Source organism: Cnephaeus nilssonii (genome assembly GCF_951640355.1).
Source record: "Cnephaeus nilssonii genome assembly, chromosome: 13".
Taxonomy (NCBI): domain Eukaryota; kingdom Metazoa; phylum Chordata; class Mammalia; order Chiroptera; family Vespertilionidae; genus Cnephaeus; species Cnephaeus nilssonii.
The window spans coordinates 2,739,674-2,988,878 of record NC_137084.1 but is presented as its reverse complement, the minus strand read 5'-3'; the positions used below and the strand labels follow the sequence as shown (position 1 = coordinate 2,988,878).

Sequence of the window (249,205 nt, the reverse complement as noted above, 5' to 3'; positions counted from 1 at the left end):
GTCTGCTCTCTTCCTACTCTATTATTTATGGCTCTCACTACTTAGATGGGCCGATAGCACTGTTCCCGTAGAGGATAGCCCACAGCCTCCAGCTGGCCCCAGTCACTTGGGAAAAGGGGTGATCTCAGGGAGGGGTGAGGTTCACCTGGCTTCCTCCTGCCCCACAGAATCCCTCCCCCCCCCCCGGCCTCAGCGGGACCGAGGACCGCAGCTTCCCGGGAACCGGCCAGGAATTCGTTGACATCATTGCACCTTGTCAGAATCAAACGAGAGCAGCCTGCGTGGCGTGGAGCCCACGTCCTCAGCCAGCGGGTGAAGGCTGGGCAGAGTGGACAGATGGACAGACAGGGCCGGGAGGAGCGCAGCCCGAGGCGCCGGTCCGCGGAGAGCCGGTGAGGGGCTTCCCATCCTTCCCTCCCCCGCAGCCGCTGTGTCTGCTGGGAGACGGCAGGGTCAGGAAGGGTCATCAGAGGGAGAGAAAGTGAAAGCGAAAGGCACCCAAAGAGGGAATCTGATGCGGACCCAGCACCGCACAGGCGGGACCAGCTGGCCGGCCCAGACGCCCTGCCTTTCCCGCTGGATAAATACAGCAAGTGGCCCCTAGTCGACGTCTTCTCAAGTCACGGCCCCTGTTTTTTTTTTGTTGTTTTTTTTTTAATATATATTTTATTGATTTTTTACAGAGAGGAAGGGAGAGGGAGAGAGAGTTAGAAACATCGATGAGAGAGAATCATCGATCAGCTGCCTCTTGCACACCCCCTACTGGGGATGTGCCCGCAACCAAGGTACATGCCCTTGACCGGAATCGAACCTGGGACCTTCAGTCCGCAGGCCGATGCTCTATTCACTGAGCCAAACCGGTTTCGGCTACGGCCCCTGATCGTGAATGAGTAGTCAAGCCTGTCTGGCCTGCTGTCCGTCTCCCTGCCTTTCTCTGACCATCACAATCTTCTCCGACTCTGAGAGGCAAGGGAGGGCAAAGGCCTCAGACCGTGGGCAATGCCTGGTGCAGACCGAGGGCTCAGCCGATGACCAACTCCCGATCTCACCCTTCCCATCAAGGACGAAGGGAGACCACAGGTCTAGCCCTCAAGCAGCAGAAAGCCTGACTTCTAGTAGGCAAACTCCAGACCCTGCTCCCATGATGCCTTCCAGAACCCTCTCTGAAAGGTCGCCAGCAAGTCCAAGACCTCTTAGAGGCACCCGGCAAGCCAATATCCCTTCCCGCGTGCAATCCCATGCTCCCTTGGTCCTTGGACAGCGCACAGCCCGAGTCTACGGCTGGGCAAGCCCTTGCGTGTTCCTTCCATGTGCTTCTCTTCCTCCGCCTCCTCCCCCGAGATGTTCTTGTCCTGGGCTCACTCCGTAGTTTCTCCTTCGGGGACCACCTTTGGGAAGGCTCTGTATCTTGGATCTACGTCCACTCTACCTGGCACTCAGGCAAAGCTGGACGTCCCACTAACACGCTCAGACCTGCCAGCACCACCTCCCTGAGTCACGGGCAGGTCTCAGCAAGTGTGTTCTTTGGGCCCAGCCAGGTCTAACCGCCTTCCAAATCCAGCCCCTTCCCGTGAATGTCTTCCTTCCTGTTCACGGCCCCCCTCCTCTTTCTTCAACTCAGTCTCGGAATTTCAGGACATCTTTTACTTCTCTCCTCTTGTCTCCCACCCTTGCAAAAAAAAGGTGGAACCTGAGAGACCCTGAGAGACCCCTGTTTCTAACGTGTGTGTTCAACGGATTCTACCTGCAACAGCGTTTCCCCTCTGCTCCTTTTATTCCACTGCTGCCACTGGCCACACCGCCCTGGCTCAGGGTCCTAACATTCAACCACTCCAGTCACTGCCGCCATGTCGTTTCGCTGGGCCCAGGTCTGATGGGACTGCTCCCGCCCGTGGTTCCTCCTGCCGAGTGAACTGAGCGTGGATGGGGAGGGAGGGGGAAGCACGTAGACACTGATAATGTTCCCTGATGGCAGTGGCCTTGCCGTAAGGCCCAACCCAAATGGCTAAAAATATACAGGAGGTCATCAGAGAGGATGCTGGGGGAAACTACACAATCACGTAATTCTGATCATGAAGTCAACGAATGACTAAGGAGATGTATGTCTTATTGCAAAAGGATGCTTCTCGTGAGTCTGCAGCCCGAAAGGGGAACACGAAATACTGAAGACTGAGCGGAGGGGAAAGCGGACAGGCTCGCTCAGTCCTAGGACACCACAGGGGAGCCCCCATGAAGACCCGGAGGGACGAACACAACAGCACCTCTAAAGAGAAGGCTGGCTGTCTGGGGGAACCAGGGCAAGAAGGGCCGGCAGCTGCCTGCTCCAGAACCCTCGGGGAACCCAGGCTGGGGGGAGGTGTGACCTTCCTTGACCAGGCCACTTTATTTCTCTGAGCCTCGGTCTCCTCATCTGTGAAATGGAGGTAATACCTACCTTACAGGATTATAAAGACAACATCAGACAAATGCAATAAAAACTAAAAATACTCGACAGTTTATGAAGTACTATACCCAATCTGTTATAATTGCTGCTGTCGGATTTATTATTATTATTATTATTATTATTATCATCATCATCATTGGTGCCCCTGCCAATGTCTGTCTCTAGGCTATCAGTACTGATCATGAACATTTCTTGAGCATTTTCTATGCCCTAAGCACAGTGTTAAGTCTTTTATATCCATGACCTGTTTTAATCTTCCTAACAACCCTACCAGGACCACGAAGGCGCTACGGCCCAGAGCGGTAAGTTTTCTGCTCAAGGCCCCACAGGTTGTAAGCAGAGGTGGAACTTGTCTGACCCTGTAGCCCATGCCCTTTCCAGCAAATCGCACTCCCTTGATGAGAGTAGCCTCCATGTTAAATGGGAAAACCTAAAGCCATTCATTCATTCACTCATTCATTCATTCATTCATGCAGCAGCTCTCCGGTGAGGTCCACTCAGCCAGGCTCCGAGTGGCCGAGGCAGGCAATGCCCATGGACTGGACAGTCCCCGCTGGGAGGAAGAGCTGTCCTGCAGACCTGCGGTTCTGTTTCGAGTTTTCTACGTGCACATGCTCATTTCCCCATGTCATCGAGGGCCCCATTGCACCAACAGGATGGCTGAGGCCCAGCAAGGATGAGGGGCTTGACCAGGGCCACACAGCCATTGAGTGGCGGGACAAGAACTAGACATTCTGGTTGTCTGACTTAAAGGTTAGTGCTCATTCATCCATGACCTACTCATTGGCAACGACCAAGACAAATACAGATGGCAGGACCCGGTCCAACACCCCAGGACATGCACATGCGTGGGAGCATGATGCTCATGGCGTGTAAGGGCTCCTGAGTCTCCGAGCCTGGACTGAAGGCTCCTCCTGCCCTCGCCCTTGGCTGGGCCTGGGCCCTCTCTCCTCACCTTGGAGACCCCGGGGTTAGGAGGCTGCAGCGCACTGGGGGCAGGGACTTGCGGGGTCCTGCCAGGCTAGCCTGCGGCCCCCCAGCCTGTGGCTCACCACACGGCTGGCTCGCACCGCTAGGGCGCAAACCTGGGGTGACAAAGGAGGGAACTCACTGAGCAGCGGACGTGGAATTGCTGTCCTGGTGTCCAGTTGGGAAATCAAACTCAGCCAAGTTATGTAACCGGCACAAGTGGACTTTGGCTTTCAGTTCCAACACCGAAGGAGAAGCTCTTTCCAAACTGGCACCATTCAGGCAGCTCAGGTGACACTGCTGATGCTCAGCATTCCCGCTGGCAAAAAGGGGGTACCCCCCCCCCAGCCCACCTCTGGGGCTGCGAGGCAGTCTCCTGACCTAATGGGGAGGAAAGCGCTTTGTTAGGAATGCGGGCTCGGCCACGGAGACGCCCGTCCACAGTGGTGCCGCTCACACGCAGCCGAAAGGCCGGAGGCAGCGTGGCATCGGAGCGAATCGCCCGACCGCACGTGGGTGGTGGCTGGTGGCCGCTGCCCTTCGCCGTCTGTTCGGGGCTCGTTCCCTGGCAGGGCCTCCGGGAGGCCGCAGAGCCGGGCAGGAAGTGGCCGCCTCGCTCCAGCGGCTGCCTCCCACGCTCCCACGCTCACGGTCAGGTCCTCGGCGTCCAGTCTGTGCATGACCGACTCGGAGAGGCGCTTCCGGGAAAGGAGCTGCAGGTGGCCACGCGGAGCTGACCACGCAGGAGCGCGGCCCCGGGCCTCGGGGCAGGAGCCCGGTCGGCTTGCACAGCCCCAGGCGTCGCCGCGACGGCCGGGGACAGGAACGCTGTGACTAGGAGCCCAGGAGAGCCAGCCGATGCTCTGTCTCCCCTTTCACAGGGACACTGAGGCCCAGAGGTTGGCTTGTCCAAAGAGCACCCAGCAGCTAGGAACCTGAGAGACCCTGTTTCTAAGCGGGGGGTCTGGGCACCTGGTCCTTCCTGTGGTGGACGTGAACGAAGAGCCCCGGTGAAACATGGAGGCACCGCTGGGATGCAGCTGCCACCAATGCCCTCCGCGTGCCAAGGCTGCTCAGACCGAGGGCCCGTTCTTGTTCCAATGACCCTGTTCTCCGGGTCCTGCCCCGGGGTGAGGCCACCTGCCCTGGCACTGCCACGCAACGACCTCAGGCATCTCCAGCTGGAGGCCAAGCAGAGCAGGGGTCAACCGGAGGACTGGGGTGTTGCACAAGCACCGAACACGGGCAGCAAGGCCCAAGTTCATTGTCCTCACTTTGCACCTCTTGGCTCGCTCCTTTCTTACAAAGAAAAGGCTTTTGAGCAGATACTCTAATTCCCTCCTAACCTGAGAGTCTCCTTTCCCCGGGAGCGGCAGGTTGCTTCCTGTTAAAGGCGGCCGGGCGGAGGGGCTGTCCGGCTGCATGAGCGGGGCCAGCCGGCCGAGGCGCTGGCTGCTGGGAGGGATCGCCTGCCAGGCTCCAGAGGCCGCGGGGAGCCGGGTCAGGACCGGCATCAGCAGTTTGGCAGACGCTAAGGGCCTCATGCCCACAGGAGGCTGCCACGCTGGCCTCGCCTCTCCTCACCTCCTGCCCTTGGCCCTGACAGCGGGTGTGACTCAGGCAGAGGCTGTGATGAGCTCCCGAGGTCAAACCCACACCTCTCACGCCCTCAAAGAGCGCCCATGGGTCTTCCAGCCGAACTCTGCCTCTAATCGTCTCTGAAGTGCATTTCCTGCCCCCCCCCCCCCACCACCAAGGCGCTCATGGGGTCCTTCATCTTTGTCTTCCTGCCAGGGTCCTGGTGTGGGAGCTCCTGCACAATGCATCACCCGCCCAACTTCCTGCTCATCCCTCCCCTCGGCCATCCGATCGCAGCCATACGGAAGCGCTCCGTGTCCCCAGCATGGCCCTGACGCCTCAATCCTCCTGGCTTTGTGGTTAGTTTGAGAATACGTTCATTAAAGCGGGGGCAGGGACACAGGACGGGCTTAGCACAGGGGAAGCAACCGGAGAGCCCGGGCGGGGCTGCGTCAGCTCACGGAGAGAGAAGTCAGGGTGACAGAGTGAGCCCAGCGCGGCTGCTGTCAGCTCACTTGGAGACGGGGGCAGGGGTGAGCCGGGGAGGGGCTGCTGTCAGCTCACTTGGAGACGGGGGCAGGGGTGAGCCGGGGAGGGGCTGCTGTCAGCTCACTTGGAGACGGGGGCAGGGGTGAGGCGGGGAGGGGCTGCTGTCAGCTCACTTGGACACAGGGGCAGGGGTGAGGCGGGGAGGGGCTGCTGTCAGCTCACTTGGAGACGGGGGCAGGGGTGAGGCGGGGAGGGGCTGCTGTCAGCTCACTTGGAGACGGGGGCAGGGGTGAGGCGGGGAGGGGCTGCTGTCAGCTCACTTGGAGATGGGGGCAGGGGTGAGGCGGGGAGGGGCTGCTGTCAGCTCACTTGGAGACGGGGGCAGGGGTGAGGCGGGGAGGGGCTGCTGTCAGCTCACTTGGAGACAGGGGCAGGGGTGAGGCGGGGAGGGGCTGCTGTCAGCTCACTTGGAGACAGGGGCAGGGGTGAGCCCAGGACAAGCCGCCTCTGCCCGTTGCTCCCCTGGTTGCAAGCCTCATGGGGACCCTTAGAGTTTAGGAGATGCACGCCTGTGGGGGAAGGAGAGGGAGAAGGGAAAAGCAGGGGGTGCTCCCAGGAGGGAGAGCGTGCCTCAGTCCTCCTGGCTTTGATCTGAGCTCCTCTCCTGGCCAGAGGCCCTGCCCTCCTCGTCTGCCTGCAGCGCCTACTCGGCCTTAAGATTCAGTTTTCTAGTCGCTTCCTCTGCGCTCCCAAAGCACTTCGTACACGTAGACTCAAAACCACTCCTCCCGCCCTCCATCGCCAGCCCGCAGGCTTCTGTGGGGAGAGCCCGGCTCTCAGAGGGCACTCCCCCGTGTGGGCCCGGGCTGTGCTCCTGAAACGTGTGCGAAAACGGCAGCGAGAGCGGGAGGAAAGGGTGGGGCTGGGCAGGGGCACTCACACCAGACGGTGGGCTGTCCTGCCTGGTGGCCCCATTGCTGGGCTGAGCAGCCGGGTCCTCTCCAGAAGGAAGTCATGCCCTGGGGCTGGGAGACTCCCCTCCCCGCTCCCCCCGGGAGCCAGGCTTCCATGACCTTGAGGCTGTGTCAGCCTGGGCTGGAGACCTTTGAGCTCCGTCCACGTCTACCGGTTAGCTCGGCCAAACAACCGCCACGTGTTATTTTTCTTTCTTTAGCCCTGAGGTCACAGACCTTCCAAGCTGTGTGTGTGAGGTGGGGGCGCGCGGCCTCCACAAATATCGGTGTTAAAGGACGGGCTTAAAAAAAAAAGTCCAGCCAATCGCAGATCGATACTTTTGTAAAATACAATGAAAATGAATCAGAAAACTGAAGCAAAAAAGGCACACACAAAAACCAGCGTCCGAGGCTGGAGTTGTTATTATTAGAGGCGGCAGGCATAAAAGTTCCCCATCAAATCGCTATAAACACTTCTGGACACTTACTCCCAGTTTCCGCACTTACCTCGGGGCGAGCAGGCCATCAGCCTGTGGCCAGGTGTGCTGTGGAGACCGCACTTTGAGATGGGGCAGCGGAGGCCAGGGCGGCGAGGGGGCCCAGCTCCCGGAGGTGCAGGCACCGCTGTGGAGGCTGCGAAGAGAAGAGGCCTTGCCCACTCACTCTGATCTGCTTCAATGCTGAACCTCTCAGGTCTCGGGACTCCTATCTGTGAAATGCACTGTCATTAGAGCAGACATTGACTTAGCGAGTTGAGGGACTATTGTCAATGCCCCATTGTCTGGTGAGACCAGCTGAGCCCGAGCTGGGATTCAGCTGTGGCTGCTGATCTGTAGTAGCTAAGAGGGATCCCCCAGAACCATCTTTCGGGGGTCCTGGGGCAGACAAGCAGCCTAGAGACAGCAGTGTCTGCTCCCCGGCCTCAAGGCCGGCCTCAGCTGAAGGATCGCTGTCATGAGGTCTCTGAGAATAAGAGCATGCACGCTGCTTCTGCCCAGAGACCAGACTACACAGAGGGTAAGGCATGCAGCTCCTTTCTGTGGGACACTGTGGAGAGCGGCTACAGCGTTTAGGTTCAAGCCTCGGACTAATGAGATGGCACGATCCTCTCGTGGCAAAGCCACATGCACGTCCAGCACAATTACAGCCAAAGGTTATAGTTGTAAACTCAACCTTATGGTTCAAACCTGTGGTCCCAGGAGGCTGAGTGATGTGGGCTTGATAGAGTTCAGGTGCGTGTAATTGAGTAGATTCGAAACCCACCAGAACGTTGTAAACATCTTGACCACGCCCTTACTTTGCCTTGTGGAATCTGGCTATAAAATAAAGACTCAGCTTGCAGGCCGTGGCACTCTCTAATCAGAGAGGACTGTCCCACCTAGCCCCAGCTTTATTTTCTTGAAGAGATGGGCAACCAAAGCAGCACAGGAAACATGGAACTTGCCAGAGTTCTTCAGGACATTGTGTCTTTTCTTGAAATTTTACTTGAGTCTTCAATTGCTCGATTGACTGAAAAGATATTCCTGCTTATGTTCAATATCAGGACATTGATAGAAATAGAAAAAATAAGCATAAAATGTGGGGGTTAATTACCCAAACTTTTTTTTAAAATAAGTCTTTATTGTTCAGATTATTACAGTTGTTGCTCTTTTTTCCCCATAGCTCCCCTCCACCTGGTTCCCACCCCACCCCATGCCCTTACCACACCCCCATTGTCCTCGTCCATAGGTGTTCGATTTTTTTTTTCCATAGGTGTTCGATTTTTGTCCAGTCTCTTCCCACACCCCCACACCCCCTTCCCCCTGAGAATTGCCAGTCCACTCCCTTTCTATGCCCCTGATTCTATTATATTCACCAATTTATTCTGTTCATCATATTTTTTATTCACTCGATTTTTAGATTCACTTGTTGATAGATGTGTATTTGTTGTCACTTTGTTGTTCATCATTTTTATCTTTACCTTTTTCTTCTTCTTCCTCTTCTTAAAGAATACCCTTCAGCATTTCATATAATACTGGTTTGGCCGAAACCGGTTTGGCTCAGTGGATAGAGCGTCGGCCTGCGGACTGAAAGGTCCCAGGTTCGATTCCGGTCTAAGGGCATGTACATTGGTTGCGGGCACATCCCCAGTAGGGGGTGTGCAGGAGGCAGCTGGTCGATGTTTCTCTCTCATCGATGTTTCTAGCTCTCTATCCCTCTCCCTTCCTCTCTGTAAAAAATCAATAAAATATATTTAAAAAAAAAATACTGGTTTGGCGGTGATGAACTCCTTTAGCTTGTTCTTGTCTGTGAAGCTCTTTATCTGACCTTCAATTCTGAATGATAGCTTTGCTGGGTAGAGTAATCTTGGTTGTAGGTTCTGGCTATTCATCACTTTGAATATTTCTTGCCACTCCCTTCTGGCCTGCATAGTTTCTGTTGAGAAACCAGCTGACAGTCGTATGGGTGCTCCCTTGTAGGTAACAAACTTTTTCTCTAGCTGCTTTTTATAATGTCTCTTTCTCTTTTGCCCTTAACATTTTAATTATGATGTGTCTTGGTGTGGTCCTCTTTGGATTCCTCTTGTTTGGGGTTCTTTGCACTTCTTGGACTTGTAAGTGTATTTCTTTCACCAGGTAGGGGAAGTTTTCTGCCATTATTTCTTTAAGTAGGTTTTCAATATCTTGCTCTCTCTCTCTTCTTTTAATTTGGATGTTGGTACCCTTGAAGTTGTTCCAGAGGCTCCTTACACTAACTTCAACTTTTTGTATTCTTTTTTCTTTTTGCTTTTCCAGTTGGGTGTTTTTTTTGCTTCTTCGTATTTCATATCTTTGACTTGATTCTTGGGATTCTCTAGTCTGCTGTTGGATCTCTGTATATTATTCTTTATTTCAGTCAGTGTATGCTTAATTTCTAATTGGTCCTTTTTCATATTGCCGGGGTTCTTGTTCCAGCATTACAAAGCGTTCAGCAATCTGGAGAAAGGCTGTGCGTAGATTAAATAAGAGTCCAAAGACAAAAGATAATTTTGAAAGGCATTGGGGGTCAGAGGAGCTTCAGCTAAAGGAGCTAAAATTCCAAGTTCTTCGTTCTTAGTCCTCCTTGTCTCAGGACCCTTGCTTTTTATTAACACAATTTGTCCTAAGGCAAGGTGGAGATGATACACTTCAAAGGGTAGGGCTTACAGAAGCATTGTCAGATTGGGGAATAGTCTACAGTTGTTCAGGTGTTTGGCCAACAGGAGACAATAACATATAGACTGAGAAGCCCTGAGCTGTCTGGCAGCAAACAATCATCCTATCCATGTGGGGGGGAAGTGCCTTTTAGCTATTCCAACAGTTGATTACATATGTGACTCAGTTCTTATTGAGCCCCAAAGTTTCATCAACCTTTTGATAAAACTCTTGTAATTATGACATGCATTTAGAATTGGCTTCTGGCACATATCCTTGAGGGTCTCACTAAATTTCTTGGAGGTTTCTAGAAGATTCTTGAGTAACCTTATAACCATAGTTTAGAACTCTAGTAGTTTGCTTTCCTCCATTTCTTTCATTTGTGACCTGTTTCTTTGTCTCCGCATTTTGGCTGCTTCCCTGTGTTGATAGAGTGGCTCTGTGTGCTAGGTGTCATATTGAGAAGGCTAACCCCTATTTTGTAAAACTACTGTTTGGAATTCTCTGCTATTTTTTAGACGTCCTCTTATTCTAAAAAAGTAACTTTGCTTTCTAGCCTGCTTTAGCCTGCTTGAACAATGAGGAAGATAAACTCAGCTGTCTGAGCTTGTAGGCCAGAGACTAGATATGCCCATACTCTCAAGGCCATGACAGGTGTATTTTTTAACTGGATAGAACTGTGTTGTTTTCAAGGCCAGCAGCGAGATAACCACTAAGCACACGGAGGGCTGGCTCTTTAATAAAAAGGGAAGTTCTGCTTGTAGCTTTGCTTAGAATTTGAATTCATTTTCTCTAAGCCCACCGCGGTGAATAAAGTGTGACTCCAAACTCTCTGAGCATTGCTTGATTTATTCCGGTTCTCTGTAACACTATAGGGCCCAGTGGCTCAGCCTCCCCAGTCACCTGAGGTGGATGCTCTTGGTGCACCCCTTTGTGGGCTGTGTGCACAGTCTTGTTGTAGTTAAGCCTTGATTGCTGTTGGTATCACTGGGAGGAATTGACCTCCAGGCCAATTGGCTGTGAGGACCAGTTGTGTCTACAATGGGAGAACTGCTGTGCTGAAAACACCCTTATGGGGCAGGACTTGCTTCAGTGGGACTTTGGTGCTCACTGAGTCTGCCCCGTGAGTGTGTCTCTTATGGATCTGAGGAGTTGTAATCTGGTATGGTCTCACTCTGATCACTGGGTACACTGGCTCTTGGATCTCCAAGGAGGTGCAAAGTCAACCACTGCCTGAGGTCACCCAGCAGGAGCTACAGAGAGATCTGCAGATTCTTCCTCTTAGTTTGGGGTTTGGAGATGCCCAGATAAGGCTCAGCTGTGAAGCAATGCAGGCTGCTGACGAGCCTTAGGCCTTCTTTTGGAAGCTCTGGGATTCTTTGACCCAGCTGCAGTTTGTTAGGTTAGGTTGCAAAAGGCCAGGCCATTCATATGCAAACGCCTCTGTGCACAGCTTGGGTGGGGTTGTAAATTGGGTGGTGCAAACAGCAATGGTTGGCCATTGGCCCTGCCCCGGATAGGTCCCTGGGTCTCTGTGTCCCTCGTTCCATGCAGGAACAATAAATGCTGCAACCATCTCTGAGAGAAAGCCGCCCTCATGTTCCATCCTGATGCCAGACAGTTCAGTTTATCCCCGTATAAGTCTGGGTCCCCAGAGTCTCGCCCGGTACTGGAATTCAGAGCAGTTGGGAGTTTGTATCCCCCTCCCGATTGAAAAAGACCACAGCGTACCCAGTTGCCAGCCCATTTCCATGGCGCCTCCGTACCTTCGCTCTTCCGCACCTCTGCACCTCCTCCCAGTCTAGATGCGCTTTTCTCTTTCCTTCTTGTTGTAGAACTTCCACTCAGCCAGCCTTCCCGTGGTTCTGGATGATATCCGTTTTTCTTTTAGTTTTGATGTGGTTGTGCGAGACAGCAAGTTCAGGTGTTTACCTATGCTGCCATCTTGGTTCCTTTACCCAAACTTTTCAATCTTTTTCTAAAGAGTTTATTGTTTTTAAAAATATATAGATATTTTTATTGATTTCAGAGAGGAAGGGAGAGGGAGAGAAACATCAATGATCAGAATCATCAGATCAGCTGCCTCCTGCACACCCTCTACTGGGGATCAAGCCCGAAATCCTACCGGGAATTGAACCATGAACTCCCACTTCAAAGGTCAACGCTCAACCACTGAGCCACACCGGCTGGGCTTTATGAGTTTATCTGATTGAAGTGACTGGAATGGAGTGTTATGTTATTTGTACAAGGAATCTAATCACACATAGAGAAAAAAAGAAAAGATGGGATTTCATTTATTTCTTTATAGAGAACTATAGTATAAAATCAGTTTTATTTCTCATCAATTTGGTAGAGCAAAGCCAAGGAATTCCTGGTATCCACTTATCTGTACCCAGTATAACTGCACTAATCCTGGAACTGTGTTTTTAAGATTGGAATTTGTTTATAATGGATTAGTCATAAGTGTAAGAAAGTTTCAATTGATAGTGTCTTTACAAATGACTTTATGTTTGTAGGGTTTTATGTGTGTTTTTTTAAAATCCTCACCTGAGGAGGAGAAACCAAGATGGCGGCATAGGTAAACACCTAAACTGCTGCCTCGCACAACAATTTCAAAACTACAACTAAAAGACAAAACGGACATCATCCAGAACCACAGGAAGGCTGGCTGAGTGGAAGTTCTACAACAAGAAGGAAAGAGAAAAGCACACTGAGATTCACAGGAGCTGAGGAAGGCAGAGGTATGGAGGTGCACGGAGAGGGCTGGCAACTGAGTACGCGGCTGGCTTTCTCAATTGGGAGGGAGACAAAAGCTCCCGACTGCTCTGAACTCCAGTTCCAGGCGAGACTCTGGGGACCCAGACTCATACGGGGAGAAACTGGACTGTCAGGCAGCGGGCAAAACTCGAGGGCGGCTTTCTCTCAGAGGTGCTTGCAGCGATTACCACGGGACACTGAGACCCAGGGGCCTCTTAGGGCAGGGCTGATGGGAAGCCATTGCTGTTTGCTCCGCCCTGAGATCCCGCCCCACAAAGCCATTGCTGTTTGCTCTGCCCGGAGACTCCGCCCTATCCAAGCTGAGCACAGAGGCTTTTGCATATGAATGGCCTGGTCCTTTGAATTCTAAACTTACCTAACTAACTGCAGCTGAGTCAGTGAGACCCAGAACATCCAAAAGAAGGCCCAAGGCCCCGCAGCAGCTTGCATTGCTTCACAGCTGGGCCTCATCTGGGCACCTCCAAAACCCAAACAAAGAAGAGGAATCTGCAGATCTCTCTGTAGCTCCTGCTGGGTGGCCTCAGGCAGTGGTTGACTTTGCACCTCCTTGGAGATCCAAGAGCCAGTGTACCCAGGGGTCAGAGTGGGACCATCCAGATTACAACTCCTCAGATCCATAAGGGACACACTCAGGGGGCAGACTCAGTGAGCACCAAAGCCCCACTGAAGCAAGTCTTGTCTCATAAGGGTGTCTCCAGCATAGAAGTTCTCCCAGCGTAGACACAGCTGATCCTCACAGCCAATTGGCCTGGAGGTCAATTCCTCCCAGTGTACCAACAACAATCAAGGCTTAACTACAACAAGACTGTGCACACAGCCCACAAAGGGGTGCACCAAGAGTGTCCACCTCAGGCAACTGGGAGGCTGAGCCACTGGGCCCTATAGGACACCTAGCACACAGAGCCACTCTATCAACACAGGGAAGCAGCCAAAATGTGGAGACAAAGAAACAGGTCACAAATGAAAGAAATGGAGGAAAGCAAACAACTGGATATAGAGTTCAAAACCACGGTTATAAGGTTTTTCAAGAATTTTCTAGAAAAGGCCGATAAATTTAGCGAGATCCTCGAGGATATGAAAAAGGACCAATTAGAAATTAAGCATACACTGACTGAAATAAAAAATAATATACAGAGATCCAACAGCAGACTAGAGAATCCCAAGACTCAAGTCAAAGATTTGAAATACAAAGAAGCAAAAAGCACCCAACTGGAAAAGCAAAAAGAAAAAAGAATACAAAAAGTTGAAGATAGTGTAAGGAGCCTCTGGGACAACTTCAAGCGTACCAACATCAGAATTATGGGGGTGCCAGAAGAAGAGAGAGAGCAAGATACTGAAAACCTATTTGAAGAAATAATGACAGAAAACTTCCCCCACCTGGTGAAAGAAATACACTTACAAGTCCAGGAAGCACACAGAACCCCAAACAAAAGGAATCCAAAGAGGACCACACCAATACACATCATAATTAAAATGCCAAGGGCAAAAGACAAAGAGAGAATATTAAAAGCAGCAAGAGAAAAACAGTTAGTTACCTATAAGGGAGTACCCATACGATTGTCAGCTGATTTCTCAACAGAAACTATGCAGGCCAGAAGGGAGTGGCAAGAAATATTCAGAGTGATGAACAGCAAGAACCTACAACCAAGATTACCCAGCAAAGCTATCATTTAGAATTAAAGGTCAGATAAAGAACTTCACAGATAAGAAAAAGCTAAAGGAGTTCATCACCACCAAACCAGTATTATATGAAATGCTGAAAGGTATTCTCTAAGAAGAGGAAGAAGAAGAAAAAGGTAAAGATAAAAATTATGAACAACAAATACATGTCTATCAACAAGTGAATCTAAAAATCAAGTGAATAAAAAAATCTGATGAACCAAATAAACTGGTGAATATAATAGAATCAGGGGCATACAAAGGGAGTGGACTGACAATTCTCAGGGGGAAAGGGGTGTGGGGGGTGCGGGAAGAGACTGGACAAAAATCGTACACCTATGGATGAGGACAGTGGGGTGGGGGTAAGAGTGAGGGTGGGGTGGGAACCGGGTGGAGGGGAGCTATGGGGGGAAAAAAGAGGAACAATTTTAATAATTTGAACAATAAAGATTTATTTTAAAAAAATCCTCACCTGAGGATATTTTTCCATTGATTTTTAGAGAGAGTGGAAGAGAGAGGGAGAGACAGAGAGAAATATCAATGTGAGAGAAATACATGGACTGGTTGCCTCCTGCACGAGCCCCCACCAGGGCCCGGGGCTGGGGAGGAGCCTGCAACTGAAGTAAGTGCCCTTGACTGGATTCAAACCCAGGACCCTTCAATCCACAGGCCAACACTCTATCCACTGAGCCAAACCGGCTAGGGCTATGTTTGCATGTTTTTAATCCTCGCCCAAGAATATATTTTCATTGATTTTAGAGAGAGAGGAAGGGAGAGGGAGGGAGAGAAACATCGACGTGAGAGAGAAATTCGGTCAGTTGCCTCCCACATGCACCCGACCGGGAATCAACCCTGAGACCTTTCGGTGTGCGTGATCCAACCGACTGCTCCACACCGCCGGGGCGCAAATGAGTTTATCTTAATGTTTTAAAAGCAATGATTGGTTCTTTACTGCAGTAGAGTTCCTACTTCACAGTCACAAAATAAAAGCAATTGGTTAGTTTAGTGGACCTTCAGGTAAAATATTACAATGTTTGGAGGATGATTTAAATTCGGCGCTTCCTGGAAATGTCTCCCTAAATCTCTCTCAGCCGCGTCATTCTTTAAATTATGGGATGCCTCTCCCCAAGCGGTGGCCTTGTGTTGGGGTGAGACCTCACTTCATCTGGCGACCAGCACTGTGCCCCCCCCCAGACTCCCCGAGTGCTCACTCAGGACCCCCCACACCATGGCCCCCGGCTGGGAGCTCACCTACATCTCCTGGGGGGGGGGGGGGCTCCCCCATGCTGCACGGCGGGGAGGAGAGGTGACTGCCGGAGGGCGGGATCAACGCCCTCATTCAAGCAACAGCAGGAAACCAGCCTCTGGCCAATGTCAGCAGCAGGAGCCTCATCTGCCATGGAGGCGCTGGGGGCCTGCCCAGCAGCTGGCACTGCACCGGGCGGCCCTGCCCGCCAGCCCTGCTGCCCATCCGCCTCTGGGGAGGCAGTGGCAGCAAAGAAATGAGAATCTGACGAGTCTGAGGGTGACACGGGCTCTGGCCTTTTAACTAAACCTCTTTCGTCACACGTCCAATAAAAAGCTGACCTAAAAAAATAATAATAAATGAGATGTTTCTAGAAGAGAAAAAGGTATAATTATATTAGAATGCAATGACTCAAGACAATAGAACTTTGAATCTTATTTTTAAAAGACACAAAAATGTGTGCTCCCCCCCCCCCCGCAGGAGCGCCCCCACGCCTTTCCCGTCCCCCACAGGTGAGCACCTCTGAAACCTGAAAGTCCCCACGACACGGCAGCTCGTCCCGGGCTCACGCCCGGCCGGTCCTCCAGCCCCTTTCCTCTGACTTCCCAGGAGCCACGCAGCCAGACGAGGCTCACGCCCTGCCTGGGCCCTGCTTTGCGTCACTGCCCCCGGCTTTGATAAACGTCCTCTCAAGACAAACGAACAAAAAATAGAAAGAAAAAAACATGAAATGAAAACAAAAATAAAAAAGAGAGGGCGGGGGAAGGAACAAGGTTTGGACACACCGACCTGGAGGGTCTAAGCCCTGCCATTCTGTACCCGATGCAAGAAGCCAGTGGAATGCACTGAGGCCCCCTGCCCAGGCTGCATCCCTAGTACCCACCCCCCACCCCTCCCCCCCAAACTCCTGAGCAGCCTGCACACCAGGGCATCACAGGAGCTCCAGCCCCTCCCTTGTCTGCTGTCCTCCCGCACCGGGCTGGGCTCTTCCCAAGTCCTGGCCTGTCCACCTGCCACCCCTTGGCTCACTGTCACCTCCAAGCTGTCTTAAGAAGCGGCCAGCTAAAACAACAACAGCAAAAGCAAAGCAAAAAGAAAAAAGAAAAAGAACAAAACAGAAAAACACCCCACACCCCTGTCCCTTTCTCTTCCATCAGCTTCCAGGGCAGAGCTGCAGGGCTGAGGCTGTTCCTAGGGTCAGCAGATCCGGGAGCTCCCTGCCCCCCCATACCCGCCCCTAATGAGCTGGTCTGGATCAACAGCACCTCCAAGATCCTGACGCCCCCCCCACCCACCCTCCCTTTCCCACTGTGCTTAGCTAGCGTCGTCCAAACGCCTCTCCTCGGGACTGCTTTCTGGTTTTGAAGTCAAGTTCTTTCCTGTGCCCTGGCCTTGGCCCTCGCTGCTGGCTTTGCCTAAAACGTGCCTCCTCTCCCCCTGCCCAGGCCCGGCTCTGAGGCCGCCCTCAGGGTCCTCCCTCACCACCCTCCACCCCTCCTTCTCTGCCAACGCTCGGCTTCCTTCCTAGCAGTTGTCACACTTTGCTTCCTGGTCTATTGTCTTCCTCCCCGATAGACTAGAACCTTCCTGCGGGCAGGGACCGGGCCCACGTGCCCACTACTCTGCCCCGAGCCGCGTGCCCAGCCATGGTCGGCGGGGGCTGTGCCCGGCGAGGGAGGGGCCCACGCAGCGAGGCAATGGGGTGCTGGGAGAAGGGCTAGCGTGACTGCCTCTGCCCGGTCCGCGGCCTGGGGGCTGGCTCCCACGGGCCTCCACGCCACAGCAAGGCACAGCCCCGCTGTTCAGGGCCGCAGGGGAGGGGAGATGACGAGAGGCACTGAGGCCAGGGAGGTGCTGCCCATGTTCTCCAGGGAATAGGCTCTGAGCGAACGTGGGGGGCATCACGTGCTTCGTCACCCACAAAACGCATCGGTAATCAACCTGGAGGTGTTAGGGTCGCCGAAGGAGGAACGCAAGAGGCCAACGTGGTGAGGGACCATGCATTTACTAGGTTATCTGGACACCGGATGGGCTGAGCCCCAAAACGGCGCCCGCGCCCAGGGACGGGGAGTCGGCGGTTTTAAAGGACCCCAGGCGGGCTTTCCCGGGGCGGAGAATTCTCTGTGCAGGTCCGGATTCTGGGGAAGTCCGGAGGGGAGAGATAATGGTCGGAGCAAGTGGAATGTGGTCTGAGCAAGTGGAATGTCCATCACGAAGTGGCCTAAAGGTCAGTTCCCAGCGGAGGGGGTATCGATTCAATTATGTGATCAGACGGAACATTCCAGCCTTTCTGTTTTCTGGAATAGGGACGAAGGCCACATCTTCTGTAGGTACTTCCTGCTGAGCAGGGTCATGAAGATTATAGGGGGACGGACTTAGAGAGTCGTCGGCTGGAACACCGTGTGGATTCCTCGTGGTTGGAGCAAGGGTTCGCAGCAGCAAGATTTCCTGGGGGACTGGTTGGCGAGGGCGCGAGAGCGGTCCTGTTGAGGGACTTGGGAGGTAAAAGCTGGTCCTGAGGCTGCCACAGTGTCACTTGTCTGGTCTTGCTGCTTTCCTGGGCCTGGAGCTGAGGCCTAGATGTTATCTTTAGGGAGGAAAAGATCAGGGATCTAAGGTGCCTGATTAGCGATATGAAAGGGGAGGAGAGGTTACCCTGGGGGCGAGGTTCTTGTTCTCCCAGTTTTGCCCCTTGGTAGGCATCCAGAGCTTTCCTGTAGGTCCTGAGGCAGGATTTCCAAATAGGATGAGCAGTGGTTAGCCCCCCTACGCCAGTCCCAGCACCTGCTGAGGTACCGAGGTGATGAGGAGAGGGAGAGTCTGGACGGCACTTTTGTGTCGGATCTGATGGGTTACGGGGACAGGTAAAGAAAGACTGATTATGGGGGCTACACTTACAGAGGGTGAGAGGTGAGAGTACCGGTTCCTGCCCAGCTGGTCGGGAGGCAGATGGATGGAGGAAGAAGAATCCCTGGTCACGGAGACGAGCTGAAAGGTAGAGAGCGAAGAGGGGGACTGAAGGGTATGAGGTTCCTTTTCCAGTCCCGGGCTCCAAGCCGAGAGGCTGGTCGCCACGGCGCTGCAGTAAGAGGTGGCCGATGGGAGTGGGCAGGCGTACTAGAACGGGCTGTTGTCCGAGGGAAACGCGAAAGGGGAGGGAAAGAGCAGTTGCAGCCTCGGCCTGGAGGGTGGCTGCAAGCTGAGGATGGGAGACGGCCTATGCTATGTGGCCGCTCGTGAAGCACCAAGGGGCTTGGGCGATAGGGCCTGCGGAGGAACTGCCCGGGAGCTGAGTCCAGGCCCAGTCTCACCCCCACACACGGTGCGCCTTGGAGCCAGCACCTCCACCCCTCTGGGCCTCAGTTTCCCCAACAATAGAACAAAGAGGTAGAATTAGATCTCGCGTACAAAGTCCCTTCTGGCGCGAATGTCCTTCCAGTGACAGGTATTATCGTACTTCCTGGCTCCGAGTCATAAACACTCAAGGTCCCCGTTGCCCGGAGTTCACGGATCCCCCTCCATCGCTGTGTCCTCCCCACCCCCACCCCTTCAGGTGGCAGGTGCTCTCCGGCTGGTCTGCCCTTCAGTCCCAGTGAGTTCTGGTCGGGCCTGTGGATGCCTGCAGGCTGTTCCTAAGAGGCCAGGACACCGGTCTCTGCTCTAAACCCTTCAGGGACGCACCCCCCGCCCCAGCCACCCCCAAAGCTGCAGCCCTCCCAGGGATGGTCTCGCCAGCCTCTTTGCCCCTCAGCTGCTCCCGTGCACACATCCTCTTTCCTCCTCTCGGAAACAGAGAGCAGAGAAGGTCCTGCTGAGGGTCCTTTTCCGAGGGAAACGCCCTGACGTTGAGACAGCGGCGGCTGCCTGCTGCCTCGGGGTCGCAGGTTTCCGGTAGCGGCACCAGCATCCCTGACGGAGCCCCGCTGGGAGGCCCGGGGTGACCGCCCTCTGCTTTCGGACTCTGATTCGCTGACCCGGCGGTGCCGTGGGGGAGCCTCAGGAGCTCTGGCCCTGCGGACCCGGGGCTGCCGACTTGTTCCTCGGCCGCCTGCTTGAAGCATCCATCTTCTATAAACGCTGCTGTTTGAAATTCTAACGCTGCTATTTCGGCTTCTGTAAATGCTTGTTGCTTAAATAATAAGGAAAATAAGACTACTTCCACTTCAGAGAGGCCATTAAACCTTCCCCGGACGAAGTTATCAGTGCTGGCACCAGGCCAAGCCTTTGGTTGAGGCCTCAAAGCCCCAGCACATAGGGGCTCTTTAAGAACTTGCAAAGGGGGCCGGAAAACCCCATATTTGGGAGACAAAGAGGGTAAAAAGGTATAAATACAAGAAACTTCCTGTGTGACTTCGCCCAGAATTTGAGAGACATTTTCCTCTGGGCCCGCGTGTAATAATAATAATCCTACCTAATAAAAGGGAAGTATGCAAATAACCATCACTCCGCTACGCCCACAATTGGGCCAGTGGGAAGCTGGGGGCGGGACTCAGGGTGGATGATTGGGCTGGCGTGGGGCAGGGACTCACGAGTTCCCGCCCCCTGTTCCTCTTGCCGGCCCCAATGGCCGGCGCTGTGGGAGGACCCATGGGGCTGGCAGAAGGCACTGGTGGCGGAACTCGGGGTGGCCAATTGTGTGGCTGCCGGCACCAGTTTTCCTCTGGCCACCCACCGATCGGAGCGCTGGCGGGAGGCGCTCCGATCGGCGGGTGGCCAGAGGAAAACTGGTGCTGGCGGAAAACTGGTGCCGGCAGCCAGGTGAAGGAAGGTCTATTGCACGAAACTTCGTGCAACGGGCTTCTAGTAGTAATAATAATAGTAAATGTAACTCCATCTCTCTAAGCGTTGCTTGGTTCTTCTCCGGTTTTCTGTAACATGCTCACCAGGGCCCATTCCCCCAAACTCAAAGTCCTCCTCTAGGTCACAGCAGAGGGAGCCTGTCTGCCGCTCCGAGGACACGAACCTATTTCCCTGTTCACTCGCTGCTCTGCAGGTCCGAGTCGCACAGCTCAGGTGAACAGCCAGGGAGACCACGAGATGCAGGCCTTGCAATGGGCCTTGGCCTGGCTCCAGCTGTGGGCTTGGGCCAGACAACCTCCCGCAGCCTGGGGGCTGACATCAGCCTTGGCTACACCCCCCCCCCCGCCCCCCGTGCCCCCCGCCCCATAGAGGGATGAGCTGTCTGGCCAGGCAAATCCTTGCCGATCCTTCCGGAAGTTTCCTTAAGAAACAAGTCATGAGCCACAACTCCATTCTAAGGTAGATCCACAAAAGAAATGAGTGCATGTCCATCCAAAACCAGGAACTAGAATGCCAGGGTTCTTGTTCCAGCATTAAGAAGGGTTCAGCAATCTGGAGAAAGGCTGTGCGTAGATTAAATAAGAGTCCAAAGACAAAGGATAATTTTGAAAGGCATTGGGGGTCAGAGGAGCTTCAGCTAAAGGAGCTAAAGTCCTCCTTGTCTCAGGACCCTTGCTTTTTATTAACACAAATTGTCCTAAGGCAAGGTGGAGATGATACACTTCAAAGGGTAGGGTTTACAGAAGCATTGTAAGATTGGGGAATGGCCTACAGCTGCTCAGGTGTTTGGCCAACAGGAGGAAATAACATGTAGATTGAGATGCCCTGAGCTGTCTGGAATCAAACCATCATCCTATTCAGGTGTGGGGGAAGTGCCTTCAGCCATTCCAACAAGTGATTACATATGTGACTCAGTTCTTGTTGAGCCCCCAAGTTTCATCAACCTTTTGATGAAACTCCTGTAATTATGACATGCTGGATTGGCTTCCGGCACTAGAAGGATCAGGGCAGCTCCAGCCCCAGGCCCAGCCACCATAGAAAGTAAACAAACTGTGACAGTCTTACAACCAAACAACACTCAGCGATGAATAAGAATATGCTGCCGCCACAGGCAGCCGCTTGGAGGAATCTCACAGACATAACCATGAGCAAAATGGCAGATGGCAAGGACCACACGCTGTGTGATTCCATTCAGATGAAGGTCAAGAGCAGGCATGACAGACAGTGGTACAAGTCAGAACAGTGACCACCGTGTGTGTGTGTGTGTGTGTGTGTGTGTGTGTGTGTGTACATGCGCGCATGCGCATGCGCGCTGGGGGGGCTGCTTTGAAAGGGCAGAGGGAAATTGCGGGGTGATGGAAAAGCTCCTTGCCCTAGCCAGTTTGGTTCAATGGACAGAGTGCCGGCCTATGGAATTAAGAGTCCGGGGTTCGATTCTAATCAAGAGCACGAACTTGGTGCAGGCTCCTCCTGGCCCGGGTCATTTGGTTCTCTCTCTCTCTGTCATTTCAATCTACATTTACTCTCTAAATGCCCTCACCCAGTCTCTCTCACCCAGTCTCTCTCACCCAGACTCCCTCACCCAGACTCCCTCACCCAGTCTCCCTCACCCAGTCTCCCTCACCCAGACTCCCTCACCCAGACTCTCTCACCCAGACTCCCTCACCCAGTCTCTCTCACCCAGTCTCTCTCACCCAGTCTCCCTCACCCAGACTCCCTCACCCAGACTCCCTCACCCAGACTCTCTCACCCAGACTCTCTCACCCAGACTCTCTCACCCAGTCTCTCTCACCCAGACTCCCTCACCCAGTCTCCCTCACCCAGTCTCCCTCACCCAGACTCTCTCACCCAGACTCCCTCACCCAGTCTCCCTCACCCAGACTCTCTCACCCAGACTCTCTCACCCAGTCTCTCTCACCCAGACTCTCTCACCCAGACTCCCTCACCCAGTCTCCCTCACCCAGACTCTCTCACCCAGACTCTCTCACCCAGTCTCTCTCACCCAGACTCCCTCACCCAGTCTCCCTCACCCAGTCTCCCTCACCCAGACTCTCTCACCCAGACTCCCTCACCCAGTCTCCCTCACCCAGACTCTCTCACCCAGACTCTCTCACCCAGTCTCTCTCACCCAGACTCTCTCACCCAGTCTCTCTCACCCAGACTCTCTCACCCAGACTCCCTCACCCAGTCTCTCTCACCCAGACTCTCTCACCCAGACTCTCTCACCCAGACTCTCTCACCCAGTCTCTCTCACCCAGACTCTCTCACCCAGACTCTCTCACCCAGTCTCCCTCACCCAGACTCTCTCACCCAGTCTCCCTCACCCAGACTCTCTCACCCAGACTCTCTCACCCAGTCTCTCTCACCCAGACTCTCTCACCCAGTCTCTCTCACCCAGACTCTCTCACCCAGACTCTCTCACCCAGTCTCCCTCACCCAGACTCTCTCACCCAGTCTCCCTCACCCAGACTCTCTCACCCAGACTCTCTCACCCAGTCTCTCTCACCCAGACTCTCTCACCCAGACTCTCTCACCCAGTCTCCCTCACCCAGACTCTCTCACCCAGACTCTCTCACCCAGACTCCCTCACCCAGACTCCCTCACCCAGTCTCCCTCACCCAGACTCTCTCACCCAGACTCTCTCACCCAGTCTCTCTCACCCAGTCTCCCTCACCCAGACTCTCTCACCCAGACTCTCTCACCCAGACTCTCTCACCCAGTCTCTCTCACCCAGACTCCCTCACCCAGTCTCTCTCACCCAGACTCTCTCACCCAGTCTCTCTCACCCAGACTCTCTCACCCAGACTCTCTCACCCAGACTCTCTCACCCAGTCTCTCTCACCCAGACTCTCTCACCCAGACTCTCTCACCCAGTCTCCCTCACCCAGACTCTCTCACCCAGACTCCCTCACCCAGACTCCCTCACCCAGACTCTCTCACCCAGACTCTCTCACCCAGACTCTCTCACCCAGTCTCTCTCACCCAGACTCCCTCACCCAGTCTCTCTCACCCAGACTCTCTCACCCAGACTCTCTCACCCAGTCTCTCTCACCCAGACTCTCTCACCCAGACTCTCTCACCCAGTCTCCCTCACCCAGACTCTCTCACCCAGTCTCCCTCACCCAGACTCTCTCACCCAGACTCTCTCACCCAGTCTCTCTCACCCAGACTCTCTCACCCAGTCTCTCTCACCCAGACTCTCTCACCCAGACTCTCTCACCCAGTCTCCCTCACCCAGACTCTCTCACCCAGACTCTCTCACCCAGTCTCTCTCACCCAGACTCTCTCACCCAGACTCTCTCACCCAGTCTCCCTCACCCAGACTCTCTCACCCAGACTCTCTCACCCAGACTCCCTCACCCAGACTCCCTCACCCAGTCTCCCTCACCCAGACTCTCTCACCCAGACTCTCTCACCCAGTCTCTCTCACCCAGACTCCCTCACCCAGTCTCCCTCACCCAGACTCTCTCACCCAGACTCTCTCACCCAGACTCTCTCACCCAGTCTCTCTCACCCAGACTCCCTCACCCAGTCTCTCTCACCCAGACTCTCTCACCCAGTCTCTCTCACCCAGACTCTCTCACCCAGACTCTCTCACCCAGTCTCTCTCACCCAGACTCTCTCACCCAGACTCTCTCACCCAGTCTCCCTCACCCAGACTCTCTCACCCAGACTCCCTCACCCAGACTCCCTCACCCAGTCTCCCTCACCCAGACTCTCTCACCCAGACTCTCTCACCCAGTCTCTCTCACCCAGACTCCCTCACCCAGTCTCCCTCACCCAGACTCTCTCACCCAGACTCCCTCACCCAGACTCCCTCACCCAGTCTCCCTCACCCAGACTCCCTCACCCAGTCTCTCTCACCCAGACTCTCTCACCCAGACTCTCTCACCCAGACTCTCTCACCCAGACTCTCTCACCCAGTCTCTCTCACCCAGACTCTCTCACCCAGACTCTCTCACCCAGTCTCTCTCACCCAGACTCTCTCACCCAGACTCTCTCACCCAGTCTCCCTCACCCAGACTCTCTCACCCAGACTCTCTCACCCAGTCTCCCTCACCCAGACTCTCTCACCCAGTCTCCCTCACCCAGACTCTCTCACCCAGACTCTCTCACCCAGTCTCCCTCACCCAGTCTCTCTCACCCAGTCTCCCTCACCCAGACTCTCTCACCCAGTCTCCCTCACCCAGTCTCCCTCACCCAGACTCTCTCAACCAGTCTCCCTCACCCAGACTCTCTCACCCAGTCTCCCTCACCCAGACTCTCTCACCCAGACTCTCTCACCCAGTCTCCCTCACCCAGACTCTCTCACCCAGTCTCCCTCACCCAGACTCTCTCACCCAGACTCTCTCACCCAGTCTCCCTCACCCAGACTCTCTCACCCAGACTCTCTCACCCAGTCTCCCTCACCCAGTCTCTCTCACCCAGACTCTCTCACCCAGACTCTCTCACCCAGACTCTCTCACCCAGACTCCCTCACCCAGACTCTCTCACCCAGACTCTCTCACCCAGTCTCTCTCACCCAGACTCTCTCACCCAGTCTCCCTCACCCAGACTCTCTCACCCAGACTCTCTCACCCAGTCTCCCTCACCCAGTCTCTCTCACCCAGACTCTCTCACCCAGTCTCCCTCACCCAGACTCTCTCACCCAGTCTCCCTCACCCAGTCTCCCTCACCCAGACTCTCTCACCCAGACTCTCTCACCCACGCTCTCTCACCCAGACTCTCTCACCCAGACTCCCTCACCCAGACTCTCTCACCCAGTCTCCCTCACCCAGACTCTCTCACCCAGTCTCCCTCACCCAGTCTCCCTCACCCAGACTCTCTCACCCAGACTCTCTCACCCACGCTCTCTCACCCACGCTCTCTCACCCAGTCTCCCTCACCCAGTCTCCCTCACCCAGACTCTCTCACCCACGCTCTCTCACCCAGTCTCCCTCACCCAGTCTCCCTCACCCAGTCTCCCTCACCCAGACTCTCTCACCCAGACTCTCTCACCCACGCTCTCTCACCCACGCTCTCTCACCCACGCTCTCTCACCCAGTCTCCCTCACCCAGACTCTCTCACCCAGACTCTCTCACCCACGCTCTCTCACCCACGCTCTCTCACCCAGTCTCCCTCACCCAGTCTCCCTCACCCAGACTCTCTCACCCACGCTCTCTCACCCAGTCTCCCTCACCCAGTCTCCCTCACCCAGACTCTCTCACCCAGTCTCTCTCACCCAGACTCTCTCACCCAGGCTCTCTCACCCAGACTCTCTCACCCAGTCTCCCTCACCCAGTCTCCCTCACCCAGTCTCTCTCACCCAGAGTCTCTCACCCAGTCTCCCTCACCCAGACTCTCTCACCCAGTCTCTCTCACCCAGACTCCCTGACCCAGTCTCCCTCACCCAGACTCCCTGACCCAGTCTCCCTCACCCAGACTCCCTGACCCAGTCTCCCTCACCCAGTCTCCCTCACCCAGTCTCCCTCACCCAGACTCTCTCACCCAGTCTCCCTCACCCAGACTCTCTCACCCAGTCTCCCTCACCCAGACTCTCTCACCCAGTCTCTCTCACCCAGACTCCCTGACCCAGTCTCCCTCACCCAGACTCCCTGACCCAGTCTCCCTCACCCAGACTCCCTGACCCAGTCTCCCTCACCCAGTCTCCCTCACCCAGTCTCCCTCACCCAGACTCTCTCACCCAGTCTCCCTCACCCAGACTCTCTCACCCAGTCTCCCTCACCCAGACTCTCTCACCCAGACTCTCTCACCCAGTCTCCCTCACCCAGACTCTCTCACCCAGACTCTCTCACCCAGTCTCCCTCACCCAGTCTCTCTCACCCAGACTCTCTCACCCAGACTCTCTCACCCAGACTCTCTCACCCAGACTCCCTCACCCAGACTCTCTCACCCAGACTCTCTCACCCAGTCTCTCTCACCCAGACTCTCTCACCCAGTCTCCCTCACCCAGACTCTCTCACCCAGACTCTCTCACCCAGTCTCCCTCACCCAGTCTCTCTCACCCAGACTCTCTCACCCAGTCTCCCTCACCCAGACTCTCTCACCCAGTCTCCCTCACCCAGTCTCCCTCACCCAGACTCTCTCACCCAGACTCTCTCACCCACGCTCTCTCACCCAGACTCTCTCACCCAGACTCCCTCACCCAGACTCTCTCACCCAGTCTCCCTCACCCAGACTCTCTCACCCAGTCTCCCTCACCCAGTCTCCCTCACCCAGACTCTCTCACCCAGACTCTCTCACCCACGCTCTCTCACCCACGCTCTCTCACCCAGTCTCCCTCACCCAGTCTCCCTCACCCAGACTCTCTCACCCACGCTCTCTCACCCAGTCTCCCTCACCCAGTCTCCCTCACCCAGTCTCCCTCACCCAGACTCTCTCACCCAGACTCTCTCACCCACGCTCTCTCACCCACGCTCTCTCACCCAGTCTCCCTCACCCAGTCTCCCTCACCCAGACTCTCTCACCCACGCTCTCTCACCCAGTCTCCCTCACCCAGTCTCCCTCACCCAGACTCTCTCACCCAGTCTCTCTCACCCAGACTCTCTCACCCAGGCTCTCTCACCCAGACTCTCTCACCCAGTCTCCCTCACCCAGTCTCCCTCACCCAGTCTCTCTCACCCAGAGTCTCTCACCCAGTCTCCCTCACCCAGTCTCCCTCACCCAGACTCTCTCACCCAGTCTCTCTCACCCAGACTCCCTGACCCAGTCTCCCTCACCCAGACTCCCTGACCCAGTCTCCCTCACCCAGACTCCCTGACCCAGTCTCCCTCACCCAGACTCTCTCACCCAGTCTCCCTCACCCAGTCTCCCTCACCCAGTCTCTCTCACCCAGTCTCCCTCACCCAGTCTCTCTCACCCAGTCTCTCTCACCCAGGCTTCCGTGGCTTTAGGTGACGTTTTCATGACAGACGTTCACCTCCTGCTTCCAGCTCTAGGCAGCTCTCCGGACTCCAGACTCACTGAGCCCCCTCCTAGGCAGCGTGCCCGCGGGGCTGATGAATGCCTGCAGTGGGCGCTGTGGCACCCAGCCCCGACCCCCTCATGGGCGGGCACTCCCTCCCCAGCTGCCACGTGTTGGCTGCTCACCATGAGACCTTCCCCAGGAACTGGCCTGAGCTGAGGGGGCTGCCTACCCAGGTGCGCCCCTCCCCGGGCAGCCTGAACCCAGGGGCTGGCTTGGCAGCGAGACCTTGAACTGAAGGTTGCTCAGGTCCGCGGTGTGCAGCCCTGATATGGGGGATGAGTCCTGTCCGACCCCTCGCTGGAAGGAGGACCGGAAGCTGTTCACATTCACAAGACGTGCTCGCTCCTTTCCTCTGTCACACAGGGAAGAGGTGGCCACGTGGACACTCTGCAGCGGGATGTCTCCCGGGTCCGCCGCCGCCGTGATCCAAAGCAGGAGTCCACGGGAGGCCTTGGCGAGGCCCACGTGTGTCAAAGGACGGGGAGGAGTCCTGGGAGACGCAAAGGCCAGTGGAAAAACCCATCTCCCCGCACCAACCTGCCGGGGATCTGCAGCAGCTTTCCGCACCATTGCCAAGACTGAACAGCAACCAGGATGTCCTTCAGCAGGCGAGGGAATGCACAAACCCCAGACAGGGGAGGCCCCGAGTGTGAAAGCAAAGCGCCGTCAGCCAGGGACGGGTGCGGAGGGAGCTCAGGTGCATCCGACTAAGGCAGTGGTCGGCAAACTCATTAGTCCACAGAGCCAAATAGCAACAGTACTGTCTCACCCAGTACAATTGAAATTTCTTTTGAGAGCCGAAAACCGACTTCTGCGCATGGGCCACAGAGTTTCAATCGCACTGTACGTGCGCGCCCGCACGTGGTATTTTGTGGGAGAGCCACACTCAAGGGGCCAAAGAGCCGCATGTGGCTCGCGAGCCGCGGTTTGCCGACCACTGGACTAAGTGAATGATGCCAATCGGAACAGGCCAACTACATCCGCTTCCGCCTCGGTGACATTCTGGAAAAGGCAAAACTATGGAGACAGTAAAAATACCCGTGGTTGCCAGGGCTTGGCGGGGGGTCGGAGGGGGGGGGCATGGTTAAGAGATGAACAGGCAGAGCACCGAGCAGTTTCAGGCCGTGGAAATACTCGGTCTAACGTTATAATGGTGGGTACGTGTCATTATGCATTTGTCCAAAGCCGCCAATGCCCAGGAGCGGACCCTAACCTAAACGAGGGATTTGGGGCCGTAATGCTGAGTCGATACAGAGTCATCAGTGGTTCCACTCTGTGGGGGGCATTGATGATGGGGGAGACTGGGAGTGAGTGGGGGGCAGGGGTATATGGAAAATCTCTGTCACTTCTGCTCAGTTTTGCCGTAAACCTAAACCTTCTCTAAAAAAATAAAGTCCATTGTTAACGAGGAGGGTCGAAGGCCCAGCTGACGGGCCCACGTTAGGGTCCTGGCGGCTCTAGAACAGCCTTTCCAAAGTGAAGGACTCGCTGCACCTCTGTCCGCGAAGAGGGAGGCGCGATGCCGGCTGGGCCCGCAGGTCCTGGAAGCCGCAGTCTCCCCGTGGGGAGACCACTCTGACCACTTCCTGGGGGACCAGGAAGGACGCTCGCTGGAATGGGGTTCAGCGGAGGGGACGGTGTCGTGGGGGTCCAGGCTGAAGTGCAAGGAGCCCGGCCGCTGGGATCGGCCCTGGGACACGGGCGTCTCTCCTTCGTGCGCGTGCAGCTCCACGCTGGGCCCCTTATGGCCAGCGGACGGCCCCCTGGGCGCTTTGAACACTGTCCTCACCCCGTCCTTTATTTACTTTTTTAAAATAGATTTTTTATTGATTTCAGCGAGGAAGGGAGAGGGAGGGAGAGAGAAACATCAATGATGAGAGGCAGCCCTGACGCTGGATCTAGCCGCGCCGCCCCCCCAGCCCCCCTAAGAAACCCAGGCCTGTCCTCTCTGAACCTCTCCAGCTCGCAGACCACGTCTTCTGCCGGTCGCCGCACTGCCGGCCCCGAGCTCACCCTAGGGCTTGCCCTGGCCCCACAGCCACATTCCCGGGACTTGGGGGACGTTAGAGAAACAGGCCCCAGCGCGCCCGGCTCCTGAAACCGCTCCTCTGGGGAGGGCTTGCTTAGCGGGCTGGTTATGTCTGACCGCTGGGCCTGGAATCGATGATTTTTGTGTGTGTTTTTGGTTAGTCCTCACCCGAGGACAATCTTCCACTGATTTTCAGAGAGAGTGGAAGGGAGAGGGAGAGGCAGAGAGCAACTTCGATGTGAGAGAGGCACATCGATGGGTTGCCTCCTGCACGTTCTCAGACCAGGGCCGGGAACCTGCAACCAATGTGCCCTTGACTGGAATCGAACCGGGACCCTTCAGTCTGGGGGGCCAATGCTCTATCCACTGAGCCACACAGGCTAGGGCGGGAAATGATGATCTTTATTGACCAAGGCCCAGCTGAGTGTCCTGAGAACATGGGAGGGATTTTCCTGTGCGTCTGGGAAGGTTGGGCAGTCCAGTGACGCACCCGTATCTGTGCCTCTTACAGGGGGGGGGGGGGGCAGGGCCTTGGGGGGCACGCCAGGCTGGGTAAATGTGGCCCATCTCAGGGTGAGCCTCCGGTGGGAGCGTCTGAGAGGCAGAGGACTCCGAGGGGTAATGCTGCTCGCTAACCCTAAAGGGGTATTTCCACCTGCCCTTCTGGGGGCCAGGGGACCCACAGACCTACAGCAGCTATGGCCCAGAATCAGGAAACCCCAGACTCCGCTCCCAGCACCTCCCCAGAACGGCCTCATTCCTGAGGACCTGTGAGCCAGCCACAGGGTTAAGTGTGGGAAGTAGAGGCTGGTGCCCGGAAATGTTCTGGAATACAAGTTCCCAAGGCCTCCCTGCCGCTGAGGCCCAGGGAGGGGCACGAGGACCAAGTGCAAGCGCCCCGAGCCCTCCCCAGCGGCCTGGAGAACAGAGACCTGCCCTTTGAGCCTGGCCCCCCGGACAGCAGCCACGCACCTGCCTCCCAGCTCTGAGGAAACACCTCCTCCAGGGATTCCAACACGGGATGCCGTACAGGGTTTGTGCCCCCTGTGAGGCTCAGAGAGATGACACAACTAGTTTAGGGTCAAACAGAGAAGCAACAGAGCTGGCGTAGACCCTGGCCCTGTCGGACCGTAAAGCCCACGCATGCGCTTTCCTCAGTGTCAAAGCCCGTGAGAAAGGGACCTCCTCGGAGCCAAGCCCGGCGCTCAGAAACCGCGTGCGGGAAAGGGCTTCTCTCGGAGGGGTGCGGAGGGGCTGTATGTCCATCCTCCTCCGATTAGAAATAAAGACATACAGGCCCTGGCTGGTGTGGCTCAGTGGTTAAGAGCATCCGCCCGCCCACTGAAGGGTCCCGGGTTCGATTCCCGGTCATGAGCACGTGCCTCCGTGGCATGTTTTATCCCAGCCCCAGTCAGGGTGGGTGCAGGAGGCAACCCATCGATACCTCTCTCTCACAGCGATATCTGTCTGTCCGTCTTGCTCTCTTTCTCCTCCTCCTCCTCCTCCTTTCTTCCCACTCTCTCTAAAAATCAATGGAAAATACCCTCGGGTGAGGATTAACAAACAAACGAAGGAAAGACATAAAGAAAACAAAGCTTGTCCTGAAGAGGCTGGGCCCTGTGCCCCCCCTGACCACTCCCCCCACCCCATCCCCCACCTCTGTCAGGTCACTGACACTCTCACGAAGGCAGCAAGGAATTGGCTTTCCTTAAGCACTGTCTTTAGACGTTTCTCACACATCAACCCGAGGCCTCAGACGTCTTGGTGCTCCAGCGTCTGGGCGCGGCCCAGTCCTGTATCGCCGGCCCCACCTCTGCCTCAGGGAAAACGAAGGAAAAAGCGGCGGCCGCCAGGGCGAACGCAGGCGGCACAGGGAGAGAAGGCTGCGGCCCCGTCGCTTCCATTCAGCGTCCAGCACAGACCACGGGGAGGAGGGGTCACGGGTGGGCGAGTTTATTGCTTCAAAGGCAGGGGATGGCCTCCTGGATCCAAAGTGGGCAAAGGCCAAGCAAGGAGAGGGAGCCTTATTGCAACAAGGGAGTCGGGAGTCGATTCCCGCAACAGGCGTTCCTTCTTAAAAAATATATGTTTTTATTGATTTCAGAGAGGAAGGGGGAGGGAGAGAGAGAGAGAAACATCGATGATGAGAGAGACTCCTGGATCGGCTGCCTCCCGCATGTGCCCCGACCACGACCAGGGATCAAGCCTGCAACCTCAGGACGTGCCCTTGACCGGAATTAACCCCGGGACCCCTAAGCCGATGCTCTAGCCACTGAGCCAGACTGGCTAGGGCCCAGCTCATTGTTTCTGATAGTTCACTTCTGTTGATTATAAAACTATTCCAGGACGTTCCTAGGATTCTGAGTTCACAGGGTTCAAAAGCATTTTGGGGAAAAGAGCCGACGAGTAATGCTGCAACAGCACCTGCAGGTCAGCGACCAATCCTCCTTTTCCAGCCCAGGAAAGCCGGCCCGGCCTGCACATCTGATCCCGAGAAAGGCCAGCATCTCCAGCAGAGAGAGCAAGTGTGGGTGGAAGGCGATGGCTCTTCTTCCCACTTCCTTGTTTTGTAAAAATATATTTTATTGATGTCAGAGAGGAAGGGAGAGGGAGAGAGAGAAACATCAATGATGAGCGAGAACCACTGATCGGCTGCCTCCTGCACACCCCACACTGGGGATGGAGTGCCCCGATCGGGGACTCAAACCGTGACCTCCTGGTTCATAGGTCAATGCTTAACCACTGAGCTACGCCTGCAGGCCCCACTTCCTTGTCAGAAAGTAAAGTGTATTTCGTATACAACTTACAAATAAATATTTTACTCTAATTGCTATTTACTGTTTAGACATTTTCTCACCGCTGACATTTGTAAAGGGAAGACCATGGGAAGGCCTGGAAGTTTCGATCGCCCACGGAACACCTGTGACCCCGAGAGCCGCTTTGGGTTTTGCGCCAACATCCCATGTATCTGAATGAGCTGAAACGACCCTCACTGAGCAAGAGCGGACCTGGGGTAGCTGTTTGCACACCCCGATGTTCGCTTTGATTGACCTGAGAGCTCTCCGTTCGGAAGTGGGGTCCCGGATTATCCCCAGGGGCACGGCCAGGAAAGATAACTTTCTGCTCTGAAATAACGAGGTGAGATGAAGAGCATAAAAAGGGGAAAGGAAACATGAGACGCCTCTGGAAAGCTGCGTCTGCCTGTGCGACTGGACCCCACGGATGTCAGCCAGGGCGGGGCAGACGGGACCCCACGGATGTCAGCCAGGGCGGGGCAGACGGGACCCCACGGATGTCAGCCAGGGCGGGGCAGACGGGACCCCACGGGTGTCAGCCAGGGCGGGGCAGACGGGACCCCACGGATGTCAGCCAGGGCGGGGCAGACGGGACCCCACGGATGTCAGCCAGGGCGGGGCAGACGTCACGTGGCCCGTGTGGCCGCAGCGGCGAAGGGCCGCCTCGGAAGCCAGCGACTGCGCTTCAGCCCCGGGAGGAAGCCCCGGGCAGACTCAGGTGGGAATCCCTGAAGACGCCATTTCCCGTTGTTCCACCTCACACACACTTAAACTCATTACTAACGCTCCGAGACACACGCAAACATATATTTTTGGCCCTGGCCGGTTTGGCTCAGTGGATAGATCACTGGCCTGTGGACTTCAGGGTCCCGGGTTCGATTCCGGTCAAGGGCACGTACCTGGGTTGCAGGCTCCTCCCCGGCCCGGGGCCCAGGTCAAGGCTTGGGCAGGAGGCAACCTATTGATGCGTCTCTCTCACCTCGATGTTTCTCTCTGTCTTTCCTTCTCTCTTCTCTCTTTAAAAATCAATGGGAAAATATCCTTGGGTGAGGATTAACAAGACAAAACAAAAATATTTTTTTGCCGATCTGACAAAAAAAGAAGGGTATAATTTTGCTTTCCTGATTGTGTTGGCTGTTGTCCTTGTTTTATTTGACAATCTGAGGAAAAGCACAGCGTCCCTGGCTAAGTAATCAAGTCGCACGTTTTATTTTTTTATTTTTATTTTTTAAATATATTCCATTGATTTTTCACAGAGAGGAAGGGAGAGGGATAGAGAGCTAGAAACATCGATGAGAGAGAAACATCGATCAGCTGCCTCTTGCACACCCCCCACTGGGGATGTGCCCGCAACCAAGGTACATGCCCTTGACCGGAATCGAACCCGGGACCCCCGAGTCCGAAGGCCGACGCTCCATCCACTGAGCCAAACCGGTCTCGGCAAGTCGCACGTTTTAAACAGCCTGCGGCACACCGTGAAAGCCTCGGAGCCACGCAGTGTCAATCGGGTTTGAAAACTTCCATCAGCCACGGCACCTTCTCGCTGGACGGCGAACGCGCGGAGGCCCAGGGACAGCCGGAGCCGCGTGCGTGCGGGGCAGCCAGGCCTCTGGGCTGCGAGGGAGCCCACACCCCCGCTTCCATCCTAAACGCGCCCTGCCCGGGGCACCAGCAAGTCCGCCCCGGCAGGAGGCGCTGCAAGGTGAACTGCCGAGACCTTGCTCCGGTCTGGGCCTCGGCGTGACCAGATCACGCGTGAGAAGAACACGCGTGAGAAGGAACCGCCTGGGTCCAGGGGAGAGCCGCCGGGAAGCAGTGAAACCCCTGGCGCGCACAGAGGCTGGGAACGGTCCCAGCGGCCAGGCTTAGCGGCGATGGAGTAGCCCGAGACGCAGGCTGCGGCGGGCACGCCCTGACCAAGCTGAAGGGCAAGTCCCAAACGGATCAGACCGGGTCCAGGCAGCTTCCTGCAGGCCAGAACGAAGGCCGAGACCTACATGACTACGACACAGCCCATCACCATCAGGGTGACCTGACGACCGACCCCTGGCAGCCTCAGGCACCACACTGCATGCAAAGAAGCAGCGAGGGTGGCCCGCGTCCTGGAGGAAAACCGATGAGCAGAAACAGACCCGGTCCTGAGAGAACGGAACCGGCAGAGAAGGATCTGAACGAGCTGTCATACATGTGCTCCGTATGTTCAAGAAGCGAGGGGGAAACAGAAACGAGGGAGAGGAGAGATGACAGGTGTCAGGCTTATAAAACAGGTTTTAAATATTTATAGGAGCCATAAAAATGATACTACCCTTTATGTAAGAAATAGGAACAAGTAAACACACACACCCATACACACTCTTAGTCACAAACGTATGCTGTGGTGGGCTGTGAAAAAGTCCACATAACCTTCTCCCCCCGCGTGGATGCCCCTTTGCAATGTGACTTCACAGCTCTTGCCACCAAGAAGTGAAGTTGTAAAAAAAAAAAAAATCATATCATGTTAGTACAGTTTGGGTAATATTATTATACTTAAAATCCTTTTTTTCTTGAAATATTAATGTTTGTTGCATGTAATCCTATATCCTATCTAATAAAGGCCTAAGTGACCGTACCTCCGCTACAAAGATGGCGGCCCACATAGCACCAGGGTGGGACGCTAGCGTCGTCACCATGGTGACGACGCTAGGTCCCATTCACAGGCCGCAGAGGGAGGAAGAGCTGCAGACAGAACACTGGGCTGCTGGGCAGGGGGCATGCTCAGAGCCGCCGCCCGCGCAGCTTGGAACAAACAGAAGCCCAGCTGACAGAAAGCAGGCAGTGGGCCGGCGGTGAGCTCTGAGCTGCCTCTGCGCGACATAGGACACGCCAAAGAGACAGACGCTGGGCCAGGGGCTGCTCAGAGCCAGGGCTGCTCAGAGCCGCCATTGCGCAGCTTGGGACACGCCCCCGGCCCACCAGAAGGAAGCCCAGATGACAGAAAGTGGCGGTGGGCCGGGGGTGAGCTCTGAGCTGCTGCAGTGTGACTTGGTACACGCCAAACGGACAGACGCTGGGGCCGGGGGGGCTGCTCAGAGCCGGCGCTGTGCAGCTTGGGACAGGCCCCCGACCCAGCAGATAGAAGCCCAGCTGACAGAAAGCGGTGGGTGAGCTCTGAGCTGCTGCAGCGCAACTTGGGACACGCCAAGCGGACAGACACTGGGCCAGGGAGCGATGCTGTGCAGCTTGGGACACACCTCCAGCCCAGCAGACAGAAGTGCAGCTGACAGAAAGCAGGGAAGCTGGGCTGAGGGCATGCCCCTGGCACCCCCCGCAGTGCAGCTTGGGGCATGCCCCCAGCCCAGTGGACAGAAGCCCTGGGGACACAATGCAGGAGGTCCTCTGTGCATGAACTGCAGAAGAAACACCTTTTCTGAAGCCTCATTGGCTAAGCTCCCTGTAAGCTGCCTCTCACAGTGTTCTGGTAACTTGAGTAATAAGAACCTAAGAAAGTGTTCTAAGGTTTTTCCACACTCCTGGAGGAAAAACAAAGGTCTGCTGCTGGAGGGCTAAGATATGTCATATCCTGCCCTAGCCAGTTTGACTCAGTGGATAGAGCCTCGGCCTGCCCACCGCAGGGTCTGGGTTCGATTCTGATCAAGGGCATGTACCTAGGTTGCAGGCTCCTCCCTAGCCAGGGCCCAGGTCAGGGCTCATGCAGGAGGCAACCAATCGAAGTATCCCTCTCACATTGATGTTTCTCTCTGTCTTTCCCTCTCTCTTCCAAGCTCTGTAAAAATCAATGGAAACATATCCTCAGGTGAGGATAAAAAAGAAAGAAAGAAAAGAAATGTCATATCCTATGAAAGACACATCTTGAAAGTGCCTAAAGAAAGCTGTCATTTTTTCATGGAGAAGGGACTGGAGTCCGTGTTGGTGAAAACACCTTGGCGGCTGTGACAGTGGCAGCAGGAGTGGGGTGATGGGGCTGGTGCCTTCCCCTGATCAGCCCAGTCACCTCCCGCAGGGGAAGGCCAGACAGCAGCTTAGGCCCGCTCCCCATCAGTAGGACATCTCCTGAGGGCTCCCAGTCTGTCAGAGGGGGCAGGCTTGGCTGAAGGACCCCCCACCCCCCCCCCAAGTGCACGAATTTCGTGCACTGGGCCTCTAGTATGGTAATAAAAGCCCAGCGACCAAACAGCGCAACAACCAGAACAACCAGTCGACCAGTCGCTATGATGCGCACTGACCACCAGGGGGCAGACGCTGAATGCAGGAGCTGATCCCCGCAGGCCACGCCCCCCACCATTGCACAAATCCGTGCACCCGGCCTCTAGTATTATTATATTGAAGATCATTTTCTTGAGTAATTGGTATTTATTGCATGTAACATTATTATATATAAAATCGTTTTTCTTGAGATTAAAAAAAAAAGAAAAGAAGTGAAGTCGTCTGTTTCTCCAGACCCCTTGGATCCGGATGGGCCATTTGCTTTGATTAATTTTGCTTTGGCCAAAGGTTCACGAGCAAATGTGACGAAGGCAGAAACTTGAAAGGGGCTTGCGCGTCGGGGCGGACCCTCGCTCGCTTCTGGCAAGTCTCATCCTCATCACAGGAGCGAGGTTGGGCTGGCCGCTGCACCATGGGAGGTGTGGCGGCCACACCAGCTGGCACAGGGCCAACTTCCCCACAGGCGAGGACTCCCGCGCCCAACGAGCCTGCCCAGTGCCCGTCTTGTGGCTGAGGCCGCCGTAGACCACCCAGCCCGCTGAACAAGCTCGGGCTACATTGTCCAGCTGGCCCCTAGAATCTTGAGCAAATACACATGCCAGTTGTTTGGCCCTAGCCAGTCTGGCTCAGTGGATAGAGCGTCGGCTTGCAGGCCAAAGGGTCCCGTGTTTGATTCTGGTCAAGGGCACGTATCTTGGTTGCAGGCTCCTCCCTGGCCCTGGCCCTGGCCGGGGCATGTGCAGGAGGCAACCAATTGATGTATTTCTCTCACATCCATGTTTCTCTCTGTCTCTTCCCTTTCTCTTCCACTCTCTCTAAAAGATCAATGGAAAAATACCCTCGGGTGAGGATTAACAAAACAAAACAAAACAAAAACAAAAATGCTAGCTGTTTTAAGCCACTAAGCTTTGGAGTGACTTGTCAAGCAGCACAGGCCAACATAAACACGCAGAGAGCATCGCAGGGAAGAAGACCTCTGGCTGGCTTCCCTGGCTGCCTGGGGGCGGGGAGGACTGGCTCAGGACGAGAGGGAGAACGTGACTGTTGTCCTTTCTGGACCGTCTGCATTTTGAACCAGATGAGCGTCCCTACCATGTTCTAAAAGAGGAAATGCGACGGCAGAGTGTTCAAATGAGGAAGCCCGGCTGGTGGAGGAGAGTTTCGGTTCCCAAGGGGGACTTTCTGTTCTCACCTCAGGAGTGACCGGGCTGGAAGTGAACAGACGCCCCGTGTCCGCGCAGGGACAGCCCGCCGTGTGTCCGGTGTCCGAGACAACAGCTCGCCCCACGTTCCCTCTGCTGCGGCCTCACAGACGTGCTTCGGGCCCTTCCTGAGGCCCTGACGCCACGAGGAACTGTTTTGTCCACATATGGCCGGGACCTGGCTCCGAAGCCCGCATTCTTTCTCTCCACCAGAAGGCGGGGCTGGCTCCTTCTGGCCTAGAGAAGGACGCCGTGGGGCTCGCAGCGATTCCGATTCCGGTTTGAATGTGATCAACACTTGCACTGGCCCGGGGGAAAGGAGGGGTTTGCTGCCTCACTGAATTCCAGGAAAAGTGGGGTCATCTAACCACGGGAAGGTGGGGACGGAGGCCTGGGGAACCGATGGACCCAGGGCCTTGAAGGCTGCCAGGCCCTCCCGCCTCTGGCTCCCTCTTTGCAGACCAGGGGGCGGGCAGACTGCTGAGAACAGCTGTCTTCGATCCTAATCCTGGTTGCGATGGATACAATACCTTCTGATCTCCGAGCATGAACTCAGACGCAGGGGGAAGGGCTCGGACAGGCACTGCCTCCGGGATCGGATCACGCCCAGGCCCCGGTGAATCAGCCTTGGCCTGGGGACGGAGCGCAAGTAATCCGCGTGCTGGGAGGAGCCACTTTTAGAAGGGCAGCAGGTTGCTTCCGGAAGGAAAGAAGGTGCTGGGCGAAAACCAGTCTGAGGACCGAAACGCCAGGGGCTTCGGAGTCCAGACAGGCCCGGGCCTGTGTCCTGGTGCTGCCCGCGTGCCTACGGCAGCCAGGCTCTGGGCAGGTGGCTCCCTAGGGCCAAGCCTCCGCGTGTCCCCTGTAATACCTGCCCCGCAGGGCTGTTCTTAGTATTAGTAATAATATGTCTGCACGATCGGGTGCAGGCTTTAGCGCCGACATGGATTCTTCACTGTGTTGTGCAGGACCAGCACGAAGGATATCTACTGTGGGCCTTCCCGCAGCACAACTGCTTGCGCATCAGCCAGTAGCGCAGTTGGTTAGAGCATCGTCCTGATATGCCAAGGTTGTGGGTTCAATCCTGGTCAGGGCACATACACAAATCAACCAATGAATGAATGCGTAAGTAGAACAAATCAATGTTTCTCTCTCTCTATCTCTCTCTCTCAAATCAATAAAAACACATACCTACTTGGGCATAAAGTCTCAGAATATTAGGTTAGAAGATATGGTTTAGCCAACACAAGTGATGATCTACAAACTGGTACCAGGTATATTTTTCTAATGCAAAAATTAGAAAAATAAAGGGAAATGTAGAGTTTTCCATAAAACTAAGAGTATTCAATTGAAAACACTGCCTTTTATTTAAAAATCATGGCCTGATTTTTTATACTAAAATGTGTGTGTGTGTGTGTGTGTGTGTATGTGTATGTGTATATCTCTCTATATATATATAATAAAATGGTAACAGAAGATGGTGGAGTTTAAAAAATATGCTTATTTGGCAAAATGAAAAGTTGACAACCCTACACTGGTTCTCATGTTTAATTTACTTCTTCCTGAAAAACTCAACAGCACAAGAACCACTGATCGGACCACCTCTTCATTTTCTCTTGGAAAACAAACCAAGCCCTAGAGTGGCCCCCTGACCTGCTCCGAGTCCTAGGCCTGGAAAGCGGGCAGACAGAGATCATCTAGCGTTCTGACTCAAGGTGGGGTTACATCCCACAGAACAGATGGCTTTCCATTTTTAAGGTCTCTTTCATTATTGTTTTTATAATACTTTATTCCTTAGAGCAGTTTTAGGTCCACAGCAAAACTGAGCAAAAAGTCTCCCACCCCCTCCCCCCCACCCCCCGGCCCTAACCGGTTTGGCTCAGTGGATAGAGTGTCGGCCTGTGGACTGAAGGGTCCCAGGTTCGATTCCGGTCAAGGGCATGTACCTGGGTTGCGGGCACATCCCCAGTGGGAGGTGTGCAGGAGGCAGCTGATCGATGTTTCTCTCTCATCGATGTTTCTAACTCTCTATCTCTCTCCCTTCCTCTCTGTAAAATATCAATAAAATATATTTTTTTAAAAAGTCCCCCCCCCACACACACACACAGCCTCCCCCTATCAACATCCCCCCACCAGTGGTACATTTGTTATTACTGATGAACCTATATTGACTCAGCAATACTACCCATTGTTTACATTAGAGTTCACTCTCAGCGTTGCACACTCTATGGGTTTCGCACACGTGCAATGACATGCATCCACCATCACAGCATCCTACAGAATAGGCTCGCTGCCCTAAAAGTGCCCTGTGCTCCACCTGTTCACCCCTCCCTCTCCATTAAGCCCTGGCAACCACGGATTTCTTACTGTCTCCATAGATTTTTTTTGTCTTTTCCAGAATGTCATATAGTTAGAATCATACAGTATACTATGTCCTGAATATGTGTGTCTCCCCCAAACTTCGTATGTCGAGGCCTTACGGGAACCATGCCAGAGTACACCGGATGTCCAAGGCCACTCTGAGCATGGGAATCTTAATCAGGGTGTCCAAGGACTACACACAGGTGCAAGGACACGGCAACCTCACGGTACACTGCGCATGCGTGCCCTTCTGTAACTCAAATGATTGGTGTTACTCTTTGGCGGAAGCCTCTTTTGCCTACGTAGCATTAAAGTGTGCTACTGAGGCTGCTGAGGGGAGTGGGCGCAGCTGCAGCCACTCGGAGAGGCTGTGGGTCCGGGTCCGGAGGCAGCGCGTGCGTGGCTGTTCAGATAATGGCTGTGGACACCGAGGCCGCTCTACTTTGTGGGAAAGACGTATTGCTAACCAGCCGGTGTGTGGGACTTTACTGTGGAGAACTGCGTTGTCTAATGGCTCCCTGTTAGCAATGGCTACACGGCCACTAGCTCCTGCGAGAAAGACTCTCTTACATATCCACGACCTCTCGTGGCTTCTCCCTCCTGGAATACGCGGGGTCCCAGGAGGTCCCGCCCCTGGCAGAGGGGCTCCGGACCCCGCGATGGGCGAAGTCAGCAGGACCAGGACCTGTGCTCCCACGCTTGGACCAGTCGGCAGGATGGAGCAGTGAGTGCTTCCACCATGAGTACAGCGAGCAGGGCTCCAGGGGGCAGGAACCTGCTCTCACACTTAGTGCTGTGAGCAGGGTTCAGAGTAAGCACCCCAAGAAGGTGCCCTGCTCTGACAGGCCTCATCCCCAGCGTGACAGGGTTTAGATGTGGGCTTTTGGGGGTGATGAGGTCATGAGGGTGATTAGGGTCCTTCGAAAAGAAACCCCACAGAGTCCCCCCCCTCCACCACCACCTTTCTCACAGGCGAGGTTCAGAGAAAAGACAGCCGCCTGGGACGTGGACCCCCTCAGCAGACACCCAACCTGCCAGAGCCTGGATCTTGGACTTCCCAGTCCCCAGAACGAGGAGAAACACATCTCTGTTGCTCATAAGCTACCCAGTCGATGGTACGGTTACGGCGGCCCAGCTGGCTTCTTTCACTTAGCAACATGCATCCAGGGGTCCTCCATGAGGCTGGACGGCTCCCTCCTTTCAGCACTGGGAAAAAAAAAAAAAAAAAAGTGTTGTCTGGATATACGTGCCTGTTCTGTCCGTTCACCTGTGAAGAACACCTTGGTTGCTTCAAGTTGTTGGTGCTTGTGAGTAAAGCCAAACATTGGTTTTAACAGCGTAAACACTGGTGGCAGATTTGTGTGTGGACATAAGTTTTCAATTCAACTGGGCAAATGCGTGAGAGCTCAGTTGTGGTGAGACTGTGTTGAACTTTGTAAGGAACTGCCCAAATGCCTCCTGAGTGACTGTACCGTTTTGCATTCCCTCCAGCCACGAATGGGAATTCCTGTTGCTCACACCCTCGCCAGCCTTCGGTATGGTCAGTGTTTCGGACTTTTGCTACCGTTGTTTGAATTGTCAGTTCTCCAACTACATGTGATGTTGAGCTCCTTTTCATACGCTGTCTCTTAAAGTCTTTTGCCCATGTTTTAATCAAGTCGTCCACTTTCTTATTCTTTTCCTGTTTTGTTGATGTATTTGACATATGACATTGTATACATTTAAGGTGTACAACGTGATGATTTGGTGTGTGTATATATTGTAAAATTATGACCGCAATAAGGTTAGTGAACATATCCACCACCTCACTTTGCCACCTTTTTATGCGTGTATGATAACACTTTAGGTCCACTCCCTTAGCAACTTCCAAATATACCAGACAGTACTGTTAACTACTGGTACAGTCACCATCTGTACATTAGATATTAATCTTATAACCAGAAGTCTGTATCCTTTGACTAACATCACCCATCTCTCCCATCCTCCCCACCTCTGGTACCACCACTCTCTCTGAAATCAATAAAAAATATATTTTTAAAATATGCTTATTCTGTCCACTCAGAAACAACCTACTTTACTACCACTGTGTACATTCTTTTTTTTTAAAAAAATATTTGATTGATTTCAGAGAAAGGGAGAGAGAGAGAGAAACATCAATGATGAGAGAGCATCAGTGATCGCTGCCCCCTGCACGCCCCGCACTGGGGATGGCTGGCTTGAAGACGTGTGTTGTAAACATGTACAGAATTAAATGGACGAGCCCGGCTCTCATAGCGCTCCCAGCAAGCACGACACAACACCGGACACTGGAGAGGGCGTTCATGGCCTAAAGACGATGCCCCGGGCCAGCCTCGGCCCCTGGACAGCCATGGCTGCAGGGACACTCCTCTCCACCCACCTCCCCAAGCTCCCTAAGCGGCCTGACTCACCGCCTCCCGCCCCGCCCCCGGCCGCCGGCGGAACCCGCTCCTGCCCTGGAGCCCAGAGATGCCCGGCCCAGGAGGCTGCACCGGAACCGTTATCCCGCTCGCGGCGCCTCCAGGGGACCAAGCCGCGCTAGGGCAGTGGATCCCGCAGTCACCCGGGTCCCGAGCCCGCCAGGGGGCGCGCGTCCGCCCCCGCCCTCGCCCCAGGCCTGCGACCGCCCGCCCCGCGGCGAGGCGGGGGCTCGCTCCGCGCCACGCGGCTCCGCCAATGGGAGCGCGCGCAGCGGGCCCGGCGGTCCGGGCCGCGGGAGCTGAAAACCCGGCGCGGCGCCCGGGGAGCAGGCTCGGGGCGCGCGCCGCGGACCCGTCCTCCGAGCGCGCGCCCGGCTCCTCCGACGCAGCGGGCGCGGGAAGCCGCCGGGCCCCATGGCCCCCGAGACCCCGGCCCAGCGGCCGGCCCCGCGCTACTTCACCTGGGACGAGGTGGCGCAGCGCTGCGGGCGCGGCCAGGAGCGGTGGCTGGTGATCGAGCGGAAGGTGTACAACATCAGCGAGTTCTCCCGCCGGCACCCCGGCGGCTCCCGGGTCATCAGCCACTACGCGGGGCAGGATGCTACGGTGAGCGCCGCCGACGGGGCGCGGGGGAAGGCCGGAAGTTTGGCGTCCCGAACCGAACACCGACTAGTTCGGGGGGAAGCCGGCGGGGCCCGAGCGTACCTGCTGCCGAGGGATGGGGCGAGCTGTGCACCCGGGGTGCCGGCGGAGGAGAGGCTGCGAACGCGAGTGGGGGTGGAGGCCGGCCGCTCACACTCACACCAAGGCCGCCGGCCCTGCGTGCGGTCTAAAGGCGCGGGCCGGCCCGAGCGGGGCTGGGAGGGGCTGGGATGGTGTGCGGCCGAGGCCCCGGGCGGGCGGGCGGGATCGCGGCCGGGGCTGTGAGCGGTGCCGGGACCGGGGGCTGAGTGTGCTGGGCCACCCTGGCGAGCGGGCGCAGGAGAGGGAACCGGTCTGGGGGAAAGGCCAGGCCGGAATCCACCGGCGCCCGCTGTCCTGGGAGCCCCCAAAGGGTGAAGGCGGGAGGGGGGGGGGTGCATCAACACACACTGGGCGAGGACCCCGTGACGGCCTGCGAATCCCTTGGCCACTCGGCCGCAGGCGGACGGCTTTTTGTGTTTACACAGCGGGGCCAGTGCGCCCAGCCCCCCTCCCGCTTCCCCTTCTAGACCACCCGGCTCTCAGGCACCTGGCGCCTCCCTGCTGGGTTGAGGAGCTGGGGACCCCCCTTGGGGACCCAGAGGTTGGAGCGTGCGCTTCGCCCGTCCCCGTCCCCTACATCCTTCTCCCATCTTTCGCCCAAGCGACTGGACCCTTTGCTGTCGCCCCCTCCCCGCTTGCCATCGCGTTTCCATTATGTCCAAGCCGGGCACCGGCGCTCCCAGGTGAGGCCCACCTGCCCTCACAGCCGCCGGGGGACAAGGCCAGGGTCTGCGCTTGCCTCCCGGAGTGACCGCCGGCCGAGGCTGAGCGCACGCATGCGCAGGAGCAGGCGATCCCGCCGGCCCCGCAGGGTGATTTGGGGCTCCGGCTGCCTCGCCGGGCCGGCGATTGGTCCGGCTGCGTGGCGCCACCGGCCGGCCCCGCCCTGGTTCCCGCCTCTCCAGCGGATTCCCCCACAGCCTTGGGGCTTCCCGACCCGAGGATGTGGATCTTACCACCAAGGTCCCCGCTCCCATCACCAGAATTAGCCGCAGGGTGGGATCCAAGTGCCAAGGAAACGGGGACCGATGAAAGGGAGGAGGGGAGATGCAATCTCATCTTCCGGAGAACGCGGCAGGGAGCGGGGCTGAAGTCCCCCAGAGAAGTGTCCCAGCCCCACGCATCCCCGTTTCTCACCCACTCCGCACGTCCGTGGGAAAGCTGTCCCTGGAAACGCGGGAGGAAAGGCCAGCCCAAGGGGGGCTTTCTGGGGCCCCACCGCGCCTCCTGTTGGTTGGTGTGGTGCCTTTCTCACTGACCACGGGTGCTGGGTGCTGGGACCTGCGGACACCTAGACTAGGTGTGAGCACCCTCAGAGGGCAGCTGGCCCGGGGGGGGGGGGGGGGGGGGGCAGGTGGTGTCGGCGCAGCCTCCTTGCTGACCTTGGGTGGGAGCCCTCCCAGAGTCCCGCCTTCTCCCCATCTTTGCAGGACCCCTTTGTGGCGTTCCACATCAACAAGGGCCTCGTGAGGAAGTACATGAACTCGCTCCTCATTGGAGAGCTGTCTCCGGAGCAGCCCAGCTTCGAGCCCACGAAGAATGTGAGGCCCTGCTCGCTGTGGGGAGACCCCGTGCTTGTGGAGGGGCAGAGGGTGGAAGGCAGGCCTAGACAGGATCCTGGGTAACTGCGGTCAGTAGCTCCTGGGGATCTTGAGGTCCCTGGTTCTTCTGCTGAGCCAGTGGGTCACAGGCCCAAGGGAGCGGGGTCTCTGGACTCCATGGGTCTCACGGGGCCACCACCATGACCATAGTCATCAACATGAAACCGATTTGAGCACCTGCTCTGTGCCAAGCATAACCTCCTGCCACCCTCACGCATTTCCAGATGAGGAGACTGAGGCTCTCCTAGGTTAAGCAGCGTGGCCAAGGGTCAGGTCACACGCTGGCAAACGCAGCGCAGGGCCTTGAATCGAGTCTAAGTTCCAGTGACCACGTGCTCTTTGGCGTGACCCCATAGCCCCTCCTCCCGCCATCCTCCCTGGGCTTGTGGTGTTTTTAGGGAAGACTGCTACCCAGGTGCAGGGAGGGGGGTGTCCTTGAGCCCAAGAGGCCCCTGGCCACCAGCAGGGTCGCGTTGCAGCTGGAGAATAGCAGCTTCCCCGCTTCCCTCTTCCTCAGAAGGAGCTGACCGAAGAATTCCGGGAGCTGCGGGCCACGGTGGAGCGGATGGGGCTCCTGAAGGCCAACCGCGCCTTCTTCCTGCTGCACCTGCTGCACATCCTGCTGCTGGACGCGGCCGCCTGGCTCACGCTGTGGGCCTTCGGGACGTCCTTCGTGCCCTTCGTCCTCTGTGCGGTGCTGCTCAGCGCGGTGCAGGTGAGAGCCCTCGGCGTGGCAGGAGCACGGCCGGCCCCAGCCAGCTTGGCTCGGTGGATAGAGCGTGGGCCTGCGGACTGCAGGGTCCTGGTTCGATTTCTGCCAAGGGCACTTGCTGGGATTGCGGGCTTGATCCCCAGTGGGGGGGTGTGCAGGAGGCAGCCGATCAGTGATTCTCATCGTTCATGTTCCTCTCTCCCTCTCCCTTCCTCTCTGAAATCAACAAAAACATATATATATTTATTTTTATTTATTTTATTTTTTTATTTTTTAAAAAGAGCTCCGCCATGCCCCGCATCCCTCGGGGAAACTCTTACCCTCAGGAGGCCAAGGTGCCTCCCCTCTGTGGGCAGAGCTGAGGACACGCGGGAGAGTCGGTGCAAAAAGAGAACCCGCGCCCGTTGTCTGTGGCTGTCGTCTGCTCGTTGGTGGCCATGCACCTCCATTCCTCTCCCCGCCGCTCCAGCTGCCTCTCCCAGGGCTCCCTTCTTTTTTAAAAAAATATATTTTATTGATTTTTTACAGAGAGGAAGGGAGAGGGATAGAGAGTTAGAAACATCGATCAACTGCCTCCTGAGTGTGCCCGCAACCAAGGTACATGCCCTTGACCGGAATCGAGCCTGGGACCCTTCAGTCTGCAGGCCGACGCTCTATCCACTGAGCCACACCGGTCAGGGCTAGGGCTCCCTTCTCCTCGGGAAATTCCTGCTCAGGTTCTGCCACAGCCCAAGGGTGCCAAGAACCAAGATCTGCTTTATCAGCAAAGCTTGGTTTCCTCCCCGGCACAAGGCCGCCCCGCATGCTGATAACGCGTGGGCTCTAACACTCGCTGCCTGGATGCATCTGCCAGGCCTCAGTGCGTCACTCTGTCCTTTTCTGAGGCCTGGATGTTCAGCCCGTTGTATGCCAAGGTCTCCGGGCTAGGGGAACAAACGGGCAGGGAAGGAAATGTGCTTGGATCCAGCTTTCCTATGAGCTGGTGCCCCAGCCAGCGGTAGGGCCCGGCTTGCCAACTCCTCTCCTGGTGAGCTCAGGTAGGGGCCTGCAGCATCGGCGGCCTCGGTGGGTGTGGTTGGGAGGCTGAAGGTCAGTGAGGGACGCCGGGCCGGTGAGCTGCTCAGCACTAGCCTCTCTCGCCCAGGCCCAGGCTGGCTGGCTGCAGCACGACTTCGGGCACCTGTCTGTCTTCAGCACCTCTACGTGGAACCACCTGCTACATCATTTCGTGATCGGCCACCTGAAGGTCAGTGGCACGGGGAGGGGCTTTCTGAAACTGGCTAAGGAAGGGCTACCTGCGGGGGGGAGGGGGCCCTAGGCCTTCATACTCGTGCCCCTGCTTTTCTGTAGGGCGCCCCCGCCAGTTGGTGGAACCACCTGCACTTCCAGCACCACGCCAAGCCCAACTGCTTCCGCAAAGACCCAGACATCAACATGCACCCCTTCTTCTTCGCCTTGGGCAAGATCCTCTCCGTGGAGGTGAGCAGGGCACCGCGGGGAGGTCTGGGAGAATGGAGAACTTTTAATGGAGAACCTGCCAGCCCCGAGGGCGGAGGGAATGCTCACAGTGCTGCGGGGGGGGGGGGGGGGGGGGGGGGGGAGGGAGACGCTGGCCGGCTGCCCGGCCGCTTGGAAGTTGCGGGAGGCAACAGGCGGCAACGGGCTGCCCAGGACAGAACCCCGTTTTCCCGAGTGAGCTCCGATCGGCAAAGCAGTTACGGTATAAAGGTGCCACATGCTGCTACGGACCCAAAGGGTAACCGGGACCGCCGTGCAAACACCCCGCCTGTCCTTGGGAGTGAGGGATGGCCCTCGTCGGGGTTTCCTGCCAGTCCGACCCCAGGCAGCAGCCCTCCCCTCGGCCCCTCGCTCTATTCCTCTCTCGTACTTGATGTCCTACTGTGTCACAGACTTCCCCATCAAGGCCATGACTGTCTCCCTGTCCTGTGACACCCAGTGCCTGGAGCATTCATTCACCAAATAGTTCCTCCCACCCAGTCTCACTTCCAGGGGGGGCAGTGTTGGGTTTGAGTTGTCATCTGTGGCCAGCAGAGTTCTTTAAAAGGTTAATGTGGCCCTGGCCGGGTGGCTCAGTTGGTTGGAGCATTGTCCTATACACCAAGAGGTGCGGGGGTTCGATCCCCAATTGGGGCGTGTATGGGAGGCAAGCGATTGATGTTTCCCCATTCCTATCTCTAAAGACCAATCAATTGAGTGGGGATTTAAAATAAAAGCAGTGAATGTACAGCCCTCCGCCCCAAGGCTCCCGGCTGCAGCCAGAGCTCTGCCAGGTCCCTTCCACCACTCAGGACGTGGCAGCCTGCCAGGACTAAATGGCTGCTAACACGTCCCAGTCCCGGCCTGGTTCAGCGTGGCCTGGCTCTCCGCCCCCTCTGGCCACGAGGACTCTGGAAAGCTGCTGGCAGCACTGGCTGGCCTGGCACCAGGAGCCTCGAGCTTGAAGCTTGTGTCTCACGGCCCGTAATGTCCTAACTCCCACCTCCTACCGGTACCTCTGTGGTTTGCTGCCTGCCCACCACTGTGTTCCAGTCAACAGCGAGGGGGTGCGGAACCCGCCCTGGCCCCTCCGGGCTCCGGCGGCTACCTTGGGGCGGTGTGGCTCCTTGATCGGGCAGAGCGTGCAGCTCCGGGCAGCACTTCCGCTGTCACCGCAGAGAGTTAGAAACCAACAACGTGGGAGCCCCAGGGGAAGGGAGCTTCTCACACCACTGCCTGCATTGCTTCTTGGCTCTAGGGTGGTAGGAGATTCCTACCCATGGACACCGGAACTAGAGGATGGTCTGGGACCAAAATACCCGCCCCCCCCGCCTTTTTGGCCTACTTAGGAGGCTGAAGACAGGCTGCCTGCTAGTGTGCTAGTAAATGCCCGGCTCCCGCTGCTTGGGCGTGGGCCACCCTCTCTGGGTGTGGTTTACCTGGGCACTGACCCCTGTGCTGACCCGCCTTTGCCTCCCAGCTCTCCTGGAGGACAAGAGGTACAGAGGACACTCCACCCTGAATAGAACCCTCTGGCTCCCCAGGGTCAAAGCACAGGGGGCAGCTATTGGGATCATAATGGACAGGGCTGCCTTCCACAACTGTTCCAGGAGGAGGCCAGGGCTCGGCCCCACCCAGCCAGCCAATGAGACAGGCTCCTCCTCGTTTCCCCTCTCAGTTAATGATGCTTGGGGTGGGATAACCTTCATCCCCATATCAGCAAGCCTTGTTGTTTTTTTCTTTTAAAATATATTTTTATTGATTTCAGAGAGGAAGGGAGAGGGAGAGAGAGAGAAACATCAATGATGAGAATCATGGATCGGCTGCCTCCTGCACGCCCCACACTGGGGATCGAGCCCGCAACCCGGGCATGAGCCCTGACCAGAAATCGAACTGCGACCTCCTGGTTCATAGGTCGACGCTCAACCCCTGAGCCACGCCAGCAGGGCTCGGCAAGCCTTGTTAATACTGCTTCCAAAGCAGACCTCAAATCTATATTGACGTCTCCAGCGCCATTGCTTCCCCTCCCCAGGTCTGGTCATGTAGGGTCTAGCTTATTGCTCTAGGCTCCTCACTGGTCTCCCTGTGACTATACCTGCCCCTACCAACAGGTCATTCTCCCCAGCCGGCCAGAGGGCCTTTTTAACCCTTTGCACTCGCTTTTTTCTCCAGCTGCTACCGATGCTAACCATGTCGAGTCACACTCGACATCCGAGTGCAAAAGGTTAAAGCACAAAGCGGCTCTTGCCACACCCGTCGAAAGCCCCCTAGCGACTTCCCATCACCATGGGAATGAAAGCCAACCTCCTGACCAGGGCTTTCTAGGGTCCGGCATGATCTGGCCACCCATCGCTAGTTTTCTGGCCTTCTAACCACTCTCCCCTGCGGCTTACTGTAAATTCCCAGTCACACTGATCTTTCTGTCCCTGGATTATCCTAAGCCTTTGTACTGGCTGTTCTCTCGGCTATAAATGCTCTTCCCCTGAATCTTCACATTGCTGCCTCCTTCTCGTTACTCAGTTCGCAGTTCAGGGAGGCCATTTCTGACCACCCCCGCCAAAACACTGCCTCCCTCACATTCTGTGACGTTTTCTTGTTTTTAATCTATAACTACAGATTTATCGCCGGCTTCCTGGCAGATTACAAATTCCACAAGGGTAGGGATTTTGTACGGTTCACCTCTGTATCCTCAGCACCTGGAACAGTGCCTGGCACACAGTAGGTGCTCAATAAGTACTCGTTGAACGAATGAGTCCTTTAGCACAAGTGCCTCGCAGAGAATAAACTCAGTAGATGACCTGTCACAGCAGCGGGCAGACGGTGAAAGGAGAATGAACAGGCATTGTGCTCTGGATGGAGCCTCTCCCGCCCCGGGGCTGTCCGGTTGCCATGACTAAGTGGGGCAGGAGGAGCAGAGGAGCCACCACGTGAGGCGGCAGGGCTTTGCCGTCATGCCAGGGGTTCCACGCGGGTTGGCTGCCCTGGCGGCCCCGGCCTACCTCTTCAGCAGCTGGGCTTACAAAAGCACCACCCGCTGGGAAAAACTTTTCCAGCATCTTCAGATTGCCAAGTTGTTCTTGGTTCCCTGGCCATAAATATTTGCCAAACTTTGCTTAGCTCTCAAGGGGTTTTAGAAAGCTCATGTTGAAGTCAAGAGACCAAAAGATTGTGATGGGAAATGCCAGGGGCTGGATGTGGAGGGAATACTGACTGTGCAGGAGACTCTGGTCAACACAGTACCGAGCGGGGAGGCCCGGGAAGGGAGGGGGAGGGGGGAGGCCCGGGAAGGAAGGGGGAGGGGGGAGGGGTCCTGGAAACCTCACCACGAAGCTGTCTTCGGGTAAACATGAGGGGTCCTGAGGACCTGAAGACACTGTTGTGTACGCATCTCACATGGGCATGGGCCTGGCTTCCCGTGCCGGGAGCTGGAGGTAAGACGGCCTGCTGGAGCCGTCCAGCAGCAGCAGCAGCCCTGAGCCTGGAGTAGGCCTAAGCTGAGCCAAGGTCAAAGGGGGAGGGGAATGGTGACTGGTCTCGGGGTGCTGAGCTGTGTTTGCTTTTCTCCGCAGCTTGGGAAACAGAAGAAGAAGTACATGCCGTACAACCACCAGCACAAATACTTCTTCCTGAGTGAGTGTCCCCATTCCGCACCAGGAGACTCCCTCGGGGGAGGTGGGGGGGGGGGGCTGAAGGGGTGTGGGGAGGAAAGGACTCTGGAGGGATCCTGGTATTTCAGGTAAAGGCTGGAGGGAGCACCCGCCCCAGCAGGTTACTCCCGGCTTGGGAGCAGTCTGCCGTCCCAGCTAAGGAGCGGCACTGTGAGCCTCATGTTGGGTCAGGTTCCCCCAGTCCCACCCTGGCTTCCACCGGAGAACTGAATGGTCAGGGCGGGCATCCCGATTAAAAGCTCACCTCGAAACTTGTCAAACAGAGACCTGGGTCAGGGTGACTCAGTGGGGCGTAGTCCCACCCCAGAGACTTGTGGATGTAGCTGTGGAGGTTTGGACCCGAAGAGGGATTGGAGGAGCTGTTGGAAAAGGAGGAAGCGCTTCTATTGTTGTCTTAAGCTCTTTCTGAAGACGGCTACACGTTCCCTGCTTGAAAACTCAGCTCCATAATGCTTACAGTTGGAGTTTTTAAAGGAAGGGAGGGGATGGTTCCATCGATCCCATTTTAGTTCAAAGGAATTTATCCCAACTGCCTGCTACCAACCCTCCCTACTGGAGAAAGGGGGGTGGGGTAGAGGGCGGAGCAGAACTGTCCCGAAGGAAGGACGGTGGAAGGCGTGACGCCTCAGGGAGTGGAGCTGTGGGTGGGCACGGTAATGTGGGGGTTCTGCCCAGAAGGGGCGGCACACTGGACGCTGTGCGCCGCTTCAGCTCCCAGTGTTAAGGGAAGCACCTCCGCGCCTTTCCGCAGTGACCGCTGGGCTTTGGGTTGGGTGGAAGCGAGCTTCTAGCCCACGAGGGAGCAGCAGGGCCCCCCATCCCCACACACACACACACACACACACACACACTCCTGCCCCTTCCCCTGCGCGGTGGAGCAGCCAGGAGCACAGGGCAGCTGACTGCGAGGACAGGCATAGGGTCAGTAGGAAGGCCCGGCGGGGGCAGGGCTGTAGCCAGGACAACGGGGGAGTGTCAGCTGAGCCCTTTGAAAGGCACAGGAGCAGAGCAGGTCCCTGGCTGCTGCCTTCCACGGGAAGGTTGCCACCCCCCTCCCCCGCCCCCCCCCCCCCCCCCCCCCCGCTGGCATCCTCTTGGGAGACTGCCTTCTGCAGACTTGCATTCACCGCACCTCCAGTGCCCGCTGGTTCCATGGACAGGAGTGCCAGGGCAGCAGGGGCAACAGGAGGAGATGCCAGAGGCCAGCACCGCCAGCCCCTCAGGGCCCCTCACGCTGCTCACACCTCCTCCCCGTCTCCATTTCCTCCCCAGTTGGGCCCCCAGCCTTGCTACCTCTCTACTTCCAGTGGTACATCTTCTACTTCGCTATCCAGCGGAAGAAGTGGGTGGTGAGTATCCTTGGCCCACGAGCCCCACACCCTTTGTCTCCAGTTCCCTGCGGGAGGGAAAGGGCGCTCCAGGCCAACCCACTGAGGTTCACTCCAGGCCTGATTGAGAGCAAAACCAGGTGTAGATCTTCCTTATCTGTAGATGGGGTGACTCGGACCCCCCCTGCCCTGTCCCATTCAGCAGTATCTCCTGAGGTTCTTTGCTGGGCTTGGCCAGGGGCAGGCTGGGGAGTGAGGAAGACGCGTGAGAGACGGCACCCACTCCCAGGAAATTTCCGACGAAGCAGGTGGAGGATGTGGTTGGCACCGGGGATGAGGTTCAGGCAGAGGGTCCTGAGATTCCAAAAGGAACCCGACGACACTTGGCTAGATCAGAGGCGTCAGAAAAGGCTCTGTCGCGTCCCGTGTACAACTGCCTTTGGGGGACAGACAAATGGGTGGAGGGAGGCCATGGCGTCCCCGAAGGACAGGCAGGGAGGGCCGGGGTGCCTCTAGGAATGGGAGGAAGGAGGCATGGCACTAGACCCTGCAGGACTGGGCACTTGGGAGGGACACTGACAATTACTGAGCGTTCCGGTGTGGGTCCCAGGGAGAGGGGCCACACCAGGCCACGCGCCACGCTCTGCCTCTCTGCAGGACTTGGCCTGGATGATCACCTTCTACGTCCGCATCGCCCTCACTTACACGCCCTTGCTGGGGCTGAAGGGCCTCCTGGGCCTTTTCTTCATGGTCAGGTAGGGTGAGGCGGGGGTAGGGGTTGGCGGAGATGTTGGGGGTAGCCAGTCTGGTGTGGGGGCTGCGCGGGGCTTTGGGTGGCAGGGGTATGTCAGGTGTTGGCCCGGGAAGGTGGCCAGACTGGAGCAGTTCCCTGAGGGAGGGGGACTCTGAGCTCTGCGTGTCGTTTGTGTGTTACACCACCAGGTTCCTGGAAAGCAACTGGTTTGTGTGGGTGACACAGATGAACCATATCCCCATGCACATTGACTACGACCGGAACAGGGACTGGGTCTCCACCCAGGTGAGGGACAGTGACCTGGAAGAACGAGGCCTGACACGACTGAGAACAAGTGTGGGTGGGCAGAGACGCGGGGCCGGGGACCGGGGAGCAGGGACCACACCAGCTCCCGGCAGCATCGCCTCATCAGCTTGACGCTTCCCCTGCCACCACGTGGAGAGGGAGTGACCAGGGACAGGCCCCGCCCCTCCGCTCAGACAGCGAGGCCTGCAAGGCCTGGACTGGCCTTTGCACCTGGTACCCAGAGCCGTGCCCTCCCCTCCCCCCTTCCTCCAGCTCCAGGCAACGTGCAACGTGCACAAGTCGGCCTTCAATGACTGGTTCAGTGGGCACCTCAACTTCCAGATTGAACACCAGTAAGCAGGGCCTTGGGCAGGGTCCACGGGGGGGTGGGGGTGGGGGTGGGGGAGTGAGGAGCAGAAGCCCTGACTGCCCCGTTCTTCTGAAGCCTTTTCCCCACGATGCCGCGACACAATTACCACAAAGTGGCTCCCCTGGTGCGCTCCCTGTGTGCCAAGCACGGCATCGAGTACCAGTCCAAGCCCCTGCTCACAGCCTTCGCGGACATTGTCCAGTGAGTGTCTGAGCCTGGGAGATGGCTGGTGGGGAGGGAGGCGGGCAGGGCAGTGGGGTGGGCGAAGGGTGGGCTGGAGCGATAGGAAGGTTTCCCCCACGGAATGGAGCTCACCGAGGCCAGAGCAGGGTGCTCCGCTGTGGCCAAGTCAGTCCTCCGCTCTCCGTGCGTGGCCCAAGCTCTTTCTCAGACAAAGGGGCAGAGTTCACATGGAAGGGAGGGGCCTCGAGCCATGTGACGGCTCCCAGACCTCTGTGAGAGTGCCCCCATACCTTACCTTTCTGGTGGGTGGTTTGGCTTTGGGGCTCGGCCCCGCCCTGCCCCCCTCACTGCCTGCTCCCTCTTCCATCTTCTCCTACAGCTCACTGAAGGAGTCGGGGCAACTCTGGCTAGATGCCTATCTTCACCAATAACAGCAGCCCCCTCCTGGAAGAGGAACCTCTGGAGCCAAAGCAGAGGGAAGCCCCAGGGACGCGCCACTACAATCCTAACACCCAGGGGGGTGGGTTTGAGATCAAGGCTCTGGCTCAAACCCCTCCCCTTTACCTTCCAGGCAGATTTAGGACCCAAAGAGGGAGGGGAACATGAAGCCCCTGGAGGGAGGGATGGAGCTGTCAGGGCAGGGATGTGAGTTTGTTTTTTTCTAGTGTCACATGTCGGGGGTTGGTGAGCAAAAGAGGGAGTGGGGAAGGGGTGAGAATAGGGAGGACCAACTGAGCCCAGAAATCAGGCGGTTTAGCAGTAAAATTCCACCCAGGAAAGGGGTGAGCTCATCTTACTGGTCCACTTCACCCTCGTTTGCAAACCTCAGGTTCGCAGGGTGGAGGGAGGTGGAGTAGCTGAACCCCTGGAGCAGGATTTAGAAAGGAAGCAGGTGCTCAGAACTCTGAGGCCAGCCTCATGCAGCGCCTGGGGGCTCGGCTCGCTTTAGGGCTGTGAAGCCCGTGACCTCCACGGGCCTCAGGTTCCTGGAGAAGCCATTTCTCCACTTTTGGAAGCACGCAGGGCAAAGGCCGGGCTGTGGTATGGAAGACACATGGCCCCGAAGGATCCTGCCTCTACTGATGTTGGTCCATGTTCCATCCAGAGTCCCAAGGGAGCATCAGGTCCTAGGTCCTGCCAAAATGCCAGCGGAGTTACTGGCCATTAAAGCTCCCTTCAGCTTTCCACCTCTTCTCACCAGCACCTAAGGAGTGAGACATTCCTAGGACGGAGTCCACTTCTTGCTCCACAAGCAAGTGAGCAGACCGGGCAACTTGCTTTTCTCCTCCTCAGAGACATGGGGGCCCTGGGGGTTCTCTTTGCTTCCTTACCTGTAATGCCAAGCTTAATACTTGAGCACAAGTTTCCAAGCGGGGAGTCGCCAGTCAGAGGGAGACACAGGGCTGATCATAAAGAAGGCAAGGGCAGTAAGAAATGTCCGTAACGTAGGTTATTTACAGCATTACCTCTGAGCAGGAGCAGCGGGGTTCAATGTCATCGCTTCCTAGTTCTAAACCAGAAACAGGAAGTAAACACAGAAGTTCGTGGTCATGGGACCATCTGGTGCTGTCATTAGGCGTCTTACTCTGTCAGTTCTGTTCAAGGATCTCTCTCTGCTGGAGACCAGGTAGGAATTTAGGATGATCTCTTAGTTTAGTACTGAGATGCCATTTTTTAAATCTGCTTTTTAAAAGAGAAAGTTTAACCCATCTCTAGAGAGCGAACAGGAGTGTGCCCCAGGAGTCTCGCCTAACTCCAGAACTTGTCATCAGCATTCACACCCTTTCCGCTCCCCCCGCACCCGTGCCATTCAGTCCGAGGCACCCACCCTAGGCGGATTGAGCCTTTGGGGCCCTGGGAGAGCTGGCCTTTAGTTTTGGGAGATGACGGTCCTAAGGCATGTTGGGAAGGGACTAGAGGCACCACCTACGGAAAGGGTGTTGTGATTACTTAGAGGTCTGTCAAAACCAAGAAATGTAAAAAACAAGTAGGTTGGGGAACAGGTAACAGGAGTTCAGATCTTTTTCATTTGGGCAGAACCTGGTTTAAATTACACGCACAATTGAAGCCTTGGCTTCCTCCCTCCACAACAGGTGCTGACCCCCCCCACCCCTCAGCTCCCTGCTACCTGAGGTCTGGGTGTGGTGTCGCCAGCCTGCCAAGCTCTCTGGCTTTGGGCCCAGGCTGAGCAAACCCAGTGAAGCTCACTGAACCAAGTCCAGATCCTCAAAGCCCCTCAAATGTGTGGCCTTCTCCTTAGCCCAGGTCCGTGTGGTCTCACATGGCCCATAACGGACACACCGCTGACAAAAGGCTCCCATGATTACAATGGTGACAAGAGCGATCTCAGATCCAACGACAGCTGAGGAAACAGGCTTAGACAGAACAAGTCGCCTCCGGTCACAGATTGTGCCAGAACTAACATCTGAACTCACTTTTGAAAAAGTCCCAAGGTCTGCGTTTGTCTTTGTTACTTTCATCTCCCTCCCACTTCGCCAGAGGCATTTTCTCTAACCAGGCCCAGTATCACTATCCTTTTTGTACATGCCAACTTTGTTACCACGTCCTGGAGGAAAGCTGAAAAATAAAGCAAATTTTGACCAAATGAAGGCTCCTCACTTGTAACCCACAGCACTCCCCTGCACATGTCCAAAGGACTCCCCGTGCCTGTTCTTCAAGTCACTGTCTACACCTGTGGATCTAAGTTCTTTCTGAACATGAATCCCCACACGGCCTGCTCTTGGCACAGGCCCCTTGGGCAGAAGAGGGGACGTCAGGAAATCCAGGGAACAGAGCACAGGTGAACTGTGGCAAGGAAAAGAAAAGCCAGCCCCTTCCCATGACGCCCGTATGTTCAAATGCTAGATACACTAGGTTTTGTGTGCACCCTCCTATGAGGCGACGCCCTCACCCTTGAACTCATTTCTAGTCTCAGTATACTAGTATATGGTAGTCCCCGTAAGTCTCCTTTTTGCCTAAATCTCCCTCTGCAGGTACCATGCCTCAGAGCTGGACTACAAAGCAATGCTTTTCTAAACTCCCATCAGCATATTAAAATATGCTAAATAAAGATCGGCAGGCTTCTCGCTGGTCTAATCAAATAGAAATGAGATTAGCAAGAGAAAATAACCAAATTTAGCATATTTGTATGGGAACCCAGATACAAAGAGAGACTCATACACACTAGAGGTTCGGAGATAAAAAGGGAACATGGATATACAAGACATGCTGAGCTAGGGATTAGGTAAAGTGCCTTAGGAATTCAAAGGGTCATTGCAGGATAAGATCAGACTGTTTTTTCCTGAGAAAATAAAACGTACACAAATGCAAAAAAAACAAGTTTGTCCCAACCGACAAGATGTTATCTCTGAGTGAAAAAGAACACTATATTCTGCCTACTTTTCTAAATGCTACAAGATTAGAAAATCAAACAGGACAGCTCCCCACCAAGTTTTACCAGGATTATAATCTTGCAAAGTACAAAAACATCCCATCTCTATGAGAAACAGCAACCCGAATCTGATGTCACAAAAACAAGGAAGTGGTTTGAATGGCAGCTTTTACAATTTACAAAATGGTAAATGCTCAAATGCTGTAATAGCAGTTTATCTAATCGGGGGTGGGGAACATCCAGTCCAGGGTTGTATAAGCCCACAAAATCATTTGATCTGGTCCTGCCAAGGCATTAGGGGTGAGTTAATTGTTTGACAAAATACAGCAAGGCTATTTTTGTTGTTAATCCTCAGAGATTTTTCCATTGATTTTTTTAGAGAAAGGGAAGGAGAAACATCGATGTGAGAGAAACACATCTATTGGTTGCCTCCTGCATGAGGCTCGACCAGGGCCCAGGCCAGGGAGGAGCCTGCAACCAAGGTAAATGCCCTTGACCGAAATCAAACCCGAAACCTTTTGGTCCACAGGCCAATGCTCTATCCACTGAGCCAAACCGGCTATGGCTAGCAGGCTAATTTTCAAATTGATAATTTTTTATGGTCTGTGAATGATGTTACAAATATCCAAATGGCCCTTGGCAGAAAAAGGTTCCCCATCCCTGACTAAATTGTGAGTCTTTCTCAAACGAGTGCCTTTATCTCACACAGTAGGTGGAAAACCGGTAACTCTGTTCCTAGCAAGATAAACTGGCATCCTCCAAATGGCTGAAGTACCTACCACCCAAGTTCCTTTAGCCATTCAATGGGGGCATAGCGCCATCTTGTGGCCATGCTCAAACCACCTATTAATAGGGTACAATTGCAGCATGTTATGTTAGGAATGAAAAGAACACTATATTCGGTCTACTTTTATTGACTTTTTTTTTCATACATTTAAAACAAAAATAGCACATGACAATAGCATCTTATCCCAAAGTTTCAACTCAGTTGACTGCCTCAGAGAGGCCATGAGAACTAAGCCACCTTATGCCTCTGAATAACTAACTAAAGATTCAAGTTACATAGCAAGTTCAAGTTTCTGCCCAGCCGAGATACACAGCCCATGATGAAACAACGCGTCGGACTCCAGGGACTCCAGCTCTCCGCCAGTCTTATTTCTCAGTAGCTCTTCCTCCCTGATTAGACGGAACCCTCCCGCTGGCTATCCTTCAGGGTGGGTCAAGGCCCAACCAGAGAGAAAAGAGCAGTCTGGCTCCACCATCACTGGCTAACAGCTGGCCAGCTAGGAAGCCATCTCCATACAGTCTTTTGTCTCCACCAGTTAGCTTCCTCTCCCTTCTTCAGCACTTGTCGCTATCACCTTTATGTAACAGTGGGTTCAGTGTTCATTAAGTTGACTGGAGGGGGGGTTGAGCCTGGCATGTTTTCCTGAGCTAAAAGAGAAGGAAACAGAGGACCTCTGTGGCCTTCCTGCCACAAGATCAAGTGAAAAAGAGAAAAGCACTAGTGAGAGGGCAGTCCTGGAGAAGCAGTGCGGTCCCGCCCGGCCCCAGCAGGCTGCTCCAGCACTGGCTCTTGAGGGTACGAGGCAGAGATCCTGGGGTCAGGGAGGTATAATGAAGGGAAATGCATTTATTTCCCCCTTTTAAACTTCCCTGCGGCCCCAGTCTTTGCCTTCTTCTTGGCGGATCCCTTGGGCTCTGGCTCCTTGCGCTTAGCCGAAGAGAGCGAGCCGGTCACCTTGAAGAAATCGTCCAGGCGGCCCTGGGTGCTGCCTTGGCGACTCTTGTTCAGCCGCTTGACCCCGCTGCGGATTCGCTCCTCGGAGAACTGCTTTTCGCCACACATGAACTTGACGAGCTCCTCTTCATTCGGCTCACTCCACTTCAGCTCCACAGATTCCGGGTCCAGCACCTCTGGCTCCAGGAACAGCTGCTGGGCCTCCTTGTGGAGCCAGTTTTCTGGCACAGGGTACTTGTTGGGATCCAGTCGACGCACAATCTCCTCGATGCTCTTGTGCTTCTGGATGAGGTCCACGGCCCGCTTGGGCCCAATGCCCCGAATGCTCTCACAGTAGTCGCTGCCCAGCAGGATGCACAGGTCCACAAACTGCTCCTGGTTCAGGCCCAGCTCCTGCAGGATCCGGCTCAGGTGAAATTCCTGGATGGGCAGCTTCTTGGCCTCGCTGGCCGTCAGGTGCCGCATGAGCACAGGGCTGCCAAAGGTCAGACAGTCCATGTCCTCTGTGGCCGCAGCGTAGACTTTGCCAGCCTTCACCAGGGCCGCACAGCTGGCCTCCGCCTCACTGGGTGCATCGAGGTACGGGATGCCCATGAGGCCCAGTAGATGCTTGCACTCATCATTGTGTTGCTTGGTGACCTTCACCAGCCGCTTAGTGAACTTCTCCACATCCTCCTCGGCCCCAGCAGCCTGAGCCTGATGCAGCTGCTTCTCCGCCTCAGCCCGCCGCTCACTGCGTTTGGCCAGCTCACCTGACTTGAGCTGCGGTGGCTTGCCGTCAAAGACATACACGGGCTTGATGCCGTTCTCTATCATGCGGATGGTGCGGTAGAACATGCCCATCAGGTGGCTGGTGGTCTCGCCCTCCTCATTCTGCAGCACATCCCCACCCTGGCGAACAGCGATCAGGAACTGGTAAATGCTCATGGAGGCATCGATGGCCACCTTGCGGCCAAAGTAGCTCTTGATGTCATTCTCCCGAATGGCACTGGGGGCCACATCAGCAATCAGTTTGGCCAGGCCTTGAATACCCATAGCAGGAGGGACAGCTGAAAAAGAAAGGCAAGTAACACAAGGAGGAACTTAAAGGAGATTGTAATTGGTGCTATCTCAAACAAACTTAACACAACAAAAAGGAAACCAAGTTAGCAGTACAGAAGATGAAAAGATGAAGAAAACAAGGTTTCCATTGGCCAGAAACTTAGAGTCTAGCAAGGAACTCCATTCAATACTAACTAAGGCTTCCTGAGTATAACTAAGTTGGGTGCTAAGAGGAGTAAGACGCTGTTGAGGTCCTTAAGGGACTTAACATTTTGTGGAAAAAGCAGCAACAGGACTACATGCAATAGGGGCTAAGCAGACATCTGCATCCGTATCATGCAAATCCCGAGTGTGTCTGGCCCAACCTGAGGAGTCCAGGGACCAAAAAGGCAGAACTGAGCCCTGCAGGACAGGCAAATACTGGTTAGGGCCATGGCTGAGTAGCTCAGTTGATTAGAGCAGTCGTCGGCAAACTCATTAGTCAACAGAGCGGCAAACCGCGGCTCTCGAGCCGCGGTTTGCCGACCACTGGGTTAGAGCATCATCCAGATAAGCCAAGATTGCAGTGCAGGTTCTGTTCCTGGTCAGGGCACACACAAGAATCAACCAATGAATGCATCAATATGTGGAACAAATAGATGTTTCTCCCTCGTGCCCTTCTTCTCGCTCTAAAAATCTATTTAAATAAAAACACACACACACAACTGGTTAGGCAAAGGGGAGATGAGACAGTTGCCAAAGCAACCACAATTCACAGCTGAATGTGTAAAGTGGTAAAATAAATACGAGTATCCATCTCTTGCCATATGTGAAAAGCACCTTTATTCTTTCCCAAATCATTCCCCCGCTCCTCCCCGAGGCAGCTGTGATGGTTCGTGTTCTGTGTCCGCCTGGCTAGGCTACAGCATCGTTATTTAACCAAACACCGAGCCAGGTGTTGCTGGGACGGTATTTTGTAGATGTGGCTCACATCTGTAATCAGTTGACTTTAAGTAAGAGAGATTGCTCTCCATATGGCCGGAGGGTCTCATCCAAGTCATCTGAACAACCTTACCAGCAAAAACTGAGGTTTCAGGAAGAAATTCTGCCTCAAGATTGTAGCGTTAACTCCCGCCTGAGCTCCCAGCCTGCAGACCTGCCCCTGCAATTTTGGACTTGCCAACCCCTACAATCACCCCTAAGCCAATTCCTTCAAATAAGTCTCTTTAGGTCGCTCTGATAGGGGCAGAAACAGGATGCTGGGGAACCAGCTAGAATTGTAAGCAATATGAATCCTGCTCTGTTAACCGTGACTGCTCTGTTAACCGCGACTGCCCTATTCTGCGTAAAGAAGGCACGTTCTAACCTGGCTGGCGGACGCACTTGGGACCTGGGCGCTCACCAGGAAACGCAGCCCGCCCTCCCCATCACGGAGAGATGAACGACTTTGCTGCAGAAACCAGAATCGCCCGCCCTTTGCAGACCCCAGCCCTTGCACGTCACTAAGCTCCCCAGCCCTGCTGCATACCTGCGGGCCTTGGCAAGCCTCCCGCCTGCTTACCTGCCCACCTGGCTCCTTCACCGTGTGCCCAGTGTGAGCAGCTGGCTTACGGGGGCCGCAGAGCAGATTTTTGTGGACGACCTGCTGTGCTCTCCCCACACTGCCGGCATTCAATCCGGTCTCTGCTTAATGGGCTCAGGGAGAGGCAGGCGGCCGGACCCACGGATTGTCCGCTTCCAGATCCACGTGCTATGTGCCTATCTGTTCTCTCCCGGAGAACCTGACGCAGATGGCGCCCCGAAGAACGGAGTGAGGGGCTTTTCCACACGCAGCACGGACCTCCCTCCCGTGTCCCCGCAGCACCTAGGAGCGCCGGCTTCCTCCTCGATGCTGCGGGAGGTGAAGTCCTTCCCTTGTCTGCTCGCTCCACCGCCGCGTCAGGAACCGGCATTCCATGGCTCCCGCCCGACCCCGGGCCCTGACCTCCTCCCTCCGCCCAGGGTCGCATTTCCGGGGTTCAGGCCCCTTCACACCTAAAAAAAACCACCCTCACATTTTTTTTTCCCTGCTCCTTCCATCCAAACCTGTGCTTTCATCCACTTAAAATTTAAGAGTTGTGTGTGTGTGTCACTCAGAGTCATCCCGCACCCACTGGGGGTCTGTGTCCAGCGCTCGACGAAATACTCCACCCGGCCTTCGAGTTGCTCCCGTTCCTCCCTCCCAGGGTCCTTCCGAAAAGCACAAGCGGCCCTGTGACATCGCTTCGCATGAAGCTCGAACACCTCGCTTGGCATCAGACCTTCCATGCTCTGGTTCCCCACCCCCACAGGCTGGGCCCCAAGGAGGCCCGTGCCCGGCGGGCCGGTGACCCTGCGACCCCGCGCAGCACCCAACGGCGGGGTCTAAACAGTGAGGTTTAAAACTGCGTCTCATCACACACGACCCCAGGAGGTGGGGTTCTCGTCCTCTTCCTACAAACACAGAGGCTCGGAGCTGGCGCGGCGGGCCCTCGTCCCCCAGCGGGAAAGTGGCGGGACAGCACTCGCGCCCCGCCCCGCGCGGCAGCCGGCCCCGCCGCTCCCGGGGACGCTCCCCAGGGGGTCTCACCTGGTCTTGGGGGCGCGAGGGCTCGGCAGCTAGCGGCTGGTGCGGTGTCGCCCGGCACAGTCCTCAGTCCCGCTCTCGCCTCGGCTCGCCCGCGGGCCCCTCTCGCTCCACCGCCTTCCAAAGCCCGCGCTCCCGTCACGTGACCCGTGACGCACAGCCGCTGCGCACAGCCTCCTGGGAAGCGTAGTGCAGGCCCGACCGTTCGGCCAGCTTCTCTCACCGCAAACAGTCCCGGCGAGGTGAACGGACTCCCTCGGTGACCCTTCCTCACCCTTCTCCACCGTTTGCCCTCATTCCACCCAAGGTCCTCGCTGGCCTCAGCTCCCGCTACTACACCCGAAACAGCGGGACTACACGCCCCACAATGCCGCGCGCGCGGGCGCCACTTCCTCTTCCGGCTGAGCAGCGCGCCGGCTCCTGCCGACGTGTTTTTCCGGTGGCGGAGTGGCAGACTACCCCGTGCCCGGCAAAATGGTGAGAGGGGTGAGGGGAGTTTGGAACAGGGCTGTGAGGAGCCCTCGGGGCCCGTCCCACACCCCTTTCTCTCGCAGAGGCCTCGGAGGCCCCGGATCCAGAGGGCGGGAGGCTCCCAGATCCTCCCGCTTGGGCGGAGGGGCGGGGAAGGGAAGCCCCATGGACTCCTTAGGCTGAGGTTTTGATCTCGCAGTTTTAAGGTGTGTGTGTGTGTGTGTGTGTGTGTGTGTGTGTGTGTGTGTGTTGCATTTAAAGAAAAATCTCTATTGTTGAAAGTATTTATTACCTATGTCCCCTCTTCCCCCATTGACACCCCCCTGGCCCGCCCCCCGCCCCTGTGCAGTGTTACTATCTTGGAGCTTTTATCTCTCTTACTTGTGACCAAGCTGTTCTCTCTGTCTCCACATTCTTCCCCCTGCCGAGCTCGCACTCACGCGACAAGGCCTTGGGCGAATGCCGCCTTCCCCGGGGGAGCACGGCCGACTCCCGCCACCTCCGTGCAGGCCTCTGGCCGCGCGTCCTCCTGGACCCCACTGGCACCTGCCACGCCCCCCAGCGACCACCCTCTGACGTGCCTCCGGCCCTGAAACGATGTCTATTCATCTTTGTATTCCCAGTGCCAAACACAGGGCCTGCAAATGGAGGCTCGATAAAAGGCAGCGATTGTCTTTGTCATGTGGGGGGAGGGGGGGACGTAAATGTTTACCGAATTGAATTCCAGTGTCTCTTGGAACAACGGGGCCAGTTTACTTCTCTAGAGTTGTTGTGCTCAGGGCTTTAGAAGCAGTGGCTGGCGGGGGGACAATGGAAGGCAGCGTGGGCACAGAACTGTATGTCCACAGCCCTCTTGCACAGGCATGACCTCATAATCGCCCCTAAACTTTGGGAAGGAAACAAACACCTGTTGAGCCACTGTTCTATGCCAGGCAGGAGCCGGACGCTTGGACCTTTGTCATCTTTCTGGAATCATACGCACTGTGAGATGATAGAACGCCTTGGCCGAGACGCGTGCTGTTCAGTGGAGACAGAATTTTAACTGGTGTCTTCTGCCTATAGATCTTGAGATTCCAGGATAACATAGTGAGAATAATACAGAATGAGAAGCTGAGATCATCCTGAGATTCCAGGATAATACAGTGAGAATAATACAGAATGAGAGATTGAGATCATCCTGAGATTCCAGGATAATACAGTGAGAATAATACAGAATGAGAGATTGAGATCTGGGTACCAGTCCAGTGTCCACAGATGTGGGTCCATAAAACCTAAAATTATAGGCAGACTGTTGTATTTTTTGTTTTTTTCTTTAGAGAGAGAAACATCAGTTTGTTGTTCCACTTATTTATACATTCATTGGTTGATTCCCGCCCCCCGCCCCATTGGTTGATTCTTATATGTGCCTTGACCAGAGATCGAACCCGCAACCTTGGCATATCGGGACAAGACTCTAAGCAATAGAGCAACCCGGCAAGGGCAGACTTTTTCTTATATGTGGTTTATCTCGGGCGGGGAGTTCATACCTTTCATTACATTTTTTTCATAGAGGTCAGTAGCCTCAGAAAATATTAGGGGCCGTTCATTGACCCACCGCTAATTAGTCACCTTCTGTGTCCTATCCCCTGACTCTCAGCCGCCCTTCTGTTTCATAGTGAAGTGACAACGTGCCACCGTAGTTTCAGATGCAATTGCTGTCACCCCCAAATGGCACCACTTGGTGTTGGTGAAGGATTGCCACATCCCCCAGGCTGAGGCAGGCCGGAAGCAGCCACAGCAGCATGCGGCTCCCTGACAGCCCCGCGCGGCCCCCAGGGTGAAGTCGTGGGGTTCTTTCCTGGCTCTGACCCCCTGTGTGCCCCTAGGAGCTCGAGGCCATGAGCCGGTACACCAGCCCCGTGAACCCCGCCGTCTTCCCGCACCTGACCGTGGTGCTGCTGGCCATCGGCATGTTCTTCACCGCCTGGTTCTTCGTGTATCCTTTCCACCGGGCAGCGGGTGGGCCGGAATCAGTGACGCGGGAGACGGAGGCAGAAACCATGCTGGGCGCACGCACCCTGCCAATGTTTTCCTGGTGTGGGGACGGGAGGTGGAGAGAAGGCCGTTGACGTTCCAAGGTCAGGTTGTGGCCTTGTTTTCCAAGTTCAGGTGAGCTCAGTTTGCTCTTCAGATTGCTAGGACAGGAGGCAGAGGGCCTGGCTGGACTAGAGGACATACGGGAGGAGATAAAAGTGGTGGCAGGAGGGGTGCTCGGGTGCCGGGCGGTCTGAGGACTCGTCTAGCTCCACCGTTTATTTAGGTAAGTGACCTAACCCCTCCGGGCCTCATTTTCCTCCTGGTAGTGGAGGGATTGCATGGAGCAACAGAGCCCAGGCCACTCTTGGGCCCCTGCCCAGCTGCCCAAGCCAGACACCCCCCCCCCCCCCCAGAAACCCGCGGCCGTGCCTTTCCCCGAGTTGCAGTGGCCATGCCTCCTGCTCCGTGCAGTCCCTCCCTGTGCTCCTCCTTAACCGCTTGCAGGTATGAGGTCACGTCCACCAAGTACACGCGGGACATCTACAAGGAGCTGCTCATCTCCTTGGTGGCCTCGCTCTTCATGGGCTTTGGAGTCCTCTTCCTGCTGCTCTGGGTTGGCATCTACGTGTGAGCTCCCACAGGTAAGGGCTGCGACGGGGGCGGGGGGGGGGGACACACACTGGAGAATCCTCCCACGCCCACATCACTGGGGTCCTCGGGCCTGCACGCCCCCTTGGTTCATGGAGACAGATTCAGCAGGATGGATGGGGACACCAGACACATGTGCCTCTTTCCTGCTCCTAATGGGGATTTGAGCCAAGTGCGACCTACTTTGTCATTTCCAAATTCTGGACGCCGCCCAGGGCCTCGATCTGGCTCTGGGATGTACTGTATGGGGCTCTTCCCAGGGCTGTGCATTTGCATTCTTACATTCGTGCACCAGTACCGTGGAGAGACTGCTGGGGAGTGGGCCCGAAGGGGGTCAGAGTCTGGGACTTAAGACTTGCTGCAAGGAGTACTGTTTCGATTAGGAATGCTTCGGCCACTGAAATAAACCCTGATTAAGTGAGGAAAGAAAAACAAACAACCTTGCCGCGGATAATCCACCAAACAGGTCACGAGAATTGGCTCTGGTGGCTCAGCCGCAATGGCGTGTGCCCCTCAGCCCTTGCCCCGGGAGCACGGGGCTCAGTGAGAGAAGCGGAAATGAGGATCTTTGGTCTCACTTTGACACCTCTCTCCTCTTTCAGGCTCCAGCCAGGCAGCTGCACTGAATCCCTGCTTTTGTAAATTAATTTTTTTACTGTTGCTGGCGGTGTCCCGCCTGCTGCTCACAATAAAGGCAGGTGTGTGACCGTCTCGTCTGGTGTCCTTCTGCGGGTGGAGTGGGTGCTGGTGCCCAGACCTGCCTGACTTTCCCTGACTTTTCTCTCTGCCTTTCCCATGGTTCCTGCTGCTGGGGTGCCCGCTCTCCCGCTGAGGGCCCAGGGGTGTGGGAAGGCTGTCCTGGCGACTGAAGGCTTCCCTGGGGATAGAAGGGGCAGGCCCACCCCCTCCTGTGGTTTGGTCTGGCCAGGCCCCTGCCCCAAATGTAGCCGCTCTTCTCTGGGCTGGGAACCCTGGCGAGGCGAGGCTTCTCCCATAAAAAGGCTTTTCCCTAGCATGCCTGCCTTTAACCCAGGCCGGGCAGCAGTTCCTGGGGTGTGGCCAGGGAAGGGGCCTGCTGAGTCCTGTGTCCAAGCCTGGCTTGAAGCTAAGAAGGACAATGGGCTGCAAAGCATCCATGTGGCTGAGGGACCCCAGAGACTCCATCCAGGAGGTCCCAGCCCCAGAGGTGACTCCACCTCCCACCAGAACCATCTCAAAGAGACGTGGAGGCGAGCTCAGATACAAACCGCATTTATACATTTATTTATATACGTGCGTGTACTTCAGAAGGAAAGAACCGTTCAGGGGACAGGAGCACGGCCCAGGGCGGCTTCCCTCTGCCCACTCGAGTCGGAGCTGGTCCACGATAAATATGAGTCGGAGCTCAGGGGCGGGAACTGGGAGTTAACGGAGAGGGGCGCTCTATGCACACGCGGGCTTTTACGGGGATAAATGAGGGCCGGGTCTTGTGCATGGAGAAGCCCTATGTACAGCTTGACGTTTGGGGGAGATTAGCCCAGTGGCTACAGGAATAAAGGCCGCGGGAGAGAGGAAGGGAGAGAGGGCTGCTGGGCCCCAGGTAGAGCTCGGAGCCACGGCACCCACTCGCCAGCACCGGCCGGGCAGCTGTCCGCTGCCAGCCGGCGGCCCGTCCCCTTCCCCTGAGGCCCTTGCACTTTACTGGGCTTAAGGCAACTTTGGTCCAAGGTTGACCCCCCCCTCTAGCAGCTCGGAGCCCCTGCTTGGCCCCAACCCCTGCACTGGGGATCCCCTACCCCAGGCATGGAAACAGCCAGCTGCTAACCGGATTGGGGCTTTGCTGTCCAGATGGGCCCCAGGGGGCAGTGGAGGGTCACTTTCCAGTTAAGGACTGAGGGGCGCAGTCCAAGAACAGCCCCCCAGAGGAAGCTCCAGAACCCTAAGACGAGCAAGGCTGAGCGGTTCAAAGGCACATAGGGAGGCTCCCCACGGGAGGGGAGAGAACAGGGAAGTCCCAAGTAAGGCTGGCCCGTGGTGTGAGCCATGTAATTCCTATGTCAATGGGGGGGGCCACACGGGAGGGGGCTGAGTGGCCCTGCATCCCCACTAGCCCCGCCCTGGTGTCCCCAGCCTGAGGGTAAGTGCTTCGAGATCGCAGCAGAAGGGGGCCACCCGCAGTTCCTAGGCTTTTTCAAGATTCAGGCCCCGCCCCCCTCCACACACAGGCCTCTCATTCAGAGCTGAGAAGGAGAGGTCAGCGAGGGGCAAGGCCTGGTTCCCCAAACGGTGGCAGACCATCACAGAGCAAGGACGTGCGGGCAGCCCCGGCCCCATGTCGGGACCATGTCAGGGCTAAACGATTCCCACGCTCCTTCCACGAGCCGGTGTGGCTCAGAACTGCCGGCACCCACGAAGATGCACTCCGCCCTCGAGATAAGACTTCTGCCCTCACCTAAGCCCTGCCCTTGATTTGGGGAGACGAGGCCCCTGGCAGACAGAGTGGAGGGAGGGCCGGTCCTGGTGGTCAGGAGGGGGACGGTGTCTCACGGGACAGGTCCGAGCCAGGGTCCTGTCTTGGCGAGTGTCATCCCAGCGCTCTGGCCCCTCTGGGCTTCCCATCACCAGCCTGCCGCCCCGTCCTGGTTTAAGTGCCTTTTAGTACTCATAACAGCGGAAGCTGTCCGCACCCACCGTCCGCCAAGGTGGCTGCTGCCTTGCAGGGCTTCCTGCTCCTCTGCCCAGAGAATAATGGGCCCGCGACCCCGGCAGCTCACGGAACTTCCAGGACACTCCAGGCTCAAGGCTCCGAGGCTTACCTGGCCCGCTGGCCCCACTGGCTCGGCCAGGCACTGAGTGAACACGGCACATGGCCAGTCTCCACCCATCCGGGCCGGCTGCAGCTGCCCTGGGAGGCTCGGAGCCAAGCTCAGGGAGGAGAGACCTCCGGGCCCAACTTAAGGCTTCCCAGTGCAAGCCCAGCGTAACAGTCAAACCCCAGAGTCCACCCCTGGCCACCCCTGGGGGAGCAGCTTCGAGGGCGAGGGCTGTCTGCCCTCCGCTGGTGCAGGGTCCCAGCCACGTCTCGGCTGCAGCCGGGCCCCCGCCGATCTCAGAGGCTCAGAGGCGGGCAGGCCCTCGAGGGCCAAAGGGAGCTCCCGGCCTCAAGTGGGGAGCCGCGAGGGTGGGCTCCGGCAGAGCCCCAGGCTCCCCCTGCCTCGGCCCTGGAGCCAGCCCTCCCACCGCCATGTCTGCACAGGGGCCCGTGGTGGGAGCCAGGCGTGGCCAGCAAGAGCAGCAGCTCCAGTGTGAGACTTCCAGTGTCCCCGGCGGGGGCCAGGCAGTGCCCGCGGGTGGCGAGCTGGCAGCACAGGCTCCAGTGTAACAACTGCATCCAGTGTGGGGGCGCCCGGGGCCGGCCCTGGCGTGGGCGCCTCGGGGGGCAGCTCAGTCGCACAGGCGGTAGAAGCGGAAGTAGTAGTCCGTGGCCAGCGGGACCGGGGCCTCCGCGCTGCAGTTGGCCTGGCCCTGGGTGGGAGGGCGGGGGACTGGATGAGGGGGTTTGGGAGTTGCAAGGGGGGGAGGCACCCCCCCCCCCGCTGACAAGTCCTGACACCGCCCCAAGTCCTGCCCTGAGCTCTGCACCCTCCCCCCCACCCCAGCTCTCCCCTCCCCCAAGCCCCACAGACACAGGAGCCTGTGCTCACCAGCCGGGCCACCTGGAAGTGGTAGGTGAAGTCACGGAAAGACAGGATGGTCACTGGCCACTGGTGGGAAGTGCCCTGGGGAAAGGGGGAGAGGTCAGGTCAGGCCCTGCCGCCATCCTGGCCCGCGGAGAGCAGCCTGGCTCTGCGGCAAGTCTAGGAAGGGAAACGCATCTCCGAAGAGATGGGCGGGAGCAGGGTGTGCTCTGGGGCGCGAGGGCGGCCCCTCACTGTGCCGAGTACCCACAAGGCCCCAGCTGCCTCCTCCCGTCCGGCTACCTTCCCTCCTGCCCACGATGCCTGGGCACATCAAGTAGTTCATTAACCCGCCTTCCTACAGCCAAGGAGGCGGCGCTGCTTGCCGGTGAGGAAGCGGTGCCATGTGGCAGAGCTGGACCCCAAACCCAACTGTGTCACGCTCTGGCCCTGGCAGGGCAGCAGGAGGCCCGGCGCGGGCAGCTGGCCCAGCTCCTACCCGAGGCTCCGGCTTCGCCCCTGCGGTGCGTGTGCCCAGGCCTGAGCAACGCGTCCACTGAGCGCCGGGCCGGGCTCTCCCCAGCTTCTCGTGCTGTCCGCTCTGGGGCCGCGGGGCCTGGGCCTCCTGGGCTCCCCCCACTCAGCTTCCTCTGCACGGCTGTCTCCCCCGCCGCCCCGCACAGCGCCCTCCGTCTCCCACGCCGCCCGCACAGGCCTGCGAGGGGTCCCAGTGCGTGTTTGCGAATGCTGAGAAGGGCTTCCCTTAACTTGTGCTGAGTCACTGGAGAGTGACAGGGTCCCGGACACTTGCTTCCAGAGCAGGAGGGAGCTGAGGGTCTTCCCCAAATCCAGATGGAGCTGGGCCCCGTCCCCAGCCTGAGCTTAAGGTCCAGGCTCCCAACCCACTGCCCCCCACCCCAACTCACAGCCCCGCCAGTTCCAGCTCCGCCAACACGCCACGCCCCCTGCGCCCCCCCCCCCCCCCCCACCTCCAGACCTCTGCCTCTGCTGCTCCCCTCTCCTGGGACACTGTCCCAGATGGTCCTTCAGGGCTCACTGAAATGAACATGACTTTCCAGTGGCTGTCCTGACCGGAGGCCAGATGAGGTCAGCTCTCCCTGCCATGGGCTCCCAGGGCTCTCTCCCTGCCCCTGCCCCTGCCCCTGTCCCTGTCCCTGCCCCTGCCCCTGGCCCTGGCCCTGTCCCTGCCCCTGCCCCTGCCCCTGTCCCTGCCCCTGCCCCTGTCCCTGTCCCCACCACTGCACCCACGTTGGTCCTTGTGGGGCCATTTTCTTCCCAGCGCTCTGCCAGGCAGGAACGGGACAGAGCACGGGACAGAGGCTCGGCCGTGTGGTGCACACACGCCCCTCCCCCACAGAGGCCCGGCCCCCAAGTGTCCCTTGTGCAGATGCCTGCGCTCTGGCCCCGGCTCCCTCTCCTCACCCATTTGGGGGCCCTGTTGTGCTCTGGGGCCCCCCAGCTGCCCCCTACCTGGGTGTCCTGGTGGGCGTGGAGGCTCTGTGGAAAGCCTCCCTCCTCGCACGGCTCCTCCGACCTCAGGCTGCACAGCACCACGGACACGGGGAACGAGGAGCTGCAGGAGGCCCAGGTAGCAGGGAAATGGGTTCCGAGCGCCTCCGCCCAGCCTCCTCCCCGCCAGCCCTCCACTCCACCTCCCTGCCCCGCCGGCCCAGCCACCGAATCCTCACACCTCCCTGCCCCGCCGGCCCAGCCACCGAATCCTCACAGCCTGAAAACAATGCTAACAGTCAAGGTCCCAGAAGGCTCTCCACCCTCCCACCCACCGTCCTGCACGGTCCTCAAGGCCCCTGCGGGCAGCAGCCCATTCTACAGATGAGGAACCGAGGCCCAGGGAAAGTTAGCGGCCAGGGACCAGGGTCTCCCCTCCCCGACGCCGCACTCACTTCATCTGCAGGGTCAGGCTGAGGTGCAGGGGGGTGCTGCCGCTGACAGGGATGTGGTAGGTGAAGTTCCCAGGCCTGAAAGGGCAAAGCTGGCTCCTCAGCCCCAGGCCACACCCACAGCCTCCCCCCATGGACTCCTCCGCCCCCAGTCTCCCTGGAGCCCCTCAGGGGCCTGGCCAGGGTCTGTGTCGCCTGGTGGGGGAAGGTCCTCCCCGAGCGGGGCAAGGGCTGGCCACGTGGACGGCCTGGGCTCGGAGCACCTGAGGGAGCCTGTCCCTGAGGAGGGAGGAGCCCACCTGCAGGCGCCCCCCGGAGCACAGTACTGGGCGGTGATGGGCATCGAGTTCTCCAGCAGCCGGATGGAGGTGAGGGCGGGCGCCGAGTCTGCAAGGAGAGGCGGAGGTGAGCATCCACCCCTTGGGGTTTCTCGGTCACTTTGAACTTCAGTCTCAGCAAGCCGCAGCTTCTCAACTTTTTTCCCTTTAAGCCACAACACCCGTCAAATGGAAGTGGGTGAGGAGGCCCAGGATCTAGAGCAGAGCCAGCCGGTTGAAGCCAGGAGGGCTCTTGGCCTCCCCTTCAACCTCCAAGGCAGCCCGGGCCCCGTGGCGGAACCCGGTTTAAAAGCCTCAGCAAGGAAGGGTTCCCAGCTTTGTCTGCCTAAGGGTTTGGGGTTTGGAAAAACAGAAGAGCCAGGCCCTGGAGCCAGGCAGGTTGGTATAATTCCAGCTCTGCCCGGCCCCTGAGGAGCCACTTCCCTGGTCTACGCCTCTGTCTCCTCATCTGAAAAATGGGGACAGTCCCTTTCTTGGGGGGGTGCTGTGAAGATTCAATCGGCGATCCGCAGGCTCCCCGCCGGATCCCTGGCTACTTGTAATGCTCAGCAAAGACCCGCTGACAGCTGGGCACCCAGACACTCAGGTGCCTGGGCTGAAGCAGGGCTGGGCTGAGAGGTGTAGGGGGACAGGGCAAGTACCTGCTTGGCCCCAGGGCTGAGTGGGCGGGGGGACCCCCCGGCGGGCCCGGCCATGGATTCGGAGGCTGGGGCTGTTCTTGGTTTTGCCCTGCCCCCCCAGGAAGGGGACTGAAGGACTGGCCACGGGCTCCAAGCTCTTTGAATGCTTGGAGTGGCCGATGCCATTGGCTGCCAGGCCCCAGGACTTGGCTCTGATGTTGGTGCCGGGCAGCGGGGCCATCTGGCTGGGGTCTGTGGACAGAACCGGGGCAGGCTGAGAAGAGGGGCTGCTGCCTCCTGCCCAGCTGTCTCTACAGCCCCACTGGACTCGGGGTGACCCCATCTGTCTCTTGGTCCCCCCAAGGCGGCCCGCCAATCTTTTCCAGAGCCTCCTCCTGGGCTCCAGGAGACCCTCCCACCAATGGCCTGTGGGGTCTCCCTCTGGACTCAGTTAAAAAGCCAACAAACCCAACCCCAGCCCTGGCCCCAGCAGCCATACCTGAGTGGTTAGTGGAGGGGCTGGGACTGGGGCTGCGACCATGGCTGGGGTCAAAGCTGGGGCCAAGACTAGGGTGAGTGGCAGGGCCTGGCGTGGGCGAGGAGCAGCAGACGACGGGGCAGGGGGGGCTGGAGCACAGGTCTAGGGTGCGGATGGCCGGTCCTGGGGCTGAGTGGGTCAGGCCGGTGGTAACTGAGGAAGCCAGAGGCTGTATGAGCCGGAGGGGGCAGCAGAGCCCCCCGCCGCCCCCCGCAGAACACAGCCGCCTCCCCCATCCCACCCGTCCAGACCCGCCCCAGGCACGCACCCAGCAGCAAAGAGGGCCGTGTGCCTGGCAGCCCAGTGGTCACGGGCGACTGTCGGAGCTGAGTGGTCCCAAAGCTCTGGCTGGCCCTGCTGGGGAAGGGGGGGCCGAGCTCAGAGGGGCTGGAGCTGGTGGGGAAGCTGGGAGCCCCCGAGAAGCAGGAAGGGCAGGAGGGGGTGGGCGGGGAGGTGGAAAGGAGCAGGAAGAGGGCAGCCGGAGCCAGAGGCGGGAGGGAGGGGCTGGACCCGGACACGTACCATGGGCACATGGCCTCGCTCCCCCCCGGGTGCTGGGGCCGGAGCAGGGCCAGAAGACAGGAAGTGGACACGGCAAAAGAGCTAAGGGCAGCAGAGAGGAAAAGGGGGGCAGACGCGGTGGAGAGAGAAGACACAGTCAGAGACGGCCCAGAGGCTGAGGGTGACAGTGGGCAGACAGAGCCCAAGGTCCCACCCTGGCCCTCCTTCCCTCCACCCTCAGTTCAGCCTGGGCCCCGCCGATGCCCTGGACTCTCAGAGGCCCGGTGACCCGGAGGAGCACTGGGTAGGCCTGAGAGAAACACCGGTTTCCGCAGGGACTGGAAGACAGCCGCCCCCCCAGGGAGGCCCTCCCTCCCCCACACCAGCCCCCCACGGGCTGAGAGCCTAAGCTGGAACCCCTTGGGGGGGCAGCCTCCGTGGCTCCCCTGACCCGGGGCTGCCCACCGCAGCCCCGCCTGAGCTGGCGGCTCAGCAGACACCGGGCCTCCAGGGACATACCCATCCGTCTCTACCAGGTCCTCCTCGGTGCGCAGGCTCAGCACGTACAGCGTGGACATGGACACCACGCTGGGGACCACAGGGAAGGGACATGGTTAGAGCTGAGCCACAGTCTGGGGCCCTCTCTCTGGGGCAGGGCCTGGGCTCCCAGGGGATGCCTGTAACGGGTCTCCCAGCCCCAGGGGGACAGGACAGAATGAGGCAGCCCACCCCCTTCCCCAGGACCTCAGGGACTCTCCCAGGCCACGCCTTCCTCTTCCCCAGGCCACGCCTTCCTCTTCCCCAGGCCACGCCTTCCTCTTCCCCAGGCCACGCCTTCCTCTTCCCACAGGCCACGCCTTCCTCTCCCCAGGCCACGCCTTCCTCTTCCCTCAGGCCACGCCTTCCTCTTCCCCAGGCCACGCCTTCCTCTCCCCAGGCCACGCCTTCCTCTTCCCCAGGCCACGCCTTCCTCTCCCCAGGCCACGCCTTCCTCTTCCCCAGGCCACGCCTTCCTCTTCCCCCACGCCTGGGCCCGTGGGCAGCCCAACTGCCCCAGCCAGCCGCCCCGCCCCGGAGCCTGCCTGCGGGACAAGTCACCTGAAGGCCATGACCACCACCAGGGCGATGATGGTCCCCTGCAGGAAGCGCTGGCTGACGCAGGCCTGCTCCGGGATCACAGACGGCGGCTGAGGAAAAGGGAAGAAGCAGCAGAGGCCCAGACTTAGGGAGCCCATGGTCTTACCCACTGGGGTGCTGCTGGAGGTAGGGGTGCAAGGTGGGCTCATTCCCATGGGGGCAGAGGGAGAGGACGGGAAAGCAGGGCTGGGCGGGCTAGAGGGTCAGTGAGCCTGGAGAGGGGCAAGCAGGAAAGGAAGCCGTGGGGAGGGGAGGCCCCTGTCAACCTGCCCCCCACCCCGCCCACCTTACCTTGCTGGCCACCTTGGGGGGCCTCTTCTTGTGGGGGACGCTGCCTGCCCGGCTGAACTGGCTCCCTGTGTGGCTGCAGCCAGAGGGCCAGGGTCAGAGGTGGCCCTGGGGCGCGGGTCTGCCCTCCCTCCCCGCCCCGCGCCCCCACCTGAAGGCGCCGGAGCTGCCGGTGGACTTGAAGCTGTCCAGGCGCCGCAGTTTGGCCAGCTTGTGGCTCCAGCGCTCCAGCTCGTCGATGCGCGTCTCCAGGTTGTCGGTCAGCTTGCACAGCTCCTTCACGGCGCCCACGTTCTCCATGAAGATGCGCTCCTGGCGAGGCAACGGGACAGTGTCGAGGGCGTCCTGTGCTCCTCGGACAGCCTCCGCCTGGCGCCTGGGCGCAGGCCCTCCCGCGGCCTGAACTGCCCTCCCCGCCCGGTCAGAATGCCCGTCTCCCAGGGCCCCCTGTCCGCAGGAACAGGGAGCCTCACACGGCAGCACTTCACTGTGCAGCCGAGGCCAAAACCTGCTGCAAGCTCCCTGGAGCCCCGCCTCTCGAGAGCCAGGGAAGTTACAATAAACCTCGCACACACCGCGTCTGAGCCACGAACATGTCTTAGCGGCCGCTCTGGCTGCCGCCCGCTGCAGAGGAACCCCGGCAGGTCCCAGAGCGGCCCTGCCCCACCGCCCGAAGCCACCCTCCGAGGGCTGCTCTGCACCGCGCCCAGCCTCCTTGGAGGGGTGACCCGCCCCTCTGCCCCGGGGCGCCCCAGGGCCCCCCCCCCCCCCCCGCCGGCTGCAGACCTTGTTCACCACCAAGAAGTTCTCGATGGTCTTCCCGTTGGCGAAGACCACGGCGCCCGCGTCCTTCACGGCCTCGGGCAGCACCTCCTTCACCTCCTGGGCGATGACACCTGGGGAGGGCGGGCCAGGGGGGCGTGGGGGCGGGGCCTCGTGTAAGGGGGCGGGGCCTCACGTAAGGGGGCGGGGCGGCGAGGAGAGGTTCGGGGCGCTGGAGATCTGGGCTCCAAGGAGCCTGGAAGCAGGGGCGCCACCGGCAAGTGTTCGCTGGTGGCGGTTCCAGGGGCCAAGGTGGGGGCTCCCCTGGCTGGGGGACGGGGTGGGTCCCTGGGAGTAAGAATCCCAGGGGAGGGGGCAGGGACCCGGGTGCGGGGGGGATGAAGGCAGGGTTCATCCAGGGCAGAGGGGCGAGGATCCCCGGCACGATTCCCCGGCTTCCAGTGTCCAGGCGGGAGGCCCCCGGGGCTGAGGGAGGGTTCCCGGAGGGGTTCCCGGGAGGAGGTTTCTGGGAGACCCGAGCAGCATTACCAGAGGACGGGGCAGGGTTCCGGGGTTCCGGGTTCCCCGGCTCCAGCCTCAGTGCGCGCAGGCGGGCCTTACCCGTCTCTGGCGCCGAGGCCTCGATGCCCGCGGTGGCGGCGAACTCGGGCTTGTATCTGTAGTGCACCAGGCGCATGCGCGAGATCCTCTTCAGCTGCTCCGTGGTGTCCACCTGCGGGGAGCCAGGCTGAGCCGGAACCCTCCCTCCTGGCCCTCGGCAGCGCCCCGGAGACCAAGAGGCTGCAGGGGGGAGGGGAGACCCTGCTTCCGGGATCCCTGGGCCCTGAGACCCAGGCTCAGCGCCCCCCCCCCCCCCCGCCTCTTCCCCTTGCCCCTGGGAGCCCCGCTGTCCCCACCCCCAGCCCCAGCCCCACCTCCTGCACGTGCTCCTTGGCCCGAAGGTCCGACGGGTGCATGAGTGAGCCCATGACCTTGACGTTGCCGTGCACGACCAGCGCCTCATCAGGGCGGTCTGTGTTGATGCCCACACGGCCGTGGTGGAAGACTGTGTCGGGCACCTGTGCCCGCTGCCACAGCACGTCACTGTCGCTCTCAAACTGGCCTGGGTTGGAGGCCTAGGCACGTCGGGGTTGGATCGATCAGTGTGGGGGTGGGGAGAGGGAGAGATCTGCAGCCCCCTGGGAAAGGGGGCACGCCCCCCCCCTCGCCGCCCCTCCAGCTCCAGCCACGGCTCCTCACCTCACGATGCCTAACCTAAACTGCCCCTCCCATTGCGGCAATTTTTGGTTACGTGTGGGACTTCAGGGAGCCCCCAGGCCTGTCCACTTCCACGCTTTAGGAGACCCTGAGGCCCAGAGAGGGTGGAGCCTTGCCGAGGCCACACAGCCAGTGCCCAGAGGACCAGCACTGCAGCCCCTGACGCCCCAGGACCCCGGGATTTCTCCCGGGTGCTTTCCTCCCAGCTCTGGGGGGGGGGGGGGGGGGGGCCCTCAAGCCCCTGGGGGGAGGTGGCCCTCACCCGCACGATGATGCGCTCCGAGATCTGGGCGGCCAGCGTGTAGTTCTGATTCTGTGCGTGGGCCTGCAGGGCCACCACCAGCATGAAGTACCTGCAGCACATCGCGTTTTAGCGGCCCCATGGCCCTGCCCCCGCCTCTGCCTCCCGCCCCCACCCCCAGTCAGATGCAGTGCCCAGCACTCCCGCTCAGTCTTCCCCCACCCCCCCTCCAGGCTCCCGGCACCCCAGGAAGTGGCATGAACATCCCATCCTAGCCTTTTGCACTCGGATGTCGAGTGTGACACAGTTAGCATCGGTAGCAGCTCGTGTGTCGAATTGTATTGAATGTATCAGTAATTTGAAATATAAAAAAATCCAAATAAATAAGTTTGTATGAAAAGAAACTCCAGTTTTTTATTGTACTGCCGTGCTTTGTAAAATCTGGGGTATTTAAAAAATTAAATCCCGAGTAGAATAAAGGAATCGAGAAAAAAGCGAGCGAGTGCAAAGGGCTAGAGGAGGAACCTGAGTCTCCACTAGGGGGCGGCATTTCCCCAGGGCGCACAGCGAGGCCGCGCAGAGGGGTTCCTGCCCAGGAGCCAGGCTTCTGCACTCCCACCCTTAGTCAACCAGGGGCTGAGCTTCAGCTTCCTGGTCGGTAGGACGGGTCGGTCTGCGGGCTCTGTGCCTGGCAGGCCACACGGGGCGGCATCTTCCGGGCGCCTCCTCAGCAGTGGGGGCTCTGGGGCGGGGTCCGCTCACCTCTGGTCAGGGTTGGGCTTGCCCTTCTTGCGCATGTTGTTGGCGGTGGTCTCACTGAAGTGCAAGCGCCCCACCGTCACCTTCGTGACCTGCTCAGGGGGCAGGCTGACCCTGCGGAGAAGGGCAGGCACTCAGGGGGCAGGCAGGGGGCTGGGAGAGCCAGGCCACAGCGGGCACCCAGGTATGGGGGTGGACGTTGTGGGTGCCTGCCTAGCCCCCCTCAGCTCCCAAGCCAGCTGCGGGGTCAGCCCTCCCAGAGGCCACCCCCAAGGTCAGACACTCACGTGACAGGGTTGAAGGGCCGCTTGCTTCGATCCGACTGAGACTGCTCAATGTTGATGGACTGGTTCAGGGCCTCTAGCTGGGGAGGAGCAGGGCCAGTGGGCCCTCAGGGCCGGCTCCCCCCGCCCCCCGGGTCTGGCCCCCTTCACCTCTCAGCCCAGTCCGGCCCAGCTGGAGCTCAGGAGGAAGCAGAGGCACCGCCTCCCCTCAGCCTGGCTTCCCCAAAAACTCAGGTCCTCTCCTACACAGCCGCACCCCAGACGCCCCACCCACACCCCTGCCCCGCCTCTGTGTGCATGCTGGGGGAGACACACTCCACCGTCACCCCATAGCCCCCAGTCCACACCCACACTCCCCCAGCCTGAGCACACCCCAAACCGGCCTCCACAAACACCCACTCACACCCATCCCATCGCTCCATCCCTCTCCCATGTCCCCTCGACTCCCCCATATGACACTGAAGGAAACACACCCTGCCCCCCTCCCTGCTACGCCCCCAGGGAGCTCATGGGCTCAGGTTGTGCTGGGGAGGGGTCCTCGGGCGGGGCCTCTAGGTCAAGATGGGCCTCAGGGCAAGTCTCCTAGGACGGCAGCAGCGGAGTGGACGGAGTGGACGGTGAAGGCCAGGGAGCAGGCAGCCAGGAGAGGGGGTGGGATGGGCGCTGGGAGGGTGGCCCAGACCCGAAGGCCTTTGTGGGCTAAGCTCAGAAGTCGGGGCTTTGCCAGGAGGGCATGGGTGTGTGTGTGTGTGGTGTGTGTGTGTGTGTGTGTGTGAGTGTGAGTGTGTGTGTGTGAGTGTGTGAGTGTGTGTGTGAGTGTGTGTGTGTGAGAGTGTGAGTGTGTGAGTATGTGTGAGTGTGTGTGAGAGTGTTGTGAGAGTGTGTGAGTGTGTGTGAGTGTGAGTGTGTGAGAGTGTGTGTGAGTGTGTGTGTATGTGTGAGTGTGTGTGAGTATGAGTATGTGTGTGTGAGTGTGTGTGTGTGAGTGTGTGTGTGTATGTGTGAGTGTGAGTGTGTGAGAGTGTGTGAGTGTGTGTGTGAGTGTGTGAGTGTGTGTGTGTATGTGTGAGTGTGAGTGTGTGAGAGTGTGTGAGTGTGTGTGTGTGAGTGTGTGAGTGTGTGTGTGTATGTGTGAGTGTGAGTGTGTGTGTGTGAGTGTGAGTGTGTGTGTGTATGTGTGAGTGTGAGTGTGTGAGTATGTGAGTGTGTGTGTGGAGGAATGGGGAGTGTCATGCCCGTCTGGGCCTCGGGTGGAGCCCTAGTGGAAGCTGCTGTGGACACGCAGACAAGGAGGGGCATGGCCTTGTCCAGGGAGAGGGGACAGCAGAGTCTGGTGCATGATGAGGTGTGAGCAAGCGGGCCCCGGATTTGTGGCCTGAGCCCCCATTCCTGAGAAGGGAGCCCCGGGGGAGGGGGAGTTCATTTCAGGCGCGGTCAGGAGAGGGGGACTTGGCTGGGGACACAGACCTGGGGTCAGGGTGGAGAAGGACACCGGAGCCCCACGGTTCAGGGGCATCCCCGGGGGCAGGACAGAGGCGGGGCGGGGGTGGGCGTGGCGTGAGGGTCCCGCCCTTGGCCGGGCCCCACACCTGCCTTCACGCCGTGCAGCTTCAGGTAGAAGCAGTCGAGGGGCTTGAGGCCCTCGGGCGTCTTCACGAACTTGGGCTCGCCCAGCATGCCGATGTACACCGTCACCTGGAAGTGGTTCTTCTTCTGGCACACGAACGCGTCGTCGCCCACCGAGAAGTTGAAGCCCTTGTCGGCGTCCACGCGGTAGGTGAGCATGGGCCTGGGGCGGGCAGGGCAGGCGCTCACGGGGGCCCCAGCCGGGCCCAGAGCCTCCGTCCCCCCACACGCCGGCGGGCCGACTTCCTACCCTGAACCCCAACCACAGGGCTGCCCCCACTTCTCAGAAATGGAAACTGAGTCCCGGGAGGATTTGGGCTCAGGCCTGCCACCCTCTCAGTTACTATTCTTTCCTCTACGTGCCTGGGACCCCCCACCTGCGGAGGAGGGAAACAGGGCCAGAGACCTGAGCCCACCAGATGGGAGGGAACTCCTGGGGGGCTTGGTGGCCCCTCACCACACTCGACTCCTCCCCAGAACACTCCCGAAGCCCCCGCCCTCGTGGGAGACGGGGTGAGAGGGGATGGTCTGCAGAGCCTCACTGCGGCTGACAGCTGGTAGCCATGGAAACGGTGGAACCAGGCGCCAGGAGCTGGCCCAGCCCCTGCCCACCGGCTCCCTCCGGCCCCCAAACATCCTCATTCTGACTCCTGTTTGCCCGGGTGGGGACGGGGGCACTCTGGGCAGCTGGACCCAGCCTCAGTTTACCCATCTGTTGCTGAGAAAGTGTTCCAAGTCCGTACCCTTTGGGGGGCCTCCAGGTGGCAGGAAAGAGAGCGATTACAGGGTGGCCTGCCCTCACCCAAATCCCCAGGCACAGCAGTGCCCCCCATGCCCGGTGCCTGCCTGGAGGAAGCTGGGCAGGGAGAATGGCTCCAAACGGTGGGGAAAGGACTCTGGGCCTGTAATGTCTACAGGAAGGCCCAGGCTCCCCGCTTCTCCCTCCCGGGGCTCCGCCCACCGGACTGCGCCAGGGAAACACCCAGGAAGTGCCCGGGCCACACTGGAGCCTCGGCTGCCAGCTTCCTGGCCTTGGGGCCTGAGATGGCAGGGCTGGCGCAGAAGTAGGAGTGGGGGTCATAGGGGCTGGACCCCCAAACACCTCCCCTCAACCCTTCAGCCACGGGAACAACTGGACAGCCCCTAGGCCTGAGGGCTTCTGGGTGGGAGTCCCCCAGAGCCCGGGGGCCCGACTCCAGGAGGCCGGTCTCAGCTGTGACAGGGCCCAAGCCCAGCCACCCTGCCCAGACCTGGCCGTGTCCAAGCGAGTTGGGGGGCCACACTTCCAGCCCTCACCGGCCCCCGCGGGAGCGAGGGGAGTCCCAGTGCTCCTGGCCAGGCCGGACGCTGAGCCAGGTGGGTGCTGAGGAAGGGCTACGAATCCAGGCAGCCTCTGACCAGCCTCCCCCCCCCCTCCAGGGAGGGTCTGTGGGAATGGCTTGCGAACACAGCTTCCGGCTACCTTCCAGGAATGCAGCAGGCGGAGGTGGAGGGTGAGGGGAGGAGGAGCCCTGACTCGCCCCGCCCTGGCAGGCACCACCTTCCTAAGGAGGCCTCGGCTGGCCCAGGAGTCCGGAAGCCTGAGCACTAGCCCCAGCTCTGCCCCGAGCCTGTCCCTCTCCTGCAAACGGGCCACCTGGCACCCAGGTGCTCCCAGGCCCTGCGCTAGGACATGGTGCCAGGCTGGGGCCCCAGGGGGCCGTGTGGCCAGGAGGGGGGAGGCGCACAGCTCACTCACAGCTCCTTGTAGTTGGCATCGTACAGTGTCGCCCACTTGTTCTGCTGATGTGGTTGCCACTTGATGGACTGGTAGTTGGGGTCCAGGTAGGAGCCACTGAGGCTGTCATTGTCCTGCAGGAGACCTGGAGGGGGGAATGCTATGTGGGCCCGGCGCCCCACTCCCCCACTTGAAGGGCCGCCCCCCGCAGGGCCCCGCAGGCCAGCCATGTACCTGGCGAGGGGGCACCTGGTGGGTGCCAAGGCGGTGTCTGGACCCGGGCGATGCTGAGAGGCAGGGAGCCAGGGCCTGGGGAGAGAGGGCCCTGGGGAGGCCAGGGCGGGGAGGGGGCCCGGGGCGGGTGTGCAGGCAGGGCGGTCACGGTCCCAGGCTCCTGTTTGATCATCCCGTTCAACATCTGGGCATTGAGGGTGTTGGGGGGCGACTCGGAGTGCTTCCTCTTCTTGGAGGGGTGTGTGGGGAGCCTGGAGGGACAGAGGTGTGCACCATGGGGGGCTGGCTCCCCCGAGCCCCTCCCCCCCAGGCAGTGCCCGGCCTCCCTCTCCACCCTGTTTCTGCCGGATATGCCAGCCCGGAGGACACCTCCTGCAGGAAGTGCCCCGGCTTGGCCTCCGCAGAGCTCCCCATCACTGTGCTGTCATTCCCTGGTCCCGTCACCCCGTCCTACCCCCCAACTGTGGAATCCAGGTGGCAGGAGCCACACCGGACTGGCCCGCGTGTCCCTATCGCACGGCAAGGGGCCTGGCCCACGGAGGGCTCAGAACCGGGGGCGTGAGGGGGCAGGCCTCGGCCCAGGGGGTGTGCGGCCTTTCACCCCACTTTAGCCAGCTCCTTCCACTGTGACCCCGTGTCACCCTGTGTCACCCCAAGGGGAGCCTCTGCAGAGCACCCCAGGGCCACAGAGGCAGGAAGGAGCGTTTCTTGGAACGGGGCTGAAATGTGGGGGGCTGCACAGCACCCCTTCCCCTGCTTGACAAAATGTTTCGGCAGTGGAATCTTTCCTTGAACTAAATCTCCCGGGATATCACCGTGTAGCCCGGCCAGTGTCGCTCAGTGGTTGAGCGTCGACCTATGAACCAGGAGGTCAGGGTTCGATTCCCGGTCGGGGCACAGGCCCGGGTTGCAGGCTTGGTCCCCAGTTGGGGGGCGTGCAGGAGGCAGCCAGTCAATGAGACTCTCTGATTATTGATGTTTCTCTCTCTCTCTCCCTCTCCCTATTTGAAATCAATAAAGATATATTTTTTAAAAATCTCCATGTGTAAAACATAAAAAGGCAATTCTGCGGGTTGGAGGCAGGCCAGGGAGCTCGGGTCCGCGCCCGGCACCTCCTCCGAGCCGGGGACCCCAGGCGGCTGGGCCGTCACTGGTGCTGGGAACAGCCCAGCCCCGGCGCGCACCTCCACTCTGACCTTCCCAGTTCCGTGACCGGCAGCCAGGTTCCCAGGCGGACAACGGGCGTGGCCGTGCCGCCCCACCAGGCAGTCGTGAGCCCTTGGCCGTGGCCGGAATACCTGCCACCTTGCAGGGCACAGAAGGACGCATGCGCTGACCCCATGTCCTGGGGCCGGAGCCTCCTGCCCTTCCTGGGTTTGCCCCGCCCCCACCTCCACCTCTGTCCCGTCTGCTGCCCCCTGACCCCCCACCTCATCTTCCCACCCGGGGCGGGGGAGCCCCGTCTTACTCAGCTCCGTGTTGCTGCAGCAGCTGGTGCAGCATCTGGGACTGCTGGGTGTGGTGCAGGTCGGCGGGCACCAGCCCCTGCCCCATGGCAGCGTAGGGGGGCATCGGGGGCTCCGCCTTCATGTACAGGTCCCGCTGTAGGACGGGGTAGTGAGGTGGGGGTGGTGGGGGTGGTGGGGGGCCTGGCAGGTGGGCTGGGGGTGGGGGCAGGTGCTCCAGGCGGGAGGGCCCTCCCATGTGGCACAGGGTCTCGGGGGTGATGGTGCGCAGGAGGTGAGGGTCTGCGGAGAGAAGGGGGCCGGCATCAGACACCTGCCCTGGGCACCAGCGCTCCCTGGCCTGGGTCTCCCCATTCCCGCCCCTCCTGGGGGCTGCCCTCCCACCCAGGGCAGGAGGAGGGCTGGGCAGCCTCCAGGCTGGCCACTAGAGGCCTGGGCAGGGAGGCAGGCCTCGGCCCGGGGGGGGGGGGGGTGCGGCCTTTCACCCCACTTTAGCCAGCTCCTTCCACTGGGCCCGGCTGGGAACCTGCTCCCTGGGCAAGTCCCACATCCCCAGCTCCTCCCTGGGCCCCAGGAAGGAGTCTCCTGAGACCCCCAGGGCAGTCCTGTGGCAGCATCCTCCGGGCAGCCCCCTACCAGGCTCCGGGCCAGCCCCCCCCCCCACCCCCCCGGCCTGAGCGGGGAGGCCAGCTCCCTTTGTTCCAGGAGGCATTCCAGAGATGTCTTCGGTCAGATAAACAGAACTCTTGACCCCTCTCCGGGCCGTGGGGAGGCTGCTGCCCGTGATCCTTCTGCCCGTGGCCACCTGGGGGCCACAGCACCCCAGCACCCAGGGCGTGGTGGGCCTGCAGCTGGGGAGGCCTCCGGGCCGTCCACTTACCGCCGAAGGGCGCATCCATGATGGCGCCGGCGGGCAGGCGGTGGCATCGCCGGAGGGACACTCGCTCGGGGCCGGGCCGGGCTCCCCGCCCGCCCGCGGGGAGACAATGGGCAGCGCCGCCCGGCGTATTTGACCAGCGATAATCCGGCCCGTGGGGCAGCGCTGGCCCCCTCCCTCCGCGCCCGCCCTCCCGATAAGGCCGCCCCAACCACTGGCCCCAACCCCAGAGGGGGAGGGCGGTGCCCGCTGGACTCACCGGTCACCTGCGGGGGGGAGTAGGCCTCGGAGCCCGAGTCTGGGGGGGAGTCGGGCAGCGTGCTGCGGGAGAGGGAGGGGTGTCGGGAGGGCCGCTCGTCTGGGGGCAGGGCCCAGGGACCCCGAGGTGGAGGCCGCCAGGTCTCCTCACTCCCACCCGCGGGGCATTTCTCTGCACCCGCACCTCGGGGTGCCTGGCAGTTGTTGGAGGGGGTCTTGAGCTCTTGCCCAGCATTGCCTCAGGCCGACTGGGCACCTGGGGGCCGTCACCACTGTCCCTCATGATGGCAAAGGCATTCAGGGCTCTGTCCCCAGGCGAGGGCCCTCGCCTGCCCCCCTTCCTTTGCCCACGGAAGCCCCCACTTCCCGGAAACGCAGGGCCCTAGGGGCTGGGCGGGCCTGGGGGCTGTCCCACCAGGGGCAGGTGCGGGCGGGCAGGGAGCCAGCGCGGCTGGCCTGCCTCTCTTCTGTTCCTGCAGGTTTGGTTTTATCAGGAGTTCGAGCAAAAGTACAAACTCAACCCCGAGAGGTCAGCACGTCCTGCATGCGGCCTGCGCTGGCCCAGGGAGGGAGCGTGTGCCCCCCGGGGGTCCAGCTCTCTGCCCATCCCTGGTCCCCAGCTGGGAGAGACTGCCACCGCTGTGCCCAGCCACAGGGACACGGCCTGGGCGGACCCCGAGTGCCCACCCCCACAGCCACGCGAGGAGACCAGGAAGTGCTAAGGGACGGGGGCTGACCTCCCTGCGGCCCCCGCTGCTGACCAGGCCGCTCAGCCCCACGGCCGGCCTCCCCGTCGGCTCCCCGCTCCCCCTGACCGCGGCCCCGGGTGTCTCCAGTGGGTCAGGGTCTTGCACACCCTCCGGCCCCGGCACCCAAGGCCCCGAGCCCACAGCCCGCGTGCCCCTTCCCCCGACTCCTCCGGGTGCTCGTCAGCCCGCCCCGCGGGGGTTCAGGGATGGACCCCCTCCCCATCTAGACCGCGGACCCACAGCCGGCGGCCCTGCCTGTCCTGTTTACTTCTAGAACGCGGCCTGGCAGGGGCGGGGCAGGAAGGGCCCAGCCACAGAGTCCAGGTGGCTCTGGACAGGCCTCGCCCTCCCCCTGGACCCCGCGAGGACCAGCGAGCTCCCCTCCGGCCGCTCCCGGGCGGGGGTGAGCTCACACCACCAGGATGGGGTCCAGCAGTGGGCACTTCTTACACCTTAGCGCCCCCCCCTCCCTTCCCTTCAGGGTCCTGGCTTGGCCCTGGCCGCGGGGCCTCCAGGCCTCGAGCAGATGCCTGCCTTCCGCAGCTCAGCCCTGACCCCCAGCTCGCCCCTGCCTGCTGCCCAGCCTGGGAGCCAGGAGGCGGCGGCGCCCCAGCATGCCTCCCGGTTTCCACAGCACCTGGGGCGGGCGGGGGGGGGGGTGCATCGGGGCGCACTTACAGAGAAGACCCCGGGGCTGACCCAGGGGGTGGGGCCGGACAGAGCACTCCATTATTTCCCCCGGAGACAGGGTCCCTGCCCCCGCCTAGGCACCCCAGAACCTGCTCCCAGGCCCTCTGCGGAGCGCACGCGCCCTGACTTCCCCGGGAACGGGTGTCGGGGCTGCCCTGGCGTCTGGCTGGCTGGGCTGGTGGCCGCCTGGACCCTCCGTCACAGCCAGACCCAGTGAGCCCCGAGTCGGGCCGTGCTGGGGACCCGCTGACGTGGGCGGGAGGGTCTGGGAGGCGGGCTCGGGTGGCCCATCAGGTCCCACGTCTGCACATCAGCCGGCTCCCTGCAGCCACAGCACACGTGGCTGAGCGCCCGACTGAGCAGACGGGGCCGGCGCAGGGAGGGGAGTTTGCGTGTCCACGTCTGTGCACATGTGTAGGTGTGTACATGTGTGTAGGTGGTCCTGTGTGTGTAAACAGTTGTGCCCTCTGGTCTCACCCCCTCCTGTCCACTCTCCCCACAGCTCAGAGATTCTTCTAGCATCTCCATCAGCCTCACCCCTCCTCTGCTCGGAGCCCCGAGTCCCTCCTCAGCCTGGCCCTCGTCCTACCCTCCTTACCTGCCCACTGGGCAGCCCGACCACCACGGCCAGGCCTTGGCCAGCTCCTCCCAGGCCCCGGGTCACTGGCCCCACGCCCTGCCTGCCCCGGGGCCCTGCCTCTAACCCACCACACGCTCCCTGCCCTCACTCACCCTGGGGCATAGGGAGCCTTGGGCTCTGCCTTGATGGGGGGCCCAGAGCCCCCCAGGAAGGGCTTGGGAGCCGCGCCCATGCCATTGTTGTTGTTGCAGTTGAGCGGGGCGCTGTAGCTCGGGGGAGGGAGGGGGCCATGGCGCCCCGGGGAGGGTCCACCCCCAGGTGGGCTCAGGTGGAGGACCCCGCTGGCGCCCGGGATGGCCGGCTGCCCGTGGGCGTAGGAGGCGGCACTGGCTGTAGCAGAGATGTCAGGGAAGCAGCTGCGGAGAAGGGGGGAAGCTCAGCGCCAGCCAGGACCCCGGGGCCCCACCCGCCAGGCAGGCTGCAGGGGTCAGCCTGTCCCGGGCAGGGCTGTCACCTCCCAGGGAGAGGCGAGGCCGGAGGCAGGGCGGGGAGGCGGTCCCGGCCACTCACAGGTCGGAGGCGTCCTCCTTGCTGATGTACTCCTCCAGGATGCTGGTGTCCAGGTTGGAGGGCTCCAGGGCCCCGCTGAGGTCGTGGCCTGCGGGGAGGGGCAGACGTGAGCTGGGAGGGGTGGGTGCAGCTCCCCGAGACTCCTGGGCCTCTGGGCCCAGCCCTCCAACTCACCCCCGGCGGGGTCTCCTCCCCATCCGTGTACACCCCTGTGGGGCAGAGTCCCTCATCGTCCACCACCTGACACCCCTCCCAGGAGGCACTGACCCCAGCCCACAGGGCCACCTGGAGTCAACAAGGAGGGGCGGCGGCCGGAGCGCAGGTCTGGACAGACAGCTGCTTCCTGCCCTCCATCCCCCTTTCCATCGGTAAAAGGGGGCAGTCGTCCCCCTGCCCCGTGGGCGCTGTGAGGAACTAGATGCCCAGTGGACGCCCGCCACCCTGGGGCCCTGCCCTGCCCTGCGCAGTAGCCGGTTCCACGTGGTGGGCACCCGGGAGGGAGCATGAGGCCTGGAAGGTGGACCACACATCCTGGGGGGGAGGGGAGACGGGCCCTGGGCTGGGGGAGCCTCCTGCACCCCACGGCCCAGCGGGAGAGAGAGTGGGGATCAGAAACAGGAGTGCCCAGCTTAGTCCCATTGCACATGCCCATCAGCCTGTAACAGGCTGGGGTGCCGAGCCCCGGTTTTGCCCAGGTGAGAGGCGCAGAGAGGTAAGGGCCCTGGCTTCGTAGCGGCAACATGATGGCGGCCTGGGCTCGCTCTCCACCCGCCCTCTCCTGGGCCCTCCTAGTTGGCCCGGGCCCTCCCCTCCCGCGGGGGGGGGGGGGCGGAGGAGAGGGGAGGCGCTGGCCTCTCCCCTCCCAGGGTCACCTTGCGGGGGGAGCCAGAGGGCGGGGTGATAAGGGGGCTGACGTGGGAGATGCGTCAGCCCCGATAATGGAGGACGGCCCCACCCACGCTGCTGGCCTGGGCTGGCAGCCCCACTGAGGCAGAAGGCGCCGCCCACAGGCCCCCGGAGCTGCGTCTGCACCTCGTGTCCCCCCCTGGTGAGCCCTGGGAGCTCAGACAGACCCAGGAATAAATCCTGGCTCCCCTACTCCCCGCTGGGTGACACCGGGCAGGCCACGCACCCGCTCTGTGCCTCAGTCTCCGGCCGAGTAGAACGGGGACAGGAACGGCGAACACTTTCTAGGCTCGTTTTGAGGGTGAAGCAAGTTGAGGGCCGTGGGGTGCCTGGCACAGAGCGGGTGCCCCGCCGACGGAGTGGCTGACCTCACCTCCCATCCCCAGAGCCCTGGGGTCCCCGGGAGCCCCCCGCCCGGCTCCTCCCTGGCCCTGGCCGGCATTTCAGGAATGCTGAGCCCCGCTTAGGTGATTAATGAGGGCTAAGCCCTCCTGGGAGTCACGCGCTGCCTGGGACAGGCCCTCCTGCTGCCCCCACCCCGGCTCAGCCAGCCAGGAGCCAGGGACACCCACCGAGCTCGGCCAGTGGCCGGCCAGGGCCCCATGCGGCCAGGGCGAGAGGGGCTGCTCCAGCGGGAATGGCCCGTCCGCGTGCCGCGGTTCTAGAACCCCTTCTACACTCTGCGCCCCCATCCTTCCCTACTAACCTGAGGCCCATTGACTGAGCGCCTACTGTTCGGAGCCAAGTACACGAACAATCACAGGAGCTCATTGCGTGCAAGCACCCACGGGCTCCTCATGGCCGTGCGGCCATCTTCCCCACCTGCGACGGTGACCGTGACCGTGACGGGACGGATGGCTCGCCTGCCTGCCTGCCTGCCAGGCCCACACCACACTCCGTGCTGTACCGGTTACCTCCCAATCAATCTGCAGCTTCATTCCCTTTTGCACAGAGAGGGCAAGTCCCCGGCCCAAGGCAACCCAGCAAGGAGGAGGCAAGCCCAGGTGCAGGGGCCTGACTACGGGGGAAGGTGTGGTTGGTGCTCACTGAGACCTCCCCGCCATCCTGGGACCCCCCACCTGATGGGCGGGGAGGGGGGCTCCTGGGGAGGACCAGACACAGGATATGGAGAGGGAGCGGGCACCGCAGGGCACCCTCCCCCTGGCCGCCGAAGCTGCAGGTCTGAGGCTGAACTTGGAATCTGCAGTGAATGATGGGGTGACGGAGTCACGGTGTTGCTATTTATAACAGGCCAGGCCCCTCTTTCCCTCCTCCTCTCCCCTGGCCAGGAGTGTTCCTAATCACCCCTAATCCTCCTGCCCACCTCCCCCAGGAGAGGGGGGCCTCGGGCAGAGGCATCCTGGGACCCTAACGAGAACCAGATGTGGTTGTGGGGAGGAGAGACCCTCCGTGCCAGGGGCCGGGAGGACGGAGGGGGGAGGAGGGAGCCCCTGCGGCAGGACGGGATGGGGGTGGGCCCGTGGGTCGGAGACAAGATTGAGGTTTGGGGGTTGGTGGGCCTCCCGAGGAACAATGACCCCACGTCGTCTCCTTTGCCGGAAGCCCCTGAGGCCTGCCTGCTCTGCTCCCCACACAGCCTGCCGGCCTGAAGGGTCCCGCTCCCCGGCGATGCCCCCAGCCTGCCCCCTGACCACGGTGCAGATTTCTCACCGAACATTCCAGGAGGACAGGGTGGGGGTGGGGATTCCTGAGGCTGGGGCGGAGCCCCCAGGAACCCAGGAGGGAGGCAGGGCCCCTGGCACTCTTGGGGGTCCCCTTCCCCCACGGTTCCCGAAATAGCCCTGGAATACGGCTGAGCCAACAGCAGATACCTGTCAGCAGGAAGCCGGGCCTCCCGCTGATCTCCCAGGCCTCCCTGGGAGGCCGAGAGGCTGCCCCGTCCCACGGCCAGAACATGGTACCACCAGGTCACAGCGGCGCCCCGCCTCCCCTTCTCCAGCCCTCGGCCACTGCCCATGCTCGCGGCCAGAGGCCTGGCGAGGTCGGCCCTGCCTGCCCACAGCCTCCTCTCCCGCCCAGTTTCCTCCCTGCACCTCTCCATGGTCCTGCCCCTGCCCCATTCCGACCCGGAACCAACATCCCGCCCGTCCCTGCCCCGCACATCAGGCCCTTTACACAAGCCCACAGCCCCCTCCTCGGCGCGCTTAAATGGAAGTTCCTCCGAGAGGCCGTCTCTGCCTCTCCCTCCTCCTGAGCCGTGGCCTCTCCCATCCTCCTGTGCGGTGGCCTCTCCCATCCTCCTGTGCGGTGGCCTCCTTTCTCCTGGCTCATCAGGCTCCTGGCTCTCCGGCCTGGCACAGACATCACAGGCGGGTGGCGGGTCTGCCCTCTCCCACAGCTCTCACCCACCCAGTGGTCACCGTGCCCAGCGCCACCACACACTCGATACGACTCATCCTTAATTATGACAGCCGTACGGGGCAGGTGGTTTCCTTGTTCTCCACTTTACAGACGAGGAAACTGAGGCTCAGGAAGGATGAATGGCCTGACATCGCTTGCAGACGCGGGAGCTGGCTGTCTGGGATCTGCGTATCTAAGCCTTCAGGAGGCACGCAATAAACGTTCACGGAGCCGACGAGCAGAGTGGCAAGCAGGACCCCGGAGCCAGGCCTGTCTGGGTCTGGGGACCGCCGTCCAGCAGGCCACCCTGTGGTCGGAAGCCAGGGCTAGACAGGGCCCCTCCAGGTACCGTCCCTGCCCTGCTGAGCTGTGCACCCCAGATGCTTCTCATTAATTGGGTCCTTTATTACCTGCTTCTAACAGGATCCAGACACGGCCCCTTCCCAGGAGGCTGGGCCCGGGCTGCGGGACGGAGCCCCCTCCCTCCACTCTCCTCCCTGCCTCAAGGCCACTCCGCTGGGCAGAAGGGGGCTGAAGGGCCACGAGCCAGGTGCGAGATGAGGGCGGCGGGGGGCCCAGGTGGTCCTCCGCCCTGGACCCCTCCCTCCTCCCCCTCCTCGTGCTCATGCCCACCCCCTCCCCACCAGCTGTGGCCACTGGCTGAGTCTCGGCCATTGTCCTGGGGGACGGGGGAGGGTGGGGACCCGGCACAGTGGGTGGCTTGTGCCCTGCCCACACCCTCCCCCCTGCCCGTCAATGGGGCACTTGTCAATTCATGCCCCAAACATGGCGGAAATCCCGTCAGCCACGTGGCTGTGGGCAGGGCAGGCCAGGGCCTGAGGATGCTGGCCCGGCCGCGCTCACCTGAACCTGTGGCCCTCCGGTGTTGGGATCTGAGGGGCGCCCTGGCCCCAAGCAATGGCAGGAGGTCAGGGCAGCAGCGGTCCGGAGACTGCCCACCTTGGCACCCCCATGATGCCCTAAGGGCCCCCTGGGGTCAAAGAGGCCTGTCTGCCAACGTAGCACCACCCGCGTCACAGCCGCGTGACCCTCAGCGCGTGGCCTGTCCTCCACGGGCCGGCTTCCTTCTCTCTCCGAGGACAGGGCCCAGCGCCTTCAGCCGGACGGCGGGAGAGCCCCTGCCCCAGGAGGCCATTCCTCAGTCAGCGCGCAGTGCTGTCTCCATCTCTCTCGGGACCCCCATCTCCGTTCCTACCCAGCCGCCCCCCTGTCCCCCAGGCCTCTCCCCTTTACTGCAGATTGGCTCCCCCGAGCCCCTCTGAGCCCTGGCCAGTCCCAGGCTGCTGCGCGACACAGTCCCGCCGCCAGGCCTTGGTGCTAGCCACCCTGCCCCGGGTCAGCCCCCGTGACCGCCTGCCCGCCCCAGCACCCCCTCCTCCACCACCCCAGGCACAGAGGGCCCCTAGGGCTAGGGCTCATGTCCCAGCATCCACGGAGCTGATGAACATGTCCCACACTAGTTCACACTGGGACAGGGCTCAGTGGTCTCTCCCCTCCTTGGGTTTGTATTTCTACCTTTATTAATATGATCTAAGATTACTATGATAACTGCTAGCTGTCCCCTGTGACCAGGCTTCTCACTTAAAATGCCTTCAGGTCAGATCCTGGATCTCGTGAGCCACGCTTTGCATCCCTGCAACCCCTCACCGAGGGCTGAAGGACAAGGAGGCAGCTCTTGAGCCATTGCCAGCGGGTCCTTAAATCTAAGCCACAGTTGTCTCGGTTCCCTCCCAACTTCTTGTTAAAAATGCGGAGGATTCCCGCATGCTGCAGAGACCACCCTCCTCCAGGGAACCAGAGTCTCGGGCTGCCCTTGGGATGTAGCTGTGTCCTCCTCCCGCCGCCACACGGCTGCCACCCTGTCGTCTGGCCGACGCAAGGCTGAACTCACAGCCCCAGGATGCTCCCAAGCCAGGCCCAGGGGCCTCTGCTTTGCTCTGGGGATCCCCAGCCCTTAGCACCCATGATGCCCTGGGGGCCCTTGGAGTCCACAGGGCTGCATTAGTTCCTGCCTGAGGCCCAGCCCTCGCCCACAGGGACCGTGAGAGGCAGGCCAGAGAAAGGCCCCTCCCCACAAAGGTGGGACAGAGACCCTGCAGCACGGGGTAGGGGCAGGTCTCCATCCGTACCCCACACGCATGTGCGCGCGCAAGGGTGTACTCCCAGCCAGGTATCCGCTGGCACGCTCATGATTGTGTACATACGAACACACACATATACACTGTGGCACACCCCTCCCACACGGACACACGCATGTCCACACCCCAGCATGCTTCATACGCGCTCTTTCATCTCAACAATTATTTGTGGAGCATCTGCCATGTGCCAGGCACAGCACTAAGCAAGATAAGCGAGACCTGCCCACGCGGAGCTGACATTCCGGAGGCAGAGCCACACGATAGGTCCGTCAAGTCCATGGCGGTTTAGCAGGTGACAGAGGCTCCGAGAAAACAAAGCCGGGCGCGGGGCCAGGGACCAGGAGAGTGGGGAGAAACTGCAATTCTAAGTAGGAAGGCCCGGGCAGGCCTCACCGAGCAGAGATGTAAAGGAGGTGAGCCACAGGGACATCTGGGAGGGGCATTCCAGGTGGTGGGAGCCAGTGCAAAGGCCCTGGGGCACGAGCATGCTTGTGCATGTTCACATCTCAGCACACGGCACAGGTGTGTACACTCGTGCACACAAATGCACACGGACCCAAAGGCAGGCCCAGGCCAACACACCTCCCCGTCGGCTCCAGCCGGAGCCAGATCTAACCGAGCAAACTCAGTGTCAAGACCCCCGAGTGCCCTGACAAAGGCAGCCCCTGCAAGGGGGTGGGATCGCCCTCCTCCCACCCAGGCCCCAGGCCCCAGGAGGGAGACCCGCAGAGGGAGAGGAGAGCACAGGGGCCTGAGAGATGAAGAGGGGAGGGAGGAAGGCCCCGAGGGAAGGAGGGCCCTCAAACTCCACAGGGAGATGGAGGCTGTGGCTATGCATTACGGGGGCTGGGGGACCTAGGTCCGATGGAGGAACTTTCCCACGGATGTGGCCTGGAGGAGGGGGACAGGGTTCCCTGGAGCCCCTGCCCATAGTCCAGGCCAGTGGGGACCTGGGCCCGGGTTTTGCCCTTCCTTCCCTTCCTACTCCAGGCCTTGGCACCCCTGGGGTCTCACTGTTTATGTCATACAACCTTGACCTTCTGAGGGAGGGTTCTGAGGCCCAGAGGGTAAGGGGCCGGGCGGAGTCACCAGCACAGCCATCCTCTCTGATCAGGACCCTCAGCACGGCCCTGCCTCGCTCCAGGCTGGCACCCAACTGTGAGTGGCTGCAGGCCAGGAGACCCAGGGTCCTGTCCCAGCTCTGCGGCGGGCGGCCACCCTGCGTGAGCCTGACACGTCACCTTTCTCTCTGCCTCAGCCACCCTCTCGAACATGAGGAGACGCCACCAGCACCTCTCTGAGCTCCGGGGTTCCTGGGAAACAACATATGCAAAACCTGGGGCTTCGGCGGCCCACCCCCAAGTTCCGAATCTCTGAGGGGAAGGGTTCGGTGGGCCTCGCTGGGGGCGTCAGGATCCAGGAGCCGGCCCCAGGAGCAGGCAGGGCCAGACCTGCCCGGGAGCAGGCAAAACACGGCCGACCCCTCTCCTCCCTGTTAGAAAATGCAGCCCCGAGAGGGTGAGGGGCTCTCCCAAGGCGCACGGCACCAGCCAGAGGCCCCAGCCTACCCTGTGGACCAACACATCCTCCAATGAGGCCATACTGCGCGCCCTGAGCCTGCCTGCGGGGCCGCACTCGCCACCCAGCCTGACCTCTGGGGAGCGTTCCTCTGCCAGGCACTGTCCCAGGCCCCTCACAGGCCCCGTTTACCTAAATCCAAACCCTGGGAGGCAGGCACCCATTTTACAGAGGAGGAAACGGAGGCACAGGGAGGTGTGGAGATACGCCCCGAGGAGGAGCTCAGTGAGCAGGCCCGGGAGCAGACCCCGCAGCACGCCCAGTGAGGCCTCAGACCATTACCTCAGCCGGCCCCTGCCCGCAACCCAGGGGCTGCCCCCACGCACTGGCAGCAGGGGCTGGAGACTTTGGGGTGGGAGAGGAGCCCCCCCCCCATGCACACTGAGGCCCAGAGGAGGGCAGTGAGGAGGAGGAAGGTGGAAAGGAAGGGCAGGCGGCTCGTGGGGCGGGGCCGCCCCGTTAATGATTCAGTTAATGATTTCTGCTCCTCCTTATCGGGAGGGCAAAGTCCAAGGGCAGCAGCCAATCAGGGGCCCCGTTGGGCTGTTACCCAGCAGCCTCTGCTGTCAGGGCCCCCCAAGTCCTGTAAGCCCTTGGGAGCCAGGGAGTGGGGGCCAGGTGCCCAGGAGGAGGCCGTTCTGCCCAGAGCGGCCTGCCTTTCTCCCCAACAGCCTGCTTGGCCCGGCCTGAGACCCAGGGACCCTCTGCCAGGCCCCCAGGCTCAGGAGCGGGCCAGGGCCAGCAGGTGGGACACGGCTCCTCTCCCCTAGGCCCTCCTGGAGGGCTGGCTTCCTGGGGTGCCCCCACCCCGCCTTTGTTCACACAGCCATTGTTGCTTCCCTGAGAACACTTCCTGCCCGCCCCCCCCCTGGTGCTGGGTGTGGGGGACAAGGGGATGAGTCAGCCCCCCCTTTCCCCTCCAGCTGCACTCAGGACCGAGGGGGGTGGGGCTGGGACAGGAGTCCCCAGGGGCCCTGGGTGGCTCTAGGAGGCAGCTCAGCTCATCTCCTTAAGCGTCAGGGGTTTGGCCGCCTCCCTCTCCACCTGCTAGTACCACCCATCCCCACCCCCCCCACCCCCAGCTCAGCCCCAGCCTCCCGTCCAGGCAGGGTCCTCTCCTACAGTCACAGGTGGTCTCCCCGAGGCCTCCTCCTGCCCCGTGGAGGCACAGAAGGCCCCCCCCCCCCCCACGGCCTGGTGGCAGGGGAGAGAGCAGGGGCTGGCGTCAGCTCTGCCGAACACTGGCCAGCCCCCTTCTGTTGGCCCGGGGGAAAGGGGGACAATGCTGGCCCCACCCCAGGGCTGGGTGGAGGGTGGCTCTCCAACCAGGGTCCTGGTGGTCTGGGGGACTGGGGGGCGGGGGGGGAGGCCCTGTCTCCAGCGTATAGATCTCGTCAGGAGGACAAAGGCAAAAAAGACAAGAGCATCTGCCTCTGTTTGGCGGCTAAAGAGTCCCTGGGAAGTCCCATCTCTGGTCCGATACACCTGCTCGCCCAGGAGGGGCCGTGAGGCCGAGAGGAGGAGGTGCCAGGCCAGGGCCCCAGCGGGTCTGGACAGAGGGAAAACACTGAGCTCCCACCTCCAGGCCTGGCGGGGCCCAGAGGCTGCGTGGAGGGCCCCCAAACTCTCACAAGTTCCCCTCGGTCTCCAAGGCTTCCTCCACACCCGCCTGCGCTCTGGGGGGGCAGTGCTGCTCACTCAAGCCCACGAGCCCCTCAAGTCAGGGCCAGCGCCCCCCCTCCCCCCCCGCCCCCACGCTCCTTCCTGGGCTGAGACGAGGCTCATCAGAGCTGAAGGGACCATCAGCTCCGCGCCACCCCTCCTGCCTTGTAGGCGGGAGAGGGCTCAGGGAGGGTGAGAGTTCCGCACAAGGTCACACAGCTCTCGGTGGCCGAGCCTTCACCAGAGCCCCTGAGGCCCTACTGGGACCGCTGGCTGCCCTGCCCCGTCCCTAACCGGGCTCTGGGCGTTCAAGGCCCCAGCCGGTCGGTCAAAGCAAGGAGCCACCGCAGCCCTGTTACCTGCTGGGAGCCAGTGCATCCTGCCCGGAGGGTCCCCTCTCTGCCCGTGGGTGACTGTGGGCGCCTGGAGCCTCCCTCCAGGGGATTAGCAGGGTGGTCACGGGGACCCAGCTGTACCAGCCTCGAGGGGCCGCCCTGCCCCAGCCTCCCACCCGAGGCCCAAAGCGCCTGAGCCCTCAGCCCACCACCCCGGGGCGGGCGCCGCTTGGCCCACCCACACGGGCAGGACCAGGACATAGGCCTGACGTGCCTAGAGAGTGGGCCATGCCAGACGAGGGGCCCCATGCTCCCCGGAGCAGAAAGCATAGCCCCTGCCCCCCGATACCCACTGTCCAGGGGAGAGGCCAAGGCCGCGCAGGGACCAGGTGAGAACGCAGGTGCCCCAGCCCCGAGGGCGAGGGCGGGAGCACACGCTGTTCCCACACACTCAGCCCACGGCACAGTCTCGAAGCACCACTCTCACCCCGCCCTCCCACCCGTACACCCACGAGCACGCCCAGGCCCCGCCGCTCCCTGGAGCTCCCTCACACCCACGCTGGGTCCACACACCACTGCCCACCCGAGCCCCTGCCGGGCCGTCCCCTCCCGCGTGGCCCCGGAGACCCCTGCCCTCAGCGCCCACCCCACCTTCCCCGTCTCGGCCTCTGGGAACCCTCTCCCTCCCGCTCCCTCGGCCCTCCCCACGGGCAGCCACACCACCCTGCTCCCCACAGACATTCTTGAGTCTCCTCTTATCTCTCCGGAGGGAGCAGCACAGCCTCCCGCCAGGCAGCCGCATGGCTGAGCTGTGGCGTCAGCCCCCGCCCCCACCCCCCACCCAAAGCCAGGAGGGAAAGTTTGGCTCAGGAGCCAGGGAGCCAGGCCAGCCAGGCCATCCCTCTGCCAGGGCCCAGCGGCTTGGGGATATCTGCAGGGAGCAAGGGGGCTTGGCCCGTGGGCACTAGCAGGCTCAGGGCGCCCCCAAAAGAGTACCTTCCAAGCCAGGAGTAGTCTCCTCTTCCTGACTCCCCAGGAACCCCCACCCCCCTTAAAGCCCCCCGAAGGCTCCTAAAGGGTGAACAGTGTCTGGGGAGAACGAGAACCCCTGGGGCTGATGGGGGGCCGCACAGGACTCTCAGTGGCCCAACCCCTCCGTCTAACCTAGTGACACGGGACGTGGTGGGGTCCAGGAGTGCCGGAGCGCCCAGCATCCCAGCAGGGGAGGCCTGAGGCCTGGGGGTGCCCATGCCTGGCCTGCTCAGCAAGCAGGAGGGGGCAGAGGCTGCTGCCCCCAAGTCACCAGAGGGAGAAACGGAGGCAGAGAAGGGCCGTCTTTTCTCCCTCAGGGGACCTGGGATCTGGGCACTGGGCTTGAAACTGGGGTCCTGATTCCAGGCCCATGGCCCTGGGTCACCCCTGCCTCCCAGGGGCAGGTTCACACCGATGGAAGTTTCTGGATCACTGAGTTCTGGGTTCTGAATGCGCCGAGGAGCAGGGTGTAGGCTCAGGGACTGGGGAGAGGGTAGGGCAGAGGCCGGGCTCCCCAAGTTGGTGGAGAGGGTCTGGCCAGGTGCTCCGTGAGGGTCTGAGCCGCAGGGTAGGCTGGGACATGCCAGCCTGCACCTCGGCCCCCGCCCCCCTCGGCCCCATCCCTCTTGAATCCAGCACCCCCGAGGGGCAGAGCCCTGGAGGAGGGGCCGGCTACCCTGGAAACGGAGAGGGGAGCGGTCAGATGCATGAGACCTCCAACACCATTGTGTGTGTGTGTGTGTGTGCGCGCGCGCGGGGTTGCGGGGGGGGGGGGGGGAGGAAGTATTGTAAGGTGTGTGGAGACCCCAGCCCTGGAGGGTCCTGACAGGGTCAAGGTGAGGGGGTGGGGTCAGAGCAGGCAAAGCTGCGGGGACAAGGGGGGGGCAACAGAGTCCTGAGGAGCCTGTGGGGGGGGGGGGCTGGCAGGATGCAGGTCACAGCTTTGGGAGGGTCTCTGCGTGGAAGGGGCTGGCAGTAGGGACACCCACTCAAGGGGGTCCCAGCTCAAGGAGAGCGTTCCGGGGTGGGGGTGGGGGTGGGGGCCCAGCCCGCTGAGGATGCTGGGGAAGGGGTCCCCCCCCCCAGTAGCGGAGGGGCAGCTGCTAAGGGGAGCTGCCGCCTTGGGGGAGGGGGCATCCTTGCAGAAGGGGGTGGCGGTCTTGAAGGGGGTCCCAGTCTCAAGGGAGTTAGTGGGAAGGTCTGGGGTCTGGGCACCGGGCTTGAACCCAGGGCCGTGTGGGTGGTGGTGCGGGGGGCAAGCTGGAAGGCACACCAGTCGGCACGTCTCTAGGCGGTGGTCCCAGCCTCTGGGCGGGACGCTAGGGGCTGGGGTGCCAGCCTGAGACATGGAAGATTCCAGCAAGTGTCCTGGGGGTCCTGGCCTGGGTGAGGCTCCAGAGAAGCACAGTAGGGGGTCCCCAGACTCTGGGTTGGAGGTATCCGAATTGAGGGGCTGGGGTGCTGCAGGTCCCGGCACGCATGAAGGAGGACCGAGCATGGACGGGGACACAACTCCAGAGAAGTTGTGTGTTGGGGGGCCGGGGGCCGGGAGCCCAGCTCAGTGGAGGTGGGCAGTGACCTCCGGAGGCTGCGCCAGCCCGCAGGGGGGCCCCAGCCTAGAGGAGGCGTCCGGGGGTCCCCAGAGGTGAAGGCAAGTCGGGGTCCCCGTCCCCGGGGAGGTGAGAGGGGGTTCCCAGCGCGAGGTGGAGCGCCCTCACCTTCGAAGAAGCGCTGCAGCGCCTCCGTCTCGTCCACCACCTCCATGGCCGCCCGCCCGCGCGCTCCGCCGGCCCCGCTACAGCCCGGCCCGGGGGCGCGGCATCGCCGGCGCGGCCGCGCGACTGTCCCGGCTCGGCTCCCGCTGCCGTCCCGCCGGCCGCTGCCCGCTCGTCCCCCGGCCCGCGCGGCCCTGGCCCGGCCCCCGCCCGCCCCGCGCGCCCCGCCCGCCGCGCTCTGCGCCCCCTGCCGGCCGGCCCGCGCCGCAGCCCCCGGGGCGGGACGCGCGGCTCCCCGGCGGCGGGCTAGGGGTCCTTCCCGGGTCGGGGTGCGGGGTGCGGGGTGCGGGCGCCCTGGCCTCGTGGGGGAATGGAAGGGCGTGCGGGCTGGGCCGGGGTCCCGCGGCTGGGGCTGTGTCAGCGGCCACTCCCTGTCCCGCAGTCCTCGTCCTCCCCTCGGACGGGGAGGGGTGAGGAGGGGGGGGGAGAGGGTGCGGGGATCGCAGGATTCTGAATCAGGTTTTCAGAACCAAACCCCGCAGACACCCTCCATTTCCTCTCGTTACCCCAGCCCCGCAGCGATGACCACACCTGCGTTTGGTGACCAGGTGTGAGGCCGGCCCGCGCTGAGCGCTCCCCAGGCAGCCGGTGTCAGAGGGGGAAACTGAGGCTCAGGCCAGCGAGTCCCCTGCGCGCGAGCGCTGTGGGCACAGTGTCCTGTGATGATGGACTGTCCCCGGTGCTGGCCGGTCCGGTGGCCACTAGCCACGTGTGGCCGCTGGGCAGTGAGATGTGGCTATTTGAGTGGCTGTTTGATGTCGTTGTAACCGGGTCAGGTTTCAGGAGGCGTGTGTGGCTACGGTGTTGGACAGCACAGGTCCAGGCGTTTCAAGGTAATGAGGTCGCCGCCAGCGTTCAGAGCCAGACCCTGCGACCCCGGACGCTGCCCTCGGTCACGGCTGCCCTGTGTGGTAGGATGAGGCCGGAGGGCTTCCCGCCCGGGGAGTCCTGGGTAAACCCGCCTCTCTCACCCCTTCCCTGCACCTTTGGGCGCCTCCTCATCTCTCCTGCCCTACTGCACAGCCCCCCCCCCTCCTCCTCGCTGATCCCCGCAATCCTCCCAAATCACTTTTAAAAAAACGCAAATCAGATCATGTCACCCCTTTGCCAAAACCCGTGGTTTCCCTTTGCCCTCAAAGCAACATCTAAACCTCTTGCCCCGGTTCCCAAAGCCTCGTCGGGTCTGCCCCTGTCCGGACCACTGACCTCGGCTCCCACTTTTCTCTCCAGGGCTCACGAAGTCGCAGCCACCACGGCCTCCTCGCCAGCACTCACACCGGCCCCGGGGCTGGGCACGTGCTGTTCCAGCTCCCATCATGCTTGTCCCCACACGGCCGGCTCTTTCTCGGCAGTCAGGTCTCAGCTCCCACATCACCCCTCTGACACCCTAACCTCCAGCCGCTGCCCTCAGCGCGGCCTTTCTCTCTCGCCGAGAGAGTTTTAGTTGGGTTTGCTCTTGCTCTAGAACAGGCTCGAGGCTGCGAGCTTGTTCTGGCTTGATCGTTGCTGTAGCTTCAGCACCGAGCACACACCTGGCACACAGTAGGTGCTCTATAGGTAAGTGTTGAATGAATGGACAACGACATTTTCTTTTAAAAAATATTTTTAAAAATTGATTTCAGAGAGGAAGGGAGAGGGCGAGAGATAGACACATCAGTGATGCGAGAGAATCACTGATCGGCTGCCTCCTGCACGCCCCACCCTGGGGACCGAGCCCGCCGCAACCCGGGCACCTGCCCTGAGCAGGACTCAAACTGTGACCTGGTTCACAGGTCGACGCTCAACCACTGAGCCACCCATTCCTGCCCGGCTGGACAACGGCATTTCCAAACTTTGAAATCCTAGACCCCCGAGGCCTGGAAAGCCTCCAGACTCTCAGAGCCAGCGACTCATGTCCCTGTGGGGGGGGGGGGGGCGGGGAGGGCCTCCACGCGCAGCCTCTCCAGGCTCTGCAAGTCAGAGCAGAAAGCCCCGTCCCACCCCACGCTGTCCCACCCCACGCTGTCCCACCCCACGCTGTCCCACCCCACGCTGTTCCACTCCACGCTGTCCCACCCCACGCTGTCCCACCCCAAACGGAAACGGCGGCCCAGAGGCGGGGAGGGCCTGGGGCAGGTCAGGATACCAGCCGAGCCGGCCTCGAGCTCTCGGCTCTGCCAGCCAGTGGCCCCCAGAGCAGGAGAGTGGGGACGAGCTGGGCTGTCCGGAGGGGCTGAGGTAGAGTCTGGAAGCTGCTCCCACCCAGGCTGACCGCCCACCCCCGCCCCTGCCTCAGTGACCAGCCGGGGGGGAGGGGCGGCCGGTGCCTGAGCCCCAGATGTGGCCCCGTCAGCCGGCCCGTGGTGGCCACCGAGGAGGGTCAATGCCATGACAGTTCTGGGGCTGGGGGAGGGGGGCCCAGGCGGAGGGTGCCTCACAATGAGGTTTTGTCCCGGGGGCGCAGGCTGCTGCCCGTACATGTATAGAACGGGGTTTTGCTGGAGGCCCCAGCTGTGTGTGTGCTCCCCCCGCAGGGCAGGCTGAGGGGGGGAGGCCACACTGAGGCGCCTATTCTTTGGCAGCCGATACACCCCAGAGGTCTCTCTCCCTCTGCAGCCTCCCTGAAGACAATTGTTCCTCTCCGCCTGCCTCTCCCCCACCGGCTCTGCCTCTCCCCCACCGGCTCTCCCCCACCGGCTCTCCCCCACCGGCTCTGCCTCTCCCTCACCGGCTCTGCCTCTCCCCCACTGGGCAGGCTTGCCTTCGGTGAAGCAGACACCACCTACGCAGTGCAATTTTTTGAAATGAACTTATTTTAGGAGTTGCCCGGACCCACGGGAAAGCCAGCCCCTTTATAAGCCGCCCCACCCACAGGGCTTTCTGTCCTCTCCCACGGGGTGCCAACATGGCCCTGACGGAGCCTTGCCCCTGTCTTGGTCATCAAGGGTGGGGGACGGGGAGATGCGTGTGTTTCATTCCCAGCACCCGCCTCCCGAGGCTGGGTCATTGTCTCCGGTGGCCCTGAGGTTGGACGGGGCAGGATGGAGCCTCCCGTGAATCTCGTGGGTGCCGGCCTGGCCAGGGGTTCAGGCCCTGCCATCTTCCCCGACTCCACGAGGCCACTGAGCAGCGGTCCGCAGGGATTTCCAGCTCTGGGCTTGGGAAAAGGGGTGGCTGGAATGACCCCGATTTGAGGGCTCAGCCAAGAGTTACACCTACCATCTCCCAACTCACCCAGCTGGGGCAGGGCGGGGGGCGGGGGAGGGGGCAAGGCCAGTGGCTGGGGCTCCTGAGGGAACCCCAGGGAGCCTTGCATCCTTGCATGGAGGAGGGGCCCATCCGTGGAGAGGAGTCCCAATCGCACCCTCGCCCCACCCGGCCACGACGAGTGGGGGACCAAGACCGCAGCGAGGCGCGGCCGACGCGCCGTCCCTGGTGGCTGGCTCGCCGTTCTCCAAGGCCTGCCTCCGGGTCCTGAGAAGCCGCCTCCGTGAACCAGCCCGGCATTCCCGCCTCACAGCGCGGGCCGAGCACCAGGGAAGTGATCGATAAATGGGATTTTCGACGATTCCAGGTCCGGCCCAGCACCCAGCGCTGGCCTCCGAGGCAGTAGGGCCAGGAGGAGGCAGCGGACAGAAGGCAGGCCTGGGAAAGGGAGGCGGGGACCCAAGGGTTAATGAGTAACCAGCTGGAGGCCAGCCCAGGAGAGGGTGGGGCTCAGTCCACTGGCCAGGCCTCCCTCCCACAGGCCTCCTGGCCTCCTAGGCCCTCCAGCCCCGGCATCCACCCATTGGACAGAGGAAGCCCAAAGGGTGGCGAGGGGGAGCCCACACAGTCAGCGAGGCCCGGGGCGCTGCCCCCCTTGACTAGGGTGAGAGGTCTGGGGGCCCTTAAGCTCTCACTCACCTCCCTCGCAGGCGGGACCCTCCGAGCTTCCAGAATGGGCACGGGGAGGCAGCGTGCCACTCCTCTGGCCTCTCCCAGAATTGCCCCTCATGAGACCCTCCCTCCTCCACACTCCGCTGTGTGACCGCGGGCAAGTCACAGAGCCTCTCCGGCCCCAGTGGCTTCCACTTCTGCCCCACTAATTGAATAGGCGAATCTGCAAACCAAATGAGACTGTAGGGTGGGCAGAGCCTCTGAAAACCATTAGGGGAGGGTGGAGGCCAGAGTCCTAGGCCGGGAGGTCTGGGTTCAGGTTCTAAGTCTGACCCGACCACCTGAGTGACCTTGAGCAGGTCTTTGCCCTCATCTAGCCTTAGTTTCCTCTTGTGCTCAGAGGCCTGAGGGACACAGGCACTGTTCTATCCCTCTGCGCCCACCCCCCTGCCCCCCTCACCAAGTAGGGTCACTCTGGACTCAAGGGTCAGGGGTAGGAGGTTGCACAGTGTAAGGAAAAGGAGAAGGTCAAGGTTGGGTCACAGCTTGGCTGGGTCAGTGCCTGGGCCAAACTCTCCCTGGGGGTGGGACTGACTGGAGGAACAGCGCCACCTGGTGTGTGGAGAGGGCAGGGCGGGACATGGGGCCGGCAGGAGGCCAAGGTGCCTCCCCTCCGGGTCCTGCAGCTGCTCCCCAGGTCCTATGTCCCGCAGCCAGGAGGGGTCAGGGGTCGGGTCCCCGAGCCTGGCCAGGTATTCTGCATGCTCCCAGGGCAGCCATCAGAAAAGACTTCCGTGACCCCTGCGTACCCGGATGGGGGGGGGGTAGCGGAGTCCCCCTCCCTTGCCCTAGCTCTCAGCATTGGGGGGAGGGGGTGGCACTGTCAGACCAGCCTGGCCCTGAGCAGCTTACTTACCCTCTTTGAGCCCCAGACCCTTTAGGGGAGAAAAAGGGGCTAAGAAGCCCCCTCTTCCCAGGGGTCAGACAATCGATCCCGCTGGCACCCATCTCACAGGGCAGGCCCTCCCTCAGCAGGGCTCCAGCGCCCTCTGGTCTCTCAGCCGCTCAGTGCGCTCCCGGATCAGGGCTATGGCGGCAGCAGCGAGGGCCAGATGCCCCCCTCCCCGCCCCCCGCCGCTGACCTCAGCCTCAAGCCCCCGCCCCACCCGCTGGGAAGAGAGGTCACTCGAGCAGCCAGCGTGCTTCTACATCCAGTTTATACACAGTCTATACAATGTACAGAAACCGTTATATACAGATATATTTATAGAATAGGCTATATTAATTTGTCTTTCCTTTGTACAGCAGTATTAGTTTGGATCTTTCATACATTAGGTACAAAAAAGTCACGGGCGAATGGCACGTGGAGTGCGTGTTGGGGAGGAGGGCCCGGCTGCTCGCTATCGATTGCATATGGGGGTCACCGGGCACCCAGGCCCCCGGAGGACAGGCCAGCGCATGGCCGGGGGAGCTTGTGCTGCGGGTCTGGGGAACAGAGTGGGGGTCAAGCTGAGCCGAGCTGGGCTGAGGGGGGTGGCTCAGACCCCCCAAGTGTGATGTGGGAGGAGGGCAGAGACACGCGGCAGGCCACCCGTCAGGTGGGGGCAGGGGAGGGGTGGGCTGGCCCCGGAGCATCCAGGGCTGAGTCCGAGTCTGCCCCGGCCCCAAGCCTGTAACCCTGTGTGGCTGCAGCCTTGGGGTGGGGCGTCTGTCCCTGATGGCTCAGTCCTGGGCACGGGTGGGCGCCGCGCCCCTCAGAGGTCTCGGGCCCACCTCGGCGGAGGAGGCATGGAAAGGCCAGACCGAAAGGCTCCCTGCGATTGGCCAGGGTGCTCGTGGGAATGTTACTCTGACTTCTGATTGGTCTGTTTTCACACTCCAAGGGCCACTGATTCGTCTTGCTTCTGTGCTGGGCCCAGGCTATGCAGCAGGGGCGGGGCGGGGAGCCTGGTGAGGGGTGGGAGTCGCAGAGGGAGGGAGGCCCAGCTCCCTCCAGGTCTCTGTGCCCCTCGGTCAGGGTGGACAGGGTCCCAGGGCAGGGTCTGGGCCAGGCCCAGCTGTGAGTGGGGTCAGGGTCAAGGCACCGGCCGAAGGTACCAGGGATCATGGGATGGGGAGCCAAGCTGACGGGAGGCCATGGGTGCGGTTAGAGGCGGGGGAGGGTTATGCCTCCGAGGAGATGAAGGCACAGTGGATGTCAGCGCCTTGGCACATGTTTTCCAAATCCGGGGTCAGAGCGGCAGGTGAGCCCAGGAGAACAGGTGAGGTCCCAAACCGAGCTCCCTGCATCCCGGCCACGTCGTGGTCACGGGCTGCTTTCTTGGCAGGTGGGGGAGGGGTGGCAGGCAGGCGGGTGGGCACCCCAGCGGCCCCTCCCTCAGGAACGGCACGCACCCATGCACATGCACCCCCGTGCCCCACGCGAGCCTGCACAGCCCCCCACTCGGCCTCTGGGAGAAGGCCTGCTCTCACCTCCCCTGCGTGCTCAACCAAAGAGGAGGAAGCGCTCAGGGGGGCTGAGGAGGCCCCAGGCTAAGCCAGGCCAGCCCCAGAGCCCTGACCCCCGAGTGAGCCGGTGCCACCGTAACCCACCCTTGGTCCCACTTTCTGTCAACAGGACACGGCGACTGGAAGGAAGAGTGCCCAGGCGAGGGCGCAGGCCAGCGAGGAGGGGCGAGGGGAGGGGAAGGTGTCTGGTTTCAGGGCCTGGGCTGCCGAGGCACGGGGGGAGGGGAGGTGGAGGGCTCCACGGGGACCCTAAAAGGAAGAGGGGTCGGGTGTGCCCCTTCCCCCCAGGGCATAACTCAGCAGCCAGGGGTGGTCCCCGCGGTGCCCTCCATCCTTCGAGGGACCAGGACCCCAGGGGTAGAGACGAGCTGGGAGGTAAGGAGCAGGCGGGCGGGTCTGGGTGCCCAGGACCCATCCACAGAGGGGTCAGCGTGGGGGACACCGAGGAGAGAAAGGGCGGTCCTGACCCCACCTCCTCCAGGCCCTCCAGGCGCCTGCCCTGCCCAGCGGGGCTACTGAACACATGATTGAGGAGGTGGGGCTTGCAAGCCCAGGACACGCCCGCAGCCCCGCCCAGCAGCTTCTGTAAACATACACAGCACTGCAGGCCCCCTGGGGGTCGCCCAGGGGCTGGCCAGCAGGCACCAGGTCTGGGGGGTGGCCAGGACCGGTGCCAGCCTGGCCCACAGGTGAGGACATGTGGGGGAGGGCCGCTCTTCCTCCTGGCCCTGGGAGAGCAGCGGGGGGCAGTGACGGGCGTCAGCGGCACTGCCTGTCCTGGAGTCGGGGTGCCAGGGGGCCACAGGCTCTTCCCCACTCCTCACCCCTCCCCTGTCTGGAGGGCCCAGGTGCCAGCTGCCTTGGCTCCGGGGGTCCTAGGCTGAGGTAGGGACATGGACCCCCAGCTCAGCAGCAGTGCCCCAGGCCTGAGGCTACCCTGGCCCCTGGGCCTCTCCTCCAAGCTGCCCGGGCCTGGGGGCAGCCGCCCGGAGCCCGAGGGGCCGCCGGCTCTGGCGCAGGCGCAGGCGCTGGGGGGTGGGGTGGGGGGCTAGCGTGCCGAGATGGCCAGGTCCTCCTGCTGGGCGGGGCCGGCCCCGCGGCCGGGCAGGGTGGGAGTCCGGATCTTGTCCAGGCTGCTGAGGCTGGTGGGCGTCAGGTCCATGAGCTCCCCCGAGGAGCTGAGCGGGAAGGAGGGCGACAGCGAGATGCCCGAGGAGGGGTCGGCGGAGCCCGCGAAGCGCCGCGGGGGCTTGGGCACCAGGTTGGGCTCGAACTGGGCCCGGAGCAGGATCTCCTGCTGGCTGGGGGACTTGGGGCCCTCGGCGTAGTCGCTGGTGGGGCTCTCGGGCACCACCATGCAGTACAGGTCCTGGAAGGAGCTGCTCTTGCTGTCCAGGTTGAAGAGGCTGTCGATGAACTCGGCGAACTCCAGCACCTGCGGGCTGGGCGAGTCCCCCAGGCGCCCGTTGTGCAGCGCCAGCTCTCCGCGGGGCGCCCCCCCGCCGCCCCCCTCTTCCTCCCGCTCGTGGGCCGCCGCGCTGGGGGGCCGCTCGGGGGTGGCGCCCCCGCTGCCCGGGGCGGCCTCCAGGGGCTGGGTGTCCTGGGAGTGCTTGGACAGGGAGTCGGCGGCCAGCAGCTCGGTGCGGGAGCTCAGGGACGGGTTCTCCTCGGGGATGGCGGGGTCGATGTAGAAGAGGTGGCCCTCGTCGCGCTCCAGCACGGCGTGCAGGCTGGGCGAGCCGCGGATGCTGCGGAAGCCGGAGGAGCGGCGCGAGTCGAAGCTGTACAGGGACTCCGTGTCCGACAGGCTCTCCATGGTGGCCAGCGGCGCCCGCCGCGCCTGCAGCTCGGCCGCCAGCCGCTCCTGCGTGGACAGCAGCAGCAGCTCCACGGGGTCCTGGCGCGCGGCCGCGGCTGCAGCCACTGGGGACAGCAGCCGCCCCTCCGAGAAGCCCTCCAGGCTCATCTCCGACTGGGACTTGCTTCTGCAGAGGGCAGGGCAGGGCAGGGAGGGGCGAGACTCAGGGGGGCGCAGAGACCGACCCCCAGCTCCCTGGCTGGAGGGAGCCTCCGGAGGGGTAGAGGGGAAGTTCATTTCGCCGCTGTTGAACTGTTAGGGGCGGGGACCCTTTAAAAAGAACAACAAAAACTCACGAGAACCCGACAGAAAAAGGGCCGATGCTGGGTTGAGCCAGGGCGGGCGCCCTGCTGGCCGGAGGCCCTGGGGGAACGGGTGCTCTGTCACTGCACCGATGGGGGGCCCTCTGTGCCCCGCCCGGAGCTCTATCCCCTCCCCCTCACACTGGAGTGCCTCCTGCTTCGCCCTCTGCTGGGCGGGCCCTGGAGCCTCTGGGCTACACAGGCTGCAGGGAGTGAGTGAAGGTGGGGGAGAGGGTGCAGCAGTCACAGCCGGGAGAATGCACCCGCTCCCTCCTCTGGGCACGCGCTGCCTCAGGAAATGCGGGGAAGGCGGGAAGAGATGCCCGGGACCCCATGGGCCGGGATCAGCTGATCACCCTTCTATCAGCCTCTTGGCCAGATCGGGGCCCTCCCTGGGCAGAAAGGTCCCAGAGAGGCAGGAGGACCCCCCCAAAGAGTGTAACTGAGGGGGGGGGGCGTCTGGGAGCATGAGTGCACGCTCTGCGTGTATGTACAGTGTATGCACTAGCTGCCCACCTGTCACCCGCCACGCGTGTCTGTGTGACTGGGTCTGGGCACAGGCGCAGTCTGTCATCCCCAAGCAGGGCTGCCTGTCCCAGTGTGTCCTCGTGTGTGCGTGTCGGCCTCTGTCTTGGTGCGGGTCCTACACGGGACTGTGTCTGCGTGGAGCTGTGTGCGCTGAGAGCTGCCCGTGTGAGCTGCAGTACAAGTACTTAGCCACACATGGGTGAGTGCGTGTGAGCGGGTGGTGTCCATCTGTCTGGGTCTAAATGGGTCTGAGTGAACCTATGTGCTTGTGACCAGGGGGCCGTGTATCCTAGATGCCCACTAGCCCGTGTGGGCTTCAAGATGGCAGGCTGGGGGGCAGTGGCAGCGAGGCAGAGAGACCGGAGCAGAGGGGACAAATTCGCCCCTTCCAGCATGTGTGTGCAGAGGTGTGAGCGTGCGGGCTCGGTCTGTGCACGGGACACATATGTAAGGACACATGCTTTCAAAGCACACGTGCCCTGAGAGCACACGTGCCCTGGGAGCACACTCCGGGCCTGAGAGCACACGTGACCTGGGAGCACACTCTGGGCCTGAGAGCACACGTGCCCTGTGAGCACACTCTGGGCCCTGTGAGCACACTTCGGGCCCTGAGAGCACACGTGCCCTGAGAGCACACTCTGGGCCCTGCCCACCCCCCGGGCCCTGGGAGCACACGTGCCCTGTGAGCACACGTGCCCTGGGAGCACACTCCGGGCCCTGCACACCCCCCGGGCCCTGGGAGCACACTCCGGGCCCTGCACCCCCCCGGGCCAGGGCTGGGTGGAGGGTCACCTGGCGCTGCTGTTCCGGTGGTCTGCGGGGGGCAGCTCCAGGGCGAGGCCGGCGGGCACGGGTGGCCCAGTGGGCAGCGGCTGCTGCTGGAAGATGAGCTCGGGAGTGAGGTCCACCTCGGTGGGGCTCACCATGACCTTGGCAGCAGAGAGCAAGGCCGTCTTCCCCTTGTTGTAGTTCTCCAGCACCTGCGACAGGACGGGACGCTGGTGGTGGTGGGCAGGTGACGGTCACATGCGGGGTGGCAGCAGGCCAGGCCTCTCAGGGCTGCGTGAGGCCAGCGGGCCCCACTCTCCCCCGCAGGTCCACCCGCTCCAGGAAGGCCTGGACTGGCCCTGCGGCCGTGCCTCACCCAGGACTGAGCGTGCCTTCCCTGTGGCCGGCCGCTGTGCCGGGAGGCGCTGAGCCTGCCCTGCGTGGCTGTGCATCGGTCAGTGCCGGGGGCCTCCAGGCCTCAGCTGCCTGAGGGACAGGTCCCGGGCGTCTCTTCAGCTCCTCACCACGGGCCACGCGGCCACGTGACAGAGCAGGTTCCAGAGGCCAGGACATGAGCCGGCTCTCGGCCCCCCACAGCCCTGCTGGGGGTGCAGCTAACTCCTCTGAGCACCCACACCCTCGCCTGCAGCCGGGGGCCGCAGATCCAGCTTGCGGGGGTCCTGCCCGGCCTCACCTTGTTGAGCCCCTCCATGACCACGTAGGGGAGGTGCTCGTGCAGCATGGCCGGGGAGATGATCACTTCGTTGAAGGCCTTGTTGTCGCCCCAGATGGCGAAATACGTGGGCTCCTCTTGCTCGCAGCAGCTGGGGGCACGGGCCAGGGAGAAGCTGAGGGGGGGGGGGGGCGGGCGGCAGCCGGGCCTTGACCCCCCGCCCTGGCTCTGCTCTCTGCCCTGGCTTAGCAGGGGCGGGTGGACCCGGAGGCCTCAGGCCCGCCTGGCCAGCAGGGCTGCGTTCCTGCTCCAAGCTCTTGTCTCGGCCCCACCCCACCCCCACCCCACTCCCAGCCTGGCTAGGAACATGGACCCCCAACAGAGGCCCGGAGAAGCTGACCGTGAGCCTCAGCCCGGCCCTACGCAGCCTCCTACATGCTGTGGCTGGGCCATCCTGCTCCCCACCCGGCAGGACCCACCCACAACCTGGGCTGGAGGACCCCGGGCCCAGCCCCTGTCCGAGCAGGGGAGGAGTGAGTGCTTGCCCATCCCTTTCTCTCTCCTCCGCCCGCCCCTGCGCACAGCTGTCCGCCACCTAGTCCCACAGCTGTCCGCCACGTAATCCCACAGCTGTCCGCCACCTAGTCCCACAGCTGTCCGCCTCCTAGTCCCACAGCTGTCCGCCTCCTAGTCCCACAGCTGTCCGCCACCTAGTCCCACAGCTGTCCGCCTCCTAGTCCCACAGCTGTCCGCCTCCTAGTCCCACAGCTGTCCGCCACCTAGTCCCACAGCTGTCCGCCTCCTAGTCCCACAGCTGTCCGCCACCTAGTCCCACAGCTGTCCGCCACATAATCCCACAGCTGTCCGCCACCTAGTTCCACAGCTGTCCGCCTCCTAGTCCCACAGCTGTCCGCCACGTAATCCCACAGCTGTCCGCCTCCTAGTCCCACAGCTGTCCGCCACCTAGTCCCACAGCTGTCCGCCACCTAGTCCCACAGCTGTCCGCCACGTAGTCCCACAGCTGTCCGCCTCCTAGTCCCACAGCTGTCCGCCACGTAATCCCACAGCTGTCCGCCTCCTAGTCCCACAGCTGTCCGCCACCTAGTCCCACAGCTGTCCGCCACGTAATCCCACAGCTGTCCGCCACCTAGTCCCACAGCTGTCCGCCACCTAGTCCCACAGCTGTCCGCCTCCTAGTCCCACAGCTGTCCGCCTCCTAGTCCCACAGCTGTCCGCCACGTAATCCCACAGCTGTCCGCCACCTAGTCCCACAGCTGTCCGCCACCTAGTCCCACAGCTGTCCGCCTCCTAGTCGCACAGCTGTCCGCCTCCTAGTCCCACAGCTGTCCGCCTCTTAGTCCCACAGCTGTCCGCCACCTAGTCCCACAGCTGTCCGCCACGTAATCCCACAGCTGTCCGCCACCTAGTCCCACAGCTGTCCGCCACCTAGTCCCAGGGGTGATGCACGGGACCACTGAAGTGTGAGCTGGCAGGGCCGCAGGGTGACCCTCCATGGCATCCTCTTTAAATGGGCCAAAAGGGGGGGGGGGTTGCCCCGGGGACACGAGAGGAGCCTGGAGTCCTGCTCTGGCCCGGCCTTTGTTCTCTTCCAGGAGCCGAGGCTGGGGCATCCCCGCTGTGGGTGCCCTGGGCCACCTGCCTCCCGGCCTCCACAGCCCCTTCCCCTGGAGGACACGGCCCCGGCCCTGGCCACCGCCGCCTCCCGCTGAGGGCCTGGGCGCCACCTACCAGCACTGCTCCGCGGGGTGGTTGTGCACCACGTGGATGATGCGGCCAGGCGGGTAGAGGGGGGTGCTGGCCGACAGGGCGATGGTCAGGTCGCTGGGGTGGGTCCAGAGCCGCGCGTTGGCCGTGGTGGTCACCTCCGCCTCCTCGGGCAGCTCCGACTTGGGGATGCACTTAGTGGCTCCCACGATGATTCGCCACTGTGCAGGCGGGAGGGGGGCGGGACGCTGAGCAGCGACGGCGGGGTGGGCGGGGACGGAGGAGCTCAGCGGGAGGGCTCCGGTGACAGGTGGGCGGAGGGGAGGGCAGGGCCCACCTGAGGAGGCAGGGTCTGAGCTGGCACCTCCTGCCGAGGGCCTGGGCGCCACCTCCCAGTGGGCAGCCGTGAGGGCCACAGAGCCATCGGGGGCAGGCACAGGAATTGTAAAGGATCCGGGGTGGAGAGTTCCCGGAGGACCAGCCACCCTGATCGAGCGGGCGGGGAACAGGCCCAGCGAGGGGGCGGGACTTGCCCAGGGTCCCTAAGTCCAGGCCAGCGCACCTGCCGGGCCTGGCTGCCTCGGGCTGGCTCTCAGCCCGACTCCGGGCCGACCAGTGCCCAGGACGGGGTCTAACAGGGACAGCCCCCACCCAGCCCCACAAGCTCCCCAGGCAGGCAGGCACGGTCACAGACTTCACTGGCCCACCTGGCACCTGGCACCTGGCCCCGGTCCTGCCTGCCCCAGGGCAAGGGGCACCGAGGTGGGAAGAGTGCAACCTGGGCTGCGACGGCAAATGGGCCGCGGGCTGGGGGCACAGAGGACCCGCTGGTCCAGGCCGCCCCTGCCCACCTCGGGGCGCGGCCCCAGCACTCCCGCCCTGCCTGGCCAGCCGGCACAGCAAGAGGCCCGGGGTCCCCCGAGACCTGAGGAGGGATGAGGAGGGGCGGGTCACCTCCCTCGGAGCAAGCTGCACCCGACCCTGGGGAGGGGTGCCCGCCTGCCGGAGTCGGGGAGCACGGGCAGCTTTGGAAGAGGCCTTCCCGCCCCACACGCAGCCCCGGGCGGGGCGGCTTCTCCTGACTCTGCCGGTAGGCAGCTCTGCGGGCAGGAGCCGGGAGCCGGGACCCAGGCCCCGCGGCTGGACCCTGCCTCAGTGACAACTTTTGGTGTGAGCAAAAGCAAGTCCCTCGCCCGCTCAGGGCCTCAGTTTCCCCGTGTGTACCAGGGCAGGCAGGGGGAGCTCTGATGACCTGAGGGTCCCGCACGGCTGGGGCCGCGGTGCTCTGGGCGGAGGCACAGGCGGGGCACACGTGGCGGACCAGGTGCCCGGAGCCAGGTGCCCGGCGGGGCGGGGGGCGGGGCGGGGGGGGGGCTCACTTTGGGCTTGGTGCTCCGCTGCAGGACGTCCAGGAGCTGTCTGCGGAAACCCTCCAGCTGGGACAGGCCGATCCTGCGAGGAACGAGCCAGCGTCAGCCTGGCCAGAGGCGGGGGAGGCACAGGGGAGGGGCAGGGGGAGGCACAGGGGAGGGGCAGGGGGAGGCACAGGGGAGGGGCAGGGGAGGCACAGGGGAGGGGCAGGGGGGGCAGCGGGGGCGGCGGGGGTGGCATGTGCCCAGCCCGGAACAGGAAGGCCAGGCTGTGAGGGTCGCAGGGTGGGCGGAGGGCCAGGCCAGGGAAGGGAGGCCAGGCAGGTGGGCCTTCCAGGCTGGGACACCTGGGGGCACGGGAGGGACTCTGGTGCCCCCTGTCCCTCGGGGAGACAGGCATCTGAGGGAGGGAGCCCTGGAGCCCAGGTGAGGCCGGAGGAGGGAGGCACAGCCCAGGCTGAGGGGGAGGAGGAGTGACTCGCCTGGGGACAAGGTCTTTGCCCAGAACCACGGCCGTCACGAATTCCTTGGAGTACTCCATGGCGTCCTCGCTGCAAGGGAAGCAGGGGGCTCAGGTGGGGGGGCTCAGGTGGGGGGGGCTCAGGTGGGGGGGGCTCAGGTGGGGCGGGGGCTCAGGTGGGGGGGGCTCAGGTGGGGGGGCTCAGGTGGCGGGGGCTCAGGTGGGGGGGGCTCAGGTGGGGGGGCTCAGGTGGGGCGGGGGCTCAGGTGGGGGGGGCTCAGGTGGGGGGGCTCAGGTCGGGGGGGCTCAGGTGGCGGGGGCTCAGGTGGGGGGGGCTCAGGTGGCGGGGGCTCAGGTGGGGGGGGCTCAGGTGGGGCGGGGGCTCAGGTGGGGGGCTCAGGTGGGGGGGCTCAGGTGGGGCGGGGGCTCAGGTGGGGGGCTCAGGTGGGTTGGGGGCTCAGGTGGGGGGGGCTCAGGTGGGGCGGGGGCTCAGGTGGGGGGGCTCAGGTGGGGTGGGGCTCAGGTGGGGGGGCTCAGGTGAAGGGGGCTCAGGTGGGGTGGGGCTCAGGTGGGGCGGGGGCTCAGGTGGGGCAGGGGCTCAGGTGGGGCGGGGGCTCAGGTGGGGGGGGGCTCAGGTGGGGGGGCTCAGGTGGGGGGGCTGAGGTGGGGCGGGGGCTCAGGTGGGGGGGCTCAGGTGGGGGGGCTCAGGTGGGGTGGGGGCTCAGGTGGGGCGGGGGCTCAGGTGGGGCGGGGGCTCAGGTGGGGGGGCTCAGGTGGGGGGGGGCTCAGGTGGGGGGGCTCAGGTGGGGGGGCTCAGGTGGGGTGGGGGCTCAGGTGGGGCGGGGGCTCAGGTGGGGGGCTCAGGTGGGGGGGGCTCAGGTGGGGCGGGCCCTGCCCCAGCACTGGGGGGGGGGGTAGTTTCTAGACTCAGGGCCCGGGGGAGTGCACAGGGTCCAGGCTGTGCTGTCTGCTCCTGCCCTGCCCTTCCTGCCAGCAGGGCGTTGCCCGAGGCAGATCTGGGGTGCCCCTGGCATTGGACAGAGCCCCCCGCCGCTTACCAGGCCCCCAGTGACCAGAAGCGACGGCCCATCAGCCCAGCCCGAGAACCCGGGGCGCGGCTCACCTCAGCAGGCCCCCGGGCGGCGAGTAGGCGAAGCACTTGAGGGTGGGGTACTGGGGGCGCAGGAGGAAGGAGAGGATGGCGGCGGTGCCCGCGCCCAGGGAGTGGCCCACCACAATCAGGCCGTAGTGTTTGGTTCCGCGGCCCTGGCGACCGAGAGAAGCTGAGAGCCTGCCCCGCGTGGCGCGCTCGCTGTCAGGGGCCCGGGATGGTGCCTGCGCGGCGGCCGCTGGGGCAGGAAGAGCCGAGCTGGGCCCACAGAGCAGGGTCTGGGGAGACGGTGCTCACCCTCACTCCTTCAGGACCTTGCTCAGAAGCCCCCCTTCCCGATTCTCCGGGAGACCCCCCCCCCCCCATCGCATCTGCACTGGGAACGGCCTTGGGGTAAGGTGGCCGCTCTCTGTTGGAAGCGTCTGGGCCCCTGCCCCCACCCCGGCGCCCCAGCCTCACCAGGTCCCTCCCGAAGGCCTGGGACAGCACCATCTCCTGCTCCAGCTTCTTCTTGATGTACTCAGCCGAGAGGACCATGCCCTGGGCGAGGAGGGACAGAGGTCGGTGCTGGGGGGAGGGCTTGGGAGAGAGGGAGGCCCCTCAGCGACCAGCAAAACCACAGCGACCAGCAGCTCGCGACCCTGTCCTGCCCATAACCACCTGGCTGTTGGGCTGGTGGGCACTTTATGACATTGTTCCCATTTCACAGACGGGAAAACGGAGGCTCAGAGGGTTGTGTGTCTATAGAAACCAGTGGGATCTCTTCCCAGCCGCCTCCTCAGGCTCTTCTGGGTCAGGATCCAGGCCCGGCAGGACTGTGGGGTCCCGGCCAGTGAGCCCCACCTCTCCGACCAATCTCTACCAGTGAGCCCAGCCAGCAGGGAGGACCCCACCCCGGCAACAGGACAGGTCCCCGTGCTGGCAGGGGAGAAAGCCGGGGGCCCGGGCCCGCCAGGCGGCACCTTGTGTCCCAGCCAGGTGCCGCGGTGGCCCTCCACGGGCAGGCGCTCGGCATCACCCGTCAGGTCCGTCAGGGCGTCCTGGGGAGAGGGGACAGGCAGGGGCGGCTGAGGACAGGAAGAGGGAAGCGGCATCCCTCGGGGGCTGGGAGGGGTCCCCAGTGGTGGGCAGGGAGCCGCAGGCAGCATACCTTGGGGGACAGGGTTCCCCGAATACTGATCACCACCTTCTTCTTGTCATGGTCCACCGCCACGTAGAAGGGGGTTTCGTACACCTGGGAGGAGGGAGGCTCGTGAGCCTGAGCGGCCCCAGGCTGGGGCCAGACTCAGCCGGTGCCCTGAGCACACGCCTTCCCGGCCAGGGAGTCTCTCCACCAGCCACTGGCCCCCCAGCCGCCCCCCAAACCCGCCCCCAGCCGTCCTGGTAGCTCCCGCCCGGCCCAGGTCACAGCCCACGCTGCCCCCTGCCGGCGGCGTCCAGAGAGGCGGCTGCCCTCCCCCGGGCCTCGCTGCTTCCTCCCGGATTCCTTCTCCCAAAGGCTGAGGCTGGGGAGCCCCAACCCTGGGTGTGGGGTTGGGGTCCACTCCCTAGCCCCAGAGGGGGCGTGGGGCGAAGGCCCACCTCTGTGCTGCCCAGCTAGGGGAGGCTGCTGCCCGGCCCAGCCCGCGGCCCTCACCGCGTCGTGGCAGGAGGTGTAGACGATGTCCACGGCCGTCAGGTTCTCGTCCAGGAAGTGCCGCCGGATGGCGATGGCGTTGCAGCCGCAGCAGTTGTCTTCCTCGATGGTGACGCCGGGCGCAAACCGGGGCCGGGAGGGGCACAGGCAGCACCTGGGGGTGCCAGGGGCTCAGAGCGGGGACCCCGACGGAGCGGTCTCCTCCGTCACCCCCTCGGGACCCCGCTCTCATGGCCCCGCCCCCCCAGGCTCCTTGCAAAGCTCCTGGGACAGTCCCAGGCTGTGCCCTGGCCTCACTGGCAGCCGCTGACCTGTGACCCACGGTTCCTCCCTCCCCGAGGGCCTCTCTCCGGGACTATCTCCCCCCCCCCCCCGCAGCCTCCTCGGCCGTCCCCTCGCCGAGGCCCAGGGTCAGGCTGGCCTCCCCTCCCCCGGCCTTGCCCAGCCTCAGGCCTCAGTGCCACCTGTGCCCACGAACGCCCAGGTGCTCCCATCCCCCGCCCACGGGGTCTCAGCCTCTCCCGGTCCCAGGCCCCGAGGGCTCCCTGCTGTCCCCCAACCCTGCTGTTCTCCCTCAGCCCCATGCCGGGGGCCCGGGGTCCCCTCCCCACCTCACAGCCCATGTCCAGCGTCAGCACAGCGGCTCGCTCCACCTGCAGATCCGCCTCGGCTCTGCCCGCTCTCCCTCGCCTCCGCCCCTGCGCCTGCTCCCGCCACCCTGACCTCTGCCTCGGGGTGTCCCCCTGGCCTGCCGGGTCTCCCTCAGCCCCCACCTTCTCAACTCGGCGGCCAGAGCGACCCTTTCCGATATAAGTCAGACCAGGCGTGGGTCACTCCACCCCGAGCCAGACGGTGCTGCCCTTCTTGCCCAGTGTAAGCGCCGGCCCTTCCGGCGGCCGGGGCGCTGCCCGACCTGGCCCTGGCTCTCTGGGCACTGCCTGCACTCCCGATCGGCACACAGCCTCCCGGCCTCCCTCCGCCGTGTGGACCATGCTCCTGCCTCAGTGTCCCCACACCCACGTCCCACTCCGCCTGAGACACTCTCCTGACCCTGTGTGGCTAGACGCCTGGCTGCCTTTGGGCCTCGGCTGCCATGTCATTTAGGGTGCGGTCCACCCTGGCCCCTCCCCTAGCACAGCCGCCCCGCAGGCTCCCACGCCCGGTCCCCACTCCTCTGCTCCTACGGGCGCTGCTTCCCGGCTGCGCATGGTCTGGCCTCCCCGCAGGCGACCAGGCTCTGCTCAGCGTCAGCGTCAGCGCTGTCTCCGGCACCCAAACCGGGCCGGGGAGCACCTTAGGCTCCCCCCAGTGAAGGGTGTGAGCAGTGGAGCTAGGCACCCAGCGGGGTGCAGCGGCTCCTCAGGCCACCAGAGGGCGCCAGCACCCAGCAGATGAGCGAGAGCCGGGCGAGCACGTGACGGCGCCTGCCAGCTGCCTGCGATGACAGCTGCGGGTTTGTGCAGAAGCCGAAAGCTGATGCTGTTAGTAAGGACGTTTGTCTTCACCCACGGCGGGGAGGCCTTGCCGAGAAAACCCGGGTGCAGCCCAGTCTCGGAGCCACGGGCGACCCCTCAGTGCACCCTGAGAGTCCCCCCCCCCCCCCCCCCCCGCCCCGTGCCAGGCCACAGCCTGGATTCACACCTGGAACTGTGGGACCCCACAGCCACGTGCTTCCCCCTGCCCCCTGGCCCCGGGGCTAATGCAGAGCTAGGGGGGTCCAGGCCCAGAGAGGGCGCCGAGGAGAAGCAGCGCAGCCTTGGGGCGGGGGGCGGGGGGCAGGCCAGGGCCCAGCTTCACAGTCCAGCCCTCCCCACGCGCGGGCCGGGCCGGGGCGGCACTCACGAGCAGGACCTGGCCAGCTGGCAGAGGCCGCAGGCGGGCTTGCGCATCAGGTACATGGGCCAGCCGTAGGCGGCCAGCGCGAACAGCATGTAGTAGCAGACCTCCTTGTAGCGCAGCATCTCCTGCTGCAAGAGAGGGGGCGGCGGCCGGTCACCTCCTGACCTTCACCCCGCAGCTGCCCCCCCCCCCCGCCCTCGCCCTGGGGGAGGGACCGCTCCTCCAGATGATAATTGCATTTCCCTAATTATCTCCGTGCAACCAGGGCGCGCGCCCTCCCGGGACCTGTCCTGTTGCTCCGGCCTCAGAACGAACGTTTTGGGGACAGAAAAGCACTCGGGGCACCGGCCGATTTCCGTGCCCCGTTTCCCAGTGAGGGAAGAGGGGGGGAGGGGAGTGGCCATCCCCCCCTCGGCAGCCAGGCCCTGGGAAGGGAAGTTTAACCCTGAGAGGCCCCGGGCCCGCCCTCCGCTGGGGGTGTCCAGGCCTTGAGCAGCGGGGCCAGCCCTGGATACTGGATGCTGGGTGACCAGACACGGGCCGACTCTCTAACTTGATGCACTGAGTCACTGGCTTAAAAGGGGCAGGCGGGGAGATTGGCATCTCTCCGGGCAGACTGGTACCTCTCTGGGCAGACGGCACCCCTGTGTGCTGAGGCCCGGCCTCAGACGGCTCACTTCCCTGCCACCAGAGCTCCAGGCAGAAGGTGTGCCCAGGGGAGCAGGCGCAGGGGTCAGGGACTTGCTTAAGGTCACGGCACCGGGGGCTGGCGCACAGCCAGTTGGCCGGCTTGTGGGGGGGGGGCAGAGCCGGCTGATGGCAGGGACGTCTGTTCCCTGTACCACAATCACTGACTGGCTTTCCACCAGAGGCGCTGGGAGAGGTTTATATTTTTGTTGATTTCAGGGAGGAAGGGAGATAGAAACATCCGTGATGAGAGAGAATCATGGACCGGCTGCCTCCTGCACGCCCCCCGCTGGGGATCGAGCCCGCAACCCGGGCCTGTGCCCTGACTGGGAATCGAACCGTGACCTCCTGGTTCACAGGTGGACGCTCAACCCCTGAACCGTGCCGGTCGGGCCAGCTGCCTTTTACGACGACAGCAATGACAGCGACAAGAGTAGCCGCTCCCTCTGTGAAGGGCCGGGCGTCCCGCGCGTGGGCGAGTAGACTCAGCAGAAGCAGCGTGGAGGAGGTTCCGGGGGACGGGGACGGGGGCGAGGCCGAGGGGAGGGGCCCTCTGGGGGCTCAGGGGATCAGGCTGGAGCAGGCGGCCTGCCCTGGGTCGCTCCAGCAGAGGGAGAGGGGGGCGCGGACAGCGTGGGGTGGGGTGGTTCTGACTCACCGAGTTCTTGAGGTCGAGGTACTTGGTGTTTCTGGTCACGGGCATCCCCGACAGGAAGGCCAGGATGTCATTGTTGGCCTGAAAGGCAGGCGTGCGAAGGTGGCTCCTGGGCCCCGTGCGCCCGCTCCGCACGCCGCCTGCTTCCCAAGGGTCCGAGAGCCCGAGCCACGGGGTGCGTGGTTCTACCTCTCCCGTGGCCCGGCCGGTTCCTAAAGCCCAGGTCTTGTCCTGTCTCCAGCTGCTTCCCTCCCACTCAAGGCATCATCCCCACCTCTTCCTGGGCACGGGGTGGGGGTGGGGGATGCAGGAGATGCTAGAGACCCTCGCTGGGGCTGGTGTGTTGGGGTGGGGGGTGGGGGGGATGAGAGGCTGAGGCCAGCGCTGTGCCATTCATTAGCCCCCAGGGTCAGGGGTCCCTATGGCAGCCGGCCTGGGAAGCAGGCCACATGGCCCAGCGGAGAGAGATGGCTCAAGCAGAGTTGTGAGCGGAGGCTGCAGGCAGGAGTCGGGGAAGGAGGCGGGGGAGTCCCAGAGGGTGACCTCCAGGGCCCCGGGGGGGGGGGGGGTGGTGGGCAGCAGCAGGGGCGGCAGGGAGAGGCCTGGGCGGCCGCCGGGAGGAGGGCTGGGCGCTCACCTCGTCCAGCACGGCGTTGCGTTTGGCCCGCTGTCGCTGCCGCAGCAGGACCAGGCCAGCAATGATGTCCGAGGGCACAATGTCCAGGTCCCGGAAAAACTCCGCAAAGAGGTAGGCGATTTCCGAGTAGGCATCCTACGAGGGCCGGGGAGGCGGGGCGGGAGCGGGGCAGCAGGAGAGAGGACAGGGGACGGGAGTGAATCCCCGGGCCTGGGTGTCTGCTGGGCCGGCCTGCGCAGTTCGCCCTGGCACCTCGAGGTGCCAGCTGGGCCCGACCCCCGACCCCTGTGGCCCTCTGATGGGAGCCTCGGGGCCTTGCCCTGGCCCCGCAGACTAAGCCTCTGCATCTCCACGCCCGGCCCTCCTGTCCCGGCTCCGAGGCACTCACGCCTAGCCCGCACAGGTGCCGCCGAGCACCCCCTGCTCTGTCCCCACACCCCGGCCTGCGCGGCCCACTGCTTCCTCCTCCGGCTTCCTCTCCAGCAGAGAAGCCACACTAAGCTCCCGCCTGCTTCCTCTGTGAGTTGCTCCCAGCTTCTGCCCAGGGCTGCAGGCTTAGCCCCCACCCCACCCCCGTCCCCCTGGAGAAGGGCGTGACGCCGGGCCAGGGCCCCTGGCTCCCCTGCACGCCCTGTCCTGGGACCCGGGACGGGACGGCCCGTGGCTCCTCCTGCCTCACTGAGCTGGAGTCCGGAACCTCGTCCCTAACCTGTGAGCGGCTGTGGTGGGAACCGGTTCTTTCTCGTGGGGTTTCACCCTGAGTGTCTGGCACTTGTGAGAAAAGAGAAGTCAAGGACTGCAAACTCAAACGCCGCCTGGGGCCCAATGGGGCTCCAGCTACGACGCAGCGCCAGCGAGCGCCCTGCGGGGCCACCGCTGCAGACCCACACGACAGACGTTTCCATCAACGCGCCCCCCCCCCCCCCCCCGCTTTAAACGCTGGCATCCAGCTCAAGTTTTTATTTTTTTAATTGTTACTTTTCAAAAAAGTATATTTGTATTGATTCCAGAGAGGAAGGGAGAGGGAGAAAGAGAGATAGAAGCGTTAACGATGAGAGAGCAGCATGGATCGGCTGCCTCCTGCACACCCCACACTGGGGATGGAGCCCACAAGCCGGGCATGTGCCCTGACCAGGAATCGAACCGTGACCTCCTGGCTCACAGGTTGATGCTCACCCACTGAGCCACACCAGCCCGGCCAATTCAAGTTTTTAAACAACGCAGCACGCCCCGCCCTGGAGCTGACCCGGGCCCTGCCATGTCCTGCCTTCTCCTCAGCCTCCAGCACCAGCCCTGACCCCACGTGGGCCCCTCGCGGGCCCTGGCAGGTTGCACCCCGAGGCGCTGGGCCGAGACCCTCCGACCCCCTAGGCCCGTGGGGGTGCTCCCCACCCATCAGGGATCCTCGGGGGGTAGGGGGGGGGCTTCCTTACACGTCACCCCTCACTCGGCAGCTCCCCAGGGACTGCAGGTGGGAAGGAGCCTGTCACGGCTTCTGGGGCTCCCGTGGAGCACCTGCTTCTGCTCGGGGAGAGGGGCCCCCTGACCTCGGGCTCGGCCTCTAACTAGCTGTGGGACGCTGAGCAAGCCCCCCACCTCCCGACCTGCAAATCGAGGGGTGGAAATAGATGATCGCTAAGGGCCCCCCCAGAGCCAGGAGCTCGGCCTCAGGACCACCTACCGCCGGCCCGGCCCCCCCCACCCTCCGCAGCCCCTGCCCCTGGCAGGTCTGCCCTCGGGTTGCTCCTCGAGCGCCGGGCGCGAAGGCTGATTGCGCGCCCGGACCGCGCTGAGCACTCCCGGCTCCCGCGGCAGGGCCTTGCGAGGGGCCTGCGGCCGGCCACCCCGCTGCTCTCCTGTCTCGGGCGCCTGCGGTGCGAGTACGTCTTCTCCTGAACTAGACTCCGCTCCCAGCGGTCGGTGAAAGATCCTCAGGTCTTTCTGTTCCCTCGGCAGAGCGGGGGGCTCCCAGGAGCAGGCGGGCCCCCGGGACCGGGCTCAAAACCCAGCTCCTTCGCCAGCCCTGCCCACCCGCTCCACCAGCGAGCAGACGGGCCCCGGGCCGGACCTCCCGGTACTTACTGACTGCGAGTCCTTGGTCCGGGTGCAGCAGAGGAACACTTTGAGGCGGCGCGACCAGCTCGTGGCCTGGCCCTCCTCTAACCGGTGCCTGCGGAGGTGAGAGTGTGTGAGGCCGCAGGGCCGGCCCAGCGGACCCAGGGCCCAGACATGATGAGCACAGGGTGGCCTGTGCCCAGGACCCCCCAGAAGGGCTCCCTGACGGCCAAAGCTGGGTGGCCAGTGGCCTGGCCTGGGGACTCCCGCTGGCCTAAAGCAGTGCGCCGATGGCCCGGGCAGACTGAACACCACATGCCTTGGGGGCTTCGGAGCTGGGAGCCCCAACCTGTCCCCCAGAGCCGCTTCCCCTCAAAAGGCTTTCAGCCCGGCTGGCGGGGCTCAGTGGCTGAAGGTCAACCTATGAACCAGGAGGTCACGGTTTAATTCCCGGTCAGGGCACATGCCCGGGTTGTGGGCTCGATCCCCACTAGGGGGCATGTGGGAGGCAGCTGATCTGATGATTCTCATCATTGATGTTTCTATCTCTCCTTCTCCCTTCTTCTCTGAAATCAATAAAAATATGTTTTTTAAAAATTAAATTTAATTTAGAAAAGGGTTCCGGATGCATCCTCTGTACTTGGGGGAAGTCTAAGGGCGGAAGGAGGCTCTGAACTTCCCGCCCCCTGGATCTGTCCCAGCAGAGGAGCGGGCCCAGCCTCCCCTGCACGGCTGGCCTGGACCACTCCCCGCCCCCCCCCGCAACCCCCCAGCCCCCAGGTCTGGCAGCTCCGATGGGGAGGCAGGCAGCCAGGAGTCTGCATCCGAAGGCAGAGCGATGGCCAGTTACCCACGGGGGCCCTCCCAATGCTGGGTGCCCAGAAGTCGGTCTGTTTTGAGCGTAAAGGTAACAGATCCGATGTTAAAAACGTGCATCTCCGGGCTGAGCGAGAAGGGACTGGCTTCTTTGGTGACAGGTGCCCTCCCGCTGGCCCCGTCAGAGCCCGCTGGGAGGTGGCCCCGAGGGGGAGGCGTGGGCCCCGAACACATGAAGGCACAAAGCCGAGGTCAGGAGGGACAGGGGCCCTCCTTCCCGGGCCTCGTGGCTCCGCTCCCCGCTCCCAACCCTGGTCCCACGGGCCAGGGGACGCCTCGGGCCCTCCCGGGGTTAGAAAGGGCGCACGGAGCTGCTGGGCCTGGGACCTGCCAGCCCTGAGGGACTTGGGCCGGCTCACCCCCCGGCACCAGTGTCCCACCTGCCAGGGGCTCGTGAAAGGGAGAGCACGCTGCCAGGCTGGCGCCCAGGGCATCGTGTGTTTTGAACCCTTTCTAACCTAACGGGGTTTTCAAAGCTTCGAAGAGAATTTCCTGCTGGGTGGGTCTCTGGCCCCAGGAAAGTGCTGACCATCCCTGCGCTGCAGTGCTTTTCATGTCCACCAGGGGGCAGACGGAGCCGGGGACAGGCTTGGCCTAATGCGGTAAGTTAGGCGGCAGAGGCCAACCCGGGTGAGAGAGAGACACACCAAATCCAGAGAGAAAAAGCCCACAGGCCAGCACTGCTCCGCCCCGGGACTCACTCAAGTGAAGGAGGACCGATCCTCCTTCAGCAAAGATCCGAGGTCAAGGCTCCCAGGGAATCACCCACCTCCCAGCCCTCACCAGGCGGCACTGGAAGGAGAAAGGGCGGGGGCTTCAACAGCTTCCGGACTTCCGGAAGCGGAATTAACCTGCGGGTGAGCACCGCAGGCCCGTGTGCACCCCTGAGCCCGGAGGCGGATGGAGGGCCGGCGGGCTTGACCACGTCCCTGCTGGAAAAGCTGCCGGCTTCAGGGCAGCGGGAGGGCGAGGGAACAGCCTGAGAGGTGGGCACACCAGCCAGGCCGGGGCCTGCCGCCCAGCCCCCCCGAGAGCCGGAGAAGCCGCAACAGGACGGACCTGTGAGCTCCGTGGCCTCCTCCTCGCCGCACAGGCCCAGAGGCCGCAGGAGGACTTTCCAGCTAAAACGACAGCCACTGCCAACCCCCCTCTGCAGAGGCCTCGGCTCTCCTGGGCCCCACGGGCAATTACACCGAGTCCCGGAGAGGAGATGGTTATCGGGGGCCCCAGGAGCCCAGAAACCAGGTCAGGTGGGGGCGTGTGCTCAGAGTGAACACACGGGACGGGCGCTGGTCGCCAGCTGCACGGGGGCCTTGGCTCCGAGGCCTGGCATCGGGGCTGGGGAGTGGCCGCCCAGGCCTGGGTGTGCCTCTGGCTGCAGGGCTGAGCTGACGTGGAGGGCCCGAGGGAGCGGAACGTGGAGGCAGGAGGGTCGGGCGGAAGATTCCTGCTGAGCGTGGAGCCGGGGCCACCCGCCGCCCTGGCGGAGGGCTCTGACCCCGCGGCCCTGGGCGGGAGGTGTAGCCCAGTCTGTGCCCACCAACTCGACCTGGGCAAGGGACCTGCCTCTGGGACTTGGGCTGCCGTCTGCAGAACGGGCCTCAGCTGGCCCGGGGTTGGTGGGAGGACGGGTGCTGGAGAAGGCAGGGCCTACCTCTCGGCAGAAGCTCCATGAACAGGACCCGCCCTGGGAACCCCTCTCTTTCCCTCTCAATCAGTAAGAATCACGGGGACCCTGGGTGCCCGCCCTCATTCTCTCTCCCACGGCACGGAAACACCGTGTAAAACGCACCCCCTCCAGGAAGCCCTCCTTGATTGACCCCCTCCAGCCCCTTAGTCCTAGAGGCAGCCCAGCCTCGCGGGTAAGAGCAAGGGCTCTAAAGCCAGGTTGCCTGGGCTTGGCCCCGGCCCCATCACGTCCCCGCGGAGTCACCTCAGGCCAGTCCCCTGCCCTCTCGGGGCCCAGTCTCGTCCTCTGTGTTACGAGGATGATGGCATCAGCTGCGTCCGGGAGCTGCCACATGCCTCCTGCTATCCCTGTCGCAGTTGCTGGCATCGGCCTCACAGAGAGGACCATGACGACAGCGGCTCCCACTGACCGAGCGCGAGCTGCGTGACCACTTCGCACCTACTCTCTCGCTTACGCCTCCTGACAGCCGCGCGCGCGGCAGGGACTAGCGTTAGTCCCGCTTTATGGGCCAGGAAACTGAGGCAGGGAGAGGCCCCGAGCCCCACCCGAGGTCGCGGCGCAGCTCGGGAGGCGCGGGGACAGCCCTGCCTGCCCGCCGGCAAGTCCCGCGAGGGGATGCCGCCGCCCGGCCGCTCACCGGAGGTTGTAGGTCCGCAGGTTGCGCTGCCTCCTCTTGGTGGCCCGCAGCTTGACGAAGGTGCGGCCCGTGGGGTCGAAGACGCAGAGGACGGTGATGCAGACGCTGAGGATGACCACCCAGTTGCAGACGACCATCCCTGCGGGCAGCGGGGGGAGCACGAGGCGCTGGGACCCCCCGACGCACCAGCTCTAAAGAGAGGGCGCTGGAGCCTCCCTGCCCCCCGCCCCCCGGGCACCAGCCGCAGCGAGGCTCAGAGGCCAGGGCTCAGGCTCTGGCGGGGTGGCCGTCCCCTTGCCGGGCCGTGACCCCGAGGCCCGTCCTGGGCTCAGAGCAGGCGGCTCTGCAGATGCCGAGGGGCCCTCAACTGCTGCCCTCAGACCGGGGTCCCCGAGGTCGGTGGCGGACCACGGGATGAAGGCCGCGCCCTCAGAACCGCCCCTCCCTCCCCGTGGGGCTCCAGCCCCCCCCTCAGGCCTGTCCCCCGCTCACTCGCTCGGGGCTGACGTACCGAGCGTGACGTTCTTGGCCGTGAGGTCGTTGCAGGAGGTGTAGTACTGAGTGAGCCAGACGATGCCCACGATGGCGTAGATGAACTCGATCACCAGGATGGCTGCAAGACAGCAGGCCCGGCTGCAGGAACCTCGGCCCGGCCCTCCCACCGCGGCCCCAGCCAGCTCCGCAGCGGGGGCAGGGGACCCCACGGCTGCCAGCCCACAGGCCTCACGGGGAAGAGACTCGGGCAGCGTGGCTGTTCCCTCCACTCGCCCCGCTGTAAGGCGGCCTCAGGCCTGGACGCTCCTGAGAAGGAGACCGGAGAGGCGGGGGGGGGGGGGGGGGGGGGGCGGGGGCGAAGAGGCGCGGCCCTGCCCTCTCAGGGTTTCAGAGTTACGCCCATGGGCTCTGGAATCGGACGTATCTTAGGCAAGTCACCTAGTCTACCCGAGCCTCTGTCTCCTCATCTGTAAAATGGGTGGCCAGGGCTACTGCCTCACCGTGTGAGAACCAGATGAGAGTGTTCATGGCGGGGAAGCTGCTATTTCCCCAGGAAGAGGCCTCGGGCGCCTGCGGCAGGAGGAGGAGGCCCTGCAGCTGGCCGCTCCAGGCATCCTGCTCAGAGCGCTGAGCCCCGGCTGAGTCGGGGTTGGGGGGGGGGGGGTGGATCGGGGAGCGCTGGAAGCCCCAGCTCCGCAGGCGGCACAGTGTGGCAACTACGCCCAGGCTTTGGAGCCAGACGGCCTGGGGTCAAATCTCAGCTCTGACCCCTGTACACGGCGGGGCGCCCCTGCGGGAGCGGTGAGCCCCCGGCCCAGACCCTCGTCTGTAAAAGGAGACCAACACTAGCTCCTCCGGAGGGAACCCGAGGGGAGGGCTCCGCAGTTCATAGAACGTTCACCAGGGACGAAGGGGGAGCCCAGGAGATGGGGCGGGGGGGGGGGGGGGGGGCTCCTGGGAACTGGCTGGTCCAGGCCCCTGAGGGCGTTTCCCAGGACGGGTGTTTGGGGAGGATCCCAGGGCTGGGGAAGGACAGCCTGGACCAGGGCCGGGGACTTCTCTGTGAAGGCCAGAGCGCAAGGCGTCCAGCTTTGGGTCATACTCTGTGGCCGCTGCTCCGCCCCGCTGCTGTCACTCAGAAGCAGCCGGAGACACAGGCCCAGAAATGAGTGAGTGTGGCTGGGCCCCATAAAACTTTATTCGCCGGAACAGACAGCAGGCTGGGCTTGGCCCTCAGGCCGGGGTCTGGTCTAGAGCGTCAGCCCCGCACGCCTGCTGGGCCCCCCTGCACGTGCCGGCGGACGCTGCTGCCCTGGCGCCCAGGCGGAGGGTGCGGGCGGGTGGCCCGGGGCAGCCCCCCACCACGCGGCGGCCCTTACCCAGGCGCACGTAGAGCACGTACTGCATGGACTCGCGGGGCTCCGTGTAGAGGATGCCCCCGCGCATGCTCAGCCAGATGATGGCCATCTCGGCGATCATGCAGCTCAGCAGGATGCCCAGGTAGCCGCGGCCGTGGTCCACCAGGTTCAGGGAGCAGGCCTCGTGCGGGCTGTAGACCAGGCCGAAGAGCACCACGGACAGGATCACAAACCTGGACACGCGTGCGAGAGGGGCTGGCAGCTGCACACTCCCGGCCCCGCCCAGCCCGGGCGCGGGGGCAGGACCCGGCCACCCTGCACCGGGCGCCTCTGAGGGCAGAGGAGAGAGAGCCCGGCGCCCGCCCAGTGCTGGGCTCAGGGCTGGAGGGGCCCGGTGGGGTCCCCACGCCCGGGTGGGAGTCACCTAAGGGGTGTATGTCTCAAGCACCTCCCGTTGGGAGTGGGAGCGTGGCAGGTCAGCACGGAGGCGGCCCCCCCCCCCCCCCGCGGCGCGGCCCGAGGCTCACCAGGTGGTGTGCAGGAGGAAGAGGAAGACGGCCGGCAGCACCAGGTCGTCGCTGCCCACAGACCAGCGCCGCCGGAACACCACGATCCCGGGCATGGCTGGCGGCTCTGCGGAGGCTCAGCAGGCCTGGCGCTCACCTCCTGAAGGAGAGCAGAGGGCCCTGTGGCTGCCTGGCCCCCCAGCACCCAGGGCCCCCAGGACCCAGGGCCCCCCAGCACCCAGGGCCTCCCGGGACCCAGGGCCCCCACAGTACCCAGGGCCCCCTAGCACCCAGGGCCCCCCGGGACCCAGGGCCCCCACAGCACCCAGGGCCCCCCAGCACCCAGGGCCGCCCGGCACCCAGGGCCCCCCAGCACCCAGGGCCCCCCGGGACCCAGGGCCCCCCATAGCACCCAGGGCCCCCACAGCACCCAGGGCTCCCCAGCACCTAGGGCCCCCATAGCACCCAGGGCCCCCACAGCACCCAGGGCCCCCCAGCACCCAGGGCCGCCCGGCACCCAGGGCCCCCCAGCACCCAGGGCCCCCCAGGACCCAGGGCCCCCACAGCACCCAGGGCCCCCCAGCACCCAGGGCCGCCCGGCACCCAGGGCCCCCCAGCACCCGGGGCCCCCCAGCACCCAGGGCTGCCCGGCACCCAGGGCCCCCACAGCACTCAGGGCCCCCCAGGACCCAGGGCCCCCACAGCACCCAGGGCCCCCCAGCACCCAGGGCCGCCCGGCACCCAGGGCCCCCCAGCACCCAGGGCCCCCTAGCACCCAGGGCCCGCAGCACCCGGGGCCACCACAGCACCCAGGGCCCCCACAGCACCCAGGGTCTCCAGTCACCCAGGGCCCCCCAGCACTCAGGGCCCCTCGGCACCCAGGGCCCCTCGGCACCCGGGGCCACCACACTCTGGCCAGGTGTGCCCAGCGCCACGGGCCTCTCTTCCGCTCCCCCCGCCCCAGCCCAGAGGCTTCCAGCCCCCGGAGATGCTGACCCCCCTCTGGCAGGACCACCTCTGCCCCGTCCACCCCCAGAGCCAGCATAAAGGACTCAGCAGCCAGACGGGCTTCGCTCTACTCCCGAGGGCCCTCCAGCCCCTGAGACTGGCACTTGCCCCTTGGGATCAGCTGTGCCCTGGGGTGACCCCAACAGTAACTGCTCAGCCCCATGCAAGGCTTGGGCTCACCCCCTGCCTCCCCTGCAGGAGACCAGGGAGCTCCCAGCCCTGACCTGGCCCCGTGCTCGCAGCTCCGGGGTGGGGTGGGGCTTCCCAGGTCAAGCATGAGACGGGCAGGCAGACCGAAGGCTGAAGGCCCTGGGGCAGGGGGAAGCACGGAGGTGGGAGTGCCCGGCACAGAGGAGGTGCTCAGTAAACACGCTGAATCCGGTCTTCAGGTTCTTGCTCTGCGGGAGCCCTGGGAGCATGCTCCCTGACTTGGTTTTGCACCCACCAGCAAGAACCGCCAACCTCAACTTCCCCTCTTGGGAGGGAAGGACATGGCTGAGATCTGGCGTCAAGAGCACGCCCCAGGCACCCAGCGCCTCCGCTGGAGGGGCGGCGGCTGAGCCCTGCAGGTAACCCACCCTCCCATGCCCACCCTGAGCCAAGCCGCCTTTATGCCCGGTCCTAACTCTGAAGTTGGAGTTCAGATTAGCGAGGGACGCTCAGGAGGGAGCGCCCAGGAATCCGGGCCCCATCCCTAGGGCCGGGGGAACCAGGGTGGGGGAGCAGCTGGGAGGCTCCCACGGGGGCTGGTCCGGGGGCTCCGAGGAGGGACTCCAGGGTGGCCCTGCGTCCAACTGTGCAGGGCAGTCCCCAGGACAGAGGGCCGGGTGCCCCGCTGGCGGGCGGACAGCTGCCCCGGCCACAGAGGCTTACATGGCACCTGATCCTCTCCCCGTGGCGGCTCCTGGGAAAACGAGTCTCCTCGGAGACCAGCATCACTCAGGAAGGAAGCGGGCAAGTCTCCCCCAGCTGACGGACACGGCCCTCGGGGCGGGCCAGGGGGAGGGGGCCGCCGCGCGTCCAGCCCAGCAGGTCCCCATCTCCCTCCCGGTGCAGCCACTTCATCCAGCGGCTGCAGGCGGCTGCAGGCCAGCAGGCGGCGGGCCGGCCGGCGGGCTCGCGGCTGGGGTCGTGCCTACTCCTCCCCCCACCCTCAGGAAGTGACATCATCCCACTCTCTACAAGGAGGAGCCGGAGCGCGGATTCTGGGAAGCAGGGAGAAGGATGGGGAGCGCAGAGCCACGAGGTGGGGAGGCTGGGGGGGCCGGGGGCCAGGGCTCCAGCGGTGTGGCTGAGACACGTGGCCGGCAGCACCGGCTTTGGTTAGAAAGGACTGGAGCGGAGGGGCTGGGACACCGGGGGTGGCAGCAAGGCCAGGGCCAGACACAGCTGCCCACAGCTGGGGTCCTGCCACCAGTTCTCCACAGCCCCGCTGGGTCTCCGGTGGAGTGCGGGGTGGGGCTCAGGGCCCCCCTCACTCACAAGGAATGACAGGGAGGGCTGGGGCCAGCAGGAGCCAGTGCCTCCCAGCAGGCGCTGTAGCTCCGCCCCCTGCTCTCATCAGGCCGGCCCTGGTGGAGGGAGGGGAGCACCAGCCCCCGGGGGGAGGGAGGACCCCTCACCCCCTGGCAGCACCAGCAGCTGAAGGTGAGGGCCCGCCCTGCTAGCAGCCCAGAACTTCCGTCCTCAGGTGGGCCCCCAGACCCTTCCCCACTGCCTCTCGCCCCTCCCTCCACCTTGTGGAGTCCAGAATGATGGACATTCCTTAAACTCACACACCATCCTCGCATCCCCCTCGAACTCACACGCAGCCCCACGCTCAGGTGGGAGAAGCAGGGCCAGCCTGGCTCCTGTCCCTGCACAGGTGGCTGAAGGTCTGTGAGCCTCTCCCGGCCTGAGGGCCCAGGGCCAGGGCCCACCAAACCACGTGGCCCCCGTGGGTGCCCTGTTACAGACCCGGGGCCGCGCCCTGCCCCGCTGGCCCGCACCTGGGAACAGCCACGGCTGCAGGATCCCATGCACAGGCCATCCTGGCCTTGAACCCAGGCGCCACCACCCACGAATGTGTCACTTACTAGTTGTGACTCAGTCTCCTCATCTGTCGCCTATCCCACCTGCTAAACGTTCTGGTGAGGACCACCCGGGGAGACGTTCCCCAGAGGCCCTGGCCACGCTGGCAAATGCCAGCGCCCCAGGTCCCAGGGTCTCAGCGGGGGAGGGGGAGGGGAGGCCGAGGGAGAGAGCGAAACCCTGCTGGGCAGCTGCCCCGCCCCTGCCTGGTCACCCACAGGCCGCGGCCCGGGTGCGGGTGCCGGGCCTGCGCTGCTGCCGGGGAGGCGGGGACAAGGCCGGGCCCTGCAGATCCGAGCGGCTCAGGGCTGCTATTTTTAAGGGCCTGAAAGGCGTCCTTTCTCTGGAGACCCCGGCTCTTCACAATGCGGGCCTGTTCCCCGCTGGGGATGTGATTTCATCTGGAGGAAATGTCTCGGGGGGGGGGGGGGGGGGCCGAGGCTGCTTCCTGGTCTGGGGCTGCCACGCATCAGCTGGCCATCCTCGCCCGCCCAGGGCACAGGGTCGGTGCCCTCCAACAACCTCAGCGGGCGGGCACTCCGCCTCCCCCTCCTCACCCCAGGCCAGTGGCACTTCCAGGGCAGGCACGGTGCCCCCTCCGTGCCCCTGGCTGAGCCCCCAGCCCAGGCAAGTATGAGTGAGGTGCCAGGAGCCCCCTCACAAGGATGGGATGCCTGGAGCGGCCCCCTCCACCAAGGCCAACCTCCCTGATGGGGACTCGGGCCCCTGGGTTAAGTGCGAACCACTCTGGGAATTCCTCTTCCTACAAATGCAAAGTCTTCCTAAAACGCACACGAACTTCCCCCACTTGACAAACCGCCCGGCCCCGTGGCCTGCGGGGGGGAGTCCAGGCCCCCAGGCCCTGGCTAAGGGCCTCCATCACCTGCTGGCAGGCTGTGCAATGCTGGACAAGAGCCTTGCCCTCTCTGAGTCCTGGAGCTGGAAAATACTCCCCAACCCGTGGGGCCAGACCCCAGCACAGGGCCTGCCCTCAGCCAGCGGGTTCCTGGCTGGGCGGTGCTCCAGCCCCTCTCACACGGCCCCACCCCCCTTTCCGGGCTGCCCCCAGCTTGCTGCTCCTACATTCACCTCTTTCTAGACGTGCCAAGGGTCACCTCCTCTTTGAAACCCTCCCCGACAGCCCCCAGGCTGAACAGGCTGCCCCTATGGGGTCCCAGGACCCTAACTAACTCCAGGGCAGCCCCGGACTCACTGTCTTACAGGAAACGCCCTTCTTGCTGCCCATCCCTGCCCCAGCTCGGCCGAGAGTCCCTGGGGGCCAGGGCCTTGCACGCCCTTCATCCTCACACCCGCTCTCGGGCCCCTGGAGTGTGAGCACACCCGACCCCCCAGCCAGCCCCTCTGCTCCTGAGCAGCCTCCCTCGGCTGCCCCGCACCCCCTCCTCGCCCTGACGCATCCCCCAGGCCCCCTGAGGCACTCCCTTCCTGGCACAAGGGTCCCCCTTCGCTCACACCCTTGACTCTTGGGGAACAGGCCACCCAGTGCCTCCCCAGCCTGCTCAGGGCGACCAGCTGCCGCCTCTGGCTGCCCTAGGGCTTCGGTGTCCTCCTCTGCAAAGTGGGGTGACGCCCCCTCGGAAGGCTGCAGGGAGAACTGGCTGCGATGATGGCCCTGGGGGGCGTGCACTGGCCCTGGCAGACCCCAAGCCTCTATCTGTGGTGACCGTCACTAAGAGAACTCTGAGGCGCCCTGGCGGGGGGGACCTGTGACCGGATGCTGGGGCCTGAGGTGCTGCCCGCCCACGACTGGCTCTGCCTGAGGGAGGCCTGGCCTGAGCAGATGGAAGTCCTGCCGGGGTGACACCCCCTCACCAGGGGCTTGGGGGCTGCTGGCTAAAGCACCCCAGACTGGGCCTCGTCCCCTCATCCCAAGGTCCCCTTGGGCTTGGCCCTGGGAACAGGTTTCAGGGAGAAAAGCCCCTTGGCAGTGGGTCCCAGCCGCCAGGGACCGAGAGGTCGTGGGGAGGGCAGAGGGCGTGGCTCTGACGCCCTCCAGATGGCCCCGCGCAGGGTTCTGGCCACGGGGGAGACGACAGGCCCCCTGGCTCGCCTGCAGTGCCCGGTGCCCACGGGGACAGGCTGCTGTGCTGTTGGGAGAGATCTCAACAGAGCCCCCTCCAGCTTCCGGGTCAGCCCAGGACACTGCCCACCGGGGCCCGGGGCGGGGATGGAGGGGGCGTCTGAAGGGGTGACTGCCAGGTGCAGGCCACAGGGTGTGTCTGACATCAGCCGCGAGCCTCCTGGGTCCCAGCCCTTCCATCCTCACAGCAGCGACGCGGTGCAGCGTCACTCTCACGCCGCACGCTCTAAACACAGACCGTGGCCCTCGCCGGTGTGGCTCAGTGGATAGAGCGTCGGCCCGTGGACTGAAGTGTCCTGGGTTCAATTCCCGGTCAGGGCACATGGCCGGGTTGCGGGCTCCATCCCCAATAGGGGGCGTGCAGGAGGCAGCCGATCAATGACTCTCTCTCATCACTGATGTTTCTATCCCTCCCTCCCTCTCCTTTCCTCTCTGAAATCAATAAAAATATATTAAAACTAGAGGCCCGATGCACGAAAATTCGTGCACTCGGGGGGTCAGGGGGGTCCCTCAGCCCGGCCTGCATGGCCCCTCAGGGAGGCTCCCTAGGCCTGGCCTGAGATCAGGGCCTATCGGGGCTTTCCTTCCCCGGGCTGCAGACAGCTGGCCTCACCCCCGCAGCTGCCACTGCTTGCCATCTGTGCAGCGCTGCCCCCCTCCCCCGCCACCGGTGGCCTCCCTCTGCAGGTGACAGGCTGGGGTGCAATGGCTTGGCTGGCCTGGGCCTCCCTCTTTCTTTGCTTGTGGGCGGGGCCAGCCTGTGAGGGGCCGTCTGCCTACCTGATCCCCCCCTAACCACTCTGCCTGCCTGCCTGATCCCCCCTAACCACTCTGCCTGCCTACCTGATCTCCCCTAACCACTCTGCCTGCCTGCCTGATCCCCCCTAACCACTCTGCCTGCCTGCCTGATCCCCCCTAACCACTCTGCCTGCCTACCTGATCTCCCCTAACCACTCTGCCTGCCTGCCTGATCCCCCCTAACCACTCTGCCTGCCTACCTGATCCCCCCTAACCACTCTGCCTGCCTACCTGATCTCCCCTAACCACTCTGCCTGCCTGCCTGATTGCCCCTAACCGCTGGTCTGCCTACCTGATCACCCCTAACCACTCTGCCTGCCTGCCTGATCCCCCCTAACCACTCTGCCTGCCTGCCTGATTGCCCCTAACCGCTGGTCTGCCTACCTGATCACCCCTAACTGCTGGTCTGCCTACCTGATCACCCCTAACCACTCTGCCTGCCTGCCTGATTGCCCCTAACCGCTTGCTTGTGGGTGGGGCCAGCACTGACTTCTGGTTGGTCAGCCTCAGGTCGTTACGGTCGGTACAACCCAGGGTTTTTATATATTAGGGTAATAAATAAATACATACATACATAAATAAAAACAGATTGTGTCTGAGTCCTGGCTCTCCACTCCCCGGCTGCGTGGCCACCGACACATTCCTTAACCTCGGTGCCTCGGGCCTTGTTTCCCAAATGGGACTAAGACAGCCTCTGCCTCGGGACGGGCGTGAGGGTTAAAGATCACATACGTGAGGCAGCACCTGCCACGCGGGCAGTGCCCAGGAACGCCGGCTCGTCCATGTGGCTATTATTGAAGAATGGGGGGACCGAGGCCCGGAGGCCCCGGCCCGACCTCCCGAGGAGCAGGGGGCTGAGCAGGAGGCACAGGAATGCCACCCCGAACGCAGGAATGCCAGAGGGGCCTCAGAAACCGCCCAGCCACCCCCCTGTTTGCGTGAGGAAACCGAGGCCCAGAAAGGCCCCAGAGGCCCGGCTTTCCCTGCCGAGAGTCCCCGAGGCCCCGAGCCGGCCCACCGCCTTCCTCCCCCCCTCCCTGCCCCCCGCACACCCACTCGACTCCCCGAGAGACACACCATGAACAGTGTCACCCCAGGGAGCCTGCGCCGGGATCCGCTCGCTCACGCTCTCGAAGACGCATGGCTCTCTCGGAAGGAAGCCGGCAGCATCCACGCGCTCCCTCGCCGGCGATCAATCTGCAAGAAGGCGGCGCGTTGGGGTGGTCCAGCCACCTGCGCTGGCTCCCGCCTCCAGCCAGGCAGCTCCCCATCCCCATCGCTCTGCAGCCCAGCCCCCAGCCCACGTCCACCTTCGGGGGGTGGGGGGCCCGGGCCCCTGCCTGCTGCGGCCGGTGCCCCGGCCAGGTCTAGCCACGCCCTGGAGCTGCCAGTCCCCGGGCCAGGGAGCCGCCGCCCGGCCTGGCCTCAGTTTCCTCCTCTGAGGGAGGCTGGTCCGACTGTCAGCTAACCAACGTTAGTGTTCATTTGTACCCACAGCAAACGGCTGTGTGCGCCTCGTAAGAACCACAAACAAAGAGAAGGTAGAGCGTAAATGTGAAAACCAATAAATCGCAGGACAGAAACCAAGTAATTGAGGCAGAAGGTTGGGGGGACCCGTTGGAACCCATTGCACACGGGCAGGACAGAAAGGCCCCGTAACTGCACCTAAAACTCTCAGCAGACTCCGGGCTTCCTGGCGGCCAAAGGGAAAAGGGAAACTGGGAGGTCTGCAGGGCTCGTTCAGCTTGGGGGGGGGGGGGGGTGTTCTGAGCCTTGCTGCCCTGAGGGGAGGGCCCAGGACTCCATCCCCAGGATGAACGCGATTCCACGGAAAGGGCTTTGAAAGCGGAAGGGGCTCCCAAAACGGTGACAGCGACAGGCCCTGTGCCTGCTGGCCCCCCTCGGCCCGTCTGATTCCGAGTGTTTCTGTGCTGGGGGAGGGGGGAGTGCATCTGATGGAGCGGGGACTGACCGCAGTGAGCTGGGCCCCGGGCAGCTTGCTGGGCAGCCAGCGGGTGGGCTCACCAACAGGCCCTGCTTGCCCACGCGGTGGGCAGATGGCTCCTCTCTCTTCAGCAGCGTCCAGGGCGCCGGCCTCGCTGGGGTCGAGGGAGAGTGTGGGGGAGTGTGGGTGTCCCTTCTGCAGGAGGGAAACTGAGCCCAGGGGACTTCCACGGTGTGTCTCGCGGTGACGGGCCGTGGAGCCGGGAGAGAGCGCAGAGCGAAACTCTCCGAGTGGTGCTAACCCCGGCCTCACCGAGGGAGAAACCGAGGCTCAGACGGGCGCAATGTTTGCCCAAAGATCCCGTGGCAAAGGCGAGGCAGAGCCGGGACTTCACCTGAAGAGACTCTGCGGGAGGCTGGCTGTAGGCCCACGGCTGCGGACAAGGCCCGCCCGTCCCTCCTCCCCCATCGCCCTTCCCCGCCCGGGGGGTCGGCGCTCCGCTCAGAGGCTGCGCTCTGCGAGCCACAGGAAGGGAGAAGGCTGCGAGGGAGGCGTGGGCCGGGGCCACATGTGCCACCAGCCTGTGCCCGGGCGTGTGCAGCCCGAGCGAGGGGCCGAAAGCTGTCGCTTTTCTCGCAGCAGCTGTGCCCGAGCAGAAGGCAGAGCCGAGCCTGCCCGTGGCCGCGGCCGGATTTCAGCTACAGACGGGTCCTCACGTACCCAGGCCGGGGACGGCAGCCGCGCGCCTGGTGTGGCCCGGGCAGGAGGGGACGGCACGCCCACATGCTGCCCGCTGCCCCCAGGGTCTCGGACTCACAAACAGCTTCCCCACAATCCCCACCAGGATGGCCTGGAAGCCCGGGGAGGCCCCTCCTGCGTCCCTCACGACCACCCTGTGGAGGGCATGGCTGTTCCCATATCACAGATGGGAAAACTGAGGCTCCGAGAGGTCAGATAACCTAGCGAGTGAGGGCCACGTCGCTCTGAAGCCAGGTCTCCCCACGTGCTTGCTGGCCAGAGCCCCCCTCACAAAAGGCAACCTGCGGGCCGGGCCCCGAGTCCCGAGGAGAGGGCGAGAGGGAGCCCCAACTCCGGGGACCGTCCTGCGGCCGCCCTGGGCTCAGCACAGAAACAGCCCCAGCGATTCACCTGTCACTGCTCATTTTGTACAAATGCTTATATCGCATCACGACGTACCAGGGACTGTAGCAAGCAGCTCATGAATATCGCCTTCTTCAATCTTCCTACAACCCTACGTGGCAAGCGCTATTCTTATTCCCATTTTACTGTTGAGAAAACCGAGGCCCAGAGCAGCTAAGTGACCCGCCCAAGGTCACTCAGCCCGTGAGCGGCCGAGCCAGGCCGTGGGACTCCTCGGTGCCCCTCGTCCACTGACCACTCCCCACGAGGCTCCGGCTTCGAGCCTCTCGCGGCGTATTTCCCACTCGTCCACAACGAGGAGAACTCGCCATCTGCCACCGGCCCTGCCACCGCCACCAGCCAACTCCCCGGGAATCAAGTGGGGCCTCGTTTCCTGCCGCTTCCTCCAGGCGGGCGGCTGGCCGCCGGGAAGGAGGAGGAAGGGCCGAGGGCGGGGCCTCCGTCCGGGGTGACGCCGGGCCCGCTCGGTGGGGCTGGCACGGACCTGTTTCCCACAGCAGAGGGGTTCCCTGGTCCGGCCAGGCCCGGTTTGGTTCCTGAATCCCCCTTGGGGGCCGTGGGTGTTCCTGACCTAGGAGTGGGCCTTGTCCCACACCCGCGCCGTAAGGGAGGGCAGAGGTGCCCGGGCGCGGCGCAGAGGGCACTGCCCGGCCACCTGAGTCTCCGAGCCCCGGCCCATTTCATCCTGCCTGGCGTGGGGAGGGCGCGGGCAGGCGCGGGCAGGCACCCGTTCTGCGCCCGCTTCTCTTCGGGCCGAGTCCTCTCTGTGCCGCCCGTGGTCTCCTCGTGCCCTAACACGTCCTGACCCCCATCTTCCCGGGAACCCGTCCTCTCCTGGATTCTCAGACCTGGAAGCGGTGGCCATCCAAGGCACTCACTGCTGTCTTTCCTCGGCCCTGGAGCGGGGCGGCCCCGGGTTCGAGTCTTGGTCCCTTACTTCTAGTGGTCTGTGACCTTCACTTCTCGGAGCCTCAGTTTCCTCATCTGCAAAATGGGACAATGAAGGTCCCCACTTCACAGGGAGTCGTGAGGAGTAAATGAAACAATGCACAGCACACTCAGCTCATAGGAAAGCATTAGCGGCATCACTGTTATTATTAATCATCTCTCCTGGGGGGGGCGGCGCAGACCTCTTCCTCGCCGCACGGAGCCCCTGCCCGGAGGTGTGGCAGCGGCACAATCTCTACGATCTGAGTCAACGCTCCCCGACAGGCAGGCCCTGCTGTCTGCCTCTGGTGACCAGGCCGACCCACGCCTGCCCTCACCCTGCCCTCACCCTGCCCTCACCCTGCCCTCACCCTGGCCTCACCCTGGCCTCACCCTGCCCTCACCCTGGCCTCACCCTGCCCTCACCCTGCCCTCACCCTGGCCTCACCCTGGCCTCACCCTGGCCTCACCCTGGCCTCACCCTGCCCTCATCCTGCCCTCACCCTGCCCTCACCCTGCCCTCACCCTGGCCTCACCCTGGCCTCACCCTGGCCTCACCCTGGCCTCACCCTGCCCGCACCCTGGCCTCACCCTGCCCGCACCCTGGCCTCACCCTGCCCGCACCCTGGCCTCACCCTGGCCTCACCCTGGCCTCACCCTGGCCTCACCCTGCCCGCACCCTGGCCTCACCCTGCCCGCACCCTGGCCTCACCCTGCCCGCACCCTGCCCGCACCCTGCCCTCACCCTGGCCTCACCCTGCCCGCACCCTGGCCTCACCCTGCCCGCACCCTGGCCTCACCCTGCCCGCACCCTGGCCTCACCCTGGCCTCACCCTGCCCGCACCCTGGCCTCACCCTGCCCTCACCCTGGCCGACCTGCACAGCGCCCTGACCTACCTTCTCGGGCGGGGCGGCGTCATCTCCTAGGAGCCCCCTGGCCGGCTGAGCCCACTCCGCCTGCGTCTTTGATCCACCCGAGCCAGTGAGATGGAATCCCCCTCCCATGGGTCAGCCCAGACCACGGCGCTCCGGCACAAGGCCGTGCCTGCGCCTGCCAGCGTGCCCCACCTCTGTCTGTGTCTCTGAGTTTCGGGGTGTCAACGCGGGCCCCTTCCCAGCCAACCTCTGCATGCTCCGAGGGGCAGAGACCCACTGCGTGTGGCCCTCTGTCTAGTCCGGCATCCTCCCCCCACTGCCAGCTTCCCCAGGGCCTCTGCTGTCCTGCCAGCACCTGCGGGGAGCCCCCCCCCTCCCCGGAACCCCACCTGGCAGGCAGGGCGTCTGCCGTTCTCGCAGCTTCCCCGGAGGAGACTCCCTGTCCGTGCTGGCAACACCTCCTGGAGGAATTGGCACCTTCGGCTTCATTAGGGCCCCTAACGAGGCCGCTAATGAGGATGCTGCGTGGGCATAGCTAGTCTGACGCCTCCCCTCGGGGAGCCCCACCCCCACGCCCAGCGTACCCTGGGCCGTCAGGGTCCGGTCCTGTGGCGCCGCCGCGGGGTGCTGGCTGGGCCTCGGGGTCTGGCCCGCGCTGGGGAAGTGGCTCCCGGGCTCCGGAAGGCGGCATGGGCTTCGGGTCCGCGGAGGGGCCGCCTGGCCGGGCAGCACGGCCATCTAGGGCACAGGCTATCGGGTTTCACGCTGACCATTCCCTGGGCATCGCAGAAGCAGGGAGGGATCGAGTGACTTCGTAACGCGAGCTCCTTCCCAGGGGAGGAGGCCTGCGGTTCCCGGATGTGACAGGAAGGGCGAACGTCCTGTGTCCCCGCGGACATGGGTGGAGGTGGGCATGCGGGCCCGGCCCCGCCCTTGGTGGCCACCCTCGCCTGCGCCCCATGAGCCAGTGCTTTGAGGATGTCGGTGCTCCTCAAAGTGGGTTCCTGGGAACCCTGGGGCACCCAGGGGAGGGGTGATGGCCACGGCGGAGGCGGGCAGGTGTCGGTCAGAGCCGCCGTCGCCGGCTGCACTCACTGGCGGTCCCTGTGACACTGAGTTTAACGAATCAGCCTCAATGCCTAACCATGGCCGCGAGGCGCCGGACAGGCTGGCCGCTCAGGCCCATTCCGGCCTGACGTTTAGAGCTGCACTTGCCGCTTTAGTTCAGGTTGGCCGAGGAGTGCCTCCTGGCCTGCGTCACACGGCCAAGGGTCACAGGAGACACCGAGTCGGGAGCTTGGGGACCGGCGGCCAGTGGCTGACTGTCACTCGGACCACCCCGTGCCCTCCCGCCCCCTGAACGGGACCAGCTGGCCCACGCACAGCCACCGCAGGCTCCGAGAAGGGTGGGGCTCAGAGGCCCTCTGCCACAGGGGGGCGGGGGGGGACAGTGCAGGCCCCGCTTTTGTCCTTGTGCCTCGGTTCGCGCACACGGGACGACCTTCGAAGGACAGTGGAGAGGCCGCTTCCGAGGCCGAACCGGCTACCGCGTCCCCGTCTCTAAACGGGATGGAGACGGCAGCGCCTCCCGGGGGCGGCCCGGAGGACACAGTGGCTCCAAGTGGCAAAGTGCCGAGCGCAGGGGCCGGGCAGCGGGGCTGGAGCACCGCTTACCGGACACACGGGTGACGCTTGTAATGAAATAAATCCCCTCCTGAGAGCGCGTCATGGCCCCTGAATGCTCTTAAAACAAGGTTTAAAGCTCTGACCACTAGCTGCAAAGCGCGCCACTCACCCTGCCCCGCTGGTCCCTGCAGCAGGCGAGCCCCCCTCCCGTTCCCATCTGCCTCCTCCCTGCTCCCCAGGCAGGCACCCGGCTTTCCCCCAGGTGCCCCGCCCACTTCAGGGGCTCCTCCCCCGGGAAGCTGGGCCCCAGCCCTGGCAGCCCCACTCCCTGCGCCCTCCTGTGCACCTGCCTCCGAGGCTCTGCTACGTGGAGGCTCCCACAGAGAAACCCTTGGCCTCCCTGCTTCCTTCCCGCTCAGAAGGGGGTTGGGGGGCTGGAGGACCTGGGACCAGAGACTGGAAAAGGGGGGACGATGGGGAAGCCCATCAGGCCCCTGGTGAGCATCCTCTGCCTGTTTGTGCCTCGACGGGAGCGCGGGGCCGCTGGGCTCTGGCCGGTCAAGGCTGACCCTGCGCTCGCGTTTGCCTGGCGTCACCTTCCTTCCCAGAGGCTCAGCCCCGTGGCTCGGGGCCCAGCGCGGCCATGCTGCCCGTCTCCCCAGCCCCCTCCCTGGTGTGGCAGAGGTGGAGCACAGGCCCGCGGACCTCGGGCTGGGCTGCTGCCCTCCAGCCCCGAGTGGCACTCCAGGGAGGTAACAGGCTCTTGGCAGGAGCTCCTCCCAGCCAGCCTGGGGCAGGTGCCCGCGGCCCCATTAAGTGCCTGCAGGCCTCCCGCTCACCCCTGCGGCTCCCGGGCATGAACCTCTCAGCAAGAGCAGACGGCGCCGCGGAGAGAGGGCACCGCCCGGGCGCCGGGTGCTAATGGGATGCCCGCGGGGGCCGAGGAGACAGACAAGGTCCTGGCCAGACTGGCTAAGGCAGAGGCGCCTGCCAGGCACAAGGTGGCACCTGGTCTCCTCCGGGGCCTGGCGAAGCCGCGTGACGGCACCTGCTGTCTCCGCGGGAGCGGGGCGAGGGCGTCGGCGAGAGCTGGGGGACCTGGGGGCTGCCTACACCGCCGCTCCTGCCGGCTGCTCCGCCCTCGCTGGCCGCTGGCTGCTATAAATACCACGCCTGCGTCTGGAAGCGGCAGGAGGTGACCTAGAATTGTGGGCTCTGGGGTCCCCTGGGTGCCCCTCCCTGCCGGTGTCAGACCAAGCCTCCCGACCAGAACGCCCCTGCGCCTGCCAGCCCGCCCCACCGGCGGCCGTGGCCAGGGAGGCCCACACCAAGGCAGACACTGCGGGTCCGACCCCCGTCTCCTCCGACGGGCACTTGCACCCGCTCGGGCACGTGCGGGGACGGGCGCAGGGTCCTCGGCAGCCACAGCCGGGCCGGCCTGCAGGGGACAGTCGCCCAGGGCTGTGGGCTTGGCCCTGGCCGCCCCCGCAGCCTCCTCCAGCTCGACCGCAGGGAGGGGAAGCTCCGAGCCACCGATCCTCCTCCCGCCCCCGCCGGCTCAGCCCCGTGGTCCCCGCCGGAGGCGACCTGGTTTCCAAACTTGTCCTCTCCCAGCAGCCTCCCTGGGATCTACTCCACTTTGACAGCGGCCGGCGAGGGTGCTGGGCCGCCGTTCCTTCTCGTGGCCGGCTGCCGAGTGAGCCCCCCTCCTCCGGAGACCCAGCCGGGCCCAGGCCCCCAGGCGCGGGCTGGGCTGGCCTGGGAGGTGACCCTGGCAGGGTCAGGACGCCAGCCCTCACCTGCGGCCAGGGCTTGGGTGCAGGCTTCCGCCTTAGGGCGGGGCCAGGGTCTGAGAGGAGAAACGGCTGGAAGCAGCTGCAGGGCGGGCACCGGTGGTGTGAGCACAGGTGAGGTCTAGGGGACACTAATCCGCGCACGCAGCCCCTCTCCGGCCATCCGCCACACAGCACAGCGCCCGCTCCGCACCAGGGGTCCCAGTGATAAATGGAAGCGACGAGGCAGCCCTCACCGAGCCCAGAGGCTGAGACAGAGGCTTGAGCTCATCCTCACAGACGACAACGAACAGTTCTGTGCTGTGTGCTCGGCAGGGGGTCCATCAGAGCCTGAGTGGGGAGGGGAGGGGAGCGACCTGAAGATGGGGAGCAGGCGCCCAGACCTGAAGGATACGCGAGCAAAGAGCCGCCTCAGTGGGAGGGCGAGGGAGGGCCTCGGAGGACGGAGCGAGGACCAGACCCGCCGGCAGGCAGAGGAGGGCCCGGCGGACAGGCTGGGGGCCTGAGAGTCCGGGGTCTGAGCTTCACCCCGAGGACAACTAGAAACTGCGAGCCCAGGCGGGCACCAGGGTGGAGAGAAGTGGGGGCCAGACCGAGACCGGCAGGCGACGGTGACGGGTGGGCAGGCAGCGCGGGAGAGGGCGCGGGCAAGGACGCTGTGCCCAGGGCCCTGCAGCTGGACAGCCGAGGGGCCGCGCTGGCGTCTGCCACCACGCTGTGGGTGAGATGTTGGGGGCCCCCGGGCTCCTGGAGCGCCCCCTGCAGGCAGGCCCTGGCTCACCCCATCCTGGGGGGACGCGTGAGAACGTGCTCCCCCAGAGTTCCAGTTCAGCCCGGTCTCGCCCTCAGATGTCCGTCCGGCAGCCACCCGTTCAGGGCTGGTCCTCGGGCTCCGCTCCCACAACCGAGGGGCCCCCATAATGAGCTCGAGGCTGGAGGCGTTGGCCCCGAACACCCAACTCCCCTCGCTCATTGCCACCGGCTCTGACCGTGAACATGACCACCGAGCCCGGAGGGGATCGCAGAGCTGATGCTAACCCACGCGGGAGGGGATGAAGCTGGGACGGAGGGGGTCCCTGTCTGCCGTCACCCTCCCCCCCATTTCCAGTCACCCCACCGAGTTCACTGCTTACATCACTCCCCTCTGCGGGCCAGCCACCTCCGGCCGCCGCCCGGCTTACCGCCTCCATCCGCACCTGCCCTCGCACAGGCCAGGGTCCTGTCCCAGCCCCGCCCTCAGGCTCCCTCCCCGCCTCGCTGGCCGGCTCTCTCCTGTCACCTCACGGCGGCCCTGTGACCTGCTGCTGGACCAGGGGCCGGCCTCCAGCACCTCCCCACGCGTCCTCCTCTCAGCACCCGCCAGCTGACCCCTCGGCCTGTCCAGGTGCTGCCTGTGCCCCCAGGTGGCTGCAGGGCAGGGGACCCGCCTGCCTTCTTCCCTGCTGTGTCCCCAGGCCCAGCAGGTCAGGTGCCCACTGGGTCCCTGCTGTCTGAGGGGCCATGTCTGAGCACAGCCTGGGGGCTGGGGCCTGACTCCTGTCCTGGGAGCTTTCCACGCATCTGCTGCCCCAGGCCCCGTCCACATCCCATCCGGGTCCCATCCACACCCCATCCGGGTCCCATCCACACCCCATCACACCCCATCTGCGTCCCATCTGTGCCCCATCCACGCCCCATCCACACCCCATCCGGGCCCGGGCCCCATTCACACCCCATCACACCCCATCCGGGTCCCATCCACACCCATCACAGCCCATCCGGGTCCCATCCACACCCATCACACCCCATCCGGGTCCCATCCACACCCATCACACCCCATCCGGGTCCCATCCACACCCATCACACCCCATCCGGGCCCCATCCACACCCATCACACCCCATCCGGGTCCCATCCATACCCATCACACCCCATCTGGGCCCCATCCACACCCATCACACCTCATCCGGGTCCCATCCACACCCCATCACACCCCATCCACACCCCATCACACCCCATCTGCGTCCCATCTGTGCCCCATCCACGCCCCATCCACACCCCATCCGGGTCCCATCCACACCCATCACACCCCATCCGGGCCCCATCACACCCATCCACACCCCATCACACCCCATCCGCACCCCATCCGGGCCCCATCCAGGCCCCATCTAGGCCCCATCCGGGCCCCATCTGCGCCCCATCCACGCCCCATCCACACCCCATCCGCGCCCCATCCACGCCCCATCCGTGCCCATCGCACCCAGCTGCACTGCTCTCTTGCAGCACTGATGCAAACCCACGCGGGAGCTTCGCTGGCGCCCGGCCACCACGCTGTGGGTGAGGCAAGGGAGAAGTAGGGTGTCCTCACCTCACGGAGGGGAAACTGTGGCAGGAAGGGGGTGTGGGGTGCTTTGCCTGGGGTGACACAGTGACAGCGGAGCCCGGACCGTGACCAGTTATCCGGGAGGTCCTGCTGCCTGAGGGGCTCCTCCTCCCCCAGCCCAGGCCCCGGCTTCCCCGCATCTGTAGGAGGGTGACCTGTGTCCACCTCCCAAAAACGTGCTGCTGCTTAAGGTGGGGGGGGGCCCACCCTGGGAGAGCACACGGGCCCTGCTCCCAGGTACAGCCGCTCTCCCGCCTCTCCCTGCACCAGGGCGCCCCGTGGGCCTGCAGCCTCCAGCCTCTCCCTGCACCAGGGCGCCCCGTGGGCCTGCAGCCTCCAGCCTCTCCCTGCACCAGGGCGCCCTGTGGGCCTGCAGCCTCCAGCCTCTCCCTGCACCAGGGCGCCCTGTGGGCCTCCAGCCCAGCCTCTCCCTGCACCAGGGCGCCCTGTGGGCCTGCAGCCTCTCCCTGCACCAGGGCGCCCCCGTGCGCCTCCAGCCCAGCCTCTCCCTGCACCAGGGCGCCCCGTGGGCCTGCAGCCTCCAGCCTCTCCCTGCACCAGGGCGCCCTGTGGGCCTCCAGCCCAGCCTCTCCCTGCACCAGGGCGCCCCGTGGGCCTCCAGCCTCTCCCTGCACCAGGGCGCCCTGTGGGCCTCCAGCCCAGCCTCTCCCTGCACCAGGGCGCCCTGTGGGCCTCCAGCCTCTCCCTGCACCAGGGCGCCCCGTGGGCCTCCAGCCTCTCCCTGCACCAGGGCGCCCTGTGGGCCTCCAGCCCAGCCTCTCCCTGCACCAGGGCGCCCTGTGGGCCTCCAGCCCAGCCTCTCCCTGCACCAGGGCGCCCTGTGGGCCTCCAGCCTCTCCCTGCACCAGGGCGCCCTGTGGGCCTCCAGCCCAGCCTCTCCCTGCACCAGGGCGCCCCGTGGGCCTCCAGCCTCTCCCTGCACCAGGGCGCCCTGTGGGGCCCGCAGCCCGCAGCCCGGGCCGAGAGGGGCCTCACCGAGGTCCAGCCGGGCTGTGGGTGAGAAGAAAGGAAGGGCCTGGGGCGGTGACTTCCCATCAGAGCCTCCGTGTCTGCACCCTGAGATACGGGGTGGCCAGTGACGTCCAGTTCCCCTGGGGTTCACTCTCTAGCCCCCCTGGATGCCCAGCGTGCCAGGTCTCCAGCCTCTGCCTCGGGAACACCATCCCACGAAGGCCCAGAGACACGGACGACACCGCCGGGGGCGGGGGGGGGGGGGGGGAGGGCAGATGGGCAGGAAATGGCCCAGTGTCTTCAGGGCACCGACTTGAACCAAGTTCAAAACCCAACCCATCACGGACTTGCCCGTGACCTCGGGAGTCTCCGCGCCTCGGCTCCTCTCCGGACAACGGAGACAGGCCCGGGGGCTGCCTCCTGTCCTCCAGGCCCTTCCTCCCATGGCCCCGCCGTGCTCTCTGCCCACTTCCTAGGCCTGCGAGGAGAACAAACAGGACACGCGGCGGCTCCTCGGGAGGAAAGCACTGAAAAGCCTCAGCAGTGAGGTCACTTCCCTGGAGGACGGAGCCTGGGCTTCCACACGCCTGCCCCGGGCCTCGCCCAGATCCGCCAGCTTCCCTGCTCCTCCCGCTCCCACCTGCACAGCCAGGGGCCGGGGAGCAGGTGGCACCCAGGCATGCCACCCCGGCATCTTCCTACCGGGGCCGAGGGCCGGGGGAGGGCCGGACCGCGAGGGCTGGAATCCAGACCACGGCCCGCTCCCTGGCAGCCCTCCCATCCCCTCTGCACAGGCCTCCTCCCGGGCCCGGAGGCCACATGAGATCATGTCTGGGAAGGGCCAGCGCTCCTCAGAGCACAGCGGAGGGGGCCGCGGGGGACGAGTGTGCACCAACGCGCTCACTCACCAGCGCCTCCGTTTCCTGCGGGCAGACTGGGCACGCGTGGGGCTTGGTGCCGGGGAGCCCAGGTTTGCACTGGGCTTGGCCACCACTAGGTGTGGACAAGACACGGCCTCTTGGGGCCCCCATTCCTGTGAAAGGGGATCAGCAACACCTCAGTGACGCTGGTTACAGCGCGGCAAACAGGAGCGTCTTCCCCCGCAGAGCGGAACCCTGAGGCCACCAGCCCCACAGCGTCCCTGTGCGGAGTGACCGCTGGGTGCCCCTTGCTGCCGGGACGGGAGGCCGAGCACGGGGCTGGCTCATGGCTGCCCAGGCCTGCCGGCGCGGGTCCGCCCCAGGTCTGCATCCACCCCGGACCGGCAGCAGGAGAGGCGTGGGGGCCCGGCGGCCACAGGGACGTGAACCAGAGACCGCCCTCAGGAGATCAGCGCCCCCTCCTTCCATCTCCATCCCGCTCCGGCGCGGAGGTGGTGGTGGCCCTGAGCCCCACCCCCTGGAGCCAGAGGCCCCCTCGCCAGGCCAGGCTGCCTCCCCAGCCCACGGCCGGCTCCGAGGGTCAGCATGGGAGCGACCAGCAGTCCCCCCGGCAGCTGTCCCCAGGCCTGAGCGATGACAGGCTCCAGGCCGCCCTCTGTTTACAGAGCTCTTCGCCCCTGGCGGGCACGAACTGCCTCTTGGCGACAGCCTGCTTGTCCCCGCAGCTTGTCTGACAACCACCAAGTGGTGGAGAGACCACGCCAGCGCAGGGAGTCTGCGGAAGACCGCGGTGCAAAGCAGGGTGGACACGGGGCAGCGCGGCAATCCCTCGCCCTCCCAGCCCACAGCCACTCAGCGATGCTAACTGGCCACAGGGGGCGCTGCAGGGGGCGGTGCCGTCCCTGCCCAGCCAACGCAGGCCTCTCCCTGAGCGCCCCGTCCAGCTGTGGGGGGAACGGGCTCCCTCTCCCCTGGACGCCAGGTCCCCCCGGCCTCCGTTCACCGATCAGCTCCCATCCGCCCTGAGGGCCAGGCCCGGGGCCCCTGGGAGCTGGCAGCACCTTCCCTGGCCAGTGCCTGGCCTCACAGCGGGGAGCTCCGTGGACCAGGGAGAGGATGCTGGAGGCCACTCCCAAGAGGGCAGGCCGAGGGGCCAGGGGCCGGAGAGGAAACGGTCAAGTTCCCCAGGGCTGATTCATCTGAAAGGGGGTGGCGGGAGGGGCAAGCAGGACTGGTGGACGGGCGAGCCCTCCTGGCTGGGAGGGGCGGGCCAGGGGCAGATCCAGGAAAGAAAGCGGCAGATGAGCCTGGGCTTGGGCCCCCGGCCACACAAAAGTCCCATTGATGCCGCCCTCACCCCCACGCCCCGGGGCCAGTGCCCAACACAGGCTCTGGGACTCCAGGCTCCAGCCGGCCATCCAGCTGCCGCGGCCACGGCTGCTCTGGCACGCCAGGCACGCCAGGCCCGGCGCTGCAGGCACATGCCCTGCGTGGGCGAAGCCCGGCGCTGCTGGGGCGGCACGGGGACCACAGGGCGTGGCCCTTACGGGCAGCCCGGCCCTCCTCGGTACAAGCGGGAAGCCCCAAAGCAGGGGACCACCTGCCTGCCACCCTGGCCCAGCCCCACCCATCTCCCTGGAGGGCGAGTCCTTGGGCAAACAAGGAGCCAGGCTCCGGCGGCACAGCAAACGCAGGGCTGAGAAAAGCAAACACCGCAGGACAGCACTCGGCTGCTGGGTGGCCTTTCCGGCAGCTGCCACGGGGCCCTCGGGCGGGGGGGACGACTTGGCCTTCCCACTCCCTCCTCCCCTCAGGGAGGGGCCTGAGTGTGAGCGGAGCGGGGGCAGCGATGGGAGAATAGGCGGGGCATAAGTCCTCAGGACGCCAGGCTTCTAGGCTTGGGGGGCCGCCCCCACCCCTGCACTGAGCTTCTCTGGGGACAGGGCATGTGCCCCTGCTGGGCCTGGCGCCTCTGCTTGGCCACGTCCTGGCTGGCGACTCTGAACAAGTCTGGGGACCCTGGGGTCAGGGATGCCCACGTGGACGGCCCTTGCAAAGGTTAAGCGGGACGGGGCCCGTGTGGGAACACAGTGCAGAGCTTGGCACTGATGGCGGTCTCCATACATGGATGCTCTGTCTAGTCCGCACAGATGTGGGGTGGAGCCGGGGCAGGTCACAGCACAGGGGCGGCACTGTGGGCGTCGGCACCACACCCTCCCAGGGCATGCTCACTCCGCTGCTCTGTGGTCCCCTGGCCCCGGCCCCCAGGGGAGACTTCTGAGCTGCGGCTGCACCAGGAGGGGCTGCTCCACCAGCTAGAGTTACTCCACCAGAAGCAGCTACTCCACCAGCAGCGGCTACTCCACCAGCAGCGGCTACTCCAGCTGCCCCCAAACCCAAGGCAGCCGTGAGCCAGGACCTAGAATTCTCTCCAGCTGAGAAAGGCCTGTGCCCCCATGGGCCCCATACAGGGTTGCTGCTTCAGGCTGACCCCGCCCCTCATGCAGCCAGAGGAGCGGTGTCTCTTCCTGGAAGACCCCACCCTGGGGTGGAACCGGCTGATGAGGCAGCATGGCCTCTAGCTGCTCCGCTGCACGCACGCCACAGTCGAGCGCTCTGCAGGGCCAGCGCGCTGCATGCCTCAGTGCCTTTGCATGGGCGGCCTCTGCTCTCCGGGCGCTCCTCAGCCTCCAAAAGCCCGCCAGCCCTCCTTTCCTGCCCAGGAGCCCCGGTTCCCCGCTGGCCTGAGAGCTCCCCGAGGGCAGGGCGGCACGCTGCCCGTGTCGTTGGAAGCCTGCACAGTGCCCGGTGCCTAGCAGCTCTTCAAGAAATGCCAACCAGGCCCTGGGACCGGCTCCCTGGTTCTCCTGAGATCAGGAGGCTGGCCCGTCGGGCCAAAGAGACCCGCGTGGGAACCGGGCAGGACGGAGCTGCCCTGACGAGGCAGGTGGGGCCCGAGGCCTTCTCTCCTTTGCAGACTGCCCGCAGCCCGAGCACCCGGCCTCACCAGGCCCGGGCGGCGCCTCCCCATCGCCAAAGGCAGATCCACAGTCAGCGGGAGGGCGGGCCCAGGGAAGCGCCACCGGAACTGCGGGGAGAAAGGGCGTTGTGCTGCCATCTGCTGCGAACAAGATGTTTGCAGAACACGCGCTCCCCAGTTCTGAGGTCTCCCAGCCAACGCGTGGAGGGCGGGCCGCCCCCTGCAGATGGGAGCTGGCGGCTCAGCCAAGCCTGGGAGGTGCCAGGGCCCCTCCTGCCCCCCCAGACCCCCGTGCCCCGCTTCTCAAGCAGACGTGGGGCCAGGAGGCCAGCCTAGGCCAGGAGCCTCGTCGCCTCTTCCAGGAAGCCCCCACAGGCTCTGAGGAGCCGGCTCCACAATGATGATGATCACACACGTGAGGATAACAAAGGTGACCCACCACCTGCCAGAGGCCCTGAGCCAGGAACTTCCAGCCATGACCTCCCCCTCATCGCCCAGGGAGGAGGGAGGAGGGAGGGGGGAGGAGGAAGCAGGCTGCAGGAGGGGACCGCGGCCCTGCCCCTCACTGCACAGGCGCCTGGCCACCGGGGCCCATCAGAAGGTGCTGGGCCCCCCTCTGTCCCCTTGAGCCGGGGGTTCGTAAACCGCGGGAGCACATCCAGTGGGAAGGAGCCTTTGGGCCTCGGAGTCACCCATGCTCAATTTAGGGCAGAAGGTGAAAGCCAAGGAGGCAGAGGCCGGGCCCAGGCCCCAGCGGCTCCAACGCGGGGCTGTCCTCGGTCCCTGAAAGACAGTCCTCCCCTGGAGGACTGAGGTGTGGGCCCTGCCAGGAGGGCTATCCCTCCCCCACGCCGCCTGTTCAAGCTGCCACTCAGGACCCGCCGTCAGCCTCAGCGCTCCTGACCGCGGCAGTGGGCCAGCTGGGAGCCGGGAGGCAGAGGGCCTGCCCTCTTGGCTGGGCCCCCAGTGCCGTCACTCAGAGGCCGGGCCCACGGGCCGCGTTCCTGCCCCGGCTGCCCTGCCCTGAGCCTGCTCCCGGAGGGATCCGTGTGGCCGGTGGGGCCGGACATGCTTGCCGGGGTCAGGCAGCCTCCTGGTCAGAGACCCGGGAGCTGCCCTGGGGCACCTGCCAACAGAAACGGCCAGGAGGGTGGGGAGGGGCTGAGAAGTCTGCCTGCCAAGACCTAGCCATGTCAGGGTCCCAGTGTCCCCCGGGGGGGCTGCCGGCCCCCGCTATTCCCGCCTGAAGAGGTCAGGGCGACTCTCCCTCCCGCTGGCAACAGGAAGGCAGGGCCTCGGGCGGCCACCCAGGACCGTACACCCCACCGCTCTCCCACTCAGCGTGCCCACACAGCTCAGCCTGCACCCACATTGCTGTCTGCGCGTCCGCCCCCGGCCCCACTCCATCGCCACGACACCCCCACCCTGCTGCCGGCTCACGGGCGCCCAAGCTGCACAGGCGGGTGTGAATTCCTCCAGGGGGAGAGCCCACACTGTCCCTTTCCCCAGGGGCCCTGGGCCCCACTTCCGGCCTCGCAGCCCCCCACAGCGTGGCCCTGACTGTGGACCAGGGATCAATGGCTTCTCTGTTCTCTGGGTGGGGGGAGGGGCTCCTCCGGGGAGACAGGGAGCAGCCCTCGGTGCTCAGGCCCCGTGCTGAGAAGCGGGGTGCTGTGCTGGATGGTGAGCCGTCTCCGGAGGGGGAGGGGAAGGCCGCAGGGTGGGGGAGGCTAAAAGCACTGTGGGCCCTGCTCCCGCCAGCCTGGGCCCCTCAGCCCCCTCCCGGCCCCTGGGCCTCCCCCCCTGGGAGCCCTGGCCCCACGCAGACACCTTCACAGCCACTCCCGCCTCGCTGAGCGCAGCCGGGCCGGTGAGTCAGCAGGGAATCCCGGCACCGCCGCTGGGTGACAGTTCCGCTGACACCTACGGAGTGGGGCGCCCGGCCCCCCCTGCAGAGGGTGAGAGAAACACCCGCTCCCCCCCCCCATTTCCGGCTCCCTGCGAGGGGCCTGGCAGTGGGAGTGGGAGGAGCCCTCAGAGAGGCTGCGGCAGGGCCTGGCCTGCTCCTGCGGCCTCTTTGGGCCTCTGGCCTGACCCCTGTCAGTGGGGGAGGTGGGAGCATGTTCACCACGGCCTCTTGCCCAGAGACCGTCACCCCCCCCCCCCCCCCGGCCTCCGTGCCCCCAGGGCCTCTGTCACCCTCTGTCTCCGGCCCAGGCACCTCCACTACATGCTGCCCTGCACCCCAGGAAGCGCTGGGTCAAGGTCCTCCCGGTGAGGAGGGAGGAAGGCAGGCCAGGAGGGGGCTGGCCTGAAAGCCTGCAAGGGGGACAGAAAGGACAGACAAAGGCTGCTCCCAACAGGACATCCTGTCCCTCCAGAAACCCAGCCAGGTCCCCACAAACCCGCCAGACCGGTTAGCGGCCACCTCACTGCTGCGGCTACCTGGGGGGTGTGTGGGGGGAGGGTGTGTGGGGGAGGGGGCCTGCGGGATCCCGCTGGTGGCTGAGCACTGCTGGTCTGTCTCCTGGAACTGGACGGCCTGCTGAGGGCCCCCACCCGTGACTCCGTCCCCTTCCAGCCTGACTCCAGGTAGGACGCCCTTCTAGGTGTAGGGGAGGAGAGTGAGGGGAGGCTGGGTGTCTGGAGCGCCTCACCCACTGCCTCGGGGGTGCTCCAAGGCCGGGGGAGAGCAGGCCGGGTCTGGGAGTTCCAGCCCAGGGTCCAGGCGCACTCACAGGATCGGAAGGAGGACCTCCTGGGGGTGTCCGTGAAGATGACACGGCCCATCCTGGAGGGCTCACAGCACAGAGTGACCGGGAGACCCATCCTCGGGCCAGAGCGCAGAGCGATGACGCCGAGACCCCACGTTCGTTCGACAGCTGCTCAGCCCAGGCAGACGGAGAAGGCTGCCCTTAGGGCACTGACGGCTGAGCAGGAGTTGATTACCCCGAGAAGGACGGCTCACTTGTTCTTTTCTCCCTCCTCCTCCCACCCCTGCACAAAAGCCCCTCAGGACCCGGAGGCAGGTGCACCTGTGCATGGACCTGCCAGGACCCCGGAGGCAGGTGCACCTGTGCATGGACCTGCCAGGACCCGGAGGCAGGTGTACCTGTACATGGACCTGCCAGGACCCGGAGACAGGTGCACCTGTGCATGGACCTGCCAGGACCCCAGAGGCAGGTGCACCTGTGCATGGACCTGCCAGGACCCTGGAGGCAGGTGCACCTGTGCATGGACCTGCCAGGACCCCAGAGGCAGGTGCACCTGTGCATGGACCTGCCAGGACCCGGAGGCAGGTGCACCTGTGCATGGACCTGCCAGGACCCCAGAGGCAGGTGCACCTGTGCATGGACCTGCCAGGACCCGGAGGCAGATGCACCTGTGCATGGACCTGCCAGGACCCCAGAGGCAGGTGCACCTGTGCATGGACCTGTCAGGACCCTGGAGGCAGGTGCACCTGTGCATGGATCTGGCAGGACTCCAGAGGCAGGTGCACCTGTGCATGGACCTGCCAGGACCCCAGAGGCAGGTGCACCTGTGCATGGACCTGCCAGGACCCGGAGGCAGGTGCACCTGTGCATGGACCTGCCAGGACCCTGGAGGCAGGTGCACCTGTGCATGGACCTGCCAGGACCCCAGAGGCAGGTGCACCTGTGCATGGACCTGCCAGGACCCGGAGGCAGATGCACCTGTGCATGGACCTGCCAGGACCCCAGAGGCAGGTGCACCTGTACATGGACCTGCCAGGACCTGGAGACAGGTGCACCTGTGCATGGACCTGCCAGGACCCCAGAGGCAGGTGCACCTGTGCATGGACCTGCCAGGACCCGGAGGCAGGTGCACCTGTGCATGGACCTGCCAGGACCCGGAGGCAGATGCACCTGTGCATGGACCTGCCAGGACCCCAGAGGCAGGTGCACCTGTGCATGGACCTGCCAGGACCCGGAGACAGGTGCACCTGTGCATGGACCTGCCAGGACCCCAGAGGCAGGTGCACCTGTGCATGGACCTGCCAGGACCCGGAGGCAGGTGCACCTGTGCATGGACCTGCCAGGACCCCAGAGGCAGGTGCACCTGTGCATGGACCTGCCAGGACCCCAGAGGCAGGTGCACCTGTGCATGGACCTGCCAGGACCCCAGAGGCAGGTGCACCTGTGCATGGACCTGCCAGGACCCGGAGGCAGGTGCACCTGTGCATGGACCTGGCAGGACTCCAGAGGCAGGTGCACCTGTGCATGGGCCTGATCCCGGCCAGCACAGAGGCCTGCCCCCTCTCCTCGGCCCTCTCGGGCTCTGTGCTGAGCACATCCATTCCCTCCCAGCTCCTGCCTCTAGGTTGCTGGCAACACTGGCTTCTGGGCCAGGACAATACACACTCATGAGTACACAGAGGGCCGTCTGGCTATTTCCCCGGCATCACAGGTAGACACGTGCTTGGTGTTACCTGGGCAGGTATCCAGAGCCCCTCCGAGGTCAGGTTTGAAATTCCCCTCTCTATGGTTCAGGCAAGGAAGGTGTTTGGGGAAGAGACCCATAAGTCCATCCATTATTTAGAAAGAAGACTGAAAAGACGTGACCACACAAATCCCAGGGGTTTATGGAAATGGCTTAAATGTCCCCCCCCACCCCACCCCAACCACTCCTTGGAAAACAGCAGCTCCAAGGGCTGCTGAGGCGGAGGGAAATGGGGTCTCAGCCACAAAGCCAGGCAGGGGGCCTGGGACAGAGGCAGCTCTGGACAGAAGATGAAAAGCAGACACCTACCCACCGGCAGCGCCAAGAGTTCACGGGAGGCCAGGATCAGATCCAGGAACGGGTGCCCTCCGGCCCCCCACTGTCGGTGGCTTAGTTTCATTCCCCTGCACCTGGCGTCTCCTTTGCTCCTGCCCCCCGCCCCCCTTCACCTTGCTCGGAGGGCCCTGCCCGGAGCAGCTGTCTCTGAATACACTCTCGCCGGGCAGCTGGGACAGACAGGCGGGCTCTTCCTGGACAGCACAGATAGCTTAGACCGCCCGGCAAGAGGGGCCGAGTGGGAAGGTACGCGACGCCCCAGAGATTAAAGCTAGAAGGGCCCAGGGAGCCCAGAGCTCAAGCCTTCCTGACTCCCTGAATTTGAGAGATGAAGACCCTGAGCCCAGAGAGGGACACCGACATGCCCAAGGTCACACAGCCATGGGCCCTGCCCTGCCCTGGGCTGCTTTCTAAGCCTCGTTCGGTCAACCACCACCTCCGAGCACATCCTCTGAGGCTGGACTCCGGAACGTAGGTTCAGGCCCCTAGGGGACGCCCTGATGGAAACTGAACTCCGCCCCAGAGGCTAGCGAGCTTGGGGGCTCCCCATCCTTCGGCCGCCCACCCCCCACTCTTCCCTCTGTTTTACCAGGGAAGACTCAATGCAGAGAGGAAGGAGACGAGTGGGGGAAACAGTGTGAGGGACTGGGGAGCAGCGGGCACAGCCGGGAGGTGGGGGGGACCAGGGGGAAGGTCACCCCAGCAGGCAGGTCGGGCGAGAGGAGCACGGCCCGGGAGCCTGGGCCTGCCACCGGCCCCTGCGACCTGACGTGCTCAGCGATGCCTGCTTTTCCTTCTGATTTCTCCTTAGAAAAGGGACACCACGGGGGAAAATGGGGGAGAGCGCGAGAAAGGGAAAGAAAATAGAAAACGCCCAGGATCCCTCCGGGAAACGATGAACCATTCACATCTGTCCGGCCTTTCTCTTCCTCTGTCCAAACACGGGGTCACCCCACACCCCCCGCTCCATTTCGCCGAGCTCGAGAAGGCCAACATTTCTCTCCATGGAACATGTTCCCAGCCCCACCTTCCCTCCTGACTGTGGAGCTGTCCATGAGCCTGGCGTGCGTGGCTTTACGCGCCCAGTTCCCTGCTGGTGTCCCTCTTCTCGCTGAGAACATTCCAGCAGCTGGGGGGACCCCAGGCAGCACCGTGCAGGAGCCTGGGGCTCCTGACGCCTGTGCCCATCTGCACCCCCAGAGGCAAAGCTTTATGCTAAAGTTGGGAGGGGGGTATGGAGTGGGCCCTGCCCTCAGCTCTCAAGCAGTGACTGACTCCCAGGGACTCTCACACGTGAAGGGATAAATGCAGATTCCTAGGCCCCGCCCAGAAATTCTGGCTGGCTGGGTCCAAGGTCGGGCCCAGGAACCTGTATTTATTATTATTATTATTATTATTATTATTATTATTGATTTCAGAGAGGAAGGAAGAGGGAGAGAGAGACAGAAACATCCATGATATGAGAGAATCATGGATCGGCTGCCTCCTGCAAGTCTCCCACTGGGGATCGAGCCCACAACCCGGGCATGTGCCCTTGACCGGAATCGAACCTGGGACCTTTCAGTTCGCAGGCCGACACTCTATCCACTGAGCCAAACGGGCTAGAGCAGAACCTGCAGACTGAGCGAGTCCCACCTCAGCCAATCCCAGGAGACCCGGATGCTGGGGACACCGCCCACACTCAGAGAGGCCGGGCTCCCGACGGGCCTGCAGGGCTTCTACCCGCGTGAGCAGAGCGGTCCAGCTGCAGGTTCCTGGGCTCCGTTCCCAAAGGTTCTGATTCAGGCAGGGGACTCCCAGAGGTTCTGATTCGGGCCGGGGCCACCCAGAGGTTCTGATTCGGGCCGGGGACACCCAGAGGTTCTGATTCGGGCTGGGGCACCCAGAGGTTCTGATTCGGGCCGGGGGCTCCCAGAGGTTCTGCATCTCTAACCCGTTCTCGGGTGTCGCTGCTGTGCTGGCTCATGGCCCACACTTGGGAGCTGGAACTCAACTCTCGTGGGCACCATGGACAGGTGTGGGCAGGTGGGCACGTTGATGGGTAATCAGCCAGAACTGAGTCAGTTCTTCCTATGCCTCCAACACTGCCCCGGCCTCTCAAGGTGTGGCCTGGAAGCCACGTCTCCAGGAGCTGCCCTGGGCCGCCTGCCTGAGCGGAATCGGCATTGCTAAGTCCCCAGGTGACCTGCGTCCCCATGAAAGAAGCACTAGGCTGCGTCCTTGACACGCATCATCCCTGCCGACCCCCCTCATCCCCCACCCCCCACCCCCGCTCCCAGAGCAGCTCAACGACTCCTCTGATGACTCAGGTGGGCACTGCAGCCGAGCGGCTGAAGGACTCGCCAGCAGGAGCTGCCACAGGAAGCCATGGGTCCAGCCCAGGGCCTGAGCGCCTTCCCCATCGCCACCCCCTCCCCCAGTCACAACACTCCCCAAAGCCACTCCTCCAGGTGGGCTCCAACGCTCCACTTCACTGAGATCTGGGAGGCAGGGGCTGGCCTGATGCTCACCCGGAAAACGCTGGCTGTGCCCACGCCTCCCTCCCGGCCCAGGCCCACTCGCCCCGGCACAGACAGGGCACAGGGCCTGGGGGTCGCGCCTCCGGAGCCCGCAGGCTCTGCGGATGCAGCGGGGGCAGGAAGTGGGAACCGGGAGCTGGGGCAGAGCCGCCGGAGCCCGGTTGGTCTGAGGACATTCTTTCCTCGCAGCCAGACGCAGGCCTGCGCGCCTCCTGGAAGGAAGCGGAGAATAGCTGGGCTGGCCGGCCAGGCCGCCCCCTCCAACCTCCCAGCCGCTGCCGCTTGCAATTACAACTTCAGAGGCGCCTATAATTTACACATCCCAGGACGCACCGCTCCAGCTGCTTTATGATGGAGCTCATTGCCCCGCGGGGCTCAAACTTCCATCAAGTGCTGAGCAGATGGTGGGCTGCGTGCCCGGCTGAGTTACCGCCGCCGGAAGCCTGCTCAATGGGGTCACCTGCGGGAGGGCGGGGCCGAGAGACCGACAAGGCGGCACCGAGAGCAGGGCCCGCCGTTAGCCAGCTATTAGACTGTGCGGTGAGCAGGCTGGCAGCAAGGGGCACAACCCGCCGCCCGGCGTGACTGGCGGGGGCAGGTGGGGAGCGTGGAGCCAGCGGTGTGTGCCTGGAAGCCAGCTGCCGAGGCCGGACAGGTGCGGGGTCCGAGGAGGTGGCCCCCAGCCACAGGCGGGCCTGTGTGTGGAGAATGACCCACCTCCCGGGCGGGGGAGGCCGCTCCTCTCAGCAACGGGGCCCTTCCTTTGGGAGGAACCTGTCCTCCCTGTGATTTGCAGGGTCTGCAGACCCGACACAAGGTGGGGGGCTGAGAGGGAAGCCGCCCGAGAGCAGGGGCCAGACAGTGGGGGCCTGAGTCCCAGCCTGCCAGCCGCACGTATGTGACCCCGTAGCAGGTTCCTTCCGTTCTCCAGGGAAGCCGAGGTCCTGGCCGGTCTCCTGCTGTAGAACCCGAATGCCTCTCTCGGCGGGTGGGTGGGCACCGCCGGGCACAGAGCCCAGAGCCCGGTGAGTGCCCACGGAGCAGGAGCTGTCACTACTCTTGGCGTTAGAGGAGTTACTACGCACCGAGCGCCGAGCGCCGAGGGCGAGCTGGCGGGGAGGAATGCGGGGGGAGCCTGCTGGTGCCGCTGCTGTTACCTTGTGCGCTGTCTGTCACCTGTCAGCCGTCCCGGGGACTCCCCGAGGGCCAGGTGGGAACTTCGGCTAGGCCCAGCCCCGGCGCTGAGCTGAGGGCCAGCGTGCTGGACGAACCCTGGGAAGGAGGGCGGGGCTGTGGGTGGCAGGGCTGCCCTCTCTCCACGGTCGGGCCCCTGCCCAAGGAAGGTGCCCGCGGAAGGCCGTTCGTTTCAAAGGTCCGCGACCCAGACAACCTCTGAGAAAAACTCCCTGACTCCCAGGAGGAAGGCGACCCAGACGTGGCTGTTTCCTAGCCCTGGGGCTGGGGCTGACTCCGCCTTCTCCTCCGCATGTCCTCGGACCCGGGACCTCAGGCCTCAGCGGGGGGGCTTGGTGCCCCACAGGCCGGGTCCCCATGGCCGCCAGCCAGGCCCCCTGGGCAGTGCTGGCCGGCCGCCTTCTGCAGCCATAGGGAGGCTGCCCTGACCGGCGGGGACTAGAGAGGACGGGCGGGGTCTGGATTGGCCAAGGATGCCGGGGTTCCTGGCTGTGAGCACACGTCCTGACCCCTCCTGGCCATGCACCATCGGACCCACAGGCCATCTTCCCACGGCCCCAGGAGGGTCCGAGTCTCCGAGGAAAGACACCGGCTTCCCCCAAAGGCCTCAGGGGAGGAAACGGTGGACCCAGAGAAGGCAGCGCGGGGAAGAGTGCCAGAGGGAAGGGGACCAAAGGAGCTGGGGGCGGGGCGGCCTCCGGGAGGGCCGGGCAGGAAGGAAAGGGGAAGATGCCAGAGGGCACTGCCAGCCTGAGAAGAGGCCAGAAGCCGAGGGGCGGGGAGGCCCAGGGCCGGCCTGCCCGGCGGGCGTGGTGCAGGGGCTGCCTGGCGGCAGAGGCGACGCGTCCTCGGGAAAGGGAGGGCGCTCAGCTTAGCTCCGGCCGGGGTCCAAGAGCAGAGTCACGGGAAGTCACCCCGGGATGAATGACAGCAGGTAACACGTATGGAGAGCCGGCGTGTTCCTGGCACCGGGCGGGCTCCGGCGACTCTCCGTCCCTATGCGACAGGCCACGCCGGCAGGCCTCGCCAGGCTGGGTTTGGAGAGAGGGTGAGGGACCCCGAAGAGGCTGATCAAAGGGACCCGAGGGGTCTGGTCCTGGAGGCACGGTCCCGAGTGGGTGGGGCGGGCAGGTGCTGCCTGCAGGTGGCACCTGGGCGGGACTGGCCCTGAGACTGGACAGGCCACGGGAGTCCCTCCGCGGCGGGCCCAGGGCGGCGGAAACGGCAGCGGGACCGCTGTCCAGGCGCGGGGGCGAGGGCTGCAGCGGGGCGGCCCAGGGCGTGCGCAGGGCCTGATGTCATCCCGCCCGCAGAAGGCGGGAACTTGGGAAGCGAAACAGACGTCACCGAACAGCAGCCCGGCCACGGGTTCCCAGCAGCTGTGCCAGGCGGGCCTCGCCCCCATCTGCGATCTGCGACCCCTACCCGCTTCTCCGGGGCCTGGGGTTGGGGGTGGGGTCCCCGGCAGCAGGCGTCCTGCCCCCCAGGCCCCGCTCTGCGCAGAAGCGCCCTTGGAGTGAAGCTGATGAGAAAGCAGAGGCTCCGCAGCCAACGCCCTGGGAACCCTGCCACAGAGCGGCCGGCAGCCTCCCCCCCGCTTTCCGGAGCAGCAGCCGCGGCTCACCCTCCACCGGGCGTTCCGCGCGTTCGCAGGGATGAGGGGATGTCCTGCGGTGGCTGCGTGGTGAGCTGTCCTTCCTCACCAGACCAGCCTGGACCCACCTAGTCAGGCTGCCCAGGCGAGGGGGGGAGAGAGGTGCGAGGGGCCCACAACCCCAGGCGGGCCTTCGCACCCCCCTCCCCACGCCCCCAGGCCCCAGAGCAGGAGGGACGGCCTCCAGGCGCTGGCCAGCCCACAGGGTACCGGGCTGGGGCCGGGCACTCACTCTAGGCACCTCCTGCCCAGGTCTGGGTGCAACAGGGTGGGTCCTCGAGTGCGTCCTTGCCACCTGGCAAGCCACGGGCCCACTGGCCTATCTGGGCGGGTCCGAGGGCAGGCGCCGCTCCCGGCCTGGGTTCAGGCGCCTGGGCATTCTGCCCTTCACGCCGGCTCTGGAATCTCCTACGCAAGCAGCTCTCGTCCGCGTCCCTGGAAGCTCGGGGTCAAGTAGTGCAGGCGGGAGAACAGGCATCGTTGTTGCTGTTACACAAACAGGCCACCGAGGCGCAGAGAGGCTGAGTGACTCCTCTGAAGTCGCCCAGCAGAGCCAGGGCCGGGATCCGGGCCCAGCACCCTCACATGCCTCGCTGTCTCCCTAAAACCACCGTCCGGTGTGAGTGGGCTCGCCTGGTCCCCACAGCCAAGGAGGAGGCCCTGCGCAGACCAGCACGTCAGGCCAGGATGGTGAAAGCTGGGCGGCTACACGGACATCCGGTGAACACACAGGCCCACGGAGACCGAGAGCGAAGCGGGTACAGATCCGCACCCCAGCCTCGCGGCTGCGGGCTCCAAAGCCTGGCCCTCCGCCCGGAGCCCCGTGCCTGGAGCTCGCTTCTCCACCTCATCTGTGCAATGGGCTCGCGTGTCCCGCCTCTCGGGTGGTTCCGAGGACTCAGTGAGCTAACGTATGCGCGGCGCCTGGCGCGGCGCCTGGCACGGCGCCTGGCATCGGTGTTCAGTAAATGCTCTTTTGCCGTTATTGTTCGTCTTCCGTGAGGATGTGGCCGAGGGAGGGGGATGAGCCGCCAACATTTAACAACACACGCCCCCTCGGGGACACGGGTGCTGTGCCCCCCAACCGTGTCAGAGAGGACAGTCCTGGAAGGCAGTGCAGCATGAAGAAGGGCATCATGGGAAAGGTGGGCTGTGTGGGGCCTGGAGGGGAGGCTGGGCTTGGAGAGGGGAGTTCAAACCCTGGCTCCCCACCTTCTCGCCTGTCACTGGGCAGGTGGCTCGCCGCTCTGAGCTCCTGCAGGCCCCGGGCTGGCAGGGGCTGGCGGGCGGGCCTGCTGCAGGCGTAAGGGAGCCCCTCTGTACGGGGCTGGGCTGGTTCCTCCACGTTCGCACACGGAAACGGTTGTTACTGCTGCGCTACTGTGTGGCCGAGCAAAGCCTCCTGGAGACAGGCACGTGGGGGCCTTCCCAGATCCCCAAACTGAAAGGGTTTGGCAGGAGCCTGGCGCAGGCCTCTGTCCTGGAGAGGAGGGGAGGGGAGTTGGGGGGGGGCTGAGGGGCAGCCCGCAGAGATCACGCCTCCCCGGCCTCCCCGCGGGAGCAGCCGCGTGCTGGGAGGTGCAGGGTGGATGGTACATAACGAAGGGGCATCAATAATAGATGAGCCTCAAGGAAGTCCAGGAACATCCATCATCAATTAATTAATGGCTCCGAAGAGGCTACGACAAGGGGCCTCTTCAGGTTGAACGCCTCACCTTACACAGCCCCCCCCCCCCCCCCCCGCTCCCCGCAGCTCCGGGTGGAGGAGGCGGCTCCCCAAACGCAGGTGGAGGCCAGCCCTGTTCCCCCGCCCACCCCACAGCTTGCCCACCCCCCAGCTTGCCCACCCCCCGGCTCTCCCACCCCCCGGCTCGCCCACCCTCTGGCTCGCCCACCCCCCGGCTCGCCCACCCTCTGGCTCGCCCACGCCCAGCTCACCCACCCCCCAGCTTGCCCACCCCCCAGCTCGGAGAACGCGCAGATGCTGAGAGGGTTTTGATCAAACCTCCCAGAATAGTAACCTCCTGGGCTGAACTCAGGCAGGCGGCGTTTCAAGGGGTCCTGTGGGGAGGAAACGATCAAGCGTCTGGAAGAAGTGTGAGGACTCGGGGACCCCTGGGCAGGGCCTTGGGGATGAGAACGGCCTTGCAGGCAGCGGGAACCGCCTCCTGGGGATGCCTGAGAGCCCCCACCGCACCCCCACTCCCGGCCTGGACCGCGAGGAGGCCAAGCCACTGAAAGTCAGTGTGGGCAATGCATGCCGGGCGGGGCTCCGAGGCTCTCCTCCCGCTCAGGCCCTCCTCCCCCCCCCCCCCCCCCCGGCCCTGCTGCACGCCCGCCTCTTACCGACCCAACGACAAATCTCGTGGCTCCCACCTCACCCCCTTCCCTCCCCGGGCCGGCTACTGCCCAGCGTCAAGCCCCCTCACCCGCGCCTGCCCTAGCCGCCAGCTGGCCTGCCCCTCCTGTCCCCTGGCACCCCTGGCACCGTGCCCTCAGGACACTCCAGTGACTGCCCATGTTCTCCACACACCACATGGCCCTGCAGGCGTGGCTCCCGGGGACCCAGCTCCAACCACTTGTGCAATCTCAGCTCTCACTGCTTCCATTTCCAGCAGCCAGAGCTCAGCCAGACCACAAACGGTTGAGCCTGGCTCCCCAGACACCCCCCCCCCCCCCCCCCATTGCTCCACATCCTCTACAGTCACCTGCACGGCCCAGGCTGAAGGCACCACACCCCCGTCTCCCCGAGCTCCCTCACCCCAGTCACTAGCCTCCTCGGGCCTGCGGTGGCTCTGCCCCTGGAACTGCACACAGACCTCCTCGCATCTTCTCGACAGACCGTGCGCCCCGAGGGCAGGAGCTACACCTGCTCGGCGCTGGAATGTCCCATTCGTCGCCATGGCCCCCGCTGGTACCGACCCTCGGCAGGTGCTCACGAAATAGGTATCCATCCGCCTGGCTGGTGTGGCTCAGTGGTTGAGTGCTGACCCAATGAACCAAGAGGTCACCGGTTTGATTCTCAGTCAGGGCGCCTACCCGGGTTGTGAGTTCAATCCCCAGTAGGGGGCGTGCAGGAGGCATCCAAGCGATATTTCTCTCTCATTGATGTTTCCATCTCTCTATTCCTCTCCCTTCCTCTCTCTAAAAAAATCAATGAAAACATTTTTTTTTTCAAAAAGAAGTATCCGAATGGAACCATTCCCCAGGGACAAAGATGTTATTCTGCTGACGGATGTGCCAGATTCCGCCTGTGCCGAGGGCAGGGCGCAGAGAAGTGCCCCACATCGAGAAGGGGCGTGGCCGACCGCATCTTCCCGGCAACGCAGGCAGGTCACAGGTCACCGCTTTTCTGGCTGCTCTCACCAGGATCCCTGCACTCACCAGGCGCTGCTGTTGGCCGTGGCATTCTTACAACCACCCTGGTGGGAGGTGTTACTGTCCCATTTCACAGGTGAGGAAACTGAGGCGCAAAAGGCACCGGGACTCAGATCGGGGTCTGTTTGACTCCAGAATCCCACGTCGTAATGCCCGTGGGCTCCAATGCTACCTCCTGTCACCCGGAGGGCCTGTGCCCCGCTGAATTCCGGGGGGGGGGGGGGGCGTGAGGAGGCGCATGGGGCAGGCACGTGTGTACGTGTTGGAGAGCCACGCCTCCAGCCTGGGCTTCCTCTGGGGACACCGAGGAAGCAGAACGGCCCCTCTTGTGAGAATCACAGCGGGAGACGTGAAATCCGCCCTCCGCTCCCACCGCTCTCTCCTGCTTCTGTGAGCCCAGCAACGCCCCCCCCCCCCCGCACCCCGCTGACACCAGGCCAGCCAGACACAGAAGCCCACCCGTCCCCACCCCGCCAGGCGCTCCACAGCCCGCAGCCCTCGCTTCCCACAGACACACTTACGGGCACACGTGGCTTCACACACGTGCCGTCCCCGGGCAGCCCTTAGGCGGGCACAGCTCCACGCCTACTCGTCTCAACCACGATCTTGTGGGGGCGTGGACGTTCCCGCCAAACACCCTCACCTGTGGGCCCACGGCCCCCCTCCACGTCAGCTTCCCGGACCCTCTGCCCCAGCGGCCAGAAGTCCCCGGGTCAGGCGGTCTCCGGGGTCTCCCTGGCCCGCACACACTCTCCCCTGTCCAGCCGGCCAAGGCCAGGATCTCCGAGGAAAGAAGAAAATCAAGATAGATCGCCCTGACCACTGGGGAGGTAACCACATCCTCCGGGTCCTGGGCTGGCGGTGCCGAGATTCATCTTCCCCTGACCACACGCTCACTGATATTTCCCCCGGCGCCACTTGCCCGGCCGCGGGCGTGTAATGTAAAGCTCTTCCAGGAGAAATGGAGCTCAGGTGGGGCGCCCGGCCAACAGGTGATGAAGCCCGGAGGCCCCCCCTCTGGTCCCAGCAGGAGGGCGGGGTGGGGAGTGGCTTCTGCCGACAGGCGCGCCTCCAGCCGCAGCGGGCGGTCCGCGCTCTCAGCTCTGGTCCCGAGGCCTCTGTCCGGAGGTGCCCGGTCCCCGGCACCCTGCAGCGGAGCCGCCGGGCACCGTGACGTATGAGCCGAGGAAGGAAAGACTGCCAGGAGCTGAGATAAGCAACTTCTGGAGAAACAGGGACTGGGAATGGGACTGAACCAAGTCTCAGCTTGAGAGCTGCTGGCCCTCGATGTCCACCCCGTGGTACTCCCCCCCCCCCCCCGCCCCTGCCCAGCACCCGTGCAGGACAGGGAGCAGTCACCCGGCCCCCGAGGACTCGGACGCAGGCTCCGCTCTGCTCTCGGGCACAGAGGGCCAGCTCCCCCTCTCTGAGCGCCGCAGCCACCACCCAGCTCTGCGGTGCAGAGTCCCGCACCCCAGGCAGATGGCAAGGGGTGGCTGCAAAGGGTCCTGGCGCCCCACACCATCAGGCTGAGCCACAGCTCAGAACGAACAGGCGGCGGCGTGGAGGGGGCTGCGGGCGGGAGCGCTGGCCATTCCCTGCAGGGCGGTCTGAAGCTTCCTCTAAGGGGCTTACACTTAGGAGCCGAGCCCGCAGGAACGGAAGCCCTGGCAGCGCCCGGGAGGCAGAGAAAGGCGCTGCGGGGCGCGTGCGGGACAGAGCTCCCAGCCCCCCCCCCTCCCCCCCCCCGCCCACACCGGGACCAATGGCCAGGAAAAGCCAGCCTGGCAGGGCCGTGTTCCCTTCTGCCCCGGGGCAGGCCCTCGGCATGGGGAGCACGCTTTGGAAACGGCTGCAGGCCAAGGAGACACCGCTGGAGTGCTCGGGAGGGGCTGAGATGAACAGGCCCCAGGGCCAAGCCTCCCGGCTGTGCGGCCTGCAGGTCAGGTCTGCAGCCTGTTGTCAGGCGAGGGCCCTGCCGGCAGGAGGCGCCGCCATCGGCAGCCCCCCTCCGCTTCCGGACCCGGGAAGGCAGTGCGCCCACGCCGGGAACTCGTGCCCCACCTGTCGGCCCTCAAGGACCCCTCTGGGGGTGCCCCTCGCCCCTTCTCCTCGCCCACGTGTCTGAGGGCGTTCCCCCAGGCTCTCCAGTCGCCCCGCCGCCCGGTCTCAGTCTCCCTCACGGGCCCACACAGCCGAGCCCACCTGGTGGCTCTGACCCACTTTGCGGTCCTCAGGCCACAGTCTCGAAACTGCTGATGCGGCTGCTCCCCACCCCCACCCTCAGAACCCCGAGCCAAAGGGGATTCTCAAGAGAAAACGCTCACTTCCAAGTCCCCCTCCCACAGGTACCCCAGATCTGTCAGCACAGACACCTCCAGGCCCTGCGTGGAGCCGGAAAGGCACGCCTGTGGCTGAGCCAGGGCCTCCTCCGGCTCCCGCAGGACCCCCCGGGGGCTGCCGCCACGCTCGGGACTCGGCCGCTGACTCACACAGATCCCACTTTTCCCCACCGGAGCCTCTAGTTCCTGAAGACAAGTTCTCCATCTCCCGGCTGCGTCCTCCCCAGTCACATCCTACGCCTCCATTTCCCACCCGGGTTCTTTACCTGACGAGAACCCCGGTCCCCGCGCAGCGTTCGCTGTTTGCGGAGGGTCTTCACGTGCGCCGCCCCCTCCCACGCCTAGGACCACCCTGTGCCGTAACCCTGGGAGGTGAGGTCCCTGCTCAAGGTCGCACCCCGAGACTGGAAGTCCAGTTCCCTGGCTCCAAGTGCACTGGGCGGCGCCCCAGCTTCAAGGAACCTCAGCAGCACCTCCCAGCACCCACCTTAGCGAGTGAGCCGCCCCCTGCCACCCTAGTGCCCCATCCCCTCAACGTCATCTTTCTGGGTTCCTCAAGGCCTCCCCCAGACTCAGCCCAAGCTCGCCACATTTATCCTTCTACCCGATTCCACTTCCCCCGGGGATCCACAGAGACCTAAAGATTCCCTCCCCCCCCCAAGACTTCCCGGGGGGCGGGGAGGGGATGCAGGCTGCGAGTTGCCCCTCTGTGAGTACAACCCGGTGAGACCCTCCCCTGAGGCTTCCGGAAGGCCTTGGGGGACAGACACGGTGCCGGCGCACGCCCAGGGCTACAGGCGCATCTTGCAAGCGTGGCCCCAACGATGCTCTGGCCCCAGCGGCTTCTGAGCATCCAAGCAGACAGGCAACTCCCAGACACCTGGACGAACCACCCAGCGAGAAGGCCGGGCCGCGACCACAGACAGACGGGTGCCACGCCCCTCCCAGCCCGTGGACACAGGTCGCCCCTCGGCCCTGTATGTTTCCCACTGTCCATGGATAGTGCTCGCTGCGGAGACCCCCCACCTCCCTTCTTCTCCGAAGCCGGATCCAGACTCATGAGCCCAGGTTACTGCCAGGACCTGGACAGACCTCTGCCGGGCGGCTCTCAGGGACCTCGCGGTAGACGCACGTCCTGCTCTCTCTCTCTCCTCCGTCCGTTATCAGGGACACCAGGCTTCACCCAGGCCTCTGCCTTCCCCAGCCCAGTGTCCCCGGCAGGCACGAAGGGGCCTTCTCCATCCCCAGAGCGCGAGGCCGGCTCGTACCCTTCCCACCCACCGGGCTCTGAGGGCCACGGACTGCCCCGCCCAGGGTCAGGCAGCCCCCCGCACCGCGCTGTGCCAAGGCCCGTGCTCACGGCGCCAAGCGCTCCCGTCATGCTGGGGACACCACGCTCCAAGCCCAGGTGCCATCGCTCCAGACCATGGCAGCACCTCCTCCTCCCCGGGCAGGGGCACCCCCCCCCCCCCCCCCCCCGGCGCCTGGAAACCAGTCCCAGTGCCGTGCCCACCACCTACCTGCGCACAGGGCTGCGCGCCCCGCACCTGGGCGGCCACCATCGCGCCAGGGCGGCGGCGAGTCTCCTGACAGCTGTGCCCGAAAAGCCACGCCGCCTGTGCCAGACCCGCACTGCCCACGCCCGCGCCACGGGTGTCACCGTCCCCACGCCGGCGCCAGGGGCTCCGCGGAGCCCACACCTGCCATGGGCGCGCGTGGCAGCCGCGCCTCCGCCCGCGGACCCGTCGGGCCGGCCGCCGCGCGCCCCGGACCCTGCGCCTCCGGCCACGCCGCTCCGCTCGCACCGCGCCCGCGCCCGCCCGCCCGCCGGGGGCCCCCTTACCTCCCGCCCTCCGCAGAGCTCGGCCCGCCGCCGCCGCCGCCGCCGCCGCCTCCATCCTGGGCTCCCCGAGGCCCCGATTCACTAACGCCGCTTCCGCAGGGCGCCGGCGCCGGCGCGGAGGCCGCCTCCGCCCCCCGGGGGACACCGCGTCCTTTACGTAAACCCCACTCCGCCGCCAGCGGTGACCATGGCGACGACCGTGGGGCGGCAGCGCCCCCTTGTGCCAGGGAGGGGAGCGGCGCCGCGGCCGGAGCTGGTGCAGCCTTCCCGCTGCGCCGCCCTGCGCGTGGGGGCGGTGGGCGCCTGGCTCCCGCCCCGGGCGCGGGCTCCGTGGGCGGCCGGGAGGGGCAGGACGGGCCGCGCTGCCTGCGGGGAAGGGAGCCGCCTCGGTCCCCCTCCTTCAGACCCCGCGTGACCGGGCTGAGCGTGGGAGAAGCAAAAAAGCAAGTAGGATCGCTGGAGGACTGGTTCGTGGGGGCGGGGTGGGGGGACGGGACCGGTTCCACCTCCCGGGGTGACTGAGAGCTCCGGGAGGGGATGGAGCATGTCATTGTGTTCCCCCACCTCCTCCCCCCACCCCGCCCCAGGGAGCCCAGCAGGGTGCGGGCAGTCCAAGGGGCACTGGGTCCGTTTTGGATTCCCGGTCAATGCAGAAAATCGCCCGGCCTGTTCCTCTCCACACGCGCCCATTCATTCAGGCTGCAAGGGACACTGTCCCTGAGCCTGCTCCGAGCAGGGAGTGCTGCGTGGGGTCCCCACGCGGGATGTGCTTCACCCGGGAGGGGTGGACGCACGGACCCGCAGGACCCGGGCCCTGCCCTCAAGGAGCTCAGTCCGCGGGCACTGGACCATCACACGGCGGGCGCCTGTGGGAGGCGCTGCCTGAGCTTTTCCTGGGAGGAAGGGCGGTTCGTCATCCCACTGCCCACCCAGCTGGTCTCCCAGGTGGGGGAGAACTTCGTCAGAGGCAGAAAGGGGGTCGCCTGTGTCTGCAGGGGAAGTGGGGCCCCGTGGTCACCCCAACTCGGTGCAAACTGGGAGCCACCCGACGTGGCGCAGGAGCGGCTGAGTGCAAGGCGGCCTGGGACCGGGCCTCAGCCGGAGAGCTCCCTGCACACGGTCCCTAGCAGTTTAGGGACCTTCTTTCCAGGTCATTGCAATAAACCAGCATCGAGACTGTCAACCCCATGTCCCTTGGTCCAAAGGTCTCATCCCCAGGAGAACCTTGGCCCTGGCCCGGTGGCTCCGTTGGTTAGAGCATCCGCCAGCACACCAAGGCTGCAGGTTCAATGGCACATACAGGAAGCAACCAACGAATGTACAAACAACACATTGATCTCCCCCCCTTCTCTCTCTCTCTCTCTCTCTCTCATTTCCTCCATCTCTCTAAAATCAATCAATTAATAAAAGATTTTTAAAAAAGAATCTTAATGGCCCAGCTTGGGCCGTGGTCAATCAGCTACGGCCAGGGGAGGAGGTGCCATGTAGTGCAAACATGGCGGCCCACTCCTGCAGGAGGAGGGGAGTTCTCAGAGAAGGAGGAATCGCGAGTGGAACAGCCAGTTCAAAATGGTCTACTCCATTCCTCCCCTTAGCTGCCCCGTACACACAAATTCACAGTACACCCCTCCCCTCACACACACACACCTCCTTCTATTCAACCAACATTGTCCTCACCAAACGCGTTCCAGGGGTCCCTGTTCAACCGTGATGTCATGTTCGAGATGCAAGGCCGAGACCTTCGAGGGGATGTTTATGTCTCCTCCGGTTCTATGGTGAGCCCATCTGGGCCTTTAACAACTGAATTAAAGGGTAAGTTCAACCAGCAACAAGATGGCCTTTGAACTCTTACTACTCCAAGGCTGGCCTTGGCACCAGCTAGGACCTCGTTAAAAACACAGAATCGGAAGGGGGAGGTGGGTGAGGGTATAGGGGCGATAAAGGGTGATAAGGACATTGACTTGGGGTGGTGAACACACAGCACAACATACAGATGGTGTGTGACAGCATCGCACACCTGAAAACACATCATTTCATTAACCAATGTCACCCCATCAATCCAACAAAAAATGTTTGAGCATGGCACTGCGCATGACCATTAAAAAAGAGAAAAAAATGCAGACTCTCAGGCCCGAGGATCTCAGCAGGCTAACAAGGTCCCCGGGCGATTCGTATGCTCGCTGAAGTTTGCGAAGCAGCGCTAGTCTAAGTATTGGGGGAGAGAAAAGGGGGAAGTATGAGAAGTGCTTTTAAATTGTGATAATTCCTATTTAAAAAGAGAAGGGGAGCGCTGGCCGGTGTGGCTCAGTGGGTTAGGCGCTGTCCCACGCACCAAAAGGTTGCCCGTTTGCTTCCCAGTCTGGGTACCTGCCCAGGTTGCAGGCTGATTCCTGGTAGGGGGCGTGCAGGAGGCCGCTGATTGAGGTGGCATTCTCACATCGATGTCTCTCTCTCTCTCTCTCTACCTCCCTCTCCCTTCCTCTCTCTCTAAAAATCAATAAAAAATATTTTTAAAAGAAAATAGAAAGGGAGAGGGGTTCATTATTTCCTCTTTAGCAACTCCAGTAACCAGCAGGGAAATACGCGCGGAGGCTGCCCTCCTGACTTTGGCAACTGGTCACGAACTCTGAGAGGGTGTTGATGACTTCCTTCCTCTAACCGCCTTCCGTGCGCCCGGGCCTGCCGCCTGCATCGCCCCGGGCCGGGATTCTCTGCCCTGTGGACTGACCTGAGTCTGAGTCTTCCTCCTGGCGGGTCTGAGCCATCGGGCACCCTGGCTGTAAGGCATCGTAGCAGGTGTCCACCTACAGTTACCTCTGGGCGCCATCATGTAGGAGCTACTCCGTGGGGACCCTGGTCCCACCCCTCCTGTCTGGTGTGTGTGTGTGTGTGTGTGTGTGTGATCTGAGGATCCCCCGACGGCCCGATGGCCGTCTGTTCCCCATTCAGTGGAACCCTGTGGTGCCTCCTGGGGGACATGTCCCTCCGGTCAGTTCCAACGCCGTCAACCCCGGCGCTGCCTGCAGGGGGAGCAGACAGCAGGCGCTCTGAGACACTGGAAGGCGCGTACCACCGCGGTATCTGGTTGAGAGCACACAGCACCCTCTTTGTCCCGGTGCTTCTGACGGGGTCCGGCCACGTGTCTGGGGCCAGCCACCAGCACTGTGAGCAGACGGAGGCGGAGGGCAAGAGCGAGGGCGGCAGAACGGGTGGCAAGCTCAGGCTGGCCCTGGTCCAGCTGCCCGGCTGTGTTCCCTCAGCCCAGTGCCAACCTCCCAGCCTGGCCTCAGTTTCCCTCTGGGTCCCAGCGGGGCTAATAACAGCCCCTCCTCCCCGGAGGGGGGGGGGCTGTGTGGATTAACTAATTAATGAGTGTGACAGCGTCTGCTGCCACACAGGCGCTGATTAACTGCCGGGTGTTGTTATTAGAGCGATGGAGGGTGTGTGACAGGCAGTGTCGGCTGGAGGCAGATCGGCTCCCCTCGCCGCCTCCCCATCCCCTTCCTCCGTCTGCCCCGCGCTCTGCACGCGGAACATCTTGCAAGAGGAAACCAAGATGATTCCGGGCACCCCCGACGCAGCGCGGAACTTTTGCGCACTTCCCCGGTCCTGGTCCGGCATGTGAGCCAGGGCCGAGCTGCGCAGCGGAATCTGTCTGCGACAGCTGGCACAGCTGGGCCCTGCCCCCGACGCTGGGCGCCCCGCAGCTGCCGAACGGGGTGGTTGGGCCAGGGATTGCATCAGGGTGAAGCTGGCTGCCAAAAGACAACTGCAGAATTCCTGAGCCGGGCACGCCCCCCCCCTCCCCCCGCGGCTGCATTGCCCCGTGGTCCTGGGATTGAGAGGCAGCTGGAGGGAGGGAGAGCCAACATGGCCACTGGCTTGGGACTTGAGGGGGGGGGGGCGGGGGGATCAAAAGCTGCAGGGCTTTGAAGTCTAAAGTGTCCGCTCATGCCGCGGGAGGTCCGATGGCTGTGTTTCAGCTTGGTGGCAGGGAATAGGATCACTGGATGAAGTCACAGCTACCATCCCGAGAGGCCCCTGCGTGAAGGGAATGTGACTCCCTGCAGCCGCTGCGAGCTCCCGCCCAGACCCGTGGGCGGGGCCCCCATCCCAGAGGGCTGTCAGTGTGGGCTCCCACCCCGAGTCCTGGGATCGCTCAGTTCCCCACCAGGTAGATCAGCCTGCCTCTGACAACCGCGGGGATGCTGCTCACCAAACAGCACAGACGCAGCCTGCGTGGGGCGGGGAGGCGAGGAGGGAGGAGAGCTCTGGGGGCCGAGCTGTCAGGCGCCCACGGCAGAGACCCAGCCAGCTTCTGAGGTCTAGGAAATGCACGTGACTCCGGGCGGGGCACCTGGAGCCAGCTCTGGACCTAGGGGCAGCCCCGGTAGGGTGTTAGCCCTCCCCCTCTGAACGGGCGGCTCGCCCTGCCTCCCTGCTCCTCCTGCTGTGAGATGCAGGGGTGGGTCCCGGGGACAAACAGCCTGGCGGTGGGGGCTGGACCGCCTGGCTGTGCAGGCAGCCCCCCGGGAGCTGCTGAGGCCGGTGCTAGAGGCAAGCTGTTCCCGCCCACAGAGGGCCGCCCACAAGCTCACCTCTGACCTGACTGAGCACAATGCCCAGGGTCTCGGCAGATCGGGGTGGTGGTGGGTGATGGCGGTGGGGGATTGCTGGGAGAGGGGGGGTGCTGGTGTTTGGGTGGTGGTGGCGGGCAGGGACGGGAAGAGGACGGGTGGCTCTGGGAGGCGTATCCATTCCTGCCTCATCCTCCGTCCACCTGGGTCTCGCCAGGACCTTCACCGCAGTGCCCAGAGGATTGGGGGATGCCTATTTGTGAGTGTCTGCTCCCCGATGGGCATTGTAGTGACCAGGGTCTCTCCTCCGGGCACCGGGGAGCTACAGAAGCGTAAGCGCCTGTCGCAGGGGAAGCTCGTGTGGTGACTGCCTAGTGCAGTGGTCGGCAAACTCATTAGTCAACAGAGCGGCAAACCGCGGCTTGCGAGCCGCATGTGGCTCGCGAACCGCGGTTTGCCGACCACTGGCCTAGTGCAATTCATCTGCACTTTCTAGACAGCAGTACCTCGAGTAGAGTCTGTCCCCCTGAGGGTGCTTATCTACCCACTCAATCTCCCACCCGCCTCTTCACCCACTCATTCATTTACCCACTCATCAGCCACTCACACATCCTTCCACCCAGTCTGTCCATTACCCACCTACCTTCCCATCCACCATTCATCTAGGAAATGCATGTGACTCTGGGCGGGGCACCTGGAGCCTACTCTGAATGTGTCCACTATTCCTTCATCCACTCACTCATCCATCCATCCACCATTCCTCCACACATCCATTCATCCATCCATTCATCTGTCTATCTATTCATCCATCCATCCATCCATCCATCCACCCACCCATCCATCCATCCATCCATCCACCATTCCTCCACACATCCATCCATCCATCCATTCATCTGTCCATCTATTCATCCATCCATCCATCCATCCATTCACCCACCCATCATCCATCTATTCATCCATCCACTATTCCTTCATCCACTCACCCATCCATCCATCCACCATTCCTCCATCTATCCATCCATCCATCCATCCATCCATCCATCCATCCATCCATCCATTTATTCATCTGTCCATCTATCCATCCATCCATCCATCCATCCACCCACCCATCCATCTATTCATCTGTCCATCTATCCATCCATCCATCCATCCATCCATCCATCCATCCATCCACCCACCCATCCATCTATTCATCTGTCCATCTATCCATCCATCCATCCATCCATCCACCCACCCATCCATCTATTCATCCATCCACTATTCCTTCATCCACTCACCCATCCATCCATCCATCCATCCATCCACCATTCCTCCATCTACCCATTCATCCATCCATCCATCCATCCATCCATTCATCCATTTGTCCATCTATCCATTCATCCATCCACCTATCTATCCATCAACTCTTCCATCCATCCATCCACCATTGATCTGACATATATCCTAAATCATGTCTTATTGATTCTTCCTCCAAAATACCGTTGAAACCACCCACTTCCAACCATTTTCAACAGTACCACCCAAGTCCAGGGCACCCTTTCCTCTCTTCAGGGCAACTGCTCTCACTTCTCAGCTATTTTTCACCCAACAGATTATGTCATGTCATGGCTTAAAACCTTGCTGGGGTTTCTTATCCTATATAATAAAGAGGTAATATGCAAATTGACCATCACACCCTCACAAGATGGCTGCCTACGACCAGGCCGGCAGGGGGGGTTAGTGAGGATAACCAAACAACTAAACAAGCAGACTGCATGGGGCGACCAGGCCAGCAGGGTGGTTAGTGAGGGGCGGCCAGGCTGGCAGGCAGGGCAGTTGGGGGCGACCAGGCCAGCAATGGGGGCAGTTGGGGGCAATCAGGCCAGCAGGGGGGGCAGTAAGAGGCTACCAGGCCAGCGGGAGGAGCAGTTAGGGGAGATCAGGCTGGCGGGGGGCGGGGGGCGGTGCAGTTGGGGGCAACCAGGCCGGTAGAAGGGGGCAGTTGGGGGTGACCAGGCCAGCTGGGGGGGGCAGTTAGAAGCAACCAGACCAGCAGGGGGGACAGTTAGGGGCGATCAGGCCAGCAAGGGGGGCAATTAGGGGCGATCAGACAGGCAGGCAGGTGAGCGATTATGAGCCAGCAGTCCAGGATTGTGAGAGGGATGTCTGACTACCAGTTTAGGCCCAATCCTCAGGATCGAGCCTAAACTGGCAGTCAGACATCCCCTGAGGGGTCCCAGATTGAAGAGGGTGCAGGCTGGGCTGAGGGGACCCCCTTCCCCCGTGCACGAATTTCATGCACTGGGCCTCTAGTTGCTCTTAATAAGATACAGACCCAATTGTTTTTGTAATGTATACAGTGAAACATACAGCTTGATGAATGTCTACATGTGTGTATCCCTGTGGCCACACCCAGATGAAGACACAGAACATTTCCGGTTCTCTGTGCCCTTCACAGTCAGCACCCACCCTCAGGAGGAATCACCACTTGGACTTCTATGCCATCGATTAGTCTTGTCTGTTCCTGAACTCCCTGGATAGATGCTTAGGAGCGGAATTGCTGGGACGTTGAATGGGCTTAAGATTCAAATTCTTCTCATAGTCTCTACCATCCAGCATGTCCAACGTGTCCACCCCCATCTCAGGCCACTCTGCTCTGCCCTCCATCCTCCAGCCACGTCAGCCACGCCAGACACACTGTCCTCAGAGGTCTCCTTTGTATGTGCTGTTCCCTCTGCTGGATGCCCCGCCCCCCTTTACATATCCATTCCCAGGATACTTCCTCAAGGACGGAGGTCAGGTTCCCTCTCACTGGTGTGCTCTCCACGCATTCACTCACCCCTGGGATACTTACCAAGGTTTGCCTACCCCCCACCCCATCCCCAAACCAGAAGCTCCATGTGGGCGGGGACTGGGTCACCATGTGTCCTCAGTACTTAGCCCTCATCCCGGCCCACTGTAGGCCCACAGCGGCTACCTGCTCAATGTCCCACAAGCGCTTTCTGCTTGGTAGGGAGGGGGAGGTGTTGTCTGGGGGCGGCGAGGCTGTTGAGAGGAGGAGACGGGGAAGGAGATGAGGAAGAGAGGAGTGAGAGCAGCAGGCCCGGGTCCTGCCCTGGGCTTCCGTCTCATTCACCAGCGTCTCCAGGGCAAGGAGACTCTTGAAAGCTCTTCCTCTGGATCGCACCGCGGGAGGGAAATGCTGATCTCTGAGAGAGAGAGAGAGAGAGGCCCTCTTTCCTTCGCAGACGGCTCGGTGCCTTTCCAGGGACCTGTGAGTCATGCGCGGCCCTGGAGACGGCCAGCCTGGCCGAGGTGGGAGGGGCAGTGCGTCCTGAGGAGACCAAGACCCAGGGCGGGGCAGCGAGTTGCCTGAGGTGCCCTGACATGTTAGAGTCAGAGCTGGGACCTGAACAGGGGCTCTGACGCCCACCCAGCTCTGGGACGGGCAGGGCTGCCAGATTGAGCAGATGAAAAAGCAACAGCGGGATGCCCAATGAAATTTGAATTTAAGTAATTTTAAAATTCAAATTTAACTGGGCACCCTGTATTTTAGCTGGCGATCCTAGGGGTGGGGAGACCTTGGAGAGGTGTCAATGCCTCACCACCAAGCGGGCATTTCTGGCCCCGAGTCCTCCTGCTGTCAGGAACGCAGCCTTTGTCCCCTGGGCAGGGCTGGCCACCCTCAGACCTACTTGGCCTCCAAGAATCAGCCTCCTTGGCCTTGAGCAGGCCCTGCCTCTGCCAGGTCACTGCTGTTCAGCTTAGTTCACAGCATCCTCTGCCCAGGCCGCGCCCCAGGCCAGCTACAGCGGCATCTCTGGTTAGACTCCGGCTTCGGGGATTCCAGCCTGCACTGAGGTGAGATCCGCCTCTTTGCTGCCTTCACCTCCCGAGGAGCCCTGGAGCCTCCGAGCCCCCCTTTTGCAAACCGCCCTGCCGCGGGCCCTCTGCCCGGCCCCTCGGCCCTTTCTGATCGGTTCTGAGGAGTTTCGATTCAGAGAACGACTGTGTCTGTCTATCCCAGGCCGGCAGGGAAGCGGAGGTGGGAGTCCCCATCGGCATCCCTGTGCCCCCCATGTCCTGACCGCCCCCAGGCGACGGCATCTGGAGCGCTGCAGGGAGCCCGCTGGGTCAGGGTCAAGGCCAGGCAGAAAGCAGGTTGCTTCGTGAGCCCAGTCCTGGAGGCCAGGCCGGACCTGTACCCCCGCTCCTCTCCGCCACCCCACACAGTCAGTGCCGCTCCTGCCCACGAGACTCGGCCCCCGGAGAGCAAGAGACGGTCTGTCTTCTGCGTCCCCACAGTGTGGCTGGCATCTGGAGCCGGGGCTCAGTGAATACCTGTGCAGTCAGTGGGTGACGGTCGCAATCCTGAACTCCAGCCGCACCCTCGCACAGGGAAGGCAACAGAGGCACAGAGAGGGCAAGGGCCCCGCCCCCGGTGCACAGCATGGCAGCAGCAGAGTTCCTGCTCTGATCCCCAAACCAGGGCTCCCGCTCTTTGCGCCTGGCCCCTCCCTCAGCCTTGTTGTGAGCCATCAGCTTCTCTTCCGCGTGAGATCGCCCACCTGCCCCTGCAGACACTCTCCCTCTTCCCAAAGCTGCCCTTTCCGGAAGGGTCCGGGCGACCCTGGCCGTGCGCGGGCACCGGGCAGAGGTGGCCGGAGAGTTCTCTTCTGTGCATCCCTCGGGCCAGAGCCTCCTCAGCAAACACCCTGCAGGGTCTGCGGGAGCCAGGGCTTCTGCTCTGACAGGCGGGAGGAGTGGACTTCGCCCTGTCTGCCAGGGCCTGGGCCAGGGCCTGCGTTGCCACCGGGCGCCGAGCCTGCCTCTTCCCGGGCCAGTCACGACGCCGAAGGTCCCCAGGAGGATTCGGAGTCACGTGGAGCCGGTTCTCGAGTCTAATCACCCCACTTTTCTGACTGTGAGACCCTCTCTGAGGCTCGTCTCCTGGTCGGAAAAAGGGGTAAATAATATCGCCCTGGTGGGGCAGCGGCAAGGATTCTAGGCTTGGCGCTTGGCACACAGTAGGTGCTCAGCCAAAGTGTTTCCCCGAGCCTTTGTCCTGGGGCATTTTTGTTTGTTTGTTTGTTTTTATATTTTTATTGATTTCAGAGGGAGAGGGAGAGAGAGAGAGAGACATCAATGATGAGAATCACTGATCGGCTGCCTCCTGCACGCCCCGCACTGGGGATGGAGCCCACAACCCGGGCATGCGCCCTGGCCGGGAATCAAACCGTGACCTCCTGGGTCCTAGGTCGACGCTCAGCCACTGAGCTGTGCCACGAGGCTCCTGGGTTCTGGTGCCCTTCTAAGCTGAGCGTGAGGGTAGTGAGCAGACACTGAGGGCTGGTGCCTGATTGGACCAATCCCGGTAGCCACACATCTGCGGGTGAGTCAGAGGCGGCCTTTTGGTAAATTCGTGGATGACGACGGCTTCCTAATGGCTCCAAAGGGACCGAGCGCCTTACGGGGACTCCCCAGCCTCTGACGTCACGTCCGGAAGGGCCGGCAAGCACTGGCGCCCGGGCACGGGGCAGGTTTGCGATGGGAGTCCCGGGACAGCAGCCCTGGAGTGGGCAGGACCAGACAGGCGGCCGTGGGCGGGGCGGAGCCAGGAAGCCGGGGCGGCCTGGGCGCTCAGGCACCCTTTTCTGAGTAGATAAAAAAGTGTGTGGGAGGTAAAATACAGAGGACGTAAAGTTAACCACTTTAAGGGTACAGCTCAGTGGCATTAAGCTCACGCACATTGTTGTGCAACCATTTCCCACACTTTTTCATCACCCCACCCTGAAACTCTGGCCAATAAACAAGAGCTCCCCATTCCCTCTCACCCCCGACCCCCCCGTTCACCGTAACCACCGTGCGACTTCTGCCTGTGAGTTTGACGATCCCGGGAACCTCTTGTAGGTGGCGAAGGGGTTCAGAACAGTGACCCCCAGGTATGCCACGCTGGCATGTGGGTTACTTTGAGCTGAAGACGATCACTCAATCGATACCCTACGGGCTCGCAGGGAACTTTTAGCTGTCCCTGAGAAAATTCAAATTGGGGCCTTGCCCGTAAGCGTTGTCACCAGAAATAATTCCTTGCGAGCTGTCTGTAGGGCAGGGCGAACTTCTAACGACTGGACGCCTGCTCTTACCGTCTGCGAAAGGCCTTCCTCCCGTCTGAAGCGCAAACTGCGTATTTTCCCTTTCTGTCCCGGAGCCTCTCACGCACGTAGGGTTCCATACGTACATAGGTAACGGGGGCGGGGGTTGCTCTTGTTAACCTGCCTCATGCAGTTTAATGAATGGGCCATCCAGAAGAGCCTACAGGGAGAGAGGAAGCTCTCTGCCTCACCCACGGTGGAATCGCACAATATTGGTCCTTCTGTGCCCAGCTTGTTTCACTTAGCACGCTGTCTTCAAGATTCCTCCATGGTGTGGCGTGTGCCAGAATTCCATTCCTTTTTAAGGCTGAAGAATAGTCCATCCTATGTACGCATCCCTGAGATAGAAACATCAGTGATGAGAGAGAATCATGGATTGGCTGCCTCCTGCATGCCTCCTACTGGGGACTGAGCCCGCAACCCGGGCATGTGCCCCGACCGGGAATGGAACCGTGACCTCCCTTAGTCCAAGGGAGTCGGACTAAGCAAGAAGCGGGCATTTCACCTCTCAGGGGGCATCAGGGTTGTTTGTACCTTTGGTGATAATGATGATAATGATGACAATAATAATAATAATAATAATAATGCTATGAACATGAGTGTACAAATATTTATCAAGTCCCTGCTTTCTTTTTTTAAAATTTTAGTTTAAATATATTTTTATTGATTTCAGAGAGGAAGGTAGAGGGAGAGAGAGATAGGAGCATCAGTGATGAGAGAGAATCATGGATCGGCTGCCTCCTGCACGCCTCCTACTGGGGACTGAGCCTGCAACCCGGGCATGTGCCCCGACCGGGAATGGAACCATGACCTCCCGGTTCATAGGTTGATGCTCAACCCCTGAGCCACGCCGGCTGAGCTGTCAAGTCCCTGCTTTCAATTATTTTGGGCACATGCCCATGTTGTTAAAAGATAAACTGAGGTATATTAACATGTTAAAGAGTTTAAGCAAAAACTTTATTCGCATCACACAGCACACAATGCAGCAGACAGAAGGAGCTCAGAAGAGCTGCTCGGAGTGAAGGACGTGGAGAGAACAAGGGAGTCCGACTAAGGAAAAAGCCGGCACTGCCTTTGCTTTCCGGGGTCTCTCAGGCCGAGGACCGAGCTAGTGCTGATCGGCCATTCCTGACGGTCTGACTGGTTTAAGCCTCCACTTCCGGGAGAGCCAAGACCGTGGGTGCGTTCGATCTCGGTGTGGTGACGTGGGCTCAGCACAGGCAAACCCATCTGGGCCCGTTGTTTTGTTGTAACCCCCGGAAGTGGCCTCGCTGGGTCATATGGAAATTTTGTGTTTGCATCTTTGAGGAATCTCTGTACGGTGTTTCTCTTCTTTTTTGTTTTCCTTTTCCCATCCTGTTTTCCACAGTGGCTGTGCATCTTACATTCCCACCAGCAGTGCACAAGGGCTCCCATTTCTCCATACCCGGGCCAGCGCTTGTTATGTGCTGTTGGCTTATTGTTGATACCAGTCACCCTAACGAGTGTGAAGCTGTGTCTCATCGTGGTCTGGGGTTGGAGTCCCCGATGATTAGAATCTGGCGTATCTTTCTATGTGTGTCCCGGCCTCTTTTGAGCAGGTTTTAATTTTCTTATTGCACCAAAGGTTGCCTACTCATCCTAAGTGTGTTCCGCTGGATCAATGGACTAATCCACTGGGTAGCCACGGTCCAGACCAACGTTTAGAACACGCCAGCACCCCAGAAGCATTGTGGTGCCCCCTCCCCATCAGGGCTCCCGCAGGAAACCACCATTCTGACACGGAGCATCATGGAGAATGGTACCTGTTCTAGAACTTCAAATAAATGGAATCATAGAGCATGCGTGTGTTTGTGATTGGCTTCTTTCACTCACTGCCACGTCTGTGAGATTTGTCCATGTCGTGGCGTGTAGCCGTAGGTCATTCCTTTTTCATGGCTGTGTAGTATTCCGTCACATGGATATACCACAATCTGTCAGGATTAATCACAGGAAATTGCTAATTTCAACCTTTTTATCTCCCAAAAAAAGACCATTTCCTACAGCTCGACCTAATGTTTATCCATTCTATAGATGACCGTTTTGGTGGATTTCTTGGTGAGTGTGTGCATGCGCCACGCCGTTGAGTATATTCCTAGGGGTAGAGTTGCTGGGTGTTAGGGCACATGTATGTTAGGCGTGGTCAGTTCTTCCAGTTGTACAAAGTATTTTACCAGTTTTCACCCCACTGACGACGTATGAGAGGTCCAGTGGCTCCTCATCCTTCCAACATTCGGTGTGTCATTCCTTTCCGCTTTAGCCACGTTCCCAGCCGCCTTCTGAGGATATGTCCCCACTCGATTCCACCCCCACCCACTGCAGTGGCTCCATTGGTCAGAGCCGACTGCTCTGGGCTGGCCCCCAGCCTGCAGGCACCTCTCTATGGGCTGCACAGAGGTCAGGTAACTGCCCCGGGGCGGGAGGGGGGGCGCTGGTCCAAGCTCGCCCACATGGAGTCACTCCATAATGAGTGTGCAAGGTGGTGACTCATAAGAAATATCTCTTTGGTCATTCAGATGACTAAATTATTTCTCAGCTATTTGGTCTTCATCCGGGGCTCCTGGCTTACAAACCCCCAAGGCCTTGGCATCCCTTTGCCATCAGAGCGATGGGAGCATCCTGTGTGACAGTCCTCGGCCTTTGGTCCGTGCAGATCCCAGAAGGTGAAATGTGCGTCTTGTTATTCATAACAGGCTATCCATCAGAGGTCCCCAACACCCCTCCTTGGGTTCAATCCGTTTGCTAGAATCGCCCACAGAACTGGGGTGGCCCAGCGGGGTTCATGGTGACGAGGTGACTTTTGGAAAGCACGTACAGATGGGGGCTGGTTGCCGGGGGAGCTGACCGTGAGGAGAGGTTGGAACTTTCAGCCTCACCACCCCCTCCCCCCGTTTCCAGGGAGAGGGACTGGAGGTTGAATCCGTCACACCCGGCCAACAGTTTAATCAACTGTCTGCTACGCCACGAAGCCTCCATAAAACTGGGAGCTCGGGGTTGGGACAGCCCCCCGTTGGGGAGCCGGAGCGCTTCACGGAGCAGGGCCAGGTCCCAGGCCCCACGCGGACAGAGCTCCTTTGCTGGGCACCTCGCTGGCTGTCTCTCTCCATCTGGCGTTGTCCCGTCTCCTCTCCGATATCCGTTGTAATTAACCGGTATTGGGGTGAGTAACTGGGCCGCCCCAGTTCTGTGGGCGATTCTAGCAAACGGATCGAGCCCAAGGAGGGGTGTTGGGGACCTCTGATGGATAGCCAGTCGGTCAGAAGCACAGGTGACACCCGGGACGTGGGACTGGCCTCTGAAGTGGGGGGCAGTCTTGGGGGACCGAGCCCTCAACCTGAGCGCTCTGATTCTGTTCCCAGATACCCTGCTGGTGTAGGACAGTGGTCGGCAAACCGCGGCTCGCGAGCCACAGGCGGCTCTTTGGCCCCTTGAGTGTGGCTCTTCCACAAAATACCACGTGCGGGCGCGCACGTACAGTGCGACTGAAACTTCGTGGCCCATGCGCAGAAGTCGGTTTTCGGCCTGGGCGAGTCTATTTTGAAGAAGTGGCGTTAGAACACTCAAGGGGCCAAAGAGCCGCATGTGGCTCGCGAGGCGCGGTTTGCCGACCACGGGTGTAGAACTGCTTGTTGGTATGGGGATCCCCCCGCCCCCCCCCCCACACACACACATGCGCATTAGAATTAGGTCCAAGGGACCCAACATAGTGTGGCATTAGGACCAAGTCAACACCTTTCTTCAGAAGCTATAGCGACAGGGAGAAGGTGACATGGGCCGGGCTGCTGTGGGGTCCCTGGGCCTCCCAGGGGGGCGATTTGGGGCCTGGGGGTTGGGGTCTGGTGGGCTTTTCCTAGTCCCACCTCTGCCCTGGACCCAGCATTGCCTGTAGGTTCCCCAAGCACCGTGCCCATCGGTCTCCACATACTGACGTTTTTCAAATGTACGTGATGCCATTGTGATCAGTAACATTCAGTCACTGAATTCATAGCAGGCTTTTGTGTGTTACCTTCTCAGCCAATGAATACATTAACACACACACAGCTATGAACAGACGGGAGGGAATAGGTCAAACTGTGAAATGGAAGAATTAAGAAAACGAGGTGCAGATGGGTCCTGGGGGGTCCCCTAAACAAGGGGGGTGGGATGCTTCGAGCCTCCCTCCTGCCTGCCAGCCCCCGCCCTCAAAGGTCCCGTTGAAACGACTGTACTCCCCCTTCTTTGTACCGGGTTGTCTCTGGGAATCGCCCGTGGATGTGTACAGCCTCCCGGCACCCCTGAGTCCAATCCTCTGCACCTCGCCCAGGGCCCCACCTGCTGCTGGCGGGGTGAGCCGGGGCCTGTGCTGGCAGGGTGAGCCGGGCCTGTGCCGTGGGGTGAGCTGGGGTGAGCCGGGCCCGTGCCGTGGGGTGAGCCGGGCCTGTGCTGGCAGGGTGAGCCGGGTCTGTGCCGTGGGGTGAGCCGAGCCTGTGCCGTGGGGTGAGCTGGGGTGAGCCGGGCCCGTGCCGTGGGGTGAGCTGGGCCTGTGCCGTGGGGTGAGCCGGGCCCGTGCCGTGGGGTGAGCTGGGCCTGTGCCGTGGGGTGAGCCGGGCCTGTGCCGTGGGGTGAGCTGGGGCCTGTGCTGTGGGGTGAGCCGGGGCCTGTGCCGTGGGGTGAGCTGGGGCCTGTGCTGTGGGGTGAGCCGGGGCCTGTGCCGTGGGGTGAGCCGGGCCTGTGCCGTGGGGTGAGCCGGGGCCTGTGCCGTGGGGTGAGCCGGGCTGCCAGGTTCGAAGCCCCGTGCTGTCATTGACGGACGAGCTGACTGACCTTGGGCAAGGTCCACTGTCCCTCTGGGCTCCGGTTTCTCATTAAAAAATGAGGGCAAGTGTGGCCTCCTCTGCGAGCGGGTGAAGGTCACCTGAGTGGAGGTGCTGGCCGCGAGGGGCACAGCCGTCATGTTGATTGATCCCCACCAGGATCTGGGGGAGGTCGGGGACAGAGGAGGAGGTCAGAGCCCCGCCTCAGAACAATTTGCAGCTGAACCGTGGACCTCACCACGTCCCGCTTCTCGTCCATCCCATCAGAGCAAATGCGTCACCAGCCAGCTGTCGCCTCAGCCGGCCTGACACCATTGCTTGGAGCTGGGACTGGTCCCCCAGGTCCACGGCCTCCCCGCCTCCTCTCAGCCACAGGAACGGCATTTGGTCTCAATTGCTGTCCTTACACCAGAGGCTCTGGGACAATGATGCTCAATGAGGCCCCTTACACAGAGTCGGGGGAACCTGCAGGGGTATTCTCCCTGTCACAATGGTGCGTGCGTGCGTGCGTGTGTGTGTGTGTGTGTGTGTGTGTAACCTGTTTACACATAAACACACAGTAATTTATTTTTTAATTTATATTGATTTCAGAAAAGAAAGGAGAGGGAGATAGAAATATCCATGACGAGAGAAGATCATCGACCAGCTGCCTCCTGCACGCCCCCCACTGGGGATCGAGCCCACAACCCAGGCCTGTGCCCTTGACCGGAATCGAACCTGGGACCCTCCAGTCCACAGGCCAACGCTCTACCCACTGAGCCACACCAGCCAGGGCCACACAGTAATGTTTTCATGCTTTTCACACACACACAGTTTTCCAGGGACGTGACTACTCTGTTCACCAAATTTGTTGTGCTTGGAGTTTTGCCCAGACGTGTTGCCCATTTCGCGTCACCAGCAGCAACACGCTCTCGCCGGGTCTGCGTCACGGCAGGCCCACCTGGCGGCTGCCTCCCGGGCCGTCCTGGTCGCGTGGTCCCGCCTCTGGGAGCCAGGATCAGGCCACGTCCGCCGTCTCCACCCGTCTCCTGCTGCCGTCGGCTTGTGCGTGTTCAGTCTTTTATTTTTTAAAAAAAATATATTTGCATTGATTTCAGAGAGGAAGGAAGTGGGGGGGAGAGAGAGAGAGAGAGAGAGAGACATCAATGAGGAGAGAGAATCACGGATCGGCTGCCTCCTGCACGCCCCACACTGGGCATCGAGCCCACAACCCGGGCCTGTGCCCTTGACCTGGGAATCGAACTGTGACCTCCGGGTTCCTAGGTTCACGCTCACCCCTGAGCCACGCCGGCCGCGCCGTGTTCAGTCTTTATTATTTTATTACAAATTACTTTCCGTTTAGTTCTCCTCCGCATTATGGCCAGGACGTTACATTGATTTTCTTTTAGTCTGTGGGGTTATTTATGAACTTCATCTCAGCGTGGCGAAGGGGGAGGGGGTATGGACCGGGCTCAGGGGCCCGCCTGGGCACCAGCGAGAAACCCGCCCCTGAGTCCCCGCCCCCCGGCGTGACCTGCTCCTGGGATGACAGTCCGCTGCAATGTGGAGGCTGCTGGTGACGGCTCTGCTCCTGCCCCGTGAGGGCTCTGGGCTCGCAGCCGGCTGGCCGCCTCCTCCCAGCCACGCCGCCCAGATCTGTCCCCACAGAGTGGCCCCGAGAGACGCCCCCAGCACACGACATGGCTGTGCCACCGCGGGACCTGGAACCTTCTGCGGACCCACATCGCCATGCTCACGTCGGGCCCTCAGCCCGGCCCGCGCCCCCTGAGCCGCGCAGGGCACAGCTCGCCTCGCCTCGGCCCCTCCTCCCCTCCCACTCGGCACCCGGCCTCCGTGACGTGCCCAGGCCCCTGTGTGTCTCCTCTTCAGGGGGAACTCGGTCAACCAGGAGGTCAGGGTTCGATTCCCGGTCGGGGCACAGCCCGGGTTGCAGGCTCGATCCCCAGAGGGGCGTGTGCAGGAGGCAGCCGATCCATGATTCTCTCTCATCGTTGATGTTTCTATCTCTCCCTCTCCCTTCCCCTCTGAAATCAATGAAAAATAAAAATAAATAAAAGATAAATAAAGAGAACACGCCTCTTCCCCATCAGAGTTTGGAACCAACTGAGAGAGACACACGCCAGCCAGACAGACAGACAGACAAACAGACCGAAACATCTCCGTGTGGCTGCGACTGAGAGCCTGGCTGCGTGGGTTTCCTACCAGCCCTCCCTTGAACTTGGCATTCACCCCCTGAGGTCACCCAGCCCAGGCCCCAGTGGGGCTGTGGGAGGCTCCCGACTGACAGGCAGGCAGGCAGGCAGCAGGGGCTGCCAGAGAGAAGGGCCTGGGCGGGGCTGGCCCAGGGCTCCTCCCCAAGGGGCCAGGGGGAAAGTCACTGCTCTTCGGGAGAGAGCTGAGAGTTATGTAATTCAATGGGCATCCCTCTACACAGAGGCATTATGGGAGGGAGGGGAGAGAGGGAGGGAGGGACGGGGGAGGGAGGGACAAAGGAAGGGAGAGAAGGAAGAAGGAGGGAGGAAGGGGGAGGAGCAGAGATGGAGGGAGGGGAGAGGGAGGGAGGGAGGGAAGAAGGGAGAAGAGAGGGAGAGAGGGAGAGAGGGAGGGAGGGAGGGGGAGGAAGGGAAGAGGGGGGAGAGAGGGAGGGCTGAGGGAGGGAGAAGGGAGGGCTGAGGGAGGGAGGGAGGGAGAGGACAGAGGGAAGACGGGGGAGAGAGGGAGGGGGGAGGGAGGGAAACGGTGAGGAGACACCCATCCCGTTGTGTTGGTGGCAGGTGCAGGTGGCCGGAGCTGGGGAGGAGGCTGAGGCCGGAGGAGGGCGGCAGAGCTGGGGCCGTGCGGGAACTCCTCTAATTTAAAACGACCTTCGGTTCTCCGGGCGGGAAGGTGGAGCACACCGATAAGCAAACAGGACACGGAGCCACTGCAAACCTGAGCTGCAGGTCCTCCCAGAGCCTTCTGTGCGGGAACAATCCTAACCCAAACCAGGTCCTCGTGTCCCTGCTGCTCTGTCTTCTCCCGTTACCCATCCCGACCTCTGGGGACTTCCAGGTCCAGGGCGCAGCCTCCCTCCCGCCCCCCGCCCGCTCTGCCTCACTCCGGCGGAGGCCCCGGGCCCCTCCGATGACCGTGATCTCTGAGGCGGAGCAGGCTGCCTTGCGGAACGTTCCACCTCCAGGACTCGCCTCCTTGGTTCTCCTGTGAGGTTGGCTCCTGGGTCCCCTGGCTCCCGGGGAAGGAGTCGCAGGTGTTGGGGGTGAGGATGCCTCGTGGGAGACGCTGGTCCGTCACAGGCATCGCCCCGGAGCCACGCACAGCTCGTGAGTGACGCCACGCGAGGCTGACCCCTTCGCCCAGGGCCGGGCCCAGGGTCTTCGCAGCTAGACGGGCCCTCTGAGCGCCTTGCTCTCCTCCGGACGCGGACCCGAGGCCCCCCCGGGCAGAGCGCCTTCTCCCTCGGGGCCCCTTTGGAGCTTCTGCTCAGCCTGGGGCGGGACCTGTCACTCGTCTCCAGGACACCGAGGCTCCGTGTGGGAGTGCCTAGAGCTGGGGCGCGCCCGGTCTCTGTCTCCAGGTCTCCCCTCCCCACCCCCTGCCTGCCGGGCTCTGCCCGCCCCTCTCCATCAGGGGAGGCCTGGGCGCCTCTGGCCCTGGAGTCCTCCGGGCCCAGCCTGTGGGTGAAGCCTGGGGCACGCCCTCGCTCTGGGCTGGGGCAGGAGGACACAGCTGCCGGGTCCCAGAATGCACCAGCTCAGCTGGGCTCGGGGTTCCCTCTGGGAGTGAGGGGCCCTTTGCAGGTAGCGAAGGACGGAGGCGGGCTCTGGGCTCGGGAGGCCGGCTGTGGCTGCCGAGGCTCCCGGCTCCCCCGCGCAGACACCTGCGTGGGGTTGGGCGTGAACTGGGTGTTGGGGACTTTGCAGAGCAGCCGCCGGCTCTGGGCGCACGGCCGGACGGGGCAGAGCCAGGACGTGAATGCCGGACCCAGGTCCCCAGCCCAGGGCCCCTCCCGTTGCACCCCATCTCCCCGGACCATCCTGGGGAGGGCCCGCTCACCTACAGTCCCCACCCCCACCCCACCCCCCCCCGCAGGCCCGGCGAGGTGAGGAGAGGCCTGAGAGCCGGGCTGCTCAGTGCTCCACCGACAGCCATGCTGACTGCGGGCGCCGGCGGCACCGACGTGGGGGGCCCAGAGGTGAAAGACGGGCTGGAATCGGGTGGAATTGTTTTCACACCTGGGCGCGGCGACTCAGCCGCTGTGGAACCTCAGACAAGTCTCTTGACCTCTCTTCACCCCCACATCCGGGTGATAAGGCTCCGCCTTTGCTTCGTTGAGAGAGGAAATGCATGCGGAGTGCTTCATACCCGGGGCCTCCTGCACGCCCCCTACTGGGGACCGAGCCCGCAACCCGGGCACGTGCCCTTGACCGGAATCGAACCCGGGACCCTTCAGTCCGCAGGCCGACGCTCTATCCACTGAGCCACACCGGCCAGGGCGAGCCCACCCGTGTACTCTGTGCGGACTCCACACCAGGCACTTCACACAATTAACTCGTGCGATCCGCCCGACAGAGGTGGGTACTATTATTACCATTCTCCTTTCACAGACGGGGTCCCCGAGACCCAGAGAGGGTAAGCGCCCTGCCCCAGGCCACCCAGCGTGTCAGTGGTGGAGTTGGGCTTCAAACCCAGCAGGTCCCAGAATACCCTGTTCTGTGGCCACTGTGCTCAGACGAAGGCCTGGCCACACCCTCCCACACTCAGGGCCGCCGCTGGGCCTGCAGCTGGGTGGGGCGTGGCTATGAGGCTCCGCTCCAGGCAGCAGCGCAGGGGCTCGGCTCGTCCTGGGCCCCCGGGAGGGACAGCCGTCCCCGGGACCCGTTCCCCAGTGGGACAAGCTCAGCCCCGCTGACCGCATACCCACTGGCCGCAGCGAGTCACGTGACCAAGATCACAGTCAAGAGCAGGGAGGGAGTGCACCTCACCCCCCAGGAGGCCGCCCGAGGGGCACCGCTATCAGGCATGAAGGGCGGGATGAGAGCTTGCCCCTCGGCGGCAGGGAAGGCAGGCGCCGGCTGGGGGCGCACTGCCGGGCTGCTGCCGACGGCCATCTCGCAGCCACGAGGGCAGCCACGGGAGCCAAAGGGGATGCCGAGGAAGGCAGAGGCTCGGCCAGAGCCTGGATCTCGCCATACCTGCCGCCCACCAACCTTCCATCGTCGCTCACGCCCATACCCTCTCCTCGAGCGTAAGCGGCTCCGCTTTGTGTCACTGGCACCTGTGGGCGTCGGATGATGGAAGCGCTCGGTACCCGGCTGCCGGGAGGGCCAGGAGAGACGCCCCGTGCAGTGCTCAGCGCAGCCCTGGCCCGTGTGAGCCCCATAACCCTTCGCCGCCACCCGTCACCGCTGGGAGGAGCGCGGGCGCAGAGAGCGGGCCTCCTGGGAGAGGGAGCCCAAGGCCTGCTGCCTCACGGAGCCCGAGCCTGGGGCCCGGCGACTGCAGGCACTTGATCAACGTCTGCCCACCGGGACGGATGTTTCCTGCATTCATTTCCCCCGCAAGGCCCCGTCTCCGCCAGATGCAAAGGAAGAAGTAATCGCATTATCTGATTAAAGTATTCCGGCCCCGACGCACCCGCAGCTCCGGCTTAAGCCACCAGCGCAGATCTGTGTGGCTAAGAGGCTTACCACCCCAAGGATGGAAATAATCAGGCCAGCGGGGGAGGGGGGCCATTAATGAAATAAATGCTTACTGCAGGCCTACTATGTGCTGGGCACGGTGCCAGGCCAAGGTGGCTGAGGAGGCCCCGGGGTCTCGGCCGACAACAGAAAGCCCGAGGGGTCTTTGAGAAGGGAGGGACCCCTGGTGCTTACTTAGGGCCTCTTCCACACACCTGGGCCAGTACAGTGGGGGTTGGCGCCCCCCGAGACGGGCCAAGGCTTCACCCCTGAGCGGAAGCACCAGGCAGACAAAGATGGATGGGTGCAGCCCCAGGAGCTGCCCGGGTGGACACCCGGAGCCACCCACCGCAGTCACCGAGCCTCCACTCTGCGCGCCTCCCCACGCCCCGCGGCTGGAGGAGCAGGAGTGGAAGCCACTGTTTTGTGCGTGGAGTGCTGGGCAGTGTGATTTTTTTGCTCGGGCAACACAGCGTGAAGAGGCAGAGCCGGAGGAGCAGCCTCCTTCCCCACCCCAGTCCTGGGCACCCTGTTTCCCCGTCTCCACAGGAAGCCACTGCTTTCGCTTCTCCTTGGGCAGTGGCTGCTGGGCCACTCGTCATCCGCTCCGGACTGGCTGGTAAGTCTTGTGTCGCCTGCCTCCCGGCACCGTTGTGATAAAGTACAAGCAGACACCACACCTGTGTCCCCGCTTCCTCTCTTTCTTATGCGGCAGTTACCATATAAATACACTGTCCTGAGCCGTGGTCTTTTCCTCAAAAACTAGAGGCCCGGTGCACAAAGTTCATGCACAGGTCGGGTCCCTAGGCCTGGCTGGCGATCAGGGCTGATTGGGCCTTCCTTCATCCCACACCGCCCCCTGGTGGCCAGCGCACATCATAGCGAGCGATTGAACTCCCGGTCTCCTGGTTGAACTCCTGAGGGGACACTTTGTATATTATTAGCCTTTTATATATATAGATTATATATATAGATGGTAGATATCTCCCTGCTCTTCCCCTTGTGGTGTAGCGTGCTTTCTTGCTATTTTTTACAGCAGTATAATACTCCTCTGAAAGTTTGTTTCTCCAATCCTGTGGAGAGCGGCTACAGCATTTGGACAGGTTCAAACCTCGGACTAATGAGAGGGCACAGTCCTCTCGTGGCCACGTGCAAGTCCCAGCTTGGAGGGCAGAGCCCTCCCAGCACAATGATAGCCAACAGCTGGAGTTGTAAGCGTGAACCTATGGTCCGAACACGTGGCCCCAGGTGCCTCAGTGATACAGGCTGCAAGTAAACAAAGCTTGATCAGGTGCATGTAATTGAGTAGGATCGAAACCCACGAGAATGTTGTAAACATCTTGACCACGCCCTTACTTTGCCTCGTGGCATCTGCTATAAAATAAAGACCCGGCTTGTAGGCCGTGGCGCTGTCGCTAGCTCTCCATCAGAGAGGCTCTCCGTCAGAGAGGACAGCGTCCCACCGAGACCCAGCTTTCATTCTCTTGTCTGTCTTTTCTCAATCCTTCACCGCCCCCCTCAGGCTCACCCTTGGCCGTGCACAACTCTACCCAGAGGACAACGTGTAGACTCGGGACAAAACATAGAGGCTAGAGGGAGGCGAGTGGGGAGTGGCTGGCAGTGAGCACAAGGTTTCTTTTGGGGGCGATAAAAACGTGGTGCAATATGATAGTGGGGACCATTGGGCAAAGGTGTGAATAAACTAGAACCCACTGAACCGTACACTTGAAAGGGAGGACCTTCATCCAATAAATACGTAACCAAAGGCAACTGAGAAGACCTGGGCACAGCGGGAGGAAGGGAGCCTCTGAGGCCGAGCACCAGCAGAATCAAGTTTAATCTCCGTGCCACGGCCCGCAGGTCCTCCCCGCCCTCGATGCACATGGGAGGCACCTGGGAAGCGTTAGGCCCTCAGGCCCAGGATGCGCCCAGACCAGGTGAGTTCCGTGAGCCCACTGCAGCCGGCTGGAAACAGGGTCTTAAAAAAGCAGCAGCAAACGTCACACAAAGCAAAACAGGAGGCCTGACCCTGAGGGGCTCGGAGGCCCGAGGGGGGAGCCAGTGCACGGGGACGTCGCTGCCGCCCCACGAGACAGACTCATTGCCTCGTGCACAGGAGCGTGGGCTCCGAGCTGGGAGGCCTGGGCTCACCTGGACCCCGGAGCATCAGCTTCCCGCCCCCCGCCCGCAGTCCTGTTCCTCGGATCGGGAGACCCCTTATGCACGGGGCCTCTCCCAGGGGCTGGAACATCGCACACACTTCCTTTAACAAGCATCCGGGGGTCTCCAATGCACTTGGAGAGTCGCGAGGGAGCATGACCCCTGACTCAAGAACCCGCCCTTTTATGCCTTTAACAACCACGATGATTTAAAACTCGTACTCCCTCCAGGGGCTCTGAGGGGCACTGCTTCCACAAGGCCAATGCAGAGAGCGAGACCAGGAGAGGGGTGTCTGGTCCTAGGTCCCCTGACGGGCCCCCAAGGTTTTTTTCTTTGGGGACGTACGTGGGGCCCGACGAGTGGGACGGCCCAGCCTCTCTGGTGTGGGCGTCACCTCCTCCCGCCTCCACGGCACCTCGCCAAGCCCTGGCACTGAGCCGGGGATGGAGGACTGTTGGCTGAGCCAGGGAGGGGCGTCCCAGGGCCCCTCTCCAGGTGTGAGTTCGCTAGGGAGGGTGCAGTTTCTTGTGTGGCCACTAGAGGTCTCTACGCTCCGTCAAATGGCTGCTCCCGGCTCCCCTGGGCTCCCTGGGCTCCCAGGCATCGGATAACGAAACCGGAGGAGGAGGAGGGTCCGGCTGGAGCCCCTGCTGGATGGTGACTGGGATGGGACATGCCCTGGCCTCCAGGAAGCCACCGGTGCCCGCCCCCCCCCCCCCCCGCTCGCCCCTGGGGCCGGGTCCCGGGTCCCCGTGAGGACCAGCTGCTGAAACTGTCCAGCACAATGTGGGTGCAAGGAGCTGGGGAGGGGGATGGGGGTTCACAGTGTTTGAGCACCTACTCTGTGCTAACCTGCACCAGCTCAGAATGCTCCTTCATTCCCACAGCGACGCCCCAGCCAAGCAGAGCCCGCTCTCCCCACTTACAAGTGCAGCTGGAGAAGTGACGTGACCAGCACTGGGGGGGCTGAGGGGCTGGGGTGCAGCCTGACTCTGCCGGGTTCCAAGGCCTGTGCTCTCATCACCCCTGGGCACCTGGCCTCTGGAGGGACCCTCTGTCCCCCGGTCCTCCCCCCCGCCCCCCCCCCCCACACACACACTCAGTCACTCGCTCACAGGATCACACTGTATACTCACTCGGACACACACGTGGCCGCCCCCACCCAGACTCTGAGCCCCACCGGGATTTGCTGCTCCGAGTCCCTCCAACCAGGGCTCTGGGCGTGGAGGGTTCACACCTCAAACCCGCGGCTCTGCCCCGATCCCCCACGTCAAGGGCTCGTCTTCTGGATCCCAGGAGACCCCGTGCTTTGTCTTAAGCGAAGGTTCGTTTATGTTTCTTCCTGTTTTGACAGGAGCAGCCCGAGCCATTGCAGAAAGCACAGAGGAGGCAAGAGGATGGAGTCTCCCGCCCTCTCCTCCGGGACGGCCCGGCTGAGCCGCGGGCGCAGGTCCAGCCTCCGCACCCCCTTCTCCCCGCAGAGCCCCAGCCCCGGGCGTCGGAGCCGTGTCTGATTTTCCTAGCACCCTAGCCCTGTCCCTCCAGCAGCCAGCGGTGAACGTCTCCCCTGAGCCCGGTCAGCCCAGAGGCGGGGCCTCCCGGGTGCGAGGCCTGCGGGGCGGCTGGCACGCCTCCCACTCAGCCACGGGGCAGCGAGGCCCGGGGAGGGCGGCCGTCTGCCCGCAGCTGCAGGGCGGGTGACGGGTCAGGCTCTTTGAACTCTGGCTTGTTGCCCCTCTGGTGTGGGGAGCCCGCGAAAGCCCCTGCCCCCTCCTGCCTGGCCAACCAGGGGGCCTGGGAGCGCTGCACCCACCTGCCCGCCTCCGCTCCACCAGCTCGGGGCCCAGCTTCCGTGCCCACTGCCTCCTGGTCCGACAACAGTAGCTGAGCCTGCCACCTCCGTGTCCAGGTGCCGCCCCGCTCCCTGCCCCCTTTCCGTCTCTCCCCACGTGCTCAGCTCCCTGCGTGTCCCGGCCAGCGCTCTGAGACCTGCCTGCTCAGTTGACATGCTCAGCCTTGAGCCTCAGCTCCCACATCTACCAGGCCGCCGCCGTGGACTCAGGGTCTGCGAGCACACGGTCCTGAGCTCAGGCCCAGGCCCAGCTCTCAGCAGCCACAGGACCTCGGGCAGGTCACAAAGCTAAATCTCAGCGTCCTGTCTGTGTAGACACCAGGAACGGCGGTATCCAGCTGCAGCCGGTGTGGCTCAGTGGATAGAGCGTCGGGCTGCGAACTGAAGGCTCCCGGGTTCGATTCCAGGTCCGGACACATGCCCAGGTTGTGGGCTCAGTCCCCAACAGGGGGCGTGCAGGAGGCAGCTGATCAATGATAGTCTGTCATCGTTAATGTTCCTCTCTCCCTCTCCCTTCCTTTCTGAAATCAATAAATATACACTGAGTGGCCAGATTATTATCTCTGAATGCATAATAATCTGGCCACTCAGTGTGTGTGTGTGTGTGTGTGTGTGTGTGTGTGTATACACACACACATATACTAGAGGCCCAGTGCATGAATTCGTGCATGGGTGGGGTCCGGCCAGCCTGGCCAGGGGGAGGGGACATGGGCAGTTGGCCAGCCTGCCTGCTGGTCGAACTCCTGGTCAAGGGGACAATTTGCATGTTAGCCTTTTATTATCTAGGATATACACTGAGTGGCCAGATGATTATGCATTCAGAGATCATCATCATCTGGCCACTCCGTGTACATTTAAAAAAAGAAGAAGAACGGGGTATCCAGGTAAGGACTCAAGCCCGGCAGACAGACTCAGCCCCAGTCCAGCACCCGTTAGCTGTGGGGTGAGCGCGGGTCATCCACGTCACTTCCCTCCTTTCCCCATCCACCCAGTGTGGGTGACACCGGCCCCTCAGGGGGTCCTGGGAGGACGGGGCCCCTGCACGCCGAAGAGTCCGTTGTGCGAGAGGCAGGTGAAGAGCCGGAGGTGTCAGAGCAGGGCGAGCCCACTTCGTGAGGCTACTGGGGTGAATTGTATGTTATATGTGGCTGGTATGTTTTTACCACAATTTAAAAAATATGGATTCGGGCCCTGACCCCTTAGGCTTGTCTGGGAGAGCCTAGGGAATCTATTTTTCTTTAAATATATATTTTTATTGATTTCAGAGGAAGGGAAGGGGAGGGAGAGATAGAAACATCAATGATAAGAATCATGGATCGGCTGCCTCCTGCATGCCCCCTACTGGGGATCAAGCCGGCTACCCAGGCAGGTGCCCTTGAGCGGAATCGAACCCGGGACCCTTCAGTCCGAAGGCTGACGCTCTATCCACTGAGCCAAACCGGCTAGGGCGCTAGGGATCTATTTTTAAATCTCCCCGGGGCCCTGGCTGGTGTGACTCAGTTGGTTGGAGGGTTGTCCGGTGCATGGAAAGGTCACCGGTTCAATCCCAGGTCAGTTCAAGTCCTGACAAGGACACATACCCAGATGGTAGGTTCGCTCCCCGGTCCAGGCGAGTGTGGGAGGCAACCGATGCTTCGCTCTGTCTCTCTCCTTCCCTTCCTCTCTCTCACAATCAATGGAAAAACATCCTCAGGTGAGGATTAACAACAACAAAAACACCTTTTTAAACATCTCCCTGGGGCAGTGGTCGGCAAACTCTTTAGTCAACAGAGCCAAATATCAACAGTACAACAATTGACATTTCTTTGGAGAGCCACATTTTTTAAACTTAAACTTCTTCTAACGCCACTTCTTCAACATAGACTCGCCCAGGCCGTGGTATTTTGTGGAAGAGCCACACTCAAGGGGCCAAAGAGCCGCATGTGGCTCGCGAGCCGCAGTTTGCCAACCACGGCCCTGGGGGCTCCTGTGCACAGTCAGGTTTGGGGAGAGCTTACACCCTGAATATCTCCCCATCTGTCCACTTCCCCCGCCTGGGCCTCCACCTTCGGAGCCCCAGGCCTGTGCCCCCTCCACCCCACCCCGACCCCCGCAGCTCGCAGCTGCCCCATGACCTTCCTGAACCTCAAACCCGCGCTCACACGGCCCCATGAAAACCCTCACACGCCTCCCGTTGCCCTTGGAACGAAACGGAAAAACATCGCAGCCTCCCAGCAGCAGGGAGTCAGGCGCGTACAGAGCGTGAGGCAGGACGGCTTCGGAGCTGGGGCCCAGGCTGGGCGGGCGCCCGGGCACCAGGACGCGGAGAGCAAGTCTGCCGTGGGGCGGGGTGGCCGGCCAGCGTCTCCGAAAAGGAGGCATTGCGCTGGGCCTGGTGCTGAGCTGGTATTTGTCAAGGACTGGGGTGAAGGCCAGGGCAGGGGGCAGTGGGACGAAGCTCAGGCTGAGGCCCCCGGGGGAAGGCTGGGCTGGGCAGTGGAGGGGAGGGAGGGGAAGGGGAGGGAGGGGAGGGGAGGGGAGCTGTGAGCTGAGGGAACAGTGAAAGGTGAGCTAGGAAGAGGTTGGGAAGAGTGCCCGGGAGAGGTGAAGGCCCCTTCTGCTGGGTGGGCCTCCGCCCTGACCTCCGGAGCCGTCGGTCCCTGGTGGCTCTGGTCGCCAGCCTCAGGCCTGAGTCCTCGCTGCCCACACACGTGGACACGGGTGGGGCCTGGGCAAGGTGACCTGGCTGGGAGGGGCGTAGCCCCATTTGCAGGAACCCCCAGGGTTTCCCAACTTCCCGAACATCCCCAGCTCTCAGCCCACTCCCCGCCTGGTGTGTCCTGTGGACCCTGCTCCTCTCCTGTCGCCTGTGTGTGTGTGCGTGCGTGTGCATGTGCGTGTGTGTGTGCATGTGCATCCGTGTGTGTGCATGTGTGTCCGTGCATGTGCATGTGCGTGTGTGTGTGTGTGTGTGTGTGTGTGAGTGTCTTCAGGGTTGTGTGGCCACACAGTCCTGTCTTGGCCTGGCTGTGTGTCTGTGTATCTGTGGGTGTCTCTTAAAAGCTGGGGTGCCACAGCACATGTGGGTTTCTGAGTGAGGAACCCTCCTTGGATGTAAGAGGAGTTTGGGGTCCCAGCCCGAGGGAGCTGGAGAGTTCCACCCTCACCCCCACCCAGATGCATCCACAGCCCCATGGAAAGGGTGCAGCCACAGTGCCCAGCTGGGCCCAGTCCCCTCCGGTCTGCCCCACGCCCCAGGGTAGCTCCCACCTCCAGGAAGAGGCATTCTGGAGCGGCCCTTACCCAGCATGTCTTTCAGGAAGGCCCCTTCCACCGCTCTCAGAGGTCAGATAACCGGGTCCTCGGGGCTGGGGCTCCCCTTTCGCATCCCCCTTCCCGACCTCTTTCCCTGCCCCCATCACACACACACACACACACACACACACACACACACACGCACGCACACACACAGGCGCTCAGTTCCCTGCCTGGGGCAGGAGCCAGGTCCCGCCCGACCTGGGGGGCTGGCTGAGCCCCGGCCTTGCTCCCTCCCGGCGGGGATCCAGGGCCCGAGCTCAGGCCCAGCCTCACGTGGCCCGGCTCCAGGGACGTCGCAGCCTCCTCGGGGCTCGCGTGCGGCTTCTGCCTTTGGGAGGAGGTGGGAGCAGAGCTGCCCGCGGCCGCCTCCACGGCTGTGGACGGAGGGTGATTGGATGCGGGCGTAAGCGTGTGCCTGGGCAGGTGTGCGAATGGCGCTAAAGCCTCTGACAGCCCAGCGCCCCGGGGGGCGGGGGGAACAGGCCCGGGGCGTCCCAGGTCACACTGACAGCGCCCGGGATGGACAGAGCACTGGACAGGGAGTCCACCCTGGCTCCGGGCGCCAGCGGCTGCGGCCCTGCCTCTCTGCACCTCGGCAAACACGGCCGTGCGAGGCAGGGGGCGGCCTCGCTCGCTCCCGCGCAGGGTCTGTTATCCCCGTCTCTCTGGGGGGTGAGGACACGGGGTGTCCTGAGTGGAGGTGCTTGCGCACAGCTGGCGGCGACGGGTCAGTACGGACCCCTCCCCTCCTCCACGCCCAGAGCCCTCCAGGCGATGGCCCACCGCCGGCCGCCATTCCCCTGGTGACCACTAAGAGGCGCTCTAGCCTGTTTCTTCTTGGCACCAGCACCTCCGTCCTCAGCCACTGTGGTCTCCCCTGGCTGACCTCCGGGCGAGGTGGGGCTGGGGGCAGCTTCTGGGGCAAGGCCCTCCTCCCCCCTCCTAGGCCCCCCCCTCCCCCCGCCGCCCATGAAGCAGCCTCCTGCCCTCACGCTCCACGGGTCCCCTCCTCAGTTCCCTGTGAGTCCCATGTGCCGGGTGAGAGTCAGCTACGAAGATCAGAGGCTCAGAGAGGGTCAGTAACCGGCTCGAGGTCACACAGCCAGGTCTAATTCCCAATGCCAGAGCCCAGTCCTGGTTCAGCGGGTGCCCAGGCGGGTGCGCTGGACTCAGCCTGTCACCCTGCCCCCCACAGTCAGGAAGGTCCTGGTCAGCTGGGCCTGGGGGCCTCCTGGTGACCAGGGGGCGGGGCCTTCCCCCGCGTCCCTCCCGTTGCTCACGGGTCAAGGGCTTGGTCCGGGCCGAGAGGGCCAAGCATGGGAGGCGCTCAGCGGGGTGGCTGGGGGTGTGGTTGGCATGGTGTTGGCATCTTTACCTTTAAGTGAGGGCGGGCCGAGGGCTGTGGGTGGGGCTCAGACCCCCAGGTCACTCTGGCTCAGAAGCAGATGGCCAGCAAGTAGGAGGCGGGCCTGTGGATGGGCTGTGGGGGGCGAGGCCTCGGGGAGGGAGCGGAAGCTGTGATCTGAGGGGAAAGCAGAGGCCTGGGAGGCCGAAGGGTCCCGCGCGAGTGGGCGTGGAGCCGACCTGAGGGGCTGTGGTGCCCCGGGGGGCTGGGCTGGGGGAGGGAGGCGACGGCGACACGGAGTGTGGGCCCCTCTCCCTGCCCAGCTCTCTGCAGGGCGAACGCTCTCGACCACCAGGGACGCAGGCGGGAAGCCGCGGTGGAGGCAGGGCAGGCCCGGGGCCGGGCTCTGGGTTCGGGGAGGAGGTGAGCTCAGCCGGGCTCGGGGACACGTGGCAAAGCCCAGGAGAGACGCAGTGGGGAGACTGCTGCAGGTGTGGGGGCTCCGTCCCCCAGGAGACTGAGTGCAGGGGGCACGGGCCAGAGGCGCCTCCTGGAAAATCCCAGCCCTCCCCCGGCAGGTGCAGAACTGCCCTCCCAGCCCGGCCCTCCCTCCCTCCCAGCGACGTGTCCGGGGCACCTGACTGGAAAGGCTATAAATAGAGGATGACGGAAGCCCCAGCAGCCGAGGGGGGGCCGGGGAGGGACTCTGACTGTCCCCGGAGGGCCCGCAGGCCGCTCCGAGGGCAGCGTTTCCGTGGTGGGTCTTCCGGGTGGCACAGGGTCCCCCGGCCCAGGAGGTCTGGGAAGGGCATTCGGGCGGAGGGGACAACCTGGGGAAGCAAGAGACGGAGCAGGCGGTGGCTCGGGGTGGCTGGGCAAAGGGGGCATGGGGTTATGGCAGGCGAGAGCCCAAGGCCGGGACGCCGGGGCAGGCTCTGTTCTGGGGCCGCCTCTGGCTCTCCTGGGAGGCACCCTAGATGGTTCGGACGCCTCGCTCTCAGGGCCGTCCTGGTTTTGTGAAGGGGAGTTCAGAGCCACACACAAGAGCAAGTCAAGGGCAGTCCGGGCTCCTGGGCACCGTGCCAGGCCGTGCAAGGCCATCCTCCCCAGTGGGACGGATGAGATGCTAACTGGTCCCCAGTCTCTGTTCTCCCTGTCTTCTTTGCTATAAAAGCCCTGATTTGTTTTTTACTTTTTGTTAATCCTCACCCAAGGATATTTTCCCATTGATTTTTAGAGAGAGAGTGGAGGCGGGGGAGAGAGAGAAACTTCGATGTGAAAGAGACACATCAATTGGTCGCCTCCCGCACACGTCCAGTCGAGGGCCAGGGATCGAGCCTGCACCGGAGGTACGTGCCCTTGGCCGGAATGGAACCCGGGACCCTCTCAGTCCAGAAGCCGACGCTCTATCCCCGAGTCAAATCGCTAGGGCAGAGCCCCTGGTTTTAGCGGGGCACGGACCCACGTGGGATGAGGACGGCAGTTCCCGGCCTTCGCTATGGGGAGCGATGCCCCGGGCTGAGCCTGCCCCCCGCTGAGCCTGCCCCGGCGTGCGGGCAGAAGTGTCACTCACACCCTGCGGCCTCGCCCTTTCTGCCGGCGGAGTGTGCCTGCGATCGCGGGCGTGGGCACTCTTCTAGGATGGTGAGGCAGCTGCCCCGTGTCCGGGAGACCAAGCCACAGGGAGGCAGGAAGTGGCCGGGACGCGGGGTTGTGCCACATCATCCTGGGCTGGACCCTCCCGTGGGCTCGCGTGGGAGAGTAAGCGGCTGTGCTCTTAACACGCTGTTTCCTGGGGATTTTCTAGCTTCTTCGGCCGAGCATCACCCTAAACAACACACGTGTCCGACGGCAACCTCAGGAGCCCTGACGCCCAACGGTCCCGCCACGGAAATCAGCCCACGAGCAAACTGAGGAGGCTGGGCCGGGGGTCCCCTCCTCCGCGGGCAACAGGCGCTGAGTCACCTCCAGGCGTCCCTGCCACAGTCACCTCCAGGCGTCCCTGCTACAGTCACCTCCAGGCGTCCCTGCCACAGTGACCTCCAGGCGTCCCTCCTACAGTGACCTCCAGGCGTCCCTGCCACAGTGACCTCCAGGCGTCCCTGCCACAGTGACCTCCAGGCGTCCCTCCTACAGTCACCTCCAGGCGTCCCTGCCACAGTCACCTCCAGGCGTCCCTGCCACAGTCACCTCCAGGCGTCCCTGCCACAGTGACCTCCAGGCGTCCCTCCTACAGTCACCTCCAGGCGTCACGCTCGCTCCCTGCACCCGGCCAGCACCTCCGGTCCCAGCGGCGCCAACAGGTCCCTCCCACAGGAGCTTTGCTGGCGACAGCGTGCAGCATCCTGAGAGAGCGCATTCCCGCGCCAGCCCCTCCTCAGACCGCCTGCTCAGGATGCCGGGCTCAGGGCCTCCTCGCCGGCCTGAGACCCACGTGCTCACCGAGCCGTCGCCACCTGAGGAGAAAACACACGAGAGAAACTCTAGCTGATCACCTGGTGGTCCTCCTAAGCCCTTTCCCAATACACAGGCTGTGTGGTCTTCTCTCTGCCATGGTGAAATAATAATAATAATAATAATAATAATAATAATAATAATAAAAGTTGCCATTTAACGAAGACCCTCTAGTGTTCAACTCGCTGTGGGAGGCTGGGACAAATGCCACGAGAGCTGTGGTGTCTGCAGGCCCAGGCCTGACGCTCGGCCGTGCCGGCGGCCAGCCGGTGACCGTGGCCGGTCATTAACCTCTCTCTGCCTCGGTGTCCTCACCCGAGCAGAGGCATGAGGGTCACGATTGCCTGGCCGGCACGGCTCGGCGGTTGAGCGTTGACCTAGGAACCAGGAGTCACTGTTTGATTCCGGTCAGGGCACAGGCCCGGGTTGCGGGCTCGATCTCCAGCAGGGGGTGTGCAGGAGGCAGCCGATCCATGATCCTCTCTCATCATGGATGTTTCTCTCTCTCCCTCTCCCTTCCTCTCTGAGATCAATTTAAACTTTTTAAAAAAAAGACTCACTGGTGAAGGAAGAGTGTGAGTCCCGGGGCCTGGCTCTTCCCGCCACACGTCCAGCAACTTCGGTGCAAATGGTGGCTCAGCCCCGCGGGCGCTGGCGAGGTGCCACACCCTTCACACGCATCGTTTCACTGAGGTTTCGTGGACGGCCTCCCGGGAGGATGCTGAGGTGGTCCCCAGTGTTCGGAGGAGGAGGTTCGCCCAGAGAGGTTTGCCGACGCGCCCGGGGTCACACAGCTGGCAGGTGGCCGCGCCGAAGCTGGAACCCAGGGCTGCGGGTTTCAGAGCCGGGGTCCCTAACGCTCGGCCACTTCCCCCACCCCCGCCTCGGGCTCCCCATTGCGGACAGGCGGGGCGCAGGCAGGCGGCGTTCTGCTCGGCCGTGACCGCAGGCCCAGATGCCGGCTGCAGCAGGAGGGGCCCCACGGGGCGCTCAGGAAGTCCCGGCCTGCCCCCGGGCAGCGAGGAGCAGGCACCGTGCCGATCACCCCGTCTCGGGACCCGTTTTTCTGCCTCTGCCGAGGGGGTGAGGCCCCTGGGTGGGAGGAGCCGGGTCCCTGATGCCCAGGCTCCACCGGCTAAATTTAGGTGCTGGGATCTGCAAGCAACAAGGGTAATTAGGGTGTTATATCACTTCCCTGCTGCCTCTCACGTCCCCCGAGCAGTCACAAGCCACTCAGGCGCGGGGAGGATGCGTGGGTGGCACAGGGGGGAGGGGTGGATGGACAGTTGGGGCGGAGGGAGGTGGGGGAACCCACAGCCTTCACCCCCGACGCGAGGGCTCACGGAGCAGAGCTGCCTGGGCCTGGCCACGCCCCTGCTGCCCTGGGACCTCCACCGGGCCCTGGGCATCACGGGAAGGCGGTTTCAGACAAACACCCAGGGGCGCCCTCCAGTTCACACCCCACCGATGGGACACCTGGCGGAAAGGCTGGCCCCTGTCATTAGCGGTGCTCGCCCAGGGGGAGTGCACGGGCATTGACCACGTGCGTGTGCAATGGGGCGGTGCGTGTGCTCGCCCGGGGGAGTGCACGGGCACTGACCATGTGCGTGTGCAATGGGGCGGTGCGTGTGCAATGGGGCGGTGCGTGTGCTCGCCCGGGGGAGGGCACGGGCATTGACCATGTGTGTGTGCAATGGGGCGGTGCGTGTGCTCGCCCGGGGGAGTGCACGGGCCCTGACCATGTGCGTGTGCAATGGGGCGGTGCGTGTGCAATGGGGCAGTGCGTGTGCTCTCAGCACGTCCTTCCAGCAGCTACAGGACAGGCTCTGCAGCCCCATCCCACAGGGGAGGAGGCGGAGACGCTAGCGTTCCGGTTTGCACGGCTGAGGCCAGGGGAGCCCGGGCATGAACCTGGCGGGCTGGCCGCAGAGCCCGTGTTCCTGGCCGCGGCGACAGCCAACTCTAGTCCACAGCAGCCTGCAGGTGATCCCCCTGTGGCCAGAGAAAAATCACCAAGCGGCTTTGCCACGAGGAGCGAAGGCACGCGAGGCGGTCAGAACGGCCTCTGCAGAGCCTAAAAGGTGAGGCGGGGCGCTCCAAAGGGCACGCACTGGAGCCGAAGCCAGCACGGCTCTGTCTCGGGGTCATAATGACTGAGGACCCCTGTACGTATGGAAACCAGACCCCATCGCCCAGTTACAAAGTGGGCAGGGCATGTGCATAGAGCTTTCTCCAAAGAAGACATGCAAATGGCCCAGCAGCCCCTAAAAGATGCTCTGAGTCTCCATCACTGGTCATGGGTGGGGCGGGGAGCAAATCCAAACCCCCTCGAGAAACCCCCTCCCACCCACCGGGGCGGCTAGAATGAGAGGCCGACGGTCACGGGGCCCACAAGGATGGGAAGGCTCCAGAGCCCTCGGTGAGTGGCTGGCGGGGACGCGCGGGCGCAGCTGCGTTGGGAAACAGGCTGGCAGCTCCTCCACAGGTTAGACATGGTGTCACCACGTGGCCCAGCAAGTCCACGCCTGAGTAGACACTCAGAGAACAGAGCACACGTGTGCACAAGACACGGCAGGCACGTGGGCACAGCGGCGCGTCGATGAGAGCCGCAAAGGACAAATAACCCAAACAGCCCTCGGCTGCGTGGTAACCGGCTGCGGTCTGCCCGGACCACGGGATATTCTTCAGCCTTAAGAGGGGGCGGAGCCCCCCACAGGCTGCGTGGAGGGGCCTGGAAGACGTCATGCTACACAGGAGGCTACAGGTTGTGTGACTCCATTTACAGGAAGCATCCGGGGGGCGGATGCAGAGAGACAGAAAGTGGGTTGGTGGTTCCCAGGTGCTGGGGGCTGGGGCGGGCGGGGGGTAAGAGCGGGGTTTCTTGGGGGGTGATGTCCGTGTTCCGGAGTCAGGTAGTGGTGGCAGATAAGCAGGTGCATCGCTGAATTTCATACTTTAACATGGTGGTGTAGACAGCGCCTGGGAAGGCACGTGGGCATTTCCTTAATTATCGTCAGCTGAACAGGCTTCCCCAGTGAGGCTGGACGTGTTATCAGCACGGACGTACCTTTGCCCAGGTGTCCGGAGCGGGCTTTGATATGTAAATCCAGGCAAGCACCACGAATGCTCGGGCCTCCCCAAGAATGCAAATAAGCTCCTTTGGTCCTAAGTTTTGGTGACACTTCCTGGTATTTGGGGGTATAAAGTAAATGCACTGCGTGGGCTCGGGGTCCCTGTCCCTCCATCAGAGAGGATGGCGTCCCACCCGGCTCCCAGCTTTGTAATTCTCTTTCTGCCTCTTTCTTCCTTCCTTCCTTCCTTCCTTTCTTCCTTCCTTCCTTTCTTTCTTTTTCTTTCTTTCTTTCTTTCTTTCTTTCTTCTTTCTTTCTTTCTTTCTTTCTTTCTTTCTTTCTTTCTTTCTTTCTTTCTTTTCTTTCTCTCTCTCTCTCTCCTTCCTTCCTTCCTTCCTTCCTTCCTTCCTTCCTTCCTTCCTTCCTTCCTTCCATCTTTCTTTCTCTTTCTTTCTCCTTCCTTCCTTCCTTCCTTCCTTCCTTCCTTCCTTCCTTCCTTCCTTCCTTCCTTCCTTCCTTTCTTTCTTCCTTTCTTTTACTTCTTAATCCCCAGCTCCTCCACTCAGGAACCGGACCCGCTCCTTTTCGGTGCTGACGGGGAAAAGAGAGAAACCCCCACAGGTGGACCTTACGGCACGTGACTTCTGTACCAATAAAGCTGCTGTTCAAACAGATCTGCCTCTAATAGTTGCAGGAGCATAAATGGATGCCCACAGGCCATGTGCCTAAATAGTCAAAAACCGAGCAAACAAGCTGCGAAGTAAAACATGTTCCCTTCTCTTACCTTGACAGATAGCCCTCCATGGTGGCAAAACTGGAAAGTGTGTGCAAAGCTGTGGCTTTATATGCCGGAAAGCTGTCGTGTTTGGGTGTGCTGTTGGGGGACCGGCTGTGTTTGGACAAGTGATAAAATAAAGACAGGCGAAACTCCGATTCTTCTAGTTTTATTCCATAAACACGCGTTTGTGTGCTAGGAACAGGAGTAATCTGAAACGACTGAAGAAGTACAGCGTTCATCAAAAACATGGACGATCGTGATTTAAATTCTTAAAAATGATTTTCAAGAAGGTATTTATCAAAGGTGTTCGTAACCGTTTCTTGAAATGAAGAGGCCGGGTACACATGCTAATGAGCACAACATTTGAAATCAAATCCGAATCTTCACTCATTTTTTGAACGTTTAATGAAATGTTAGTAAGCATTTTTTTAAAATATATTTTATTGATTTTTTACAGAGAGGAAGGGAGAGGGATAGAGAGCCAGAAGCATCGATGAGAGAGAAACATCGATCAGCTGCCTCCTGCACACCCCCCACTGGGGATGTGCCCGCAACCAAGGTACATGCCCTTGACCGGAATCGAACCCGGGACCCTTCAGTCCGCAGGCCGACGCTCTATCCACTGAGCCAAACCGGTTAGGGCTAGTAAGCATTTTTGACAGAAGAACGCTCTCAGCCATTGCCGCGTCCCCAGCCCGCCGAGCTGGTCACGCAGAGCGCGGCACCACCACGCTCTCCCTGGACTGACACGCACAGACTGAGAGCGACAGGCACTGTTTAAACACGGCAGGCGGCCCTGGCCGGTTTGGCTCAGTGCACAGAGCGGCGGCCTGCGGAGTGAAGGGTCCTGGGTTCGATTCTGGTTGAGGGCACAAAATATATTTAAAAAAACAAAAACATGGCAAGGTCCATGCCCGCCAGCCGCCACGGGCGTCACTCTGGATGAACCCACAAGAACCACTGGAACCAGGTCAGTACGTGAGGAAGACAGAGAATGGAGCCTCGGCCCTGGTCCGAGAGGGAGACTGGGGGACACGCAGGCCTTCCCGGGGTCACCCCTCAGGGACGTTCCCAGGGGCTTGGTGCACACTTTGCACAGCTTTTTTTCCCTCTGAATATATATTTTTTATTGATTTTAGAGGAAGAGAGAGAGAGAGGGGGAGGGAGGGAGAGAGAGAAACATCAATGAGGAGAGAGAATCGTTGACCGGCTGCCTCCTGCAGGCCCCACACTGGGGATGGAGCCCGCAATCTGGGCCTGTGCCCTGACCGGGAATCGAACCGTGACCTCCTGGTTCCTGGGTCGATGCTCAAGCACTGAGCCCGCTGGCGGGCCGGCATTGGGCAGCTTTGTAAAGCCGTGGGCTCAGACTCAGGCGGCTACGCCAAGAGAGACGTGAGGGACGCCCCACTCCAGCCCCACGCCTGTCCCTTCTGGCCTGAGCGTTCTGGGTCCCGGTGGCCATGGCCCGCCCCCCACACCCCACACCTCCAGGCAGCCCCTCTTTCTCCGCTGTCCCTCACTCTCCGCTGAGCCAGCCAGGCCTCTGCCCATGAGGGCCCCCCTTTCTGGAACAGTCAGCGTCCGTGCACGCCTCCTTGGCCAGCCACAGACGCGGGGGGCAGGGGGGGGGGAGCGGGGGGCTTGGGGACGTGACCAGCTCAGCCTGGCCCTGGCCCATCGTGAGGACGAGGGACTAGGCATCCCCACATGAACCTGGGGTGTGGCTGGCAGGGGCGGTGGTACTAGGGGGGCAGTCAGCCGTGTTTGCCCCGTCACACCCGGGACAGAGTGCAGAGTGCGCCCCCCGCCCCCCGCCCCCGTCTGTAGATAGGGCTTGGGGGTCAGGGGGATGGACTTGCTCAAGATCGCACACATCACAGCGGGGGACTGAGCCCCAGCTTCTAACGCCACCGGCAGCATTCTTGCCCCGCCCCCAGCATGGGATGGGTTCTCGGTTGACAAGACCCCTTTAGAGGTCTCGGGAGTTGGGGAACCCCAAGGCTCCAGCACCCAGAATCCTTCAGGAGGCGGGGAGACGTTAGCCGTGGTGGGGGGTGGGGAAGGCCTTCCCTGCGCCACCAGCGCCACCAGCCCTCGGGGCAGCGCCAGTTACCCCCGTCACCCACTCTCCTCTGGGGGAGACAGGCTGCTAACCCGCCTGTCAGCGGGTCAGGGGGCAGACCCTCTCCACCCCCTGCTGGGGGGGCAGCCGGTGAGGGAGGGAGATTGGGGTCCAGCTGGTAGGCGGGTGGACAAGTGAGGGAAGACAGTGAGACGGGGCAGAGCAAGGATGCCGGCTGCCACGGCACTGCCAGGTGGGTAAACTGAGGCGAGGCCCCTGCCCCCGTATGGAGCGCGCTAACCCCGTGTAGAGCAGGACTTCGCTTCCTGATGGGTCTCCCGGCTCCAGGAGGTGTCCGTGGGAGGTCCTGGCCGGGGACCCCTAACCCCAGGTGGGGGGCGGAGGGCAGAGCAGGAGGTGTTTCTAACGGGCCTTGAAGGAGGGCTGGGGTCTGGGAAGCAGAGAAGAGAGGGAAAGGCGTCCCAGGCCAGGGGACAGATGAGCAGCCGGCCAGGCGGTTCCGCTGCGACTTCAGCGAGGGCCCGGGATTGGCACGGGGTGGGGGGGTGGATGCGGGCGGGGGGGGGCGGGGGGGAGAGCCCGGAGGCCGGAGCGGGTGCTCTCACTGTTTCAGGAAAGCCGCCAGCAGCCCCGGGCCCTCCCAGCCCCATTCTACAGGCGAAGGGACTGAGGCCCAGAGGTCATGCGTCGAGCAACTGGCAAAACCGGGATTCAAGCCCCGGGTCCGTGCTGTCGGCGCGCACACGGTCGGCTTCCGCAGCCGGGAGGGTGGGCGAGGGCCCCAGACTTTATAAACGGGGGGGGGGGGGGGGGGGGTCTGAGCAAGAGGAGGGCAATGTGGTCCCATTTGTGTTTGAAGCATCCTTAGTTCCCTTTCTAAATGGCCCCTCACCCCCTCCGTATCGTCTTTATTTTTCTTTTGCTTCTTCTAAGAGTCATGGGGGCGTGGTTAAGTACGTGGGACCTAGAGCCACGGCCCGAGTGCAAATCCTGCCCCGGCCACGTCCCCGCTGTGTGACCTGGGGCAGTTCCTCCCCGTTTCTGTCCCTCCTGCTTCACCGTGGGGGTGTGGGGACCGAAGGGGGGCGCCAGGCCTGTGAGTGTGCACGTCGTGTCAGCTGGCCTCCCGGGTCCTTCCCCGCTCGCTACTCGGCCGCGCCCGAAGCCGGGACCCTCTCTCTCCGGATCCGTCTCCTAGAACTGCGGACACAAAGACCACCAACTGGGGGCCTCCCCACAGAGGTGCCTGGAGGCCGGAAGTCTAACGTCAGGGTGTCCGCAGGGCCCGGCTCCCTCGGAAACCTGCGGCGGAGGACCCCCCACGTGCTCCTTCTGAGCTTCAGGAGGTGGCGGCCACCCGGGCGTTCCTGGACTCAGAGCCGCATCCCCCTCCCTCCCTCCCTCCCTCTGTCGCCGCGTGGGGCTCTCTGCTCCTGCCCTGTCTTCCCACGGCCGTCCTCTCTCTTCCCGTAGGACACCTGTCGTATTGGGGGAAGGGCCACCCCATTTCCGTGTGACGTCACCCCACCGCTGGGCCCTGCCTGCACCCACTGATCCCATCCGCCATGGCCCTGTTCCCAGATACAGTCACTTTCTGAGGTGCGGGGGTGAGACCAGCATATCCCCGAGCGGACAAGTTCAACCCTAATACTCATCAACGCCGCCCCGCACCTGGTCCGAGGGAGGTCTGTGGGGTGGACAGCACGTTGGTTAGAGCATCGTCCCAACACGCCAGGGCCGGGGGTTTGAGTCCCAGTCAGGGCGCACACAAGAATCAATCAATAAATGCCTAAATAAGTGGAACAACAAACCAGCCCCCCCCCTCTCTCTCTCTCACTCTCCAATCAATAACAAATATTTAAAAGATAAAGGGGCTCTTCTGACTGTGAGTCCCCAAGGGCAGGACTCGGTGTCCCCATCTCGTGTCCTGGAGCCCCAGGACAGAGCCTGCTCTCCAGAGGGCCTGGAGGTGGACTTTAATTTCGATGCCTCTTGGGGCGTCTGCCTAGACCGTGGGCTGGCCAGCACCCCGGGGCTGGGAGGGGTACAGATGGGCTGGGACGGTTCCGCTCCTCAGAGGCGCAGGCCTGACGGCTGAGCCCAGAACGCTGACGGCGGGCTCAGCACTGCTGCCACTCAGCACAGACGGGCACTCCCCAGGGAGACGTCAGAGGCAGCGGGTGCGCGAATTCCGCTGTCACCGCTGAGCCGGGGCCAGGCTGCCTGAGCGTCGTGCCGTGACTGGCAGAGGGAGGCGGAGGGGATCCTGGCTGGGGGGCCTGATGCTGAGTCGGGGGACAGGGGCTCCCCCTGCCTGAGTGAAGAGGGGAGGGCAACTGGTCTCTGCAGGGACCCCCTCCCCGGCCGCCTGCCCATGGCCCCTGGTGCCCGGCCCCGCCCTCCTGCTGTTCCACGAGGCCCCAGCGTCCGATGACCAGCGCCGGCCGGCCGAGCGCAGCGGCTGGAGGGGAAGAAGGACGGAGACGGCCGCTGTAAAGGTCAGCAGCCCGAGGGACCGGGAACATCCACGATGCAAATGTGGAATTTACACTCCCCGTGCCCGCTGGCCTGCCTGCCTGTGTGCGTGCCAGCCAGCAGCCTGGGCACAGCCGATGTCCTGGGCCTTGTCCGCAGCCGGGTAGCTCTGGGGCTCCCCACGCTGCAGGCACTTCCCCACAGGGGCTCTGGGGTGCCCGTGGAGGAGGGGCCTCCGCTCCGGCCGAGACATCCCAGGGGCGGCATGGAGAGAGTAACTGGACGCCAACCAGTCCTCCTGTCGGTTTATCCGGCTTCTCCTGGCTACTTCCCAGGCTGGTCCATCCATCAGACTTATGACCACCCCCCACGGAAACCTGGTCCTGCTGTGAGCCGGGGCGTAGTGTGACACCTCCTAACAACCCTGCCGTCACGGTCCTGCTGCCCCAGGGCAGGCAACGGAGGGGGCAGAGAGGAAAGGCCTGCCGGGACCACGCGGCCCCGAGTGAGGGAGCCGGGACTCACACCCACGTCTCCGTCATCACCGGCATCGCACGAAGCAGCCCCCCATCTTCGTCAGCCCCGCCACCCCTGGCCACCGTCCCTCAAGTCGCTTAGCCTAGCAGGCCGGACGGATGTCCCTGCACCAGCACCGAGAGGCTGCGTGTGCGTGTGCATGTGAATGTGTGTGCGTGTGAATGTGTGTGTGCGTGTGCATGTGCATGTGCGTGTGCATTTGCGTGTGCATGTGTGTGTGCGTGTGCATGTGCGTGTGCATTTGTGTGTGCGTGTGCATGTGCGTGTGCGTGTGCATGTGCATGTGCGTGTGCGTGTGTCCCATCCAGCTGTGCAGTGCGGGGTGCTGTGCAGTGAGGACTGGGCCAGGAGTCCCGGGCTCAGGACCAGATCTTCGCCTGGCTTGCTGAGTGACCTCGAGACCGTCACCCAGCCTCTCGGGGCCTCAGACTCGTCCGTGACCCCAGGACACGGGTCAGGGATCTTTCTGCCCCGCCCCCTCCTCCGTGCGCCCGGAAACCCCATGGCTGAGTCGGCCTCCTCCTCTCTCTGCGCTTCCAGTTCCCACCTGCCCCCGGCAGCCAGCACGGAACTTGACACCCGTGGGTGCTGGACACGGCCCGCCCTTGCCCGGGTGACACCCTGCCGCTCCGCGTCCCCGGGGACGCTGTCCACAGGGCGGACGCTTCTGGGCGTTTGCAAACCGACTCGTCCTCTCCCGCTGGCCGCTGGCCGCCGGGGCGCAGAGCCCTTAATCCTGTTGACAGTCGGGGAACCAGTTTCTGCTGCTGTTGACAGAGCTCGGCCCCGCCTCGGCCCACAGGCCGGGATCAGAGTTCAGGGCTGTGGTTGGGCCCTTTGGGGCCTGGGGGAGGGGAGCGGGGAAAAGGCCTTCGTAGCCGAGGCCTCCCCGTCGCAGGTGGCCTCCCTGGGGAGGGAGACCAGCCCCGGATGAGCTGGCAGATGCGGGAGGCATCTCACAGTGTGCTGGGGGCCGTGGGCTCAGCAAGGCCCCGGGGAGGCGGATGGACAGACAGACCCACACAGTGAGGTGGACGCCGAGGGGAATCCAGACACGTTCCTCGGTTGGTCGCTGGCTGTGACAGAGAGATCTGGGGGGCGTGGGCTCCGAGGGCAGAGGGTCAGGCCGGAGGGACCCAGCACTAGCTGTAGACAGGCCAGGGGGCTGTGGGGTGCCTGAGGAGGGGGAGGGGGGCTCTGGAAAGGGAGAGGCCTGGGGAGCAGCCCGTGGAAATCGCTGCCAGGAAACACACCCGTGGGTGCCAGGGCGCTGGTGCTGGCTCCGTCCTCAGGGTGCCATCCCAGGAGCTGGGGACCAGCAGAGCCCACCTCCCGCGGGGCTTCGGCCCTGGGGCAGAGCGGGGGCTCTGGGAGTCCTCAGGGGGCCCCACCCCCAGGAAAGCCTATTCGGGGCCCAGTCCTCATCCGTCACCTGCTGCTGGGAAGCAATATTCCTGGGGGCCCAGGGCTCAGGTGGAGTTGGGGAAGGGAGGGAGGCGTGGACCCAGGCCTGGGGGAGCTTCTGCTGCCCTCCCGGCAGCCTGGAATGGAGGAACGTGGCAGCCCAATACGCCAAGGTTGCGGGTTCGATCCCCGGTCAGGGTGCGTGCAAGAACCAGCCCATGAACGCATAAGTAAGTGGAGCAACAAATGGATGTTCCCTTCCTCTCTCTCTCTAAGCACCAATCGGTACAAACATCATTTTAAAGGAGAAGGAGCGTGGCTCCGGCAGACTGTCTGGGTTCAGATCTCCCCTCTGCCTCTTCAGGGCTGTGGGGGCTTAAGAAAGTGCCCAACCGCCCGGCTGGCGTGGCTCAGGCTGAGCGTCGGCCTGTGAACCAGGTCACGCTTTGATTCCCGGTCAGGGCACGGGCCTGGGTGGCAGGCTCGATCCCCAGTGCGGGGTGTGCAGGAGGCAGCCGATCGGTGATTCTCTCTCATCATTGATGTTTCTCTCTCTCCCTCTCCCTTCCTCTCTGACATCAATAAAAACATATTATTGTTTTTGTTTTTTTAGAACGTGCCCACCCCCGGGCTCCGGGTTCTCCCGTATCCGGCGGACACGGCGCTCTGCTTTCAGGGGTTCGTTGTGAGCAATGAGCATCACGGCACGTGGAACACGCGCCTGGCAGGGGCCTCTCTGCCCCGTAGACAGTCGCCAACGTAAAGGCTGTTTTAGGGTTTCCAACCACAGACACGCCGTCACGGTGTGTTTTGAATTTTGAGTTCTGAATTTTGAATCATGTGAATGCAGCGCCCATTCAAAATGTAGATGTACATTATTTTTTAAATTCATTGTTTGTACATTATTTTTTAAATATCCATTTTTTCATTATCCGCCCCCCCCCCCCACCCCACCCCGCAGCCGAGGTTGAACTCGGGGTGTGCTTGGGCTCTGGGTGCCCAGGGGAGAGAACGGCGACTAGGGACCCTCAGAAGCCGGGCTCCGGGGTCTGGGCAGTGAAGTGGGACCCCCAGGTGCTGGGTGGGCCAGGCCTGGGCCCTCGAGCCCACCCCTCGACGGGAAACGGGTGGGACTGAGAGCGGCGTGGACACCTGCCCGACCCGGCCCCCGCGCCGGTGTGAAGGCCTCGAGGCAGGTCCGCCCTCGTCACCTTCTGCTCGTCCTGCTGGCTCTGGCGAGCAGCACCCCGGGCAGCGCGGGGCGTATGTGAGGGGGATGGAGCGTGCCACACACTGCGGGAAAGGCCGCCCTCCCCCGGGCCCGGCCCTCTCGCTCCAGCGTGCAGACCCCAGGGCAGGCTCCCCTCGCCGCGTGCCTGCTGGGCACCCGTGCCAGGTCTTTCCCGCACGAAGGAGCAGGCTCGGAGGAGCCAGGACCGCCGTCTCACGTGCCCACACTCCCTGGGCGTGAGCCATGCTGGCCCCTGACCCCTGGCCAGGCCCCTGCCCACTCCCCGGGTCCAGCCGGCCCCGAGGCCCCGGGCACGGCGGCGTCACGGAGGCCCAGGCGGGGCGGCAGCAGGAGCTCCGCTGCCAGGCGACCGTCTCCCTGGAGCCCCTCGGCGGCGGCAGAGACGTGGAGGAGGGAGGGTGCCACCCACTCCCTCCCTGAGCGGAGCGGAGCGGGGATGCTGGTGCTGGGCTCCGGGCGGGGTGGGGGGGGTGGGGGAGGGGGCTCGCAGGACGGTCACGGGGCTGCAGGGCGCACAGAGCCCCCTTCCGGCCGTGTCCTCAGTGGCGGGACCAGAGCAGATGGGCCCTGGGGCCCTCGGAGAGGTGGCTCCCTAGGGACAAAGGCCTCAGGTGACAGCTGTTCCTGTGTTGCCAACGCCAGAGGGTCCTTGCTGGACTTCACAAGTGGGGGAGGGGTCTCCCTACACCTGTCAGGAAAGGTGTGACCGACCTACTGCGCTGCAGGACCTACTGTGTGCCAGGACCTTCCCACACGCCATCTCTAAACCTCGTGAGATGCTCAGTGAATAGTCCCATTTTGCAGAAACCGAGGTGCAGAGACCGGCGACTTGCCCTGAAGTCACATTCCTGCCCCCAAGTCCCTGGTTGCTTTCCTGCCTCCCCGCACCCCGCCTCTTCCCGCCATAGGTGCCCGTGTGTCCTGGCTCAGCGCTCAGGCCAGGGGGCATTGGAGCGGGTGGAACCCACAGGAGGGAGCACTCCCACGCAAGAGCCAGGAGGTGGGACCACGCAGCAAGGGGACAGGAAGTGTGAGATCCCAGCGAGTCTTGGGGGCGGGGCGAGCACGGGGAACAGAGGGGCCGGGAAGGCTGGTCCGGAGGGTGGGGTCCGAATGCCAGGACAGAGGCCTGGCCAGGGAGTAGCGGGCACCACGGAGGTTTCTGACTCGGGGACAAGTACGATGAGAAACGTCTTCCCAGAGAGAGGAGCAGCGGGCGCCCAGACGGCAGCGAGGCCCTGGGCAGGGGCGGGCCAGGCAGACGGTCGCTGCGAGCGAGTCTTCCGGAACAAGCGTGCTTAGACCGAAGCCCGGCTGCCCTGCTTACCGGCTGTGTGACCTCAGGCCAGCGACCTGGCCCTTCTGGGCTCCCGTCCTCTCAGCTATCAACTGGCGATGGCGCACCTCATCGGGCTGCCGTGAAACACACTGAATGAAGACATGTCCAGCCGGCCGGCGTGACTCAGTGGCTGAGCGTCAACCTACGAACCAGGGGGTCACGGTTCGATTCCCGGTCAGGGCCCAGGCCCAGGTGGCGGGCTCAATCCCCCGTGTGGGGCGTGCAGGAGGCAGCAGGTCCATGATTCTCTCTCCTCATTGATGTTTCTCTCTCTCCCTCTCCCTTTCTCTCTGACATCAATAAAAACACATTTTTTAAAAGACATGCCCAGCACTTGGAGCAATGCCTGGGAGACGTGGGAGCACTAATCTCAGCGACCCGCTGTTGTCAGGGACCCCGCCCTGAGCTGCGGGGCACGTGGGCTCCGTGATCCTGCGCGTCGAGGGGAAGCAGATGGGGAGACAGGAAGCCCGGTGGGAACGGAGCTGCCCGGCACAGGCCTCGGTGCTCCTGGCCCCGATCCGGGGGCCCCTCTCTCTTCAGAGCCTGGCAGGTGACCAGACGGGCAAGGGCAGGCCCTGGGAGCTGGGTCCCGGTGGACAGGGGACCTCATACCGGCTGCCCTGGGTGGGCATCCCTGTGCCCACTTAGCAAGGCTCCAAGCCAGGCTCCAGTGCCCCCTGCCAAGCCCAGGGACGGGGTGATGTCTGGGCAGCGGGCCGGCAGGCACACCCAGGAGGCCCTAATGAGGCGTGTAAAGGCCACCGAGGCTGCCGGGGAGTCGCGTGGGATCCGCCCGGCGCTGGCGGTTGCTGGGGTGAGCCGTGCGCTCCTGTCATCCGCCTGTAATGACCGTAATCAGCTCATTACCACTCGGGCTGCCGGTGACTCAGACCCGAGCTGCCGAGGGTTCCTGCCTTTAACCCACCCTCCCCTCCCCCCCGCCCCCACATCTGTGCAACAGCTGGGCTCCGGGAGAGCCAGTCCTAGGCAGGCCCGCACCATCTGCTTCTCCTGGGGAGTCGGTCTCCCCAGAGGGTGCACCCATGGGGGCTGGGCCCCCTGGAAGGGCAGGAGGGAGCGAGCCTGGGTTAGGGTGCTGTGAGCCTCACGCGGCTCCTCACAGATGTGGCAGGCGTCCGGCTGGGGACTCAGGAGGCTGGGGCTCTGCCTGGGCCCTGACGGACACGGAACGACTTGTTTTCCTGACCCTGGAGCCTCGGCGTCCCCATGGCTGTCGGCTCCCTGCCTGCTCCCCCGCCAACCTGGCCTAGTGCAGGAAGGTGCTCGTCCAGCGTGAGGCCTGGGGTGCCTGTGTGTGTTGGGGTCCATTAGGGGACGATTGGATGCTGACTTCTTTGGGGTGCGGAGGGGGTGTGAAGGAGAGGGCTGGGGGGGCAGAGGCACCTTTTAGCTCCACCCAACCCCAGACTGCCCACCGATTTGGGGGTCCTCAACCCCTCTCTCCTACCCCTGCCTGGATGAGGGGGCTTTTTCCCCATGGCTTCCCCTTCCTAAAACTGGGAGGAGCCCTCGGGATCCCGGTAAGAACAACAGCAACGTGGGCGCACAGCACACCCACCGGCCCCTCGGAAGCCTGTGAGCCAGGAGGGCTCCCAGGTGGAGGTGCTCTTACCTCGTGCACAGATGAGGGCCCCGAGGCACCGAGGCTCGCCTCCGTCAGCCGGCCGGCAAGTGGGCGCGGGCGGGCTGAGCCCCTCTGGAGCCGGCTCTCAGGGCCACAGGGCCACGCGTAGAATCCGGGAAACTGAGACAAAATAACCCGACGAGGCCAAACAGTGTAAGCGATTTACAGCCAATAAGTCCCGAGGCTCTATCTTCCCTAAACACAGACACGTGGGAGCAGTGGCCCCGTAGTCCGGGCCGCCCAGGACAGACCAGCCGTCGTCCGTTCTCCGTGATGCTCTTTACAATGAAACCAACCAGGAAAGAACCCTGACCCGTCTGCACACGCGTGTGGATGAACCAACATACGGAAGAACACACCTGCAAAGCTCGTGAATATCCCGGGGAGACCCCCCCCCGAGACCTCCCCGAGGGTTCCCACTGGCCAAGACGAAGGGGTGCCGGGGGCTCTCGCTGGAGCACCCCCCGCCTGGCATCTCTGCCCGTTTCCTAAGGGACACGTGAGACTGGCACCCAGGGGAGCAGCGGGCAGCGGCAGCGCGCGCCGGGCCACCCCCTGAGCCTGACTCCGGGGGCCCCTTCCTCTGACTTCCTCCTGTGTTTCTTCTACCGCAAGCCCGTCCTTTGTTTCTCTGTCCCCGGCTTTAATAAACACCCCTCCCCCCAGATCACCTGGACGCGTGGTGTGAAATCCTTCCTCCACGGAGTCGAGAATCCACACATGCCTGGCGGGCCCAAGGCAGACCAGCTCCGGGCCCGGCCCGGCCCAGTGACAGCCCCAGTGCGGGCTCCGGGACGGGGGGCTCCCCTTCCAAAGAGGGAGCTCTCTGCCCGGCCAGTGTGGCTCAGTGGTTGAGCATCGACCTAGGAACCAGGAGGTCATGGTTGGATCCCCAGGTGGGCCTGCGGGAGGCAGCCGATCAATGGTTCTCTCTCATCACTGGAGTTTCTATTTCTCTCTCTCCCTCTCCCTTCCTCTCTGGAATCAATAAAACATATTTAATTTAAAAAAGAAGAGGGGGAGGGCTCTGGGCTGCCTCATCTGGTTCACATCCACCTGGCGTGGGGGGCGTACCCGGGATCTGCGTGGCACACGAAGGAATCACCAGGCGAACTGCTTAGAGCGGAACTGCTCTGGCTGAAGGGAAAGAGTGGCGGGGGGGGGGGGGGGGGGCGGGTTCCCCAGGGGGAACTGCTTCTCTCCCCGCCTCTCACCTTCAGAGAGTAAAACTGAAGTCGAGAGAGCAAGGGACTGACGGGGTCGCCCATCCAGCTAGCGGCGGAGTCAGGCCTGGCATCCACACGCCAGGACTCCCCCAGGGAGGTCTCCTCCCAGAGAGGGGTGCCACGCCCTGCTGGCCCCCCTCGGGCTGAGCCAGGCCTAGGCGGGACCGGAGCCCTGGCCGCAGGCACTCTGAGCACCTCCATTAACAGCGCTCAGGGCAGCAGGCCCGGGCTCCCGCCCTGCGCCGCGTCTCCAGGACTCCAGGGACAGCCGTGGGTGTGCAGCTCGGGGCCGCCTCCTTCCCTCTGTTGACACACCTGACTGCCGGTTCCATCAGCAAACACTGGGCCCGCAGAGGCCGCGGGATTGGCTGGCAGGGTCCGCTCCGCTCCCCTCCTTGCCTAAACAGACAGCCTGTTTGTCCTGCCGGCCGCCAGGACTCCCGCCACCCAGTCCCCGCCCGGGGTGACTCACCCCCTCCCGCTCCTACAGAGTCTCTGTCCGCGAGGGAGGCCCAGGGACAACTTTTAGGACAAGCCCTGAGCACTCACCCATGCGGCACCTCCCCCCACTTTTACAGCTGACCCCCCACCCCCCCCCCGCCAAGAGGGGAGGGCGTGGCCAGGTCACGCGCAGGAGGGCAGGGCCGGCACCCCGCCTCCCGCTGGGGTTTGGGTGCGGCCCCTGTATCCACATGTGCTGTTCCCTTCGCCAGGAAACCCACTGGGGGGGGCGGCCACCGCACCTGCGTCTCCGCGTCTCCCCAGCTGCCCCATTAGAGCCGTCATACCGCCTCCTTCACGCCACGGGTCCTGAAGGTCAAGGTCTGGGCGGCTCCTCCGAGCCCCGGCCCCCAGGCGCCCCGAGGGAGGCCCCGAGCCAGTGTCAGCCGGGCCCTGACCGGTGTGGCTCAGCGGATGGAGCGTCAACCCCTGGACCGAAGGGTCCCGGGTTCGATTCTGGTCCAGGGCATGTACCTGGGTTGCAGGCTCGATCCCTGGCACCAGGTCCGGGTGTGTGCGGGAGGCAACCAATCGATGTGTCTCTCTCACATCGATGTTTCTCTCTGTGTCTCTCCCCTCCCTTCCGAGCTCTAACAATCAGTGGGAAAATATCCTCGGCTGAGGAGTAACGAAACAAAACCACAGGGTCAGCCGGGACAAAGCTCAGTCCTGGCCCCTCCAATCCCGGTGCCAGCTCCCCTGGGCCCGGGCTATTCTGGGAGGCCTGCCCCCCTCACCCCCCCCCCCCCCCGCCACACACACACACAAACACACACTTGTTCCAGGATCCCAGGGGGGCTTTTCACACAGGGGCCCAGCCTGGGCAGAGCCTGCTCCAGGCTGCGGTGGGTGAGTCGGGGGCAGACGGTAAACACCTCCACGAGCACTGGCTGTGCCACTGAGGCCTGGCACGCGTCCTGGCCGCGCCGGGATCTAAAAGAAGACGCGCTGGCGCCCACGCACCCACTGTGGAAAGGAGAAGGTGGACGGGAAACAGGCTTTCGACGTGCATAGCGACACAGAGGCCCAAGCAGAACCTGGGGGATGAGCGGCCGGGGGGGGGGGGGGCCTCAATCAAAGCCACCGCCATCGATGGAGCACGTGCTATGTGACAGGCACTGCTGGGCGCGGGGACATCGCGGTGAGCGAAACGCAGGCACTCCGCGTCAGAGCGCAGGGAAGCTGGAGCAGGGGAGGGGGGGGCGGGGGGGGGAAGGGACATAGAAGGGTGGGGTCTTGACAGATGGGGAAACTGAGACCCAGGAGGGCCTGAGATCCCACAGGGAGACAGGGCAGAGGCAAGCCCCAAGGCCGGCATGTGGGCTCAGCAGCGAGGTGACCCCAATGTGGTCCGTGTGCGGCCTTTGCCATAGGCCCGGTGGGGGGCTGGTTGAGGGCAGGACCCCTCCCCTCTGCCCCTTGGGGAGGGAGGGCCTCCGGGGCCCCAGGGCACACAGCCCCAGAGGAGGCTCCCGGGTAAACCAGGCCCCGAGGGCGCTCAGCGGTCAGTCCCCATGACGGCCGCTCCGTCTCCCCATCTGAGCGGCGGCTGTCGGTGCTGAACGGCCGCCCCTGGGCCAGAGAAGATGCTTCTTACTCCCCGGGCGCAGCCAGGGGGCCCGGGCGGGTCTGGCGCCTGAGAAGCCCACCTCCCGGCAGCGCCGGCGTGGGCCTAGGCCGAGCGGCTCCTTCTCGGCGGGGACCACCCGCCGCGGGGCAGGGCCAAGGCGCCCTAAGTGAGCACCAGACACCGGTCACTAGCCCTGCCCTCCGCGCTGCCTCCTCCGCGCTGGCTGACAAGCTTGTGTGGTCACCTCCCTCCGGGGCCTGGGCCTGGCAGCCTGTTTGCCGGGAGCCGGGAGCCGTGTACGGCGCAGAGCCCCAGCTGGGGCCCTTCCCAGCGGTGTTACCTGGAGCACGGCGCTTGCCCTTTCGGGTCTCGCCTGGAAATGGCGATAATGCGACCCGACTTCTCGTCCAGGCGCCCTCACCAATCCGATCCTGGGTGCGGTCCCAGACTGGGGACAAAGCAAGCTATTCCTGGGTCACTAAGCCCCCCCCCACCCCGCTCCCAACCCCTGACCCAAACTATTGGTCATCAGGGGCCCTCACACCTCTTGCCGGAGCTTCTTAGGATCCTTTCTCCTTAGGATCCTACTCCTCCCTTCCCTGCGCTCCCGTCACAGCTCGCCCAGGCTCCCTCTGGACAGTGTGGGGGACCGCTGTGCATGGGGGTGCTCCATGGGGCTGGGCTGGGTCTTATTAACCACTGGACCACCTGCACAGGCCTGGGACAGAGTTGGTCTCTATAGATGACCATTCAGTCATTCAACCAACAGCTCTTGGGGCAAACTGTGTCCCCCGCTCCACGCTGGGTAGTGGGGTACCGATAACAGAGGCTAAGAGGATGGCACAGCCTCACCCTCAGGAAACACAGCTACGCAGCAGGTGGTGAGTGCTCTGTGGGGGAGGCCCGGGAGCCGCGGGCGCACCCACCAGGGCTGCCTGACTCGGAAAACCAGGGAGGGCCTCCCGGAGGAGGCAGCATCCACACTATGACCTGAAGGGTCAGTGGGGGTTAGCAGGTGGACGGGTCTGGAAATAGAGGCCTAGCGGGTCGAGGAAGCACAGGGGCTTCTGGGAACTCTCCGTAGATGGGCTGGTCTCTGCTCCTCCCTACTGCCCGGCTCCTTCCAGCCCCTAATGAAAGAAAAGGTCCTTCCCTCCCTTCGGGTCAGCTTCCCAAACCCCTACCCCCGCCTGAAAAGGCCGGGGACCCCCCAGGAGACTGGCCACTTGTCCCCCCTGATCTGCCTGTCTCTTCTCCACTCGGAGCCTCGGTGGCCTCATCTGTGAAATGGGTGGGGCACTCAGGCCCCTGTGGTTCATATCACGAGAGGCCAGCAGGGGAGAGCAGCCCAGGCCGGCCCCTGCGCAGCCAGGAGTGCAGCCGGATGGGGGCCGGGGCCAGGGGTGGGAGGGGGAGACCCTGGCTGCCCAGGCCCTGGCTCCATCGAGGAGTCTCTCTTCCTGGGCCCTCCCTCCAGCCACTTTGGATGGAGATAAAAACAGAAAAGAAAGAAATGGTCCGCCCACAGCCTGGCAGGCGGGCCCACGATGAGAAACTCTCTCTGCTGAGCGTGGTCTCCGCGGAGTTCCCGCTGCCACCCAGCCCTCCTGTCACCCAGCCCTCCTGCCACCCAGCCCTCCTGCCACCCAGCCCTCCCGCCACCCAGCCCTCCCGCCACCCAGCCCTCCCGCCACCCAACCCTCCTGCCACCCAGCCCTCCTGCCACCCAGCCCTCCTGCCACCCAGCCCTCCTGCCACCCAGTCCTCCCTGTCACCCAGCCCTCCTGCCACCCAGCCCTCCCTGCCACCCAGCCCTCCCGCCACCCAGCCCTCCCTGCCACCCAGCCCTACTGCCACCCAACCCTCCTGCCACCCAGCCCTCCTGCCACCCAGCCCTCCCTGCCACCCAGCCCTCCCGCCACCCAGCCCTCCCTGCCACCCAGCCCTACTGCCACCCAGCCCTCCTGCCACCCAGCCCTCCTGCCACCCAGCCCTCCTGTCACCCAGCCCTCCTGCCACCCAGCCCTCCTGCCACCCAGCCCTCCCGCCACCCAGCTCTCCTGCCACCCAGCCCTCCCGCCACCCAGCCCTCCCTGCCACCCAGCCCTCCTGCCACCCAGCCCTCCCTGCCACCCAGCCCTCCTGCCACCCAGCCCTCCCGCCACCCAGCCCTCCCGCCACCCAGCTCTCCTGCCACCCAGCCCTCCTGTCACCCAGCCCTCCCTGCCACCCAGCCCTACTGCCACCCAGCCCTCCCTGCCACCCAGCCCTCCCGCCACCCAGCCCTCCTGCCACCCAGCCCTCCTGCCACCCAGTCCTCCTGTCACCCAGTCCTCCTGTCACCCAGCCCTCCTGCCACCCAGCCCTCCCTGTCAGGGTCCCCGGCTGCCTGCCCCGTCTCCCTACCCTTGGACTGACAGAGGAGGGGGGTGGGGGAGGCATCCCGCAGGTGGAGACAAGGGGAACAGGGGTGAAGGGGGGCCCTAGGACCAGCTTGAGACAGGTCCCTTTTCCCTTCCTGATTTATAGGGAGAGGGTGGGGGTCAAGAGAGAGTGGGGAGAGGGTGGGGTGAGGGTGGGGTAAGAGTGGAGGGCAGGAAAGGGTGGGGAGAGGGGGGACAGGAGAGGGTGGGGTAAGGGTGGGGGGCAGGAGAGAGTGGGATGGGGGTGGGGGTCAGGAAAGGGTGGGGAGAGGGTGGGGGGCAGGAGAGGGTGGGGAGAGAGGGTGGGGTGGGGGCGGGCAGCATGGAGTCCAGGACTAGCAGACACGCTGAGCCTGGCTTGATCCCCAGGACGGGCTGGGCCCCCACGAAGGGCTCAACAAACTTGTGGAATCAGATTGGCAGCGTCGGGGGGGGGGGACGTCGGAAATGATCTCTCCCAATAAAGGTGACAACTGAGCCCAGAGCGGGGCCTGGGCTCCCCAGGGCGGCACAGCACGTCCCAGGAGGCAGGCGGGGACTGGGGCTGGGCCTCCGGCGTGCCGTCCCAGCGCGGGCACACCCTCAGGCCAGGCTGCTGCAGGGCAGGGTCCCAGCCCGGCCAGGCCTCCAGTTCCTCCACGTGCTGCGGGGCCTGCCCCGGCGGGCCGGGCTCCTGTCCCACCAGCCAGGCTGCGGGGCAGGGCGAGGGGGGGCTCCTGCCTGGAGCTTCGGGCCGTTTGATGGTCAGAACTCCGTGTCCGTGGGTGAGAGCGGGCTGTGGACGGAGCCTGCCAGGCCTGGGCCGAGCCCCCGCTCCATGCACTGCCTGTGGGGCCTCGCTCACTCCTTAGGCTCTCTGAGCCTCAGTTTCTCCATCTGTAAAGTGGGGGTGGCAATACTGACCACACAGGGTGTTCAAGGATTTAATGCAGGAACGTGAGCCCCCAGGGTTAGACGGCGGGCGCGGCCTCACTCGGCACTGTGTTCCCAGCACCCAGACGGCTGCCTGGCCCGCAGCGGGCCCTCCGTGCGGGGCGCAGTGTCCTCCCTCCGCCTCGATACCTCTGGCTTCACGTCACTCGTGGGCGAAGGAAGGGCTGGCCTTTACTCCAGAGTCCCCTGAAGGGCCGTGGCGCCGTCTGGCCGTGGCCAGGGAGGCAGCCACGGTCCTGGGAAGAATACTGCGCATCCTCAGCCGGTCCCGTGTCCTCTCTGTCCCGTTGCTCCTGCAGGGCAGCGAGGGCGCGGCTGAGTGCTAACTGAGGTCCCCTAGCCCCAGGGGCGGCTCCTGGACCCCGTGCCACGGCCCTGCCTGCGGGCACTGCCCGCCCCCTCTGGGCTCCCCGGAAGGGGGTGCAGGGGCCGGGCTGGGCTCTGGAGCCTCCTGGGGCCCGGACTCCTTAGGCTGCCCGCCTGCAGGACGCAGGAGCGAGCAGGAGCCGGGCAGCCGTGCCAGCAGCTGCGGGCCTGAGAACCGAGCTGGCGGTGGGTGCTGGCGGGCCGTTCAGGGGCGAGCTTGCTGAGCACCTCGTTGGCCCCCACCCGCACTCAGCCTCACCGGACCTGGCACTCAGCGGCCGCCTCCGCCCCCCCGCCGCCCGGCCTCTGGGACCAGCGAGGAGCATGGATCTCATCGCAGACCAGGCGCCCCCTCCGGCCGTTAGCTCTCTCCGCCGGCCTGGGGAGGGAGGCTGTTCGCGACCTCGGGCTGCAGGGTGGTGGGTGAGTGAGGTTCCGGGAGGAAGGTCCCCAGCTGGGCAGGCCAGGCAGGTCCCCAGGCCCTGAGCCCCTCCCAAGGCGCCAGCTCCCATCCCGGTTTCCATGGCGCGTGGCCAGCCCCCTGGAGGAGGAGGGAAAGGCTCATGTGCCCCCATAACCCCTCCTATTCCCTCCCTATACATACACACACACACACGCATACACACACACACATACATATATACACATATATACACACATACACATATATATACACACACATGCACTCACACACATATACACACATACATATATACACATACACATATACACATACACATATATATACACATATACACTCACACACATACACACATATACACATACACACACGCATACATATATACACATACACACTCATACACACATATACATGTACACACACACACACACACGACAGGGCCTCAGCACAGGCCCCTGCCTCCAGCCTCTAGGGAGGGGCTGGCCAGTGGGTAATTTTCTAGGGCGTCCCAAAGGCCCAGATCCTCACAAGTCCAGAAAGCGCTGGGCTCTGTAGAGAGAGAGAGAGAGAGAGAGAGGGAGGGAGAGAGAGGGAGAGAGAGAGAGAGAGAGAGAGAGAGGGAGGGAGAGAGAGGGAGAGAGAGAGAGAGAGGGATCCTGCCCTGACTGGCCCCGGAGGAAACGCCTGCAGGGCCGCGGAGTGGAGACAGGAAGGGCCGGGCTGCCTGGAAGTCCGCAGGGTGCGGCCTGGGAGGCCCAGCTCCAGCCTGTCCTCGCCTGAGCGGTGGGCGGGCTCTGCTCTGGGGGTGACCGGGGCCCTGGCGTGGGCTGCACTGGGGCGTGTGTCCCCGGCCGGCTGTTGCCCGCCTGAGAGGCTTGCCAGGGCGCCCGGCACACATGTGGGAGCTGAGCGGTGTGGGTGGGGCACGGGGTCCTTCCTCAGCGGTGGGGGGGCGCGTAGATCTGACGCCAGCCCGCTGCCCCCATCCTGGCGGGAAGGGGCCGAGAGCAAAGTTCCCTCCCTCATCACCTCTTCCCTGTGCCCGCCTCCCCACCCTCCTCAGCTGTTGGCCTGGTTTGTTTCTCACCGTCTGGTCTGCGGGGCCGGCGTGGCTCAGCTTGAGCATCGGCCCAGGAACCAGGAGGTCATGGTTCGATTCCCGGTCAAGGGCACATGCCTGGGTTGCGGGCTTGATCCCCAGTGTGGGACGTGCAGGAGGCAGCTGATCGATGATGTTTCTCTCTCATCGATGCTTCTATCTCTCTCTCTCTCTCTCTCTCCTTTCCTCTCTCTCTAAAAATCAACAAAAATGTTTTGTTTTGTTTTGTTTTGTTAAAAGAACACAATCCAGTCCCTCCACATTAGTGGGCACCCCCGCCCCCACCGGCACCTGCACCCCCTCGCTCTTCCTCTCCAGTCCCGCCAGTCACGGCGCCCCCGCCCAGCCCCTCAGCACAGAGCCAGCTCCCCTCGCTCCAGGACGCGGCCCGCGGCAAGTCCCCAAGCCGTCTCCTCGCATCATCCACGGCGCCCCTCCACCAGATCACCCCCTCGGGGACAGACCCCGGCTCCCCTCCATCTAAGGCACACCTGCCCGGCCCCCATGTCCCCGCAGCTCCCCGCCTCCCTGCTCCCCTGCGGGGAGACTCCTGGAAGCTGCTCCCACTGATATCCTCCCCCTCCTCCCGCTTCTCTCAAACCCACTCCAGTCTGGCTCCCACCCCCACCCCTCCGTCAGCAGTGCTCCCACCAAGCCCAGCCAGTGTGGCTCAGTGGATAGAGCGCCAGTCCTCGGACTGGAGGGTCCCGGGTTCGATTCTGATCAAGCGCATGTACCTTGGTTGCAGGCTCTTCCCCGGTCCTGGTTGGGCCACGCGGGAGGCAACCGATCGATGTGTCTCTCTCACATCGGTGTTTCTCTCTCTGTCTTCCCCCCACTTCCACTCTCTCTAAAAATCGATGGAATGGATCTTTGGTGAGGATTAACCAAAAAAAAAAAAAAAAAAAAGTGCTCCAGGCTCTAGCTCCAGGGGCCTCCACAGAGCTGACCCCACGGGCACGGTCCTCCCCGACGCACGGCCAGCCCTCGGGGCTCCTCTGCTGCCCTCGCGCCTCTCGCTGTGGGGTGGCCCAACCCGCTGCCCTGGCCCCCTCTCCTGGTCTCCCCGGTCTCCCCGCTCTCAGCACCACGTGTTTGCCACTGACTCCCTGACCCCTCGGCCTGGAGCCCGTGGGCCCTCCGCGGCGCCTCCTGGACCCGGCTGCTCGGATCTGTCCATCTGTCTGGCGCGAACCTGCGCCTGCCATCCCGGGGACAACGGGGCGCCCTCTGCCCCAGGGGGGTGAAGATGGGGTCTTGGGGAGCGGGCAGCAATTCTTAGATACTGCAGGGGTCGGTGACTCTCCGAGGGGCCGAAGGGCGTAAGCAGGCGTCCATTATCACGGCGGTGTTCACTTTTCCTGGGCGGGGGTTGAAGGAAACATTCTAGAAAGTGCCCTTGTGGGCGGAGATAATGCAGAGAAGATAGAGAAATGCTGCTCTGGCTCGAACTTCCCACTCCGTCCGTGGCCAGCCTCCCCTCCCGTCGCTCCGGCCAGAAGCCGCCCCCCTTTTCCCCACAGCCCACGTCCCGTCCTGTCCATCAGAAACCCTGTGGTTCTGCCTTCAGAACAGATCGCAATCCAACCACACACCCCCCCACCCCCAACCCTGTATCTCCGGCTGAGCCGCCTCCTTCCTCGCCTGGGCTGTTGCAGCCGCCCCCCAACCGTTCCTCTCCCTCCACAGCCAGCTCGATCCTTTACCATCAGCTCAGCTCCCGTCCCTCCTCTGCACAGAGCCTCCCAGTCCCAGACTTCTCCTGCGACCCCTCGCCTCCCCTGCCTCCCCTGGCTTCCTCTGCTCCCCCTCCCCCCTCCCTCCCTCCCTCCCCCTTCCCCTCCCTCCTTCCCCCCCCCTCCCTCCCTCCCTCGGCTCCAGCCCCACAAGCCCCTTTGCTGTTCCTCCAGCTCCCTGGGTGCAGTCCCACGCAGGCCCCTGCCTGGCTGCCCCCTGTCCCTGGTGCAGGGGAACCCAGGCAGCTGCAGGCTAAACCCCTCCCTCTCGTCTTTGCTCTGATGCCACCTCCCCAGCCGGCGTTCCAGAAAACACTCCCTTCTCCCTGCCCTTGCTCCCCCACCACACTCACCACCTCACACATGCTGCTGCTGCCGATGGCCTCCCCCCGCCCCCTGCCGGCTCCCATAGTGCGGGGGGGGGGGGGTCTTCGCACAGTCCCTGCTGTATGGGCAGCATGAGCAGACTGCCTGGCACATAGTAGGTGTGTCCGACGCCCCCTGGGCACCCGCTCCGGGCTCCTGCCCATCTCCCCACTTTTGCGCTCGCCCCTCCCTCTCTGAAATGCGCCCCCACACTGACCTTCAGCCGGTTCTTTCTCCCCTAAGGACCCCTCGCCTCTCTGGCTAGGTCAGGAAGGGTCCTGCTTGTCAGGCAGGAGGTGGGCTTCTCCCCAAAGCAATGGGGCCCATGGGAGGGCTTTGAGCTGAAAAGCAACATGGTCACACCTGCCCTGATGCCCACAGGACCGTGGAGGGAAGGGGAGTGCCTGGCGCCGGGGGCACAGGGAGGAAGCCAGGGAGAAGAGACCTGGCTGGGCAGTGCCCTGGGGCAGGGAGGCGGAGGCTTGGAGAGAGAACCAGGAGCGGGGGCACGGCCGGGCCTTTTCACCACCTCAAGGTGCGGGCAAGGAAAAGGGGGGGACACCGCCAGGATGTGTCTGGTTGACAGGGCGGGGCTGGCACACTAGCCAGGCGCAGGGCATGGGCGGGGAGCCCACATCAGAGGGGGAGGGGGCTTATGGGAGAGCTTCCCTCTTCGCCCCTACAGCCTCCATCCCCGTGCACGGGGGCATCTTGTGCCCCAACACTGCTGGCCACAAAGGGAGAAGCCCACGGTGACCAGAGGAGGGGGGGCTTCCCCGGGGGGAGCTCAGGCCTGGGACCTGGGGTGGGAGGGAGGGGCCGGAAGTCTGTGCCCAAAAATTTACGGGGAAGCTTCCAGCCGCAAAGTCCACACACGCCTCACCTCCTGCGTGGCCTTGTTTGACCAGAAGGACAAACAGGACAGGGAGTGTCCTGTGACATCACGGGGACTCCTGAGCGCAGCCGGGGGGGAGGGGCGTGGGGCCAGGAGAGGGCTGGGGGCCCCCGGAGCATCTCCCTGGAAGAGCCAGAGACGCCGGGGCCAGCTCATCCCACACCCTCGTGTTGCAGACGGGGGAACTGAGGCCCAAGAGAGAATCGAGGTCATGGGGTGCGCCCGATTTTCCCAGGGGGAAGCAGGCTCTGGAAAGAAGGGCTTACTGGTCCGATGGGAGACTAATAATAGCACATATGTCCTTTTCTAAAATATATTTTTTATTGATTTCTGAGAGGAAAGGAGAGAGAGAGAGAGAGATAGAAACATCAATGATGAGAGAGAATCTTTGATCGGCTGCCTCCTGCACGCCCCGCACTGGGGATCGAGCCGGCAACCGGGCATGGGCCCTGACCGGGAATTGAACTGTGACCTCCTGGCTCCTAGGTCGACGCTCACCCACTGAGCCACGCCGGCCGGGCTGCACATATTCCCTTCCTTCCTGCGAGTCCAGAGGCCTGCACATCCGTGAGCTCGTCCATCCCCCAGGCCCCGTGCTGGGGCGGCGAGGGGGCGGGGGGGAGAGCAGGGCCACCTTGTGCCAACGTGGTGCCAAGGCTCCGTCACGGTCCTCCCTCCACAGCATCCTCTCTCCTCCAACTCTGTTATGTGCCCTTTCCTCTCCGTCCAACTTATTCCGCAAGAAGGACAGAGGCCCCGCTGGTGTGAGGACCGGGCAGTTGGGAAGCCCCTGGCTTTCTCCAAGGCCAGAGTCCTTGCTCTGTCTCGTGTGGTCTCACGCATTTTGCTCACGCCCACCCTGTACACATACTGCTCTGTGTGACCACAATCCCGGAGGGCGGGGCTTGGTCTCACTCAAGCCGGCATTCCCCCGCAGGGCCTAGGCCAGGGTGGGGCATTCAGGAACCGGGAGGAAGGCTTGCCCAGGGCGGACTCACCCCCTGAATGTGCCCTGAGCATCCCGCCCCCCCCCCATAGCGCACCTGTCCCCCTGGGTGCCAGTTACCCAGAGGAGGAGCCCAGGGTCAGGGTGCTGTGTACGCGGCACCAGCACTCAGTGGCGTGTCTGCTGAATGGCTCCGTTAAAAAATGAATGAAGACGAAGATGGGCAGTAATGGACGGTTCTTGACGTTCAAGAGCTTCCGATGAATTGCCCGGGTGAGGGAGTGGGCAGGAAGCAGGACTGGAGAGGCCCACAAATACTCCCGAAGTAGACAATCCCAGCAGCGCCGTGCTGGAGAAGTACCGCGAGGCCGCAGAGCAGGAGAGCTCAGACTCGCCTGGGAGAATCAGGGAGGGCTCCCTGGAGGCGGTGGCGTTTGAGATGGGCTTTGAAGGGTGGAAACACGTGGCAGAAACTCAGGAGCAGTTTTGAGCTGACGGTAGGGCACGGGGCAAGATGGCGAGGAGGGGCAGGGTCCTCATACTGGGGGGACTCGGTGTCAGGCAACGTTTCTTAGGTCGGCTCCACAGGCTGTGGGGAGCCACCCAAGGCCTGGGGCGTGGTGCTGGGAGCAGCCTGATCAGATCACCAGAAAGTCACAGTGAGAGAGGGCGCTGGGCTGGAACGGAGAAGGCAGCCGCCTGGCCAGGACGGTCGCCGCGGCAGCGGGCGAGAAGCTGTGGGTGTCCGACTCAGGGAGGCAGCTGACACGTTTGTGATGCAGGTGTGAGCGGCTCCACCGAGGACCGGTCTGAAGGGTCTGGAAACGGGTTTGATGTCGGGGGAGAGCAGTGGGCGGCTTTGGGGAACTGATCTGGGCTTGGGAGAGCGATGGGCCCTTCACAGGCCTGGTGAGGTCCCAGGGAGGGGCTGCCTCTCAAGGAGCGAGTTCGCCCCAACCGGCGTGGAGATGCTGCGTGCGGAAGGCGGATGCCGGCCGGGGCGGGAGGGAGGTCAGGGCCCCAGGGACAGAGCCAGGCGTCGGGCTGAAGCAAAAGCGAGGCCGTGGGAGTGGATGAGCTCATGCAGGAGAGAGTGTGGGGTGAGGAAGGAGAGAGCAGCGCAGGACAGAGCCCTGGGGAGTGCCCACAGCTGGCGAGGGGCGGGAGCAGGAAGAGGGGATCCAGGAGGACAGGGGGGTGGTCCCCTATCTCCTCCCTCGTTCCCAGGGCCGCCCCGCCTCTGCTGTGCCCCACGTCCTTCCGTAAGCCGGCTAAACAGGGCTGCAGAGCCGGCCCTGGAGCCCGCCCGCCTTCAGGGAAGTTCCCGGTTAGAAGGCAGCAAGCCCGGTGGTTGAGCACTTGGGCTCGAGGCCTGGCCAGCGCTGGTGGGACTCCCAGCTGCCCCCCATCGCTCACCCCTTCTGGCTGGGTGACCTCCGGAGAGCCACACCCCCTCGGATCCACAGCCTCCTCCCTCTCCTGGCCTTCCCCGGGGATCACAGCCCAATTCTTCCTCGGCGGTGGCGACTATTAGCGGGCTAATGCGTGTTGTGCACTTGGCACTTGGGCCTGGCCAGCCCTCAGAGCTCAATAAAGGGTGGCTGCGGCCATTACGATTATTACAGGGGCGGATTGGATCCTGGCGCCGGGTCTGGCTGGGCCCAGAGTCCAACAGCCCCAGAGCCCTGAGCGAGGGGGGGCTGGTGACCTAAACTCTCCCGGCCCCCGAGTGCCAGGGCCCCTCCTGCTGTCCTCCAAGCGCAGAGCCAGGCGCGTGGACCTGGGCAGTCACAGCTCTCTCACGCTGATAGCCCTCCGCCTGCTGAGAAAGGGGACCCCCCCCCCCCCGCGGTCTTCAACCCCAGCCGGGGCGCAGGGATGGGGCCTCGGTCCCAGGGTTGGGGGTCCTTTTGGGGCGTGTCATACCCATGGCCGGAGGCACCAGTACGTGCTTCTCCGTGGCAAACGTGGAGGTGGGCGAATCCTCTTTCCACGCCGTAATTCACCAGCTCCCGCGGGCACGGCCTCCCAGACGCCCCCTCTGTGCACCGCATTCCCGCCGCGGCCCGACCCCACTGGAGACTGCGCTGTGGGTGGGCAGGTCCAAGTTGGTAAGAAGGAAGGAGGCAGTGGGGGCCCGTCACGGGGCTGTGGGGGCCCTGAGCCCAATGCCTCATCCCCCACCCCTGACCCCCACCCCCCTGGACCGTGCAGCTGGGGCTCCCCCAGGCCTTCTGCCAGCCCTTGGGGAGTGGCACCGGCTGGCAGAGTGGGTGAAGGTCGTGAGTTCAGGGGTGCTGGCTCCTGTCCTCCAACCACCGAGGCCTGCACCCGGGTCTACCCTAAGCCTCCGTGTCCTCTCTCAGCCTCAGGCTCAGGGTCTCATCTGCTGGGCGCCGGAAGCAGGTGAACGGGTCCCGTGGGCCGCACGCCCATCTGTGCAGCCTCAGTTGGGCAGGAAGAAGAGGGGTGTCCCGCCAGAGTCTGGGGACACTTACTCAGACCCCATCCTACCCGGACCAGGCGGGGGCCCCCTGGCGGGAGCGGGCCTGACTGCAGCAGGCTCAGGCCTGGGGTCCCGCCACTGCGGGCGGAGCCTTCCAGCGCTAGGAGGCCCCGGGAACTAGGCCACGGCCGGAGGCTGGAGGCGGCAGTGGCCGCTGGAGCGGGCCGTGTGGGCTCCGGGAAATGTGGCCGCAGGAGCCGGGCTTTGAACAGCGCACAGGAGGTTTCTGCGATTTCAAAAGAGCTGCTCGCCGCTAATCCAGGGCCGGAGGGGCTGCTGGTGAGAGGGCTCGGCTTGGTTCCCGCCAGCCGAGGATCAAAAAGCATTTGGTCAAAGAACCTTTAAATACCTTGAAAGGCAGGTGAGGCCGGTTCAATGGGCTCCGAGGGGGACTGAGCTGGTCTGAGCGGCCGGCAAGCTGGCTCCAGCCGCGGGGAGGGCTGGGGGAAGGGCCGTGGAGGCGGAGGGAGGGATGTGGGGATAGACCACAAGCCCCCTCTCCCCCTCCAGGGCGGGGGAGTCCATGTGCGGAGGGTGAGTAGGGCAGAGAACCGGCTCAGACAGGCAGAGCTGGAGCCCACCTCGTAGGCCCCTCGGGCAGGGGTATTTATCTGGAACCCACCTCGTAGGCCCCTCGGACAGGGGTATTTATCTGGAACCCACCTCGTAGGCCCCTCAGACAGGGGTATTTATCTGGAACCCACCTCGTAGGCCCCTCGGGCAGGGGTATTTATCTGGAGCCCACCTCGTAGGCCCCTCGGACAGGGGTATTTATCTGGAACCCACCTCGTAGGCCCCTCGGACAGGGGTATTTATCTGGAGCCTGTAAGACTCCCCCGCCCAATCAGGGGCAGAATGCTGTGTCTATATCTGGATATACATTTTTCTAGGGAGGAGAGGTCCACAGGATTCATTAGATTCCCAAAGGAGTCCAAGGCCAAATCAAGATTAAACACCGAGCCCTCGCTGGTGTGGCTCAGTGGATAGAGCATCGGCCTGCGGACTGCAGGGTCCCAGGTTCGATTCCGGTCAAGGGCACATGCCCAGGTCGCGGGCTCGATCCCCAGGAAAGGGCGTGCAGGAGGCAGCCAATCGATGATTCTCTCTCATCATTGATGTTTCTATCTCTCCCTCTCCCTTCCTCTCTGAAATCAATAAAAACATATTTTAAAAAGAAAAAACATTAAATACCGACATTCTTATGGTGCAGACTGGTCGTCCAAGGCTCAGAGGGACGGAGCCATCTGTCCCAGGTCACCCAGCTTGTAACCGACAAGCCGAGGCGCTCCCACCGTGCACCCACAGGTGTCTCAGCAGAGGCCCGAGGCCACGATTCTGACCGAGGCTGGGGCCGTCCCAAGCAGGGGCTGGCCAGGAGAAGGGGGACCAGATTCATCTTTTGGGGTGCAGAGGGTTTGAGGGGCTGAGCCAAAGCACATGGGGGTGTCAGAATGGCCTTGCAGAGAGACTCGGAGCCAGAACCTGGATGGGGTGCTGTTACAGGGAGAAAGCCGGGGTGACTAGGGCTGGGCAAGGCATTTTGGAAAGAGAATGATTCTGGCCCTGCAACCCGACCTGAGGACGAGGAATGGGGACCCCGGGCCAGGGAAGGTCAGCATGGGCAGGGCGCTGGGAGCCTGGGGTCACCCCCAAGGAGTCAGAACAGACCATCAGCTTTTGCCTAGCCTTCTCCCAGCGTATTCTCACAGGCCTGTGTGGTGCAATTATTTAGCCCTATTTTATTTTTATAAAATATTTATTTATTTATTTATTTATTTATTTATTTATTTATTTATTTATTTCAGAAGGGAAGGGAGAGGGAGAGAGATAGAAACATCACTGATGAGTGAGAATCATGGATGGGCTGCCTCCTGCACGCCCCACACTGGGGATGGAGCCTGCAACCCAGGCACGTGCCCCTGACCGGGAAGCAAACCGTGGCCTCCTGGTTCCTAGGTCGGCGCTCAACCCCTGAGCCACGCCGGCCGGGCTTTAGCCCTGTTTTAGATGAGAAAATGGAGGCCCAGAGACATCCAGGAACCAGTCAAGGCCAGACAGCCAGCTAGTGGCAGGTGCAGGACCAGCGTTCAAGTCCAGGACTCCTTCCCGGATGCTGGGGCCGGGCCTCCACAGCTGGGCGGACGGACGTGTGGCCTGTGCGGACCCTGGGTGGGCCTCGAGGTTCGGTGGCCACTGGGTCTGGAGAGGAGAGGTCACTGACGAGCAAGCATCGATCCGGTCTCCATTGTGACGGGTGGGCACAGAGGCGGTGGCAGCGGCTGCTGGGAGTTTGCGGTCACATCCTCTCTGGGGAGGTGACTTCTGTGAATCTGATGCTTGTGCCTTCTCCAGACTCTTGCCCTCTGCCGGGGAGGAAAGGGACGCCCGGGGACGGGGTAGCTGCAGGGACCGGTGGCAGAGCAGGTCCTCGCTCCGGCCCGGCACATCCGCGGGCTCGGCTGGTCTCTGACCCGTCCCTCCCGGGGCAGGCAGATGCCCAGCCTGCGTCTCCTGCCACACGGATGGCGGCAAGGAGAGAGGGGTGTTTGTTCTGTCACGTGAGCTGCACAAACAGCTCCCTCAGCACTTGTGTTAATAATTCAGCCACGGCCGCAGGGGTGGGCGAGGGAGCCGTGGGACGGAGCCGTGCGGACGGCAGCGTGGAGACCGTGACGGGCGGAGGCCAGAGGGAGCCAGGAGCCCTGCCTCCCCGCCGTGGCCTAGCAACAGAGCCAGGTGGCCTCAAGGGCCCTGGTGAGGAGAGCGCGGGCCTGGCAGCTGCTCCTGGGGGACAGAACGTCCCTCCTGAAGCCGACCCAGGACACCTGGGCCCTGATGGCAGCGGCAGATTGGAAACAGGCCTGAGGGTCCACAGGGCGCAGTGGCTGCCAGCCCGGCCGGCCGCGTCAGGGAACCTGGGACAGGAGGCCAGAGCTTCACAGAATGAGAGGGGGCGGGGGGGCGGGCGGGGGGGGGGCGGGGGGGGGGCGAGCACCAAGGCCCTGGCCCTCACCCTCTGATCTCCCTTCTCGGAGGCCCTGCGCACTCCGACTCCGGCTTCGTTTCCTGCCTGTGCCCAGTGCTCCATGAGTGCTCAGAAGGCAGGCGCTCACAGTGCCCGGTGATGCCCCAGCAGGACGGTTCAGAGGTTAGACATCTGGAAGAACTTCCTGGGCAGGCAAAACCTGGAGACGCGGAGTAGGTGGCGTCTCGCTGAAGGTTAAACAACAACGATGGCGTTCAATATCTGGCAACACGTTCGGTGCTCTGTGTCCCATTCCAAGTGCTTTAACTGTGTCCTCTCGCTCCACCTTCATCACAGTGGAAGGAAGTAGTGCTGCTATTATCCCCATTGTATGGATGAGAAAACAGAGGCCCAGAGGTGTCAAGTCGCCCGCCCAGGGTCACACAGCTGTGAGTGACAGAACTGCACAAAGCTCTTCCCAATGACTGCAACCTCCAGACAAAGTGCCCGAGGCCCCGGGGAAGGGTGTCTTTAAACGTTCAGGGTGCCCTGAGACCGGCAGGCAATCCCCAGGGCCTCCGTTTCCTCAAGAGTCTCCTGGGTGGATCTGGTAGGTCCGATGGACACTCCAGCTCTGACATTCCGGAAAAACCGTTGTCCAGTGGCTGCTGGGGGTGAGCGAGGTGGGGGTTATGTTTGTGAGGGACAGGCTGTAAGCCCTCCGACAGGAGCAGCCACACGTCTCCTCGTGAACCTCAACATCTCAGCCAGGACGCTGGCAAAGGCTGGGAGTCAGGACCGAGGGGTCCACCCCTGGCGCTCTTGCCCCCGCCCCCGGGCTGTCGGCTCGGGGGGGCCTTTGGCTCCCTGGGTCAGTTCCTGCCCCTCTGCCACCTGGGGGGCGCCCTGGGTCGCCTCTCAGACGCCCACTCCCTCGCCCCCTCTGAGAAACGCTGTGATTCTAGATGCTTACAGAGCGCTGCTGAGTTGCAGCGGTGAATTCGGCTCTCCCCGTCTGGACGCGCAGGTGGATGGGTGGGCAGGTTCCTGAACAGGGGACCTTTCTGTGTGGTGCCCGTTGGTGGGGAGATGGTTGGGGGAGGGGACGGGAGGCGGGGGGTAAGAGGGGCACTATTTGCTCTTTGCCAGGACAATGGGGGCGGGGGGGGGGGGGGAGAGCCCGGGAACACCTGAGTCTAGGAGCCGGAGCCCCAGGCGGTGGGCTTGGCTTTGAGGTTGGCCAGAAAGGGGTGTGGGACAGTCCTGGGTTCTCGGGCCGCCTGTGGGTGTAGGGAACGTAATGGCCCTGAACCAGGGCACGAGGGCTGAGATTCATGGCCACTGAGGAGTTGTGGGCTAGAACCTACAAATGCCGTTTTCCCCTCCATGTTTAATTAGAGCGTTCAATCCACGGAAATCTGTCTCCGCGGGGGCAATCTTCACAGAGGGGTGCTCGGGGGATTTCCTTGTCTGTTCCTCAGCCGGAAGAGCTGTGGGTGGAGGGGCGTGTGTGCGTGCGTGTGTGTGTGTGTGTGTGTGTGTGTGTGTGTTGGGGGAGAATTGAGACAAAGGTTTGTCCCTGTGGGTGCTGCTGCCTGCTGGGCCGTGGGAAGATGGAGGTGAGCTGGGTGGGAGCCGCGCAGGATGCAATCGGTTAGTGGATTTCTCAGGGTGGGAGTGGGAAACCTGGGCTCCGGGAAGCCTGGCTGTCTGTGAACTGCATTCTCAGTGGAGGGGGGAGCAGGCTGCTGCATGTGGGGCCCAGGATGTGACACTCCCGTGTCTGTTTCTCCCGGGTGGAGGTGTGTTTGTGTGCCTGTGTGTGGGGTGGCGGTGGTGGTGGTGGTGAACAGGTGTGTGCAGGAGGTCTCCATACCTGGTTTGGCTCCAGGCCCTTCAAACCCTTGGGAGAAGGCCCTTCCCCCCCCCCCCCCCCCCCCACTTCTCTGCCACACCAATTCTGCGGAGAAAGAGGAACTAGGGTTCCCCTGATTTGGACTGAGCTGAGCTGAGCTGACAGAGGGGCAGAGCAGGCCAAGAGAGCCCCAGGGTTGGAAGGTCAAGAGGGATTACTTTCCTACCCACGAAAGCAAGGTCAAGAAAAGGGGGTGGAGGGGTGGGGCGCTGAGCAGGAGAGGGATGAGCACAGGCTGCAAGGTCTGTTTTCTTCTTTTGAGGGACGGTCACTGGGCTAGTCCCCCACCAAGGGTGGCGATTCTAGACTTTTCCGTTCCATATGCGTGCAAGCTTGGGGGACTAAGAGGAGCGGATCCAGGCTCAGCCTGGCAAAAACAACTCCACTCCTGGTTTTCGCACACACCAGCCCGTCTTCCCGGGACCTTGGCGGCGTGGAGTCCCGAGCTGACGCCCAGGAGCCGCCACCAAGTGGAAAACCTGGACGGGATTTCAACGCCTCTTGGAGCGGAATCAAAGGGCACCTCGGAGGAGGCGGCCGGCTCCGCGGCCCTGCGTGCTTCGAAGCCGCTGCCATCGGGGGCGGGGCGCCCAGTGCGGCGGGACCCCAGGCTCCCAGCGCCCAGCGGAGGGCGCGGTGCCCTCCCCGCGGGGGCCGTGGGCGGGCGGGGCGCGGGGCGCGGCGGTGCCCTCGGGGCGGCTCGGGGCGGCGGCGGCGCGGGCTGCAGTGCGGCGGGCGGCCGGCAGCGGGCAGCAGCGGGCACGGGCAGGGGCGGCAGCAGGCGGGCGGCGCCGGCGGTGCCCCGGGCGCGCTCACACACACACACACACACACACACACACACACGCACGCACACGCCTCGTACACACTCACACACGCTCCGGCACGCACACGCAGCGCGGGCCGGAGGGAGGAGGCTCGGCGGCGGCGGCGGCGGCGGCAGCGTGCTCGGCGGCGGCGGGAGGCTGGCGGGCGGCCCCCGCTCCCCGGCTCCGCGGCCCCGTGCAGCCCGCGCGGCCCCCGCCCTCGGACCCGCCCCCGGGGGTCGCCGGGCCCCATGCCCTGCGGCGGCGGCGGAGCAGCGCGCGGCCACGGGCGGCTCTGAGAAGCCCGGAGGGAGCCGGCGACGAGGGGACCATGTACCGGGACCCGGAGGCGGCCAGCCCAGGTAAGCGCGGCCCCGCGGGCTGGGTGCCCCGCACCGGCGGGCAGGACGGCGGCAGCGCGGGGCGCCGTCTCGGAGCCCAGCCCGGGCCGCCGGAGCCGCGCCGACTCCCCCAGGGTCATCCCCGCCGCGGGCACGGGCGTGAGCGGCCCCGCTCGGACCCCGGACCCCCACCTCCTGGGGTCCCAGCCCTGCCCGGCTGGATGCCCGGCGCCCGCTTCGCAGTGTCCCCACAAGGACCTCCCCCCGCGCCCCGCAGCCCAAGGACAGCGTGCGTGGCGGAGCGAGGCGCCGCTCGGGGAGCGGGCAGTGCCTCTGGCATCCCCGGGTCCCCAGCACCAGCGCCCCGAAGGGGAGGTGCCCGCGCTAGGGGACCCCAGGACCAGGATCCCGGGAAGCTTTGGATCAAGGCTGCGGGCACCGGGGAGCGGTGCCAACTGTGAATGGAGAGGGTGCCAGGGGGCAAGCGGGAATCTGGTGCAGCCGCAGGGGAGGGGGCTGGGGAGCCGCAGGAGCGAGGTGGGGGGGAGGCCGGAGCACCTGGAGAGAACGCGAGCAGAGATGGATGAGTGCGGGGGTGCCAGGGGGATGTGCTCCTGGGCCTGGGGAGGGGGACGCAGAGAACCCCAAACTCACTCCTGTCCTGTGGGGGAGGGCGGGGGAGGGGCCGCTCCTTTGCATTTCTCCGGAGCTGGAGCCTGGGGAGTGGCCTGGAGCCCACGTCTGCTCGGCATCCTGGCATCCTGGCATCCTGGCATCCTGGCAGCTAAGCCAGGATCCCTCCTTCCTTCCTTGGGCAATTGCCCTGCCATTTCCTCCCTGGCTCCCGATGCCTCCTCGTGCAGTGCCCACCTGTAGGCAGGTCCCCTCCAGCTCCTGCCCAGGCCGGCCTCAGCTCCCTCCTGGGGTGCCCCACCCCGGGCCCCGCACTCCCAGTCGGCTGCCAGTTCTGGCAGCAGGGTCTCAGTTTCTGGGTTTCTTCTCTGAGGCTACAAGCACGTCACCCCAGCCTGGGGACTTGCTCTCAGAGGAGTCTCGGCGAGTACTGATGCGGGTGTCCCGGGAGTGGGGGCCTCGGGGGCGGGAGCAGCTCCAAGACCCTCCACAGAAGGGGCCCAGAGCTCGGGGCAGCCCGTGGGCGCCCGCTGTGCCCGCTCTCGCCCCGGCCCCACTTCGCAGGTTCCCTCGGGGCAGCCTCCGTCTGCCCTCGCCTCCTGGAGAGCTGCTCCTCAGCCCCAGCCGGCCGCTGCAGCTGCCTCCGCCGGGGGACCGGGGGCCAGGCACTGCCCGCCCTCAGGACTCAGGTTTCAGGCGAAAGAGACTCAGTCTCCCTCTCCGGAACCTCATGCCCATCGGCGAATGTCCTCTAGGGGAATCCTGGAGGGACGGTGCCTTTGAAGATTCCTCCCTTCATCTGGACCCAGGTGGCCGGCCCTGGCACCTTCCCCCAGGAGGCCGCCAGCGTCCAGCACTTGGGCCAAGGGCAGGGGCCTTCTCCTGCTCGGCTCACCCTCTCGGAGGCCAACAGCTTAGAGCAGAGACCAGCTCTGGGGGTGAGGACGGAAGGGGGGGGCAGGAGGGACACCCCCGGCCCCTGCCCAGCCAGGCTGGCAGCCTCCCTCTTCCCATAGGTCGGTGGCCTGGGGCTATGCCCTTGTCCTCTCCCCCCCTCCTCTCCCCTCCCAGGCCTGGCACCGTGACAACACGGCTCCCCACACACCCCTGCCCTCTCCACGGACGCCAGCTTTCTGTGTTTGGCATCTTGGAGGTGAACGGCCTCGAGCCCAGTGCAGGAGCCCCACACCGTTCCCTCTCCCACTCGGCAGTGGGCTCCCTGTCTCCCCACTCCCACCGCAGCTGCGGGCCCACCAGTGCCACGGCAGGGGCAGCTCCCCTCTGGTGCGGGCACTGGGCTGGGGGGGGGGTCAGTCTTAGATCTGCTTTTGCTCCTAAGCCCCTGGGGAGCTCTGAGGGACCAGAGACCTCCCTCTGGCCTCTGTGTCCCCAGCATCCCTGCCTACCTCCTGTAACCTCACAGTTCCAGGCTAGACGCGCCCCCCCCCCCAGCTCACCCCAGGCCGCCCCAGACTCTGCTCCCCCAGCCAGGCCTATGTGTCCCCTATCTCTGTCCCCCCACCGTTCCTTTGGATGGCACCAGGTGGGAGTGAGACAGGCAAAGTAATCCCGGTGGGGTTCAGGCCAGTTCCTCTGGTCCCCCTTTTACATCCTGACCCCTTCATCCCACTCCCAGGACACCTGTGGCCCAGTCCTTGAAAATGTCTTGATCCCCTGTCCTATCCTGCTCCCCTCTGTCCCCAGCTGGCTCCAGCGGGTCCCTGTGGTACCGCCTCGCTCAGCCCACTCGCTCGGCATGTCACCGTGGGGCCCAGCCCACGGGGAAGTCCTTACTCACGGGACAGGCCAGGCGCAGCTCCCCTCCCACGTGGGGGCCTGGTCCCCGGGCAGTTCTCGCCCGGATCTCTCGAGGCCGAAGCAAGGGACTGTGGGGGAAGCTGGAGCCCAGGGAAGAAGGAAGACTCCCGTCAGCTTCTGCCCAGCTCTGCCCGGCCCTCCCAGCTCTGCCTGCAAACTCCCTCTGCCGCCCCCCAGCCATGCAGCCCGTTCCTGTTCGCAGCTTTCCCCTGCGTGTCCCCAGGCCGGGCCGGCCTCCCTGTGTCCCTCCGATGCCTGTCCCGGCCCAGGCAGGGCTTCAGCATGCCTGCAGGGGTCAGCGCGGCCGTGGGCAGGCAGGACGGCAGCAGGGAGGGAGGGAGGGAGAGGTGACCTTGCCGTGAGTGAGTGAGCAGGGCCAGCGAGGCAGAGTCTGAGCTCCCACAGCAGAGTGGGGACAGAGACCAGGTCCTGAGGGTGGCCCGCCCTGCCCAGCCCTCTGCCAGCTTGTCCCTGGGGGCAGCCGTGCTTGGGGTCCCGTCTGCTCCACCTGTTAATGCTCTGCTCCCTACAGCAGCTCTGCTGGGCAGGCCCTTCCTGGGACGTATGGGGGCACCCTGCATGGGCCGGGGCCTTGGCCCGGTGGGTCTCCTCTCTCGGGGCAGAAGGATCCATGAGATTGCCCAGGCCACTGGGCACGAGTGAGGGCAGTGGCTGCTGGGTGCTGTGTGGGGCAGGCGTTGGGGGTACGGCTGGAAGAACAGGTCAGGCGTGTGCTGTGAGGGCCGTCGGGGTGAGGGGCCAGGGCTGGGGTGTGGGATGGTCCAAGGGGCCTGGCTCTGTCGAACCATTTCCCTGGCAGACTCTCCCCCTACCTTCCTCTACCCACCATCCCCCCATCCCTCCCCTGCCCCGTCGGCACAGGCCCAGACCTCCCTGCCTGTGTCTGGGCTTGGGTCAGCGTCTAGGACTGACGTTCCAATGATCTCCCAGCCGGCCATGACCTGGGGGGCACCTGGGGCTGAGCAGGGCTGGAACGCGGGGCAGGGCGGGAGGGGTGGCTTCTGTGGGACTCGGGTCAGGGGAGCCCGTGCCCCCGAGCTATTGCGTTTCCCATGGAGACAGCACCCTTGGTTCATGCTGTGCGGGGCCCTGTGGGGACAGCTTGACCGGTGGGCTGGGTGCTCCAGGACGGTGGGGTGGTGGGGGGCAAGATCGCCTCCAAGCCCCTCCTCGCTGGGGAAGGGGGCCTAGAGCAGGCTGCATTGGGGCGGGAGCACCCAGGCCAGCAGGTGACAGGTGAGGACAGCGGGACGCACGGGAACAGATGGGTGTCGGGTGAACAAAGACAGGCCCTGGGCAGCTGGGATGTGGCTGACCCCAAACTCAGGCCCAAAGGTCCTGGAAGGCCACAGAGTGCCCATGAGGGCTGCCCCCTTCGCCCCTCTCCCTCCCCCCTCACCCCGCCCTGAGGCTGCAGGAGGTCTTCAGGGAAAGGCAGAGGAGTGGATGGTTACCCCCCTCTCTCCCCACTCCCTGCCCACCCCCATTCTCTCGGGGGCTTTGAATCCTCATTGAATCTGATGGACCGTTTTCAATAACTGCTCCCCCCAGGGGAGTGAGGCGGGAACAGCAGGGCGAAGAGTGGAGAGGGAGCCGCGTGGCGGGTGGGAGGCCCAGGCTGGAGCGGGGCTTTGGCCGGAAGAGCAGTCGGCTGCACAGCCTCCTCAGGGGCACCGCGGCCTCCCCGGTGGGCACAGGACGCCCTGCCGGGAGCCAGCCCCCTGCTCCGTGGGCCGTGCCCCGCAGGTGGCACATGCAACTGGTGAGGTCAGCTCTCTGCCGGGGCAGTCGCTGGTCTGGCCAGGTGCCAGAGCCAGCCTGTGCCAGGCCCAGCCCGGGTGCCCGCCTGCCTTGCCAGGGAACCCCAGTCAATGGTGCCAGGCGGACTGTGCCAGTTCCATGGACATGGAAGTCGCTGACTTTCCAGGCGGCGGGGGCAGCCTGGCTGGGCCCTGTCCAGCTTGTGTCTGGAGGGCAGGGCTTCGGTCTCACCCAACAGGATCCCCAGGGGCAGAACGGAGTTGGCAGACAGCGCGGGGCCTGAGGAGGGGCTGGACGGCGCCCAGCCCTGGCTCCTGGGACTCTGGGCCCAGTCGGTTGGGAGGTGGGCTGGCCTGTCGGGCCTTCTCCGGGGGGCTCTGAGCTCCCACCTGGCAGGCACGTGGGAAGGCGTCACCCGTGGGGCTGGGCTGGGAGCCCACTTGCCTGGTGACTGGGTGGGGCCACCACGCAGTGGGAAGGGAGGGCGGGGCCGGAGGGAGACGCGTCCTGCCCCGGGCGCACCTGCGAGCGGGTGGCAGCTGGGCCGGCCACCGGAATGGCCGCGCTCGTCGGCGTGCCCCGCCGCTGCCAACAGCAGCTAATGAGCGCATTTGTCGAGAAGCACGGGAGGTGCCCAGGGAGCTGTGACGGGAGGCACTGGGGGAGGGTGGCGCCCTGGCCCTGGGTCCCCGTGCCCAGCCAGGCGGGGCCTGTGCCCTCCAGGGGCCCTGCCTGCCCCCGCCACGCCCTGCCACCTGCCGGCTTGGCTGCCTCGGAGGCCTCCATCTGCTGGGAGCAGGGCCTCACCTGGCTGCGTGGCCTGCGGGCGTGTGGGGGTTGGCGCTTTGGGGTGCTGGATACAGGTATTTTCATGACAGCATGTGGGTCAGTCAGCGTGTGCGTGCGTGCGTGTGTGTGTGTGTGTGTGTGTGTGTGTGTGTGTAAGGCTGCACCCCCATCTTGGTGGCCCTGCTCCTTCAGTGCCCTTCGTGAAGTGCAGGAAGTGGGGGGCTCTCAGACTAGCTGGGGAGGAAAGGGGGGTCCCATTCTGCCCCGCAGAGGAGCAGGAGCGAGAGGGCTGAGCCGCAGCCCCAGGGCCCCCCGTATCTGCCACTTGCGTCAGAGGAAGGGGAGAATTGGGGCCCACAGAGCCCAGCCGGCCCTCTGGTTCTGGAGCCCCAGGAGCCCCGAGAGTGAGGAGGGGGGGTGTCGAGGGGCCGGTCCTAGCAGGTGGGGGTCTCCCGGCGCTGGATGGTGCAGTGCACCCCCTGCCCCCAGACCGGGTAGGGTGGCATGGGGTGTGGGAGGCACGAGGGGTGCCTGCGTGCGGCCCTGCACGAGGGGAGCGGAAGAGAGCTGTGTGGCTAATACGTCCAATTAAATTACTTCAAACCCTGCCGCGGCAGCTGCTCCCGGCGGGGCCCTGGGTACAAATTGGATCCGGCTCATTACCACGGGGCAGAGTCAGCGGGACCAGAGTGGCCAGCTCGGCAGCACACAGCACGCCCTCCCGCTCCGCCCCCTCCAGCCCGTGCTCACCCCCGCACCCCTCAGCTCCCCAGGTCCACCGGGTCCGGACATTGGGGCTCCCTGCGCACCTCTTTACTATCCTGGCCCGCAGAGCAGCTCCAGGTCTGCCCTGAGCCCTCACTTCCTCTCTCCAGGAAGGGGGGCTTCAGGCTTGATAAGGGGTGCGGCTTAAGGGAACCCCCTCAGGTCACTCAGCACCCCCGTCCCCTCCCCCGATGACAACAGTGCAATGAAGACAGCGAGGTTGTGCTCGCGGAGGAGCCTCGGTATGTGCGAGGGGCTGGCACGCTGAAGCTCTACCACTTAAGGTCAAGTTACTCTACCACTTCGGCCTCAGTTTACTCCTCTGTTCAATGGGTGTGATGATGCTTCCTACCTCCCAGGGGGTTGGAGGATGAGGAAAGGTAGCGTGGGAAACGCCTTCAGCGGAGAGCCCGGCACAGAGTAGACGCTCGGCCAACGGCAGCTGTTAGCAGCGTTTTCCTGGACCAAGTGATGGGCGTGTGGGACGAGGGTTCCGAGAGCTCCGAGGAGGGGGAGGAGGCTGCTTCGGCCCCGGTGCAGGAGGAGGAGGGAGGCTGCACCCAGGCAGTGTCCGTCAGTTGTCACCGGAACAGCTGGGGGTGGGACTTGCCCTTAGACGTCGGCTTGAGGCCTGGCCGGTGGGCTCCGTGGTCGGAGCGTCAGGCCGCACACCGAGGGTCTCCGCGTGGGTTCCACGTCCCGGGCACATGCCTGGGCTGTGGGTTCAATGCCCGGCCCCGGATGGGACTCGAGCAGGAGGCAACCGGTGGGTGGGTCTCTCGCATCGATGCGTCTCTGTCTCTCCCCATCCCTGCCTACCTTCCACCCTCTCTCAAGATCCTGGAGGAAATACCTGAGGTGAGGATTAACAACAAAAAAAAACACACCACAAAATCCGTTTGAGCCCTCGCCCGTGGCTCAGTTGGTTGGTTGCTGGTTCAATTCCCAGTCAGGGCACATGCGCAGGTTGCAGGCTCGATCCCCGGTGAGGGGTGTGCACAAGGCAGCGATTGATGTTTTGCTCTCATATTGATGTCTCTCGCTCTCGCTCTCCCTTCCTCTCTCTCTAAAAATCAATTTAAAAATCTTAAAAAAACACACACACATCAGTTTGAGATTCCAAACCCAAGTGTGAGCTTTGGGCCAGGGCCGTGGGTCTTGAAGGAAGAGGAAGCGCTTGCCACGTGGGCGAGCAGGGGCGAGGCATCGGGTGTGGAGGGGACCGCACACGCCGAGGTCAGAGGTGTGGCCAGTCCTGGCCTGTTGAGGCAGCAGCGAGTGAGCGGGCGTGGCGGGAAGGGCGGTCCTTGGGGTGGGGGTAGGAGTCCAGGCTTGGGAAAGGTGGGGTGGGTCAGATTCCGAAGGTCCTGTTGTTCTGAAACAGAAAAACGGAATCTTTAAAACAGAGCCATGGGGAACCATGGATGGCTCTCACGCAGATCCCCGTAAAGAACCTTAGTGCCCGGCAGCGCCGAGGGCCTCTCCCCTGCGCAGGGCTGAGCCCGGCACCCACACCAGGAGGTCTGCAGCAGCCACCGGACACCGGACGGGGCCCTGCCCTCCCAAAGCTGGTGGTGGGTCAGGGGCGGCCAGGGGCCCGGCCTGGGACAGATGGGCCTGGATGGACCCTCCGAGAGGGATGGAGAGCCGCATGGGCAGGCCCGGGGCCCAGGTCACGCTCCTGAGGTTGCATCTGCACCCCACCCCTCAGCCTGGGCGTCAGGACCACTCCTTCTCCAGCTGCCAGACCCACCAGAGCCAAACGCCAACCTGTTTCCATGGCAACGAGGCGGCCACCCCCCTCTCTGTGCCCACGGCCCCGGGCGGAGGGGCCCGTTCCCAGCAGGGCCTGGGTCTGTCTTCTCACTTCCTTAGGGTCGGCCCTGGGTAAGCACCTCCCTCACACCGAGGCGCTGGCAGCCTCGGGGTATTGGGGTCCACGTGCAGGGAGAGTGCGTGTGTGTGTCCCCCGCAGCAGGGAGCAGGAAGGCAGGGATGGCCTCCAGGGCGACCCTCCTCAGCTGGGGCTTTGCTCCCCTCGGGGAGAGGGCCGAGGAGCACCGGGGGCCTGATGCCAGGGTGAACGCTGGGCCCCTTCCCAGGAAGGAGAGGTGCGGGCTGTGCCGGTCACGGGAAGTGGCGGGGAGGACCTCCTGGCAGTGCCTGCTGGGTCCTCAGTCCACAGTGCTCCCCCCTGCATCTCAGCCTCACAGCCGTCCTGGGAGGGGGTGTCGCTAGCCCTGTTGTACAGAGGGGGAAACCGAGGCCAGCGAGGCGGAGTGTCTTCCCAGTCACTCAGCACACAGGCGAGATTCCCAGTAACCACTGGCCTGTGCGGCCTGGTGCCGCCCTTATCCCACTGGGACCCAAGCCAGCCTGTCTCTCGGCTCATCGCCGGGAGCGAGTGCGGGGAGCTGGGAGTGGCTGCAAGCCGGACTCCGAGGGTGTCCCGGTGCCTCCTCCGGTGCTCAAGATGTCCCCTAAAGCCTGTGCTCCAGGTCCCCGGAACAGGGGCGCCTCCATCCCACCCTGTCTCCTCTCCCTCCCGCCGGCACCACGGAAGGATGCTCTCGCTCATGGGAGGCACCCCTCACCCCTGCTTGGCACCTGCCAGCCCCGGAGGAGCCTGATGCATTGGCTGTGTGCCCCCCAACCCCATTCCTCCCTCTCCAGCCCCCGCCTCGCTGGGGAGGTGCGAAGGGAGCGATTTCACAGCCTGTCAGCTGAGGCCTAAAAATACCCAGAACTCCAAGATGCCTGGGCAGGGGGAGGAGAGAGCAGGGACCAGGGATGGGGTGGGGGGGGTGCAATGGTAACGTGGCCGGAGAAGCCCCGATGGCACCACAGCCCTCTTGGGAGGGATGGGCAGAGGTCCCCGGCCCCCCCTCTGGCCCCAGGGCTGGCAGTGATAAAGGGGGGCCGTCTCGAGGGTCTCGAGGACTCAGCTCCGGCACACAGACTGGAGGGAGGGCTTAGTCTCAGGCAGGTACCGTGGACTCCAGGGTCCCCAGAGCCTCCGGTCAGGGCCTCTCTGCCTCTCCACCCCTGGCTCGGCTGGCATCTTCGGCCGTGGGAGCTGGGCGTGTGCCCGCTTCCTTCCTGGAGAAGGTGCCACTGCTGTGAGGGGCGAGGTGTGAGGAAGGCAGCGTGGATGGGGGAGCCGGCAGGTGTGCGATGTGACGTGTGAGTCACCCGGCACTAGAGGGGGGCAGAAGAGGAGGGGTGTGGTGACCCATGTCACTGCCAGGTGGCTGGGTGCTGAGGCGTGGCCCGGCCCCCACAAGTCAGCCCGTGCCCAGAATGGGGGGCACGCGTGCGTGCGTGTGTGCGTGCCGACCTGCCGGGGTGCTTGTGGAAATGTATGAGCGAGCATGGCTACTCCAGGCAGCAACTGCGTGAAAGCACGGGAGCAGGTGTGGAAGCAAGCACACGCCATGTCATGCAGACACATGACGGAGTGTGTGCTTCTCATGTGGAAACCTGATGGCAGGTGTGCCTGTGCAGAGGACATAGGCAGGCCCCCGTGGGGCACCGGGCAGGGGCTGCGAGTCACTAGGGAGAGCGGTGGGGGCACAGCAGAGCAGGGGCTCTGGATCAGAAGGGATGGGGCTCAGGCCTCAGCGCTGCCTCCTGTTGGGTAGCCGTGTGACCCTGGGCACGCCAGTTACCTCTCGTGGACGCGTGTCCCCGTCTGTAGCCTGGAGGGTGACGGCACCTGCCTCGGAGGGCGGCGGGGAGGCTTGTCTGTAAACTGCCTAGAACCGGGCCGGCACAGAGCCAGCACCACGTGTGTCCCCGCTCCTCGTCTCTGGTCCTCCCCTCTGATGACACAGGCGGCCGCACCAAGTTCAAGAGGGCAAAAGGCCTGCCCAAGGTCACGCAGCACGTTAGTGGCAGGGCCAGGACCAGACCCCCGACTCCGGCACCTAAGACAGAGCTTGTTCAAGTCGGGGGCCCCGGGATACTGCCCCCTTTAGGCCACCGGAAGCCCCCACAACGCAGGATTGTCACCCCCTTGGCGTCTGGGGCCTGGCTTCTGCCCAGGCCGGGCTGGGGCTTGGGAACGCAGGGGCCTGAGCATCATTCGATGATGCCAGGATGGAGGCATCCCGGGGGCAGTGGCCAGCCACCTGGCAGAACCGTGGCACTGCTTCGCCTGTGGGCTTGGCCACGTAGTCACCCCTCCTGCGTCTGGGCTGCGTCCCGCTAATGAATAAGAGGAATCCGTGCTTCCTAGGGTTGTTGTGGGGGTGAACTAGGTCCTGCGTGTAGCATGTTCGGGGCTGGAGCACGGGGCGTAGTAAATGCTCCATAATGTCCGCTAACCCACGGGGACCCCTCCCCGCCGTGCTCCGTCCGGGGTGACTCCCTGTGCTTCCCTCTGGCCCCTGCTGGCCTCGCGCCCTTCCGCCCGCCGCCCAGGCCTAAGCGGATCCGGGACGGCCTTGCTGGCAACCGGGACCTGTGTTTGTCTGCCGTTATTGCTTCTGCCCGGGAGGGAACAGGGCCCGCCATTGGGACTCAGCCCCGGAGCCCTCTGTATCTGGCCTCCTCACGTGCTTGCTCGCGACCTTGGACAAGCACCATCTCATCTCGGGGCCTTGACCCTCCCTCTGTGAAGTGGGAAGGCAGGAGCCCCCCCCCCCCCCCCGTCCCGGGGCAGCGTGGCCCCGTAGCCGTGTGACCCAGGAGGGTCCCTGGCTCAGCCCCCGAGACGGGGTGGCAGGTTGGCAAGAAGGAGGTGGGCCGGCTGCCCCGGGTGAGAGGAGCACGCGGGCCCAAGCTGGCTGGTGGCCTGCCATATGCCTGCCGGTACCTGTGGGTGCGTGGGAGGGCAGGCAGGCCCAACCGGCTGGGCACTGACATTGGGGGCGGCTCAAGGACAGTGACAGAGAGAGAGCCTTTCCTGGGGCCCTGGGAGCTGCCACGCCACCCTCGTCCCGGCTCTCCCCTCGGCTCTCCTCCTGGCTCTCCTCCCCGCTCTCCTCCCGGCTCTCCTCCCGGCTCTCCTCCCGGCTCTCCCCTCGGCTCTCCTCCCGGCTCTCCAGGGCTCTCCTCCAGCAGTTCCTCCTTCCTCCCTGCCCTTCCTCTCTCCTTCCCCTTCCTGGCATCTCCCAGTCTCCCCCTGCCCCCCTGCCTCTCCCACTTCCCGCATCTCGACCGTTTTCCAGGTGCTTTCCTCCTTCCTCTCCGTCTGCAGAGGGCAGAGCCCGCCTCTGTCTCTCTGCTTCCCGAGGTCCCTCCTTTCTACAACAGGACACGTTCCCCATTTCTCTGGATCTTCCGGGCTTCGCCGGCTCCTGAGCCTAGGCCTCCCCTTACCCTGCATGCATGTCTAAGCTCCTTCCAGCTTCCTGTCCCCTGCCTCGCCCCCTTCAGAGCCCCTCCCTCCCAGCAGCCCGCTTCCCTCCTTCCAGCTCCTTGGCCCTCGCTCCCTCCGCCTCCGCCAGGCCCCCTCACCCACCCTCCAAGGTTTCCTGGCCTCCTTCAGCGGATGGGGCCGATCCAGGCAGCGTCTGTGGCTGTGGCTGCTACCCTGTACCTCAGTAACCGCCCCACCCCTGTGAGTTGAGAAAAGGGGTCAGCCCAGGGCCCAGGGACTGGCAGTCTTGCCTCCTAATTAGCAGGAAGTAATTGCCTGGGAAAAAAAAAATTTCATTTAGAATGAGAAACCGAGACTTCAAGTCAGAGCTGAGCCAACTGACAGCCCTAGGGAGCAGGAGGAGGGAGGTGGCCCAGGTCATGGCCTTAGGAAGCCTCTCAGGACATGAAGGCCCATTGGACCCCCCCTCCCTGGACCCCAGCCTTGGGGAGGAGGGCGGATAGCACTGGGCTGGGAGTCCCACCGTCTTCATCGGAGGCTCGGATTCACGACCCACCGTGGGACGGGGCAAGCCACTCATTTCCTTGAGCCTTGGTTTTCTCTCCTGTAAACTCAAACGAGGCCCTCAAGCACCATGAGGGAGGGTTTGGACGGAGGCTGTAAAAGCCCTCTGCAGGCTGTGAAGAGCTGCCGGACCGCGGTGTCGCTGTCTCCCCCGCGTGGCTCTCCATCTCTGGGATGGGAGGACGGTGGAGGGGTGGCCCTGGATACACCCGAGGGGCAGCGAGGCTTCGTCAGGGTGGGCCCAGCTGAGGAAGGCAGACAGGTGTGGTCCCCGTGCCAGGCCCCACACGCACCAGCTGGCCCACCCTGCGTGGTCCCCTCACCTGTCTGAACCCTACTTCCGTCGTCTGTAGGATGCTGCTGATCATGATGTTTCCCACCAGGGGGGTTGTAAGGCCGAAGGCGATAATGTGGGCAGAGCTCTTACCGTCGTGCTCGGCCTGGAGTGAGTGTGCGGCTCGTGGCATTGGCTATAGTATCTACTGTAATTAAAGCCTATTAGCCTTACTCCCTGCCTGGCTCCAGGGAAGCTGTGATTTTGAGTGTTGTCTTCAGGTGGTTATTTGTTTTTTGCCTTTTTTTTTTTTTTTGAAGGAGGGGAATTTTTACACCCCGTGAGGCCAATATGAAGCAGTCCTCTATAAACACCAAGCAGATTTGCTTCTCAAAGAGCCCCCACCTGTGGGGTCGGGGGGTCAGGACTGGGTTGCAGCTGTGGCCTCCTCTCACCCCCACTTATTCCTAGGGAGGGGCTGAGGGCAAGCTTGTTATTTGGGTGGATGTGAGGTTGGGCGCCGCTGCCCTCGGGGAAGGAACATTACAGGCCTTGGTGCTCATCTTGGTAGGACTGGCCCTACCGTGGGAGGAAAGGTCGGATTTAAAGAGGTCTACCCCGCGAACCTTGGAGGAGGGGGCAGAAAGTTTCACCTGGTCCAGTTGTCTTCGCTGTGAACTGGGGAGCATCGCACCCCAAGGCCACCAGACACAGCCAGACAGCCAAGGAGCACGGGTGCTGGGCGGCGCCGCAAGCGCCAGGCGCCAGATTGCCCCGGGAAGGGTGAGGGGGCGGCGGGGGCGGGACAGGCTGCCACTCCTTCCCCCTTCGCCCAGCACCGCCGCCGCCGAGGACGTCTGTGCGCCTGCTCCGAGCGCAGTACCCGCGCCAGCCTCCAGGGGGCGGTGCCGCGGGCTCCCGGGAGGGAATGGGGTGTGGCATTAATGGGTGGGGAGGCTCTTGGTGTCTCAAGTTGGGCTGCTGACTGGGGACCTCCCGGGGGGGAAAGGGAGCTCCTAGGTCCGTTGGTGGCTCGGCGGGGCTTCAGCTTAAGGCTGATCTGGGAGGAACTGACAGTGGAAGGTGGGGCCCCTGTGCTGCAGTCCCCAAAAGGGTTTCCGGCGGGTTAGATCCCACTCGCCAGGGGCAATGCGAACGGTGGCCTGGCGGAGGGCTCCGACCCAGGGCCGAGTCCTGCTTCAGCACCAAGGACAGAGGCAGCGGGTTGCGGCGGAGTCAGGACCGCGGACAGGTCTCGGGGCGCGTGCTCAGGGGCTCTGTGCTGACAATGGGTTGCTATCCCTGAATATGGAGAATGGCGCCTCTGACTGGGAATCTCAGCTGCCCTGTATCCTAACAAGGCGACGTAGGACCAGAGAAGTGAGTTCGTGGCTAAGGTCACACAGCCACCGTGACACAGTGAGCGGCCGGACTGGACTCAGATCCCCAGCAGTCTCTTTCCACCACGCCCACAACTGAATTCCCACCCGTTAACGCCCCCCCCCCCCACCCCGCCACCTCCTTCCTACACACCTCTAGGACCTGCCCCTGAGAGCTCTCACGCGGACACACATTAAGTGTATCGCTGCCCCCAGGTCATCAAAACCACAGGTCAAGAGTCTGGACCTCAGGGTGGACGATCCCTAGCCCCCGTGGCTTTCATGGCTGTGAGCCTCAGGCGGGAGGGTGTCGGGGCCTGTGACCTGGGGGGGGGGGGGGGGGGTAAAATCGAGGCATCAGCATGAGGAGCTCTTAAGTGCTCCGAGATCCTCGAATAAAATACTGCGCACCGTTCCCACTCCGGCTTCTTTGCAGCCGTGTATTATTCATAACAATACGATGCTGATTTAGGCCGAGGCACAACGATGTATTATTCATAGGAGTAACGAGTGGTCAAGGCCTGTACTTAATCATCACATGCCCCTGGTCCTGCCCCCGCTGCACAGTCCTGGCGGAGAGCCCCTCCAGCGGAGCCCCGCCTTCCCTGGGCTCCCTGCTCGTCCTGAGTGGCTTTGACCCTGATGACTTCCGGACTCAGTAGCTTCCTGAGGTCTGCAGATGGTTTATCTCCCTCTCCCCCTCTTTAAAAAAAAAAAAAAATATATATATATATATATATATATATATATATATATATATATATATATATTTGTATTTGATTTCAGAGAGGAAGGGAGAGGGAGAGAGAGATAGAAACATCAATGATGAGAGAGGATCACTGGTTGGCTGCCGCCTGCACGCCCCCTACTGGTGACCGGAATCGAACTTGGGACCCTTCAGTCCGCAGGCCGATGCTCTATCCACTGAGCCAAACCGGCTAGGGCTCCCTCTACCCCTCTTTTGAGGCTAGAGACCGAAGCCTTCCCTAAGCCTCGAATTGTGGGAGGTGGGAGGGGCTGTGATGCGGGAAGGGGGTCACCAGGTAGAAGACACCCCCATCACCTCCCTTAAACACGACGGTGAGGTGAGCCCCTCCGTGAACGCCGGAGCACATTGTGAACTGCTCTGCACGGAACAGCTGGGAGCCACTGTTACCAAAGCCGTGCTGTCTGCTGGGGGGGAGAGCAGAGGCGGAGAGGGGTGGACGCGGCCCGGGGAGCTCACCCGGCCTCGCTCCCTGGTGAGGAGTCAGAGGGCTCGTGGATCCCGACATGCCCCCGTCCGGTGTCTTGCTGGAACAGCTCCTGGCCCATCCGGGTCATCCTTCATTCGCTGTTTACTCACTTAGCATCTCCTCTGAATTCTAAACCGCCCGCACCCCGCCGGCCTCGGCAGCCCCTGCCAGCCTTCCCTCCCTCGCTCGCTCACGCATTATCTGTTTTTATTACAGTCAAGGTTGAAGAGGCTTGCTCGCTCTAAGCCCCTATTTTCAGCTACTTTTAACTTTCCCAAACAATTCCCCGAGGGCCTCCTCGGTTTCCAGCCTCCCTCCCACCCTGGAGAGGCCGGAGGGGTTGTGGGTGGCGCCGGCTTTCTGAAGGACACGGAGGGAGAGAGCCTGTCGGGAGGGCATGGGAGTGGGGCCAAGGCCCAGCTTCCCCGGGAAATGAGAGCCTGTCTCGTTCCCTTCTTTTCCTTTTTCCCTTCTGCCCGCCCATCTCATTTTCTTTTTTCCTGGAGCAAGACGTGAGCGGCCCCCGTTCCCAAGGTGGGTGGCCTCGAGCGCGCGGGGAGTTTCAGTGCGGAGAGAAGGCAGGGTATTCATCATGACGGGAGGCCTGGCGCTTTGCCTGGCTGTCTGGGTTCAGAGTTTAGCTCATTGGTTTTTCTGTTGCTGTCTCCCAACTATGCCCTTTTCTGGCTTTTCTGTATGTTGGGTCGGTAGGAGGGAGGGAGGTGGGCTAGGCATCAAACATACCCCCCCGCCTTCTCATGCCCAACTAGTCCCGGGCTGCAGGCTCTGCACCTGTAACTCCCCTCCCACCTTTTCCCACTCCCAGCTGCTCACGTGCACGGGAAGGGATGCCTCGTAGGGAGACCTGGGACTCCAGCTTTCACTGCTTCCCACCGGACGTCATCCAGCAAAGGATGAGGGGGGGGGGGGGGGCGGTCCCTGAGGCATAATATGTCCCAGTGCAGAATCCGGTGGGAGGGGAACCCACTGGCAGATGTATCCCCAACCACCTCCAACATCACTCTGCTTTCTTTCCGGGATAGTAGTTGCACCCCAGTCAGCACAGCAGAGACAGGGCCCTGGGCACCCCACCCTTCTCTTCTGCTCACACTCTGGCCAGCCTCAGGCACTCAACCCCCGGACTGTTCTGAGACCTTTGGGTAGACTGAGGCCAAGGTCTGGCCTGGTGGAGGGAGGGAGGAGCCGGGAAAGGTGTGTGAGAGAGCGGGGGACCTCTGAAATGCTCGGGGTAACGGGCATGGCTCTCTGGTCAGTTTTTTGGC

At 63.0% G+C, this 249,205-nt stretch overlaps 6 protein-coding genes and 1 long non-coding RNA gene across 15 annotated transcripts in view; 3 read left to right on the top strand and 4 right to left on the bottom strand.

Annotated features, from left to right (window-relative positions):
• Positions 1-36,098: 36,098 nt before the first annotated feature.
• LOC307109017 lies at positions 36,099-44,112 on the bottom strand. The gene is made up of 3 exons (XR_013814372.1): positions 42,769-44,112; positions 40,657-40,831; positions 36,099-38,348 (listed from the first exon to the last, which is right to left on the bottom strand). It is a non-coding gene; the product is annotated as an uncharacterized lncRNA (long non-coding RNA).
• On the top strand, positions 42,305-55,810 carry FADS1 (fatty acid desaturase 1). Its single transcript, XM_079787492.1, is given in 13 exon segments — positions 42,305-42,455; positions 42,458-42,669; positions 44,238-44,348; positions 44,926-45,123; positions 46,265-46,366; positions 46,471-46,599; positions 50,187-50,247; positions 51,558-51,634; positions 52,271-52,368; positions 52,556-52,652; positions 52,926-53,005; positions 53,098-53,223; positions 53,585-55,810. Coding segments are annotated over 13 exon segments (1,479 nt in total). The 5' UTR covers positions 42,305-42,319; the 3' UTR covers positions 53,637-55,810.
• A 1,363-nt stretch (positions 55,811-57,173) lies between these two features.
• On the bottom strand, positions 57,174-62,146 carry FEN1 (flap structure-specific endonuclease 1). Of its 2 annotated transcripts, none has more exons than XM_079787501.1 (2): positions 60,919-61,411; positions 57,174-59,386 (listed from the first exon to the last, which is right to left on the bottom strand). In XM_079787501.1, the coding sequence occupies exon 2, from the start codon at positions 59,370-59,372 to the stop codon at positions 58,230-58,232; it is 1,143 nt and encodes a 380-aa protein (XP_079643627.1). In that variant the 5' UTR covers positions 59,373-59,386; positions 60,919-61,411; the 3' UTR covers positions 57,174-58,229. The 2 variants fall into 2 exon arrangements, with proteins under 2 accessions (XP_079643627.1, XP_079643626.1); XM_079787500.1 differs by lacking the exon at positions 60,919-61,411 and adding an exon at positions 61,966-62,146 and having other exon boundaries at positions 57,176-59,386.
• A 182-nt stretch (positions 62,147-62,328) lies between these two features.
• TMEM258 (transmembrane protein 258) lies at positions 62,329-65,804 on the top strand. Its single transcript, XM_079787502.1, has 4 exons — positions 62,329-62,439; positions 64,299-64,408; positions 64,954-65,090; positions 65,700-65,804. The coding sequence occupies exons 1-3, from the start codon at positions 62,437-62,439 to the stop codon at positions 65,078-65,080; spliced, it is 240 nt and encodes a 79-aa protein (XP_079643628.1). The 5' UTR covers positions 62,329-62,436; the 3' UTR covers positions 65,081-65,090; positions 65,700-65,804.
• A 528-nt stretch (positions 65,805-66,332) lies between these two features.
• On the bottom strand, positions 66,333-98,118 carry MYRF (myelin regulatory factor). 5 transcript variants are annotated; one of them, XM_079787489.1, is made up of 27 exons: positions 97,940-98,118; positions 86,189-86,276; positions 85,771-86,034; positions 83,601-83,662; positions 82,467-82,746; positions 80,999-81,249; positions 80,786-80,909; positions 79,011-79,210; positions 77,425-77,497; positions 77,141-77,251; positions 76,400-76,490; positions 75,795-75,995; positions 75,481-75,592; positions 74,884-74,993; positions 74,249-74,409; positions 74,101-74,173; positions 73,771-73,859; positions 73,192-73,260; positions 72,694-72,774; positions 72,440-72,525; positions 72,133-72,324; positions 71,655-71,885; positions 70,975-71,062; positions 70,679-70,753; positions 70,245-70,347; positions 68,781-68,855; positions 66,333-68,601 (listed from the first exon to the last, which is right to left on the bottom strand). In XM_079787489.1, the coding sequence occupies exons 1-27, from the start codon at positions 97,983-97,985 to the stop codon at positions 68,521-68,523; spliced, it is 3,417 nt and encodes a 1,138-aa protein (XP_079643615.1). In that variant the 5' UTR covers positions 97,986-98,118; the 3' UTR covers positions 66,333-68,520. The 5 variants fall into 5 exon arrangements, with proteins under 5 accessions (XP_079643615.1, XP_079643611.1, XP_079643612.1 ...); XM_079787485.1 differs by lacking the exon at positions 72,694-72,774 and having other exon boundaries at positions 72,440-72,528; XM_079787486.1 differs by lacking the exon at positions 72,694-72,774.
• Positions 98,119-103,173: 5,055 nt separating this feature from the next.
• DAGLA (diacylglycerol lipase alpha) lies at positions 103,174-165,526 on the bottom strand. Of its 4 annotated transcripts, none has more exons than XM_079788787.1 (21): positions 165,451-165,526; positions 133,283-133,402; positions 126,250-126,388; positions 125,744-125,955; positions 124,381-124,482; positions 123,870-124,008; positions 120,694-120,781; positions 118,612-118,746; positions 117,978-118,055; positions 116,636-116,760; positions 114,794-114,947; positions 114,308-114,391; positions 114,120-114,197; positions 113,617-113,736; positions 113,170-113,312; positions 112,069-112,137; positions 111,596-111,668; positions 110,241-110,437; positions 108,513-108,642; positions 107,843-108,030; positions 103,174-106,347 (listed from the first exon to the last, which is right to left on the bottom strand). In XM_079788787.1, the coding sequence occupies exons 3-21, from the start codon at positions 126,342-126,344 to the stop codon at positions 105,411-105,413; spliced, it is 3,147 nt and encodes a 1,048-aa protein (XP_079644913.1). In that variant the 5' UTR covers positions 126,345-126,388; positions 133,283-133,402; positions 165,451-165,526; the 3' UTR covers positions 103,174-105,410. The 4 variants fall into 4 exon arrangements, with proteins under 4 accessions (XP_079644913.1, XP_079644916.1, XP_079644915.1 ...); XM_079788790.1 differs by having other exon boundaries at positions 113,617-113,697; XM_079788789.1 differs by having other exon boundaries at positions 116,636-116,757.
• Positions 165,527-233,179: 67,653 nt separating this feature from the next.
• The window catches only part of SYT7 (synaptotagmin 7), a 55,743-nt gene continuing 39,717 nt past the window's right edge, over positions 233,180-249,205 (top strand). The window contains exon 1 of the mRNA XM_079788953.1: positions 233,180-233,381. Within this exon, the coding sequence (XP_079645079.1) occupies positions 233,351-233,381 (31 nt within the window). The 5' untranslated portion in view covers positions 233,180-233,350. The remainder of the gene's footprint in view (positions 233,382-249,205) is intronic.

Bases quoted from the DNA above. Each gene is read 5' to 3' on its own strand.
- FEN1 (XM_079787500.1), bottom strand. From the start codon at position 59,372: ATGGGTATTCAAGGCCTGGCCAAACTGATTGCTGATGTGGCCCCCAGT.
- TMEM258 (XM_079787502.1), top strand. The intron at 64,409-64,953 runs GTATCCTTTCCA...AACCGCTTGCAG, and splicing joins TTCACCGCCTGGTTCTTCGT to GTATGAGGTCACGTCCACCA.
- MYRF (XM_079787489.1), bottom strand. From the start codon at position 97,985: ATGGAGGTGGTGGACGAGACGGAGGCGCTGCAGCGCTTCTTCGAAG. The intron at 80,910-80,998 runs GTACATGGCTGG...TCCCCCCTCCAG, and splicing joins ACCAGGTGCCCCCTCGCCAG to GTCTCCTGCAGGACAATGAC. The intron at 75,996-76,399 runs GTGAGGGCCACC...CGACGTGCCTAG, and splicing joins CGGAGCGCATCATCGTGCGG to GCCTCCAACCCAGGCCAGTT.
- DAGLA (XM_079788787.1), bottom strand. From the start codon at position 126,344: ATGCCCGGGATCGTGGTGTTCCGGCGGCGCTGGTCTGTGGGCAGCGAC. The intron at 116,761-117,977 runs GTGAGTCAGAAC...CCTCTCTTGCAG, and splicing joins ACCTCGACCTCAAGAACTCG to CAGGAGATGCTGCGCTACAA. The intron at 113,737-114,119 runs GTGCCGCCTGGC...CTCTCTCCCAAG, and splicing joins GCACCTGGCTGGGACACAAG to CCCTCCCCCCAGCACCGACC.